This window comes from Grus americana, chromosome 28 (assembly GCF_028858705.1).
Source record: "Grus americana isolate bGruAme1 chromosome 28, bGruAme1.mat, whole genome shotgun sequence".
Lineage (NCBI taxonomy): Eukaryota > Metazoa > Chordata > Aves > Gruiformes > Gruidae > Grus > Grus americana.
The window spans coordinates 1964487-2221429 of NC_072879.1; the positions used below are offsets into that span (position 1 = coordinate 1964487).

The 256943-nt window shown below is 55.6% G+C and overlaps 14 protein-coding genes and 1 long non-coding RNA gene across 38 annotated transcripts; 7 read left to right on the plus strand and 8 right to left on the minus strand.

The window, feature by feature from the left end:
* Window positions 1-8839: 8839 nt before the first annotated feature.
* On the minus strand, window positions 8840-16202 carry CILP2 (cartilage intermediate layer protein 2). Its single transcript, XM_054805505.1, has 9 exons — window positions 16093-16202; window positions 14681-14779; window positions 14073-14345; window positions 13630-13812; window positions 13139-13297; window positions 12773-13033; window positions 12521-12629; window positions 12267-12424; window positions 8840-12170 (listed from the first exon to the last, which is right to left on the minus strand). Exons 1-9 carry the CDS (start codon window positions 16151-16153, stop codon window positions 9778-9780), a joined length of 3696 nt encoding a protein of 1231 aa, XP_054661480.1. The 5' UTR covers window positions 16154-16202; the 3' UTR covers window positions 8840-9777.
* A 1034-nt stretch (window positions 16203-17236) lies between these two features.
* On the minus strand, window positions 17237-23761 carry YJEFN3 (YjeF N-terminal domain containing 3). The gene is made up of 6 exons (XM_054805628.1): window positions 23594-23761; window positions 20603-20711; window positions 18958-19068; window positions 18756-18869; window positions 18131-18281; window positions 17237-17469 (listed from the first exon to the last, which is right to left on the minus strand). The coding sequence occupies exons 1-6, from the start codon at window positions 23638-23640 to the stop codon at window positions 17255-17257; spliced, it is 747 nt and encodes a 248-aa protein (XP_054661603.1). The 5' UTR covers window positions 23641-23761; the 3' UTR covers window positions 17237-17254.
* A 578-nt stretch (window positions 23762-24339) lies between these two features.
* NDUFA13 (NADH:ubiquinone oxidoreductase subunit A13) lies at window positions 24340-25773 on the minus strand. The gene is made up of 5 exons (XM_054805499.1): window positions 25622-25773; window positions 25413-25491; window positions 25039-25110; window positions 24894-24963; window positions 24340-24605 (listed from the first exon to the last, which is right to left on the minus strand). The coding sequence occupies exons 1-5, from the start codon at window positions 25713-25715 to the stop codon at window positions 24486-24488; spliced, it is 435 nt and encodes a 144-aa protein (XP_054661474.1). The 5' UTR covers window positions 25716-25773; the 3' UTR covers window positions 24340-24485.
* A 6599-nt stretch (window positions 25774-32372) lies between these two features.
* Window positions 32373-100009, minus strand: GATAD2A (GATA zinc finger domain containing 2A). Of its 6 annotated transcripts, none has more exons than XM_054805322.1 (12): window positions 99926-100009; window positions 67222-67296; window positions 57349-57620; window positions 46617-46746; window positions 45951-46082; window positions 44290-44379; window positions 42063-42194; window positions 40733-40900; window positions 39615-39894; window positions 38797-39086; window positions 37822-38008; window positions 32373-36895 (listed from the first exon to the last, which is right to left on the minus strand). In XM_054805322.1, exons 3-12 carry the CDS (start codon window positions 57609-57611, stop codon window positions 36765-36767), a joined length of 1803 nt encoding a protein of 600 aa, XP_054661297.1. In that variant the 5' UTR covers window positions 57612-57620; window positions 67222-67296; window positions 99926-100009; the 3' UTR covers window positions 32373-36764. The 6 variants fall into 6 exon arrangements, with proteins under 6 accessions (XP_054661297.1, XP_054661299.1, XP_054661298.1 ...); XM_054805324.1 differs by lacking the exon at window positions 99926-100009 and adding an exon at window positions 85980-86040; XM_054805323.1 differs by lacking the exon at window positions 99926-100009 and adding an exon at window positions 85804-85968.
* A 595-nt stretch (window positions 100010-100604) lies between these two features.
* Window positions 100605-108368, plus strand: LOC129197115 (uncharacterized). 5 transcript variants are annotated; one of them, XR_008574268.1, is made up of 4 exons: window positions 100605-100721; window positions 101192-103181; window positions 103332-103423; window positions 103557-103674. It is a non-coding gene; the product is annotated as an uncharacterized LOC129197115 (long non-coding RNA). The 5 variants fall into 5 exon arrangements; XR_008574266.1 differs by lacking the exon at window positions 100605-100721 and adding an exon at window positions 107916-108368 and having other exon boundaries at window positions 100918-103181; window positions 103557-103654; XR_008574267.1 differs by lacking the exon at window positions 100605-100721 and having other exon boundaries at window positions 100918-102686; window positions 103024-103181.
* MAU2 (MAU2 sister chromatid cohesion factor) lies at window positions 103515-122479 on the minus strand. Its single transcript, XM_054805093.1, has 19 exons — window positions 122040-122479; window positions 121916-121933; window positions 121591-121656; window positions 120816-120911; window positions 119084-119178; window positions 118515-118542; window positions 117869-118024; window positions 117184-117330; window positions 116601-116691; window positions 115889-115992; window positions 114783-114860; window positions 114142-114207; window positions 113764-113847; window positions 112794-112843; window positions 112457-112534; window positions 111892-112003; window positions 111216-111306; window positions 109385-109512; window positions 103515-107984 (listed from the first exon to the last, which is right to left on the minus strand). The coding sequence occupies exons 1-19, from the start codon at window positions 122466-122468 to the stop codon at window positions 107910-107912; spliced, it is 1992 nt and encodes a 663-aa protein (XP_054661068.1). The 5' UTR covers window positions 122469-122479; the 3' UTR covers window positions 103515-107909.
* Window positions 122480-122881: 402 nt separating this feature from the next.
* SUGP1 (SURP and G-patch domain containing 1) lies at window positions 122882-141579 on the plus strand. 3 transcript variants are annotated; one of them, XM_054805089.1, is made up of 14 exons: window positions 122882-122924; window positions 123232-123403; window positions 123974-124077; window positions 124500-124727; window positions 126376-126499; window positions 127081-127184; window positions 128860-128983; window positions 130792-131294; window positions 136089-136195; window positions 136865-137042; window positions 137300-137406; window positions 138244-138389; window positions 139851-139980; window positions 140402-141579. In XM_054805089.1, exons 1-14 carry the CDS (start codon window positions 122900-122902, stop codon window positions 140426-140428), a joined length of 2079 nt encoding a protein of 692 aa, XP_054661064.1. In that variant the 5' UTR covers window positions 122882-122899; the 3' UTR covers window positions 140429-141579. The 3 variants fall into 3 exon arrangements, with proteins under 3 accessions (XP_054661064.1, XP_054661067.1, XP_054661066.1); XM_054805092.1 differs by having other exon boundaries at window positions 128872-128983; XM_054805091.1 differs by having other exon boundaries at window positions 126388-126499.
* A 2074-nt stretch (window positions 141580-143653) lies between these two features.
* On the plus strand, window positions 143654-149370 carry TM6SF2 (transmembrane 6 superfamily member 2). Its single transcript, XM_054805490.1, has 10 exons — window positions 143654-143792; window positions 146571-146677; window positions 146789-146886; window positions 147096-147199; window positions 147363-147445; window positions 147656-147780; window positions 147909-148010; window positions 148115-148207; window positions 148286-148405; window positions 148777-149370. Exons 1-10 carry the CDS (start codon window positions 143701-143703, stop codon window positions 148981-148983), a joined length of 1131 nt encoding a protein of 376 aa, XP_054661465.1. The 5' UTR covers window positions 143654-143700; the 3' UTR covers window positions 148984-149370.
* A 548-nt stretch (window positions 149371-149918) lies between these two features.
* Window positions 149919-154886, plus strand: HAPLN4 (hyaluronan and proteoglycan link protein 4). Its single transcript, XM_054805635.1, has 5 exons — window positions 149919-150152; window positions 151208-151325; window positions 151675-152037; window positions 152731-153033; window positions 153735-154886. The coding sequence occupies exons 2-5, from the start codon at window positions 151208-151210 to the stop codon at window positions 154070-154072; spliced, it is 1122 nt and encodes a 373-aa protein (XP_054661610.1). The 5' UTR covers window positions 149919-150152; the 3' UTR covers window positions 154073-154886.
* Window positions 154887-155632: 746 nt separating this feature from the next.
* Window positions 155633-170515, minus strand: NCAN (neurocan). Of its 3 annotated transcripts, none has more exons than XM_054805632.1 (15): window positions 170195-170515; window positions 164136-164215; window positions 162940-163341; window positions 162514-162688; window positions 162299-162426; window positions 161698-161991; window positions 160512-161369; window positions 159205-160422; window positions 158531-158647; window positions 158175-158288; window positions 157790-157948; window positions 157600-157682; window positions 157367-157511; window positions 156660-156842; window positions 155633-156536 (listed from the first exon to the last, which is right to left on the minus strand). In XM_054805632.1, the coding sequence occupies exons 2-15, from the start codon at window positions 164206-164208 to the stop codon at window positions 156262-156264; spliced, it is 4224 nt and encodes a 1407-aa protein (XP_054661607.1). In that variant the 5' UTR covers window positions 164209-164215; window positions 170195-170515; the 3' UTR covers window positions 155633-156261. The 3 variants fall into 3 exon arrangements, with proteins under 3 accessions (XP_054661607.1, XP_054661609.1, XP_054661608.1); XM_054805634.1 differs by having other exon boundaries at window positions 155633-156540; XM_054805633.1 differs by lacking the exon at window positions 170195-170515 and adding an exon at window positions 168477-168603.
* Window positions 168804-181289, plus strand: NR2C2AP (nuclear receptor 2C2 associated protein). Of its 3 annotated transcripts, none has more exons than XM_054805640.1 (6): window positions 168804-168983; window positions 177874-177920; window positions 178086-178176; window positions 178291-178396; window positions 178738-178805; window positions 179089-181289. In XM_054805640.1, exons 1-6 carry the CDS (start codon window positions 168921-168923, stop codon window positions 179203-179205), a joined length of 492 nt encoding a protein of 163 aa, XP_054661615.1. In that variant the 5' UTR covers window positions 168804-168920; the 3' UTR covers window positions 179206-181289. The 3 variants fall into 3 exon arrangements, with proteins under 3 accessions (XP_054661615.1, XP_054661617.1, XP_054661616.1); XM_054805642.1 differs by lacking the exon at window positions 168804-168983 and adding an exon at window positions 177259-177277; XM_054805641.1 differs by lacking the exon at window positions 168804-168983 and adding an exon at window positions 177507-177571.
* Window positions 179975-185580, minus strand: RFXANK (regulatory factor X associated ankyrin containing protein). Of its 4 annotated transcripts, none has more exons than XM_054805636.1 (10): window positions 185419-185580; window positions 184405-184619; window positions 184168-184245; window positions 183420-183500; window positions 183002-183067; window positions 182729-182829; window positions 181587-181712; window positions 180966-181083; window positions 180698-180778; window positions 179975-180358 (listed from the first exon to the last, which is right to left on the minus strand). In XM_054805636.1, the coding sequence occupies exons 1-10, from the start codon at window positions 185505-185507 to the stop codon at window positions 180300-180302; spliced, it is 1014 nt and encodes a 337-aa protein (XP_054661611.1). In that variant the 5' UTR covers window positions 185508-185580; the 3' UTR covers window positions 179975-180299. The 4 variants fall into 4 exon arrangements, with proteins under 4 accessions (XP_054661611.1, XP_054661612.1, XP_054661613.1 ...); XM_054805637.1 differs by having other exon boundaries at window positions 181017-181083; window positions 185419-185573; XM_054805638.1 differs by lacking the exon at window positions 185419-185580 and adding an exon at window positions 185067-185393.
* A 433-nt stretch (window positions 185581-186013) lies between these two features.
* Window positions 186014-194128, plus strand: BORCS8 (BLOC-1 related complex subunit 8). Of its 2 annotated transcripts, none has more exons than XM_054805721.1 (5): window positions 186014-186082; window positions 187632-187744; window positions 192062-192126; window positions 192558-192665; window positions 193576-194128. In XM_054805721.1, the coding sequence occupies exons 1-5, from the start codon at window positions 186046-186048 to the stop codon at window positions 193616-193618; spliced, it is 366 nt and encodes a 121-aa protein (XP_054661696.1). In that variant the 5' UTR covers window positions 186014-186045; the 3' UTR covers window positions 193619-194128. The 2 variants fall into 2 exon arrangements, with proteins under 2 accessions (XP_054661696.1, XP_054661697.1); XM_054805722.1 differs by lacking the exon at window positions 186014-186082 and adding an exon at window positions 186167-186298.
* TMEM221 (transmembrane protein 221) lies at window positions 192871-201214 on the minus strand. 3 transcript variants are annotated; one of them, XM_054805719.1, is made up of 4 exons: window positions 200681-201203; window positions 197132-197217; window positions 196353-196866; window positions 194251-194453 (listed from the first exon to the last, which is right to left on the minus strand). In XM_054805719.1, exons 1-4 carry the CDS (start codon window positions 200974-200976, stop codon window positions 194303-194305), a joined length of 1047 nt encoding a protein of 348 aa, XP_054661694.1. In that variant the 5' UTR covers window positions 200977-201203; the 3' UTR covers window positions 194251-194302. The 3 variants fall into 3 exon arrangements, 2 of the variants coding, with proteins under 2 accessions (XP_054661695.1, XP_054661694.1); XR_008574299.1 differs by lacking the exon at window positions 194251-194453 and adding an exon at window positions 195236-195959 and having other exon boundaries at window positions 196067-196866; XM_054805720.1 differs by having other exon boundaries at window positions 192871-196866; window positions 200681-201214.
* A 3803-nt stretch (window positions 201215-205017) lies between these two features.
* Window positions 205018-216392, plus strand: MEF2B (myocyte enhancer factor 2B). Of its 3 annotated transcripts, none has more exons than XM_054805871.1 (9): window positions 205018-205195; window positions 211921-212000; window positions 212205-212408; window positions 212480-212608; window positions 212702-212864; window positions 213798-213943; window positions 214483-214594; window positions 214688-214778; window positions 215288-216392. In XM_054805871.1, exons 2-9 carry the CDS (start codon window positions 211947-211949, stop codon window positions 215598-215600), a joined length of 1212 nt encoding a protein of 403 aa, XP_054661846.1. In that variant the 5' UTR covers window positions 205018-205195; window positions 211921-211946; the 3' UTR covers window positions 215601-216392. The 3 variants fall into 3 exon arrangements, with proteins under 3 accessions (XP_054661846.1, XP_054661847.1, XP_054661843.1); XM_054805872.1 differs by lacking the exon at window positions 205018-205195 and adding an exon at window positions 211505-211619; XM_054805868.1 differs by lacking the exon at window positions 205018-205195 and having other exon boundaries at window positions 211830-212000; window positions 212205-212608.
* Window positions 216393-256943: the final 40551 nt, after the last annotated feature.

Genomic DNA, 256943 nt, shown 5'->3' on the forward strand with positions numbered 1-256943 from the left:
GCTCGGCTGTGGGTCACAGCTGCAGGGACAAGCGGGGATGCAGTTGGGGTTCAGCGGGTCTCGGGGATGCTGAGGCTACCGGCTGCCCAAGGGGTTTCTGCAGCACCCCCTTGCCCCCGCCGTGCAGCAGGGTCTGAGCTCTGGGTCTCCAAGAGCTGCTGAAGCAACAAAACACTGGATTGTCACAAAGTTTTATTGGAAATTGGTTAAAAAACCACCTAACTGGGGAATGCCCGTGGAGCCCTCAACTCAAGGCAGCCCTGTACAGTGCTACACCCCTGTCCCCTCCTGCCTGTGTCCTGTCCCCTCCCTCACCCTAGGCACAGCCCTTGGTGGCCGGAGGGAAACCGTTTCCCCAGGACGTCCCCATGGCGAACGGGGGGAGTCTGGCGAGCCGGGTGCTATAGGACAGCACAGACAGTCCTGGGGCAGGGGTGCGCGGGAGGCAGGACTGAGCCTGCTGCCCCCCCCCCCCCCCGACCCCGCCGGGCTGGATGGGGACGGTCCCTCCTCGCCCCACATCGGGGGACAGGGAATCAGCGGGGCCCGTGGTCCTGCTGCTTCGGGCTCACAGGAGCAGCATCCCGAGGAGGAGGAGAGCCAGGAGGCTGAGGGACGTGGCCGGGAGCCCGTTTCCACCCGAGTGCTGGCTCCTCATGGCCTGGAGCTCGTTCTGCAGGAGCTGGTTCTGCAGCTGGAGCTTGTCCCTGAGGGGGGGACAGGGAGAGTCGGTGACACAGCGTGGGGCTGGGGGCGGCGAGGAGGAGTGTGGGGCTCACCTGCTGCTCCGCAGGTCCCCCAGCTGCTCCTGCTGCTGGGCCACCTCTGCCTTGAGTGCTCTGTTCTCCTCTGCAGGGAGGTGACGGCAGGGACCAGCGTGTCCCAGGGGACAGCAATCAGGATGACACAGGGGACGGGGATCAGGGGGTGCCAGGGGGTCCCAGGAGATGGGGATGGGGGTCGTCCAGGGATGAGGGTGGCCCAGGGGATGGACATTAGGATGACACAGGGGACGGGGATCAGGGTGACCCAGGGGCCGTTGCCGGTGCCCTCAACCCCCTGTGCCCCCCCCCCCCCCCCAGGACTGACCTTGCAGCTGGGTTACCCTGGCGAGCGCCTGCTCCAGCTCCAAGACCTTCCCCTCCAGCGCACCCTGAGCAGGGGCAGAGGGCAGGGGCTGGAGGCTCTGGCTCGGGACTGAGCGCTGCAGGTTTCCCCGTGGGGCACCGGCCCCCCACCCGCCAGCAGCACCCCGGTCCCTACCAGCTGCTTCCTGTAGCCGTCCCACTGCCCACGGGCTTCGGCAAGGGACCGGTTGGTGACGCCCAGCGCCAACTCGAGCGTGGCCACAAGCTCCCGCAGTCCCCGCTGCGCCTCCTCCAGCCGCGCCACCTCCACCGAGCTATTCCCTGCCATCGCAAAGCCCACAGCCGGCCGGCAGAGCAGGATGGGGAGGGCTACCACCAGCACCAGGGTGGCCACCCCGAGGGCCACAGCCATGTAACTCTGCCAAGCTTGCTTCTGTCGGGGCAGCCAGCGTGGGCTGCAGCCCTCCATCCTGCCTGCGCTGCCCTGCCTGTGCAAAGAACGTACGGGGCTGGGAAGAAGCTCGAGGTGTGCGCCAAAGTCAAGTAGTTTCGTTTCTCAAAGAGTGGGACTTTCCAGGAAATCATGTGGTTCGTGAGCGCGCAGCACCTGGGGCTGGTGCTGTGCCCCTGCCTGCACCAGGGCTGCTACAGGCAGGGCTCGGGCAGATGCTGTGGGGGACCGACCCCCCCCCCCCCCGCAGGGGGTGATACTGGCCCCATGTCCGGGGGGGGGTGGGGGGGTAGAGCTGGGGGGTTGGGGGGGGCTCATGCAGCCCCATGGAGCTGCTGGGGGCGGGGGGGATGGGCACGACAGGGCAGAGCATCCCCCAGACAAGGGGTAATGGGGGTTTGGGGAGTCGGGGGGGGGGGCAAAAATAGGATGTGGGGTACCTGGAGCATGGGGTGCCTGCAGTATGGGACATTAGGGGTACTCAGGGTATGGGGTGCCTGGGGTACAGGGGTACCCGGGGGTGGGGTTACTGGGGTAGGTGGTACCAGCCTGCAAACCCTTCTGCAGTGCAGCCCCCCCAGTTCTGCCCAGCGCGGCTGCCCTGACTCCGGCTGGGCAAAGGGGCTCTGCTGCGGCCAGGATCCGGCCGTGGCAGGCGCTTGGCCCCGTGATGTCTGCGCTGGTCCGGGCTTTCAGGGGACATCCATGTGCAGAACACCCCTGGGCTGCCATTCGGGGGGGGCGGTGTTTCTGGGGAGGGGGAAAGAGCTGGCGAGGGGAGGAGGAGGAGGAGGAGGGTTAAAGGGTGGGGAAGGGCTGTGAGCCGTCCGCTCCCGTCCTTGGGGAGCAGCATCCCCGTCCAGCCACCGCATGGGAGAAATTCAAAAATGCTCTTTTTTCCAGGAGTTGTGCTAAAATCCTGGGGGTTTAACGCTTTTCCCGCTGCTGTTTCTTGGCAGGGAAATGTCCCCCGAGCAAAGGCAACACCAGCCGGTCCATTGCTGCCCCACAGGATCCCGACGTGGGGGGGACGGGGAGAGACGCCTTCCCGGGTCCTCCCCCTGCCACCATGTGGGGCTGGGAGGAGGTGGGGGGCACGGGACACAGGATAGGGTGTATGGGATGCGGGATGTGATATTTGGATATGGGCTACATGATATAGGATGCGGGACGTGGATATGGGATGAGGGCTATAGGGTTAGGATGTGAGGTGTAGGATGTGAGGCGCGGGATGCAGGATATGGGGTGCGGGATATGGGACGCGAAATATAGGATATGGGTGTGGAATGTGGGGTATGGAATATGGGATGCGAAATATAGGATATGGGTGTGGAATGTGGGGTATGGAGTATGGGACGCGAAATATAGGATATGGGTGTGGAATGTGGGGTATGGAGTATGGGATGCCAGCTGTAGGATGTGGGGTGAAGGGTATGGGAATACGGGATACAGGACGTGGGATGCGGGATGCCGGATGGGGGTGGCACTCTGCAGCCGGGGATGTCGCTGTGCCGCGCACCAGAGCTGATCGCCAAATAAATCCGAGTCCGGCTGAGGTGGCACCTGCCCGGAGCAGCCCAGAGCAGGATGGAACCAGGGGGCTGGGGCAGGACCGGGGCAGGGGGGGGGTGGGTCCCGTCCCACTCGGTGCAGGAGGGTGAGGTTAACTTTTTAATTCTCTGCGCGGTAATCGGGAGTAACGAGAATTACTGCAGAGCTTCAAACAAATCACAGATTTGCTTAAAAGTCAGCGGAACTACAAAAGCTGGAGGCTTGGCAAAAGTTATAACGGTGCTTGGCGGAACGGTGAAAGGCGACGGCTTAGCGAAACTTGTAACGATATTGCCCTAACGTGCCGAAAATGAGGGGAAGGGGAAGGGGAAGGGGAAGGGGAGGGGAAGGGGAAGGGGAAGGGGAAGGGGAAGGGGAAGGGGACGGGGACGGGGAAGGGGAAGGGGAAGGGGAAGGGGAAGGGGAAGGGGAAGGGGAGGGAAGGGGAGGGAAGGGGAGGGAAGGGAAGGGAAGGGAAGGGAAGGGAAGGGAAGGGAAGGGAAAGGGAAGGGGAAGGGAAGGGAAGGGAAGGGAAGGGAAGGGAAGGGAAGGGAAGGAAAGGAAAGGAAAGGAAAGGAAAGGAAAGGAAAGGAAAGGAAAGGAAAGGAAAGGAAAGGAAAGGAAAGGAAAGGAAAGGAAAGGAAAGGAAAGGAAAGGAAAGGAAAGGAAAGGGAAGGAAAGGGAAGGAAAGGGAAGGAAAGGGAAGGAAAGGGAAGGAAAGGGAAGGAAAGGGAAGGAAAGGAAAGGAAAGGAAAGGAAAGGAAAGGAAAGGAAAGGAAAGGAAAGGAAAGGAAAGGAAAGGAAAGGAAAGGAAAGGAAAGGAAAGGAAAGGAAAGGAAAGGAAAGGAAAGATATTGCCACCCTTGGCTCCAGCGATGTTGTCTGCCTGTAGATGTGGCGGACACATGCCAAAAACTCGTGTTTCCCCTTTTTATCACCCAGTGTGCCCCCCCCCCCCATAGGCGGGGGTCGGTCATCCCTGAGCAGGCGCAGTATGTGCTCAGCAACGTTCGGAAATGAGTCGGTGGGTTGGGGGGGTCTTGGGGGGTCTCACTGTCCCGTGTCCCCCCCCCACCCTGGGGTCCCCCCCGTGATGGCGTTTCAGGGGCACGCACGCCTGGGAGGCGTTTCGGGAAGGGGCTCACAAGACGGGATCCTGCCTCCGCAGGGTCTCTCCCTGGGCGAGAGGGATGTCCGCCACGTTCCCTCGTTATCACTTTACCCCCCCTTGGGTCGAGAGGGAGATCTGCGACACTCCCTCATTATCAGAGCCTTACGGGGGGGGGTCCTGTAGTCACCGCGTAGCCGCGGCTGGCTGCGTGCCGGTGCCACCGTCCCTGCCACCGCAACTCTGCCGGGGAGCCGAGACCTCCCCCCCCGCCGTGGCACGAGCCCCCCGGCCCCAGGGATGCTCCGGCAGCATCCTGGCACAAAGAGCCAGCGGCCACCGCCTCACCTTTTCTTCCCCCGGGCTCCAGAAATAGCTGTTCCACTTGGTATTTTTATTCTGCTGCTTCATGTGATATAAAAAGCAATGGCTGTGAAATTAAAAGCACACAAAATATTTACCAAATTTCAAGTTTTTGAGTCAGATTTTCAACATCTGGAGAATTAAAAAGCTCTGGCAGATTCGGTGAGCTGTCAGAGTAAAAGACTTTAAATGTGTTGTTATTATTATTTATGGTCTGGAGCCTGAAGAGAAACGAAGGCCAAAGGTTTCAAAAATAGCTTGAAAAAAATGGGAATGGATGTTTTTTCCAGAACCAGCTCACTTTGAACAGTGAGATATTGAGATGCAACTCTTAAAAAATATATCTAAAAAGCAACTGGGAGAGGAATGTGCATCGTCAAGGGCTGCCCCGAAGCCGCCCTGGCATGATGGAGCTCAGCCATCCCCACGGCGTCCCGGCTCAGGTTTGCTTCGGAGAGCAAGTGTCAGTGCTCCGGGCTGACCCTTTCCCTCTTCCCAGGGTTTTCCCCCAAATCCCAGCTTCCAACAGCCCTTTTCCGGGGGACACACAGCGATACCCCCCCGGTGTTCACGCTTCAGGAGGGGTTGGGGTTCTCTCGCCTCCAGCTTGTCCATGTTTGAGGACCGTTTGTTTTCCTCCTCCGGCAGGTTGTCCGGAGGGAGTGCCGGGAGCAGAGCAGTGTCTCTTGGCCAGACTGCCTGGAATTCAGCAGCTGGATCCAGCCTGGCCCCGCCATCGCGGCAGAGACCGGGAGCTGGCACCTCTCGTGTCCCCCTCGCAGCCAGGCGCCTGAGGATGCTCCGGTTTGGGGTCCCCAGGGATGCGCTGGATGCTCCGGTTTGAGGTCCCCAGGGATGCTCTGGTTTGGGGTCCCCAGGGATGCACCGGATGCCCAGGGATGCTCTGGTTTGGGGTCCCCAGGGATGTGCTGGATGCTCTGGTTTGGGGTCCCCAGGGATGCGCTGGATGCCCGGGGATGCTCCAGTTTGGGGTTCCCAGGGATGCTCCAGTTCAGGGCAGGGGATGGAGGAGACACCTCTGCACCCCCTGGGGCTGGAGCGCTGGGCAGGATGCCCCCCCCCCCCCCCCCCCCCCCCCCCCCCGAAGCAGCAGTGCTGGGCATGGTGCAAAGGAGAGAAGCCAGCAAGGAGGGGGCGTGCGGGGGCACATTTTTGGGCTGCTGGGGGCCAGGGCCGGCACACGAGGGCAGCTCCGCACCCCGCTCAGCCCTCACCCCATGGCTTGTCCCCAGGGGGGTGGTTGGGCAGCGCGGCCCCCCAGCCCCTCGGGAGGGTCCTGGGCAGGCACAGTGCCTCGGCTTTTCCCTCTCGTCCCTTGCCTGCGCCTGTTCCCTTGCAGCCTGAAACGTGGATTTCTCCTGTTTTGAGTTGGCTTTTCGGCTGGTTTCTTTTATTATTTTAATTTAGGCACTGTTATTATATTTTCCATTATTTAAAGAAAAAAAAAAAAAAGAAAAGAAAGCAAGCGAGCAGCTTCCCAAGGCCCTTTCCAGCTCCCGGCTGCTGCTCAGAGCAGCTTTTGTTCCCAGCCAGCGCCGGGACGTGCTCATGGGGCACAGCACGCCAGCACCCCCTCCCCGTGTCCTGTGCCCCGCTTCCCTCCTCCCCACGGGGCTGCTGGGGCTTTTGGGGGGATGCACCCCAATATGGGGATGCTGCCGGGGTGGGGGGGGGGGAAGGGACTAAGAAACCGGCAGCCGCATCCCCACCGCAGGGGCCCCCGCAGCACGGAAGGACGTGCCAACGCGCCGGCACACCGTCCTGCTCATTTATGTTGGGCTCCGGCCATCCCTAATTGCTGGTGGGGTGGGACGGGAGCTGCCGGCTCCCGAGTTCCTTTTTCCCTTCCCCGCTTTGCTATTCCCTTTTGGCTGGGGGCCGGGGGTAACAAGAAGCAGCTGAGCTGGCCCCCCCACCCCCCCACCTGCCTTTCCCATCACCGCAGGAATCCGCATTCCGGCACAGAGCCGGGCTCCCGCCGTGCCCCCTCGCCTGCAGCCCACGGGCCCTCCATCCGGGAGCTCTCCCGGGATGTTTCCGTCTATCTCTGCCTCTCGAGCAGCGTCGGAGCCGGATGGACCCACCAGCGCTGGGTACAAGCGGGGAGCGGGACAGGGGTGCACCTGCACCTCCCCACCCTGAGACCCACGGCCAGGACCCCCCCCCCACGCCCCATCCTTTGCCCAAAGCCGGGGGGATCCTCGCTCCGTCCCCAGGCTCCCACCTGCCCATCGCAGAGCCCACGGGAGCATCGCCCATGCCAAAAGGGGCTGAGAAGGCCAAAAAAAGGTGTGTGTGGGGGGGTTTTTTGCCTCCAAAGCCATTGCATTGCAGAAAACCCCTCTGGGCTCTCCATCCTGCAGGCTGTGGGTCCGATGTGGGGTCCCCGTGGGGCTCCCTCCCCACAGCCCCAAAGGGTACCCCTCTCTGAGCCACCACGGGTCGTGCCAAGCCACGTGCCAGCGGTTTCTGCTAACGATTACGAGAATTAGAGACAAAAGCATCCCAGCTGGCAGCCTTGGATGCTCAGCCGTGTAATCAGTCGTGGGCTGGGCTGTGAGCAGCTCAGCATCGCCTGGAAGCCGGGAGCGGCTGGGGGGGTTATTTTGGTACCCGATGATGCTCCATGGCACACGGCTGGGGTGTGGGTCCGGCCGGGGACATTCGGGGTCGGGGTTGGGACCGAGGGGCTCGTTGTTGCCGTGGCTGGAGGGTGTGGGACCCTCAGGATGGGCTCTGTGGGTTCAGCTCCTGCGTGGAGGGTCCCACACCCCCGGCGGGGGGGGAGCAGCAGGAGGATTTTGGCTGCAGCCCCCAGCCCAGCCCCTGACCCCAGGCGGGTTTCCAGCCCTCGGGAATGCGGGGCTGGGCCGGACACCCAGCACGGACCTCCTGCAAACCGGGCACGTCCCTGCCCGTGCGTCCTCCTGGGTGTCCCCGGGACTGGGGGGAGCCCCTGCCCACCTCCTTGGCTCCCCCCTGCCCCTGTGTCCCCCCCAGCACCCCATGGCACCCTGTCGGAGGTCCCAGCCGGCGAGATGGAGCAGGACCCAGCTGTGAGCGTAAGGGGCTGCAAACGGGGGCGTCAGACTGGCCGCTTTTTGTCTTTTTTTTTCACCCCATTTTTCTTCCCTGCCATAAATAGCAGCAGAGCTGCGGGAGCTGCTTCCATCTGCCCGGCCTGAGCAGCTGCCTCCAACCAAGCCAACCAGATGGTGGAAAACAATCCTGCCCGCTGGCGCTCCCCCCAGCACCCCGGCACCCCGGCGCTGTCGCCAGCGGTGCCCGTGGGGGGAGCATCCCCTGCCTTCCCCCGTGGTGGGGGACCTGGCTCCCGGGGGGGGCAGCACCCAGACCCCAGGGGCAGGCAGCACCCAGGGATAAGCAGCACCCAGGGACAAGCAGCACCCAGGCTTTAGGGGGGGGGTGGGAGCCCCACGATGGGGTCCAGGCATTTCAGGTGCCCCCTCCCGCCCTACGCTGCGGCGTCGCCCACCTGCCGTGCCAGCGTCCGGCCGTGGTGGATTCCTATCTGGGCGGGATGGGGAGAGGGATGGGATTTGGCCGCTGGTTTGGCAAAGGCCCCCCTCCGCGTCCCCCTGGGTGCCCCGCATCCCCTTTGATCTCGCGAGCGGCCGCATCCAGTACAAGGGTGAAAAAAAATGCCGCGTTGCGGCCAAGCCGTGTTGTAAAAGGGAAACGTTGTCCCGGGAGCGGTTTGGCCCCATAAGCCCAGCCTGTTCCATTACAGCATCCTCCAGGAGCTGCGGGTGGGAGGGGGCACGGGGCGGGTGGGGGGGGCGACGCCTGTGAAACCCACCCAGAACCGCGAGCCGGGGTGGGGGGGACACGTACGGACAGCAGCCGGACAGACAGACCCCCTGCCCTTCACCCTGGCCGGGGTCACCCAGCGGGTGCCCAGCTCCTCCATCGGCCACATCCCCGTGCTGGGGGGGGACCATGGGGCTGGAAGCTCCCCCCCTCCCCGGCTGCCACGTCCCCCGGCCGCGGGGAGCTGGCGCGGTTCCCCCCACGCCGCTGCCAGCCGGCTGAACCGAGCCCAAGGCAAACAGGAGCTGCTACCGTGCAGGGCAGGAGGCGATGGGGCAGGAGTTTGGGCGGGGGGATGGATACACGGGGCTGGGCACCCCCGGAGAAGCCCGTCAGCCAGGCGGGTGTACACACAACCATATATTTCGTAATAAATAATGTACAAATCCGTACGTGCCCTCGGTGTGCACCGGCACCACTGCCGCGGGGCCGCATCCTGCCATCGCCTCTCGCTCGCTGCCCCGGCGCACCCCAGGAGCTGGGGGTGGGGGGGTCCCGGTGCTGGGGAGGGGGTTTAAGAAATGCCTTCTTTTTTTTTTTTTTTTTTTTTTCCTGGGAAAAAAGGTAGTTGGGGCAAAATGCTCCCCGAGGGCAAAAATAGATGGGTCGGTGACAGCAGGATGGGTGCAGGATGAGGCCCATCCGTGCTCTGTGCTGAGCTCGGATGAAGGCTGTGGGGACCGAGCCCAGCGTCCCAGGCACGCCGCACGCCACCGAGCCCCCACGCCACGGCCGGAAAGCTGGCACTGTGCCGTGCCGGGGCGGAGAGCACAGGGAGGGCTTTTTATCCACATCCTTGGGGTTTTTCCCCAAAAGAAACCCCACGTTTCCTTGTGGGGTGCAGAGCAGGGATGCAGCGGGTGCTCCCAGCTCCTGGCACCCTCGGCCAGCACCAGCCCCGGCGTGGGCACACGGGAGCCCCGTCACGGGGCACAGGGCAAAGTGCTGGGCAGGGGACCCCTTCCCATCCCAGCCCCTTCCCCTATTCGCTTCCACCCCCTCTTTCATTCTTTTTTATTTAAATAACCCCCGTGGGGCCGTGGCTCCGCTGTCGGCACCACCGGCACCGCGGTCCCCGGGGCTGAGCACCAAGAGCTGCCCCGCACGGGGCTGGGGGCAAGGGCAGGGGCGGCGGCGGGAGGGGGCTGGCGAGGCTGGCGGGGGCTACCCGCTGTCACCCCCCCTCCCCGCACCCCGGTGGTCCCCTGCCCCTCTGTCCCCCAGGGGCATGGCAGGAGGGTCCCACTCCATGTGTCCCCTCGCCACGTCCCCTCGGTCGTTATAAATGAGTGCGGGTAAAAGCGATGGGGAAAGGGAGGGCAGAGCTGAGCCAGGGAGGGGGCACGGGGCGGGGGCGGCAGTGCTCACGGCTGCCCCCAGGTCCGGCCCATCCTCCGCCGGCTGCTGGGGGTCCGGCGGGTAGCCGTGGGGCCCGGGGCTCGGGCACCAGAGGCGAAGTCCAACACCTCGGGAGGAGCCCGGCGCATCTCGCCGGTCCCCATCTCCCGCCGGATCTCGGCCAGCGCCTCGGCCGGGGCCGTCAGCAGGCGCTGGAAGAAGCTCTCCCGCCCCACCGGCCGCTCCTGGCAGGTGAAGGTGACAGCCGTGCCGGCGTCCGCCTTCATCTCCCGCGAGAAGCCATCGGAGGTGCCATCGAAGCAGCGGCCGATGGCAATCTCCTTGGCCAACCGTGGGTTCTGGTCCGTCACCGTGTAGATACCATAGTTGTGACCCAATGGGTCGACCGGTGCCAGCATGGTGAAGGCAGCCGTGTGGTTGTTCTCCGCCACGGGCGGGTGACGGCTCAGGTACTCCCGCAGGAGGCTGTTGACGGCCGTGCGGTGGCAGCTGCCTTGGGGGACGATAGAGACCAAGGTGCGATCCACGAGGCTTTGGTCAAAGAGCATCCCGCTGCACTTGAACTCCACGCAGGCACCCGAGGTGTTCTCCAGCAGCGTGTCCCGCACGCTACGGGTGTCACGCAGCCCGTAGAGCTGCCCCCGGGTGCGGGGGTGGCTGCCCCCCACATTTCGGGACCTCACCATATACTCCTGCGGTCCCTCGATCTGCACCTTGATGAAACAAGCCCTGAACTCCTGAGGGTTAGGCCACCACGAGAGGTAGTCGCCGGTCCAGGAGGTCAGGTCGCTCTCCTTGAAGGGCACCACGTTGTACTCATACTTGTCCACCTCCACGCGGTAGAAACGGAGGTGGTTGGCGCTGACCGGCGCCGCCTCGCACTCCTCGAGGCTGCGGTAGGGGTAGATGGGACCGTTGGTCTCATCAACGTTGTTGGGGTCGGGCTTGGCCACATTGATTTGGAAAGCCGTCTTCTTCAAGTCGGGGTCATCGTGGTCCAACCGGCGGTATCCCAGCTTGCCCAGGTAGGGCTGGGACACCCCGATGGCGTTGGGGTTGAGCTTGGGGCTGGAGGCCACGGCTTCCAGCTCCTCCCCACCCAGCGTGGCGGTGACGTACGCCGAGTAGGCGTCGGGGCGCTGGCCGTCACAGAAAGCGGGCAGGCAGGCGCCGTTGGGACCCGTCACCACGCTGTCAAAGCGACCCCATGCCCGGGGGTTGGCGGGGTAGCCGGGCTGGGGCTCCAGGTTGATGAGGCTGATGACCACCCCTTCCAGTTGTTCGTAGGGGTTGAACTTCTCGTTGCTGTAAGCCCTGACCTTAACGAAGCACCGGCGGTCCTCCGGCACGTCCAGGTTGAAGAGACGTCGCTCCCGGATCTCCAGGTTTCCCACCAGGAAGGTCCTCTCCTCCCTCTTCCCTCGGCTCCCCCGAGCCGGCTGGAGGACCCCCTCCTCCTCCCACAAACCGGTCTCGGGGTTCAAGGACCACAATTTCATCTTCTGCAGGTGCTCTGGCATCCGGACCTGCCCCGCATCCATCCGCACCTCCACCGGCCCCGTCTGCAGCGCCGCGCCGGTCTCCCCTTCCCGAAAATCCACGGCGAACATACCGTAGGTCCGCAGAGGGACGATCTCCCCCTCGGCATCAGCGAAGCTGAGGTCACTGGAGGCAGCGCTGGCCGTCGCCATGTCCCTGGGGTCCAGGAAGGTGACGCTGGCTTTGACCGTGCCCCTGAAGACCTCCCCAGAGGGACGGAGGAAGGCGCCGGCAGGAAGGACGAGCTCTCCAACAGGCTCCCGTCCACTCGCCTCCCCCAGCGGGATGGCGTTGCTCTGGCTGCCATCCAGATCCACTGGCTCCTTCTTCCGCAGCATCTTGACCTCCTGGTAGACGGCACCACCGCGGCGGTTGAAGGGCAGGACCTTGACAGCATCCACGAACCTCTGCTGCCGGTCCACGAAGCGAGCCACCAAGCGCTGCGTGTCTGGTGGCACCTCGATGGTGAAGGAACCCTTGTAGCCAGTGAAGCCGACCTTCCTCCCACCCAGGAAGATCTGCCCGAAGCGCAGGGGCTCGCCGGTGTCGGCCGCCGTCACCCGTCCCTGCACCAGGACGCGGGGCTGGGCGCAGGGTCCACAACCGCACTCGGCCACCACCTTGATGGGCAGCAGGAAGCCGGCACAGGGGATCTCCCGCATCTCCATCCTCCGCACCCCACAGCAGCGCCCCGTATCTGCCCTGCACCCCGACTGCTCGGACGGGCTGCCGGCACACGGGGCGGGCGGGCAGCGACCCACGTTGTAGTAGCGGGAGCCGGCGGCGTCCTGCGGGCACTCGCTGGGCAGCTCCACGAGGCTCGGCTCAGGCTCCGGCTTGCAGCTCTGCTGGCCCTGGGCTGGGGGGGGAAGACAGGAGGGTTAGGATGGTCCTCCCCACCGCACGCCCCGTCCCGGGATGATGACGCCGCTAACGAAGCCCATCCCATTCTCACCCAGCACGGTGAGCTGTGCCGGTGCCGATTTGATGGCACCCGCCTCGGTGCTGGCTTTGCAGTGGTAGGTGCCAGCCTGCTCCGGCGCCAGCCCCCGCAGCACCAGGCGGCTGCCGTACCGGTGTACCTTCCTCTCCAGCAGCGTCCCGTTGTGGTACCTGCCGTGACGGGGACGGGCTCAGCAGGGACGCGGACGGGGCTGCCGTTCCCTGCCGTCCCCGGTCCCGGCTTTCCGCCGCCCGGATCCCGCTCACCAGTAGTATTTCTTGGGCACGGGGGTGCCCGAGGCTTTGCAGCAGAAGGTCACCTCCTGCCCGACCACCCGCACCTTCGCCTGGGGGTGCAGCACCATGTAGGGTTTCTCTGCAGGGGAGGAAGGTGGCAGAGGATGCGCTGAGCCGCGGCCGCTCCCCTGGATCGCTCCCCCACCCCCGCACCGCGCATCCTTCGGGGAGGTCCCTCGAGGGGTGCACGGCTCGGCCCCCGCCCCCCGCCGCGATGCTCACCCAACCTCTGCAGCATCACGTGCGCCACCGCCACGCCGGAGCCATTGGAGATGATGGGTGCCAGTCCTGGGGCGAAGCCCTCGCGGTGGGCGCTGATGTTGGCGGAGGTGCCGTAGCACAGCCCCGACACAGCGAAGCGCCCGCGGGCATCGCTGCGGGCCAGCAGCACCGGCGGGCGGCCCTCCAGGTAGACGTGGACGTCTGGCAGCGCCGCGCCAGCGGCGGAGACGACGGTGCCCTGCAGCGCGTGCTCGGGGCATGCTGCGGGGCAGCGTGGCGCTCAGACCCCATGGCCGTGGCCGGCGGCGGGGCCACGCGAGTCGGGGGCACCAGGGAGGGGGTCCCCACGTCCCCGAGGGCAGGTACCTGGGCAGGGCGAGGGGGGACATTTCTGCACCTCGGTGGGGCGGCCGGCGCACGGCATCTTCTTGGTTTTCTTGCAGCTCCGGCGCCGGACACGTGTCCCGGCACCGCCGCAGCTGCGGGAACAGGGGCCCCAGGCGCCCCACTCCATCCACGCCGGCTCTGCGGGGGAGACGCCGGGCAGGCATCGGGCACCGTGCTCCCCCCCGAGCCCCCAGCCTGGGGCGGCCCTGCAGCTCGGTGACGCGGGGGGGGCCCCCCCTCTCCGGGAGGCTCCATCCAGCCGCCCGTGCCCAGCCAGCCTCGGCTCACCCCCGCGCACCCCTGCCAAGCTATTTTTATCAGCGTGGCCTCTGTTATTGCAATTAAGCTGACGATGTGCAGACAGCGGTGGCCGGCAGCCGCGGCCAGGAGAGGAGCCGGAGGCGGCTGGGGGGGAGCAGCGGCCGGGGGGCAGGTGGGTGCCAGTGTGCGGGGGGAGCCGGGGTCCCTACCTGGGCAGGGGCCAGCGCTGCACGGCCGTCGCTCCACGGCTTTGCCCTTGCACTTGAGCTCCTTGAGCGCGACCAGCAGCCGGGCATTGACGCAGCGGCGAGTGCGGGTCTGGGTGCCGCTGCTGCCGCAGGCGCTGCGCGAGCAGGGGCTCCAGGATGACCAGTGCGACCAGTAGATGTGCTCTGGGGGAAGGGGGGGATGGAGAGGGGTTAACGGGAAACTCGCCGCCCGCATCCAGCTCCGCGGGGGGACACATTGTCCCCGGGACGATGCCCAGCGTCATGCACCCAAGGGGCGATTGCTGGAGGTGGGGGCTCTGCTGTAGCGGGGGGGGGCAGTGACGAGCAAGGGGGTGAGTGCAGCGATGGGTATGGACCCCCCCCCAAAGTGCCAGCGGGGTCCGAGGTGGGGGGGGTGGGATGCAGCAGGGATGGGCACTCACCCAGCGGGCAGAGGAAGCGGATGTGGTAGTTGGAACAGGTCTTGCCCTGCGGCTGCTCCTTGTTGACGCAGCGAAAACCCTTCTTGGGGCTGACGTGCACCACCTCACCCACCTCCTCGGGAAGCTCCCACTCGGTGGTGCGGGCCTGGATGGCCACCGGCCGCTCGCAGACGCGCCCGCGGTAGTAGAAGCGAATGGCCTCCAGGCTCTCGTAGTCCCCGTCCCCCCCGGGGTGGTCGATGTTGAACCAGGACGTCCACTCGGCTCCTCTGCCTGGGATGGAGCGAGCCCTGAGTGCGCGGATGGGGAGCGGTCCCCCCGTCCTGAAGCACCCCGGGGTGCCATCGGGGCTGGGGAGAGCTCGGGGACGTCGAGGGCTGTGTGGACCACGGATGAGTGGATGAAAGCACGTGGGAAAGGGGGGCACCGGGGGATGTGGCGTGGGAGCCTCGGGGAGCGCAGGGTGGACATCGCGTCCCTGCTCCGAGGGGGATGCCACCGCGGGGGGAGATGGCACCTCCCGGGCTGGCGGGGTGGGCGTGCAGCCCCTTTGGGGCGTCCTGGCCGCGGGTCCCCGGTGGGACGGTGGGGCTTGGGGACAGCCGTACCTGCCGTGTCCAGGTCGAGGTCTGCCAGGCTGGGGGCTGCTTTCCAGGGCTTCCCCGCCGCGCCGCTCTTGCCCAGCTCCGAGTCGTTCTCCAGGGGCTCTGGAGGAAGCACGGGGGGAGAGCACCGGGTGCCAGGGCACCCTCATCCCGGGGCACCCAACAGCGCCGAGCCACGGGCACCGATGTCACGCTGCACAGCTCAGCCTGTGCCAGGACGGACCACGTCCCCACGGGATGGGGACCCCTCAGCCCTGGCTGCTCCGGGGTGAGCTCACCCTGGGGGTGATGCGGGACAGGGAGACGAGCCGGGATGCCCACGGATGCGCCGGCTACGCCGAGCCCACGGCATCACACCGAGCCCCCACAGCCAAGCCAGGATGCGGCACGAAATTGGGCTGTAAAACCACAGCCCGGGCGGGGGGGGCTTGCTGTGCACCCCAGGTGGAGGGGTGTCCCCCCCCCAGCTCCCCCCAAGCCCGGCCAGCCATGTCCCACGGGAGTTAAGCCCAGGGAGCCAGGATCTCCACGGGCAGCTCTGCCCACCCACCCCTCGTGCGGGTGATCCCGGGTGTTGAGATGGGGGGGTTCAGCCATGCGGGGGGGGGACAGGAGAAACCTGGCCTCTGGTGCCTGTCACCCACGAGGATGGGCAGGATGCGTCCAAACACCCCAGACACCCCTGTGCAGCCTGGAGCACTGTGGGCACCCCATGGGCAAGCAATGGGTGCTCCACAGGCACCCCAGGGAATGCAGTGGGCACCATCCTGCACCAGCAGCAATCCCACGGTGGGGGGGACTCGACCCTGCCGCCCCGTCCCCTCCCCAGGCAGAAGGGAGCTGGGGGACAGTGGGGACCCACCACAGCCCCTGTCCTGCACGTGGATGGATTTTGTCCCTGGACCAGGAACATTCCTGGCTCCGTCTCGCACGGATGTTGCCCGTGGCACCTTGTAGAGACCCCCCCACAGGGCTGGGGGAACCTCAGCACGGGGGGGCAAAAAGCCCCCACGGAGGAGCTGGGGTGACCGAGTCCGCCAGGGCTTCCCGCAGGTGCTTGGCCATCCGGAGCAGGCAGGGCCGGCGGGGACACGGCACGGGGCACGTCCCCGTCCCTCTGGTGACATGGCCCCGGGGAGGGCAGCGCTGCCCTGAGCCTCACCAACGCGTCCCCCCGCCGGCAGATGCCAGAGGGACCGTCCCCAGCCATGCCCACAACCCTGCCGCACCTCTGACCCTGGCACGCATCTGTCCCCGGCACACATCTGTCCCCGGCACACATCTGGCGAGCGCTCGGCCCCATCCCCATCCTGCCCCGCATCGCCACCGCCAGCCCCCAGGAGGGCAGGGATGCCCCTGGCCGGCGGCACGGCCGGGGTCCCCACGCCGTGGTTAGATGGCAGACCCGGCCTTACCTGGTGCCCTGGCACCGTGCAGGGCGGCGAGAGCCAGGAGGGCCAGCGCCAGCTCCCCCATGGCTGCCTGTGCGGCAGCCGCTCGGCCGGCGACTGTGAGCGCGGCGGCACCGCGGGTCTATATATGAGGCCTTTCCCCCTTGCGCCGGCAGACAGCGGCAATCGGCTCCTGGCACTCGGGGCCGTCGGCTCTGCCGGGGCTGGATCGGTGTCAAGAGGGAAGCGGGAAGGAGCCCTCCCCGGCGAGCCGGCCACGCGCTGCTGCTCACCGCTCCAGCCCGGGAAACTTGAGGGTTTGTTTTTGCAAAGCTGCTAAAATTGGATGCGCTTGGGAATGCAGAGGGGAGGGAAGGGAAAAAGCCGAGCGAGCCCAGCCTCGGCGCTCCTGCGGTTGGGGTCGGGGTGCCAGCACTCCCCTGGCACCCGCTGCCCCGGGGGCACGGCGAGCTGGCGGGGCCGGTGGGCGCCCACGCCGTGACCTGGCCCACGTGGGTGTGCTGGAGCTGCCCGCGTCCCGATGCCGAGCCGGAGCTGAGGCCGTGCAGAGCTCGGTGCACCCACGGCCCTGACCGCCTTCCGGGGCTGCAGGATGCACAGCACCCAGCGGCGCTGGCGTGTGATGAAGGAGGCGGGGGGGGACACACATGGTGGGGATCACCCCCAAACCGCAGCCACCCGTGGTTGGGGACCGCGGCTCCCGCCCGCAGCCCGGCTGGCGGAAATCCCAGCGCATTCCCTGCATTCCCCGAAAACTCCGGCTGCACCGAGCTCCCAGAGCGGGGGAGGCAGCTCCCAGTGCCGTTGTGGGGCTGAGGACACCCGCTCCGCCGGGACAGGTGGGGACGGTCCCCAGGGGTGGCTCGTCACTGCCCTCCCCGTTAATTGAACACCCCACAGCGAGGGGGCTGCTCCCACGACCCTTCCCCGGTCTGTTCGAGGGTTTCAGCCTGGGGGGGGGGGAATGCAGCAGCACCAGTGACCCCCCCAGCCACCCACGGGACCCCGGCGGCTGCCCACGTCCCCACTGGACAGGTGATAGAGGTCACAGCGGCGCGGACGGGGCGTGGGACCGAGTCCCAGCACCAACCCTGCGGGAGACCACCGGCCCCTCGCCGCGCGGCCCCAGCAGACACCGGCCCCGGGGCAGAAGCCGCCAAGCGCTTTATTGCCGGGGGGCTCGCAGGGCCACCACGCACTCGGTGCCGGGGTACTCGGGTGGGTTGAGCTCGAACTTCTTCTGCACGTCGTAGGGAAGGAACCGACCGGCCACGAAGTGCTGGCGGCCCAGGAAGCGGCGGGCGCACTGCTTGGGCGCCGACAGTGACACCAGCACGTCGGGGCTGATCCCGCCGCTGCTCCCGGCCTCCACGTCCCACCCTGCGACGGCAAAAATAAAGACACGGGGAGGGGGTCAGGGGGGTGGCCCCAGGGGACACGGTGCAGCCAGGAGATCCGAGGTGATGCGCCGGTGGAGGATGCTCTGGGGTGGTGGAGGTGGGGAGGGCACAGGGAGGATGGGGTGCGTGTGTGTGTCGTCCCCCCCCACTACCGGCATCGCCGCCCAGAGCGACTCCGGCTGCATCCTGGCACCGCGTGGGGTTTTTCTTGGTGGGGATTCACCGGCGGCCGTGCCGAGGGCTCCTGTTTGCTGCTGCGGCGGGAGCGGGGGACACGGCGGGGGGGGGGGTGATGGTAATTCCAGGCCTGGCCACTAGACACCCGGGTGTTTTCAAATTACATCATGTCTCAGTTCAGGGAGTTTGTTATTTATCGTGGATGCCCCGAACGCATCTGCGGGGAGCGGCTGCCAGCCCTGGCTCCCGGTGGGGATGCTGCCAGGCTGGCAGGGGCGGGGGGGGAGAGCGGGGGGGTCCCCGGGGGTGTCCCCACCCCGGGAGGGCACCGCGGGGGCTCCCCGGCCACCCAGGCGTCGAGCCCAGGGTGACGCAGGGTGACAAGCCCGGGGTGTGGGGTGCAGCACCCCGAGGTGCGGGTGGGGGTCCTATCCTGCCTGGGGGGGCTGAGCGTGGTGCCGGACCTGAGGGCACGTCCAGGCTGACGATGGGGATGCGGACGTGCTTCAGGGTGGCCAGGATGGCGGCGCAGGGCTCCCTCCCCTCGCCCGCCTCCGCCTCGGCTCCCAGCACGGCATCCACCACGGCGTTGTAGGCATCGTTGATCAGCTGCACCTGGGGGGGACGACACACGGTGGGCAGCACTGGGGGGGGGTCCCCCGGCCACCCCCCCACGGGCCAGGCACCGAGCCCGACGCGGGGATCCCGTTTTCCTGCAGAAATAGACTCACCCAGCAGCTACCGCCAAAAAATCCCCCCCCACCCGCCCCCCCACCCCCAGCCAGGGCGAGGAGGGGGGACGAGGGGCGCGGTGGCGGGGCAGAGCCCGGCACGCCGAGACGCGTGGCCTCAGCCAGGGCAGCGCTTTCGGGTCACATTCCTCCCGCCGAGCCCGGCGCTTCCAACAACAACAGAGCCGGTAGCTGGCGGGGCCGCGGCAGCCGCCGCTGGATTTCATGGCATCCCCGGGCTCCCAGCAGAGCCGGGGGCGGCGGCGCGGGCGTGGGGGAAGGAATAAATAAAAGAATAATAAACTCAACCACGTCAGCCGGGGAGCATGGCGGTGGCGGGGGCTCCGGGGGGGCTCACCTCGGTGGGGAGGTAGGAGAGGAAGGGGATGTCCATCTTCTCGCACTGCGTCGTGAAATCCCGGTACAGGGGGTCCGGGGAACGTTTGGGGTAGAAGATGGTGGGCTCGTAGTCCTGCGCGGTGGAGAGCAGGGATGCAGCATTGGAGCCCGGCACTGCTCAGGGACGAAGAGGAGGAGGAGGAGGGGAGGAAGATACCTACAAAGATCCGCAGGTGCCGAGCACACACCAGCCCGATGGCACCGTTCTGCGCTGGGCCACACACCACCAGCACCGTGGGCTGCTTTCGCGGCAGGGATGGCAGCGGGAAGGCCTGGTGAGAGGATACAGGGACATCGCAGCGCCGCTGAGCCCCATCCCCCCGGGGTGGCCCTGGGGATGGCACCCAGCGCCAGGGATGTGGCAGGGACGTGGGGACTGGGGCTTGGGGGGAAAATGGACCCGCGGTGGGGATGTGCTGCTGGCTGGGCAGCACGGTGCGTGGCGGTGTGGGGACGGCACCCATGGTGGGACGGGGCATGTGATGGGATGGGGACGATGTCCACAGTGGGGTGGGGATGGCACCCATGGCGGGGTGGGGATGGCACCCGTGGCGGGACGGGGCCCGTAGCAGGATGAGGATGATGCCCCTGGCGGGATGCAGATGGTGCCCACAGTGGGACGGGGAAGATGCCCAAGGTGGGTCAAGGACAACGCAGAGGACAGGGATGATGCCCGTGGCGGGACGGGGCTCCCCGCCAGCCTGCAGGGAGGCGGCCGCGCGCTCCACATACCAGCAGCCTGCAAAGGGAGGCTCTGTTTATCCATTGACAGATTTTTTCCTGCTCACAGAGCCTGGCTCCGGGTCCCGTCCAACCGCCAGAGAGCCGAGCGGCACGGCCTGCCTGCAGCCGCCGGTGTGCTGGACAAAGCCGCGCTTGCCTGGCCCTGGCCCTGCCCCAGCGCCGGCCGTGCTGCCAGCTGTCCTGGGGCTCCCGGGGACGTGCCGGGAGGGGACGATGCTGGGGAGCCTGGCTGGGTGGGGGGGATGCCCCAGCTGGGGTGCGGGGGTGGTGTCCCTGGCTCAGCCCCACGAGGAAGAGGAGGATGCTCAGCCCCATGAGGAGGATGCTCAGCTGGGGCTGGCGGTGGAGCCAGGGATGCTGCGATACGAGGGGTCCCTGGGGCATGGGCAGCCCCACGCTGTGGGACCAGCACCAGCCCCAAGGCAGCCCCAGGACCCAGAGAGGCTCCAACACCCAAATATTTCCCCTCCTTAGAGAAGGCGAGGGCAGAGCACGGTCCAGACACCTCCGACGGAAAAGCTGAGCCAGGCGGGCACGGAGCTCGCCAGCCTCTGAGGCACAAAGCTGCCCTTGATGCTGCACCTCCGCTCGGCCGCGCTGCCCAGAACCCGGCTGCTGCCTCCTCCTCCTCCTCACATCCAGCACGAGCGCTCAGGGCTGCCAGCACCAGGAGAACGTTGCCAGGGCGTGGGGAGCCCCAGGGAGCCCCCCGGCACCTTTCTCCCCGCACGTGGCAAAGGCAGCCGGTGCCTGGCAGTGCCGACACCCCGGGAAGGGCTGAGCATCCCCCTCCCGTGGGGGGTGTCATTCACCCCAAGGGAAATAACGAAGGGTGGCTGAGGAACGTGAAGAAAACCCGCCCAGGGAGAAGGTGCAGCCCTGGCACAGCCAGAGCATCGCTTCCTGCTGGGCTCTGCCGCTGGCCCCCGGCCCCTGGCCCCGTGCCTTGGTCCGGGGCAGGATGGTGACCACAGCCGGGGGTGGGAAAGGCCACGCGGGGGGGGCAGGACGAGGGTGGGAGAGCAGGCGGTAGTGAAGCCCCCGGCCCCGCTGGCCGCTCACCTTGGTCACAGCCATGGCACAGGCGTGTCCCCAGATCTCGATCAGCTGCTGCCGCCCGAACCGGTAATCCTCCAGCAGCTCCTTCTCGATGGCCTCCGCCTCCGCTTTGCTGGGGGGGGAGCGGACAGCAGTGAGGACGGGGATGTGCTCCCACCCCCGGCACTGAGCCCCTCGGGACCCCGCTCTGTCCCCGGGGCGCGGGGCAGGGGATGCTCGGGGACACCGGGCTGGGGGCTCGCGGGGCTCGCGGTGGGCACAGCCAGCGGCTCGGGGCTGGGAACGTGCACGGCCGGCACGTTCAGGGGCCCAACGCCGTGGGGTGGGGGCTGTATTTCGTGCGAGGCACGGCCCTGGCAGCGTCCCCGGGCTCGTGGGGATCGGGCTGTTATATAAAAGTCGAACAATGCTGCGGTTGTTCCTTTGCTGCCGAGCCCAGAAGTTGGCAGGGCCAGGGAGCCTCCAAATTGGACAATAATTGCTCACATCTGTTGGCTCACCTGCGCTGCGGATGGGAACAGCATGTGCCGGATCCAGCATGCCGCCGCCGCGCTTGTTATGGAAGGGACAGTGAAATCTGGCCCCCGGGAGAGGCGGGGTTGGGATCCCAGTGCCCCGTGGATGAAAACCCGCAAGCCTGTGGGTGAGCTGGGGTGCTCCCCGTTTGGGGGTGCATGCTCACACCTTGCTCGGTCCCCGCTGCAGGGAGGGGACCTGCCAGCGCCCTGATGCGATGCTCCTGGCCCCAGGAGCTGGAGGGGTTACAGGGCCGGGGTCCTGCTGGGTCCCTGGCTGCGGGGTGGCCCCACACCATCCAGGCTGACCCCATGGAGCAGCCACGTCCCCTGGGTGTCCTGGCAGCCCCCAAAGCCCCCATGTCCCAGCAGACCCTGTACCACGCTGTCCCCTGGGTGTCCTGGCAGACCCCAGAGACCGCTTAGATCTGACGTACCCTGGTCATTCTGGCAGACCCCGGAGCCCCCCTGTTCCCCGGCCACCCTGGCTGACCCCAGCCCATCCCCTGGGTGTCCTGACAAACCCACAGACCCTACAGATCTGCCACACCCTGGTCACTCTGGCAGATCCCATAGACCCCACAGACCCCATCCCCTGGCCGTGCTAACAGACCCCACATCCTCTGGCTGACCCCAGAGATACCCCCCTACCCCCTGCATGTCCTGGCAGACCCCACGAGACCCCAGCGCCCTGGCCATCCTGGCAGACCCTCAGAAAAGCCTCATCCTGCCCAATCCCATCCCATCCCCTCCATCCCATCCTTTCCTATCCCATCCATCCCATCCTGTCCCATCCCATCCCATCCCATCCATCCCATCCTGTCCCATCCCATCCCATCCCATCCATCCCATCCTGTCCCATCCCATCCCATCCCATCTCATCCATCCCATCCCATCCATCCCATCCCGTCCCATCCCATCCCGTCCCATCCCATCCCGTCCCCAATCCTTTGGTGCCCTCTAGTGAGTCCCAGCCCAGCCCCAGCCCCACATCGGGGTCCTGTGGGCAAACAGGGGGGAAAAGGGGCCAAACCTGCCCCTGGTCTCCCCTCCCGTGGCGGGGGTGGCAGAGCCGAGCGGGCCCCAGCACAGCTGCGTTGTCGGTCACCCAACAAAAGACACGTTTCGGCTCTGACAAAGTTCCCCACGTCTGCTCCGGGGGAGAACATTGCCTGTAATCGCTGCTGGCAGGGAAACCTGGGCCCAGGCCCGGGCTGGCTCCCGCTGTCCTGGCACCATCCCCGGGAGGGGACATCACGGGGCTCCCTGCGTGCTGGCTCGCTGCCCACCCGGAGACCAGTGTCCCCCCCAAATGCTCCGGGGGGACACGTTCGCCACCAGTTTCCCCCCCCGCTCGCCCCGGGGTTTGCAGTTTGACTTTGCTCTGGGGTCTGGGAGGTGCGGAGGGGGGACAAGGCGGGGGGATTGCTGCTCCTGTCCCCTGCGCAGGGGTAGATACCCCTGAGAGCCCGGGGGAGACCCAGCAAAGCCCAGTCCGACCCAGTTACTGGTGCCTCCCGGAGCAGATGGTGGATGGCCAGGGCTGCAGCTGCACTGACGGGGCAGAGACCTCACGGGGAGCAGGAGGGAGAGGGGCCGGTGGACGAGGGGCTTGAGAGCACCCCTCCGGTGTCCCCTCCCGCACCCCAGCCCGGGGACACCCCGAGCTCTGCATGCCGGCTCCACATCCCAGTTCTTCGTCCCCTCTCTGCATCCCAGCTCCGCATCCCAGATCCACATCCCAGCTCCGCACCTGCTTCTCGGGTGCTCCGGCTGTCCCTCCCGGGCACAACTCAGCTGGGGAACCCCCCCCCCCGCCCCACCAGGGTGTAAGCGGGGGGACAGCAGAGGCACCAGCCCTGCCCGGGACCGGGGTCCCCCCGCTTCGCTCCCCGCGCTGGGGACGCGCCTGCCGGAGCCATCCCTGCCGCAGCCATGGAGACCCGGGATGCAGTTGCTCTGGCAACCGAGGCTATTTGGGTACCTGTCCCCCCCTCCCACCCCTCGCCCCCGCGGCTCGGGGGTGCGAGAAGCCGGGGTGGGATTGTCCCGGGGGACCGACTGTCCCGGGGGACACGCCTGGGGACAGCGCGGGAGCCGGAGGCGCCGTGTCCCTGCCCGGAGGAGCCCGGGAGCATCAGAGGGGGCAGGAGCCGACCCGAGGGGGGTCCCGGGGCAGCGGAGGGTTCCGCCCCACCACCGGCACCGCGGGAGCCCCCAGCACCCTCCCGGGCGGCCGCCCGGTACCGGGATCCCCACGACATCCCTGCGGACCAGCCCAGGGTGCGCCGGGGGGGCACCCGCTGCGGGGGGGGTCCCGGCTGTACCGAGGGCGAACCCCGGCAGCCCCGGTGCGGGCACACGGTGATGGGCACAGACGTGGCAGGAGCCCAGTACCGCCCCCCCCCGCCCTCCTCCGGGGCTCCCATCGCGCGGTCTGGCGGGGGGGGCTCCCCAGGGCCGGGATGCCCGGACTCACCTGAGGTACCGGGGCGGCTCCCGGCCGGGGCCGGGCGCGGAGCTCATGCCGGGCAGCAGGACGGGGCAGCGGCGGAACCCTGCGGGAGCGGCGGCGGCAGCGCGACCCCCACGGTGCTTCGCGGTGCCGCCCGGGGGAGGTGGCTCCGGCTGCCCCCGCCCCGCCCGGCCCGGCCCGGCCCCCCCCGGCTCTCCCCTCCGCCGGGAGCATCGCCCCGGCCCCCGCCCGGTGCTGCCGCCGGGAACGGGCACATCGGCAGCGGGGCCCGGCCGGGGCGGGGGCAGCAGAAATCGTGTCTGACACCCCGCTTCAGCCCGCAGGCAGCTGGGGGGGGAAGGGGGCAGCTGCCTGCACCTCGCTGCGACCCCGGGAAGCACCTTCCCTCCCCTGAGCAACAGACCACGTCAAAGACTCAAAATCGGCGTTTTTCGAGCCCTCCCCACCAAGAAACTGCATTTGCAGCATCAGCGACTGCAGGGCAAGCTCAGAGCCTGCAGGGCTTGCCCCTCCCCACCCCCCCAAAACCCCGACCCCCTGCCAGACCCCACCAGGACACTGAGAGGGACAATTCCCCAGGGCAGGGGACAGGCAGGGCCAGGAGCTTTGGGCAGCGGGAACATGGCCCAGCTCAGCCACACAGCGACCGGCCGCCCGGCCCACGCCGGTCCGGGGTTCTGGGAGTGAGCGCCGGGACCCCCGGACACGCAGGTGCAGAGAAGAACAACAGGAACACGCACGACACCGTGTCTGACACCGCGGATCCGTGTGGTTTTAATAACTGACACTGGAAATGGCGGCACCTGGCAGCCGCCACCCCCCCCACGGCACCGGGGGAAGGTGGCAGCCCGGGAAGCGCTGGACCAGGCCGTGCTGGACCAGGCTGTGCCGTGCCTCAGACGTAGTACTGCAGCCCAAACTTCTCGTTGTCCATCTCGCTGGTGGGGCGCAGGTAGTAGAGCTCGTCCAGCGTTGGGGGGACCCAGCGGTCAGTGTGGAACAGGGACTCACCAACCTGGGTGGGGAGAGAACGCTGGAGGGGAGCAGGCACGGCCGCACCACGGAGATCAGCGTCCCCCCTGCTCTCAGCCCTGATGGGGGGGGACAGGCTTTACCCCCCAGCGTAGCCCCCCCGTGCTGCTGGTTCCTGGGGGGCTTCTTCAAGCCCAGGCGATCTGAGCTTTCCAACAGACCCAACACAGACCCAAACCCACCGGGCCGGCCGGTTCCCGCTGCGTGGGGCTCACCGAGGGGCAGCCTCCGGCACAGCCCCCCCACCCCGGGGCACCCAGGACTCACAAACCTTCCAGCCAGGAACGTCCTTCATGATTTTGGCCTCTTCATCCAGGTTCTGCCGCAGCAGGCGCAGGGTCCTGCAAGAGAAGGGGAGGCTGAGCCCGGAGCACGGGGACACAGCGCCCGCCGGGGCCCCCCCGCGCCCCCGGTACCTGCGGTCTGACTCCGCCTGCAGCAGTGGCATCAGGGCGATCCGCGCCTCCAGGTCCTCGATGAGCAGCCGCCTGCACCGGCACGGGGGACACACACACAGAGCTCAGTGGGGCACCGGGGTGGGGAGCGGGGAGAACCGGGGGAAGCTGGGGCGGGGAGCTGGAAAGGGCCGGGGGGTCCCGGGGAGGGGACGTGGGGGAAGCAAACCCCGGGCACGGAACCGGCAGTCCCGGGGGCGGGGGAGAACGAGGTGCCAGAACCGGTGAGCCCTCGGGCAGGAGCCGCAGAGGAGGCAGGGGATCGCGGGCGGGGGAGCGGAGCGTCCCGGGGAGGGACCGGGGGAAGCCCCGGGGCGGGGGCAGGGAGGCCCCACCTGCGCTCCCGGTTCCACTTGATGAGGGTGTAGTAGCCCAGCAGGAGGCTGCCGATGCCGAGCGCGAAGAGGCTGTAACCTGCGGGGGGGAGCGGCGGTGAGCGGCGGCACCGGGGGGAACCGGGGGGACACCGGAGGGACACCGGGCCGGGCCTCCCCCGCGGGGCCTCCCGGGCCCGGCCCGGCCCCGCTCCCCGGCCCCCGCCCACCTGAGAGGCCGCGGCGCGGGAGGTGCCGCTTGTAGTCGATGGGCCCGTACCCGCCCGGCGGGGCCATGTCCTGCTTCACCTTCGGCGCCGCCATCCCGGCGGCCGCACCGACGTCACTTCCGCCGCGCTCGCAGGAAGCGCTCTGCAGAGGCGCTGTCACGTGATGCCACCCCCCGCAGAGCGCCGCCGGCCGCGCCTTAAAGGGGCAACGCCGGCTGCGGGCAGCGGTGGGGTCCGCTCCCGTCGGTCCCGGTGCGGCCGGGGGGAGCCCGGCGGGCGGGTGGACGGACCGGGAGGCGGCGGCGGCGGGGAGGTGTCGCCGAGCACTCGGACAGGGCGTGGGGGTGTGGGCGGGGACACTGGGGGCGCCGGCTGCGCTCCGTGCGCGGATCCTGCACCCGGGGGGTGCTCAGCCCCCCCGTGCACGGCCGGTACCGGGGCAGGGCTCCTGCACACACGCCCCCCGCCGTGCACGCTCGGATCGGTGCATGCACCCCCCTGTGCCCGCTCGGTGCCGGTGCACACCCCCCACCCCGTCCCGGTGCACCCCGGGCGGGGCGGCTGCGCGTGCTGGAGCTACGGGAGGGTGGGGGGCGAAGGGTGGGGTGCACCCACTGGCAGGCAGCCCCCAGCTGCGTGCACCCACCAGCAGCGAGCGTGCACGCACTTTCAAACACGCCCCAAAAAGCGTGCACCCCACCGGCGAGCGTGCCCCGAGAGTGCAGCCGCGAGCAAGCACGCACGGGCAAGTGTGCGCTACGGCGCGTGCAGCCACCCGCAAGCAGGCAGCAAAAAACGTGCAAGCGTGCACCAAAACCCACGTGCACCCAGCAGTGAACAGGCCCCGGGGCAACGTGTGTCCCCCCCCCCCCAGCCCCTTGCACCCCAACTCCCGGCTGTGCGCAGCCCCCCCCGGCCCAGAGGCACCCCCAGCACCCACTGTTTCACCTGTGCAACCCCCCACCCTCCCCAGTCCCGGGGGTCCCAGCTCAGCACCGGCACCGCGGGGCAGGAGCAGGGCAAGGGGCACCACAGCACCCTGCACCCCCGGGCTGGTTTTTCCCTGCACCCCCCCAAATCCAGAAACCCTCGGACGCTTCAGATCAAGGTCACTCTTGTCTTAAGCTCTAATCAGCGGCCGTAATCCCTCGGCTGCTGCGAGGAATTAATGACTTTGCAGATGGCGCGGCCGAGGTGCCCACCAGGATGCTGGGGGCAGCCCCGGGTTGGGGGGCCAGGGCACCCCCCGGTGCAGCAGCTCCCTGTTTTCTCCAGCGCTGCTTTGCTCCCGTGGGAGCCGTGGGATGGGGGAAGGATAAGGATCGCTGCCTCCTGGCCTAAATCCTGCACCCGGCATCGCTGGGCTGGGGGGGCACAGGGGGACCGTGGCGCTGGGGAGTGGCGTCTGCCCGCCCGGCCGTGCGAGGGGGACGGGGAGGACACACGGAGAAGGGTGAGCCCAGGGGTGCCCGGGGTCCTCGTGGGATGCACTGGTGGATGCGGGAATGGCGCCTGCTCCTTGCCCCGTCCTGAGCGACCCTGTGGGTCTGTTAGCGCCCAGAGCCGGGGTCTTCCTCCGCACCCGCTGTGGCTCGTTCAGCCTTTGTAGAAGATGACTTGCTCGGCCTCCCTGGTACCAAATAATTTCATCGCAACCGCCTTTGCGGGAGAACTGAGCCGATGCGTGGGCAAAGACCCCCACGGGGGAACCAGCAGCCACCCCGCGACCCGCTCGCTGGCTCCTCGTCCTCCTGCCCCCACTTTTGGCAGAGATGGGAGTTAAACCCGACGGCCACCCGTGATTCTCATCGACGTCCCCGGGGAAGCGCATCTGGAAGGGAAAACACAGGCGGCACCTCCCCATCCAAGTGCTTTCCCGGTGGGAGCCCCCGGAATAAGCTGCACCCTCGGGCACAACCACAAAGCCAGATCTCCAGCAGCTTCTTGGCCCATGGGGAACACAAACCCACCCCCTCACTCCCCTGCCGGTACCTTTGCTCCTGCTCCGAGCATCGAGCCCGACCAGAGCACGGTCAAACCTTCACTGCTGCGGTTTGAGCTGCAGCTTCCCCGGGGGGGTTCCCACTCCCCAGGCACGTTCCCATGCCGGGAGCCATTTCCCCACTTCCCGTGTGGTCCCTTCATCACCTCCACGGGCCCCGTGTGCTCCGGGGTTGGGTGCTGAGCTCCCGCTTCCCTGGGCCTCCGAGGTTTTCCTTTTGAGGATGCTCCAGGGAAGAGGCTGCAACCCGGGGGGGGCCACCCCTGCGGCGGCTGCTCCCCACCATGCCTGGGCTGATGGAAACCTCCCACTCCCTTTGTTTTCCTCCATCTGAGAAGACAGAAAGGCATCGCTGGCTCATGATGAAGCTCGCTGAGCTAACGAGCCAGGAAAATGAAGGTGTGCAGGGATGGGGAGGCAGCACAGGTTTTGGGGTTTTTTTGGTGGGGGAGGACGTCACGTAAGCGGGAAATCACCGTGGGCACGGCTTGGACTGGCTCTGGACTCTGTGGATGCTCCAACCCCACCACGCGCACCGGGGAAAGGCTGGAGAAAACCCCCAAAGCCCCGTCTGGGGGACGGGACTTACGATTCATGGGCTGATCTAAAGGTGTTGGACGAGGGGCAGAAATTCAGCCTCGTTTCCCAGCAGACAGGGATTTGCTTCTGGGTTCAGGGTGTTCAACGCTTACCTGGGGATTTTGCTGCTGGCAAATTATCCTAACGAAGCCGGCGTGACTTTGGTAGGACACCCACGCGCGTTCCCTGATCCAGCCTGGCTGCGCATGGCGGGGGGGGAGGAAGGAGAAGAAAAGCAGGAGAGATCCGTCAGCGCGTTTACAAGGAGAACCCCCCAGTCCCTGAGCAGCCCAAAGCCCGCAGCCGCTGTTCCGCTGCGGAAGCCAAATTTCTGCATTTAACTCCAACCAGGTCTGGTGGCTTTGCAGGACCCCGAGACACACACACACACCCCCCCAGACTGGGGGGTCCTGGACCGGAGTCGGGGAGAACCCAGGCCAGAGCTCCGTGCGAAGGTGCCCCGGGACGTTTCACACCTTGCACAACCCCGTGCTCGCTGCCTGAAGATGCAAAACCCATTGGGTTTTGTTCCGCCGCCCCCCCTGTAGCAGGGAGGAGGGGGCTGAAGGAAGGGCTGGTGCAACACCCTGGCATCGCAAACCCCCGGCTGCCCTGGTGCACCCCCCAAAAAACCCCCGTAATGCTCTTTTCTTACCCGCAAGGTGCATCACCGCGGCACGGGCAGGCGTCCGGTCCAGGCAGCGCAGGCAGGAGCGGCACCGCGATACGGGAACCGCTGGGAATAACGTTCCTTGATACCGAGGAGAGAGTCGCCCAGCGAAGAGGAGCTGCCTCGGGTTGGGGTCTCATAATCGTTATTATAATTACGGACTGGGTGTTCCATAAGTGGGATTATTTCTGCGTCGCAGGGAGAAGGAACCCATCTGATGGGGTTTCCACGTACCGCCTGAACCCACAAACCCCGATTTACCCTTCTCTAGGGCCGTCAACTCGAAACCTCCCCAATCCCATCAAACAGCTCCATCGAAACGTGGGCGAAGCCGGTTTTGTAGCACACCACCCGCTTATCTCACAGACCCGTAATTAGCAGCACAGGAGGCTCAGACCTGGCACTAATTTTAGCAGCAGACTTGAAGGAGCCGGTCCTTTCTCAGCAGGACGCCGGGAGGAGCACCCGAGGGCTGATGTGCCCAGCGCTCTCCTGCTCTTAAGCCTGACTTAAAAGCCAGGCTTTATAACTGCAAAAAGGGTACAAAGAGTTGTTGGTCTGTTTTTCAGAAGTCATCATTTCACAGCTTGGGTTGTCTGACAAATTCCTTTTTAAATAAATTAACCTTTATCCTTAGGAACAGAATTCCTTATTCAAATGATCATTATTAAGGCTTTCGCTAAGCGCTATCGCACCGTTCCCACGGGATTTGCCTGGAGGGAGAGGGCTCGGCTGGTCCCAGCCCCGAACCGTTTGGTCCCATCTGGGATGGTCTAAACCGCATCCTCTGCCCCATCTCCCCATCACCGCCAAAGCCCGGAGAAGGGAGCAAGGGATCGGCACGAAAAGCAGCGGCTTAATCTACTACTTGTATTTAAAAGGGGTTTCACACATCTCTCCCCCGTACGCCGTAAACCCACTGCGGCGTAATGCTGAAGGGTTCCCATGTTCATCGTGTACATTTATAGTTTATCGTCCATAGCAAGGAAGGTATTTAAAGAGCCCAGCTTTCCCTTCTTCGACTGCATCGATGACAGCCTGAGCTTTTCTTTCTGCCGAGGGCAGCAGGTGAAGGCGCAGGACAGGACCGAGCGGCTCCCGACGCCTCGAGCAAGGTGAGACCCCGCGGCCGGCTCCGAAGCGGGAGCTGATGCAATCCCATCCCGCTCTTACACAGCAGCCGCATCATCGCTTTTGGGACCGGGCCAAGTGTTCGTTAGGATCGAAAGGAACCTTGAAACCTCTTTGGTGCCGAGGGGATGCTGAGCCGGGGGGTTCGGAGCGGGTCAAGCCCTGGGGCAGCCGCGAGGAGTGGAGGGAAGGCTCCGGGGTAGCTGATGGGGAACGGGAGTAAGACAGGTTGTGGGTGGGATCACAGGGGGTGTCCGGAGTCATTCCAACCCTCCCGGAGGTGATACCCAAAGGGCCTCTTCCTCCTCCTCCTCCTCGGGGCTCAGCCCCTGCCCGTGCTGCAGACCAGTAATTTCCAGTAGCTGCATTTCCTAACACGGCCCCTGAACTGGGAATTTTCCAGGATGAAGTGTAGTAGGCTTAACCCTTTAGATGCTGAATTCCCACGACAGAATTACCTCCGGGACTTTTCAGACACCAACCCGGGGTACGGGACCTCTCTACGACGTCCATCTGCCCCCGGCGCGTGGCAGCTTTCAGATGTTGCCATCTTCCACCGCTCTAACCCCCAGTCGCTCGATGGTTTTGGTACCAAAATAGGCCAGCGTTAATAGCCCGCACTTCAGCAGTTTCGCATAAAAAGACTTCCTCGGTAAGAGCCCTCACCAGCACAGCAATTAACCAGCTTTGAGGAGAATGAAATAGCTTGAATTAAACCGGTTCCTGAACTTGCATGTTCAGAGATTTTGAGATTTATTTCCCCCCCCCCAATTCTAGAAGGTCAAAAGAAGCTTGGAAAGGACCCAAAAAACCACCCCCCAGCCCCGATGAGGGTCAAACATTTCCACCATTGGTGAACACACCAGAGGGTTCAGGTCAAGGCTGACCCAACCGCATCCAGCAGAGCCGGGAGAGGGGTCCGGGGGGTTCCCCCCGGCTCTGCCCGCGCTGCTCTGGGTGCGGATCTGCTGGTAAAACACGGCTGCCCTCGCCGGGCAGAGGCTTTGCCCCCCGCCGTAACCTCCTCCTCGTAACCTCCTCGGTGCTCTGCCCCGCAGGATGCTCCTCCCATCTCCTCTCGCCATTCCAAACCCGGGTTTTACGACGCCAAAACAAGTTATTCCTGCTTTCGCCCCGAACAAACCACTTCTCATCCTCAGGGAACGCAGGCGTTTCCATGAGGAAGGCTCGCCAGCGCAGAGCCAGGCAGCCGCCATCGCTTCTTCCTTGAAACGGCGTCTTCCCGACGCAGGCTCGGGGCAGAGGACCACGGCTGGAAAGGGCGGTCAGTTATTTCTGGCAGGACGATGCTGGGATGCTCGACGAGGGTTTCCAGCTTCAGGTCACGCGCACCCAGGGCTCCATCCGGCACGTGCACGGATCCAGTCACCGTTGTGGTCTTGCCCTTGACAGTACAAATGCACACGCTGCGTATGGAAACCTGAGCTGAAAAAAAATAAAATAAAATGTGGTTTTCCCCTCCCTTCGAGCTGGGCTTCATCCTAGAGCAGGAACCATGTCCCATCTTCCCTCTCTCCTCCCGAACAAGCGACTCCGGAGCACGGGCTGTCGGCAAAGCCGCGTTTCTTCGGCTTGCTGGAAGTCACCGTCAGCCGAAGGGGAACGGCTTTGGGGAACTGCCCGTAGCAGGAGAGACCCCGGTGCAACGGGACTTGTTCTGCCCCATGTCGGTGGCGCTTCCCAAGGTGCTGAGCGATGCTCCAACAGCTTTGTTTTTATCCATTTTATTTTTTTGGAGGCCAAAACTATTCGGGCAATGTTCTTGTTCAAGTTTGGGACGGTTTCCTCTCCCAGAGGGTAGCGATCCACCGGCTTCTTGAGTTATCCTGGAATATTTAAATACACTTATGGATGTATTCCAAGTATTTCAGAGAAATGGGGGGGGTTACATTTCTAGTTCTGGGAGTGCAGAGCCACCACGACTGCAGCTCTCCAGCTCCCATCCTGCCCCGTGCCCTGCAGGCAGAGCGCAGGCAGCTTGTTTCATCTTCTCTGGCCTGCTTGCTTGGGAGGCGACGGGGGAAAAAAGGCAAGGGGGGGGAAAAAAAGGCAAGGGGGGGGAAAAAAAAGGCACTGAGGGACAGAGAGCAGCAATTCCATGGTGAGAAGGGCTGAGGGGTGTGTGTGTCTTGCTTCTGCTCCATCCGCATCCAGAGATGGCACCTGCGAGGACGTTTACTCCGTTCATGGCTTTTAATTTCAATCCATGAAATTCTCCTTCCTTGGCTGTTCTCCCCGCGCCTCTTTTGGGGGAGGAGGCCGGAGGGGAAGGGGCCAGCAGAGCCTCACCGCGACGCCCGTGGGGCACAGCGAGATGCAGCTCCAGGCAGAGGTACGGGAAAGCAGAGGCAGACCCAACCGTTTCTCCATTTATTTATTGTCATTCAAATACTAAAAATCCCTCACAATACAATATACAGTCATTGATTTCAGATTCTTCCGCCACTGGGACTATCAGGTTTTAGTGGGAAATTTTTTTTTTTTTTGAAATTTTTGTTTTATTATCAAAGATTTAGAGTCACAATAAATACAAGTGACAAAACCATACCCTGCGCTGGCGTAACATTACTCTGTTACGCTCCCTTGTTAGATGATTATAAATTCTTTTTCTTTTTTTAAAAAAAAAAAAGCACAATGCAAGTTATTTCACTAAATGCAATATACAGCGTAACTCTGCCTTAAGCAGACAAACACTACTGCGGTTTCTTGAGGTCTTTTCGCATTTTATATATATATTTATATATTTATATATTATTTAAAAAAAAAAAAGCCTTCTGTGCCCCCTAAACCTGCTCCACTCTACTCACTTCTGCAGCCCAAGTCCCCCGTTTTCCATTCTGAACTGTACTTTGGTAATTTTATTTTCCTTAATAAGCAAATAAATGTGACAACTAGGTCTGAATTCAGAGGTAAATGAATGTTTCCCTAAAACAATGATTAAAAAAAAGTCTATAGAAAAAAACCCAAGCCCAAACTATCTCAAGTTTAAGATTAACCAAGAGTCTTCCTCACTATTACAGCTGGAAAGCCATTTACAGCAATCTCTACAACAGAAAAATTAGCAAAGTCACCCTTTACACAAACTGGAAAAGCTGTCCGCGTCAACTGCGCTATAAAAATTAAAAGGTTCGACCAGGCCACTCGTCGTGTGTCTGAGCAAAGCACTGCGATCTCGCCAACGCTCAGAAATCAAACAGATCATAAATTAGGTTATTAAAAAAAAAATAATAAAATAAAAACCACACAGCTCCCAAATTGCAACACGGGTTCAAATGAAAATCCAGGGTTTATTTCACAAGTTGCTAAAATCTAAGTACAATAGTCATTTTCATTATTACTGTATTATAAAATCTTGTAGTCGCAACGTCTCCAAGAAAGGTTATATGGCTTGCAAGAACCAACGCTGCTCTAACCCTCTCCCCAGGAGAGGGGGGAAGCAAGCAGCATCCGAGCAATGTCAAACCAGCTCATGCAGCAGTTTGCAGTGAAGCAGTGGAGGGTCGGGGAAAGAGGACGCGACGCCGGATACTCCACCTGAACGATACCGATTTACAGGTTAGACTGTCGAGCAGCACGTTCAGTCTCTTGTTCTGAGGGAGCTTTAAGTAAAATGGTCTTTTTTTTTTTTTTTTTTTCCCCAGGAGAGGGCTGACGAGGTGACTTTCGGACAGCTCTGCGGCAGAACTGATAGCCCTTACGGAGGCAGGAATCCCAAATGTGACAGCAGGAGAAATAAACCGAAGATTTGTTCTTAAAGTGTGTCTAACCCCCCCTCCATCACAATTCCCAAACGACTGAACCTTTAGGGCGTAACACCATTACGTGACTGTTCCATCTAACTGAGCTTTTCTGTTTGTTTGCTGTTTTTGGGGTTTTTTTTTTTCTTCTGCAAGAAGGGGAACATACAGATGGGGAGGAGGAGATCTGGAAAGACCGCAGCAAGTGTTTTAACAACTATCTAAACCTAGCATGGTACCTCAACTAGCCCAGTTCAACACTACTCAGCCCAATACGCAGTTTTGACTACAAAGGAAGAAGCAATTTTTCTGGCATTTAACACATGTAACCGCTTACGTCTTTTCCCGGTGCATTTATCTAAAACTTTGCAGAAACACATATGCAATAAATATATCCTCCAAGTTACCTGCAACACTCCAAGAACCACAGATTAAAAACAATGTCAAACCCGGTTTGAATCCCGACAGCCTAATATCTGTGTAGTATTTTCCATTCACTTACAAGACCTTCAATATAATTCTACCCCAAGACGTAAGATAGTACTTGTGGGGTTTTATTCTACATTAAATGAAACCAGATTGTGGTCTAGTGTTGGTGAGGGAGCAACGTTTGTAAGAGTATGTCCAGACTCATTTTTATTTTCAGTTCCAAATCTTAAAATAAGTCTTCTCAATTATTTTAAGGCTTATTTTAAGTCTTCCCAATCCATTGTGTTGAAATTAAAATTTACAAGCTGCTGTACTGGACTGGTGGTATCCAAAAAGGTTTTGACATAGCTTTTAAAACAGGAAAGTTTAATACTTCTGCCCCTCTTCCCATTCCCCTTTTTTCCAGCATTGGCCAAAGGTAAAGCTACCCCAACACTGGAAAGGAATTGCTAAGTTGTCCAGGTTTCCCAAAAAGGCATTTTAGTTTGAGAAGTTTTGCTTGTTCTCTTTAAACAAACGCACTCTTCCCAGGTGATTTAACTGTGCCAGACATTTGCATCAATGATGAGATAATGCAGGCAATTTGTCAGAAGAGAGAAAAAAACCAAACAAAACCAGAAAACCTCCACGCAGGTAAGGAACTGAAACTTTTTCATAATATTTCAAAGTGCAAAAATAAAATGCACTCAATTTCTCTCTCCACATCTCCCAATCCAAAATACCTTGGAATGAAAAGAAAAATTAAAAACTCAAACCAATTCCTCTCATCCCCCTTTAGCTCTTAACATACATTTGTAAAACAAACAGAAAAAACAAAGTCAAATTGAAATTCTAGGGCTTTATACAGCAACAAATACCATTTTGCAAAACTAGGTTTTCTATACTACCGAACAGTTTTCAAAGTATCTAAATACTGATGTTCACACAACAGAAGAGGGGCTAAAATGAATGAGTTTTCTTTTTCTCTATGCCATAGTTAGATCTGAAGGGGGACAACCCTACACAGTTATTGGTTTAAAGTTAGATCTAACAGCAACTGCTAAGAAAATAGATTCAGCATAAACTGAATAGTAACCCCTCCCCCCTTTTCTTTTATATATAGATATATAGATATATATATATAATTTTGCAAATAATTCTTATCAGCACTAGTTCTAGTACTGATATGCAACATAAGTAGTAAGGCATGTATTTCTGCCACTTGAATTCAACTTTAATTTGGGAGAAGCACAGGGAAGAAGGAGGGAAGATGACGAGAAGAAAAAAAAAAAAAAAAGAAAACTGGACCTGATGGATTTGGGTTTAACCTGTGGAATCCCCAAAATATATTAAAACCACGCAGAAACCTGTCCTTAAAGCAGGGTTACCTAAAGCTCTATCAAAAATGAAACACTGAAGTGATGGACAGAGGAGCATGCTCGGGACGCCTGGAAGAACGGAGCTCTAGAGGGATCAAGGTAGGCAGTCCTGCCCCCAACGTGCCCAAGGCGTGCTGGCACCGTCATTGGGCCACCGCAGCAGGGACCAGCAACGGTCGCTTCTCGGTGGGTATCGGCAGAAGAAGGAGCCTGCGACCTGGATGGCAGCCTCCCGGTCCTCTGCTCCCTCCACTCGCCCTTTCTGATTGCGTGCAGCTTCTGGAATTCCTTTTTTTTTTTTTTTTTTTTTTTGAGTAAAATTGCTCAAAACAACATCAACAACAACAAAAAAACCCTCCAAAAAGAAAATAATCAAAAACAGTTTCGCTTTTAAGTCTCTGGGAACACATGAAAGGCCCAACTGCTCTTCGCTGAATTAGAAAGACTGAACAAAGGTGTTTGTCTATTCAGAAAATTAGATTTTAGACTACCAACAGTTCAAAGTCTATTCAAAACAGAATCCAACAAAAGTGAGAGACTCCTGCACTGGTTCCCACCTACCAGACAAGTTTTGGTGGCAGCCAGTCCCTTAGGAAAAAAACAAAAACAAACAAACCATACTCAACTGGAATTTGAGTTTGCACTTATTTATCATTAGCTCATCATCAGAAGATTTTGAAACATTATAATCTGTAGACTGCCTTCCTGGCTGAAGGAGGGGCAGGGAAGAAAAGCAAACATGAACTCGGCTCACTAAATGCATCTGCAAGATCGGGTTGAAATTCCTCTCTCCTTGAACCGACATCCACGCTCGATCGCGAACGAACACCACGTTCTGGTGAATGGGTAGTTATTAATAAAGAAACCGAAGGCAGAGAGTCGTTTAGTCCTCCTTTTGTGCTGGTGACAAAAAAATCCAAACTAAATATATAAAGCCAAAAAAAAAAAAAAAAAGAATTCTTCCCCTTCCCTGACAGCCTTCATCATCAGTCAATCACAAGAATCTGAGAACCAAATGAGCTCAAGTCTTTCCCACCCACGTGGTGTCATTTTCTCATAGCAGGGACAGCAGCACTCGATGGGATGAGGAGTGGTCTTCTTGCGTCCTATAAAGCCTGGGGCATATCCAGCTGGGATTAAAGCAGATTCCACTGTAATGTGGTATAAAAAGGATGGCAGAAACAGGAAAAGTCTTCCTCTCGGGCATTCCTCTGCATTATTTCCACGTGGCGGACTGTGGGATGGACCGTGGGGGAATCATATCCAGGAGATACTCACGCTGGCGGTCTACTGCTGAGGATGACTTGTGCACAGCTAAACTAGGATTAACAAAAGGTAAAGCCCCACCTGACGAGACAGAAAAGAGAAGAGAGAACAAGTGTCACAGTACGATACAAACTGAGACAAAACAGTGGCAAAAAACCACACTACTCATTTCATATCTAAATATGCATGGGGCACTACTGGCCACAAAGGTCAGGCACTTTCAGAAGATGAAAGCTTCCAAAATCATCCCAACAAATAGAAGCAAGATTTTGTACCAGAAATGAAGATTTGAGCAGGCTAGAGCTCTCTGCAATGAAATTACTTTTTAAATGAGAAATTAAGCTGTCAGGGATAAAAAAAGAAAAAAAAAAAAAGAAATCCATTCAATACTGGACAAGAAAGTAGATCACAAAAGAGCTAGTTGCTACAGTGTTTCCTTCCTGGAGATCCTAATTATCATTTAAGAAAACAAATTACTCAAGTCAGATTCTTATATATAAAAAAAAGATTAGATTAGAATTTTTAATTTCCACTTGTTCAAAGCAACAGGTTCAGTTATTTCAAAAATCCTGGGAGTGTGCACTGTAGCCTTACCTAGAGCAAAACCATCTACTTACTCTACGTGGCTTTCAGCAAAGAGAAAACACCAGTCAAAATTAAACGACTGAATTAAACTCCCAGAAACAAATTACAAACTCCTGCGGCACGGTACTGGCTGTGCGTACGGACTCAACGATGAGCAGTCTGACATTACATCTATTCAGTCTGTTTATAAATGTGTAAAGGAGCAGTTTTTATTTGGTAGCACCACCCGATCACCCCTTTTGATGAGCATAAACCACACCAAAAGCAAGTGCCAACAACAATACTAAGAGCAAAGCCTCGGTACCATCAGGCTTTCATGCAGGAAGTGTCAAAGAGAAAGCATCCTTACCCAAAGAACAATGATTGTGGGACAGAGTGCAGCTAGTAAGTACAAAGAAAAGAAACTTTAGAGAAAAATCTACCTGTATTGATGGGAGTCTTCTTCCAGGCGGCAGCGCTGCCCTTGCTGACAGGTCTCTCAGCATGCTTACCTGGCCTACTCCCAAGTGCTGCTGCAGACGATGCATTCTGCAACTTGGGTGACTGGCTAAATGCATGCAACACTCCTCGTGCAGCTCCAGGAGGACCTCGAGACATCTGGCTAGAAGTCTGGCAAGAGAGCAAACAGTAAGACAGGCATAGCAGATTTCTGTCTCTCAAGTACTTGGTGAATCTTTACTGCCCCTCTCTCCTTCCCTGGCTGCTTCTGCCAAGTCTGCAATGCATTACTACAGTTTCGGGGCTGAAAACTTCCAAGACATCTCTACAACAAATTAAGAAGCAGCTTTCTACTTCTGAAAGCAACTCTAAGGACAAGGAATTACAATCAGCTGCAAAGCAGCAAAAAATATGCTGTGTAACCATCTCCATGCACAGGCAGCACTCTTAATTCCCTGTACCTTCATTATTTCAACTCAAAGCAGCACTTAAGCGGCTTCCATCTTCCCCCAACCGAAAGGTGGTTTTACAAGGTGTGCGAGACCCAGTCCCGGTCATGGATGGTTGTTACCATCACCTTAAAACTTCACAAGCAGCACTGTGTTCCTGGCTCAAGCTCAATTTGCTCTTGTGTATCTGGCACTGGAGCACCATTTGCCATTTGGTACGTTCCAAAAACAATTGAGGAATAGGCTTTGCAAGCTATGAGTCAAACACCCTAGATAATTACAATGACTCTGCAGAAGAACACCACTCTTCAGAGGTCATCATTCACGTATGGGGTCCCCACATGACACAAAACACTTTCACCAGCCCGGTTTTAAGCTTACGCCCCAACACACAGACTGCCGAGCTAAAGTAAAGCAAGTTTGTGCGTTGTTTTCATGCCTGCCCACCAAACACTTGGGTTTGGAGCCTCATCTTCACCGAGATCTGGCTTCTGGTGGACAGAGCCGTACCTGCTTGAGTGAGTGGTGCTGCACTATAGGGTCTGACTTGGTCTGTACAGGAGACGCGGTCTGTTGCAGTATCCTTTGCTCAATCTCCTGCTCTTGCTGCAGTGCTTTTACGAAGGCAGCCTTCAGTCGGTTAGTGTGCTCAGCTTTCAAGGCCTTTTTCTGATTCGATGTCATGCAGGTTTCACACATAATGGTTCCGTTCTTCTCTTCCCTCCAACGGCAGGTGAAGTCAGTCTTACACTGAGCACACATATAGGGCTCACGAGATGATACAGCAACCGAAACTTTACCTGGAGAACACAACCAGCTTAGCTCAGCTCCATCTGCGGCTTCTATGAATGAATACTTGAGAAACCTCACGAATATTCCAGCATAAAAAAAACCCAAACCCAACAAACCAACCCCAAAGCAAACCCTCCACCCTTATCTCCCCTCGGTCTGAAGCCTTTTGCATTACTAAACTTTAAATCTTTAAACTCTTTACTTCTGTGACTGCATGTGCAGGTTAGAGAGTTTAGCGGCGATGGACAAACAAGTGGCTGATAGGAAGTCAACAGCTCTGGGGAGAACCGGATGCTTTTTAGAGAACTCTTTACAACCAGTGTCTAGCCTATGAGATACCGTAACACACTGAAATTTCAGAATTTTACAGTTAAAACAGTTTGAAAAGTACTAAAGGAAGTGAATCCCAGATTTGACAGAATATGACGCTTTAATCCTGTGACACCTGAAATGCACTGCTGCCTGCTATTGAGTTAAAGTCCAGATGGCAAAGATTCTCTCCTCACCTTTGAGGAACATTTTTAACTCTATCTCACCTTGAGTTTCCAGCAAATTCTGCACAACTTCTTCCAACCCGACTAAGTAAATAAATTCGTTATTAGCTGCACTTGGCAGGAAGTTCATCTCTGGCGCAGGCGGCTTGGGAGGAGGGATCTCCAACAGCGTCTTCTCCAGCTGCTTCCGCAAGGCGAGCTTGGCGGCAGCTTGCCGGCTGGCCGGCGAGTCGTTGGAGTTGACGATGGAAGCGGCGCTGGTCGTAGTAGCGTTAGCCTGAGCGGATGTCACGGTTGTACCTTTGATTGAAGTTGGTGAAGCCTGGGAGGAAACACAACGCGGCTTAGCAACAAGGGCTGGATGGTTCGGTGCTTTTGAGACACGTGCTCCCCTCCACCAAGGGGGATGAGAGGGAGGGAGAGCGTGGGGCTGTGTGCGATGAAGGCTGGCTGCTTGGGATTAGACCGAACTGCCTGCTTTTAAGTCTTGTTTTTGCACGTGACTGAACAGATCACAATACATACGTGTACTGTGACATTGTACCTCCTGTTACAAATACGATCTGTCATCTAACACTTGAATTCTTTTTCTAAAGAACTTCACTTTTCCTTACTGATCATTTTTATAAGGCAGTTTAAGAAATTCTAAAGAAAAAACCAAAACCAACTCCAACCGCTGACTTTAAATTGTTTTCTTTATCTACAGCACCTGCGTGCCAGTATCGGTGGTGGATGTTAAGTAGCTGCTTCAGTATCTCTCGGTGTTTCAAATAGACGCAATAACCCATTTTGAGCTCTGTTTCCTAGAACACTCATCTACGCTTCTAAGGAAGAGAGAGAGAGAAAAAAAAAGATACCCTAATGGACAGCTTCATATTGAAATACCAAATGTGAAATGAGGCGCAACATTCAGGTCACTGAAATATGTATCTATTTCCAATATTCTGTAATGTTTTTCTCCATTGCTATGTACAGGAGGTGAGTGTGAACAGAGAGAGAGGCTGCATGGGAAGAACAAGGAGCAGTAATAAGCAGCCGCATCGGCTCGAGGACAGCAGGCCCCGTCAATTAGATACAGTAACCCAGGGATCATTAATTACAACAGTTATTTCTGTTTCTTTGCATGTTACGTTTGACATAAAATACCTTACGGAACTCACCTGCGGGATATTGACAAGCAGGCTGGTGTTGGGGACGTTGGCGACGCGGATCAGACCCTGCTGGATAATTCGCTGCCCCTGAATTTGTACGCTGGGGACCGATGCCCGCGGTGCCAGCAGCAGCGGAGGCGGCCCCGTGCTGGAGTGCTGTCGGATGTTGTGGATTTGCTGGGAAGACACAGAAATGGGCTGATGCAATGGTGCCATGAACGATGGGGAGGATTAGATAGCGGGAAGTAAGCGGTGGGAGTCAAATGGGATGACATGAGAGAATGGGAATGAGACGAGGCAAGGCAAGGAACGCAAAGAAAGCGCGGTAATTAACATCCGTGCCAAAAGGCGATGTTTTTCCCTTTCCCTCTTGTCAAAATGAAACAAGTAGAACGTAACATGAAGAGATGCTTGTATGTGAGGCCATCATATTACAGCCGGAAGAGCTGTGTCAAAAAAAAAAATTAAATCTAAGTTTCCAAGTCAAATTTCTTTCAAAATGTATGGCTGTTAAGCCTGTTTCATTTCAAAGGCATTAGGAAAGCTATGTCTCAGAATGAGGTTTTCTCCATAATCAGAACAGAAAGAAAATGAAGCACCAAATCTCTACCTTCCTCCTTAATGCTGGCTATGCAACAGATAAAAGCAGACCTTTCACTGCAAAATAAATCCTCATTTAACAAGAAAATATTTTTTCCTGGTATCCCACGGAAGTCATAATTTTAGAATACCGTATCAAATTGAACACTGCTTTCCTACTCCTTTAGTGACACCACTATTTTCTGTTATAGGTGATAAAGACCCTGCAAAGCCGCACTTTCAGACTTCCAGCCGACTATCTCATTTCAGCAGCTCTTACTCAATTGCAAGAAAGACACAATGAGGAAAAAACCCCTGACTTTTAGCATTTGAAAAGGTGAAATTGATATGACAGAAATAATAACAAGGGGGGGAAAAAAGGAAGAACAAGGGATTGTGTTTCATTTCCTCTGCTGCTGCTCTCCTAAAAAGAGGGTGAAGCTGGAAGCCTGTAAATTAACTTTCATAGTAAAGGCAAACAAACTGCTCTGGCGCAGCTAAGGGAAGCAGCAACGCAGGTAAGGCAGTATCCTACATCACCACAGGATTTTCTCGGGCTTCACTGGAAGCGTTACGGGACAGCACAATAAGCAAAAGCGGAATGATGCAGGACCTTTCAGCAGCAATACATCTAGCCATATGAAGAAATTCCAGCAAGAACTTCATAGGTTCCCTCCAGACAAGCAGAAAGATGACTAGGGAAACAGTTAAGATGCATCAAGGGAAAACCAGAGCGGCTCTACACAAGGTAAATACTTACCTGTGCTCCTCTGACAAGAGGCGGCATTACTATCTGCGTGTTTTGCTGATTTCCTAATTTCGAAGAAGTTTGCTGCCCTCCACGGACCAAGGGAGGGGGAATAACAGTGCCTGGTATACGCGTAGAGGAGGTCTGCAAGACAGAAAATAGATTACTCACGTTGTTTCATTCTGGTATATTTATATGCATGCTCTCTGCTGCTGCTTAGTGTGCCGATAAAACGGTATCTGAAGTCTTACGCAGCAATATAACATACGTAAGGACACGATGGCAGTCTGGCTACATGCTCGGGGATTGTTCTTTCTCATCCTGCACAGAATTCAAAAGGGAAAGAGCGGTCCTGAACGTTTTCATCTGCCCTCCCACCACTGAAATTCAGTAGCTCAAGGACTGCTGTACTGAGACACGCCAAAGAGGCTCGCCACAACCCGAGGGCGAGAGCAGGGGGTACAGGAGCGCAGCTCTCCTCTCTGGCTGACGTGACCGATGCAGTATGTGTCTTGAGGCAGTGGAAAGACTGTAGGACAAGAGATGGCTGGGCTGGCTGCGGTGCAGTTAGTGTTGGGGAAAAAAAAAATGAAGGAAAAAAGAAGAAGAAAAAAAAGAAGAAGGAAAAAAAAGAAAAAAGTGTATTTTGGCAGGGGGGGAGTAAAAGAACAGGGAAATACAAACTGCTGTCTTCAAGGAGAAGCATGGGGCAGACAGAAGTTGGAGATGCAGGAACCCAGGGAGGTGAGCAGACTGGGCATGGGCATGTATATGGGAAGGAAAAATAAAAAGAGATGAGAAAAGGGGAAAGAAAAAGAAAAAGGAGTCAGGCTAAAGAAATTTGAAAAGTTGTTTCCCATGCTTTTTGGGCTGCAGAGTGCATTAAATCCTCATGTTTCTCATGACGCTATAAAAGGTGACATGGTTTCACGCATCACTTACATTCCTGCAGACCACCACTGCCAGGCGCGATCAGGCCTGAGCAGCACTCACTGCTCAAGAGCAACAAACCTCTCCATCCTACTCATGTGGCTTTACACATCTTGCCACTTCCCTCGCTCAAGCCCCAAACTGACCATCATCTGTGAATTAAGACTTCTAAAAACACTGAAGCTCCCACTTTCATGAGTTACCATGTGTACACACATGTACGTATTTAAGTGGGTGGGAAGATTTATCCACTTCTGTTATGTTTTTCAACTGAAGACCAAATGTTAAACTCAACTCCTACGCACAGGAATTAGTAGAGCTTTTACAATCAAGCAAAAGCAGACGGAGGTTAGGTTAATTTGCCCAAACACTGCAAATTAGACAGAATGACTTCAGTTCTGGATTCTTAGCTCCCAGCTCTCTGCTCTGTCCAACCGAAGTTTCACTCTCTGTTTGCTGAAGATTTAACTCGTGGTCCAGTTCCTCTGAAAGTGCTGTCTTCAGTGAAGGCAACTTGCCTTGAGGAAGAGATTACTCCAACCAACAGATTGCTTTAGGTTTCGTGAATGTCTCCTAAATGGACAGCAAATTTACCCCTTCCCTCCAGTACAGCATTCTAGGGGATTTTTGAAATGAAGAGTTGCCATTTTCCAAGTGAAAGCATTTTGTGCTGAAGCAGTTTTGAAATTTGTTTCGAATTAGCCCAAGGTAAATAACCAGAAATGTTTTCAATCCAAAAAGTGAAACGAGATACACAAGAGGAAGATTAGGTTGACAGATGCCAACTGCCTCTGCCTTTTCTTTTTTTTTTTTTCTTTTTTCCTTCCCCAAGGCTTTCCAACATTTCATTTAATTTAGTCTGAACCAAGACCTTTCCTACTATCATGTGCCATTCAGCCACCAAGCCAGAAGAGAAAATCATATGATTCACTCAGCTCTTACAGTTAATCACACTGAGGGCACAATTAAGTCTCTTGAGGGTACGGCAACAGGCTGCCACAACATTTCTACGACATCCTCTTTCGCCAAAGGTCGTTAGCACTGGTATGGATGTGTTTATCAGCAGAGCGGATCAGGATGACCAGCCACTGAAAAATAAGCTTATAAGAGTTATCTGCGTGTGACATCCTACTTCTATCTCCCACCCCAATCGTTCTTAAAAAGCTTACAGCGGGGTTTTGCGGGAGTTAAAAAAGAAAATTCCACCTGGCTCCAAGCCGTTAACGTGATGGGATTGTCCTTTCCTGTACTGTGCACCTTCCTCTCTGCTCCCTGCCCTGAACCTGGCAGCCTGGCCCACCCCACTGACCTGGAGGGACGGCTTGCCAGCAGGAACACTCTGCGGTCCCCGCACCAAGGGCGGAGGGGTGGCCACAGCACTCCCAGAGGAACCAGCAGGCTGGAAGAGGAAAAAAAAACCAGAAAGAAAGCAGACGAGTGTAAGGGTGTAAAGCAGAATTACAGAAGCTAAGGGAATAAAAGCGTTTACCTCCTTGTGCCTCAGTAAGAGAATCTTCAGAGACTGTGGTTTCCCCCCTCCCCCATCCCTTTCTTCCTCCAAGCATCTCAACATGCGTATTTAAATGAAGAAATTATTAGGTAAGTAAAGATAAGATTACACCAGGAAAATAAAAAAGTCTATACACCAAAAGCAGAGCAACGTGGAAATTATTTCAGCAGTCTCAGCTTAGAGCCCGCGTCAGTCTTACCCACCATTACTACTAGTCTCAACTAACTAGGTTCAAGCATAATGCAAGGTGGGGAAAAAAAAAAAGTTTAGGAAAAAGACTTCGGATATTAAGAAGTTTAGGATATGCCATTTCGCCCTAGTTAGTTCAAACATCCAGAGCTCACTGCTCAGCGTTCAGCAACGAGTTGAGTGAGGCAGGTACTTGCATTAGTTTTAGCCCCATCTACTGAAGCACTCAGAAGTCCAGGAAAAAGACACCAACAGAACAACCAAAACCAGCCAAGAGAGCTGTATTAACATCCGTCTGCACCGTGAAGTGCACTTAAATCTACACATCGCCCCCATCGCAAAAAAAAAAAAATCCATCAAGTCAGCATTGCACACTGTAAAATAAAATCGTTTAGTTGCCATTGTTACAGATACTTGAAATTTAGCTTGTGCCTTGATAGCAGCACGTGGGGTGTTCGCACGCCCCCTCGCCTCCCAACCTCCTCTGCTCTTCTCCTGCCACCCTCCACCTCTACCCTTCAGTGCCCCATATGCAGTGAGCAGTCCGGGCAAGCGCTCTGATAAAAAGACAGATATTTTTTTTTTTTTCCCCCTGATGAAAACAGTTCTCCTGCCAGCACTCTGGGTATTGCGTGTGGTTGTGTGAGATGAGGGGTGGGGAGAAAGGAGGAGGGAGGGAGCTGAGTGGGAGGGCTGAACCATTCCTTCCAGGGGCTGCCTGGATTTTTTTGGATGATGAAAGTGTGTGGCAAACCGCAGACTGACTTCACCTGGGAAGACCTGGAATCCAGATCTGGGCTTCTGCCACGCAGCACAAAACGCAGCCCTCGGCCACCAGCCCCCAGAGCTTGGGGTTCAAATGCTTTAACTCTACCTGTCAGCACGTTTTTACGTGTAACAATCTCCTCCAAATGTGTGTCAGCAATCTTGATGCAGCATTAAGGACTGGACGGAGTGTTTAATAATTGGAAGTAAATTACATTCATAAATGCATCTGAGTTTTAACAAAAAGGTCTTCAGCTTTTGAATATGGTTGATAGGATAAACTGTCGTCTTGTTTGGTCTTGGCAAGACAAAAAAAGGAATTCCACAAAAAGGAATGGTTATCAGGATAAACCACTATAAACTTCATAAAGATTTTATGAAAAGTGAGATAGGCTTTACTTGAAAGCTACCTTATGTTCCAAAGGTTATGGCAACTGCCACAGTCATTTGTATTTCCCCCCCTCCATTTCAAAAGATGAGATAAGTATCTGTAGGAAAATAAGTACCTTCTGAGTAGTGGTCTCCTTCTGGATTTGACTTTGCCGTAACTTTTTCAATAAAACAAGCTTTGCTTCTTCTAACCGTAACTCTTCTTTTAGTTGTTTAATCATTCTCTCACGCTCCTCCGGACTGCTTTTCTGCAGGGCCAGGTATGGCAATAGAGGATGGGAAAACAGGGAGGGGGGAGAGGGAAAAGATAGTTACCATACAAGTTAGGACAAGAACTTACAGCACTATAATTGTCATGTATGTCTTAATATCACTGACATGCCTGCAGTATACGGACATAAATTGAGTACAGAGAAAGAACTCAAAGGCCCCCCCCAAAAAAAACCTTTGAGATATTTTCACTAGCAAAACAAGTAAACAAAGTCAGACAACAAATCTGTGTTATGCCATGCTGAATAAGGGGCGTTGCGCCCACTAAAAAGCCAATTCTGAAGAAGGTGCGCTTTTGAAGCTTATAAAAACCAAGGAGGAAAAAGCCTGAAAAAAAAACCACCCCGACATCAGCCTTTAACAGCTTCAAGATTCCCTGCTTGGAAATCCATTTTTATAAAACCACGTATCCACCCGACCCTGTGACCACAGGTGCCTCTGCAGGAGCAAGCAGTGTGTTTTCTTCTTTTTAGATGGCACAACTTAAAGTGCGTCAAGACAAGAAGACTCACCATGAGCGCCTCCGTGTTGGTCTCTTTTAATGCTATTTTTGTTAAACCATTCATTCTAGGGCTAGAAGGTTCATTGTCAGATAACACTATAATGTCCGGTGAAGGGACTCTCTTTTCTCTCTTTATTTCACTGCAAATCAAAAGAAAAATACAGACGAGTTTATAAAAACAAGCAAACAACTACTTTGTACCGTGAACTAACATTATTTACAACCTCCTGCTAGATTAATCCTGAGCCTCTCAATTCTGAATAAACATGGATGAGTTCAATCAATGTCTATTCTCCTTGTGGATATTAAGCTTCCCAGTACAAAAGCTGCCACCAGGCAAGATGCAGCCACACGTATAGGAATGGGGAATTCCTTCAAATTAGAAGCTTTTCCACCAGCATCTCCCTTGCAAAACACGAGGCTTTCCAGGGCTCTGCTTGCACCAGGGGAAGACCACATCCCACCCCTAATCCAGGCCCAAACATCTCACTTGCTGCTTCTCTTTAATGTGCTGAAAGGCAAAACCTACACCCCTCTTTTCTTTTTCCTTTCCCAATGCAAATATTTGTAAGTTGTGGCTTTTCCCCACCCAAGTTACTGAATCTGAAGGAAACCCCACACAAACAATTCACACCTATTCACTTACCTAAGTTTACGTACTTGAAGGCATTAACTTTTTTCTACACCAACACTACTAAATTCTTTTCTGCTATTAACAGCGGAAACCTGTAACAGTCTCAACAGACGCATCCTCGCAACTTCATCGAAAACCACTGAAACACGTCCAGACATATATTGATTTTAACCCTTTATTTGGCTTTAACACTCAGTGTCTTGAGCAATGGCTGCACCTTCCACCTGAATTCCTGACAATAAATCATCTCTCAGCTCCATCACACGAGAACAGAATCTTAAACTACATGAACCAAAAGGGACAGAGACGACGAGATGCGAGAACAGACGCCAGTGCAGATCGCCTTCGGCACCAGGATTTGGGATTTCAAACTACGAAGCCTAAGTATTTCAGAATAAGGTTTGGGGCGTGTGATTGCTGAGAGGTTTAGCAGGAGCTTCACAGGAACAGGACAGCAAAGTCTTCTGCACCACCCAGGAAACAACGACAGTGCTTGACATAGGGCCGACAGCGAGGATTTTAGGAGAATGTAACACAAGCAATTATTTTGTTTTTCTTGTAATGCAAAGCCAGAAGCAGGAACAGCGAAGTTTACAGCGAGAACCTTCTGTCTTACAGTTAGGAATTAGACAAAATGTGTAAAGAATTGGTATCCAGCAAGATGAAGCAAATATTTAAGTGTGGTTTGTATTACCCACAAATAAGAGATGTGGCACGTGAGCCACATTGTTCTTTTAAATATCAGGCAGTTACTTCTTAGACTAAACAACAATTTCTAGACTTAACTGATACGCCACATTTATTAGGAATTCAATGATTAACAGAAATTAATCCTTATTATCTTATTTAGTGATGCTAAGGATATTCACACCAAATAACGGCGCTGAAAAGCTGCGCACCCTGATAAGCTTGGCGAAACACACACCTTCAGTAAATGCACAGGGCGGGTCAAATGATATTTTGGATACGACAAAAACTGCAAAACCCAGCTTTTAAAATACAATTTTCATGTTAGTGGGGGGAAAAAAAAAAGAAAGAAAAAAGAAAAAAAGTAGAGAAGTGTCCTCTAGAGGGCACAGCAAACCAGTAAACTCGAGTCATTGAAACTCTGAGGTTGTTTCAAAAGTACCAGTGACACAGGTGAAGTATTTCCAGCTTTTTCCTGTATCTTAGTGCACCAGACTGGCTCAGGTCGCTCTCAGCAGGGAGGTAACTGGGTCGGGCAAAGCTCTAACTGTCTCGGAAACTTCTCCCGACAGCGGCGAACAGCAGGCGTGCAGGGAAGGCTCCGACGTGTCGAGCTCCTCGCTGCTGAGCCCTTTTCAGGAGACAGCTGGAGCAGCTCTGCGTGAAGGACTGAGACTCAACCGGAGTCAAGCGCTGGCCCTTCCTCCTCAAACTTTAAGGTTAAATCCCTCATGAAAAGCATGGGCAGTTAACTAAAAAAAAGTCGGGACTCAGATAAACATGGGGATTTGAGCACTCTTGCAACCTGAACCAGCCCACTGCCAAAACACAAGGGCTCTTCTCCCGGCTCCACCTTTGAACCAGCCCGCACGACTGCGGGAAGGGAAGCTGCGAAGAGCATCGGCAGGTACGAGGCAACATGAAGGATTTTATTCGGCTTCAGACGACGACTCTACCATCAGTGACGCTTCGCACCCTCTCCACGCAGCGGTGAGAGCAGCTCTCCGGGCCGTCCTCCGCAGGGATCTTGACGGAACCCGGGAGCTGCCAACGGGGCCACGCCGGAGCTGCCGCCGCCGTGCTCCAGCCGGTTTTTCCTCCGGCCGAGGCGACGGCGTCTGAACCCGCTTCAGATGGCGACACCGGGGCTCTCCCCTCCGGCGCTGAGCGGGGCCACCGATGGGTCACGTGACCCGCCGGGCACGTGACCCGCCACGGCAAAAACCATGGCAACGGCCGGTCCCAGCCGGTGCTGCCCGGCCTTCATTTTGTGAGGTGAGGTCAGGCTCAGGTGCCGGCAGAGAAAATGGAGCGGCCGTGCCCAGGGGTCCCTGTCACTCCCCCCCCCCCCCCGGGTCTCCGCCACCCGCCATGGGCACCCGTGCCAAGGGGCACTTGGCACTTTTCAAGAAGAAGAAGAAGAAAAAAAAAAAAAAAAAAAGAGAAACGGCAAAAAAAAAAAAAGTCCCAAGAGAGTCACTGGACTGTGCCATGGAGTCCTCCTAGTTTTATTTTCACACTGGATGAGAAAGGCCAGGCTGGAAGACGATGCCTGCCGGCTCCCGGGCTTTCCCAGGACACAGCAGGGAGTAACATCTTCATCCTGAACTAGTTCAACGTCATTCTGTTATCAGCACACGTCAAGCAAAGTGCGAGGGACAGAAGTTTGCATTCGTCAGCGATCAGAATACTCTCATCTTTGGGGGGAAAAAAAAAAAAGAAGACACCACACCCCCCAAAAAAACCCCACACCAGAATTTAGGAGGAGGGGGAGCGCACCTCGCAGCCCGCCGGCCAAGCTTGGACTGCTCGGCTGGGGAGCCGGGCAGCATGGAGGGAGAGCGGCCATTCCCGCTCTCGATGCGGGACCCAGCACCGGCAACTGCTCCAAACGCCTCTCGTCAGCCCATGCCCAGGGCGCCAGGAGCCGGGACGGACGTCAGTTGCTTGGCCAAGCCGTGATAGCACCCACACCTTCCCCAAGGCCCTTCCTGAGACGGACCACCAGCACCTCTGCTAAGGAGCTGCTGCAGCATGCATCAGGGATCCCCTCTGCTGCAGGGGGGACCCCCAGTTATCTCTTTGCACTTGGAAGGGAGCAACATCAAAACCGAGTGTCTGTGCAAGATACCACTGCTTTGCACAAAAGAAAAAAAAAGCTGCCTCAGCTGTTTTGGACAACAACATGACATCTGGGACTAGGAAAGCAAGCCTTGCCCCTAACAGCTCTGCACTAAACCCCGTCCTGTACTCAGGCTGTGAAGCAGGAGGAGACAAGACCTGATGGTCCTTCATCCAAGAGCTTCCCCAAACCCCCGCGATTTCTCCGTTTTGCAAGATACATTATGATATTCCTGACAGTTACCTTGTAAGACACTGACCTAATAAAAACTGCATTAGAGACCACTACATTCAGAGATTAAAAAAATCATGTATTTCCACAAAATCATTAGTCAGATCTATTTAGGACCACCTACCTACAACCAATTTTGAGTCTGCTGACATGCAACCTCACAGAGGAAAACTCTTCTTGAAGGGAAGAGATACCATATATCTTTTTTTTTGGGCAACACATATTGACCACAGCAACAAAAGTCGACTCATGTTCAGTATTACGGGATTTATATTCTCAGCAGCGCGACCGACTGCACAGTGAATGAGGCGGCACAAGACTGAACTCCAGAAACGTAAACCAGAACTCTGCAAAACAATCTTCCTTCAAAAAGGAGTTTGCTTTACTCTTTTGTTAGCCTGTGTGTAAAGCAAAAAATTCAAAGCAGATGTTTCAAAATAAGAAAGACAATGGAAACATCACCACTTTCAGAAAAATACTGCCACCAGCAGTTAATAATTTGGGCTAACTGCCCTGATACTATGACCTTTATCCTCTGAAGCCATCAGGCATATCCTTTTGCTAAATAAAGACATAGTTCTATTATTCTCCCTTCAGCTTTCATAAGTGTTGCTGTCTCAATCATTTGGACCCTACGCTAGAAGATGAAAGCGGGGTTGCTGCCCAGTTACGTACACCCATTTAGGCATTCACAGCAATAAAACGCAATTTAACAGAGACCTTGCGGAAAGTTTGTGTAAGGAATCAAATGCAGACCTCCTAAGTCACGAAGTACCCTAAGAGAAAGGCCACGCTTCCTCCAATATCCTTTTAAAACCTCAGAGCACGAGGACAGACGCATCATGCCGTTCAAGAGTTTTCCTTAGTGTCTTGGAGCATTCTGTAGCAATTCAGAGCACAACAACTATTCCAGAAACAAACAAACCAAACAAAAAAGCCACTTTCTCATGGGGACACTGTGTATTTATTTGTTGATTTGAAGGAAAGAAGAGGATCAGGTGGCCAAATCCAGCCTTGGAGGTTTGCTTCCACTTAGCTGGGCTAGAGGAAGATTAATTCAATTTTTGCCTTGAAGATATGAGGTCTCAGGTACCTTGCAGTGGACTCAACTCAGTTCTAACAGATCCACCCTCCTGCGAGACAGAAGTTTTGTACAACTAAGGAAGGCAAAAAGTTTACGCTTAACACTAGTCAGAGAAAAAGAGACACCCAGGAACTACGGGCTCTGGTAGAGGGTTTAATTTCAGAGGACTCAAGACATTAACGAAAGAGTTGCTGTACTGCAACAAGCAGTCTTTGCATTTGCTCATACTGATCCAGAAGCATTACACAAAAAACAATCTTCCTTTTACAGACCAGATCTTATTCGTGCTCTAAAATGCCCTTCTGATCGCTCTTCCAGAAAAAAAAAAAAAAAGGTACAAATAAAATCAATGTGATGCTCACTTGGTCACTCACTTGATTAAAGATACAGAACTACTGACCTGCAACACGAAATCCCCCACTGCAGAGCAGAGCCCTCCGCAGCCCCGTCCTGCAGTACCCAACACACTGTGTCCATCTCCAGGTAACCAAAGGAAGCATCACAACCGTTATTCAGACCAAAGCTTCATCTGCATTAGCAAATCTGCAACAGTTTTGCCTCAGTCCATTCAACAATCTCTTGTGTACTCTCATCCAAAAATATTTGGCAAGGAAGGAAGACAAACAAGGAAAGAAAAAGCAATGAAGCGAGGAATTTTTTTTCCTGGAGTTGTTATATCTACACAAATCAAAGAAGTTGCAATGGATCTAGTGACTGTGGCGTGAAACTGAAGCAAAACTTCATCCCTTCCTCTGAACATAAAGGAAGAAAAACTTTAATCAAACTACATCTGCATTTAAAATAAAACATTGAAACTCCTCAACAAACTTTGGCATCAATTTTGTCACATCCTTTAGCACGACACATACCAGGAGACACAGACACAGTGTACGTAAGCTGAGAAGGAGATCTAAAGTGGGGGGCTGCGCCACATTTCCAGGCTCACTGATGGGAAGAGAGGAGCCTGTTACTCCACACTGGCGCTGCCGTGGACACTGTTCCCAGTAAATTCCAGTAAAGCAGAGAGTTTGGTCAGCCAACACAGGCTGCATCCTGATGTGCTTAAGAACACATTAGAATTTCAGAGTCAAATCCATTCATTTAGGAAGTTTTAAGTGTGATTTGACCAGATTAAAAGAATACAAAACAGAAAAAACCCCAAATCAAAACAAAATCCTTCAAAGCACCACAATTTAGCATCCAAACCCTAACACGAAAATTCAGAGCACAGCCATTAGGCCAACTTTCATACAGAACAATTTCTATTAGATGTTATTTTTAATTATCCCATACAACAAAAGTACAACATGATTATTCTGAGGTTCCAGAGCAGCGCAACATTTGTCAAGCGCACAAATCATAACCAGCAAAACCTAAAATTAAAGGAACTAAAGAGTTCCTTGCCCGAGAGCACTAACTACAGGGATGCTACACACTCTTCAGTCTCATCCTTCCTGGCAGTTTTTATTTAAGCAAACAGGCAGTGGCTTAAGTCAGGCCAGCTCACATGCAATTTCAAGAAGCAAGAGCTTAAAGCTGTGGGTATATTTGATATTTGAGCGTACCGCACATCAGGACACAATAGATGGGTGCAAGCAATTTTTGTGGAAAATAAACCAAACGTATCAAATGCAGACTTTTTGGCTTAGCCAGACTTGGATTTCAAGTGGAAGGAAAATCCAGACTCTAGCTTAATGTGAGAAGACCACACAGTACATATATAGTGGTTTGGGGATGTGGGGGGTTTTTTTGTTCTGTTTGGGGTTTTTAAAATGTAAGACCCCAACTGATACAAAATCTGCAGGAATTATTTCTGTTTATCAGCCAGCCTTAAACTGTTTTTGATCAAACCACAATTCATACAGATAAGATAGTTAATATACCAATTTACCACTCTTGGCAAATAGAGAAAACACAGAAAAAGCAGCAAGATGTTCAACTGTCTAAAAAGTTTTCCAGTTTGCTTTACAGGGGACGTGTTTGTCCCAAGACTGCTAACAAGACAAAGCAAGAGCTGGGGATGGATGGATAGACACAAGCCAACTCTTACATTTGTGTTTTATTAACAAGATCACCCTCACCATTGCCATCACGCTTGTGTGCTGCGACAAAACCATTTTCTCACTCTCCCTTTCCCTGTATCACTGAGAAGCCTCGCTTTTAGAATTCTGAAATGAAACATATTTTGAGGTGATCTATTTGGAGAGCTACTACAATTTTGAGGATTTAACATAGCACAGCTGAACAACCAAGCACACCAGAGCTGCTCACAGGGTCGAGTGGTATCCCAGCCTGTAAACACCCCCCACCTCTAGTTATGAGCACGGTTTTCCTACGATTGGGATAACGGTACGCTGCTCCTGAAGGACCCTGATCCAGAAGAGAGGACAATTTGTCCTCGTGGGCCTGTCTGAGGACAGCAGCTCCTGTTCAGATAGCCAGTTACATGACTGGTCCAGAAGATCACTCGTGGTCTCTGCCAAACCTTACTGTGAGTACACCAGAAACCAGGAGCTCAACCAGTGCCGTGTATGCAACTGGTTCATGTTGTATGGTTCAGGAGATAGTACTAAAAGAAAAAAAAAAAAAAACCCAACGCCAAACAAACTTAGAAAACGGTCAAAACGTGTACCATAAATGGAGGGAGTACAATAAATGCAGCAGGCAGTATGATCCAAGAATGGCTCCAGGAGAAAGCCCCAGCCTCAGCTGGAAGCAACTGATGCTCAACACAGGGCAACTGTGGTAGGAAACTCATGTATTTATGGGAAGGAAAGAACAGAGGAGAGATGAAGAACAGAGGAAGGGGAGAGCAGAGCTTGAAAGCACAACAAGACATCAGGATGTTCTTTCCCTCCAGCTCCCGTATCGATGTAAATCAGTGTATTCACAAGCAAAGCGATTGACATTACGCTATTTTACCATGCCTCTGCGAACGCGACATGTCCTTATCGAGGAGGGAGGACTCTCCTTCCTACCATTCCTTCTCTGCAGTAGGTCTAGGATAATTACACACCAGCATAGCTTGCTCCCAGTGCTGCAAAAACGCCATGCGGAGGAGCAAGATTTTGGTTTGGCCTTGTGTGACCTCTCATCAAAGACTCCTACTACTACAGACTTTCTTCTGTTTCTTCTGGCATCAGTAAATGGGCTCAAACCAGATACTATTTTTAAATGTAACTTCAAGGTTTAGGGAAAAAAAAATATCAAGAGAAATATATTTTTAAGTTTAATGCAGAGATATTGCTAGGTTTGTATTTCAAATCTTGAAAATCAACTGATTTCAGAAAGATAATCCATTCAATCAGCTTTACATCAGCTAAACTGTGATTATTGCTGGGCCACCTTTTCCAAAGAAAATATTATGTTTTCAGTTCTAAAAGCATTAGGGAAGTTTAAGAGCCAAACACCATAGATCACTAAGCATGAATTTTACCCAAGAAGTTTGTAGCAGTTCAGTAATTTTAAGCAACAGCTCTTTTTTCACCTCCTCAGAAAATCAGCTCAACTGTTTTAAAGACACAGGTCTTATGAAAGCTGCAAGCTAAATTCCTCTAAAGATCAAAGATCTGGAAAGGTAAGTCCCACACTTTAAATAAATAAATAAATAAAAAAAATAAAAATCCTTATTAAATTGAGATCCACCTTCCCTACAAATGCCAATTGTATTCTTATATATGCAAGGGATCAGCCTCATCCAGAGACAAGCTTCCTCTATATCCCAGGCATCTTCAGACTCAGATTGCATTTGCTCGGAGATACTTGCATCCTGAGGCTGGTCAGCTGCTCAGCGCCACATTTACGCTCCGGGAGCGGAGCCACGCATGGACCAAGGGCACAGCCACGCCGCAGAATCGGAGCCCCAAGAGCCTGGGAAGCTGCTGCCTTACTTCCAGAAGTTTGCAGAATCATTCAGGCTCATTCTTTGTCATTTGAGATGACTCAGGGTTTAATTCCTCTCTATTAAGAATTTTATACAAACACGCATTATGAAAGGTGTTCTAACTTACAAACAGTATCCAAAGAGCTTATCCAAAGCCTCATGAAATTCTTCGGCGGACTTGGGATCAAACCGCCTCTTTATGCAAGCATATTTTTTTTGTATGGGGAAGCCTCTTCTCCCTCCTTGCCGAAACTGAATACAGCGATATCCTATTACCACCTGAAATAAGAACGCCGTACGGAGAGAGGACGTTCTCTCCTCTCATCCGAATAGGTGTTATTGTTCCAGATGCTCTCTGGGAAGTTAAGCGTACAGCCCCTTCTTGTTCATCATCCTCTTTGCGCGTCTTGCAACGGAGATGGACACCAACAGAGCAGAAACACTGGCACGCATTTCAAAAATAAGTTCACAAAGAACGCATGCATGCGGGGGCAAGTACTGCAACAAGAGTTAGAATACTTGATTCTAATTTATTCAATTTTTGGTATGAGCAATCTTTTCAGATATTCTTCAAAAAAAAGAGCATGCATACCTGTGTTAATTAGTAGGTAGCGATTATGCCAAAAACCACCTTCAGATATTTACTCCTAGCCAGCACAATACAACTGCTTGACATGGAAGTCATCCATTACCCCAATTAATTGCTTCTGTGCAAGACATAAGCACCTCCTAAATGTCAGATCAAGCCATTTGTGTCATTGTCCCTTTGGCAGAAGGTTTATGGATAAAGTTGAAACTATCATCTTTGCTCACTCACGCTGAAGGAAGAGGTCTTGTTTTACATATACTGAAGCAGTATTTGAATGAAGTAATCAGACTCTTGCAGTCAAAGTTATTTCTCTTAGAAAAGCATCAAAAGTTGGAAAAATTTTACAGATGAATTGCCATTAAACATCAAACATACCAATTTTCTTAGCAGCACCCAGAAATGCCCCTCCTCCCAATAATTCCTGCGCAGTTGATAAGGATCTCGCGTTTGCAGTTTCACACCTCAAACTTGCGTTGCTCTAATACCCAACATCCAAGCAAACACAGATTTATCACTCTGAGAACTGTTTAAACCATTTTGCACAGACAGGCAGGTCTCAGTTCTTATGTATCGCCGCTCCAACATCACCTCATGTCAGAACCAGGAATAAACGAGGCTTCTAGACTTCCTGCTCCATACATTGCATCTTACTGCACTATAAGGAAAAAAACCCAAGACTCTGAGGGGCCAACATCAGGGCCACAGAATTTTTGACAGTTTTTATCCTGATACAGATGGAATCTGGGTTAGAAGTATGGTGGAAGATTTGGAATCTGGCATTAAAGTAAATCCTGATGTCAGAACCACCTAATTCATGTGTGTATCTCATGCACAAGTCAAAGGCACAGCTTTACATTTTTGTAATAATAAAATTCTCCAGAGTGATAAGGAACTTTGGGCTCATGCTTTCAGATGTCAAAACTCAAGACATCTTAAGGAGGCTGGACTTTCAAAAAAGTATGAAAAACTTGTCCTACAGAGAATCGCTGCAGACAGGTGCTGTCTTTTCAGAATACTTCTAGTGTCAAAATCCACAAGTTACTTCAAAAAGAAAGTCAGACTTATCCATACATACTGCTCTGTCAGGAATAATCAAGTTGCAATTAAAAGTCCTCTGTTTCAACAATTATAATCTATTATTTTTCCTATATCACAGCTCAATTAAAAAACCCAAACTGCTCTTCCTCACATAAATCTCAATCAGTAGCTCACAGTGCATCCTCTTTATAACTTGTACGTTTTTCTATTCAAGAGTGTATTTCTTTACTCAGCTGCTCATCACAGCTGCCACTGCTGTCAAAGCTCGTGGAAGAAAAAAATCAGTAAAGAAGTTATACAGAAGGAGCTGTTGAACCTCACGTGAAGAGCCAGAGCTGTAACATACATATAACATTTTAATTCTCTCTACCTTTAAGGTGCAGAGAACTTCTTCCTAGTGCCAACTGACCACATTTTACTGTGCCGGTATCCCAAACACTAGAGTGCGACTGCAGCACGTAGGTCATAACTCACCTTTTTGAGGTACTCATGTCCACAGGCTCATCTCCCGTCTGAACCTCCACTTTAATGGTTGCTTTCACCTCTCCGCTTTTTAATAATCCTTGCACTTTTCCAGCTCCAGGATCTGTTTTTATTTTCATGTCGCCTTCAGCATTTATATCTGTTCCTAATAGTCCTTTCTCCATCTTTATTTTTTTACTGTCCACATCGTTATGCGTTATCTCACGTTCTAAGGCTCGTTTCTGACTTCGTGTCCTGCATGCTTCCTCTGTCATTGTGAGGCTCTGGGGAGAGAGGAGACACAAATGAGTTAAGTACACTGGGGAAAAAAAAAAAAAGTTGGACAAAACACCTTAATTTCAAAACAGGGCAAAGTACAGCGGTTACTGCAAAAAGACGTTCAGAAAGAGCAATAAAAGTTTTGCCAGTGTGCTCACTTACCCTATCTTCAAAATACATCTCAGTCTGAAGCTATTAAGCACCCGGCGTCACTGTACCTACACTTTTTATGTGAAGCAAACCCAAACAAACAAAAAAGCAAAACAAGAACACACACACAAACCCCACTAAGAATAAACTAGAATCACCAAGAAGAAAAAAAAAAAGCGCGCCTGCATTAGAGCACAAGGGAATATACAAACCCCCGCGACGAAAAAAGTTTGGCTCTCTACCAAAAGGCAGGAAGAATGTATGTATTTGCCTCACATGCAAATAAATGCAATTACAAAATTCTAGATTAGGATCTCCCTGGGACTGCTGCCATGTCTTTCTGAGGACCTAAGCCTGATTGCAAGTTTCGGGAATCAGACACTATGGGGAAAAGGACCACCACACCCTGCGTGAGGAGAAGCTTCCATATTTCTTGACAGCCTGCTGCCAGGCGCTAAGGCACTGCCATTGTAATACTCAAGTTGAGACTTTCTCCCCTCCTGGTGAAGGAGCCAGGCTTTTCCAGGCGGCTTCAGCAGAGGAAGCGCTGGGCTCAGGGGAACCAGGCTTAACTCCTCGCCTGCCGGAGGCGCAGGAAGTTTTGCTCCTGGTGGGCTCTGACATCTCAGCCCGCACTTCGGTACCTGCGGACACCCATCCATCGGACGCGGAGCTGAGTCAGGCTTTGATCCCATGACATCACTGGGCTCCACATGACCCTTCCCAGGATGCAGCCTGCGAGACAAAGCACTTTCCAGAAACCAGTCTGAGCCGGCGGCAGGCAACCCGCAGCCAGGCTAACCCTGCCGCCGGCCGGCACCCTGGAGCATCCCTCCTCCTCCTCCTCCAGCACCCACTGCTCCCTTCCGGGTGCTCGGGGGACACCAGGCAGCAAGAGGGTGACATGTGGCAGGGTGGGGGGAGAGGGAGAGAAATACACCCCCCCCCTTTTAGTTTTTTAATTAATCAATCAATCAATCAATTTTAAATGTTCCTCCCACCCCAGATTTTTTTTTCCTCCTCCTTTTAAAATGGATTTCAAGAGTAAGGCCAACACACAATAGTTGGACAAAGTCTTTGAAATGTTTTTAGCAGAGATTAACATAATTACACAACATAATTAAACCCTGCTCACCCCCCCCCATTATTCAACAATGTCACATAAGCATTATGTGAAATTGCCATTTTGATAGTATAAGCCCTGTGCAAGTGACTGCAAGTTTCTCTGTACCGTGTTGGATGAAATACGTATTTTTTTTAAAGGAGGAAAAAAAAATTAAAAATCATTGTGAATGCACAAGTGCTTCCCCTCAGCTGATGTGCATTCACAGCGTGACCACGCCTGAACTTACAATAATGGAAGAAAGGTGTGTTTTACAGAGAGGCTAAGTTGATTTCGGTATTTATGGAAGCGAGTGAACAGCACACCGCCCAGGCAGGCGGCCAGCAGCACGGAGATTTCGGCGCGGCTCTGCGTACCCCAGCTGACAGGCAGCACAAACCCCCTCCGCCTCAGGCAGCCCCCTGGAAGCCGTGCTTTTAACTCCCACAGCACTTTGGTTTACGTATCTCTGCTGAGGGCACGACAAACGCTTTCTCCCCCTGAAGGGGCGATTGGACAGCCTGACCAGGAATCGCAAATCTTTTTCCTATTAACTCAGGGCAAACACATCTGAACCCAGGGCTAAAACAAAGGACCGGGCAGCTATTGCCGGGCTTACGTATATCGAGATGCGCTATTAATCACAGTGACTTTCTTTCAAGACTGCTTAGTCAGTAGGAAAACTCCTTAAATCCTGATCTGGTTTATTTTCAGCATCTTCGTATTCCCCAGCCTCGCAGGGATGAGAAGCAGCAGCTCCAGCAGCCTGTGCTGATCCGAGAGCTACGGCAGCACTTCAGGCACTCAGGCTCCAAACTTTAAGAACATTTACACAATGTTGTGTATCTATCCCTTTGTTTTTCCCAGTTTTGACTGGGATGGGGAAAGTCGAGCTGTACTGGGATATTTCATACATCATCACGCACAGAGCCGCCAGGCAGAACCCTGCACGCTCACGGCTGAATCTCGCTTACCTGAGTTAACATCACAAGCGATGGGAATGATCTAAATCTCCTATTGGCACTAAGTTGTATGTTAAAAAAAAAAAAAAAATCAATGCAGTCAAAACCCTAACATAAAGACGGGTAATGCATGCTCTCTAAGCACCTGTTTTCCAGCTAACCAAGACAGCTCCTCTCAGAGCGACGGAGCAGACACTAAGCACCCCACTCAGAGCATTTCCAGCGGCAAACCCTTCATACACAAACTCCTTACAAAGGTTAGACTGAACCAATTAACAACCTCGATGAAAAATGCACAACGTCCCTTTCAAAAAAATCCCTCTCCCATTACATACTCTTGAGGACATCTCATCTTGCACCCTGAAATTCCTTTCTGAAGTAGCAGCAGCCATTTCTCCTTGTAACCATCGCCCCCTCATCAGACACCGACAAACTTTACTTGGGAACGGCCTCGGCTTCCCTGCACGTTCGCTGCTCAGTCAAAAAGCGACACCTCCGTTTTCCTTCGAGGAATGGTGCTGCTGCTGCTGCAACAGTTCTGCAAATCAAAATTCATTCCAAGTTTTTGTTAAAAATTCACAGCGTCTTGTCGCAACCATGTAGGCTGGAAAGCAGCAACTGGGGACAGTGATTACTAGAGAGAAGAAGAGTATTTGTAGCACAAACGAAGCAGTGTGTTGTGAAGATCTACGTTACTGGAAAGACCTTGGGATGAGATTGCACTAAGATTTTTACAGCTAAATCTGAAGATTGCAAGTGTAGGCTCAAGGTTTATATATACTGTAATAGAGAGATCTGGTTGCACAGTTCCCCTACCACAATAGTGATTAAATCATATTTATTGTAGGTGAGCCCTAAACCCAAGCTCCCTGAAATAGTTTTAACCCTTTCAGGAGATAATACCAGCAAAACAATTTGCTAACCTGGATACAGATGCAGAGAGACCTAAAGGAAAATTAACGAGGTACTGAGAGAAGGGGAGTAGAATTCTAAGAAGAATTTCTTTAAAAAGGCCATTCTGCCTCTCTTCTCAGGAAGAGAGATGAAAACTGGTAACACCAGAGTCTTTTTATGGGAATCACCTGGGTCACTGGGCCCCATCTCCTGCAAGTCAGAGGGCATCAAGAAGCAGGTGCACAGTTTAGGTGGGTCCCCAGCAAGATCTGTTTCACACAGCAGGCTATAAACCACTTCCCAAAACAGCCAGGCTCAAGGTCTGTAGGAAAAGGTTAAAACCAGATGGGTGCCCTGAAGAGAGGAGGAGGAGGAGGAGGAGGAAGAGGAGGAAGAGCGCACCTGCAGAGACCTGCACCAGCAGGGATGGTGTCCTCACTCACGGAGAGGACGCGAGCGCTTCCTTGCACGACACGAGGAGGTAAGAGAGAGAAACCCAAACCGACCTGAGAAGAAAACTCCCTCCTGATGGCAAATGTGGCCATGTGCTTAATCCCCAGCACCCAAGGAGGGCACGCCAGTCATCCCGTGAGACTTTACCACCACCTCACCAGTGCGCTCTGTGACCAGCCCTTAAGTCCGCTGGATTTATTGAGATCCCATCTTCACCAATTGATTCCACTAGATGAGATGTTTCAAAACATCCAGGCTGTTTCAAGGATAACATATCACTTCTGAAGCTATTCCCAAAATCCCCACTTACGCTTCTCCACCATTAACAAGAACCGATCAACATGAACAGCAAACAGCTTCGGTTCAACTCGACTATACCTTTTACTTGAAAGAAGGAAGAGAAAGTAAGGATTTCACAGTAAATTTTAAGCTTTATGGAAGGTTCTGCTTTTTATTACAAGGAATGGCATAGCTTGGGGCGGAGTGCCCGGGACCTAAGCAGCAAATACTCAGTTGTAAGTGCTATCACTGTAACAGATTAACTACTACGATCAATTCAAAAGGCAGTTTAGTATACCGTATAAAACGCAGTAAACTCCTCGGACCACAGGCCATTACATTGGTCATCCTGAAGTCTTGTCAAAAACTCCATGCAGCTCCGCTGCCCTCTGAGCACACTGACAACAGGAAAAACCCCAAACCTCCTGAGTTCACAACCTATTTACGCTTGCCTGGTAAACTTCATGTACGCTCGTGATGCTTTCCATTAGAAAAAGGGTCAGAAGAGCTCTCTTGCCATCTTCCAAACCCTTCCTCTCTCCAAAGAGCAGAGCAGCAAGACCAAGATGACAAACCTGGTTTAACTCTGCCAATATCTTTTCCAGCAGGGACGTATAGGACACCGTGACACACAACCCAGCCCCTTGCAAAGGGCTGGGGATGCTGCAGCAACCACCTGCTTGCTTGCTTTTGCCACTGCGGGGAGAAGTTACAGAAGAGGAAAAACCTCACAAAGTTCCAGTTTAAAACTTGGGAAATGAATTGCTTTGTGACGATTTTTCCAGATGTGCGGTCCAGCCTGGAATAAAGCCGAGCAGCAACAGAAGCTGTGCCTGGCTAACCCGGCTGCTGCCCAACCAGGGCATGAACGAGCAACCAAGACGGCAGCTGAAACAGGTTTGATGCACAAGCATGCAGAGAACACCGACACGGTATGTGAAGACAAAACCACAATTAAAAAAAAAAAAGCACACTTTGCTTGCTGTTTGTAATGTACACTTCTACTTTTCCCCACATCACATTCAGAATTATCCGTATCACCTCCTCTCCTGTTCATGATTTATAATTTCCTCGCACAAGCTCCAAGTAATTCCTTCACAGAGTAGCTGTTATGCTTTTCACTGTTTAGTACAACTTGGTAGTTTGAAGTTAAAAGGACTGAGGGTAAAATTATATCCCGACGCTTTGCTGGAGTCATCACCGGCAGCAGATACGGCTTCGGCACAGACCATCTGCAGCCAGGCTTGAATCCCGCTGCAGCCGCACACTAACTCATCCAGCTATGCGATACTCGCTCTTTTTGGTAGCCAAAAGCAAAGATCAACAACCCTCTTCCCCAGCACAATCTGGAAACTTTTAGAGCAAAAGAGGAGGGGGGAAAAAAAAAAAAAAAAAAAAGACAAACCAAAACAAGACAAAGTTACAGAGCAGGAAACAGGGAGGTTAAGACGCATTTGATGCCCCTCAGTGAATATTTTCTAAAGGTAGTTGATCAAAAACTTACTGACTCTGAACACTCGTGCCCTGCGCAGACCTGATGAGCACACGGACAGGCCTCCTGCCAGTGCAGCCCATGCAGGCACCATGGATCATCCACACACCCTCCCCACGATGCCTAGAAATTCATTTCTCATAGCAGGATGTGAAAAGTTTCAATGAGAAGTCACTGTTTCGACCAAGCTTAATTTCTTGTTATGCCATAAGTGGGTTATTTTCCTATAGACTCATTGATCATGAAGGCAGAAGTGAGATCCTGGAAAAAGTCAGTAAAATTTATATGTGTTTCTGTGCATGTGTATTCATGTGCATACACATATGCACATGGAGAAGTTCATGACCTTGTCACATCGATATTTAGAAAAATAAAGTTTAGAAAGCCAAAGCAAGAACCACTTTTTGGGTTTTTTTTTTAAGACTAAATTAATACAACAGTAAGAGGGCAAGAATACTGGTTATTTTGCAGGTTGGGGAAAAAAAATAAATCACCCTGCATCTGAATTCAACTGGACAACCAAAAATCCATCCTTTCCCCGACGAAGGCAACAAAAAGCGCGAGAGCAACCAGAGGTAGGTTGATCATTTTGCTCCCTCAGCCATTATTTCCATCCCATGAGTCCTAAAAAAAAGAAGAAGAACTGCGAGTGCCGAAGCCCCCTTCAGCAGAAGGGACGAGAGGAGGGTCCCTGCTCCGCAGCCCACTCTCTGCTCCCGGGCTGGCGGAGCACTGCAGCCCACCAAGGGTTAAGCCCTGCCATTTTGGTGCCATTCACTGATATGTCCATTAAGGGTGTTACATAACAAAATGGCAGCCCTTAACCCTTCCCTCGCCGGGCTCCCACGCTGCTCGGCTGCATGTGCTCACACCAGCCGGCCACCGCAGCACCTCCCGCCTGCGCAGTCCTGCCTCTCTTTTTCACTGTTGTTATTATTATTATTATTTTTCCCTCTTCATTAAGCATTCGAGGGGAAAGGAAAATAAGCGAGCTTGCTTAGGACTGTTAAGTACTTGCAATTAAAAGGAGAGGGAGCCCGCAGAAGTTTCCTCTGTGCCACGGGTGTCGGGCATCTGGAGGCAGCGAAGTTCTCCGCTGGCCAGGGGACAGCTTCAGAGCGGGAAAGCATCATTTTGGGGGTACCAGCCCAACGAATCGCTGAAGGAGAACAGCCAAAATGTGGGGTACCGGAATCCTACGCTGTCCTGAGAGCGGCCACGACATCTCCACGGCTGCTCCTGGTGCCTAGCTTCAGAGCGGAGCACCTGCAGCAGCTCCTCCTGCACCTCGAGCCTCGCAGAAGCCGCTTTTATTTCCATCCGAGTGACCAGGCACTAAGACACATGCCGTGCCCACGTTGCGACTGCTCGCAGTCATTATAGTGCAGTAGGAAGCAATTCAGCCTGGGTTTGACTAAATATTTACTAAAATGAACAGACAAACATTTGTAGAAAGGCGCTCAAGTGGAGCTCGGAGCACCACAAACATGAAGTTCTGTATCTGGTCAGAAAAGGGACTTTGGTAGCTGAAGTCCCACGGCAGTAGGATTCACCCTTCTGCCTTCCATGCTATTTGTGTCGACTCACCTTAAAAAAAATAAAATAATCGCTATTACGGCTGAGTTTGGCTCCATTTATTAAAGAAGTCCGGAGTCTAACCACTAAGTGCTCTGTATAACGAAGACAGAAGCATTCGTGATTCTTAACAGAAAGCTCGATGTGCCACACAGACTATATTCAACGTGTAGCCGTGTAAATGGAAAAATAGCTGTTGCCTGTAGAAATCAACCTAGTAATCTGCTACAATTTTTAAGAATTTCAGAGAAGTGTTTGCTATCAAGGTAATCTTAAAAGAACTGTAATAAAACAACTAAAAAACTGCATAAACGTATCAGGTTTTGCTCCTAAATACCTTTCACTAGCGCTGCTATTCTTTAGTCAGAGTATTCAGCCTAAAAAAAAAAAAACCCAACACAACCCTCACTTCTCAGTCCTGCCACAATGACACAGATTCCCGCGTTGGCTCTGCAAAGCGGTGCCAGTTTTTCGCAGGCTCTGGGATTGTGATTGATAGCTGTAGTTTTCAGGAATTAACCGCACGGTTCAGTACGGAGTTGGTTCATTGTCACCCCTGAGCTTGCCGGGGGAATCCAACAACCACCCTCACACGAGGCAGCCAAAGAAGAATGAAATCAAAGTCGTTTTGCTGAAAGGCACCAGCTATTGTCAGAAGCGCACGGTCTGACTCCACCTCGGACTCTGCTTTTCTTCAAGATGCGGATTCTTTACGCACATCGATCCTCACGGATATTAACTAATCATTAAAAACTGTTTATCCAGTGTTTATTTTGACTCAAAAAATAAAACCTTCCACTTAAAGGACTACAACTTGATTTAAACTTTTATTTGATGGGAACAGATTTAAATATTAAGTAACGGCACAGTAGATTGCAATCAGATCCTCTCCCCTTCTTCCACCCCCCTCCCCATTTAATGTATGCTTCTTATTAGAGGAGGGATCTAGGTTGGTTCATTTATTTTAATGCAAGAGCAGCAAAATTAGCATCTTTAAATACTCAGTCACAACAACAATCAGCCTTTCCAGCACCACATGCTGTGCATATTCTAATACGGGCAATTCCTTGGGTTTTCTGCATTTTAAAAACTGAGGAGAAGGGAGGCTCTCTGTGCACACAGACCATCCAAACTGGCTTCGGCATCACTCCTCTCTGAGAAGTGCCATGCTCTGGATTCACGCTCAACCCAATATAAATTATTTAACACAGCTTCAATACGATCAGAGAGGGAACTGGTGTAAGTGGATACAAAGGACAAGGTACCAAAAGAAAGATCTAAACAACTAAGGAATTTTCTTATTTACCAATCAATATTCTAATTCTTTTGAAGAGAACTTTAAGATTGTCTGAATTCTAAGGTCTGCTGCTTTGGGTTTAAAGAGGTGTTTTTAGAGGGCACTACTTACAGCCACTACACGAGGGATTTGTTTGACCTGAATTCTCCCCCAAGTTTTATGGATCTATTTTTGTCTAGAAACTACTGGCCAGGAAGTCTGCTAATGACTATGTCTGGGCTTTGTATTACCAAAAAAAATCGCAGCAATTCCTCAGTGCAGGATAGCTGTTAAACACCGGTTTCGATTATGGTTCGAAACGCAGTATTTGGCTAACAAATTGAATTGGCAAAATAAGATAGTATTTACGCATGCTGCTCTACAACTGGACAGAGCTATGTTTTTCAGGTGTTTTACGGTGGTAACTCACTGAACAAGAAAGCAGATTAAGAAATTTCCATGGCTATAGTCTAAGTGTGATACTCTCTGCTACTCTCACTGTTACTCCTACTCCCTCACCTCTGATGCCTTTAAGAAGGGTGTTTTTAAAGGCCATTTAGCCTTTCGGTCTCATGAAAGATGGTACTGCTTTGCAAGATTTGGGAACTTATGTACGTACTAAATAGACAAAAAAAATCGGTGGTGCTCATGGCTTGCACAATGTTAGAGTTCTGAAGTTTGACTCTGGTAAAACATAGTAAATCAAATGAGTAAATCTATGAGCAGAGACATCAACACCAGGAAAAATGAGACTGGAAAAGACCAGAAATGCTTAACATTGATCACCGGAGCCTTGGCAGTACCTATTTTGGAGAAAAAACGTTGGATAAATCCTTAAATTGTTATTTATAAAATGCTTCATTTGAGAATACAGGGAGACAGGTGAGCACCATCACATACAGGACAGCTCATCAAGAGAGCTTTAGTTTAGCTACACCACCAGACCTACAAGATATCCGCAGAAACTTCATTTCCATTCACAATTTTTCTTCAGGGGGTTGCAAAAATGATCAAAATATACAGACAGTCTCCAGGGAGAAATTTCTGTGTGCTTGTTTTTGCTTTTCCGCTTGTTCAAGACTGACAATATTGTGCAGCTGCTACGAATGCCCAGTTAAAAGGAAGCGAAACTTCTTTGTCCCTTAGTAAGCTAGGGAGATTTACCTAGTTCTGAGTGTGGATTAAGTGCTAAGTGAAAGGCCACTTTTGGTCAAGGCACAGGAACCAAATCCTGATCTGAGTTTAACCTCAGAGCTCCTCTACAGCTCTTCCTCATCCTCCTGGACAATGCAGGAGCTGAGACGCAAAAAAAACCCCAGCAAGACAATTCCACCCTCCCAGCCCCCCTCCCCATTGTCAGCACTGAAGAGGGGGTGTCTGTGCAATATTAGAGTCTCATCCTCCATCTACTCACAACTCCTACCTGTCAGTGAAGTTCATGGGTTCCAGGTGGGATCCTGACCAGGCCGAGTGGCTGAAAGTGACTCCAACGAGGATCCTGTGGGAAGAGACGAGTCCGTTAATATACGAGTAGTTCATAGTACACCTGTAGTATATTTGACGACATGCCCACCACCTTCACCCAAAACATGCTTGCTGATGAGACAGTCGTCCTTAAACATAGGTACCCGTGTAAAAAGATGAAAGCCCGTATCTTATTATTTTAACCTGAAAGGAACTGCAAATCAGTCTTGTGTTCAAATGCTTCTGGATTAAAAACAAAAGCATACACAAAAATGTTTTAAAGTTACTGATTTTCTTACTCTGTATTTCTTTAGTCTTTGCTTCTCACATCACCACTCTAAGAGGAAACAAACTCCTTCGTGCTATCTCTGGTTTGACCCAAACACCCACCGGAACCAATATTCCCATTTCTAACTGACACTTTCCCTCAAGGAGTTAGAAACCTATGAGATCTGCATTTCTCCTAACAGCTGGTACCACAGGAGCTTGCTCCGGGCACAAAGCAGTCGCTGTGCCCCCTCCCCATTTTACTTCTCGCACGAAAGCGGTACGGGTCCACGCGTGCATGCAGGACACCACCACTTCACACATCTTCAGAAAGAAACTCGCTCACTCCTTCCCAAACTGATTGTGACACTGAAGAGGCATGCTGCTTTAAAGACAAACACCAAAAAATAAAGTCTTGTTTCATAAAGGTTTTCAGCTGCTTTCAGCTTTTAATTTGTCCAACAAGCCAGCAGGCCTCTGGACGAGCATTTCAATAGCTAGCAAGAAGCAGCAAACAAGGGAATATTTGTCCAATACTACCTATGTGAAGGTAATATTACTTAAGTGGCAAGAACACCGAGAGATGCAAACAAAGAGAGTCGTCTTTGGAAGTGACACCACGGTCACATACGTGCTCGCACACGGGCTCAATTCAGCAATTTGGTGACAGTTTGGTATTTTCACTTAAAGGACATCAGAGCAAGTTTTAATGCCAAGCTAGATGCACTGGCTAAATACTGTTGGAGGTTTTGGTAGGGTACCACCACCACCCACACCCCATAACACGGACAATGTCCCCCTGCGCCTGGTCCCACTTGAGACCACATCACTGTTCCCTGCAGAAGCTTCCATGAAGTTGCCTGTAAAGCAGAGAAAGGAGGGGGAAAAGACTTCTTAGAGAAGTTTTTGTCCTGTAGGACAGCATATAAAAATAATTCTAAAAGAACACGCTTGTGTGTTTATCTGCTTCTCACTCCAGAAAAAGTTCTGCTGGCCGACGTTTGCTTATGCTTTACAAAAATCCTTTTATGAGCCTGTACATACAGTGTATGATATCCAAACCTCCCTTCTCCCTCTCAATGAAAACACTGAGGGAAGAAACCCACAGCCAGTGTACACTGGTCAGTTAGAAAAATCAACTAGTTTGGCCATACTACTGGCTCAGCAGTTACCTGCACCAGCAGCACAAGCCGAGTCAAACGCCTCTCTTATCGCAGTCTGCTTTTACCCAGCAAAATCAAATAATGAGTCAACGGCCGCAATTTTAGCATCGGGTCTCGCACAGGGCTGTGCGTGCTGACACACGGCCGGTGTCGGCTCTCAGGGCAGACGGCAGCAGCGCGGGGCTGTAGGTGGAGCACAGTAATTGATGCACACTGGCTGCCAAGACGACTCCTTGGAAGCTCGGCCTCTTATTTCTGCTAAGCCACCAAGAACTGAGTCATTTCCCTCCTCAAAAAGTTGCAGAGCTATTTTCTTTTGTCCAGAAGGCAGGACAACAGCTCAACGACTTCTGGTGCTCTTCTCTGGATAGGGGAAAAGGGCTGTAAAGGGTCACCCCTCTGACAATCAAGCTGTCCCCCCCTTGACCAAACTCCAGCAAGTTCAGAGGTCATCTTGTCCCAAAAGCTGGGAGATTGTGCCTGGTACATCTTCTCTGTTCTACTATTTTAAGCACCCGAAAAGGTTCCAACAGGTTAAGCAAATTGCTACAAAAGTACAGATATAGAAACTTAATGAATGGATATGCAACTGTATTCTGGTCCCTGATTAGCTATCTAGAGGGCAGGTCTTCCTAATTATAGCTCATCCTATTAGTCCAATGCTTTTTCTAATTAGAAGCCCATTGAAAACCATCGCAGTAGCTACTTCAGGGCCTTCAACAGTGCTCTAAAACCCAACAGACACGGCAGTACTTCCATGCTGCTCCTCACATGCATCTGGCCCGGACACGAACAAACACTTCTTCATTGCCGAAGATGACAAAAAGCAATACACACAACACACACCGCGTACCGGGCAGTGACAAGCGCTACGGCACAACCGCGGTCATTGGTAGTTACAACACTATTGCAGCGAGCAGGAAGCTACAAGTTGTAACACTGCTGGGGGGGGTGTGGGTGGGTGGATATTAAGAAAAAAAAAATTATTCTGCCTGGTAGAAATAATTGGCGAGCGGGACTGGTAAAGGTCACAGTGGGAGGGGAGGATCCTCTGGGCACCAGCTCCTCGCTGGGAGGACAGCACACAAGGGATCCTCAGCACAGAGGGAGCCTGCGCTTTGCAAAGCTTTCCCTGACAAAGAGGAATACGGTTAAAGGAATGAGTTCAGCAGCGAGCTCATGTCAGTGTTCTCACTGTTTTGGAGGGGTTCAGCAGAGATCGTTCCTTCCAATGCACTCTGGACGTGGGAAGCCTAAGCTACCGAATCGTATTTCTGAGGCTCCGTCCAGCCTCCATTTTTAATGAACTGTAGCATTAAACTCCCATAGTGCTCGTGTCATGGGACTAAAATAGTTTTCATCTTGCGAGGACACCAGAAGAGCAGTTTAACCGCTTCAGTGCCATGGGACGCCGGCGTCGCGGGGCCAGGGCCACCTCTCGCGCTGACCCACATTCAGCGCGTGGAAGTTTCCACTGAAACCCAACAGACCGCAGGCAACGAGCTGCCCGGGGAGGCAGCAAGCGCCACGGCCCTGCATCCCGCTCCAGCTCCCATGCTCCGTCCCGCTGCCGCTGGCTCCATCTGTGGCTTAGCCTCATCCTGCACCTCCGAGATGGGAGGTTCGCTTTTGCAGCACACGCCACTAGGGCAAAAAGGTTAAATAACCTTTAAAAATATTTTTGAAGGATTAATTTTTAAAGCATATGTTCAGGGAAACTCCTAGGAAGCAAGTAAATAGTTAATACTCAGAAGTGAAACTCTGTCCAAGCAGCAGCTCTAAGTTTTGACAGCATTTCCATCTGAAGAAGTCACTGCAGAAGCAGCAGAGCGCACGGCTGGACGCCCGAGCCGCAGGTACGGTGTGCTGTGGTGCACGATGGGGCTCTGCCAGCACCCGGGGATGCCACACGCTACCGGTCCTGTATCCGCTCCTCCACCGTTCAGGAAAACAGAGTCTTTAGTACCTACCACTCTGCAATTTCTTGCAAAGGTTGGATGCTTCGTTTAAAAAGAGTTGTGACTCTCATTCCGATATAGCAACTTTTTAAAACTTCGAGAAATTAAACTGGCAGCAGACTGAGGAGTATGTCTTGCTAACTCTCCAGAACACAAATCACATCTATTTGCTCAGAGCCTACTTTGTCACTCATAACATCTTTTTTTTCCATGAAATGATGATGAACGTTGTAGATCAGAACACTAGGGACCACATCTTTAGCGACTTTACTGAATCCCATCAACGCTATCTAGAAAAAATAGGATCCAGTAAAATTCAAGAGAGATTTAGCCTGCAAAACAGGGTTTTAAAAACATCACATTTTCAGAATAAGACAGGCTACAGATTCTATAAGAAGATTAAGGCATGGAAACTACGACACAGGTACCAGAGTTTAGCATTACGGCTGTACATACCTCCTCAAACAACTGACATAAGAAAACTTCTGCACTTTTTGGAAGGCTGAGTGAATTGGTCAGCAGAAAAAAGGAGTCACATTTCAATTTAAATATTGACAGACAAGGGGCTAGCTTCTGTCTCATGTGCTCAGGCTTTACTTCCATAAACATTTTTGAATACAAGAGTAAAGTCTTCAAAGTCTTTATTGGTCTAGAAGGAGAACTCAAAATATCAAGTCGGGGTTTTTAAGCACCGAAATATCGGTTGAAAGCACTTTTGTACGCTCCAAAAGCGGAGATTCCTCCCTGTACACATCTCAACAGAATTCTAGGAAGAGCTATCAGATAGAAATAATAGCCGTAGTGCACGCTTCAGTACAGTGTAAGGAACCACCACGGAGTGGAAAAGCACTTCTCTGGCCGATCCATTCTGTGCCTGGCATGCGTTGGTATTTCTCCAACTATTCAAGTACTGCTTTTGAACTTCTGTGTGCCTAAAGATTCAGGAGAAAGCTCCTAAACACCCTGCATACCCACTCTTCAGCTTTAGCCTCTCTACAGTGAAGTGCCACCTCGTAGGAAGAAAAAAGCAGCTCCTTTCCGATGCTCATTAATACCACCGCCACCATTTATTGTGTACAAGTCAGATTGCAAATAAAACCTGTTACAAATTAAGAGTCTCTCCCACTCACTCCTGAATTCCTGTGCCAGAGATAAACCATATGACTCCCCTCCCGGGCCATCGATAGCATTTATAATTAATTACACCCTTCAGATCAATGCCTGCGTTTGCGGGGCAGGGAAACCAGGGGCTGCAGCAACCCTTCGGTTAAGCCGGTCCGTAGACGGGGATCACACGCTGCACCGGCCGGCGAGGGCATCGGTTGAGACAGCGGCAGAAAGTCAGATATAGAAAAACTACTTACTGGCAACAGCTGTTCTTTAAGCATGTCACCCCAGCGCATCCTTCGTTTGGAGACCGCTTATTTTCCAGCGTTTATCCTCTACTGGATACCAAGGGCTGCCAAATCCTATGCAAATGCACTCAGGCCTTTGAGAAGAAACCCTGCCTTTACATCTGGATCTGGGAGAGTATGATCTACTAATTATGCTAGCTGCACTGCACTCCATACAGATCTTGACATTAATTTAGCAGAACCTGAGTTCAGCTTTACTCTCCCCTCTCAAACCCTGCCACTCACATACACCAACATGCAGGGAAACAGGAAATCTCGGAGTAAGTTTTCTCCAGAATACCCAGGCTGAACCTTCTGAAAAACACTGGTATAATCTAATCTCTTGCAATCAAAACTTACTGTTTTGAGACCAAAGTGCAAGCGTATTTGACTTCTCTCCTTTCTTAGTCTAGAATATCTCAGTGGTAATTACGTTACCAAGCTCCTTCCTCCCTCCCCAAACAAGCCCCACAATCTACCTGTGCTTTTACTGAGATTAGTCAGAATTCAGTCAAGTGTGGAAACCTGGAAGATGCAAAGATAAAGAGGTTCCAATAATGCAGTTCAGAAAGAAAAATCAACACTAACTGCATTTTTTTTTTTCTTTCTTCTAGGAAGCCTTGCTATTCAAGACCTTGCAAATCTGGCTTTCTGTAACCAGAGCCTGGAGTACCCAATTACTGCTGTCCTGGTCAGCAGTTCACAATGCTGAAGCGCCCACAGCAAATGCAACAGAGTTTACAGATGCCACATGGAAAATGCAACACTGGCCAGTCCTGCGCGGAGTCCCAAGTCAGCACAAAATGGAGTGCATTTCTCTGCAGGTCGATTCAGAAGATCAGGCAGGCTCAAAATACCCAGATCACGATTTGGTTGGCTACTCATGAATAGAAACACCCATGATTGTCTAGGGTTGCACCACTACGGGCTCTAGCAGACACAAGCATGCAGCTTGCTTTTCACTCATAATACAATTTATGTCTTCAAATGGGGGCGGAGAGGGGGGCAGGTTCCCCAGCAAATCTCTGAAAAAACAGTTATTCCTCAAAAAGTCCCCAGGAAACCACTCCAAGACACTTCAGCTTCGTAAAAGTAAGAGCAGTATGTTATAAAATAAGCTACAGAAGCTGATTATTTCTAGATAAAGTTAACCTTAGAGCAACCCTTTGGGTAGACCAGCTTTGTTTTGCTTTGGTTTTCAGAGCCGTATTCCCTTGTGCAGAAGCATCTAAGCAATGTCACATTCTCACCCAAAGGAACAAAGAGGTATGATAAGGAATTAGGGAAGTCCATGAGTGAAACAGAGAAAGATATTATTTTTGTGTTATTAATTTTACAATTAATAGTTTAAACGGTGGAACGGGAGTTAAGTCTGGGAAAAGATGAATCCACCGAGTAAGAAGCTGCATTGGAGCCAGGTCCAAACAGTTTTATACGTCTGTTTCACATCTATCCCAGTTAATCTTTGTAATTACTATATGGGTAGACCTGACACATTAAATCAAAATCTTTGCAAGAGGCTGACTTGCAGGAACAACAAAAAACACCCTGCATGTCAGAGACAGCAGCCAAGCAGCAGCCGTGAACAAAGCAGTGCCCGTTTCAAGAAGAGGAACTATAATATCTACTGTTAAGGAAACGGAGAGAACACCAAGACCTAAAAATAAACAGGGTTTTGGTTTGGGGGTTCTTTGTTTTATACATAGCACAGTTCAAACTATTTTTCGGTTACTCTGTATTTATGGCCAACTACGTTGATCCTCACCCAAGGCCAAGATCTACTGGATTCTTGGGTGAGCATGACAGGCTCCTATCACCAAAATATTCATCATCCAGATCGATCCAGACCAACAACGCCAGCTCTGCAACGCTGACGCTGCAGGACAGACACGCTCTACGTTTCCTTCACGATGACCGAGCCTGTCCAGCTATCCTCCATCCACCGAGTAGTTGCAACGAACTGGTTTTAATCAAAGCGCAATCTAATCACCTAATGGTGCCAGTCTCTGTGGATTGTTGTATAAACACTTTTTTCAAGAACTGGAATTACTATCTTCTGTTTTCAGATGTAGAATATATTTTTGACAGAGGAAGGGGGTGTCTCTTTTCTATGCAAAGCAGCATTATGAAATGCATTTGCAGAACTGTTTGGCAGAATATTAAACAGGGGAAGAGGGATGCGTGCATGAATTTATCACCTCTTTCACCAAGTGCCCAACAAGCCCAAGGAAAATGACTGGAAAGCTCTGGATCTCTCATTAGGAGAGATGGAGACTGAGATGAGTGGCAACATTCTTTTTTTTCTTTTTCTTAAAAAGCAGGTGACAAATTGTTATTTCTAGCTCTGGTGGCAAAATCTGTTCTACTTTCATCATCGAGTAAGATGTGCTTTTTGTGTGCATCACGTTTGTTCCGGAATGCCAGATTTGGGGGCTTGCTTTCACCTGCTTCACCGACACCCACTGCTGCAGCGACGCTCTGCTGCGCTCTGCGGGCAGGTTGTGCTCACCAAGTGCCAGTGACTTTAACTGGGCAACCTGACATCAGCTGAAATATAACTTGATTCCTCCTCAATAATTTGGTTTGTGCCAACCTGGCTTCAGCACCAGCTACTGGAAACACAGCAGTAACCTTTTTTTTTTTTTTTAAATATTTTTTGAGGGAGCTCAAGATACCATCCTCCACTAATGACACGTTCTTAATCTCAGCTGTAGGAGTACGTTAATAACCCATAAGCCAATAATTTTGTAGCAGCAATTTTAGTTTCCCCAACTATATTATTTAAAAACCTAACCGAGGGTGTGTGTAGAGAATGACACCGTTCAGAAATCCAAATAAGGGAATGAAATGGCAGCTTGGCAGGGACCCAGCGGCCACACCTATTTACAGGGGAAGCCGAGCACAGCCACCATCATTAATTAATTCAGAAGCCTCGGCATACAAAACTTGATCTGGATGCACACTGCATCCCCCACCTGAGATCAAAAGGGAGCACTACACGCCGAACATCACAGGCCACGCTCACACGCAGCCGTGTCTGTATTAAAGCCGAGGAAGGCTGTGGGGCTGATGTTTAGCCCCCGGTCCTGCAGTTAGGAGGGAAAAGGAAACAAAAGTTGTCATTATCATCCATGGGATCAAAGGGGATTTTTTGATCTTGAGCAAGCCTAACCACTGGTAACAAACCTGTAAGGGTCCCTCGACCCAGAGCAAGCAGAAAGCAAACGGATACCGAAGGTGAGCAAGACGAAATTTAGACTCTCGGTTACTTCAGTGGCTTTATGTAAAACGCCACCTAACTTCCACAAAAACGTAAGGGCATTTTGGGTAGAAAACAACCAGAGGTGTTACAATTACCACCGAACGACATTTTGCAAAGATCTTCTTATCAAGTTGACGTATCTAAATGTCCTAAGGGATCAATAACATGCGCAATATTAAAATTACTCTTATTTAATTACTTCTATAGGCTTCATCATCATACTTCTCAGGCACCTCACAGAAATAAGTTACCCATCAGGTCTTAACCAACAGGATTCACATGCGTTTGTTCCTCAAGCCACGTCTATCACTGAAAAATCCTGGCTGCTTGTTAAACCATCATCTTCAGGTTTAAAAACCAGGTTTTGGTCCAGCAAAAGGAATTAATACATCCCTCTCTGGATACCTTTGTCAAAGGAAGGAGAAAAAGCAGAGGAATCTTGAATACCTTCAACAGAAACTAATGGAATAAAGATTGCAGGTAACAAGTTTGCAGGTGTACTCTGCCTCCCAGATCCCATCTTTCCCACAGTGCGGAGAAGTAAACAATGACAACCTTGCGGTATTTATCTAAAGATGTCAAGTAAAAAGTTTACCTTCTTCAGAATAAGAATTTTAGAGCTTTTCCCACCACAGAATACTTCACATATTTGCCATATACCAGACCACTCCCAAAGACACCTTGCTTTCCACCTCGTATTCTATGTTACTGATTAGCTTTGCTTCTTTTTTGACTATTCATAAACTTTCCTACAAACAGTATTTGCCCAATATATTAAGCCCTATTGATGTAACAATCAAGACGTTGCTCTTGGTGATCCTCCTGCACGATCCTGCCATTGTAGCCCACAGAGCAGTAACAGTCCCTACATATTCACAATCTTTCTTGAATTGCAAGACGTTAATTTAATGTTAGCCTTAACTGTAAGGGCTACCTACTATCTGGGAGCATAACTTTAATGAAAATAAGAATTATTATGCACAGCCAACCCAGATTAGTCTCAAGCTGAGCTTCTGAAAGTTAGGCAAGGATTACTTTTCAAGTTTTATGGAGAATGTTATCTCCTCATTGGCATCTTTGAGGAAAAGCTACACCACGAGCCACAGTCTTCTTGCAGTATCCTCTGTTTTCAGGAACAGGCGTAGAAAAGCCGTCTTCCTTTTCCCCCAGCTACAAAAGCAAATTTGAATTCAAAAAGGCCTAAGACATCAAACTCCTGTGATGTTTATGGAGTTAATCAAGGTGTTAAAGGCAGGCTTCTCCCTAGTGCATGCACGGTCCAGAAGGGAAGGATACTGCCCACAGAGCATCCTCAGCTCCTCATGGGCACAACCCACAGACGGAGCAGAGTTTCACTGGATACCCTCCAAACAAAATACAGACACCAAACAAAAGCAAGCAGCTTTACTACGAGGCAACGGTTCTTCACTCCTGAACCAATTAGGCACTTGCTTTCAACGACTACATCTCGTAAGCCTTAAAAACGAGCAAGCCAGCAGAAAGCAAAAGTCCATATTCAACAGCATGCTACAGAGCATAACACTAGCACTGCGCCTGCAATTGGCACACATGTAATTTCACTATTTTACAATGAAAGCCAGAAAATTTTAGATTTATATTGTGTACGAATCTCACTAGGTGGTTCAGCGTGTTCGTACATACCGCAACGCTAGGGACACATGCACAACTGCGGTACCTAATTCTGTTGGAGACAGGATTTTCTAAGATCCTATTAAATATGAATGCCTTCAGTTTACTTCCTCTAATTCTTGCAAGCATTTCAAAGCTCGTGATCACGTGGCTACTTCGGCAAATGAACATACTGGGCATAGCTAACAGGCTATGGCAAGGAAGTTGCTCCTGCTTACACCAATAGGTAAGTCAGCATAAGCATGAAATCTAATAATTCAGTTTTCTCTTTTTAGTATCTAGAAAGTCTTCAGAATTTGTAGCATAAACCAAACGAAGAGAAAAGCCACTACTGACCATCTTCAGCAACACTTCCCCCACGAAACAGTCACAAAAGTGACTTTGCTGCTGCAACGAGGCCTGTTCTGTTTCAACAGCATCCCACACCAGTGCTGGGCTCTGCTCGGTCCAGCCATGCTCTGGGCATTTACAAAACGGTTTTAAGAAAACCTGCTGCTAACTACTGTCTCAGCCGTGGGGTAATTGCCTGGTGCGCTGGAGATGCACTGACAAGCATCTCTCCATCTAGATCAAGTCAGGAAACAAGAAATAAGTTAACCAGCATCCCTCAATTGGAAGTGTTCTACTGAAATTAAAAAAAAAAAAAAAAAAGAAAAAGAAAAGCTTTCTTGAATGCCAATTCCTATAGTCTTATAGGTAGTAAAATTGGGTATTTGTACCCCAAAGTGAATGAGACAGGTCATGTCAAAATCAATTTTGAGACTAACTGAAAATTCAATCAAAGCTTCATATTTTTTTTTCCATTGAAAAGCTACAAAATAAGCCTTTATTCCTTCAACTCCAGCAATCTGGCACTTTAATACAAAGACCCCACCATAAACTCCTACTTATTTTGGATATTAAACAGAGAAGTGAGGCAAAAAAAAAAAAAGGTAAACCAGACTGCCTTGAGATCAGCTCACTTTTACTACATACCTATCACCATGTTCATCTGCTCGCCCCTCAAATACAATTGAAAAAAAAACCTTTTGAGGTGCCATCTAACATTCTTGGAAGTTGTCGTTATCCACTTTTGTTGAGTAACAACATTTGCTGTTAAATAATTAGTAATTATAATAAAAAGAATTATCAGAACCTATTCCCAGCAGGTGAGGCAGAATATCTACTTCCATACTCTGTTGGAACTACCCACACTACTTACACAGTTAAACAACGATGAGTTATTTTCATTGATGAGGTGCAAAAATAAGAAAATATCATAGAGCCTCACTTGCTACTAGGTGTCTTAGAAACTTTGTCAGATACCTGACTTTTTAAATATCCATTTATATTCAGCTGAAGATACTGGAAGTGGGGGGAGAGGGGGAGGAATGGTGTTTACTTCATGTCAGGGCTTATCTCCTGCCTTGTGGGAGTGCTCTTTTATAGGCTTCACGTTTTTTTGTTCCCATCCCTCCAGCTCCCATTCATGCTGCTGGAGCGAGGGCAACAAAAAACACGTATTGTTATGGATGACTGGAATTGCAGTGGACTGTCTCCCGACTCTCCATCCACACAGCTTGGGCTACCAGGTCCAGCGAGATTTGGGTACGACTTTTAATTTAGTTCAGTTCATGTTTATACAGGAATAAGCCCAAGTCAGAAGGTGACGCATAAGACACCAAAACCAGAAGACGAAGCGCTCACACACTGATCTCTTTCATGCCACAGCAGAGTTCACTACAGGGCACCGCAAATTAGCAGGGAAACTGCATTCAAGTTATTAGTCACCTCATAATTGTTAAAAGAATTGGAGACCAACTCTTCTTCCAAACATGGCAGGAGTAAAACCTTTCCGGCACAGCTTTAACTTAATGCCAGATCATCTGGAATACCAAACTTGCAAACACCTCCAAAAAGGCAAGTCACAGCCAAACTACCTCACCTGGAGGGTCACCCAAAAACAGTCACAAAAACTCCTTCACTCTTGCAAACAACTGATTTTTTGGGTTGTTTGTTTGTTTGTTGTTCTTTTGAGAAAGAAAAAGGGGGGAGGGAGGGGAGAGAGAAGAAAAGGAAACAAAGAAGTAGGAGAATTAATAGAGGCTGAAATGCTTAACTCAGGGTAAAAATAAAAGCTAAACCCCAGAATTTAATAAGAATAAATACAAACAGAGCATACTGAGATAAACTCAGAGATATGCGTGTTAAATAGCTCTTTGACACCTGAATGAGACTGGAACTCCTGGAGCACTTTAAGACTCCTAATCATTTCCATGATACAGACCATTTGACAGATTCTGCTTAACGTGGGCAGCACCTGATGGAGCTGCAGAAGATTTCTACATGGGAACGGGCCCCCATCAGGTCTGGGTCAGCAGATCGGTTTTGCGCACAAACCAGAAGTTGGAGGGAGGACCCGAGGAGTCCAGTCAATGCCCAGGGGCTCTTCAGGAAGGACAGTGCGGGGAGCAGAAACAGCCTCCCAAAATTGAGCCTTCTTAAAAAACAGAAGACAAAACAAACATGCCTGATCATAAGCTTCCGCATGTCTTGGTTAAAGGCGCACAGACTTGACCCTGCCGTCAGGACAAACCATCAGTTATAAGGGATATACAGAAAGAAGTTCTGCAGAGCTCGAAAACTCACACGACTTGTGCACATCACCTACAAAGACACAAGGTCCTGAATTAACAAACATGAGAGCCAGGGGCGAACTCCCCACTTCCCCGGGCTAGGGGTTTGCCAGCTCCCTGTTAGACACGAGGCACTTTTCCCATATTGTCTGGCCTTCAGTGTCTGTGGCTGGCTGTTAAATTTTAGTCTCCTAGATCTTTCAAATGTTTGCATTTCCTAATGCAACAAACTGGCGTTGCAGTTCAGGAGGTACGCCCAATGAGACTTTTTTTTCCCCTCTCATCTGAAGTCCTACCAGCAATTCTCATTTGAAAAATGAGATGGCATGGAGTTAAGTAATTTCAGAGATAAAAGGTAAAGGAGATGAAGATTAAAATAAAGGGAATTGTTGTTATAAGCCACATTTTGCATGCTTCCTTTGTAACGCATGCTTATACCCATTTTGCAGATGGGATAGCCAAGGCACGGAGAGGTTGAAGTGACTACCCAAGGCAATATAAAACTTCTCCTCCAGGGAGAGAGGGAAGCAAAGGTAAAGGTGAGAAGTTACCACGGCACACAAGATATTAGCTGGTCCTGAGCACTGTGATTTTCAAGGTGCAATAACAAGGACAAACACCTGGCATGTGCCTACCACACCTCCGAGCTGCACCAGGTCCAACAGCCTGGGCCAGACACCAACCCACTGCCAGCCAGCACCGTCCTGCGCTCACGCTGCAGTGCTGAACTGTGTCAAACCCTGCTGATAATAAAGACAAGGAGGAGAGAAAGGGGCACTGCCACAGCTGCACGTAGCAAAGGTTTTCCACTCTGAAGTAGCAACACATTCAACCACTTTCGCTTCATAGTCAACACATCCAATGTGGGCAAAACCTCCTTGCTAACGCTTGATTTTGTCCCATATAATCCAAAGGGCCCAATCAGATTTCTCTTTTTTTTTCCCCCCTCTCCCTCTTCACTCAGCAAGAGTGAGCTGTGCTCATGGAGCAGGAGTGACGACACTGCTTTCCAGCCGCACTTGCAATAGGAAGAGAGGAGCATAGCGGACAACAGGTTAAAAAGCCCCAGCACAATGAAGAAGTGCTCTGTAATTAAGAGGTAGGGAAGCTGTACAGGAGAATTCCTCCCTGCCTCGTGGTAGCCGCAGTCTCCCGAGGTGATGCCGAACAGGTCACACAGACACACACGCAAATGCTCGCAAGTAAACACTGGCTGCTTAGTGGTGCCCTGCTGCAGAGTCCCAGGACCTGACACACCATGAAGTAAAGTACCAAAGAACACAATTAAAGGCAATGAAAGCTAGAAACGCCGGTACCTTCAGCAGTCAGGAAGGAAGAGAAGTGCTGAACAGCAAAAAGCCAACATAGGAAACTACATATTAATAAACCTTAACCTTTGTTCTGTCCCAGTCCTATAATGCTTGCTTCGGGCAATTCACTCTCCTTTTCCCCACCTGAAAACGGACACATGATTCATCTGACAGTGAAGTTCACTGATGTACACAGGGCATTCAGACTGGGTGGTGCTAAGCAGATATTAATTTATTTTGTGATATTTTCTAACCTCAGAAATTCCAGGTGATGCATAAGACATAAAGCAGGAACCACTGAGTGAGGGTCAACATATTCAACATGTGTCCAGTTCCCCAGGCAAAAGAATGCCATGGAAATGCAGAGACAAGGGGAGGGGGAAGAAGGCTAGAAAAGCCTAAAAAAAATGATCCCAAGTAAGTCTTTAAACCAATCAATCATAATATGAATGCATAAATAAGCAGAATGTCTATATATAAAGTGCCAAACTCTAGCTTGTAAGGTTTAAGGGCACAGATCTAAAACAAGCAGCATGGGTAGCACAGGGAGAGCAGGGGCAGCCAGATGAAGCTATTAAGAACACACTTTCAAAGAAGAATACAATCGAAAGGCTGTCCTGGAGTTTTTCTAGTCCATCAGTGACATGTTCTTCTCTTAACGTTATTTTATCTAATGCCAGGAGAGGAGGAAAGAGTGCTCACATACCATTTTCTTCCCAATCAACAAAATATGCTAACTACATTGCACTTCACATACTGGTCTACAGACCATGTGCTGTGATACCTCAAACATAAATAGCATTACACAAAAGCAAACGTTACTTCCCCAAGTCTAAAAATAAGCCTACCATATTTTCAGATACCACAGTCTCCAGAACATTTGGAGGGGGAAAAAAACCCATCCAAACCATCATACAGTTCTACGTTACTTAGATTATTATTGACAAAGATATACACTGGAAGTCGAGAAGCGCCTGGAAGAGGGCTGTCATGTTGGTCATTCTAAGTGGAGGAATAAAATACCTCCACACCACAGTTCATTTTTCCTTTTATTTTGTAACGATAGCTTAGCATGTGTGTTTTAATTCAAGAGGGGAATGCACACACTGCATGTTTTCTTACCAACTTTTTTGTTGCGAGCCATATGCACAGTACCTTTACGCAGGATAAAAGCCTGTACTCACACGGGTACGTTATCACACATGTGAACTCCATACAGAGCACACAACTTTCTACCCCACAAGACACATAAAAGGGAAATACAGCGCTTTGTGAAACACAAGCAGAGTAAGCACACGACTACTCCCCTCAAGTAGTAAAGGTACGTGCATAGTATCAAAAAAGTAAGTTCTAATGCCCAAAGACTTGAATTTTTAAGTGCATAAGTACACTTAATACCTACTATCAGCGAGTAACATCTAGATACTGCACCTAGAAGTTTGTGGTTCAAAACATGCTCACTGAAAACATTCTAAACTTAGTCAGCAAAAGAGCATTTTCCACTCAGAAGTTACAAATAAAACCTGAGCTTTGCCGACCACTACAGCACCTTGTCAGTTCTGTCCCTCCCAATTTCTTGTACCAGCTACTGCGACTTTGGGTTGGTTGGCAACCGGCCAGGGACTTTACAACATGGACACCATTTTGAGAGGTACCACTGGAAACGTAAGACAATCTCAAACGTGGCCTCATCACATCTGAATGAATTTTAGACTTGATTTTTACAATACTTCCAGCACTACCCAAAAGACGTCAGAAGCTGACTTCCTCTCAGTTTTACCCCAAGCATCTTTCCTCCTCCTTCCCTCCCTAAAAAGCAGCCTAGCAGAAGTGATGCAGTAAGAAAGTAAGAATACTTGTAGCCCATACGGATGGGTAAGGCTAACAAAGAGCACACCCAGAAATAGAAGTGTAAGACCATAAGACAGTAAGCCTGAAGTTCCTTCCACAATTATAGTTCCTTTGACAGCAAAGCGATAATTCCAGCGCAAACCTGATGCCGTGCAGAGAGATCCCTAAAAGGGCCAAACGTTGCACCTATGTACACGTGCTCCTGTCTGGCCAAAAAAAGACAGATCCAAATCCTTCATCTTGCCTTGCATAAGCCTCACCACCATCACACAATACACCAGCACTGTCTGAATTGGAACCAATGATTTTAAACAGCTCCACATATGACTACCGGCCTGTAATTACTACAAAAAAGTTGTAACACAGCTATATTAAGTTACAGTATTAGCATACTGACACTGCATCATATGCCAACAGTGTTGCATCATCACCCATTGATGTAACCTCATGACTATGTAACACTGTTAGGGATGGCATTAGCGACTCCTCTGTGCTTCCACCTCTGAGGAAAGAGAGATATATTTGGCTGTCTCCATCCCGCTCCACTGCTGGATACTGAGTGACCGCAGAGATACAACTCTCTCTCTTCCAGTAAAACTCAGCAAGGTGGTTTTTACTTCAAGTATGGAACTTGGTCCTTTTCACACTCACACACAGTTCCCCCAGAACATGCTAACGGGTAATATATTCACTTTTTCCAAGTGCAAGTTAGAAGAGCATCAGCCTGTTGCTTACTCACAGACAACACATAAAGGGGTGAGCTTTTACAGCCTCCACATCACAGGCCAAGCTGCACAGCCCTCACCGTTTTCAAAACCAGATAGTTAGGGGGAAAAAAACCCAACTCAACAGTTCCCAGCCCTGAAACCAGCGTATTTTGTGATCCTATCTGAGATACTTAACCGCAGAGCCTCGCTGCCTCCAGGATATCACACCCCTTTTTTTTGTCCGGAGCTTGACAATCCAGACATACCAAAGGCTACGCTGACAGCAAGTAATGGAGCATGATGTACAGGAATACGCCGTTCCATATGTGTCACCATCTTGGATGGCTGTGAGGCAGCACTTGGGGGTAACGTACCCCCGACGGCCAGCTGTCCCCCCCACCATGTACAGCGCAGCCACTGCTTACAGCGCTGATGGGGCTATCGGCCTCCCCGCGGCGCCAACACTGGTAGGCGTCAGTGCAGTATCACCGCCGCATCCCAGCGGGTACTGTCCCAAGATCTGGTGGGACCGACCACTTGTCACCAGATCCAGGCCCACAGAACGCTCGTGCACGGCAACACGCCATCCCAGAGTTCACTTACACAAAAAGCTTTCCACGTGCTACGCATCCCTTTATTTCTTACTTTCTTCTGCCATCTCCTGTCTCTGGTCCCCTACCACCTCATCCTCTCCGCTAACAGCACATCTCCTACGTTCCTGCTTCTTCCTCCCCACGTCTCCTTTCACTCGAGACGCTGGTCAATAGTTTGTCTGGAAGGAAGCAGGGTTTCGTTCTCATCTCCTGCTGATGTATGGCAGCTTCCAGCCTACTGGCATGTCTCTTATTCCCAAAGGCCCCTCTTCGTTTCACTTCCTGTGTAACTGTCTCTACAAGCAGCTCCGCTACCTCTGCTTCCAGCTGCATTCACAGGCGGGTGAGCAAGGGAGAAACATGAAAGTCAAACACCTGCAAAAGAAGCTGGAAACAAGGATTAGGGCCATGCCTGCAAATTGGTGCTCTGTGACAGTCACTGCTGTATCCATCAGCTTAGGAACCTCTGTCCTGGGGAAGGGGGTTTTACTGCACAAAGCACAAAAATGGAAGAGCGCGGGGCAGCCAGAAAAAAGGCAAGTGAAAGTAAAACCTAAGATATATAGAGAGTGTAAAATAATAATTAAAAAAAAAAGTAAGCAGATGCTCTAGAGAAGTAAGTACATGCATCCCGACTTACGGGCTTCCCCAGCTTTGTCGTTGAAAAGCAGTAACCGATGCCAAACAGTTTTCGGTCACCGAGCCCCCGCTTCTCCACAAACCAGAGCGGCAATTCCCGGATACTCGGGAGCTCGACGCGTGCGTGTGCTTGGGCAGCGCCACTTCCACAGGACTATCCCGACCGGGGCCAAATCCTGCCCGGCCCCTCCCGCAGGCTCCGGGAACGTGCAGTAATGGAGAAGCCGGGGCAGCGGGGCAGGTCGCCCGGCGAGACCTTCACCCCGATAACCCCGCTACCGACACGACGCCCGGGGAGGCGGCAGCTGCGCACCCCCTCGCTGCGTGGCAGGGGGTCGCGGGGCGGGCGCAGCCCGGTGCACCTTGAGCCGCAGGAAGGGCGGGCGGGGACTCTTATTGTGACACGGGCCGCAGCCTGGCCGCCAGCCGGGCCAGTGCCACGGCGGGGGCTGCCCGGGGCGGGGGCTGCCCGGGGCGGCCGCTCGCCCCCCGCCGCGGCCCCCGCGGGGCCGGTCCCGCCGCCTCCGCTCGGCGGCGCCGCCGAGCGCGGGGGGCAGCGGGGGCCCGGGCGCTCCCAGCCCCGCGCTCTCGCCCCGAGCCGGCCCGGGCGGCGACGGAGGAGGAGGAGGAGGAGGAGGAAGAGGAAGCAGGCACGGCGGAAAGCCCGTAACAACTTTCCGAAACAAACGCCTCGCAGGCTGCCGTCCCAGCGCCGAACAAAAGCCAGCGGCGACCCGGGGCGCTCGGCCCAGGGCTCGGGGGGTCGCGCCCCGCCACCAAACTTTTCGTTTACCGGCGAGGATGCACCCCGAGAGCCCCGTTCCCCCTCTCCTACCCGCCGCAGGCAGGGGCACGAACACCTTCCCTGGCAGGCAATTATCAATCAGTCCGCCCGGCGGCTGGAGCCCGGCGGCCGGAGAGCAGGACTTTGCACTTTTCCCGGGGTAGCGAGGGCTGCCCGCGGTCCCCGCACGGCCGGGCTCTCCCGGAACTTCCCCGGCAGCGCACACGCATCCCCAGCGGCTGTCTTTCACAAATAACTCTGCTGCTGCTGCTGCTGCCGCTGCCACCGCCTCTCTCTCCCTCCCCCAAGACAATAAATCCAACGAGAACTTTTAATCTGGGAACTCACAAGCCGCGGCACCTCCTCGCCGGTCCCTACGCATCCGAGCGCCGCCGGTCCCGCTCCCCCTCCCCGACTGCCGGTTCGCTTTCCCCGAGCCTCGCCGCCCCCTTTTCCGCGCCGGCAGGGATCCCCGGCTAATCCTGTCCGCCGCGGCTCCCCTTGCCAAATAATGCGCTTCTCACACATGGAGTCGCGGCGTCACTCGGCGGAGCATGCGCGTAGCAGCCCCCGAAACACTGGGCGGCCCGTCCTGCGCCGCAGCGGCGGCGGGGCTGGCGCGGCGCCGCGGGGACAGCGGCGGCGGCAGCAGCAGCAGAGGCAGCAGCAGAGGCAGCAGCAGCGGCCGCACCGCGCCGCGCGGGGGCCCGGCGCCGCTTCCGGGCAATGGTGGAGCAGGTCTGTGACCCGGGGCACCATTGGCCGGAGGGGTCGCGGCACATGGCAGGCGGGCGGGGATTGGCTGCGGCGCGGGCGGGGGGCGCCGCCGCGGGGGGCGCGGGTCCCGCCGCGGCGCCCGGGGCCACGTGGAGCAGGAGCAGCAGCAGCAGCAGCAGCGGCGGCGGCGGCGGCCGCCCTGTCGCGGCCTCCGTGCCCCGGGCCGAGCGGGCATTGTTCTCGCCGCGCCACCGCCTCCCGGGCCGAGCGGAGGGGAGCCGCCGGAGGCACTGCGGTGCGGTCCGACGGCAGGACCTCCGCTGACGCGGATTGTTCTCGGGGCCGCTTATCTTTTTCCTTCCTGAGCGTCTGCAGGCGCTGATGAAGGAAACGCATAGTAGCGCGCTGCTCCCGCGGCTGCCCGGGCTCGGCCGCTCCAGCCTGCTGAAGGATACCGGGCAAAGAGTAGTACCACAGCCGCGGAAGCGAGCCCGGGGCAGACTGCGTTTTCCGGACAGTGCTACCGATGCTCGGAGGCCTTGCTGCCGAGTGCGGCGGGGAGGCACGGACTCAGTTCGTCTCTGAAATCTGTCTTGAAGACAGCAAAAGTCCGATAGAGGCGATCTGAGCTCCGCAGATTTAGGAGAGAGACAGTCTAAGCAGCCAACACTAGAAATAGCTATTTTCTTAAACCCGAGAGCCTCAGGGTAGCTCATCCTACTGCTGCCGACAGCTCCCAGGGGGTCAGCAAGTAGCAGAAAGCAGCCTGAAAATATCTGTAAATACTGAGAAACCCAGCTCTTAGCTGTGGCGCGCAGGAGGAGCACGACTCCCGAGACACGGACCTGCTGCGAGATGGGACAGAACAGCAGCATTTCTGGAGCAGTCCTGCTCTCCTGCCCGTCTTCTTACAGGAAACCCTAAAGGGCTTTCTGAAGCCGTGTTTACCAGATCTTGAGTCCAGCAGGTAAATTATTTTAGACCCAATTAATAGCAGAAGAAATTCCAAACTGTTTTTTTATTATTATTATTACCAGTCCCTTTAATATAATGCACTTGCAGATCTCTGGTGTGGTTTTCCAACTAACTACGGTTTTTCTCCTGTCCTTCAGCAGAGGCAGCTCACTGAACGCTATCCTCACCCTGGTGTTTCTTGGTCTGTTAAGTATTCTCACCGGGCCGTAATCCCCGTGCAGGTCTGCCTACGGGGGCCCATGAATAACCTTTGCTAGTTACCAGAAGATCCAAATTCTTCCAGATTTTCTGTAGCAGACTAATGCCAATGAGCCTTAAGACCTCCAGTTTTCCACATTTCTGGAGACAGGTTATTTTTTGGATGTGGTCTGTTGGCTCCCGAGTCACCACTCCTACATCTTCACTAAGCCCAATAATTTTCAGTAGGGCTGTACACCATACTTCAGAGTTCTCCTTCCTCCCTAAAAGGACGAAGCTTCTGGCTCCGCAGTCACGTTTCTGACACGTTTTCTAAAACCTAGTTGAAGCATGAAGTTAAAAACTGGAGGGGTGTCATAAGGAGTTAGGGGAGAAAGTTACCCCAAGAGCAGTGTTCTGCCAGACCTGCTGTGCAAACGCTCCCTGCCAACACAGTGCCAGGTGTGCTACTTATTGAAAGAGATTTAGAAGCAGAATAATTAGTGGTGGGTTTTGTTTTGGTTTTTTTTCAGATTTTGATGACTTAATTCTGAGGCTGAAAGTTAATTTATATGTCCTGTGAAAAGACGGGGACCCTCTTCTGCCTCTTTGTGGGTGACATCCCCTTATTATACCCCATATTCAAGCCCAAAGGATTTCCAACAGTGACGGCTCACTCATCTGCACTATTATTTTGCCTCCCAGTCAGCACATCATCCAGAGCCTTGCCGATTATTTTTTTTACATTAAAAATGACGGACAACCCCTTGTCAAAGACCGTAGGTGCCCTCCCGAAGAAACACAGAGGGAGACGCGGCATGGGAAGGGAAGGCCACGTCACCACAACAGGTAGCTTGCTAGTCCCAGCAGTGGGACCAAGCGGCACAGCTCCCTCCCGTCCCTTTTCACAATATGACTACCAGGGAAAATTCAGTTTTAGCGGTTACAGGTCAGGTAAAATCCAAATCCTAGAAATCCAAACCACCCGCCTACGGTCCTTCAAAGGTGATGTGCACAAATACTACCACAGACCAAAAAGAATGCTTTTTTATGTTTTTCTTTCAACAGCTCACTTAAAACATCAAAGTAAGTGATTATTTAGTAAATATTTTAGAACTGTGTGTGGTTTAAGACCAGCAACTGATTTTTTTTATTTTATTTTTTAATAAAGACTGGCTTCTCTTGTGCAGCAAAGTTCAAATTTTAGCTACGAGATGTCACTGGGGGATGGTACAGGAGTAGCATCAAGTGGGACCATTAATAATTCCGTCACCTGGAAGGTGCAGCAGTATTGTAATTGCTTAATAGAGACACAAGCTGATGTTATGTCAATGACAATCAAGTGTGGCGAGTCGGTGGCTCTACCAGCAAGAAAAACACCGATACCACAGGCTTGTGTATTCCTAGAAATACACAGGTACTGTGAAGTAACTTGTTCACAACAGGTTTATGTAAACTGCTGAAGTGAAACTAGACCTAAGCTGCTTTCAGGAGGAAAGTTCTATGAAACTGCAACAAATTAAGGAAAAAAGCTAATGAAATTAATCTACCTGTATCTGTCAGACTTTGAAAGAGCTGGGATTTGGGCAGGAATTCCGAAGGTATGTTAATCTTCTGTTCAGAAAAAAATAAACCTCACACTACTTGAGTCCAAACAAGGCAAACCAGAAACCTGAAACAGTGATTAATAAATGGCATCTTATCCCTATTTTTAGGTAGAGAGTACTTGCCAGTAAGAGAGTATTGCTAAACTTGATTAAAGCAGTCCCCTGTCCTATTTGAAATAGCACCTAAAATCTTCACAGCCAAGTGCCAGTGCACCTTTAATCTGAAATGCTCCTTTTTGGGACTCTACCTTCTAACTAAATACTTGGGCACTACGCATCACCATATTACACCTTTATTAAAATGGGCAACACTACATTATTAACGTTATTGGATTTTAATCTAAATTAAATACTACATTTAAATTAAAATCCAATAGTTCAAAATTAGAGAATCCATTTATGTAAGCAAACAGCTTATACTTTTGCAAATCTTTTCCTTGTTATGAATCAGACGATGCATGGTAAAGCAACACCAGAACAGTATTACCTCACCATTTCTCACCTGGGCCGCCATTAAAGCTACTGAATTAAGCGCAGAGCAGAGCACCGTGTGCGCGCAGTCAAATGGGAGAAGGAAAGCTGGAATTCAGCTGGCCGTCTCAACCGAAGCTGGCGTTGTCTTGGGTGTGTCACTAAGGTGACACTGTTCAGAGGAGGGCATCAGCTGCACGGCGCTAATGACACTCCCTGGTGCCGTGGTGCCGGGACTGGCTACGTGTGGGTGGCTCCAGGGGAAGCCGTCCCTGTCGGCCTCTGCAGCCGGGCCACAGCAGTCATGCGCTTTGTTTGTTTGTATCCTTCTTTTCCATTTTTATAAAGATCCAACCTAACAAACTGCCTCGAATACTTACTTGCACATGATTTTCATGGAAGAATAAACCCAGAAAACTGCATAAATAGTTTTTCTGATAACCAAACTGGATGTTACGTAGCCTATATTCTACTTTAAAGCTGAACATCTCATCACAGAAGCAAAATTTTGCTGGAGCCACAAAGTCCAACTATTAAATTGTTCTTCCAAAGGTATTTCCCACATTCCAAATGCAAAGTCCATAGATAATATGAATCAAATACTTCATCCTTCCTGTATATTTTAATACTACACTATCTACACTCTTCATAAAAATACCACCTGATATAGCATACACTAGGAAGCTAATTTTCTTGCAGCAATAGCAGAATTTGGTACTGGGATGTGAGACAAAAGCCCAAACAATCCAGGCAAAATTCACAAGCGTCCCTAAAGGAAGAATGAAAGATGAGATTAAGCCTTTTCTCAATGCACATCAGAATGTAGGTCAAAGAAGAACAAGAAAAGCTCAAGCCACATCTGTTAGACTTGGTCATCTCCCTGCAACCACCAGCAGATGTAAGACGCATGGGAACATGCTAATATTGGCATACTAAACAGGCTAAACAAGTTCTTAAGCTCAATAGCCGATACGCATTTTAGTAAAGGTAGAGAACACAACTCTGAAGTCGTTTGGACCAAGAAATCAGGAGCACAGATACTTCTGAAAGCTGCTTCAGATCAGTGTCTGTATCTGTTACATTCACCTAATTTCAGCCGTTCAGAAGATAAACTAGGGGCTGCTGCTGAGTGCGTGTTGACCTGGAGTCTGACACTGGGACAAGACAGACTGCGATCCTTTTTTTTTTTTTTTAAAAAGCAAACGCCAGCACCTTGCAAAGGATTTTTTTTTAAAATCTTTTACATTGCTGGCTAGAAGTTTGAAATTAACAAACTACATCCTTAAATAGTTAAAGGGGGAAAAAAAGGATAAAACTGTAAGCATGCTGCAACAGTGCAAGAAATCATAGGAGTACAATTTTAAGATGGCTTATGGTAAGAATGAAAGGAATTCCATAGACTCGAGACCAAGAGATGGTCCTTTACTTATTTTCTGGTGAAATTATGTTCCTGCAAGTACAAGTTGCAGCTCTCACCAGGTGCTCAAGAGAGAATTTCTGGGAAGTAGTTCAGAATAGGATGAGCTGGTAAACTGGTGCTTTTTGACAAGAAGAATCTGAGACACTTCAGGGTCACTATATAATCTGTACCGCCTGTCTCCAACCTGCTGGGAGCAACGCTTAAATGTGAAACTTTTTCTGCAGCAAAGCAGGACGCGAGATTGGAAACAGTCAAAATTCCATGATCTAAGCAACGAGGTGAATGACCCTAAAGAGAAATGAAAATTAATCTTTCTGGAACTGAAAGAAATTAAAGATCAGTAAGTTACTGAGGAAATGGTGAAAGCAGCGGACGTATGCAAATACGGCTTGGCCCAAGACGGTGCCTTCAGGTGATATTATCTGACCCTGTCTCTAATAAGCACTTTTATGGTTGGAAAAGGATATAATAGGAGCTTTGCTCCAATTCAACAGCTGCTTCATGGACTATCGATTTTGCTCGAAGTGGGAGAGAACAAAGTTCGCCCAGCATTGCTGTTATTTAAAGATCTGCCAAAGAACATCCCAACCTCCTGAAAACTGGTCCACCACAGACTGTCTCAGATCAGTTCGTCTTGTGATCTGCAACTTCGGACACAAATGTTTTGCTGGCAGTGAGTCAGACCCACAGAGCCATTACTTGAGGGAACGGCTGTAAACACCTCTTGCTTGTTTACTGATCATTGCCATGTGACCCTGATTAAAAGAATTAACTAGTTGCAGAAAACTCTACGGAATTCCCAAATAATTTGACTGTCTGTAAGTTTTAAGACTGCCACAAACAGTCCTATGAGAAGCAGGAACTCAAATTGGTGGGTGCACACCTACAAAGAGATCTCGGGCTTCCTTCCTGCTGATTGTATCAATCACTGAATATTCCCCAGAACCTTTTTCATCTGGACCTGCCAGCCTATTTTTAACCATCTCATCTGCAGCCTGTAAGCGTGATACGCCACAAGAAGACCTGGAGCCTTCAAGAACCTCACTGTTTTTATCATTTTGTGCAAGAGGTAAGGCTCGATCTGTCTCTTCTCTAGCATGGAATCCTCTTCCAGAACAGACCATGGGATACCTGGCGCCGGGGCAATCTGCTTACAAGAAGTCTGCCAACCAGCAGTGGCTTGTTCTGCATCAGCTGGACCACCGATCATGTAACACTGTCCTTTTTGAACGAAAACTCAGGGTTGTGCCACAATCCACATATGCAATCATTTTATTATTATCTGCTACTTTCTTCTCATCTGACACACACACACACACACACACTGCATTTTGCCTCCTCTAACTGGTAAGCTCTTCTGGGTGGGAGCGCACTGAGTGCTAAGGAACGCTGTGCTATTAAACTGTGTAATTTTAAGAATGAATTGCTTCCTGAGTGCAATAATGAACACTTCCAGTTGTGTATATTTTTTTTGTTGACTCCTGATTAAAAAAAATATTTAAATTACTAATTAGCACATAATCCATATCCATATAGTCTGAAACCCTGAACAGTGAAGGCAGGAGGAAAGAGAGCTGACGCACCTCTGTTCTAGGAAGTATTCTTAGAATTAAAACGTGTATGACATTTCCTCCAGTGTGGAGAGTGGTTTGGCCTTTCTGCTCTCGAAATTAGAGGTAATGGGGGAAATATAAATATGACCTCAATAAGTGACAGTTTTTACCAAATGTGGAACAGAATGGACCAAAAGCTCTATTTGTAGTTACCCCATTTTCTAGAAAACTAGCTTTTATCCTTGAGGGCACCAGTTAGGCTGACTGGTATACTTTGGGCTGAAACGGTTCCTTTCTCAAGATTAAGCTGATCTGAAAATTGTGTGGTATTGTATATGCCATGATTAAAACTTTGCTCTCTCCCCCTGACACAGGGCTGAGGTGCTGTTTTCAGGAACCACACCAAACATTTTGATTGTGAAAGCCAGATTGTGCTGCTCACCTGAGTTGTGAATTTTCAGGTTATCAAACTTAAAGGGTTCAAAACTATTTTCACATAGGGTTTGTGTTTATCCATCAAACTGTATTGGAAATTGCAGGAGGTGGTTGTTACTGACTCTAGGTTGTCATTGTTAATAATACATCGTTATTAATCAGATTTGAACAAAACACCCAGTCAGTGTTTACCAGTTGGCAAACTGGACACAGAAAAGCCCGATTCAGGAAGGATTTGTTTTTACAGTTCAGACCCCGCAAACTAAGGGTTTCAGAGTGCGTAGGGAATGCCTTTTACAAGGTAAACGGGTTTGTAGTTGCAGCCTGAAGAACGCCACCTAAATTCCACAGATGTATTTGAGCAATTCCCAGTAGTTTATTCTCTCAATCTAGCATCTGACTAGATTGCTAACAGAGATTAATGCTCGCACAATCAGATATCTGTCTGTATGGATGCCATGACATCGACAGTTCTCTGTGGTTTAACAGACGAGTGCTGGCCAACGATCCTTAAGGATGGGTAACAGAAATAAAGAGTTGATAGAATGCATTCTGTATTAATTATAAGCTCTGCCTATGCAAGACCTTCTTTTTCCAGTGATATAGTTTTGATGAAAATAGATACAAGATCCTCCAAAACATTGTCAAGTTACTCTTACTTTGGATTTCTTTAAATATGCAGACAGACAAACGATTCATGCTCTCCCTGTTGCTAAAACCCACACTGTGTACGAACACTGAGGCTGGTTGTGTATAAAATCATCTTTTAACTGAATTAGCTTCAGTCTTTTTTTTTTTTTAAAAACAGAAAGTAAAGCCCTTCTTACCCCAAAGACTGGCACTACTGGTTGGCTACAGACAAAAGCATCGAGCAAGGTGGTCATCATGAGAGGTTAAATTTCAGACTGTGGTTAACCTTAGCACACTGGTAATCTCCAGGACCAAAATCAAGGTACCCTTGGAGGGAGCGAGGCAGAGAACTGAAATCAAACATGGAAATCTTGCAACAGAGATGAAATGAACTTAGTACAATCCTGGTTTAAAAGTGACTGCAATAAAAGGTAGATAAAGAGCAAAAAGTAGGAACTTTGAGCAAAACACATGCTGAATACTGTCCCTTCAATAAAATTGAGCATTTTCCTTAGAGTTGTGAAAGGGAGTGCCCATTTTTTCCTGGTTTCTCAAGGCACCCACCCAGGGATCAGCATTGCATTGAAACTTGTATTGCATCCTGTCAACTGTGCCATTTCACTACAAAATCATCTCCTTGATTGTAATTACATTTATTAAAATTTTTGTCACATCAAGCCCAAGCCAGCAAGTTATCTGCACCTCTCAAACAACTTTAAACTTTGATAGGTGAATAAAAGTTTGACAGTTCAACATGACCTAAGTTTGCTGTAACTCACGTTGTTACTTTAAAAAGATGAATACTCTGAGTCCTTTGTTACCTGTAATTCTCAAGGACTTGACTGTGTATTTGTAAGATGCCAACAGCCTTACCATAAAGTTATGTTTACCAGCAATCGCAGGGACATTAATGTAAAGCCAAAGGTCTGAGAAAGCACAGCTAGGTTTTACTGATCTAAATACAGCCGACTAAACAGATTGTTACAGGAGTACGCTGCGTACCGAAAACCTCTGTATTTTCAGGAGGATTATGAGAGTCTTATACCATGTTTACTATAAGCACTTATTAACATTGTTCCTTCTGGTAATAAGATGTTTATTATCAGCACATTAAAAAAGCCAGTCTTTCCCCCTACACCCTGCTAATTCTAACTTCAGTTCTATCGAGTTGCCTCTCTTCCCCCAACAGCGCTATACTAGGTCAGTTCCGTAACCTGCTTTCCTGCTGAAAAGCAAGGCTTATAAATTAGATTCATTTCTAAATTTAGGATTGATGGGATCAGTCATTACTGGTCTTATTTTTTCAGGCAGATTTCAAGGGAAAGGTATTCATAAAGCAACTACCGCTTCTTGCTTAGAGTTTACAGAACTCCTAAACTATAAATCTTGGCACGTTTGTTTGCATTAGTTGCCGAGAACACCTTCGCAGAATTAACACAGAGCTTTTATGGGAAGACCAAGAATAGGGGTTTTCTTCTTCCAAAATAATCTTGTATTTTAATAGTACTTCACAAATTGCGCATGCGGTTTCCCCATGTCTTTATGTTACAAAATAGAGGCTGTTCAATAGGAACAAGAATCAGTTGAGGAAGAAGAGAAGAACACTTAGTTGTGCCCAGAGGCAGATTTTGGTAAGCTGTTTTCCAATCTGAAATCTGTCCTGGACAAAGAATCCAAATACTTCTACTCAGAAAAGGCAGAGGGGGGGATCCCTCGCAGCCGCCAGATACTGCTACTGGTTATACGCCGCTCCCAGTGCGCTGCCCAGAGATGGCTCTCAGGAAAAAAAAAAAAAAATCACATCTATGTCACCAAAAGCCGAAGCACCCTTTGTTTGCCTTTGAAGAGGAGGCTGGTGCTCCATCACCTCTTACGCAGCCTTGCTCTGGGTCTGCAGGGCGCAGAGGTACATGCAACCAAGAGGGAGGAGAGAGAGTGCCACAGAACCGCATTCCACGGTTCCAGTGCTCTAATGAGTAATCAGATACTTGTTTAATAACTGCAAAAAAAGGACAGCCCAATTCTTATCATCAGGCTCTCTGGAGATTTGACATCCTTGGCATTGTATCCTAAGAGGAAGGAAATTTCTCACTTCCCTAGCTATTTCAGTTATATAAATCAATTGTTGAAGGATAGTTTAACTGGTCTGTGCATAGGAACCAAGGCAACTGTATCTGGGGTCTTTGGAGATACTTATCTGTAAATTAAAAATACAATGCTTTGCGATTTGTCAGTAATTATATTGCATGTACATTGAAAAAATGGTGAAATCTAGTAGCTAGGAAAAAAAATTACTTGATTTTATACTGGCAGTCATGATGACAAGTCTGTCTGTTCCCCGACTGTGAAGCTGTTTGATCGGGGTCCTTTGGACCCAAAGCCCAGATGTTGTCACCAAGTACTGACCATCCTCCTCTCATTTTCTCCAGCCTCCTTGGGACTTCCATGTCTTACCAGCTGGGCAAGTGGGTTCAGTCGCATCAACTTAAAGAACTTTTAAGAGACTATTAGTAAGAGCAGTGGATTACAAGATGGAGTTTTCTGGCAAAGAGAAAGCTGCTATGGGCCGCAAAAAAAACCCGATAAAAAGATGGAAAAATCCTGAAAAATACCTCTGGTAGCTCTGTGAGCATAGGGCCACTGGTTTACCATGCTAGGCAACCAAAAAGCAAACGTTCCAGTATTTCAGCTTGTCACTAACACCCCGATTATTCACTTGCAGCAAGGAATAGATCTCTCCTAAGCCACAGAAGCTAAAGGGTGAATTGATGTCATGGCTGATGTAACGAACCTGTTGTAAAATGAAACTATGATAAAGACACAGAAACTCATGCATGTCCATGTACCTGTTTCTAGGGAAATTGTGTTTTTCACAGAGTATCCTACACAATTAGCATTAATTCACTTATTTTGCAAACCTAGAAACCTATTTGATTAAAAACAATGACTCAAGTGAAAAGGCAGGGAGGATTCAGTCACACAATAGTAATTCTTGCCCGCCTCTCCATGGTGATTTTTAAGCTTTCTCCTCTAACTCTGCTGAAGACCCAAAGAGTAGTATTTTCTCCTCTGATTAAGATGGGTCAATGAATTTGTCGATGCGATTTATTTTACTTGGGCAAAAATATTTATTATCCTATTCTGAAAGTAACTTAGGCATCTCTATACATAACCAACAAAACAGGCAAGACCGCTGGCCTCTGAGATACTCTGAGATGCTCTTCAACGGCCAGCCTACCTGTATGTACGTGGTATGGCAGCTCAAGTGCCTTCAGTTTTCACACCTGGGCTGGTCACCGCACTGGTAGGGATTCCAAAAATGGCTACCTTGCTCCGAAGAAAAGGGAATTAGTCAGCAAAGGGGTATTCTTATTGTGAGTCTTCTCTCGTTGTTCTCTGGCTGCAACATCCATTGATATTTTTGGTTGCACACCAAAATTGTGAAACTAGATACTCTGAGTCAGCCCAGAAATGTAGATGAGGTCGAACCCCAGCATTCTGCACGTGACCAACGAGCCAGAATAGACAAGTATTTTTCACACATCTTCCTGAAGAGGTTTTTTCCTACGCAAGAATTCCATAGAGGTATTTCAGACTATGGTAGTGGCCCATTGATACTGTTCACTTCCTCTGGTGGAAATGCGTATGTCAAGGGATGCAAGTAGTCCAAAAGTTTTCAAAACTGTAATTTCTTATTCACTGTTCCAGTTCATTCTGGCCTTAGTGGTAACAAAGCTCCAAGTCCTCATTCCACAGCATCACACTACTACTAGGAGACATTTTAGGGTCGTCTCTCCTGTTCCCTCGGGAGCACTACTAAAAACGTGGCTGTGACCCACTGAATACGTCTCCACTATTAAATTCCCTACCCGCCTTTGGGAAACTGTGACAACACACAGGCCAGTTTCTCCAGAGACTCAAAAGACTCCCTAAATTCAAGCTGAAGATTTCGGGGTGCAAAGCAGCTGATCTCCCTTTGGCCCAAACAGCTGAACTCTTAACGAGATAAGAGACATTGTTATACCTAAAATCTAGCAACGGCCTTTTATTTTTTGCTGCAGTAAGGAGGTTAACATTCAGCGGTTCTGCCTCTTATGTACGATCCTTGAAGCACTCAAGTCTCTCATGATGGAAACTGGATAATTAACTTTGGATGAAAGCTAATTCATATTCTTCAAGTAGCTTTCAAAAGCAAAGCTAGTGTGTTTGTGTACTTTTTTAAACAAAATTTTGTTATTTGTGGTCCCCAACTCATTGCTTATAGACAAGTTTCTTCCTGCAAGACCCCCTGAAATTGCTCATGGCAACAGGAAATTAGGATGTTTAAAATGAAGCCAACTGGGAGACATGAAATAGCCCGCAGCATTTTGCTTGCTTTGGGTAGTAGCCCATTGGACAGCAGGATTTAGGGACCACTGGCACACAGACGTAATTTCAGATACATTTGTGTGATAACATCATCTGGTTTACTCTCTGCAAGATTTAGTCACTGTTTGAACAGTATGCGTACTCAGGTTCACGCTCAGGTGTCATTAAACTCTTGAGAAAGTCTGAAAAAAGTCATCAGTACCATTGAGACTGAGATTAGAAGAAAAGCTCAATCTACAGCTTAAAAGATTATCCACTAAAAATACATGTTTTCTGTCTTAAAACTTTGTGCTTGGTACAGTCATGAAAAATACTGAAGTATTTCACACAATTTTCTTTGCATTTAATAGTGCTTTGTATTCAGCTAGTTCAAACAAATATTTGTACCACCGATTTCTAAGTTGTTTAGGCTTTACATTTAAGGGTCTTTCCCAAGTTAAAGCCAAAAGAAAGGTTTTTTCTTCCCTTACTTTTTCTCGTTTGGAATTTGCCCCTAAAATGCCGTGAAGAGTCAAAATTTGTGAAGTTAGTTACTTCTAAATACTTAAACTGACAACATTCTTTTACCTATAGCAACTGCCAGAGCGTACACAGCCCGTACATACAGTCCCTTATACTCCTCTAGCTTTTCACCGCACTTATCACAAAGATGGGGCGAAAAAAGTGGAAGATAGAAAATTAATAATGAATTAAGATTTTTGAGAAGCCCTCTAGATACGTTCTGTGAAACATGGCAGATAGCTGGGGGTGAGGAGAAGGTGGTAGACCACAGACAGGATATAACTTTATTTTGAATAGAGCTTGTCTTGCGTACAAACTAAATCCCCCCCCAAAGTAGTACAGAGATAAAACACTGCCAGAAAAAGAAAGTGATCGGGGCAAACGCAATAGGAGTGTTTTCAAATTCGTGAAAATGAGCCTGCTTCTCAATCTTTGCGCACATAACCTCTGCACATCTAGGCACGGGGGTATAAGGACTCCTCTTTGGCATCAGCCCCACAAAACACCTCCATCTTAAGTCCTGTCGTGAATTCAACCCATCTGGCACTCTCCAGCAAGCAACCAGTTTTTTTGTTCCTGCTTAGCAGGTCCCCTCCGTAAGTGGCCTCACCCTGCCTGCATTCACCCTTTCTTCCCAGGGACGCCTCATCCACGGCAGACCCTCGATTTTTTGCTGCCCCGTGAACAGAACTTTGTCCATTGCTGGAGTGCCACTTTCTCTTGCAGTGGACGTCTTGTTCCCCCCGAAGCACGCACCACTGAGGCTTCTCTCAGGAGTCCTGGTACCTTCATTACCAAAAAAGCTGCTCTCTGTTCCTAGCAGCACCCTTCCCTCTCCAGCCGCCGGCATGCCCCCTTCCCTGCCTGCTCCGGAGCCGGCTACACCCACAGCCCGGCTCGGTGGCCCCAAGTTCTTTCCCGGATGCCCCATCTTTAGCATCGGTAGTTCCCTCCCCTCCCCCACTTCCCCTCCCCCGCCTTCCCAAGTCTCTGGGACTAATAATCTGGCTTTGCTGACATGCTCTGGTAGCTGTGCCTATCGGGCAACTCCCAGGATGCACTCTTCGCTCCTCCCTGGCACCCCCTCAGCCTTGCCCACCCTCCGCTGGTACTTCCCCAGCCTTTTTCCCCCCCCCGCCCCCCCTTTTCCCTCCCCCTCACCCCCCTCACCCCCCGTTTTGTGAGCGCCCCTCCCAAGCCCGGTCTTCCTCAGGCCAATTCCCCAACCTCCCTGCGGGCCTTCCCCTCCCCCGTCGTGCCCGGGCCCTGCCGCCCCGTCCCCGCCGCCCTCGGGGCTCCCACACCCGTACCCCCGGTGGGGAGTGGGGGGGGGGGGGAGTGTCAACCGTACCTCACAGCCACCCCCACGCCCCCATCGCGACCCCCCACCCGCGCAGCGACCCCCATCCTCCCGTCCCTTCTCCCCTCTCCCTCCCCGGCTTCTCCCCTCCCCCCGACCTCCCTCCTCGCCCCTTCCCCTCAGCCCCGCTGCCCCTTTCCCCTCGCCCCCCTCGGGGGTGTGTGTGTGCGCGCGTGTGTCCCCGTCTCTCTCCCCTCGTACCCCCCCCCTCCCTCCCCGGTCCCCAGGGGCTGCGGGGGGTGGGGATGTCACTCACTCTCCTCAGCCCCCTCAGAGCCGCCTCCTCCTCCTCAGCGGGGCCCGGGCCGGACTGGGGCCGTGGGGGGAGGGGAGGCGGCTCCCTCAGGTGGCCACTGACAGGAGGAGGGAGGGAGGGGGGAGGGAGGAGGGGGCTGCGCGCGCAGGGAGACCCGCCTCGCGCCGGGCTCCCCGGCGCGAGGCGGGTCTCCCTGCGCGCGCAGCCCCCTCCCCCCTCCCTCTTTCCCTCCCTCCCCGTGCCGCCCCGCGCGCTGCCGGCGGCGCGGGACTCCCGGGGTGGCTCGCGCGCCACCAACCGTCACCTCCTCGGTGACGCTTTTCCCGCCCACCCCGGTTGCTAGGCAGATTTGGATAAACTTGCGCTTCCGCGCGCTTAGCCCCGCCTCCTGCTCAGGCCTCTCGGGGGGTGTGGTTTGTTGGGGTTTTTTTCTTTGAAACGAGTTACGGACGGCTGCGGCGTCCAATGAAAAGCTGGGGTTGCCCACTCCGCGAGCCAATCGTAGCCAGAGCCCGCCTTCGGCTCACTCAAACACTAAGCGGTGAGGAAAAGAGGCGGGGCAAGTGTCTTGATTGACGGGAAGCCTGGCCAGTAAAATCCGCGCGGCGCTCGATGGGTGGGGGAACGGAAGCCAATACGCGGCGCGGCGTATGGGGAGGGGGCGTGGCCCGGGGGCGGGCCGAGCCGGGCCGTGAGGCGCGGGGCTCGGCCGCCCTCCTCCCCCGCGACCCGGGCACCGCGGCGGGGCGGAGGGGGGGGTTGGCCCCCGGCCGGCACCGCGCCGAGGCCGACTGAGGTGATGCGCTGCCCGCGGGGAGGGGCCGGAGCCGCCGGCCGCGCTGAAAGGTCCCGCCGGCGGCCCTTATCCGCCCGCGCAGGCCGGCCTGGGGCCTCAGATAGGGGCCGGCGGCGGGGTCGCTCGCTCCGTGAGGCGGGGGGGGGAAGGCGGGCTGCGCTTCGCCGGGGGCTCCGCAGCCCGAGGTCTCCGCCCGGGAAGGGCCCTGGGGGGGTCCCGGTTGTCTCCGAGCCCTGCCATAGCGTCGCGGACCCGTCCCGGTGGGGGGTGCCGTGTGTGTGAAACGGGGGCCGGAGCCGGAGGCCGCAGCAGCGGGGCGGCAAGCCCCGGCAGGCCGTCGGGGGCCGGGCAGCCCGGCGGTTGCGGTGACTCATCCCCACTTCCTCCGCGGATCTGGGTCAGGGGTGCGCAGACGTTTTCGTGCCACCGGCCGCACCTCCGACGGGGCCCCGATACGATCTTTCCCGCAGGAGCTGGGGAGGGAGGAACGTTAACCCTTCTGCTGCGGACCCCCGGCCGCGCTCCGGGCATCCTTTGCCGTGTGCGGGGTCACCGCAGGTGGGATTATCTAAATGCACCTGGTTAAACCAATGCATAGAAACGGGAACAAAGGAATTAATAAATTAACTTTTCCCATGAGATTCCCTGAACAACTGTATTCATGTAAAAAAAGTCTTGTGAGCTGCCAGCTTGCAACTACCTTCGCTGTCTCTGACATAAGCCTCAGGACTTCTTATTCAGTGGTTTTAGACACCTGCAAGTGAGCTAGTTCTTAGAAGGAGAAAAAAAAATAAATCTTGGGTGAAGCAAGTTTTTAATCGAGGGTAAATGAAGTGACAGGAACTGCACTGTATTTGTAATGCCAACACCGATCTTTCATCAGTTATTTTCCACGTGGGATTAGATGCAGCTTCATATCGGGTTATTTGGGTACTTGTTTCAGAAAAGCGAGATAATGCTTATTTTCGTTCATAACCGTTAATAAGCGTAAATGGGTATGCTTCCCATTTTACTGGGGCGGGGAAGTGAAGGTGGAACACGTGTACTGGAGGCTTTTGCAAGGGAAGAGCAGCAGACCAGAGCCAGGATCCAGGCCTCACCACCCCCCCAGCACGCCTGCTCCTGGAGTCTGTTCAGCCTATGGTCAGGGAAGTTCCAACAAACTCAACTTTTCATGGTTCTTTTCCACTCCAGATTAAAGATTCACAATTTCTTTTAACAACTTTGTGCTCAATACCCTTTATATGAACACAAGTTTTCTTGTTACAATTTCAGCTACGTAGAACCAAGGGTTAATACCGCAGCTCACAACCAGTTGTTACTCTGGTTAATGACTTCTCCTGGAGCACTAAGAGCCACTGGCTTCACCTGAGGCCATTCAGAACTTTATGGTTAACAACTAAGGGCTGGATCCTTCTGAAGCGATGCTTTAATCCAGACAGGAACACGCAGAGATGCGTGCATCTCCACTTTACTTACTGTGTGTCATCAGGAAAGTCTGAGAACAGGTCTGGCACAAGATGCATTTTATTACCTAGAAGCGAGGTAGTTATTTCTGGAAATCTCTTCAATAATTTTTTTTCCTTGTCCTGGTCAGAATTTTACTGAGGTGACTGCAAGCTTTGCCTTCTGCAAAGGCAGCATCCAGTAGTCCTAGCAAACACTGGGAGAGCTGTTTTCTCTTTTATTCCACGTAAACCCTTAGTTTGAAATAAAACCTAATAATTTGACAAAAGCAAACTTAGTCACTTGTTGTGCGGCAGGCTGGCATCTTAATTTTGTCAGCTGATGACAAGCCTCTACGCAGTAGAATACAGAGGATCTACTCTAGACGCATTTCCTGGGCAAATACCAGACTTTTGTACCTCTTCCTAATGCATTTTAGATGTGTTTCACAAGTTTTGCCGCCAGGTCCGGCCTCTGGAGGAGATTCCACAGCCGGTCCCTGACCGAGGCAGGATGGAGGTAAGGTGGCGACAGCTCAGTTTATGCCAGATGCAATTTTTTTTTCTGAGGAAGGAACTGCAGATAACCAGGGTAAGGAGAGTGGAGTTTCAGCATAGCTGAGTTTCACCAGCTCTTGCTCAAGTCTTTATTTTGGACAGAAAGGAAGCTGCTGTTTAGGTGAAAATTTTCATCTAGTGGGTAACCTGTGGGAGCAGAACCATGCTGAAATGCAAGGGACTAGCGTAGCATCTCAGATGACAGTTTGGAAAGGGACAGTCTGCAGCTTAATTTTTAGTTTCTTCAAAAATTCACTTCCAGACAAATTAATTCCACAGTTTTCTTTTTCCTTTGAAAGTTAAGCTCAAAATGTAAAAATACCTGCCAGAAAATTTTGGGATAAAAGACACAAACCCCAATCTTCCTTAAACCAGATCCCATTTGTGAAGATCAAATACAGTTGCCATCCTTCTCGAGCGCACAACTGCAGTGAAAAACACTTCTGTCCTAGACCAAGTAAGAAAAATTCCAGGTGTTTGACCCATCCGCAAGTTTGTTTTATCCCAGACACCCGCCGGGGTTCCAGCCGCCCTCGGCCATCTCCAGTGTGAAGGTGAGCAGGCAGGTGGGCAGTTTCCAGCAGGAAATTCTGGTTCTCCGTTGCAGGCAGGAGCCCTCAGCCCAGCTGCAGGCAGCGATCTATCCCCAATCCCCCCCTGCGGCTTCCTGCCCTCCCATCCCACACCTTCCACCGCCAGGTAAGTCGCTGCTGCCACATAAAATGCATCCTTTGTAGGCAGGACTGCCTGCAGATCTACTAAAGGGATTAGTATTCTACAAACTGCTAGAAGAAGTAAAATTAAACTTTATTTAAAAATTCTTCTAATATAGAAAACGAGAGGAAACAAGGCAACAAAGTCATGCCCCCGGTTCCATCTCACGACATGAGTTACTGTATTTACAGCTTCAGGAAGGAGCGCTGGCAGAAGGTACACGTCCTGCTACTTATGGAGAGCTACAAACACTTAACAATACGTTGTACAAGCCTGACGTAACATTTAAAGGTTCACTGCAGGAAACAATTAAATACACTTGCTAAGACAGACAGTAGAAGAGCACAGACAGGCGTTATTTCGTCCCAATTCGTGTTCTGTACGGCCTGAACTACTGATTTCCTCGCCACTGTGGCAAGAACTGCCAAATGTTATGGAAACGGGTTTATTTGGCATGATGTGGAGAGGCCAGTAATCCCTCAAGTAAAATGGGGCATTACTGACCCCCTTCTATGATAATTTTACTTTCTGGAGAATTTGGAAAAGCCAAATAAAATTAAAGCAGTGAAGTTGCACTGAACTCCACATGTCCTAACATTTTATCAAGGTCAATGTTTGCTTGTGGTGTCACAGTGAGTGCACATACGGGATGACGGGGGATGAAGTCCGTGATTTTTATTTTTTTATATTTTTTTTTAAATTCCCCAGCTGCCAAATCTAGACTTCCTGTGTACGTGGGCCTTTTTGATGTTCGTACTGTAGGAAATGAAATACAACAGGCAAACACTTCTTCAGACTGCCTTCTCTATACATATATAAGTTTTTACACTATCTACAAAACAGTGATTAGATGCTTCTGTGTAAGTTCTCGCTACTCATTTAAAAATACTAGAGAAAAAAACTGTACAGTTCTCTAAATTACATCTTTAGAAGAATAATTTTTTTAGAAGTTCATAAAAGACTTCATGTTCGTTTCTATAGAGAATGATCGGACAAGAAAGATTAGAAATATGTTGTTCAAATCAAGTTAGACAGACCAAGCACTTAACATTATTTGTAAACTGTAAACTTCTAGTTTTCTGTTCAACTTTACATACGCACTCAAAAATTAGGAAGAACTTCAGTTATGAGGTCCTTGTTTTAATCTCTGCTACATACAAAAGATACTGAAAAGCAAAAACTATTAAATAATTTAATATACAAGTGTAGTTAAAAAGCACTGTACATTGTAACAAATGTACATTGAATTTCAGAGATAGAAAAATCACCGAGTTATTTTCAAATTTACATGATTTTTGAAATTCCGCGATGGGAAGAGGACTCTGGTAACGGAGCAGAGTTCTTGGCTCTGTGGGACTGTGGGTGAGCGCGGTGGAGTGCTGATTTGCACAACAGCAAAGCCCAGGTGAAGCTGGTTTCTCACAGACGGGGAAATCCCAGGTTGGAATGTCAGGAGGAACGAGTTCGGCTACCACATTTAGCAAATGGTTCCTGTTCAAACCTGAGCGCACTTACATCAGAAGCAAGCAGGCAGCCTTTCCCTCAAGTACTTCCTTCCCTCCCGAGAACAGACCGACAAGGGATTTGAACTACAAAGCCGCCCGGTTCGCACACAAAGTACCGACACGACGAGAAGCCAGAGAATTGCTGCTGCAAATCGCTCTCCTGTAACGCAAACTCGAGCGCTGCGCATCTCCGAAAGATAAAGTCAGGAGATGCAGCTACCTGAACCAGCACCGGTGGACATCTCGCTTGGTGCAAAATGCTTTTCTTAAACTCAGCCCGAACCGCAGCTCTCTAGAATTGGGATTTTTTAATATTGCCTTATAGAAGCAGCGCTTTTTTTTGGCCAACACATAAAGTAATTTATTATAGTTGCCACGGGCATGTAATCGGTTAAATAACAACCTCAGATTGGATGACAGAAGACATAAAAAGAGAACACCCGGATTACCCGAATGGGGCTCAAGTAGATTTTAAAGTACATCTTTTTCAGGTAGGAGTGCCGAGAGCACTGCCAAGAAAACGGCCATTGCACTTCGGTGCTTAAAAACAGGTACTGAGTTCTTGCAAGTCCATGACTTACGGAGGGAACAGCTAAAGAGAGACGCTGCTTCCTTTGCACAAAAAAAAAAAAAAAAAAAAAAAAAAAAAAGAGGGAAAAACTTAAAAATAGTCCACGGGGTATCAGTATTCCCAAGGTAGGATTTACCTGACCATTCCTGATCAAAATGCCAGCACGTGCTGGCTGTTCAGCCTACAAAGTTGTCCCGTCTCTAACAGATGCCTGTGGCACAGCCAAGCTGTCCCAGACCAGCAGTGGAATGAGCGTGAACCCATCTCCTCTTGCACTGCCACCAAGGTGCCGGCATGGAGCCGGGCTCCCGGTGCCGTTGGCCTGGCAGCTTCCGTGAGAATGCCGCAGCGGTCGGAGGGGACAGGAGACTGCGAGAGCCGGGTGCAGACACAGAATGCTATCTCAACAAGCAATGCAGAACAGATTCTGCCTGCGTGGATTCTCCCTGTATTTGGTACCTCCGAGGACCCTGTACGCTAACAGACCTCAGAGATTTCTTTCCTATTTTTTGAATTCTAAGGGAGATTTTCAACAGCACCGAACTTTTTTTTTCTTGCAAACCCAGTAATAAGACTCTCTCCCTATACCGATATTGAGCCATGCTTTCCCTACTGGAAACCTAAAATCTACACGGCTTCTGCAAGAGTGAACGTCTGCGAACAGGATCTAAATCAGCACCGCATGTCCAGGAGAGGAAACGTAAAATCCTATTTTGGTAATCGGACAAGCACTTGTCCCCTTATCATCCAGTGGTAAAAACCGAGGGGTTTGAATTACAAAAAGCAAGTGTCCCTGTGAGCTGTTGCTAGAGAGGGGATAAGACTGGAAAAGAACGACCACTGAAGACAGACTTCACAGTATTCCTTCTACAATAAAAGTTCTAAAGGTTTGAGGGGGTCAAATAGTTCCTCTAAAATATTCTCCTCCTCCCTCAGAAAGAGAAGCAATCACAGAAAGCCCTACCGAAGGAATTTTTCTGGCAGATTCCTTTTCCCTCCCCCTTTTAAGTTGGGAGATAAATATGCAGAGCTACCAAGAGAGAAAAACACCTTTATTCAACCCCATGAACCTCGCAAGCTGTACATGGCACTACGACGGACTGGCACAGATCCTTGCTATAAAGCTGCTGATGCTTCACGGAATTAACAACTCCCATACTGTTTTCTGCAGAACAAACTTGGGCCTCGTCTCTCCTGTTCTGAGACAGCGGCAGAGGCACAGGCAAACGCAGTGAGAATTCACAGCCGAAGAATTCAAAAAACCAACAGAGAACAGGAAAGCTAACACAGAAAAGTTTGGAAATGTTATGTTTTTGCCAAGGGCAAGACTATAGTTTAGTTTTTATGATAAGCCTTTGGCTTATATTGGATCTGGGGTTTAACTCTGACTTCAATCACTTGTAAAAATCATTAAGGCACAGATGCTGCCTTCCCTTGGTGAGGCTGCAGTAAAGATGCAAAACGCCGTTTCCCAGTTGCTTGGACTAGACAGGAGGACAAGAACTTTCCTCCTTCTGTCAAAGTAGCAGAGATGGAGAGAGCTGTGATCCTGCCTTACCCCGTGTGGGACTGACCATCAGCGCAGGGAGGCAGAAGCCGACCCTTGTCGGGATGAAGCGGTGGGACATCATCACACGCTCGGGGATCCGGGAGGTGGAACCTGCTCCTCCGAGAACAGCACAAGCCCGCTCTGCTCAGCCCGGAGGTCACCCCAAGGATGCTAACGCACCCCCCCGGCTGCAAACACCCTGCCCGGCAGAACTCCGATCTCACTGATCTCATCCTTACCTTCACTGCAAGGCTACAAACAGCACTGGCAACGACTTGCACACAATGAGAAGGAAAGAATATTACCTTCGAAACTAAATTTAGAACTTTATAGGGCACCCTACAATCAATCATGATTTAATCCAATTATTCCCAGGAGTGGAAGGGCGCAGAAAACATTAAAACTGGCATGCATCATACTCCGGGGAAGCTTTAAGTATTTAGAATACAATTGGTATTCAAAACTGTGCGAGTCCTCTTCATTTCCTGTGACAATTTTTAAAAAGTAGGTATCTAACAATTTAAGGAACAAGCCTCCTTTGGACTAAACCTTAATTCTCAGTAAGAGGAAAGCAGATTAAAACCAGTAGGTATATACACACTAGCTGTATATTCACACACATTATGTAAAAGCAGCTTAAAATGCCCTTCTCACTTTGCAAGTCGATGAAATGTACGTTGTCTTTATGCAATCTGTTTCCTACAAGGCCCTCACTAGAAGAGGAATTTGCTGCCTTTTCTTTGAAGAAAAGATTTTGCATGAATTTTTTCTCCTTTTTTGGCTTTTTTTTCTTTCTTTTTTTTTCTTTTTTCTTTTTAAACACACTGTCCTGATAGTTACTCTGTTTCACAGGAGACTGGCCAGGCTGGTGGTGGGTCCATTCTGTGCCTGGAACTGTACAGGAGGTGGTCCATCTGTCCACTGCAAGATAACAAACAGCATGAAAATCCTACAGCCGCTGCCTGGGGAGGGGAGGAATGGAGGAATGGCAGCAAGGCCGGAGGAAGGAGCTCGCCATATAGACGTTCGCTACCTCGAGATAATTAAAGATTTCATCACGAGAAGTTGCGTATCAGGTTTGACTTTGGTCTACATGCGTGGAGCTCCCATCCCTTGAACAGTATTTCTTTTGAAGCCCGTGATTCCAAACCTGACTCCCATGCCGAATCCAGGGTGGATGGCGATCAAGTGAAAGCATTTCCTGCTCAAACGGCTGACCGTCCACACATGGGAAACCACGACTCGCACAAACAAGGGACCTGACTTCAGATGCGTTTGAGCCCATTAAGCACTGCAGCCATAGCATTTCCAGAGCAAGTAAAGCTTCTGGTTCTCACCCATTTCATTACAAAAATATTTTCCTCTCCAATTAAAATTCTAACATGGGCAGATTTAGTATTTGTTTCTTAATCCTCTTCCCCCCTTCAGATTTTCAATCCAGCATAGATTATGCAGAAGCCAGCAATGGCAAGCAAAGACAGGGGAGGCGGGAGCACTGGCTCGCTCATGGATGGAGATGGGCACCTGACTGCGGGGGTCTCAACACAGGCTGCGTCGTAAACGCTTTCATTCTCACAAGTCTCAGGATCCCTTTGCAAGTAAAGCCGGCAAATAGCATCTTCCTATTGGCCTTTCCCCCCGCTTTCTTCTCCCCAAAAGGGAACCTTGGGAAAAAGATGTCAAGTTCCACACATCTCGCATTCCCATTTGGACATTATCTCAGTCCAGAACAGTAAATTATTTTATGCCTTTGCTGAGCTGCAGCTTAGAAAACCTTTCTGTATTTTTAAAACAGCGTTAAAAGTGTTTCTGACAGGAAAGACATCAATATTTGAAGTTCAAAGAAAGTTGTACCTTAAGACAATGGCTATGCAGATATCAAATGGTATATTAACTGGAAATTTAGATTTATAGTTAAGACTTTTAGCAGCGTACAACAAAGCGTTCCCTAGAACAAGGCAGGCTGGATGACCTAAACATTAACATTAAACCTGAAAACACAGTAAGTTTCTTTCAAAAGCGATAGCTGTCAACAAAATGAAGTGGCTACCTGCTACAAAAGCCATTTTTAAAAAATTTCAGTTCTGGTTCTTCTAAGAAACAAAAGACCATACCCATCAAATAACCTTTACAAAAATTAACTAATCGAGTCACATTTCTTTTTCCTGTTATCAGTCCAGTTTAAATATTAGGAAGTAGACTGAATTTTGGCAATTTACTGAGAAGTATGCTCAGCAAGAAGAAAGAAATAGTGAAGGAAAGGCAAACCACATTGTTTTGCCTCAAAAATGCTCATAACTGCAAGATGGAAGATTGCTTACCGTGATTAGATTGTGTTCTGGAAGACTGCATGCTTCAATGTGGTCCTGGAGGAGCTGTTGTGAGAAGTTTTGATGCATCTGCGCTGCCTCGTGTGCATCCATGGCGTTTCCACAGGCTTTGTTCAGGTCTGAAAGACAAAGAGTGTCACGTGCTCACCAACAAACACTTTCCGTACTTATTTTCAACTGACCAGTTGTCTTATCTGCAAAGACTGTTCCCTGTATTTGACAACTGAATCATTTAAAGAGCCAATATACCAAAATGAAAACATTTCATGTTTCATTTCAGAAGCTGGGCCATATGAGGAACCTGAAACCTTCCCTTTCCCAACAGTACAGGCAGGGCGTGTTGCAGGATTCAGCATTATTTTAGTTTCCAACTATTAAAGATAATATTACAGTAGCTCTAAAAGGAGGAAGCAAACTCTTCACTCCAATGAAAGCCCCTGTGCAGTTTGCGTTTGGGTTTTTAGTTTCCAGCACCATCTAGTGGGAACAGGAAAAGCTGGCTAGTTTCTCACTGCAGCTCCACAATTCAGCAACACAGGTTTCAGAGAGCAAGCCACACTTTCTTTGGTGAATCCTTGCTTTTGGGGGACCAGAGAAGCCTGCTGCTTCACACATGCTGTGAGCTGATCCTAGCATCCGTTTTCTGCAAGGTCTACTCACAGCTATTAAGATTTAAGACTGGTAACCTACTAAGAATCACAATTGCAGCTAAAAATTATAAGCAGCACAGTGTGGCAGGGGCTGAGACGCTGTGGTTTGTGTTTTGTTATTCCTCATCAAGCACCTTTTCTTCAAGAGTAGGTAATTAGTTCTATAGAGGAAACTCTTCGGAAAAAAAAAAAATCAAAGCAGAACGGAAACGGTGCCTCTCGCTCTTCCCAGGCTTGTGGATACAACCAGAGGCAACAGTGGCAGAATGCAGGGTGGTTTCACCTACAGCAGATTCATCATTGTACTATCGGCATGTTTTGTATGTGAACTACCACTTGGAAATGAATAAGAGAAGTATTTCAATTGCCTGGAAGTGGTTTTGTAGCAAAGGCAACAGCAAAGCAGAAAATAAGCCTGGCCCACAGCGCTCAACGCAGAGCGCCGTGCTTGTAGTAAACATGACAATTTAATAGAAATTGAAGCTGCGGGGTAAGTTCTTGGAAAAGGGTAGAGTTACTGCTTTATTTTCTAGTGAGAGCAAATCAATTGCAGCATTAATGTTGACGGTCTGCCAAGAAGCTAGTCAATATTTGAACAAAGCATCCTGGGGCCTGTGCAAGTCAGATTAAACAATATTTATGTATGAAGTGATATAATAGGCTCTTATATTTATTAAAGCCCACACCAGAAGCAAAGCCTAAGTGAAACTTAATCAAATGTTTACTACAAATGGAACTAGAGTCAAAAGAAAAGCAGAGCAGCAGCAGCATAGATGCTATGGGTGCGAACTGGGGCCCTTTCCAAGCAGTCACCAGTTCAGCCGTTCGTATCAAACTGCCATCCAGCCTCGGCAGGAGAAACCCGACCGCTGCCTCGCACAGTCGCACGCGGATGCGGGAGCTCTGCAGGGCCTGCTCAACCCCACGTGTCTTCCAGCCTCCCCCAAAATCCCAGCTGGAGTATCTGACGGCAGTGCCAGAGCTGCAGCCGAACAGGATGCTGACGATCAATAACTGGAAGAACTTCTATTGGTGTTTGGTAAACCCAGGCAACCTCTTGGCGAGCGCTGGCATTGGCATACACCCCCATACTTGATCCCCGGTTAGTAGCAATGAGCTCTTTGCCACTTTTTTTTTTTTTTTTTAAGTACATGACCTTTTTCCTAACTTACCTCTCAACAGAGCTGAAGACCACAGCTGCACAGACATATCTGGTATCTTGCTTGCAAGCTGCATGGCCGGTACTACCATATTATTACTTTCCTGGTGAAGAGCAGATATCAACATGAAATGGGTACTTTTTCGCCCTTGTGAATACACATTAGAGACGTTAAATTTGTGACAAAAAAATGTGTCTAATTGCCATGTTCTAGGTAAGAAGTGGAAGCGCTAAATGGGACAATAACCCAAATGCATCATATCTAAAGCTGTCTGGAATTTTGCTCTGTCCTAGGAATTACGGTGTCTATGTTGTGCATGGAAACAAACACACTTCATGCATTCTGGCATATGGTGAGAATTAAGGAGCTTGTACCCACAATTCCCTCCAAAACAATCCAGGTGAATGATGTTATTTGTCCTTTATTCAGCTCCTTTTTTCAAGTGATTTCAGGCATTATCAAAACATGCACTTCTGGAACAGCCTTCAAACACTACTACTTTCTTAAAGTGTTATTAAACATGCAAATTACAGCTACAGAATTCTCTAAGTCAATAAGCTGCCAACTTTTAGCAGGATACCAATAAACAAATGTTCTTAAAATAAAGTTTCACAAAACATCCCGATTTTCTTTGGCAAATGACAAGTCAAACATTTACATGGCAATAGCAGAGACAGCAAAAGCTTACCCTGTGATTCCCTAACACATAGAATATATGACCCAGGAGTACAAGAGAACACGCCGTTAATCGATTCAAGTCTTCTGCATTTGACATTTTCAGCGTCTCCCGCAAAAATCGTCTACCAAAACAGAGCAAAAATAAAGTGTTTTAAAAACTCTACTTTCCCTCCAGTACATAAGAAACATCATTAAGAACTGAATTCATCCAACTGGCAAATATTAGCGCTCGGGAGTAAATGTGTGCTGTGAGTGACCTTAAACAAAGCGCTTAATTCCCAAACTTCACCTTTCATTTAGCAAAAATGACTATAAGAGAGGTCCTCCTGTGAAAAGCTTTTGTTCCAGATGTGCCGCTGCACAAGTATTATTATTATTTTTAGCATTCAGAACAAAAGAGATCTAAAACCCAACAGCTTCCTGGTATTTTCCTCTAAGTAAACCAGAAGATTGACTAAATCCAGAGGGAAAAGAGCTAGCAGGTTTGAAAGCAAGGCCTCGAGGTTTTCATTTTTATCTTAAAACAGCTTCATTTAGTTTTGCCTTTTCCCCCAATTGCATCGATTTATACTCACTTGGCCTCGTTGTATCTTCCTTGAAAGAAGGAAAACAGACCTCGGATGTAGAAAGCTGCTGCTCGAAGACAGTGAGAGCTACGGAGAAAGCAAGGCATTGAAATCTAGGCACCATGCAGCGATTACATGCATTACAGACAGATTTCTAGGAATTTGCCTCATAATAAAACCTCCAAACAAGACCATTATATTTAATGCGTGGTCAGAACTTCTGCCATGAAAAGAAGTTGACTATTTTGTTTTCTTTAAAAAAAAAAAAAAAAAAAAGGCTGCTACAAATCCAGTATTACCATTACCAATGCAACGTCAGCATGTAGATAGTTTCTGGAATTCTCACCTCACAGGGAAATTATGGTCTGGATTTATCCTTTCCAATAAGCTGTAAAGCTACAAAGTGGGAGGGGAAAAGAAAGAAAATCAGCATTTCTCACATATACAGGCTGACAGTACTGACAGCAAGTGTTTTTATAGGAAGTGCACATCATATCAAAGTGGTGCAAGTCACCACAAACACACTAAAGTTTACTTGTACTGGTCAGATCATAGCACAAACGTTCCAACGTTAGGAGTTACCACGTCCGTTTTGATCCTAAAATCAAGTTTTGTACAAAATACACTCTCTCGGGCTTTACAGAACTTTCTATACAATGTTAGTATTTCCCAGAAAACTTTTAGTTGCCCTATCAAACCAAACTGTTCAAGACCCAAATGAATCCTGTATCAGATTTGTTATTTGAGAAATTAACTAAGCAAAAAAAGGGTCAACTTTTTTAATTATTATTTTTGCTCTCTAAGCTTGTTAATAAAGTACTGCGCACTTTACACACAGTTCATTTACAGCCTCTTCACAAGAAACCTGCAAGCACGACTCCGAAAAGTTACTGCAGAGGGAACCGACACATCCCTGGAAGAGTGCACACAGCTGGATTTTTGAAGCAAAACGAACACACATGTGCACATACTTATTTCTGGATGTTTAGTTAAACCTTGCTAGCTTTTATGTAATCTAATAAAACTCCTACCTAAGCAGATGGAAACTGAAGCAAACAGGTTGAATGAGTCAAGATGGCAAAGTTAACCATACGCTTCACACCAGGAAGCTTGCCCTCCCAGCGCTGTAGAAAATTCTGTGTACGATCCAGAACGCTCTGCTTCGGTGGTTTGCCCTGACAAAGGAGTTGCCTGGCTGCCAGACAAGGCATTTGCTTTGCAAAAAAAGCTCAGAAAAAAGAATAACCCAAGCACGGTAGCAGTTTTCTCTCTAATAAAGTTCAGACTTTTATAAAAACAATCAGAAACCAGCTTACCTCTTGATGTCGGTTGCCTTCCCTGATGTAGACACTGGCTAAGTTTGTCACAATAAATGCCCACAGTTCTTGATGTGTAGTGAGCTAAAATAAACAAGATACCAACAGCACAGTCAAATACTTCAGCCTCTAACCCAGAATTTGCTCACCCCATATAAAAATCACAGATTTGGTGTCTGATATTTTGCTATTAATAAATCCTCATGACATGAATTGCGATCAGCATAGGAAAAAAGTAATGAACTAATGCAACTAACACAGGCGATCTCTCCAGATTTCACTTCCAGCCTCAACTGTTCAGTGACCCACACAACGATTGCAACAAGCCCGTTTCCACACTGAACATCCACAGTAAACAGTTGGGGAAGAAAATCTTACCCTCAGTGCTGTAGTAAATTGTGCTTCTGCGTTGTCCATGCAATTAACAGAAATGCAGTAGAGCCCCTGTAGAAGACAGGGAATTTCTAAGGTAACGCATAATACAATTCTAGCAAGCCGAGAAGGCAGGCACAAACCCACAGAAATCTCAGGATATTAACAGGAAAAAAGGTAACCAGCAAGTCTTAGTTTTGCTTGGCTCTGGGAAAAATAAGCAATTTCTACACAAAGTCCTTCAAAACAGCATGGTCCAGTAAAATACACTCCATCTATCTAAAACAACCCCTTGTAATTTCTTATAATACTCAAATAGCAATGCTACATAAACTCTTGCCCTTATGCAGTTCCCACCACATACTGTCTCAAACGTGGACAGTGTAAATCTTGTGTATTTACCAACTATCATGCTACACATCACTTCTTTTAAAAGAAGGGATTTAAGCCTTTGAGAGGCTGAAATAACACTGGGTGTGAGTCCCCACAGCAGGACTGGCAATCAATAAAGCAGACCCCATTACTCAGCAAGAAATCTTGCTGTCTGCCTCACTACGTTCTCATTAGTTACTGGTGACCATTCAGTATGAACCTTGAGCAGGGTCTTTCAAAGAGTCAAAAGCTTAGTAGTAATCACAGACACTTACTAATAGAGTGTGCAGCTGGGCAGCATGATTAGAAAACAGTCTGGGAGACTGCTGGCAGAGCTGACAGACTTGTGAAATCTGTTAGAAAAAAATAAAATTGTATTTTAGGATACTTTTTCCTCCATTTTTATGCTCTAAATCCATGTACTTGCATCACACACGTCATTCAGTACATTTCAGTGATTTGTTCAAGAATCCTAAGTCATGCTCCTAGGTAAAAGCGGAGGCCAGACTTGCCTCAAGCCAAGGTACACGCGCTGCTCCACACACACTCCTCCCACACAGACGCACGCTCAAACTGGTTTTGAATTATTTGCTTTGCAGCAGCTCCACCATATGGTGGCACCACCTGCAAACCAAAGCACAGATCTCTTCTGACACGCGCAGAATTTGAGTTGGCACGCAACAGAAAAAAACTGGAATCCAAATCTTCCACAGGGTATGTGCTCATGAGGAGTTTTTATGAGCCAGAACCAATGACTATTCTTTTAGCAGGCTAAATTTTCCCCCCACCCCCCGAGTACATTCACGAGAAGGCTGACAGCAGAGGTTGAGATGATACAGCAGCACGTCCTATAAATAAGGGATGGATGAACAGCAATTAAAAATGACTGCAAGAACAGAAAAAAAGCACAGTTCTTTCTGGCATTCAAGAGCAGTGTCCTCCTCTTACCCCCAAACTATGTAAGAGGAAGAAAGGACAGAAAGGCAGGGAACCTTAAAAACTGAGAAACACTTGGACAAGACAGGAACGCTAAGAGGAAGAGTTAAGAGCCGCTCTGTCATGAATCTGAGGGAAAAAGAAAAGGCACCGAATCAGACTGCAAAGTACAATCAGGGAGATGTCAGTTGTAGTCACCGATCAATCACTGTTCCCTCCACGAGCCACTCCAAAGTGTTCTTAAATAAAATATTTAAGAGGAGGCTAATTCCACAACTTGCAGCATCCTGAGCACCTTTAGGCCTGACTTTACCTGTTAGTAGTTTAGCACTGCTGGAATCCCCACCTGAGCCCACGTATCTTCCTCAAAACCGAAATTCCCGTGTTTTAAAAGCTATCACTGCATACATCCACAACTAGGGAAATGATGAAACCCCGTTTTTACCTCCTGCAATGCTGTGGCTTTGTGCCCCGTGACAAGCCGACACATGATAATGTGTTCCAACAAAATAACTTGGAAAGATGACAAGATAGGACTGCAGTCCAACACTGAAAAGTGAACAAAGGTAATTCAGTAAGTGAAGTTAGGACAAAATTAACATCCAAGACTTCAACACAAAGATTCCTTTATGGAAATCTAAGGAATGATGGCTTTGGCTGGACCACCTCGTATCAGAAGAGTCAGCGTACTGCCCAGCGCCTCTTCCATATGACACAGCGAGGATGGCACAGGTTTAAAAAAAAACCCAACAAACCTCCCAAAAAACCCTAAATCCACAATGCCTGAACTGTCAGGAGCAGGAGTCTGAGCACCAGTTAGGGCAAAACTCCTTGGGAACACATACTCATCTTAGAGAATCAGAAGCTTGGATAACCAAATACACGGACAATCAGAAAGACAGCATGAAAACGCATGTATTTACAGCCCCATCTACTGAGTTACAATAAAACCCCCCAAAACTTGATTTCTGTATTCCAAGTAACTATCCAGTTTTAAAACAGAGCACAGTTCTGAAACGCAGCAGAAACAGACTGACAGCAGGCTGTCCCAGTGAGCCAAATAAGGTTGCTGTGGTTTTGGTTTGTATTTTTAATTTACATTAGCAACAAGGAATGGAATCTTGCAGCATCAACTAAATGATAATCCTTATCCTTACTTTTTAGTTTCTCTAGCTGCATGAGTGCTTTGTCTGTGTACTTCTGAGCCTTCTCCAGGTAACCTGCCTGCATGGAATGCATCACTGTCACCTGCCAGAAAACACAGGAAAGATTACAAAAAGTTACCTTTGCGAAGAGGAAAGGACTGGGAGTTCACACGACTCCTCAGCTAATAGCTTTTTAAAGTCAATTTTGACATCATTCAGGAGTATAATCGTATTCAAGAAGCAGAGCAACTAGTTTCAGGAATTTGAAGTCAAGATTGTCGCTCCATTGGTAAAAATAAACTAACGTAGCTCTATTTCATATGAGTTCATTTGATTCTGTGTGGCTTGGATATTAATAAAGTTACATTCCAGTTTCCAGACTTCTTGCACAGTCTCTTCAAACACTGACATCACTGAAAGCAATAGTCCCACAGATGCTGTGGCAGAATTAAACTGTCAGCGTAACGTAAAGCAGCATATGGTCTGCAGAATCTACCACTGCTGGCTCCAAGCAATTTTTAACCAATTCCTCATTAATTAGCAATATACATTAAGTAAAAAAAAAAAAAAAAAAAAAAAAAAAAGAGCTTCTCACCAAGTAGACAAGCACACACATGTGTTCCTTGGGCAGCCAGTGAAAGAGATCAGCGGGGTTGCTGGGCAGAATTTCATCATCGTGCAGCGTGGATATGGTCTGGATGCACTGCTGAAGCTGTTTCAGGCATGGCTTCACACTTTTCACCTGTGAAAGATGATTCACATCACACAGAGCTGCTGCAGCCCAGATGCTTGAACATTTACTTAACTGGGAAAACTTGCCAGGCAATAAATAATACCCACATTCAGGAAATTAGTTCATGCATAAAGCACAACACTAGCATGACAGAGCAGTGACGACTTTAGGCCCGTTCTGACTAACAACAATCAGCCCTTCATATTTGCATATACGACCAACAGACGCCCAAAATGTTTTTCAAAATTATACGTAAAGCCTGTTATCTCCACCAACGTTATACAGAAGCAAGAGTGGGCACCGTGGTTATAAGAGTACTACAGGAAACCTTTCCTTGGGGAAGAAGAAATGAATTTAATTTCTTCACTCCTCATTTCATTTGTGATTAATTTCTATAGAAATTAAATTTCATTAACAAAAAGCATGGCGCAGCAAAAAAAAAATCCCCCCAAATCACCTCAGTGTAATAATTAGCTACTTTGAGGCAGTACTCTTTTTCCCCAGTTCTCACAATATGGGAACTATAAGAAATAGAACTTGCACATACCTGCCCAGCATCCAGGTAATGCGTGACCTGCAGGACTAAGAAAAATACGCGTAACGACTCTTTCTGGATGGGGTTTCCTTGCCAGTTTTCAACTATCTGTCCGCAAAGAGTAAGGAGAGGGTGCACCTCCTGCAGCTTTCGTTCCATTAGAAGGAGCTGCAATTTTAAATAAAAACGCATTACTTTTGTACTGCACAATTTAAACACTCAGAGAACCACAGCAGAGCCCCAGGTGCATTGATCTATTTAAACCAAAACCAGACTCAAAAGATATCCTATTGCAAGAGCACCAGCCTTTTCACATAACCAGATTTTTCATCCCTAATTACAAGGGCTCCAGTAACAATTTGCAGTTATCCTTTTTTCCTTCCAGAAAATTATTTGTCATAATTAATAAAGGAGAAAAAAAGCCAAACCTATTCACAAGAATTTCACAAGAATCCAGCAGACCTAAGGCTTATCCCAGGTCTGCTTTAACACAGCGCTTGCTCACATGAACAAAACAATACATAAAGCACAGACAGGCATGCAAAATACCTTAAAACAAGTAACCTATGTTCAAGGCAGGTTACATTTTATTGCTCTATAACTCACATTATACTAGTTAAACAAGGAAATAGTTTATTAAATATTACATCCAACTTACCATCCCCTTGCTTAGCAGAAACAGTGCTCTGAAATGAAACAAAATAATGTCACGCTCAAAATAAAAAAGCTATCCAAACCACAACTGCATATGAAAACCCTGAGGAAAGAAAAATCTGCCGTTCTCCCCCTCAAAGACAATAGACAAAACACTATTAAGGAACCTGCCACAGAAAGCGCATTTAAAAGCTAGATGGAACCATTCAATCGTAGCCCCCAGAATCAAAATCCCAGTCCCTCAGGTTTGTATCTAAGTTTTGGACAATTCCAGTCACGACAGTTTGTAACGTCAAAACAAGCCACTGGGAAAACTTGCTGATAAAGTCAATAAATAAACCTCATTTTGAAGAAAGTCTCTCCAGATTCTTAGCGAGTATTATTGGTTCTAACAGAAAAAGGAAGAGCTGGAGAAACTCAGATCTAAGAGAACATGCAGAAATATTGGTTTGCCTTTAAAACCCACATAGCAATCACAGACCACATCTTTAAGTAAAAGTAGAGCCTCTAAGTAAAGAGCAGAGCAAACCAAAATACCTTCTGTGGGAAGGGAAAAAAGCCCAGGGAACTCACCTGGTGTACTCTGATCCTACCACCCGAGCGTATTCTGCTCCAACTCCGAGAAGGTCACATGCTGATACTAAGTCTTTTTCAAGTGTATGTAGTTGCTGAAAAGAAAAAAAGGCCATAAGAGATCAGCATTTTCTTTGTGAACTCCATTAGCAATTTTTAAAAATGTAATTACTCCTGTGCTTTACACATGAGAAGTGCTAAACTGGTACTTGTTAAATGTATCATCTGATTTTAGACTCATTTTCCAGGAACACCTGGCATTCTCCAAAAAAAAAGTCTGTAACATTTCAAAGAAAATGTCTCAGCCCAGTTTCATACCATGCAAAGCTGTTAATTCATTAAGATCACGTGCAGATCAGATCCCAACAGCTCCAATATACCCGTGGACCGTTACACTGGAATAACTGGAACAAGAGAGTGTGTTTTCTAGCAAGAAGAGCAGAGAAAGCCTGCAGGGTGTGTTTCAGGTGACGGGGAGAGGATAATGCAGCTGCCAGAGCACCTCTCACTCCCTCCTACCTGCCAAATTTGTACCTTCTCCAAACTCAGGTTGAAAGCCACACAGACGCAGAAGAACAGGCACAAAGGCAATGAGACACACAAGCCTTTGGTCAAGCAAAAGCCAGAAAGGAAACACCACACAGAAGAGAAATCAGCAAAGAATGTCAAGCTTCAAGGAAGGATCCTCTTCAGAGGGAGGCACCGAGAAAACACTTAAGCTGCTTCTGAGTACTCGGGCATTAACTCATTGCAAAGTAAACATTTGTCCTTTAATCGATAGGAAAGTAAGGCTCTCCACGATTCACTGTTCCTAAACTACACAAAGGAGCTTGGCAATTCCTTTTAAAGGAAGCTGGTCTGCTTGTTTAAACTCATCATGACAAGGGAAAAGACAAGTACAGGTGACTATTAAGACAGTCTTCAAAGATAAAATTGCTTCCTAACTAGCTCTCTGCTGCAGAACACCTGTAAAGAGCAATTAACTCCCTCAACTCTCACGTTAAACACCTCAAGGCTCTTCAGGAGCAGAGAACAGGCATAACCTGGAAAAACTGGGGGAGCTCTTCAGCAATAATCTGCTCTTCCCACTGATCAGTTAACTTTCTGGATACACTCCCTGGCATAATGCATTCGATCACTCAGGAAAATCAGCACTTTAAGAGCAGTTACACAGCTGAAGTCTGTAACAAACATTAAACACTCTGAACTCCAACGCACACTGGTTTATTCCTAGAAGCGAAGACGGTCTGACCTGTGCAGCTGAAGCCACACTTAGAGCGTATTACAGAACAGGAAGAGTAACATTGCTCGGAGGCCTTTGCACCAAATGCTTTTCCCATCCCAGATCTGCTCTGCGTGCTAATTAGGTTGAAAATAATCAAAGGAACACTTCAGGTTGGCAAGCTCCAATTCCAGCAGGCTTTATGAGAACATTTACCCTTACTGCAAGCCGTAAGGTGCATTTTATTTTGCTCTGTCTCTGAAGTTGTGTGTTACTAGAGCCTACATAATGATCCTTGCTGCCTTCTTCCCTAAAAAATGGGCCTTGATCCAATCCATAGACTACCAATGTATTATTACTTTATAGCATGAACTTTTCTTCTTTTGTCTCTCCATTAGCAGCATTGACTGGGGGAGGAAAGGCATCCCAAACTCTTTTTCAGAGGAATACAAATATTTTCTAGCAATTTTCCCAGCTGCAGTAACATGGCTATCAATGTAAATTACTTACTGCAAGTTGAAAAAGCAATCTGCAGTGCCAGTACGGAGTCTGCTGTGAAATCTGAATGGCTTTGCGTAACAGAGGTTTTGCTGTATCCACTGAATTCTGAAACAGAAACACGCACCCCAGTCAGCGTAAAAAACAGGCTACTGGGAACTCCATCACTAACAATAACTTTTAAACTAATTGTATTCTGTGTGGATCCCCCATTAGAGTCTCACAGATCAGGAACCTTAAAACATGAAAAGCAATGAAACCAAATATTTAACACGTAGGCCCACACACCTACACTCGCCTGTTCAAAAGTATTGGCTGTTTAACTCCTTTGGCCACCATTCTAACATGCACTTTTTTCCTGCATGTGAGAGAAAAGGCAAACATTTGCTTTAGAGAAAGTAAAGACTACCTAAAGCTTTTCCGGAAAAAAAAGAATAAAAATAGCCTAGGAACACAACAAAAGCTTGAGGAAAACCACCTACTTCCCTCCTTCCCCCCCAAATTAGCTTGTCTTTGTCTAAATTAGGGCTAAAGAAATACTTTGGCCAAGTAAACTTCCTTTGCTGCGGAAGACCTGCATCGCAATTCCAGCAGCAACTTTCACAATAAGAAAGACCAAATGTCTCTCAGGCTTATGCTTTAGTACTCAATATTTACACCACAGCCGACGTCTAACAATTTCATAGATCCTATTATTAAGAGCAATATACTAATCCAAACCCAAAGAAACTCAGATTAAATGCAGCCCTGCAGCCCCAGGACAACCGATAATTTCCAAAGCACTCACCTCCTGACAATACAGTTCGGACAGAAGGCTGGCTGCCTCAAACTTAACATCTTCAAACTGGGGAATCTAGCAGCATCAGAGTTAAGTAAATATGAAACGTTGGCTGGAACACAGCAACACTCCAACATCCGAAAAACCCCTTTACAGAACACACACATTAGGAAAGCGGCCCACAACCACGGAAGTAGATTAAAAACACCAGTTAAATCCCCATCCCCAGGGCCAGGCACCCTCTGCAGAGGTATGTTGCTATCAGAGCCCTCACGGCAGGAGCGAGGTGACCGGGCAGCGGCTCTCCTCGCCCGGGCGGCCAGGAAAAGGATACTTGCTGGGATATCAACCACTGCAAGAGAAGACAGCGGGTTAGTCTGCAGCCACCACAGGCCGGCCCCGCTGACAGGGCTCCCCCCCCCCCCCCGCACAACCGCCTCCCCGCCCCTGGGGCTCACCGCTTTCTCCAGGTGCCCGCGGGCCTGGTCGCCGTTGCGGGTGTGGTGGTAGAGGACGGAGCCGAGCTGGAGGTGGGTGCGGGCCTCCATGCGGGCCGGGGGCTTGCGGGGCAGCACGGCCTGCAGGCAGTGCACGCAGAGCCGCACCTTGGGCGGGCTCGAAGTGCGGAAGTGCTCGGCCAGGCCCAACAACGCCAGGTACCACGACTCCCCCCCGGCCGCGCCGCCGCCCGACCCCGACCCCGGTGCGGGCCCAGCGCCGCCGCCGCCACCTCCGCCGCCGCCGGCCCCCCCGCCGCCTCCACCGCCCGCTTCCCCGGAGCCCGCCGCGCCACCCGCCGCCGGCTGCGGCTGCTGCTGAGGCGGCGGTTGCTGCTGAGGGGCCGCGCCGGCCGCCGAGCCCGACGCGCCCGCCGCCACCGCCGCCATCTCAGGGCCGCCGCGACAACACGGGCGGGAGGGGAGGGGCGGGGGCGAGGAGCGGCGCGCGGGGGCCGACGGGATATGGAGTCCGCCCCGCCGCCGCTACCGCCGCCCGCGCGGGCCGCTGGGAGGTGTCTGTGCGCCTGAGGCGCTGATGGGAAATGGCGGGGCGCGCGCAGCCTCATGGGAGTTGTAGTCCGACCGGCCGCTGCCGCCGGGCTGTGTCGGGGGGGAGCTGGGGAAGGAGACTGGAGGCGGAACCCGCCCCTGCAGCGAGTCGGTTCGGCTCCCTGACCGGCCTCGCTGCCGCGGGAGGCGCGGGGAGGGAGGCGGAGGCGTCCCTAGGACTACATCTCCCAGAGTCCTTTGCGGCAGAGCAGCCGCCGCGCGCCCCGTGCCCCGCCCGCCGCGGTGCATCGTGGGACGGGAGCTCCAAAATGGACAACCCCAGGGATGCGCCAGGTACGGCTGGTCCCGCCGAGCCGCTGGGCCTTGCCCCGCTCGCCCCCGGCCCGCAGACGCCCTTTCCCGGCCTGTCCTCGGCCCCGCGGCCTGGCAGCCGGCTTCCCTGTGGGGGCGGCGGCGGCGGCGCACCAGGCTCGGCGGCCTCCTCGCCGCTGCGTGAGGAAAGAGGCGCTGGTGGGAGTGGGGGGCGGTGGGGGGTGGGTGCCCGGGGCCGGGCTGTGGCATCATCCCCCCGGTGGGGGTGGCTCGGGGAGGCCCCGAAGGCCGCAGACGTTAATTTTAATTCTCCCCCCTTTTCCCGTAGGAAAAGCGAGCCGGTGGTTTGGGGTTGCGCAGTCTAAATCAGCCAAGACGAACGTGAATATTCTTCACCAAGAGGAGTTGATAGCGCAGAAAAAGAGAGAAATTGAGGCCAGGTTGGAGCAGCAAGCAAGGCAGAATTACCTGAGCATACAACAGCTACCTCTGTTTGGAGAGTACGTGCGAATTATGGGGCTTTTAGATGGGAGATTCGCGGGCGGAAAACAGGCGCATGTGTCAAATGAAACTGAAGAGACAAGCTTTGCAAAGCTCTGGTCCTTGGGGGCAAGTACTAAGAACGTTGAAGTAGATAGTTGAGTAAAGGCTGGATTAGGATACTTGCACTTTAATTGATCTAGTCAGATTTTTCAAATACTCTTGTGAATAGATTTGTGCTAACAGCAAATCGTATATTTTTAATGGGGTATTATTACACTTCTAGCTTCCTATTTGTTAGCTTTCTTATAATTGTGACTATGTGTTAGCACAGTTCTCCAGCTAAATGCTTGCCCAGGATTCTTGAAGCAGGATTTCTACTTGCTCTCTTATGCTACCCTGCTTCCAACTGAAGCGTGGGTAAATGCTGTAGACAGCAAGGTGCATGATCTTTAGGTGTGTTTTCAACATTAGATGAGAAAGGTTAGTAGTCATTCGCATTTGTCTTGTTTCCTGTTTAAAATAAATGCATGTGAAGGGAGCTGGGGAGGATGATGAGTACCATCACCTGCTTTTCTTTTTCTGTTCAGAGATGACGGTACTGACAATGAAGCCTGTGTTTCCAACAAGTTTGTTAATGATGGCAGTTTCCTCCAGCAGTTTCTCAAGCTGCAGAAGGAAAAGTCAAGTACTGGTAGGTCGACTTCTGAGCAACAGGAGGCCTTCCTTCTCCTGATGATACCAGCTTTGTGTGAGCTGCCTCCATGTATGTTCACTTTAGACACCCTGCTATAAGCTGTTACCAGTATGAGTAAGTTTTAAAGCAGTGATGACCCCTTTAAATTCGGATTAAAGTCTTTCTTTGATAGGGAGGTTTGCCCTCTTTTCCTCTATGTGTGCTGTAAAGACAAGCGTCTCTCTTCTAACTCGAATCTCACGTAAAAATCATCACAGCTTTTGTTTCGTTGCGCAGCTTTCACCAGTCAGCGTTTTTAACTTACTCTGAAAATAACGGCCTGTTGCAGCTGTGTTACTGCCTGAGTTGTTATTTGTAACCTTCTGAGGTGAAAACAGTAAGGATGCACAGGAATTATTTTCCCCTCATTCTTTTCTAAGAACCTCCCCCAAGTTCTACTAATAACTCGGCAAACACTTCTGCATCAAATGTTGGGAAGAAACCTATGCTGTTTGGGAAGCGCCCTGGTCAGGTCCTGAGCAGCATGCTGCACCAAGCGAAGAACTACTCCCATTCCAAACAGACCCCAGTCGTTAACCGCCTCAGTGTGTTTCAGTCGCCAGATGAAGATGAGGAGGAAGATTATGAGCAGTGGTTGGAAATTAAAGGTAAATGACCCCTCATACTACATTGTTTGTTTTGGGGTGCAGGTCCGCTTACCCTAGAGATAGGAGTTGAGTTCAGGATACTCTCAAGAATTTTCCCCAGTGGAGGGTTGGGTTTTTTTCCTTATGTTATGAATTCGTATTCTTAGCACAGTTCCTATGTGCAGACTTCCGCATCGTGAAATACAAATGCGGGTTAATGCCGGCAGACTCCTCCAAAGCCAGCTTCAGCAGAAAACCCGAGGACTGAAAGCTGTTGGGTATTACTGATCCAGCCTGAACTCGGTATGGGAGATGGGTCACTTGCCGTAGTTAGCCCGGGTCTGGTTTGTGCCTAGAGAGGTTTGTTTTCTCTGAGTTATCAAGACAAGTGCTTGACCAGTCTCTGTGAAAAATAACCTGAGAAGAAATATGTTCTCTTAATGGAGCTTGATTGTTTGCTAATCATAAGAATTTTGCTTTTGTACAATTAAAATTAATTATGGCTAGTGCTGAGTTCTCTAGAACATATATAGATATAATGCTTGCATTTGAAATGAAGTTTCAGGGTTTTTAAATGATAGGAAATGAAAAGTCCTCGGTTTGGGTGTGGCTGCCTAGAGGGAAAAAATGTAAGTTAAATATTGCAACACTTAAGTAACCAAGTTTCTCTGGATAATCTAGGCTAGGAAGCCAGAAGGCAGTTTTGCTTAATAATATGATTTTCATGCTTGTGTATTAATCAAGTATAAAATTAGATTTGAGTTGCTAAATAAGTCATGCTAAGCTCTGTGTCACAATTTCCTTCATTATATGTTTACAAAACCATGTCTAGCTATTTCTGGTGGGATTTATAAAAGCATAATATTAGCCAGCCTGAACTTAAGCATGAAATGCACTATAGGAATGTGAGAAATATCCACTGGCAGAATATGGAACCTTAATTTAAAGATCATGAGTTCGAATCTAGTCTAGATCAGTGTGGACAACTCTACTCCTGTGTGCTCTTTGTTCAGCGCCCTACCCAAAATATTGCGTAGACAAATGCCTGTGCTTAGTTCCCGTTGAACGTGTCCTGCATTAGCTCTGTAGTCACTGTCAGCGTTAGTGGGTTCCTCTCCAAAATACAGTTTCTTGGAGACTGAGCTTGCCTCTTATCTCTGGTGGGATTTCCTCCAAGTGAGGGTTGAGACATGGGCATGTGCCAGTAGGGAGAACTATATGCTCCAGCTACACAATCTGTCTCTGCTATCTGGGTACAGAGCGATGTCTTGGGAACGGGAATCTGTAATCTTTAGGGAGTAATGTGGTGGTTAGAAAAACAAGCCAAATTTCTGTTCCTCCCCATTGTGTGTTTTGTGTGGAAGTAGAATTGTCAGAAGCAAATTATGTCGCGATCGAAGTTGCACCCTAAAGTGTGGTGATTGAAATGTTAGGCTTTTCCTTGTAGGAAAAATCTAGACAAAATATTAACTTCCTACTAGGGGAGTGCAGAGGCTGACAGTAACCTAGGGATTGTAATTTGTACAGCTGTGTAAGACTGGATCCCCCATTTCATCCTTTTTCTTCCCATTCCCATTCTACCGGTCTGCCGCCGTGGTTCTTAGAAGTAATGTACCTGTTGCCTGTTTGGTGTGTGAGTTGAACCCCAGTACTGACAGCCTGCTTAAAGTTTTACCCCCAGAGGATGCGGAGACCCGACAAGTGGTGGAAAAGCTGGCTAGGTTCGTGGCTGAAGGGGGACCAGAATTAGAGAAGGTCGCTATGGAAGACTACAAGGATAACCCAGCTTTTTCGTAAGTGTGGTGATAACTCTTGTCTTCCAAAGCAGAACGTTGTCTCTTTGTAGGAAAAAACCCCACATCAGCCTTGTGTATATAGTTCTCGTGGATGTGTGTGGTTTAATTATCGTTTGGTGGATTTGAGCTTTGTTGTGAGTAATTGTTTTACAGCAGGGGAAACTGAGGCAGAGAGTGATACTGCGATGGTGCTAGTTAGGACTACAGCCTGGGAAGTCTGGCTGCCTTTACAACACCTAGTGTATGGGGATACCGGACTGGATCTTGGGACTGTTTGTCTCCTCTGCCACTGATACGCTGCGTGGCTGTGGACAGAGGATTCCCTCCCATATCAGAAGAGACTGTTACTTATTTCCCTTCAAGTGACACAAAACATTTGGATACAAGTCCTTAGATTAAAGCTGTGTGTATTTATACATGCTGAAGGCTTTGCAATCCTCATTTTAAGTGTGTTCTGAGTAATTTATCTGTCTTGTATTTCTTGGGTTTGAGCTGTTTATATCCCAAAGTGTCAGTGTTTGTGTATAGCTGTTGCTGATGTGTATTTTTTGCCCTTTTTTCCTCCGTCTCCACCCTAGGTTTTTGCATGATAAGAACAGCAGAGAATTCCTTTACTACAGAAAGAAAGTGGCAGAGATAAGAAAAGAGAATCAAAGTTCTCAGGCATCCTCTTCTCAGAAAGGTAATTGAGGCTGGGATCTCGAGAATATGAATTGCATAAGTTCAATTTGACTTCTTCACTCTCTGTAACTGCTTGTTAGGTCTGTTCTGGAAACAGTTGGAGTGGGTATTTGGCTGTTAATCTGCTGCCTGTAAATAAAATTTCAAAATGATGGTGATCAAACATCACCACAATGGCGTCAAACTATTGCGCCAAATGGTTGTTTCCCAAGCCCACAGCGTGCTGTACCATGCTCTACATAAAGGGCTCTTGAAAGAGATTTCCCTTGCATTTCTCCAAAATCCTTAAAGTGAACTAAAACAATTCTCCATCGTGTGTGTTCTGGAAAGTGTTTCAGCCCTGAAAACACATTTAGGAAAAGTGCTTTTTCTCACATCTTACTTGATTTGTTGTAAATGAAAATGGTTGGTTGGTTTGTTGAACGTAATCCCCATTTCTGCTGCCATTTCCTTATCCGAAGCTTTTATTTTCTGCGTGGGACACAAATGCTTGCAAGTAAGGGGCTGTGTTTTCAGGTGGGAAAACAGCAGAAATGGGTGATCTGCCAACGCACAGGTAGCGTGAGCAGTGGAATCTGGTCGACTGTGTTAAGAGACAGAAATTACTTAGTGATGAAGTGTGGTCTGGGGGCCAGGTGTTTATCGCTTCTGGTCCAGCCTCTGTTTCAGGCCTGCATGCAACCCTGGCAAATCATTCGGCCTCTCTGCATCAGCTTCCTTTGCCATGGAAAGAAGTATTAATGCAATTTAGCTGTCGTGCTGATGAGTTAACAGCTCAAATAAATCAGGGTTTAATAGACTGTAGGCTGAAAGAGCTTGTTACCACTATCAGCTAAATGATACAAGTTTGGAAGCTAAACAGTATTATCCATACTTTACCGGTGTGGAATATTGAAGCAAGGAAAGGTTATGACTTGTCCATGGCTTATAATCATGTCTTCTGCCTCCTGGTCCTGTGCCAGCACACTGGAATACTGGTACTGTGCAGGTAGCAAATGTCATATAAGGCTGTCGTGGCTAAATAATGTATTTGCCTCGCTCCTTCAAATATGCTTGAAATATTAATGATCAGAGCCTTCTCCGTGCCTTTGGACTAAGGCTGCAGTAGCCACCTCTTCCAGGTGAGGATTGGGGCTGCTTGGTGGAGAATTTCCTCTGTCCTACAACCCTCCCCTAAAACGGCCAGCAGATGTGTAGTGACAGTAGGTGCAAGTGGGATTACAGAGCGGTATTAGTTTGCCGCTTTTTCCAAGGCCTTCCCGTTGCTCCTGGGGATGTCAGTGGCAAAGTCTTTAACTAGAGATAATTGCGAGTGCTGAGGTGTAACCCTATGGAAAAGTGCCTGATATGAGGAAGAAACAGACTTCCTCTGCAGCAGAGAAACAAGTGTCCATCTTTGAAGACAAAAGCTGGTTTCTCTGTTAATCCGCTCTCATCTGGCTCCTGGCACAGGGGAAGCTGATGTGTGAACGGGCACTCCTCTGGTGACAAAGTTGTTGTACAACCTTATACGATATCATGTTTTTGTGATATAAACTCTATGACTGTTTATGTGTAATATTTCTAAAAATTAAACTCGACCTTTTGCCCTTATTCTGCTCTTGGGGTTCTTAGAACAGATAGGCTTTGACTGTTGCTTGTGTGAGTTGGGCCCAGTACTGACAGCCTGCTTAAAGTTTCACCCCCAGACGACGAAGAGACAAAGAACTCTGCTGAGAAACTGGCGAGGTTCATAGCAGACGGGGGTCCCGAGGTGGAAGCTATTGCCTTGCAGAACAACCGAGAGAACCATGCTTTCAGGTAAAGGAAGAAACCTGCTGCTGAGTGTACTGTGGGTCTCTGATTTTTTAAGGGGAAATAATAGACAAGCTTGCGATGAGTCTGAAGTTATAAGGACAGCGTACTTACCTTGCAATGATACTTTTACGTTCTCAAGCTTCACAGTTTAAAGCAAGGCATATATATAGAGAGAAATCGATTTGCTTTCCCCAAAATGTATGACTTCCACCCCGTCTCACCTACTTTCTGTTGCAATGTACTAGTATAATTCTAACCTTTATACTTTCCCCTATAGCTGCGTGTTGGTGTGGGCCCCCATCCACTGCTCATACCGCTGCTGTCCAATTAATTTCTGGGTTGCTCTTTACACAGCACCTTCACTAACATACAGGTAGCACTCCTTCACCATTACGTTCCCCTTTGGAATATCTTTTTCAGTCTTGCAGATGTGAATTGTTCTCTTCAATGCACACTGACAGCTGTTTAATGCCTCCCTTTGGTCTCATCTGTGTTACATTTTTCTGTTCTTACAAACAATTTGGTGTGTTCTCTGGAAGTGAAGTGGGGCTCGGCGAGCCTTATTTTGTTGCTGATATTTTGGCATTTTATTGGCTGCCTTCTGGCCCTCAGGGGTACTCCCCTTGTGTTGTGAATTACATTACAGATGTGCTAATACCTGAGCTGTTTCATTATTTACTTTAAAACACCACTGTGATCCCACCTGAGCACGGTCAAGTTAAACATCATCTCCTCTGTTAGGATTTCATCAGGTTTGCCACAGGGAGGGCCCCGTCCTGCCCTCTGCTTGGTCCTGAAGCAATCCACAGTGCTGTTATTCAAATGGAGGGATGCAGGACCACATTTAATGAATTTTAAAATACATCAGAGAGCTGTTTGTGTTTGCCTGTGCATGTCATGAAGTGGTAGATCGGAAAGGTTTGTCATCTCTTATGTTTTCTTGTGGGAGCAGGCACTATCCCGAGGAGAGGTTATATCAATTATTAAACTGCTCCTCTAAAAAGGGAAGATGGTAGAGAAGTTAAGAATAGACAAGTTTTCTCTGTGAAGTATTTAAACTGGAGTGAGCCCAAAAACATAACGTGTTTGTAAGAAACATGACTGTATTGATTTTTATTTTTTTTAATTTGCGTAGCTGCTAGATTGGGGATTGTTCATGTTCTTCCCACAGAGACTGAGGAGTTTTATTTTACCCAAAAGGTCAGAGATGCCTATTTCTGGAAGGGGTAGCAAATAAAGCAATGGTTTTTTGTGTATGAGGGAACAGAAGGAGGAGTCATGGTATAATTAAGCAGACTGGTAATGTCAACGCTTTTAGCTTGAATAGAGAGCTTGGGAGCAGTTCCTTTAGGCAGTGGTTTGGCATTCCCACTGGTAAGACCTGAATGTTTGTTTTCTTCTGTGAACTGAAACCCAACATGTTATGGAGCCCTCGCAGTTTTTCCAAATGTGTTCTAGAAGGCAGGTGAATTCTGGGGGAGGACCTTGCATTTCCACAAATGTACCGTCATCCTTTTTAGTACTGTGTGTTTATTTGGCAACAGAAAATAGCTGTGGTTTGCTCATGAATGGGAAATACGTTTCCTGATCCCAAAGGCTTGCAGCCTACCTTGCAAGAGCGCACGGACCCTGCATTGCACGCACATACACACAGGATGGTGCTGGAGAGCAAGGAAGTGTGTGGGAAGGCTACTTGTGCAAGAGCATTGCAGGAAAGAAAAGCCCTGACCAAACCGTGCTGTGTCCAACCCCTGCATATGACTGTTACATCTAAACTTTCCTCCTTTTTTTCTTTCTTTCTTTCTTCATAGGTTTTTATATGAGCCAAACAGCAAAGGCTACAAGTATTACCGGCAGAAACTGGAGGAGTTCCGTAAGGCCAAAACCAGCACTGTGTGTGCCCCCTTGCCTGGAGAGTCCAGTTTGAAAAGGAAGACCAGTCCTGAGGCATCACCATCACCTTTGTGCTTACCATCTTTGCCCTTGCCTGTGCCCTCACCTTTACCTTTGCCCTTACCTTTGCCCTTGCCTGTTCCCTCGCCCTTGCCCGTGCCCATGCCCTTGCCTGTGTCCTCGCCTTTGCCCTTGCCCGTTCCTTTGCCCTTGCCCTCACCCTTGCCCTCACCTTCACCATCATCCTCTACAACTCCACCTGATCAGACAGCTACAACCGCTGCTGCAACAACAACTACAGCTACTGCTACAGGCACTACTAAAAAGAAGCGGAAGAGCAGGTGGGGGCCCGAGGAGGACAAGGTTGAATTACCGCTCCCACAGCTCGTCCAACAGCTGGATTCTCCCTCCCCTCTTTCAGGTTAGTGGGTTCGTATATTGTGTTGAATAACTGTTTTTCCTGGGGAGTGCATTCTGCCTTAGCCCAGCTGGCTTTGTAAACAGAAAACCCAGCGAGTCTATCTCTTGTTGTAATCTCCTTGGTTGCCAGCCCCCTATCTTTCCACTAGGTCTAGCAGCTAACTCTCCCCTGTGTGGAAACCCAGATAAACCACTTTATCTCACAGACACCAGGGATTGGATGTTATCTATCTCTAAAACCCTGCTGTGCTATAGCTCATTACAGCCTCAGCCTCTACACTATTTAGGGCTATTTCACTTCAGGAAGAGAGTCTGTCAGAAAACAAATATCAAAGGCTGAACTGTGCTTATTCCCCATGGTAGGATAAAATCCCTGGGCAGCACTTCCATCTCACTCTAACTGATCAGAAGGCTAAATGGGAATAGCTGTTTCCCCAAGTGCTGGCGGATGCAAGTATAACTTCCAGTTCCAATTTATACCCATTTCAGTTCATTTGATTGCAGATGGGGTTCACACTCCTCATCCAGCATTGAGGCTCGTGCTCCTGTTACTTCACCTGCCAAGTTCACCTGGGGGGTGCAGCTCTTTGAGTTCTGGAAGATAATTCTTCCAGTCAAGGCACTTCTAGTGAGCTCTCGGAGGCTGAACTCTGACCCATCTGTGCATGTGCAGATAGGTAATTAGCCAGGCAGTTAGAGATGCATACAAAAATTGAGTCACTCAAGGATAACAGGTGAATGCAGACATTTAAGACGGCATCTTTGAATCCTTTGCCCAGTTAGTGTGGTATGGGGGAAAGGATGTGAAAAGGAGAAAAAGAAGACGTAAGATAAAGCAGTTGGTGTTGGCAAACTGAGAAAATTAATAGTATGAGGCTAGCGTCACAGGAAAAGTAATAAGTACCTGTCTCAGGAAGGACTTTTTCCAAAAAGCAATAGGAGAACAGATGAAGTGGGACAAGTAATAGAAAACAAGCCATAATTTTCTGAATTGCAGGGTGAGACCACAGAAAACTTTCAACACGTGATCAGCCTGTACAATTCATTGCTCCAGCAAGTCAGTGGGTCTTCTGCTTCAGCTGGGTTTTTGAGGAGATAATTGCTCAACCCGTTAATAGCTTAGATTGTTAGGCTTGGGTAAGATACAGGGTTAGCTATATGTGCTGTAGTGTCTGTTGGTTCTGTGGAGGTCTGGAAGGAAGGACTCTGTTTCCTAATCCAGCACTTCACATGTAGATGAAGAGACATTCCCAAGTAATTCTGTCTTCTAATCGCAGCCCTATACGATCTTGGCTATACATATCGTATGTACAGGACAAGATACCAACGTGGATGGCTTCCGCATTTGACCTTGAATTACTGCTCATAGTAAGGCAGAAATCAGATGTGAGAGTCTTTCCTGACTCTAGAGTAATTTTTTTTTCCTTGCAGACAGTAACAAAGCTTCGATGATGAAGCTGGGCAGGCGCTATCAAAACAGACATCTGATTCTGTCTTAATACCTCCTGCTGCAGAGGAGGGCTGCAAGGGTATCCATGTGCTCATTCCAGCATGCTTCCTGCCAAAATCTCCCCTAGCTCTTTTAGCCTCCCCTTAATTAGGCAGGGACATGCTTGTTGTGTTCGTGCTCACTTTCTGCAGGGCTTTGTGTCAAGTAGAAGAAAAGGACAGCAATTTGTCAGGCATAACAAATCAACCGTTAATGCGCTGTTAATGCTCTGCAGGGGGAAGGGTTTTTTTTAATCAGTTCAGATGGACTAATCTGTTTTTAGAATTAACATCTTCAACCTGACAGGTGAAGAGAATTCCAAATTACACCCCTGGTCCTGTGGAAGGTTAGAGTTGCACAGTACGCTTTGGTACCTAAATAGCTATGTCTTAGTCTTTTATCCTCAGCAATTGTTTTGGATTTAGCGGAGGACTGTTCTGATTCTTTTCCTGTCTACTCTTATTAATAAATCAGTAGCGTGGAGAGGAGAAAGTAGAGTCCTTTTGGACAGAAAGAAGGCTCCTCCTAAATGTATTGATATTGAAATGCTTAACTGCATATGTACTGCAGGGACTAATACATCTGAAAAGCTGAACAGAGATATTGTGATTAGTGAACTCTGTGGACTAATGGGAAATTACAGGCTGTCATTAGAGTTTTCTGAAACCTAATATTGGATTGCTTTGGGTCTGATTAGTTTTAATTGAGTAAGATCTTCAGACTATGAAGCAAAGAATCAGGCACTTCTGTATTGGGATTTCTCCTGCTGTCCTTAAAGGACATTCACTTCTCTTGTAACAAGCTCCTCTTTGGGCATGTGGGAAAGGGATAAACCTTTAGGTAGTCTTCTGCCAATGCTGCAGATAGACTGCACCATTAACCCTGTAGGCAAAGCTGATGTCATTCAAGGAAAAAAAGTGTATTTTTCCCAGGCCTGCTGAACCTGAGACTGAGAAGCAACTCCTTATCTTTTGCCTAGTGCTAGACCGGTGTAAGGAACTTAGAAACCTTTTCTATTTCTATGCAAATACATTGGCTGATCTTATTTATGAATAGACTTTCCTATCTTCACATGCGGGCTTGGGGTGGAGCTTTGCTTTTTCTGTCAACTTTTCCTATATCGTAATACTTTGGGCCAAGTATCCCCCAGAGCTAAATTTCTGCAGTGACTCTTTTAGCATCATCTCAGCATCAAGCCTGCAAGGTACCAGAGCAGTCAGACAAACCAGATGTAGCTTTAGCACAAGAAGGAGCAGTGGCATATGCTTTCTGGGAAGTAAAAGAAGATGCTACGCTCTCACCTTTCTCCTTTAAGGTGGTTATATATGCTGGCAAGCCACCAGCTCGTGGGGCCTCTAGAGCCATGCCTGGCTCTTAGCCTGAGTGTTTATGCAATTCAGAACTAAGCCAAAGAGCTGCTGACCTCTGTGAAGGGCAGAGAGTCTTCCTCAGTGCATTCAGAGAAAGCTTTCCCATGCCCTGAGACAGGAGGTGAATCTTTGACTAAGGCTGATGCTGAAGTGCCCCAGTCTCACATAACATTTGGGGCCAGATCCTTCTTTACGTGGAACAGGCGTAGTGTGTTCACTATAGCTGTTTCCAGATCTCAGTGAGACAGAAATTGGGCTGTTTATCAATAATAGGTAGGTTTATTTTTCTATTTGTTCTTATTTCTCAGGAGCTGAAAGTGCGTATCCTAGCACCAAGCCTAGCATAACACTGCTTCTTGCTTCCCTCCTCTTGGAAAACCTCTTGCAGTGTTTTACATAAGTCTTCCTGCAGAGTTGACTCCTGGCACTGGTGTGAATGTGCAGAGGCTGTAGCTGTGCAAGGGAGGGTGGATGCGCTGGTTGGTGTTCTCCTTGGGAGGCTTGGAGTTAAGGAAGCCACTTCCCAATCATGGTGTGCTCCGCCAAAAGCATGTGGGAAAGGAGGGGAGATAAGAGTGCTCAGATCAATTGCCCTGAGTGCGAATAAGAGGGAGGGAGAAGACGACCCCTGGGGCCTAATTAGCATGCTGTGTAGACATGTGGTGTCATGAACAATGATCCTGTTATTATCAGGCTTCATAATTAATAGATAATGAATAATTAATGAAGCATCATTTAACTGTAGTCTGGACTTACATTCAAATGGAGGTTTTTGCCGTCATTAGGAAGAAATAGTTTTCCTTGTATTGAAAAATGCAACGCGCTTTCAAGTGCGGTTGTGCGTCGTCTTCTAATCCCTTAAATATTTAACTATTGGGTTCTTAGGTCTAAAGCTTAGCTGCTTTAGAGGGGAGCAGCCAGCCCTGTTAGATATATATGAACCAAGTTTGCAAGGCAATCTCCATTGTAAATACCTTTTTTTTTTTTTTTTCATCTCCAGCAATGTTTCTATTACTCTGTTTCATGGTGCAGCAATTACAAATAGGCTTCCTGGTTGGATTTTTTTCCCCCCCTCTCTTCCTTTAACTTGCCCTTTGAACTCAGAGTGCCATATGGTCGTTTTAAATCAGTAGGTGCCCTGCCCAGATAATGTTAATATCTAATTTCAGGGCTTATCTGATATGACAGCAAAAATCATTCCAAAGGAGGAGCTTCCAAAAGGGGATGCTGCAGAAAAAGGAGGATACATCGATGGGACTGTCAAGCAAATACTTAAAGCGCCGCCTCTTTGAAAGCAGGGGCAACATCCCTGGCAATGCTCTTCTTGAGCCTGTAGATTAGAAACTAAAATCTCCTTGGGGAACAGCAACTTCCAAAAGCAGCATAATGCTCATGTCTTTATTCTAATGTGGTCATTTGCTTTTCATTTTGAATGAAGTTGCTGTTTACATAGTAATCAGCAGACACTTACGTGCACAGATTGGACAATATGCTGACAGGCTCAGATCTGCTTGTGACTCAATTCTGAATAATTAAGTGTCACTCTTTGCAATGGCTGGGGTTCACGAGAAAGCCTTATGAGGAGAATTAATCTTAAGGAGGAGTGATTTTTAAAGCGTGGTGTAGCAGATTGCCATGCAGTGTGACCTCTGAGGATGTGAGAGACAGTTGGCGAGTCTGCTAACACGATAGGGCAGAGCCTTGGACCAGGATGAGGGAATACTCTGAGCTGGCTGGCGAAGGAGGTGCAACCCGGTGGCTTTCCTGCTCCTGTGGTTCCTAAGTCCTACCAGGCTGTTGTTCTTCAGTTAAGTGTCTCAATGCTGGAACCATGAAATGAGTGTAAAACTTCATGTGGGGATCTTGAGAGGTGGTTTCGCTGGTCTCAACAGCTGTCTCAAATTTTTGAAAGTCTTTTAACATGTGCTTATTACAGTTCAGGACCTCAAGGGTCTTGGTTATGAAAAAGGGAAACCGGTTGGTTTGGTGGGTGTGACGGAACTCTCTGAAGCCCAGAAGAAACAGCTGAAGGAGCAGCAGGAGGTAATGCCCTGAAATGATTTCCAAATTCATTTGTCTACCAGCATATTGTGTTGCAGCATGGCAGGGTTAGATGGGAAAATGGAGGTGGAGATAGCAAAGAAACTTTCCCAGTGGCCCACAAATAAATCTCTAGGATTTGTGCTGAATGCCTGAGAATCATGTGATGCTGCAGTCAGCAGAAATATTAGAGGACTTTGGGGAATATGAATCCAACCAGCCAATTGCTGTCCTACCGAACTAAAACCCAAAATCTATAAGGTCTGTTGTGTCACATCTGCAGCTGGTTATGTATTACTTCAGTGGTGGGCAGAAGGTGAGTAGATACTTGCAAGCTTTGCGGGGATGAGAGCAGAGTTGGCTTTTGCCAGAAGGTGAGGATGGTGTTTAAACTGCGTAGGGCTGATCAGGTGGTAGCAGTCCTCTGTTAATATCGAGGTGCCTCTGTCAGAGGAACCAGCACATTATGCTCCTGTTTGATGTGAGAAACGAGCGGATCAGATCAAGCAACAGCACTGCCCGTTGGGATTTGTAGTTGTCATAACCCGTATTATGTACGGCAGCTGGGGCGGGTGAGGGCTCTGCCGCAGAGCTCTGCGTGCCTCTGTGGCAGACTCCGCTGCCTGTGAATGGGTTGTCTTATCGAGCGCGCTGTTGCATCTCTTCCCCTAGATGCAGCAGATGTACGATATGATCATGAAGCACAAGCGAGCCATGCAGGAGATGCAGATGATGTGGGAAAAGGCAATTCAGCAGCACCAACATGGCTATGACAGCGACGAAGAGGTGGACAGTGAGCTGGGAACGTGGGAGCACCAGCTTCGACGCATGGAGATGGACAAGACGCGAGGTGTGTAGGGAGCTGCCATGCAAACATCTTGCTCCGCGGTTGTACAAAGGCCTCCAGAGGGAGATGTCTGAGATCGCCTTGTTGGCGTGGGAGTTGCAGGGTCACTTTTCACTGGTCTGTGCTGTGGCTTCCCTGCCTGTTGAGTGGAAATAATAACCGTGTGTTACTGTGAGGCTTTATGCTTCACAAACCCTCTGAAATTCCAAGTCGAAGAATGCTGCGTTATTGCTGTTTTCTCTCCTCTGTGTCTTGGGCAGAGTGGGCTGAGCAGCTGACCCAGATGGGCAGAGGGAAACATTTCATCGGAGACTTTCTTCCACCTGACGAGCTGGAGAAATTCATGGAGACGTTCAAGGCACTGAAGGTGAAATAGCAGAGACTTCACAGGGCAGTGCTTCAAACTTGTCCCGTAGCAGTGAGGGAAAGATCTCAAGCATGCTTAGCCCTCTTTCACAGCAGTTAGCTACCTTGCAGCCTTGAGGTACTTCTGCCCTTCACCTGGGAGCTCTGTTACTTCTGGAGGAAACAAGGGGTTAGTTTTTTTGCTCTTTGCAGAGAAACGGCTGTAGCAAATTAGAAAACAGACCGTTGGGACAGTATTTGGGGGTTAGCTGAAATTCTAGACAAGCCTCTGTGACTACCCACCGTTTGTCTGCTGGTCCTGTTTCTGATAAGTGGTTGCTGATGCCAAGCAAGGAAAATTTGAATTTTTATCCAAATGATTGCAGTAAAGTGAAAATATAAAGCCTGCAAAAAAGCTTATGCAAACCACTTCAATACCTGCCAATTTTTCCTAAACTGTAGAACTTCTTGATGCTGGCGCATCCTTCGTAATGTTTTCATGCAACCAGCGTGGGGTCTGACGTTCCCTGGAGATCCCGGCTTAAGTAAGAACTGTATCTGAAGCTTGATCCCCAGTTAGCAACTTTAAATTCAGGAGCTAAATATTTCTCAGCTTAATCTCACAGTAGCATTCCCTGCTTCTTGCAGATTATGTTACAGGGCTGTGCTGCGCTTTATCATTTACCTGTTTTCTTCTCTATAGTGGTGCAGAACTGGAATCCTAAGAAATCGCACAAGTTATTAATTGTTTGCCAGAACATCTTCACTTTGAGTAGCTGAAGCTGGTTTTCCCCTCCTCTAACCCACAAAGATAGGCGCATATAAAAAATAACCAACGCTACCTTTTGTGTCTCCGCAGGAAGGACGTGAGCCAGATTATTCTGAATACAAAGAGTTCAAACTGACTGTGGAAAACATAGGTTATCAAATGCTAATGAAGATGGGCTGGAAGGAAGGCGAGGGACTTGGCTCGGATGGACAGGGGATTAAAAACCCAGTCAGCAAGTAAGCAGAGTTCTTCTACTATTGATTTAGTCCTTTCCTCTTGGGCCGGTAATTGATGCTCCTGCCCCAGCCTACTGGAAGCAGCTGCAATGAATGTGACTGCAATTCATCACTTGACCAGAATATGGAATCCTCGCAGCAAAGGAGAAAAATCGTTTCTGATTTCTTTGGGGTTCCCTCCCCCTAAGGCCTGGGTTTGTTACTTTATCTCAGGCAGGAGGTATGATCTGAACCAAGAGCGTTTTGTTTCCGGTCTCAATTCGCATAGTGCGTTCTTCCAAAAGGTGCCTTCTCCCCGGTTTCCCCATCTATAAAATGAAGATGATAACACTTTTCTGCACCTCGCCTCTCCCAGGGCACGTGAGGATTAAGTCATGTCTTTAAAGTCATCGATTTATTTAAGTATTAAAGAACATGCCTTTTGCATCTGAAGCACCGTTGGTGCCCGCTACCTAGTCCCTAGGGTACCGTGGCTGGAAGGTGATGACCAATATATGCTGCTGCTAGACCAGTGTTTGAAAGATGCTTTGTGTGTGATCGTGCAACTGTCTTGATGTCACTCTTTTGCGCAGAAGTTTTCTGATTTGATCACACTTTGTATGTAATAAAGCTTTATGAGAGTTCTATCAAAAAATAGATGAGCATCTCTCTTTAGGTGGATCATCTGTTGATAACATATGCTGAACTTTAGAACCAAATACTGGGGATAGGAAATACTCCGAATTGTGTTTTAGCATTAGATCCTTTTAGAAATAACAGTTGTTTGTTTACTGCACAATAGAAAGAATCTCTACAAAGCACTTCTCCTTAGCAAGAAGATCTCTCTGGTGACATGCTTACTGGTTCAAAGAAGTCCTGCAATAAAAGATCGCTGTAATCAAAACAGCAGGGCGTGCACACGGCAGAAGGAAGGCAGTTTCTGCCCATCACAGGGTCGAACAAGGGTTGTGATTTTGCTTGGGCTCTACCATCTCTGATCTTCTCAGAAGGGAAAAGAAGGTGCTACTGCAGATGGAAAGGAGTTGCTTTTGCTTTTGGACTGTTCTGGAGTGAAGGAGTGGGAGGCAGGCACACTGTTTAACAGTTCTGCCTACCTCCAATCAGCAAGGTACAAATCAACGCATTTGGTTGCCAAAGGTTAGTCCGTCAGTCAGAGCAGCATTTGGTAGGGAGGCATCCGAAGCGTGGATGGTATTTCTGTTCCAGCTGTAAAAGGTTAAGCAAATATACGTTGATGGCTTCCATCTAATGATAGCAAGCGTCATTGACTTGGAAGGGCAACGTAGAAACGTGGCAAATGCAATAAGCTGCTCAGTGTTAGCTGTCTGTCTTGATGTAGCGCACTCTGCTGATGCCCAGTGCTCCCTGATGCTTGAGCTCTGAGCAGGTATTTCTGATGAGGAGGAAGGTGACCTGTCACATCTGCTTACCTCGGAGACTTTGTTCCCTCTTTCTGAACAGGGGAACTACCGCTGTGGATGGAGCTGGTTTTGGCATTGATCGTCCCGCTGAGCTAACCAAGGAGGATGATGAGTATGAAGCATTCCGTAAACGAATGATGCTTGCCTACCGCTTCCGACCAAATCCATTGGTAAGGTGGTCCTGAAACGAGACACGAATCGAATTATCCCTACCAAAACATCCATGGATGCGCGGTTTTCCTTGCTATGATTTTTTTTTCCATACAAAAGCCCCTGTTTTTAACTTTATCTGGTACGTACAAAGTATAAACTCTGCGTACAAAGGAAGCAGATGGGTCATCCACGAATCTGTGGGTTATTTGGAATAACTTTTCCTGGCTGCAAAAGGCTTGTAAGTTTGCATCTGCCTCTGTTACATTCAATGTGCCGGCACATTTAGAAAGCTACATTTGTAATTTTTGATGGGAGAACCTCAGGTTTCACTGTCAGAAATGTCACGTTTCAGTGGCTTTTTCAGATAATTAAGCTCAGACGCTCATTGTTCTGTGAAGACAGCAATTTTGATTAATTTTCTCTTGTTATTCCCCACAGAACAATCCACGACGACCTTACTACTGAGAATGTTTTTGGGGCAATGTATTTTCAAAACAGTTGTAATTTTACTGTGAAATGTTATGAAACTGCATTATCATTCTCTTATTTGCTAATATTGTAAAACTTATTGAAGTCACAATGCCATCTTTCACCCAGAAGAAAGGCCTGCGAGCCCACTCACTGCACACTCGAGTGTCATGACAACTGTGTCGTAACAAGGCCTGGGTGGAATTCAGAGGAGAAGAGAGCAGGTGAGAGCAGAGATCCTCACGCGGTGCCCTGCTTACAGCGGAAGGGTAGCACCAAAGATACCAATAGGAATAGTTCAGGGACTCCATTTGTGTTTAGCTCGGTGCCATGTTACAAGGAATGCATTTTCTGCTGAACGGCAGATCCTCCGTTATTCAGATCGCGCAGCTTCTGCTGCTCTGGGGGTTTTTCATTTTTGTTTGGTTTTTTAATTGCAAATACAACAAGGGACTGTCTCCGACCCAACTATTGGGGGCTATCGTTCAGTCAGGCTATCATTCCCAGAAGAACTGGGTTCCGTTGCTGTCATGAAGCCAGAATTACAGTCTGACCTTCAACTGACATTGCAAAACCAGTGCCTCGTCATTTTACCTCTACCCTGTGGAAGACAAGGTGCGGATGGGTGCATGGAGCACAGCTGCAAGGCTGGAGGGGCACAGGGTGAGTTTGTTCCAACTTCGGAGGCAACAGCCTCTTGGTTTCTTGAACACTAAGTTCACCCCCAGCTTCCTAGCAAAACAAGAGACTTGCTAACGCTTTCTGTGGAGTGGGGTGATGAAGAACCAAGCCTTCAAACAATTTATCAAAGGCCATTTGGATTTTGTTGTCATAAGAAACCCCTCTACAACTACAAGTTTTCTTCATTCAATCTGTAAATAAAATAAAACTCATTTGTTCCTTAGTTTTAATCACTGAATTTTTTGAAAGAGGGGTCTTACTGTGGGTTTTTGTAGGCTGACTGACTGCTCTAGCTCCCTTTCCTTCTAGCATCTTACAGAAAACAAAGTGAGGTCAGCTGGTTTGGTTTCCTTTGCATTTGTTTTCCCTTAGTCCAAATACTTGGCGTGTGCTTCTCTTTTGTTACCTTTTCTTAACAACGTAGAGTCAAGGACTTGGCTTTCAATAAAAACATTTGAAACGGTAAATTCAGTAGGGGTTCATTCTGAGAAAAATCAAAATGTGCGAGCGCTTTGCAGACCCGCGGAGCTGGGGCCGTTCCTGGGGAGTGCGTGGTGTAAGGCACACTGCGTACACTCGGGGATGGCAGATTGGGAAATAAAGATAAGAAATCTGGCAGGTCTTCAGTAGGGCCAAGCTTCTGCTCAAATGATTAAGGTCACTGTGACAAGTGTGCTTTCCCAGGAAGTTAGGACACCCATCTTGCCATGTCGGTGCTGCTCGCTCTTGGTTCCTGGCTGGAACGAGCCTGAGCTGCTGTGTGGAATTACCAGCCTGGAGCCCTGCTGGGCTGCCCACTTCACCCCTGGCTTTTCTGTAGAAGCAGGGGCTTGGGGGGAGGCTGCTGGAGAGCAAAGGCATTTTCAGTCTTTTTATTCCAAGCGTAGGGAGCGTGGCATCCTTTTGGCACCAACAATGACCTGGTCACGGGGTGAGTGGGCAGGCTCTGCTATCCCTGATCGGGTCTTTACAGCTGATCTGGCGCTACAGCCGTCCCCGTGTACTTCCTTGAGGTTGTGTTGGCAAAATTTGTTTTATTCCTTTATTTCCACACTGCAGCCTTGGTCTTCCTGAGCCCCTTCTCTTGCTAACTGTTCATCAATAGGTGCTTTGCTCCACTCTGGTTTTTCTTGTGTCGGTGTAAGTCGTGCACCGTTCCCCGTGCCCTACGGCTGGGAGCAGCAGGCAGGGGTCAGTTCTGCAGAAGCCGGGTGAGCCACTTAGCGCAGTCTTTCTTGCCATCGTTAGCTGCAAAGCGGGGAGTTAGTCTTCAGAAACTGAATCAAACAGGCGGCTGCTGCGGTGTGCCCAGAAGGTCACCAAAGTTGGGCTCTTTTAGATCAAAGAGTAAATTCCCAGTGCCCACCGTGCAAACGCTGTGCCGGCTGGCATGAACACATGCGACTGAGCACGAGTGCCTGTGGTGAGTGTGGCACGTGGAGGCACCATGAAATCACCCGGCCAGGGCTGCTTTGCCCCAAGCGGCTGCTGCAAGAGCTGGGAGATGGAAATGATGGTTGGAGAGGGTTCAGGAAGATCTGATAGTTACTGCTTAAACCTACCCAGATTACCTGGGTTCACCCCCCCCTTTTTTTTTCCCACAGGGTGTTACACTGATTTTCATACATCTCCCTGTAGGAGTAGGGCTGGTGAGCGCTTTCTCAGCTGCAAAGCCACGTCTCATTGCTGAGCCCTGGAGACTGAACCCCCCCTTGCTCTCAGGCGTGCTCCCTTCGCTGTAGCCTGAACAAGCACCACCTAACGAGCCTTTCCTCATCAGCGACGAACCTGCTCGCGACCTCCGTGCTGACGAGGCGCGCGGGGTGCGTTCGAGTTCCTCCTGCGCGGAGGAACGATGAACAAGCCCAGGGCAAAGTGCAGGGCGGCCAATTCAGCCCCCGGACTCTGAAGCAAGAGGGCAAAAGAATGACGCAGTGGCACGTTTGTGAAGGCTTTGTGAGGGAGGGGGAAAGGTTGAGCGGCCGCGCTGGGGGTCTGATAAGTACCGTGGAAGTTTCTAAGTGTGTGCCCAGTTCTGCAGCGCTGAGCCAGGTCTCTCCATGGGCTGGTGGGGAGGTAAACGCTCATATTTTGAGCAGAGAGCATTGAGAGGAGGAGGTCAGGGGAACGCTGGGCTCCCAGCTGGGTGCAGAGACCTTGAAACTCTTGCTCTCTGCTCAGCTCAATTCATTATTAAAGGCAGGGATGAAGCGTTGGCTTTCATGTGCTTCGCTCCTTCTCTTTTCCTCTTACAGATCTGAAGAGGTGTATCCTCTTGGCTTTTTTAAGTACTTAAGTTTCCAGAATGAATTGGAAAAATAAAAAAAACCAACGTTCCCTGAGCTTTCAAAGCCTCTTCTGGAGTGGTTTTATCCTTCCCCTGCAGCCCTTAGCGCCGTTTCTCAAGGCAGCCCTCGAGCACAGAGACCTGCACGGACCCTCGTACAGAGACAGACGTGTTTGGCTGCTGCCTGCTTCCCCCCGGGACCCCCTGGCCTTCCTCCCGGGCGGCTCTGGCGCTTTAAGGGCGCTGCCTGTTTGCCGGCAGCGGGGCCGAAGTCCGCAGGCTCCGGTGGCTCTGGCTGGGGATGCAGCTCCCGGCTGTGCCGGGCGCGCTCGCCCCCTCCCTGCTCGCCATCCCCGTGGCCTTCGGCATCAACGGCGCGACCGCCTTAGCAGAGTGAGTGTGGGCCTGGGACAAAGCTCTGGGGCTGGGATGATTGTGGTCCAGCTCAGGACAGGGTGCTGGGTCCTGTTCTCCACTGGTCCTGGGTGCTGGGTCCAGTCCAGGACAGGGTGGGAGTGTATGGACTGGCCCAGGACAAGGCTCTGTCCAAGGATGGTGGGAGCCATCCCACGCAGGATGGCTACTGGGTCCCATCCGGACCCAGAGAGGGGGAGCGGTGTCCAGGGCAGGGTGCTGGGTCCCTCCTGGGGCTGGGGGGGAGCGGCATGGTCCAGCCCAGGGCAGGGGGCTCGCTCCGGGTGCTCCTGCCCCAGCCAAGCCCATGGAAAGGCTGCTGCAGGCTGGGGCTTTTCCGACATGGTTCATGGCCGCCTTTATGACTTTTAAATCCCGTTATCGGTGAATAGAGGCGCAGCAGGGTTGCTCAGGCTCATTGCACAGCGCAGAGCGTAACGGGGCTCGCCGACCGCCCACATCCCCCGGGGATTAGGGTGCTCAGCACCTCCCTGATGTACGAGCATCCTCTCCAGCCACCTGGCCCCAGCGCAGCCCCCCGGCCAGAGGGACAGGACCCCTGATGCTGGCTGTCCCCTCTGGGCATGGCTGTGCCTCCCCGGGCACTGGGGACCCCTCCAAACCCTGCTCCCCCTCCCTGAGCGATCCCCCTGGCAACTCGGGCGCTGGCGTGCCCCGGCGTGCGTGGCTGATGCCACCCCTCCATGCCGGCCTCGTCATCGCCACCATCACGCTGCCTGACAACAGCCCCGCTTTCGGTTTTACTGCCCAGCGACACCCCCGCCGTGCCCCAGCCCCGCTCTCTGGTCAGCGGGCCAGAGCCCCACCGCTTCCTTACACCCTTTTTTCTCTCTTCTGTGTAAAACCACACTCTGGCCGGTAACTTTTATTTCCAGTCTCGCACCCCAGCTCCTGCCAGCCACGGGTCTTCCCCTCGTGCTCTTTCATCGCTTCACTGCAGTTTCAATCCTTTCATTCCTGCCAGGCCCCCTTCATCCTCCTTTTCCCATCCGTTATGTATTTCTTTTTACAGCTAATTTCTGCTTTCGCTTTACCAGCAGAAGGGGCTTTTAGCCAAACTTTTAGTTCCAGAGCCGGGGCCTTCCTGGCCCTGATAAACTTTACTTAAAGATCTCCCGATTTTCATTCCCATCTTTTCAGTCTCCTCTCTCCCTTCCATCCCGTACGGCACCGCACCGTCGCGGCCCAGATCTCCGGGATCCATCGCTATGAAATCCTCAGCCCTTCCGCGCGACGCAGCACTGGGTGAAAACCATCCGTAGGTGTGGGGAGCACTGACCCCCCCGCCCAGCCTGTCCCCCAAACTGAAGCCCGTAACAATATTATTCTGCTCCCCAGACATTGCGGGTGGATGTGGAGGGGGTACGTCGCCCTAATTCTTAATTAGCCCCGAGCGATGGTGGCCTCGAAGCCCCTCAGCCTGGCAGGGTGAGCTGGGTGCCCTGAGCGCAGCACCCCGAGGTGCTGGTACGTGTGTGCGGTGGCCCCGGTGCTGGCACATGCTGGCGTGTCTCGAGCCCCAGCACAGGCACAGTCACATCTTACGGTGACTGGAGGAGCCCGGCGCGCTACTCCACCGCAGCATCCGTATTTGAATTTTGAATTAATCATTTTGTGGGAGTGATTAGTTGTGTAGTAATTAATTATACACTAGTAATAATGCACTTAGGCGGTGACACTTCAATTATTTGATTATTTGGAGGGTTTTTTCAAGAGCATCTGTGTTGGTTTGGATGCTTAGCGCACACGGTGAGGACAAGCTCAGCCTCGCTCAGCGCTGCTGTGACACCCATCCTGTCCCTGGGCGTGGGGTCCTGCGCTCCCCGGTCCCTGTCCCCGTTCCCATCCCTGTCCCTGGAAAAGCAATTCCGCCTGCACAAGGCAAACACGAGCCGGGTGCTGTCGCAGCCTCCTATAAACGAGTCCTGCGGTGTTCCCAGCCAGGGGACCCGGGGGCAGTGGGACGGCTGGCCTTTCGTCCCCGCTCGGCACGTTCGCCGCGCTGCGCCGAGGAGCGCTCAGGCTGGTAATTGGGTGTTCCTCCAGGACGAGCTGTTAACACCGGTGTCTGTGCAGTCAGCCAGCCGCAACTTTGCCTTTTCTTTTTCTTTGGTAACAGGGTTAAAGGTTTGAGTAAAAAATACCGTACTGTTCTCCTTGTCTCCTGGCAGAAGTATTGCCTAGACCAGAGCTGTAGCTCTTCCAGCAGATGCACGTGCTTCCTGGGAGGGGATGTAGCAAGCTCGGGATAGATTTCCCTACAACTTCTTCACTCTCTTAGGACACGTTTTCAGTATCTGTCTCCTCATCACCGATTTGCTTTATAATCGGTTTCCCCAATCTCTTACAACAGCGGCCCATCACCACAGCCCGGAGAGGGAGAGGGATGGCGGCGCTGGGGCTTCTCCCCTGCCCTGGCACGGGAGCCTTGGTGAGGCAGCCGCTTCCCATCCGTGCCTGGGTGTCAGACCCAACCTTCCTCCCGGCTTCACCTCCCCGGGGTTATTTCAGAGCCTGGAGGAGCCGTTTCCCCCCCGCAGAGGACAGGCAGCACCCTGTGTCGCCGTGGGACCCCACCTGTGCCAGGGTGCAGGGTCTGATCCTGCCGTTCCCCCTGCTTTGGTGGAGACCTGTCAAAATCAGTGGGGGTGAAGGGTGTTTCACCTGGACCAGAGGAAACGGGGCTTCACCCCCCGGCTGTGCCTGGGGTGCTGAACCTGTCCTGCTGTTCTGCAGCAGCCCGCTGGCGCTGATGCTGACGGTTGTCCTGGTGTTCGCCGGCCTCTTCTACATCATCTTCTTCGTAAGCGGAGTGAGCCACTTCCAGGACCCCCTTTTCTGCGGTGAGTGCCCTCCGGGGTGTGGGGACTGATCGCGTGCTGGGGCGGGGAGCGGAGGTTTGGGATTTGGGGAGAGCCGTGGGACCCGCTCAGAGCTAGCTTGCTCTCCTGCAGTGTTTGTGGTGTTCTCCTTCACCTCCATCGTCGACTTGATCATCTCGCTGGAGGAAGATGGCTACATTTCTGGCTTCATGGAGGTCTACGTCAGAGAGGTACCACCTCTCCCCGCCTCGGGCTCTCGCACACGAGCAGCCCTGTGCACCCACAGCAAGCACGGATGCTGCTCCTGCTCCCGAAGCTGCTCACGTTGTGGGGGGAGCATGCGCAGAGCAGCCCCGGCTCCCGTGGGGTCCCCTGGGGAGGGGGTGTGGGAAGGCGCTTGCCCTCACCCCATATGATCTGCTATCTTCCGACCGGGCAGGGCGAGCCCTACCTGCGCACGGCGCACGGCATCATGATCTGTTATTGGGACGGCATCATCCACTATGGGCTCTACCTCGCCATGATTGCGGCCATCAGCCAGAGGTGAGCGGGGACAGCGGCAGGAAGGCAAGGTGGCTCCCGTAGCCACGTGGCATCTTCACTGATCAGGAGCTTGGAGGGGCTCGCGGGGGTTGGAGGATCCTGAATTTTGTGGGGAGGGGAGCTCTGAGCCTGGCAGAGGTGTCTGATCCCGATGTCTCCGCAGAAAGAGCTACAGGAACCTGGGTCTCTTCTGGCTGGGCTCTCTGATGATGAGCATCGTCGTCTTCCTGCTTGGGAACCTGATAGGTACAGGGGTGCGGAGGGGGGCTCAGCTCCACATCCAGCCCTTGCCGATCCCTCCAGGCTGCCTCCATCCCCCCATCTGTCCGGCGGGTTTGCTCCCAGGCACTTGTCCTGTGGGCAGAGGAGGGAGGTGCTGACCTGGGGACAAGCAGTGGGTACCGGTCCTGGGTGCCAAGCGCTCCGCCGTACCTACCCTGTGCTCTCCTTCCCCAGGGAAATACAGCTCTGACCTCAGCCCTGCCTTCCTGCTCAACCTGCCCTACGTCCTCATCCCCATCTGGGCTGGGGTGAAGCTCTTCCAGCAGCCCAAGGCTCTGCCATGCCACAGCCCCGAGAAGGTGAGCTGGGGACCGGAGCCAGGGCAGGAGCTCTGCGGGAGCTGCACCGGCAGCCGACAGCCTTATCCCCCTCCCGGGGTTGGACCACAGGGTGCGGAGCCGAAAATACGGTGTTTTCCTCCTCCCAGGTTGCAGAGGAGCAACGCAAGCGCCTGTACCAGCGGCCGCAGGACATGGGGCTGGTCCTGCTCCTGCTCCTCACCGCCGCGTTCACCTTCTTCAGGGGGATGGTGAGTGCTGGGTTCCCACACGGGGATCTCGGAGGGGATGCGGGGGTCCTGGGGTGGGTGCATCTGCCCTGTGCCCACCTCCCCTCCACTCTCCGCATCTCCAGGTGGTTTTGGACTGTCCTGCCGATTCATGCTTTGAGTACATCTATCAGCACGAGCCGTACCTGCGTGACCCAGTCGCCTACCCCAAAGTGCAGGTGAGTGGGGTCAAGGGGGGGCTGGAGCCTCCCGTTTGGCACCAGGGACGGGGTGACCCTCTCTGCGTCCCACCCTAGATGCTGATCTACATGTTCTACGTCCTCCCCTTCTTCTGCCTCTGCATCTACGGGCTGGTGCTGCCCGGCTGCTCCTGGCTGCCCGACTGGAGCCTGGTGTTTGCCGGTGCCGTCGCGCAGGTGAGGGCTGCCCCGTTGTCCTTCCCCCGGCTGCGTGGGGGGGACACGGTGGGACCCCCGGGCTGGGTTTTGGTCCCAGCCAGGAGAAAGCAAACGGGGAACCGGGGCTGAACCTGGGGGGACAGAGCTGCACCCTCGGCTGCATGTGGAGCAGTTCCCACCGCCGCTGCCCGATAATTACTTTGGCCTCGGTGGATCTTAATGGAGCCGGGGATGAGTTTGACAGAAATAGGCTGGAGCGAACCCGCAGGTCTATAGATAGGACACGCAGGCTGTGCTCCTGCGAAACACCCTTTGGTGCCGGGTGGGCTGTACCAGGCCAGCCCGCTGCTGCCAGACCGCCCGTGGCACCCCCTGCCCTGTGTCCCCAGGCTCAGTTCTCCCACCTGGGCTCCTCGCTGCACGCCCGCACGCCCTTCCCCTACCAGACCCCCGAAGATGTCTGGTGGAGCTTCCTCATCACCAACGTCCTCTACGCGCTGGGCCCCCAGCTCCTCGCCTACCGCTGCCTGCGCTGCCCTGCCTTCTTCCTGCCTGCCACTCCTGCCAGCCTGCACGTGGGCAAGAAGCACCAGTGACGTGTCCTGCCCACCCCGGGGGGCTGCTGCCCATGTCCCCTCTCCTTGCTGCAGGAGCAGCCGGAGCAGCCTGCGGTGGGACCTGGCTGGCAGAGATGTCCCCAGGGATGCTTTGGTCCCCCCCCGTGTCCCCTAATGCTGCTGGGGTCACTGAGGGGACCCCGGGGTGCTCTGTGGGGGCATCACTGCAGCCACAGCCCTGCCCTTGCCTGGGCTCGGGGGGGTCTCGCTGGCGGGGGGCTGTGGGAGCCGGGCTCTCCTCCCGGCAGGTCCCAAGGGTCCGTGGGGGCCCTGTCCCACCCCGGTGCTCCCGGCCAGGCCCGAAGGATGCAGAAGCGGGGACTGTGCCGGGAAACCACTGTTTACAAAATAAAGGAGCGAGGGTACGGCTTCTGAACCTGTGTCCGTGCTCCAGCCGGGGACGTCACCCCCGTGGCAGCGGCCGTAGCACCACACCGGCCCCCCACGTCATCCGCCAGGCCCTGCCGGTTCCCACCCTCTGCCCGGTGCCGCGAGGAGCTGCCAGACTTTGCCCCCTCCTGCCCTTTGGGGCGCAGGGGCCGTGGGGGGGCTCTGCTGCCTGCGCTGCCCTTGCCTGCCCTTGCTGCAGCTCGGCCTCGGGCCGGGGGGGGGGGGAGCCGGGGGAAGGGGGGGGTCCCTGCGCGTGCCAGGGATGCACACGGGTGGGCGGGGGTGTGCACGCGGGTGGGGGTGCACGCGGGTGGGTGGGGGTGCACGTGTGTCGGCAGGGTATGTATGCACACGGGTGGGTGGGTGTGCACACGGGTGGGTGTGCACACGGGCGGGTGTGCACGCGGGTGGGGGTGTGCACACGGGTGGGGGTGCTGCCGGTGGCTCGGGGCTGCCCTTGCGGGGGCCGGGGGGGGATTTAACCGGCAAAACCCCTTTTACCCCGCGGGTTTCCCACCCGCAGCCCGGGCCGGGAGTACCGGGGGGTACCGAGGGGCCGGGGCCGGGCCGGGCCGGTGACCTTGGCGAGCCGGCGGCCCTGCGCAGCGCCGGGAGCCGGGGCAGGGCCGGGCCGAGCTCCCGGTGCCGCCCCCTGCGCGGAGCCGCACCGGCAGCACCGGCGGCACCGGCGGCAGCACCGGAGCGCTCCTGCGGCCGGGCCCCTCCCGCGGGCCGGCACCGGCGCCCGCGGAGACACGGTGAGTGCGGGGGGCTGCGGCGGCGGGGAGCCGGGACGGGACCCCCGGTACCCACGGCCCGGGCGGGCGCTGCTCCCGGCGGGGCTGGGGGGGTGAGGGGGGCGGCGGCCGGGCCGGTTCCCCCCCCCCTCCCCGCGCTGCGCTGCCCGCTCCCGGGCACCGGCGTCCCGCAGCCCCGGGGCTGCCGCCGCAGTGTCCCGCACTGCAACACCGCACCGGCCCCGGGGCCGCCGGCGGGGGAGAACCGGCGCTGCCCCGCTCCCCCTGTCCCCGGCCGGGCACCGGGACCCCCCGGAGGGGCAGCCCCGGTCCCCCGGCCCCACAGCCAAGCCCTGCCCCCACGGGGGGGGGTGTCATTCCCACAGTGTGGGGGGACCCACCCAAGCTGCCTGGGCCGGGATCTGGGGCACCCCCAGAACACGGGGCTCAGGCCCCAGCCTGCGGTGCGCGGGAGCATCGCAGCCCCCCCGGGGTGCTGGGCGGGGGGGGGGGGCTCAGGCAGCCGTATCCCCGCCAGGGTCCCGGCTGTCCCCGGGGAAGGGGGGACGTGGCACGGAGCAGTTGGCCATGGGGCTCTGGGGGTCTCTGGCAGCCGCAGCCCGCTCCCGCGCCATTAGTTCAGTTTCCAGATGTGCCAGCGCTGACATAAATAACTCACGAGATCCGGCCCGGCGCGTCTGCCATGAAATATTCATCCCGGCTGTAACTGAGCGGGTGAACCGGAGTTCAGTGCCGGCGCAGGCCGGGGAGGCGCGGGGGTCCCTGCGGGCCTGGGATGCTCAATGCGGGGCGGGGGCAATGAGTGACCCAGCGCTGCTGGTCACCCCCCCTCTGCTTGGGGGTGGGGGGCTTCCCACGAGGGGTGTCGGCGGGTGACAGCACCTCCTTCCCTGGGCTGGCACAGCCCCGACGTGGCGTGGGTTGGGGACCGGCATCACTGCTGGGGGGCTGCAAAGCCGGGGGTCAGAGCGTGGGTTTGCTTGCAGCCCTCCCCTCCGCCGCTCTCCTCCCTGGGGGGCCAGTGGGTGCTAAGGGGCTCTGCTCTACCCCCCTAGATGCACCCCCGAGGTCCTTGGGCCGCTGGCCCGGCAGCTCTGCTGCTCCTCATCAGCGTCCTCGCCTCCGACACGCTGCTCAGCACCCGGGGACGGAAGAAGGTGGTCCACGTCATGGGTGAGTGGGGCCAGGGTCCACAGTGGGGAGCTGGGCTGGGCGCCCCAGGATGGGACAGGGGCAGCCATCGGGCTGTTGGGTTTAATATCTGTTAAAGCACGATCAGGGTCGCTGGGGCACCCATTGTGTCCCCCCAGCCCTCGCCAGGAGCTGCCCAACCCTTCTTGGGGTTTGCAATGCCCCCAAAAGAGGGAAATTCCTCCCAAAAGTGGTTCCCCCACCTGCCCCACGCCCCCAGCCTGCCTTGTCCCCACTGTGGGTCCTGCCCACGTGCCGACGCTGCCTGGGATGGAGGCAGGGCCAGGCTTGGGGACCCCAGGGCCTCCCCTGAGCTCGATGTCCCTTGCAGAGGGTGACAGCGGGGCCGTGGTCGTGCAGACGGCCCCGGGGAAGGTGGTGACGCACCGGGGCGGCACCATCATCCTGCCTTGCCGGTACCACTACGATGTGTCCGCCCACGACCCGGCTGAGATCCGCCTCAAGTGGACCAAGGTGACGGAGCCGATGGCCTTCGTGGACGTCTTCGTGGCGCTGGGGAAGGCGCGGCGGGCGTTCGGCAGCTACCGCGGCCGCACGGCTCTGCAGGAGGACGGCTTCGGCGACGCCTCGCTCATCATCCGCAACGTCACCCTGCAAGACTACGGCCGCTACGAGTGTGAGGTCACCAACGAGCTCGAGGATGACACCGGCATGGTCAAGCTGGACCTCGAAGGTAGAGACGTGGCTACGCTGGGGAGGAAGGACAGGGATGGGGAGGACCCCGGGCGTCCCTGTGTCCCACATGGGATGGCCAGGACGTCATTCCCGGTGCCACATCCCCGAGCTAGGCTCGGTCCTGCTTTGCGGCCAGTTGTTTTTCCTGGCGTGTGCCGTGGTTTATTGCCTCTGTTATTGGCTTTTATTGTTGCTCCAGGTTTACACGCTGGCAGCTAATAAAGGCTGGAGATAGACAGCGGCATGGCCTCGTAAAGCACCGGGGGGGGACCGAGATGTGGCAGCAGCATTGGTGCCGTGTGTGGCTCTGAGCCCTGCTGCGGCTAGGGACACCAGGAAAGGGGGAAAACCCTGTTTTGGGGGCTCAGGAGGCACAGCCGCGTGGCTCGGGCCGGTACAGGCTCACTCCGGGGACACCGGGGCTCAGCAGAGACCCCCCGCGGGTACCACCGATGTCCCCAGGTTCCAGAGCAGCAGCTCCCGGAGCCCAGGACTGCCGAGGGGGTCCCTGCGGTCTGCAAGAGCGGAGGGGCTCTGGGGGTACTGAGCAAAGCCTGGGGGACCCAAACTCCCCGAGCAGAGACGATGGCAGCTCCCAGTGCCTTGCGCTAATGACCCTGTTCGTTGGGTGTGGCTGCAAAATAAGACGGGGAGACCCCGTGCCCCCCAGCCCTCCTCTCCGTGCCCCCAGGTGTGATCTTCCCCTACCACCCGCGCCTGGGTCGCTACACCCTGAACTTCCACGAGGCGCAGCAGGCGTGCCTGGAGCAGGACGGCATCCTGGCCTCGCACGACCAGTTGCACCAGGCCTGGCTGGAGGGCATGGACTGGTGCAACGCCGGCTGGCTGGAGGATGGCTCGGTGCAGTACCCCATCTCCCGGCCGCGGGAGGAGTGCGGCCGCAAGGACACGCCGGTTGGGGTACGCAACTACGGCTATCGGCACAAGGAGAGCGAGCACTACGACGCCTTCTGCTTCACCTCCAACCTCAACGGTAACGGCAGGGGGGAAACTGAGGCACAGAGCACCCAGCTTCCCGTTGTGACTGGGTGGGGTGGGTTTCCCACGATGGTCTGGGAAGGTGCTCAGCCGTGGGCGAGAGAAGGATGCGGCTGCATCTGCCTTCCCTGGGCTCCCTGGCACATCAAGAGAGGGTTTGGTGCTGGGCATCCCCAGCAAGGACCAGGATCTGGCCCCATCACCGGCGGGGCTGGGGCACCCGGTTTTAGCAAGACCCATCTTCCCCGGGCAGGAGCAGGGCACAGAGGCAGCTGCAGCAGCGAATGGCCCGGGTGATGGATGAGGCAGGGGCCACGTAAGACAGATGGGAGCCGGGAGGGCTCCCAGGCTGTGTAAATTCCTCCCGGCTGGCAGGGCTGCGCGGGGGGGCTCTGCCGATGTTTATTTAATGGTGGCAGGCAGGATAAATAGCGGGTGTGATCGCCACGAGGAGCCATCACCGACCGCCGCCGTGCAGACCCCATAAATCTGCCTGCGCCGTGGCGGTGGCTCCCCAGAGCCCACCCGGCTGGTCGCCTCCTCTGGCCCCCCCAAAAATGTGTTGGGGGGGCGGTCCACAGGGCTTACACCGCTCAGCCCCATCCTTGCCCCATCCCACCCACCGCGTGCCAGTGCTGCGCTGGATGCAGGATGCAGCCGAGTTCCCGACAGCCCCCCTTTGCGTCCCCCCCCCAGGCAAAGTCTACTTCTTGAAGACGTACCGCAAGCTGAGCTACGCCGAGGCGGTGCAGGCCTGCAAGAACAACGGGGCGGCCGTGGCCAAGGTGGGCCAGCTCTACGCCGCCTGGAAGATCCAGCTGCTGGACCGCTGCGAGGCCGGCTGGCTGGAGGACGGCAGCATCCGCTACCCCATCGTCAACCCCCGGGCACGCTGCGGGGGCCAGGAGCCCGGCGTGCGCAACCTGGGCTTCCCGGACAAGAAGTACAAGCTTTTTGGGGTTTATTGCTTCAAAAAGGCTGGCGAGGCTGCCCCCGAGAAGGCGCTGGGTGGGGGACACCCCAATCGTGTGTGAGGCTCCCCCACCCTGGGAGCACCCCCAGATTTGGCCCGGGACCTCCCCCGCGTGCCGGGCTCCCTGGGAGCATCCTCCTGGGATGCGGCAGCGTGGGGAGCTGCGGGCAGCCCCTGCGTTGGACTGGGAGAGGCGCCCATGCGATGCTGGTGCGGCTGCTGTGCTGCAGGCTGTGGACAAAGCCCGGTGACGCTTGGGGAAACTGAGGCAGCGGGAGGGGAACGACTTCAGTAGCCCAGCCAGGAGCCTGCGCTCAGCTCCAAGGCCGGCTCCCCAGCTCATTGCAGTTCTTGCTTATCGATCAGCGTATTGCATGTGCTAAAGGCCCATCCAGAGCAAAGCGGGCTTGAGCCCCTGACATCCTCATCCTCATGCCTGGGGTACCCAGCTCCCTGCTGTCCCTGGAGCCTCGCAGCACTGAACCCCCCCCGGCCCGGGAGATGCCGTGGGCAACCAGCATCGGCTGGAGGGGACCTGATCTGCCAGGGGCACTGGGCAAGGACCGGGGGTACTGGGCTTGGCTTCGTGCAACACGGGCAGCCGGGGGGACACCTGCAGCCCCCCCCAGCACCTGCATGCACCTGCTCACCGCTGGCCACCCTGCGGGGCCGCTGCTGGGCGAGTGCCACACACCACGAGCCCGGGGCTGGGGCAGCTCCTTAGCGCTTGGCTTTGTGCAGAAGTGGCCGATGCCGGGAGCGGGGAGGTGCCGGGTGGGCACCGTCCCCCGCGCCCGCCCGGCCGAACACTGGCTCCGGGCTTTCTGCAGCCCTGGCGCTCGCAAGCTGGACGTAGACAAAATAAAAGCTTCGGCCGCTTTTGAGAGCTGAGCCGGGCTCTCGTGTGTCCTTCACTGGTGCCACCCTCGAGGGGCATCTCGGGTGCAAGGGGACCCCGGGCTGCCCTGCACTGTGGGGCTGCTCCCCCCGCAGCTCTTGGATTCGCTCCCTATTCAAAGCCCCGGGGTCCCTGGCCCCGCTGCTGGGCACGTTTGGAGCATCCCAGCTGGAGCATCCCTACAGTATCCCTCTTGGCTTTCTCGGGACCGGATCCAAGGGAGCAGCATCGGCAGAGCCGCCTCGAGGCATCGCAGTGCTGGCAGCAACTGGGAGCCACCACGGGGATGACAGGGCACTGGTGGGGACCCCATGGCTGTCGCACACTGACGGACGGCAGCCGGGGTGAGGACCACAGCCCCTGCACCCATGGCTAATGCAGGCAGCACCCTGATAAATTCAGCATCTCTGCGTCTTATCGAGGCCGGCAGGGAAAGCCACGGCCGCGCTGCTCTGCTCACCGCCGGCGGCACGCGTGGCAGCCACCGCTGGCGTGATTCACGGGCGCTTGGCTCACGCCGCGAGCAGGCGGCAGGGCTGGCACAACGAGCCCTGGGAGAAGGATTAGGTTTGCTTAAAATTAATTTAGTGGTGGCAAAAGGAGGCAGATGGAGAGCGCCGGTGAGGCAGAGCCCAGCCAAAGCAAGGCAAGGGCTGCGGGGGGACCGTCCCTGGGGTCCCTGCACCCCCCCATCCCCCAGGAAAGCGCAGGGTCGGGGCCACTCAACTGTTAAAAAAATTTATTAAAATGTCCAGCAGTACAGAAAGGCAGAGTCAGAAATGGCGGGGGGGGGGTGGGATGGGGCTCGGGACACGGCAGTCACGTCGCAAACAGCAGAGATCAGAAAGCGCCGTACACACACACACACACACACGCCAACTCCAACGGGGACCCGACGACGAACGGAAAGGGAAAATAAAAATCAACCCCCAAACCAGGCAGCAGAGCGGGATGCCGGCCCCAGCGGCATTGTGTCCCCCCCCCACCAGGCAGGGTCCCCGTGCCGGCCGCGGGGGTGCCCCACGGGCAGGAAGATGGGGGGGTGGGGGCTGCTAAAAAACCAGAGCCACCCCGGGTCAGTGAGACACGACGGCCGAGGTGGGCGATGGGGGGCGGGGGGGCTGGCGGATTAATCCCCCTCCTTTGGGGAGGGGGCCAGAGCCCAGCCGGGAACAGCCACCGCGCGGGGCTGGGGGGTTCCCTGCGTGGGGCTGGGGGGGGTCCCCGTGCGGGGCTGGGGGCTCGACCCCGGGTCGGGGGGGCTGAGCGTGGGGCATGCAGGGAGGGCTGGGGACGCACACGCAGCCGCCCCCTCTGGATCCTATTCCCTACGGGGCCGGGCATCCTAGGAGCTAAAGCCAAGGGGGGTTATAAAAGAGGGGGGGTGGGAGGGGGGCGGGAAACGTCACCGCATCCCGTCGGGGACCCGGCTGGTCCCGGCCGGCGGGGGGGGGGGGCCTTGTGCTTCCTCGTCCCCCGGCTCTAGAAGTAGTGGCCCTCCTCCATCCAGTCCAGCCGGAGGTGCTTGCGGTGTTTTCGCCGCTCCTTGCGGGGTTTGTGGTGGTGGTGCTGGTGGTGGGGGTGGCTGTGACGGTGGCGGTGGTGACGCCGCGCTCGGTGCGACCGCCTGGCTAACGGGGGCAAGGGAGGGGGACCCGGGGGGGTCAGGGACCACAGGCCGCGGGAGGGAGCCGGTGCCTTGACACCCCCCCCCTCCCCTTCCCGGGACCCCCCCCCAGTCCCCACTAACGTTTTGTGCAGAGGATTTTGGGCCGGTCCCACTTGCCGGTGCTGTGGCACTTGATGGTGGGCACGTGGCGCTGGGTGAAGCCCTCCTCGCACTGGTAGCGCACGCTGGAGTGGATGCTGTACTTCTCCTTCTTCTTCCCCACCGTGAAGGCATTCGCCACCTCCGGCGGGGGCCCACACAGCACTGGGGGGGGGGGGAACACGACACACAGACCCCTGTCACCCCCCCGTCACCAGGAGGGGACAAGGGGACACTCTGCCCACGCCACCGGTTGCCGGAGAGCAGATGGCTTTACGAGGAGCTCCTCCGACAGGTTGGCAGCGAGGTGTTCCCCAGGATTTACTTCGTTAATTAATGGCCTTATCGGGGCGAGCGCATCGTTAACATGCGGCTGGCGGGAGAGGGCGGCGTGCTCCTCCGGCTCGCAACGAGCAGCTGGAGGTTAATGTAACTTTCAAGATAAGGAATGAGAACTTAATGGTTTTAGCGGTGGCAAATTAAACAAATTAACGTGGAGAGGGAAGAATTGATTGTGGGGGAAAAAAGGAAAAATGGAGATTAAGGGGAACGGCTTGAGTTTTCCCGGGCAAGGGGCTGGGAGAGGTTTCCTGAGGATGAGGAGGTGCTCGGGGGCTGCGGGAGGGGGACGGAGACACTGGGGGCTGCGGGAGGGGGCTGCGGCAGTGGGCTGCCGGGGCAGGCGGTACCTGTGCCTTTCTTGCAGATGTAGGGCAGGTTGTAGTTGCAGGGCACGTCGTTCCACTTGCCGATCTCGTGGGACACCAGCACCACGCAGTCCTCGCCGCCCGCAAAGAAGTTGTCGGGTTGATTCTCCCGCCAGTTCTCGTATTGCTGGTGGGACACGAGAGGGGTGGGAGCCCCTGCGCCCCCCATGCCCCGCGCCCTGAGCCCCCCCACCTCACACCTCCCAGGGTCTCACCAAGCCGGTGTTGTCGGTCCACTGGAAGTCCTGCTCCACGATCCTGTCATTGAGCCCGATCCAGGTGTTCTCGTGCCCGAAGCCTACGGAGAGAATCACCCACGGCTTGCACGGTGAAGGCGAAGAGCACCCAGGGGTGCTGATGCTCAGAGAGCTGCGGGATGGGGTGTTATCCCCCCGCACCCCGCACCGTTGATGAAGCCGTGCTCCTCCCGCGAGTGGATGCTGGTGAGGTGGCCGGCGCGGCGGCGGCAGTCCCGCTCGGCATCCTCCCAGGAGCGCCGGCGGGCGAAGTACCGGTAGCAGTGACCCTGGAACTTGTGCCAGTTGTGGTCGCAGCCCTCCGTGTCTGCGGGGAGATGGGGACGGTGGGGACGGCAAAGGGGACCGGTCCCCCAGCGCCCCGGGGAGGGATGCAGGCAGCAGGGGGGGCAGGGGGCAGGACTCCTGCGTCCCCTTCCCAGCTCCCCACGTTCATCCCCAAAGGGACAGGGGCTGGGCAGTGTCCCCATGGGGGTCTTGCCCACCCCATAGCAACACACCGTGGGGGGGACATCGGGGGCTGCGGTCCCCACCTTTCTCGCAGCGGCTGCCGCCGTAGCTGGGCAGGCAGAGGCAGACGAAGGAGTTGACCTCGTCGATGCAGGTGCCGCCGTTCTGGCAGGGGCTGGACAGGCAGTCGTCGATGTCTGCGGGGACACGCCAGGAGCTGCGGGCATGCGGAGACCCCCCACCACCACCCACCCCACCACCATCCCCTCTGCCAGCACCGGTGCCAGCGGTGACCCAGGACGGGGGGGGTCGATGAGGACAGAGCCGCAGTCCCATTCCCCTCCCCGCTTCCAAGCGCGGCCGCCGCTCCGTGCCAGGGAGGCGCAGGCAGGCAGGGCCGAATCCTGCCCAGGCATGGCGGGATGCTCCGGCCGCTCACCGATCTCACAGTTCTCCCCGGTGAAGCCCGGGGCGCAGCTGCAGCCGCAGACGGTGCCGTTGGCGCGGCAGGTCCCGCCGTGCAGGCAGGGGTTGTTCTGGCAGGGGTCGGCCGGAGCTGCGGGGTGGGAGCGGGTGCCCTGAGCCGGGGGGGGGACACACACCGCAGCACCCACCCACCTCCCCACCGGGATCCAGGGTCTGGACCTGCCCCGGTGCTGCTGGCTGCCGCACATTAACCGCGGTGCCTGTTCCGCCTGGCCGTGGCTCTACGCTTTAAATCTATTTGTTGCCTTTTGCCAGCCACGGCTGGGCAGCGTGGGCCGTGCATCCCCCGCCAGCAGCCACCTCTCCAGCTATTATTATTAGCAACCGCAAATATTAAATATTTAAGAGGATGCTTTCCCAGCCCACGTTAATAGCTCGGCTGCCTTTGAAAAACCCAGGATCTGCTCCCAGCCCGTCACGGTTGCTGGAAACTCCCCGGTGAGTAAATCGGTTTGGGTAAAAGGAGAGGACCCCCCCCTGCCCCAAACCCACCCCTTGGGTTGGCATCGCGCTGTGCCTGCCTGGGGGGCTCCACCTCGAGGGTCCTCCTGCCACCCAGCCCGTTTATCCCTGTGCCCATCAGCTCCAGGTGCCCCCAGCACCCTGACCCCGCAGCACCGCGCTCACCGTGCCGGCTGGCGTTGCCGGTGCCCGCCCAGGCCAGCAGCTCCCGCTCCTCCAGTCCCGGCTCCTCGCCGCTCCCGCTGTCGGCATCCAGCAGCGGGGACCCCCCCGGCCCCCCCAGCTCCGCCACCGTGGAGGGTTCGAGGAGCAGCCCCGTGCTTGGGGACTCGGGCGTCTCCGGCAGCCCTGGGTGGGGGGCGGTGGGTGACAGCCAGGGGCTGCGGGTGGCTGAGCCGGGGGGCGCAGGGGGCTCTTCCCTCTTCACCTCCCCGGAGGCATCCTCCTCGCCGTGGGTCGTTTGTGCATCCTCGTGGCTGGGGACACCCGGGGGGCTGGGGCTGGCCAGGGACTGCCGAGGGGTCGGGGGGGGCAGGAGATGCTCGGCTCCCCCCAGCTCCGGTGCAGCACGGCTGGTGGGCTGTGGGGCCACGGGGGCGAAGCCTGTGGACCCCTCCTCGGCCCCTGGCTCCAGCACATCCACCTCCACCGGCCGCTCGGTGCTGGCCCGCAGGGGCACCTCACTGGCCACAGGGGAAAGCGAAGGCGAGGGGACCTCCTGCACCAGGGGGGACGCGGCTCCTTCGCCGCCTGGCTCGGCTGAGCCCTTCCCGGCATCCCCGTACCCGGGCGGCTGCTCGTGGCTGGGCTCAGCCGGCGGCTTGGCTGGCCCATAGGGAGCTGTGGGGCTCAGCACCCCCCAGGGCCGGGGAGCAGCTGCCTCGGTGGGGCCAGGGGTGGCAGGGTGCTCCTCGGAGGGGCCGGCCGGGTGGAAGAAGGTCACCGCTTTCCTCCTGCTCTCCAGTGAGCCATCGCCTGGGGCCCCGCTGCTGTCACCGCCGTCACCATGGGGCTGCGGGGCCATCTCGGGGCCCTCAGCCACTAGTGGGGCTGGGGGCAGCGGGGGCCGCGGCGGGACGGAGCCGCTGTTCTCCTGGGAGAGGGCGTCCCCGGAGAAGTCCTCAGTGGCATCTGCAGGTGGCCGGGGGGAGTCCCCGCGGGCGCTGGGGACACGGGGCTGAGCCTCGACCGTGGCGACGTCCCGGTGACCCAGAGCACTGTGGGGAACGGTGGAGGCAGGCAGGGATGGGGACGGCAGAGGGGGTGTCCGTGTGGGTCCCCCAGGATTGCGGGGGGCCGTGCGAGGGCTCCACCACGGTGAATCCCTCCGGGCAGGCGCCTGTGGCGAGGGGGACACCGGGGCGGTGGCCAGTGCCATCAGTTCTGCAAGAGACGGCACAGCCATGGGGTCCCCGAGCCAGTGCAGCGCCCGCCAGGACACGCCCCCCCAGCTGCTTTCGGGCGTCACTTACCGGGGCCGATCTCCTCCTCCACCGCGTTGGAGGGTGAGTAGGTGCCCTCGCGCTGGAGGCTCTCGGTACCGGCACGGGGGATGCTCCACGTCTCCACTGCGCTGGCTGCAGCCCCCTTCACCTCCAGGGCCAGGACAGGGGCCTGGGTGACCATCCCCTCTGGGTCCCCAGCCACTGTGGGGTCCCCAGCCACCGCAGGGTCCCGGCTCTGCCGCTGCAGCTGGAAGTAGCGCCCATTCAGCCCAGCGTAGCTGCTCCGCCGTGGGGCACGGGAGCTGGCCGGTGGGGTGCTGGGGGTCTCTGCTGCCATGCCGGGGACCGTCCCCAGCCCAGGCGGTGCCGGCGGTGAGCCGGTGACGTGCTCCAGAGCTGGGCTTTGGGACCGCGGCAGGAGGGCGGCCGGGGGCTCCTCGGGGCCAGGGGCTTCTTGCACCGGTGGTGCTGGGCTGGTGTTGGCCGGATCCTGCCAAGAGCTCACCGGCGCCTGATCCACCACATTGAGAGCTTCATCCTCGTGGGGCCATGCCGGCGAGGCGGCCACGGTGGGAGGCAGCGACGTGCCATCACCCAGCCCCAGGCCAGGAGCTGCCGGCACCCATGACGGCGCAGCCCTGGGGAGGTCACCGCGCTGTGTTGCTGGGCTGCCGCTCGCCGGCCGCAACTGTTCGTCCTCATCCTCACCCAGCCCCGCGGGTCCCGGCTGCGGCAGGAGGCCATAGCGGTCACGAGGGGCGTCCCGGGTGTCCCCCGACGTGTCCAAGTCCTCGCCGTGCTCCACCAGCACGTTGCTGCTGCCCAGCGGGTCGGGCGCGGGCAGCACCGGCTCCTCCGGCTCCCTCTGCCCCACGGCCGTGTGTGCTGCGGTGAGACCACGAGCATCAGCCGTGGCGATGGCGCAAGCGAGGTGCGGGACGGGCATCCGGGGCACGCCTGGGGACCTGCACCTTCCACCAAGGCTCGGTACCAGGCACCGCGTCCCCCAGCCTCACACCATGCCAGGGTGATGCACGGAGCTGGGCTCCCTCCCAGCGCAGCTCTCCTCATTTATCTCATTAATTCCCCAATTAAATATTCATCCGCAGCAATTTTCCCGGCCATGCCCACCGATTCCCAAAGGAAGAAGGGCCAGGGCTGGTTGGGAGCCTGGGGGGGACGCGGTGCCGGCATCGCAGCTGGTTCCCCTTACCTTTATAGCAGTAGGCGTCGAATTTGGAGGTGGCGGGGGGGAAGCCGGTGCGGTTGGGGAACTGGTAGAGGGTCCTGACGCCCGAGGCCTCACCGCCACATTTCCTGCGCGGGAGCCTGATGGGGTAGCGGACGCTGCCGTCGGCGAGCCAGCCTGGGTCGCACCGGTCCAGGCCCTCGTGCCACGCCAGGTAGAGCTGCCCGGTGGTGGCTAAGGAAGCCCCCTGGCTCCGGCAGTGCCTCCGGGCCCCCTGCCAGGTGAACCGCCCCGGCACCGTGGCGTAAAACACCGTCCCTGCAAGAGAGCAGAGCTCGTTGGGGATGTGGGGATGGAAAGCCACGACGGTCCCGACGGCTTGGAGCCGAGCGGTGCCTTTTGGAAGTCTCCATGACTTGAGCACGACAGCCACACCATGCTGCCTGGCACCAGCACCGAGGGTGACACAGAGCGCTGGCACGGCACCGGCACCCATCCCCGCAGCCGAATCACGGCATGCAAGAGACGCATGGAGGTGCCCGCGCTCCCGGCCACGGCCATCTCCCTGGAGCGATATCCCCGGGCACCCACCCGCCCAGCACCCAGCCGCCGCAGCACCGCTTGCCTCGCAGCTCCCGGGCATAGCAGTAGACATCGTACTCTTCCCCGGGCTCCCTCTGGCCGTAGCTGCGGACACCGGGGAGGCTGTTGCGATCTCCGTAACAGCCGGGCCGGGAGAGCGTGATGGGGTACCTGCCAGAGAGGGGCACGGCAGGCGCTCAGATCCACGGCCGCCCACGGCGAGGTGCGCCCGGCCGGCAGCCCGTGCCGCAGACTTACCGCACGGTCTGGTCGGCCAGCCAGCCCGCGTCGCAGTTGTCGTAGCCGTCCTCGAAGGCGGCCTGGAGGTGCTGGGGCGAGGCGATGACGGCCGAGTTGTCCAGGCAGGCGCGGCGGGCGGCAGCAAAGGTCAGTGCATAGCGCTCGCCCGCGGGGCGGTAGTGGAAGACGACGCCTGGAAGGGCAGCGGATGGCAGAGCTGGCATGGGGTGCAGAGCTCGCACGGCGTGTACGGGGTGCACGGGGGGTACGTGGCCTGTACGAGCTGCGGGGCTTGCACAGGGTGCACAGCTCACACAGCTTGCGCAGGGTGCACGGGGCGCACAGCTCACACGGAGCGCACAACCCCCGTGCGCCACCCCGCCGCGGTACTCGCGATGCTCCCACAGCTCTCCCGGCAAAGCCGTGGCACGGCACCCGGCTCACCCGTCACCTCCAAGGGCAGCAGGTCCTGCTCGTCATCGATGCCGGCCACCACCTCGCAGCGGTACAGCCCCGCGTCGCTGGCGCGGGCGGCACGCAGCAGCAGCGTGGCGTTGTAGCGGTCGCGGGAGTAGCCGGGCAGGGACACCCGGCCCTCGTAGGCTTTCACCACCTTCACCGCGTTGTCCTTGGCCACCAGGATGGGGACATCCTCCCTCTGGCCAGTGGCCGAGCGCACCTTGCTCCATTTGACGCGGGGCGGGTCGGGGGGCTCGTTGGGCCCCAGCGAGGCGGAGGGCTGGAGCAGGAAGAGGCAGGGCAGGGCCACGGGCTCCCCCAGCCCCACGTGCACGGCCTGGTGCTGCACCCTGTTGATGTGGATCACCTTCCCATCGTCCTGGGAGCCTGCGGGAAAAGGCGCCCAGATACCACAGGGATGGGCAGCGGGAGGTCCTGCACGGCTCTTGTTCACAGGGGGAAGAGCTGGGGGCGTTGGCATCATCGCCAACGACTCGGTGCCACCCAAACCCTGTGGCACCAGAGGGAAAGCCATCCCCACGCTGGGATACAGCACGGCAGCGATCGTGACCTCCTCCTCCTCCTCCCGCACTAATCCTGCCCCAGCCTGTGCACGCTCCCGGCTCTGCCACCGTAAATCCCACAAGTCTCAGAAACCAGCAGGGTCGGGGGGATGCTCCCCGCAGAGCCCAGCCGGCTGGGGACCGGGGACGGCCACTAACCCCCGCCTGGCACCTTCCCCCACCGGCTCGCACCCCCCATCGCACCCCAAGCCCTTTGCTCGCCACGGGGCTGGGCGATCCCAAAGTCCCCCTGTGCAGCAGGATGCCACGATGCCCCCACCATGAGGGACGGGGGGGGGGGACATGGCAAATCCCCGGGGAGCTCAGCTCCACGGCGGGGAGGGGGCCGGGAATGCCGCCAGTGGGATTAAGGATTTAAGGTCTCGCCTGTGGGGATCCCAGCGTGGAGGGGGGGGCTGGGGTCCACCGTCTCCTGGGGGGGTTTCTCCCTCGCTAATCCCTGCAGCCCAGGGCAGGGAGCTGTGGGTGGCCGCAGCCCAAGCCCTCCCATGGTTATTATTCACCCTCGCTATTTCTTACGGCTAATAGTTCGTTATTTGCTGCTGTTTACCTTTACTGGGTAATTAGCCCTGGCTGTGGAGCGCTGGCAGCACTTACCCAGGACGACGATGGGGAGGAGGGAGAGCCCGAGCAGGAACCAGCAGCCGGCATCCCCCATCACATGGACCATCCTTGACCTGCAACGAGAACGGGGGTGGGAGGCAGCTGCTCGCCCGCTCCCTGCTTGTTTGGCGATGCCGTCGGGCCATAAATCACCGCGGGGCCGCGCTGACACCAAGACCCGGGAGCCACGGGGAGAGAGCAGGATTAGCCCCACTTAGCGAGATGCCATTAGCCTGGAGAGAGTTTGATTTCACTCTCGGCACGAAACCGCTGTGGGGTCGGGATGGAGGACGGGGTGCCACCCATCGACCCACCGAGCCCCCAGCCACCCCGCCGGGGCGTCCCTCTGTGTCCCCTGCCATCAGTGCCACCCACGGTGACATCCCCGCACCCACCCGGGACGCACATCTCCAGGGGGTGGGGGGGGCAGTGGGGTGAGGAGCCCCCCAGCCCGGCAGCGGCAGAGCCGGCAGCACTGGAGCCAGCCCCCGCTCTGCCCCCAGCATTAACATGCAGCGGACGCCTCTGGTTGCCGGAGCCGGCGTGCGGCGCGTGGAGCACAAAGCCAGCACCGCCGCTCGCCGAAAATCTGTTTGACTGCAGCGACGATTAGTATTTTCTAAATCATTTGGTCTCCAGGCTCGGAGGGAAGTCGGACAGATCACCTGCCCGGCACCCAGCACGGGCACAACCATCACCCGGCTCCCACCACAACCATCACCCAGCTTCGGCTTTGTTTGGGATTGTAACCGGGCTCTGGCCCCCCTCCGATGCCGAACCAGCCAAGCAGAGGCAGCAGGGCTGCAACCAGCACCCCCAAAACCCCAAATCCCAGACGGGGCCATGCTGGAGCTCGGCACCACGTGGCCATGAGCTCAAACCAGACCCAGGGTCCCTCATGCACCGGCAGATCCGGTGGGGTTTGCTGGTCCCCGCACGGCTTCCCCGGCTCTGACGCTGCCCCTAGGCCAGGACAGTGAGCTGGGGAGCAGCCAGCTTTGGGGGGACACCAGGAGCCCCCCATCCCTCTCCCAGCTGCCTGGAACCAACGCTTCGGCTCAGCCCACAGGTTCCCCCATCCTTGATGCTCCATTTTCCAGCCCTTGATTTCTCATTCTGTCCTTTCTGCTTTTATGGGACAAAAATAGAAAGAAAGAGCAAAATGGCAAGAAAAAAGGAGACCCCCTGTGTTCAGTGCTGGAAAAGGGCCTTTTTTTAGGGGGTGCAAAACTGGGTTTTATCTTGTCTCTTCTAAAGAGGAAAGCATCTGCAGCCCCTTCCCTCCCGCAGCAGCTCCATGGGGGTTTCCGCCTCCAAACGCAGCTGCTGATAAAAGATGAGGAGCTGACCTGACCCCAGCTCTGGCCACGGAGGGAAATTCCTGGCGTGCGGAGCAGGGAGCAGGCTGTGGCTCACTGCGCCTTTGCCCAGCCACGTCCCCCAGGAGCCAAAAAACCCCAGAACAGCCCCGGGGCTGCTCCACGGCACCGACAGCGGCTCCTTCTTCCCTGCTCGGAGATGCTCCGGGAAGGAAATCCCCCAGGCTCACGGCCCTGGCAGCACCAAACTTTTCCCTCTTCCCACTACAGTGGAAAAAATAAACGGCTTGGCACAGTCGGGCTCAGGAGGTTCCAGCTCCTCCCCATTGAAATGCTAATTTTGGCTTTCTGGGGTGTCAGGAGCTCTCCCAGCACAAACCATTGGTGACGGGGCGTGGGACGGGGTGCCTCTGGGGCAGCTCCTGCCCACCCTGCCAGCCCGTGGCCTTCACCGAGCCACGACCCCGGGACCCGCTGGGAGAGGGTGGGGTGGTGGGTGCGGGATGGGGATGGTGCGTGAGGGATGGGGATGGTGCGTGAGGGATGGGGACATCCAAGACACTTGGCACCGGGGAAGAAAGGTGCCCTGGGCTGTGCTCACACTTGTCCAAGGGCTTCAAATCACTCACGGTCCCTTTTTTTTTTTTTTTTTGGTCTTTTCACCCATTTTCTTTTTTGCATCCCCCTGCAGCTTCCAGGTGACTTTTCCCATCTGAAGGGCAAACAAGACAATTTCCCACATGGAACAGCAGCGACCGGGTCTCGCTCCCCGACCCCCCTCCACAGCATCCCCTGAGACCTTCCCCTTCTCCATCCTCCTCCTCCCCGGCCCGTGGCCACCCCAGCTCCCAGCGCGGCAGCCCCCATTCCCAGCCACGGCCCTGGGCCACCAGCCCCAAACCGCGGGGTCCCGGCCCCATGCCCTGCCCAGGGCCACGCCGGGGTGGTGGGACGGAGCAGGAGCCAAAGGGATCCAAGAGACCCCGAAGAGCCGCGTTAACGTGTCAGCGTATAAATACTCCTCTAAGCTCTCGGCTGTTTACCCAGAGCCGCTGTTCTGGAGACGGGTCCTCGCTGAGCAAATGCCGGGCAGCGCCGCTGGGTAAACAGCCCGGGGTTTATTTAAATGTTAAACAGAGAAGTTGCTCTTTGGATTCGCAACCACTACCCCAGCCAGCTGTGGAGCCAGGCACATGCCATGCCGGGGATGGATGGATGGATGGATGGGACCGTGGTCCCCGACCCCGCCAGGGGCACCCCAGGCTGGCAGCACTGGGGAGAAGCGGGTGCTGCCGGCGGTGAGGGGCCGGGGGTCGCGGGGCTGTGCAGCTCCGGCTGCGGCCGTCGCCTTCCCTGACATCAGCATTTCTGCAGGTTTTGCTTTCGCAGCAGGGAAGGTGCTGCGGTGGGAAGGGCCGGCCCCACCGGCAGTACCCGCTGCCTCCTCGGGGACCCCGGACCGCGGTTGGGGGGTCCCAGGTTCAGGACACACAGCCCCAGCCTGCCGCTCCCTTGGGGCGGCCCACTGGCACCCCTACCCTCGAAGCACATGGGGACCACGTCCCCGGTGGCACCGCAGCTCCGCTCCTGCTGTGGAGACAAAGGAAGGTCCCCGCCATGCTCTGCTCCCCCCAGCCCCTCAGCGGACCCCCGGCTGCCCCCGCCACCGAGCCCGGCCCTGTGCTAAGCCAGCGAAAAGTTTATCCCAAGGTCAGGGCAAGCGGCACGGCAGCCACCATCCCTGCCGGTGCCGGAGCTGCCACGCGCGGTGTCCCCTGTGCGAGGACCCCCGTGCCGTGCCAGGGGCTGCCAAAGCCGCAGCCAGGCAGCATCCTCCCAGCCTCAGCGCCTCGTTAATTATTGAGATTGTCTCCCTCCCACCTCCTCTTGATCCACTAACCCACAATCCAGCTCCGGCAGCGCCGGCGAGGCAGCCCGGGGCTGACGCGGCCGAGTCCCAACCCCGCAGCACCACCGGGATCAGCCCTGGCCGGATCCTGGCTCTCCACCGCAGGCACGGGAATGCTGCTGCCAGCATGGCTCAGCACCACCAGCCTCTGTGCCAAGGAGGGGGGGGGAAGCAGCATCAGCCCCATCCCGCTGGGGCAGGATCCGGCCGGGGTCCCCGTGGAAGGGGCCGCAGGCTCAGCCACGCCGGGCATCACCGTGCCATCCCCAGCGGTGACAGCAAGGCGAGGAGGTTGGCACGGACAGCCAGCACCGCCACGCTGCCGTAAGCCCCAAGGGCTGAATGTCTCTCTCCGCAGTCAGGGTGATGCCAGGGGCTCAGGGCGCAGCGACATCCCTGGTGCCACGCGGCCGGGCCCCCTCGGGACGTGTCCCCGTCCCCCGAGCAGCCCAGCCCCAGCCGGGGGAACGGCAAACGAAAGAAATTTAAAATAACACCGGTGCAAAGCCTCCCCCCCCACCCCAACCCAGGCGAACATTTTCACATCTGTCACTAGCTGTCACCTCATGAATAATTCATCTGCCTCATGAATATGCAAAGCTGGGGCTGGTGATTAGCTTCGACTGAAACACAGCTCAATTCCTCACAGGCCATCGGGCGCTGGGACGAGCCGGCCAGTTTTGGGGTCTCCTCACCCCAACCTGCCCCAAGCCAGGGGATGGCATGGGGGCGGCTGCGGACCCCGGGGTCCCCACAGAACACAGGGGACATTTGGGACAGTGGTGGGGACACGGGCTTGGGATGGGCGGGAGGGGAGGGGGGGCACTGCCCACCCACCCAGCCTGGATGCGGCGGGACAGAGGTGCCCCCACCCTGGGGATGCCCCAGCCCAGGGGGTGCCCCCAGCTGCCCCCCCAGCCAGACCCTGCCCCACAGACCCTGTGACCTCTGCTGTCCCCACGGGTCACTCCGGTCCCCAGCACCACCAGCACACACACGGCCTTTCGGTGCCCACCCACCCAGCCTGTCGTCCCCCCCATTGCGGGGCTGATCCTGCACCCCCCGCGCCCAACCCTGCCACAGCCACCAGCCCCCCGCAGCACCCACCTCCCTCCCAGCGCCACGATGCCTCCACCGCCCCAACGGGAAGGGGGTGTCCACCGAGGGCCCCCCCCGAGGCTGCACGGCCGCGGTGGGAGCCCGGCAGCGGGGCCGACTCCGCGTCCCTTCCTCTCTGCCCACAACAAAGGAATTCTGCAAACCTCGCTGCCGTCACATCTCACAGGCAACGTGATGCTTCCCGCTCCCCCCCAGCCTGTGAGAATAAATTAGCACCTCAGAAAACTGTGATCCCGTCCAATATGGGCCCTTTGCTGGGTGCGATTTTTATTAGGCAGACAGTCTGCAGCCTTTATTTTAGAATTTGCTCTTCTTTTTTTTTTTTTTTTTTTTCTCTCCTGTTTTCTGTCTCTCCCCGGGAAGCTGAAAGCGCCACGGGAGCCCCAAAGCCAGCGCAGCATCACGGCGAGCCCCCCGGCCCCATCCCTGCGGATGGCTCGGTTGCACACCAGCGAGCAGCTCCGAAAGCAGCGCCGGTGCCCGGCACCGAAAGTGGTGAGGAAAACACCGGGCCCGCGGGTCTGGCACAGAGCTGGGCCTCCAGCACCATCCTCCCTGCCGGCGCTGGATTTGCCAAGCCCCCGGGTCAGAGCGTGGGAGCGAAGAGCCCCCCAAACAGCCGCAAACCCCTCGCCGGTACCCGCACCTGCATCCGTCCATCCCGGCAGCCCTCCGTCCATCCAGCCCGGCCTCACCGCATCCCCGTGCCAGGGAACGCGGGCTGGGACTCATCCTGCCCGTGGTGCTGAGCCCCCACTACGCTGCCGGCCCTGCCTGCTCCCTGGCAGCCAGGGACACCCCAGGGATGCCACAGCCAGGCTGAGAAACTTCCCGGCTCCCTCTCTGCCGGGGAACCGCTGGCGGCACCAAGGGGGAACCAAGGCAAGGGAGGGGGCCAAGGCGCACCCAGCTCCGGCACCACGGGGGGACAGCTCCCCAGTGGGCACCCATCTGCCAGCACCCGCTGCCCTCCTGCCATCCCCCAGCCCTGCTCCCTGCCCGCCGCCTCGCTGCCAGCTCCTCTGCGGGCAGGGCAGGGGCTCAGGGCACAGCGCCGTGCTGCCCACCCTGCCAGTGTCCCCCCACCCTGCCTGTCCTACTGGCCCCAGCGCCGGTGTCCCCCAGCCCCCGCCAGCCCCAGTCCCAGTGTCCCCAGCCCTGAAAGCCCTGGTCCCCCTGAGTGCCTCCCCATTCTGGCATCCCCAATGTCCCCCTGTCCTGGTGTCCCCACAACCCCAGTGACCCCAGCCCCATTGTCCACCTGCCCCAGTGCCCCCAGTGCCACTCCTGACCCCCTCCCAGCCCCAACCCCAGCATCCCCTCCAGCCCCACTGTCCCCAGCCCCGATCCCAGCATCCCCATCCCTGACAGCCCCAATCCCCGCACCGTCCCCGACCCTCAGTCACGGCATCTCCCCAGCCCCAGGGCCAGCACCCCCCCTCTTTGTCCACCCTGGATCCCCACAGTGTCCCCCAGCCCCGATCCCAGCGTGTCCCCCCCCAACCCCCGCATCCCCCAGCCCTGACAACCCCGTTGTCCCCACCGCGTCCCCCAGCCCGGATCCCTCCCGTTCCTACCGTAGCGGTGCCGGTGCCCCCGGCCCCCATCCCCGTGCGCTCCCACCGCCCGACCCGGCCCCGGGCACCGCAGCGGGGGCGCGGCGCGGGCGGTGCCGGTCCCGGTGCCGGTCCCGGTGCCTCACGTACCTGGGGCCGTGCTCACGGCGCACAGGGGGTCATCGCCGCCGGTGGAGCCGAGCACCCCGCCGGCACCGGGGGCTTAAAAGCGGGGCGCGAAGGATGGAGGGGAGGGGGGGACTGGGGGGGGGGGGGTAACTGGCCGGGTCCCCCGGAGGGGGCCGAGCCGGGCCGGGCCGGGCCAATCGCGGCTGGCGGCAGGCACGGCCCCCCCGCCGGTGCCTCCCGGTGCCGCCCGCCCGCACCTGCCCGCAGCGGCGGCGAACCCGCGCCCGCTCCGCGCCCCGCCGCGCTGCCCGGCGCAGGGCGAGGGGCGGCCGCGCATGCGCCGGTTTGTGTGTCTCTCCCCCCCCCCCCCCCAAACCGGGGCCACCCCCTCCCCATCGAGCGGGGCCGCCCCCCGCCGCAGGCACCGCAGCCCCCCCCCCTCCCCGTAGCCGGGGTTGGCAGGTTCCCCTGGAATGGGGATGGGGTCCCTAAGAGGGGAGGGGAGCTCTGCAGCCCCCCCCCATGCACGCACCACACCCCCTGCCCTGGGACCCAGTGGGATTTTAGGGGGTGTCCAAACAGGGGAGCATCTTCCAGCCCCTCTGCACCCCAAAATCCCTTCCAAGCCATACAGGGTGCAACCAGCAGCATCTTCCGGCCCGGGGGGGGGGGGCGTACGGGGGTGCGGAGGGGCCGGAAGATGCTGAGGATGGATGAAGGCTTGAAAAAGCCCAAATAACCCCAATTAAATGGGTGAGACACCCCAGGGAGCTGCAATACCAGAAATGAACCCCAATATAGGGGGCAAAACCATCGCTGAGCTCTCAGGGAGGGGGGTTGGGGGGGGTGTCACCTTCCCACCGGTAAATGGAGAATGCCACCCTGTCTCCCACGACTTGGCAACAACCGGTGAAAAAAGATTTCGCCCCCCCCTTCATTTTCCCCATAGGATGGATCCGTGGAAACCCGAGAGCAAAGTTCTCATTTCCGACTCCATTGTGCCAGACTTTTCGTGGCGTTTCCTGCCTTTTGTGAACCCCCCCCCCCTCCTCCGGCACAACCCCAGCATTGCCGGCGCACAGAGCTCTTCTGTTCCCCTTCTTTATGTGGCTGCAGCTGGCGTCCCCATCCCCATGTAGGTGCCGGAGCGTGGGGGACAGTGACAGGGGATAATGCCCCCGTGGTGTTTGCCAAGCAGGATTGGGAAGAGGGTCCCAGGGGATTTACTGGCACCCTGATATCCTGGCTACTTCCCGCTCTGAGCGGATCCAGGTGGCTGGTGCTGCTACCCTACACGTCTCCATCCCACTGTCCTGCTTTGGAAAGGGCACCCGTGGGTGCTGGTTGGGGTTTGCTGGAAGGAGGGTGCTGCACCGTCTCCATGTGCCTGGAGAAGATGGTCCAGTGAGGATGAGTGTGGCTCCCAGTGGAGGCAGGCCCACGGCCCATGTGCGGTGGGATGGGGCTGGCTCCGAAACGCTCACCCCACTCATGCAAGGGCCTTGGGCACCCTTCGGGGTGAAGAGGCTCTCGCTGCACCCCACTGCAGCCGGGTCCTACACCCGCAGCAAGACCTGCATCCCACCTGCCTGCTGCCTCCATCCCACAGCCCGCTGCCCAAACCCTTCCTCCCGCTCTTCATCTTCCTAAGCTTCATCCAGAAAGCCGGCGGCGCCGGCAGGGTCTGATCCGCACGACGCATCGTACACGGGTCGGGGATTAGATGGATTCATCCAGGAGCCTGGCTCCTTATCGCGCCTGGCAGCGGGAGGGGGGGTCCCCTCAGCACCCACCTCCCGTTGGCCACCCTTCGCTAACGAGCACCGGGCGTGGTGACGAAGCTGCACCCAGCCTTGACCCTGACCCACAGCGGGTCCATGGAGCAAAGGGGCCGTGGTGGAGAGGACAGCCGGAGCCGCTCGGGACCACGAACCTCCCCGTGGGCTCGGAGGAGCATGGGGCAGGGGGGGGGGGAGCAGAGGGACCGCAGGCACCCATCCGTCCACCTCCCGGGGGGAGCCAGGGCCCCGGCAGAGGCAGCGTGGCTGATCTGCTGCCGGCCGTTTGTCTTGCTGAGGAAGGTGCCGGCAATGAGTTATCGGAGCTCTCCTCTCGAGTGGAGATAAATGTCATAACAGACACCAGCCAGCACGGCTTATGGATGGGGATTTAATAGACACCTCTCCCCCCGCCCGCCTCCCCGCGCCAGCAGCTGCTCCGCGCCCCGGGGACCGCAGCCCGCGGCGGGGTGGTGGTGGGGACCAGCTCCTCAGCCAGCACCAGTTTGGAGCCCCAGGGCTGGTCCCTCCAGCTGGGAGGTGATTTTGTGGGGTCCCCCCGCCCCCCCCCCCCCGGGCCCAACCTGGAGCCCTGACATCCCGCCATGCCCATCCCTCCAACTGGGCAGGAGAGCCAGCTCCGCCTGGCACCGAGGGATGTCCCCACGTCCCCATCCTTGCCCAGCTCAGGGTCCCTTGGACACCCCCCCAGCCCCACACCCAGCCTGTCCTCATGGCGTTGCCCCAAGAGCACCGACGGCTCTGCCCCGAGCTGCTCCCACGAGGCAGCACCCGCTGCCACCGGGTCCCCACTGCCCCCCGTGTCCCCGACCCCACCAGGGACAGGCTGGGGTCCCGGCACAGCGGTGGTTGGGGTGACCCCATCCCTCGGTCCCGCTCACTCGTCCCTGGCCCTGTCAGGTTTTGCATCGGCATCTGCTGGGGCAAGCAGGGACCCGAGCGTCTTTTTGAGCCAGAACGCTGGGTTTCTGGTGAAATCCTGCAGCAGTGTTGCCGTGACGACCCTCCTGCAGTTTCCATCCAGAGATGTTTTCCTTTGTTGTGACAGGGACGTGGGGAGGCGGCCGCTGGCGAGTGGGGTGCATGGCGGCGATGGTGAGGGGCTCCCACCACGAGCGGCCAGGACCCACCACTGCCCCCGGGGAGACCCGGCAGGGCTCCGGCTCCAGCACGGGGCTGGGGGGTCCCCACGGCTCCAGCACAGCTCTGACTTGGCCCCAGCCACCCAGGGGACAGTGGAGGGGCCAGGAGCCGCATGTGACATAAGTTTGATAGGTCTCAGCCAGGTCTCGCTCCCACCAAGAGCCACAATAGAGAGGTGATGTGGCCAACCCGCAGCCTGGGGACAGGCGTGGGGACACCGTAGAGAACCGAAGGGGATGGAGAGGTTGATTCTGCAAGACCGAGTGGCAAAGCATCTTTGTCACCTCGATGACAGAGCCACTTTGGGGGCCAGTGAGACCAGGAGCCTCCTGAGCTCCGGTGCTGCCTGGTTTGGCAGCTGGGACCGTGGCGCCGTGACCAGGTTGCTGAGCAGCATCACCGCTGCCATCCCGTGGGTGCTGAGCACTGGCGTACCGGGGTGCCAGGGACCCTCCCTGCGTGGCAAAGACCCCCGCAGCTCCCCACGGCCGGAGCGTGGCCGTGTGCCCCAGTCCCCACATTGCCGGGGGAGCACGGGGGGACCCCGTCCTGCGCCCCACGGAGCCGCTTGTTATTCCGCTCAGGTCCGCCGGCGGCTAATGAAGCCCGTTCCAGGAGAGCTGCCACATTCATCGGGAAAGCAGCTTATTAATGAGGCCTCTGCCACCGCAGCTGGGGCCAGCGCTCGGGGCACTGGCAGCGGGCGGGAGGGTGGACGGACGGACGGACGGACGGCTCCGTGGCAGAGCGAACCAGCAGCTGGTGCCTGTCCTGGCTGAGGTGCTGGTCCAAAGCCAGGGCGGGAGCAGGGCAGGATGCCCCGACCCAGGGTCTGCTCCGGAGGGGACAGGCTGAGACCTGGCACCATGGATCCGCTTCCGTGCTGCCCAGACCCCTCACCCGCTGCTCCTCACCCCCGGCTGCGGCTCCTTTCTGCTTTCGGCCAGGGCCGAACCTGCCCCATGGCACAACCTGGGTGCGGCGGCAAGGGCACGGAGGGGTCCGGGCTGGGGACAGCAGCATCCCCCAGGGATGCAGGGACTCTATCCTGGCCAGGCCCAACTTCCCTCCAAACCTGCCGGCAGGATGCATTGATTTTATTTTCTGTTTCCATGGCAACTGCCTCCTTCCCTTCCCCCTCCTGGCAGCCTGACCGTTCCTTCGCCCTCCTGCAGCACCCAGCCCCGGCCAGCACCCACCCTCCACCGGGGACACGGAGGACACAAGCTGTGACCCAGCGTGGTCCCTTCCTCCAGGGACTCTCCTGGGTGGCAGTGCCACCAGCTCAGCATCCACGGGCAGGGCCCAACCCTGCACCCTGGTGCCCACCGTGGCACCAGTGGGTGATTTTGGGGGAGCAGCCGGCAGGGCTGGCACAGAACTGGGAGCAGGCGTGGGGGACACCAACCCCAGTCAGCCCCTCTCTGACACCAGCAATAATTAGCAGCCAGGCCAGCAGGACACCGCACTGGTTCATTAGCCAGGGCGGTAATTGCCCCCCCTACCCGGCACTGCCCACGCGGGGACACAGAGCAGCATCTCCCGTTAACAGAGCCAAGCTCATTAACGGCACATCCTACCCCCACACCTGCTCATGGCTGATGTGTCGCATCTCCAGCACCCCCTGCGTGGCGGCACCGGTGGGGAGGATGCCGGCACCGCGGCAGCCCGGCCACAAGCCCGGTGCCCTCACCCCGTTGGGAGGAAATGCTGGTTTGTGGCCTAAAAGCAGGTCCATGAGAAGATAATAATGACATCCTTTTATCCATCCCCTGCCAGAGCGACGCACCCGTTGCCACCCCGCACAGCTCCTTCCCCGCGCGGAGATGCCACCACATTGTTATTTAGCATTAATTACCGACTGTGCCATATCCTGCCCTTCCTGGCCCCCCCAGACCCCTGGGACCCCCCCGGCCCCTCTGCGCAGGGGTGGGGAATAAAGGCAGAGACACATCCCAGAGAACAGGCAGGGCCCTGTGCCGGGCGGAGAGGCCGCGGCATTGAATAGCGCCTGTGCCACATTCACCGGTAATCTCCAGCGTTTACACGGAAGTGGAAATCAATCGCTGCAAGTAATTAACAGCGAAGGGCACAACACCCGCTTCTTCTTCGGAAGCAGCTCCCGGCACCAGCCGGGGTTGCTCAGCAAAACTCACACGCCGGCACCCGCCTCACAAAAGGTGCCGGCACCCGTTTCCTGCGCCACCGGCACGAGGTGGCCGTGCCGGCACAGGGCCAGCATCCCAGCGGCTCGCGGGTGGGAGCTCACGCCTGGTGGGAGCGGGGGGTCTGGATCCGTGCCGGCACCTGGTTTGGCACCAGCCTTTCTATTAGCTCTTGGATAAAATGCAAAGGCCCCCCCCGGCGAGCGGCTGAGTGCCGGGCTGGACGGCAGCCGGGAGCCAACGCCGCCACTGCCAAGCTGCTCCCAGCGCAGCCCGAAACAGCTGCATTTACCACCCGCCTTGTTCCTCGAGAGCGAGGAGGGCGAGGAAGATGCCGAGGCTGAAGAGCCCTGGGGCCAGAGTGCTGCCCCCCAGTCCCCCCCCAGGTGGGCAGGGCTGGAGGGGCCTGGGGGGGCACTGGGGTGAGGGGGGATGGTGCCGGCAGGCGCAGGCAGGAGGTGATGCAAGCAGCGGTGGCACAAATGGCAGACCCATCCCCGACGCACGATGAGCCGAGGGGCAACTAAGGCTCCTGTGGTTTTTGACCCAATTTCTCAGGGAAAACTCGGCAGGGGGAGAAGGGGAGGAAGGAGGAGGAAGACAAAGCCCGTCACGCGTGTGCTAGTGTGTGTCACCGCATGTGTGTGCATGCACGGGCATACACGTGCGTGCTCATTAACATGCGTGTGCAGGCGTGTGCGCAGCCCAGCCGGGGGCCGAGCTGGGCGGCCGGAGCCCCCAGAGCCGTGCTGCGAGGGGGAGGTGATGGCTTTGCAGCACTCGGCTGATTTTATTTTTGCTTGTGGCTGAGCGCAGGCAGCCTCAGCGCGGATGCCGTGATTCATGCAGGCAGCCCAGCACCCGGGGAGGTTTGGGAAGACTGCAGAGCGTCGCCGTGCCGTCACCTTGTGTTGCCTCCCCCGGCAAGGTGGTGGTGGGGGCCGGCTGGAGATGTGAGACTACCCTGAGGTCGAGGCTTGCAACCTCACCGAGCACTGGGGCACATCCACAAAGACTCGGAGCCGCGGGCAAGCACAGCAGCACCATATGCCTGCGAAGGATAATTTTAAGCAGCTGCTGTGATATATGTACGGGAGGGGGGGCGATTTCTCCCTGTACAGCTGCTCCAGGCTCCCCGCAGCTCCCTCGCAGGCTCGGGGGGGGCAGCTCAGCCCTGCCTGGCTGGGGTGCCCACGGGAGAGCCAGGAGGCAGCAGAGGTGGGGAAGCAGGGAGGGCTTGGATTTCCTGGTGCTTTGTGCTGGTGACTTCCATCGAGGGGGGTGCTGGGGTGTGCAGGGATGCTGCAGCATGTAGGGATGCTGGGACATGCAGGGATGATCGAGCGTGCAGGGATGCTGGAGCGCACAGGGATGCTCGAGTGCGTAGGGATGCTGGGGTCTGCAGGGATGCTCCAGCACAAGGATGCTCCAGCTTGTGGGGATGCTCCAGTGTGCAGGGATGCTGGAACAAGCAGGGATGCTGGGATGAGCAGGGATGCTGGAGCATGCAACAATGTTGGAGCGTGCAGGGATGCTCAGGTGTGCAGGATGCCGGAGCACGCAGGGATGCTGGGGTCTGCAGGGATGCTGGGGTCTGCAGGGATGCTCAGGTGTGCAGGACGGTGGAGCATGCAGGGATGCTGGAGCACGCAGGGATGCTCGGGTGTGCAGGATGCTGGAGCACGCAGGGATGCTGGGGTGTGCAGGGATGCTGGGGTGTGCAGGGATGCTCAGGTGTGCAGGATGCTGCGCCGTGCAAGGCTCCCTGCACACCCCCGCACTCGGGCTCCCTCACTGCAGTGTCTCTCTCTCTCTCTCTCTCTCTCTCTCTCGCCGCTGCTATTTTCAGCCGCGCTCCACCAGTGCCACCTACAGAGCTGGCCCAGGAGGGCACCCAGCCGCCCCCAGCCCAGGGCCCGCCGGGGTCCCCCCTGGAGCCGGGCCGGGGGGGGGGGGGTCTATCCCCGAGCCCAGGGCCGTGCAGGGGCCGGGGGCAGGTTGGAGGAGGGGGAGGCCTTTGCGGGGGAGGTGAAGCACGAGTGGAGGGCACCCACGGAAGTGCTGGGCCGGGGGTGCTGCCTGGAGGGGCGCCGGGGTGTTGCACACACACACGCACCCCCGCCGGGGGGGGGGGCGCTGCAGGGGGTACGGGGTGCTGCTCACGCGTGGGTCCCCGCGGCGGGGAGGGCGGAGCGCTGCGGCGGGGGGGGGGGGTGGTTGTGGGGGGGAGGCGTTCCCGGACGCCCGGGTCCCGGGGAAGCAGTTCCGCTGCTTCCTGCGTGGGGCGGGCGGTGAGTGCGCGGCGGCCGGAGGGGACGGGGATGGGCGGGGGGGGGGCACCCCGGTGCTGCGCGGGTACCCCAATGCTGCCGGGTGTCGCCATTGCTCCGCGGGGTTCCCCAATGCCGCCCGGGGGTCCCCAATGCTGCCAGCATGCCTCTAATGCTGCTGGGCGTCCCCGGTGCTGTCCGGGGGTCTCCAGTGGTGCTCGGGGGTCCCCAATGCTGCCGGAACGTCCCCAGTGCTGCCCAGGTGTCCCCATTGCTGCTGGGTGTCCCCGGTTTTGCCCCCCGCTGACCCCGTCTCCCCGCAGGCAGCGATGCCCGTGGAGCCCCTGATCTGCGCCGACACGGCCACGCGGTGAGTCCCGGTCCCCCGGGGGAACAGCAGGCAGGTGCTGCGGCCGCCCCCCCCGGTGGGTCCCTGCTGGGTGCGCTGTCCCCTGGCCCTGCGGGGACCCATCGCTGACCCTGTCCCCATCGTGTCCCCATCGTGTCCCCGGGACGGTGGCACATGTCCTTGCAGGGTGAGCTCTGTGCTTAACCGGGACGTGAAGCAGTTTGGGAAGAAGCACATGTTCGACGGGAGCGAGGAGACCTGCTGGAACTCAGACCAGGTGGGGGACGAGGACGGGGCAAGCAGGAGGGGTGGGACGGGAGCCGTGCACACGGTGAACACCCCACTCTCCCCCCATCCCGTGACGGAGCCCTGGTGTCGTTCCTGCCTTCAGGGCACATGCCAGTGGGTCACCCTGGATTTCCCGCGCACCGTCAAGGTCTCGCAGCTCCACATCCAGTTCCAGGGGGGATTCTCCAGCAGGCTGTGCACACTGGAAGGTGAGGAGCTGGTTTGGGGGCATGGGGGTCCCTCTGCCTCAGTTTACCTGCACCTGGATCCTGCAGCTGTTTGTTGTGAGGCGCAGAGGTGTTTGTTAGCCATTCCCAAAACCCAAGAGGGGCTGAGGCCGTGGGCTGGAGCAGAGAGGGGTGAATAGTGATGACTGGGGGTTCTCCGGGGCGCTTTGGGTGCAGGTGGGAACCTGCTCCATGAGAGGGACCACTGCCCCCAGCCCTGCAGTACAGCCAATGCAGGATTTTGGGGGCAGCCGTGGCAGCTGGCGGGGGCTCCCCCAGCACCCGAGCCTCCGCGCGCCTGCCTCCACGCTCACCGTCCACAGGCTGCAGAGCAGGGGAAGAACTGGTGAAAATATCTGACCTGTACCCCCAGGACATCAACGCCATGCAGATATCCTTTGCTGCGCAGCGGGCTGGCTCCGGCGGCTTGGCGGGTGGATGCAGAGCCACCCGTGGTGGTGGAGGGGCAGGGGGGCGATGGCAGAGCTGCGATTTAAACAACAGACCTGCGGGTGGCCGTTGGCACTTTGCTAATGCTACAGCTACTCAGCAGAGCTGGAGCATACCCAGACATCACCGGCCATGGTACACCAGGCTGCGAGCCCCACGCGTGGCACGTTTCTCACGTGTCGTGGCATCCCCCTGCCTATTTTTCTCCTTTACGGGCCCTGCACAGATTCCAGGTGGAGGAGACGGTGCTGGATAAGCTGAAGATCACCTTTGAGAACAGCACTGACTTCTTTGGGAGGATCGTGGTGTACCACCTCGGGGTGCTGGGAGAGAGGCTCTAGGGCAGCGTGGGGGGCTGCTCCCCCATCACCTGCGTTCCGCCACGGGGACTCGGCTGCATGGGGGGAAACAGGACAGCAAGCCCTGCCAGCGGGGACACGCTGTCCCCAATTGCACCCCAAGGTGCTGAGAGGGGGTCCCCGCCCCCCAGGATGGCAGTGACAGAGGGACACTAGTGCAGAGCTCCACGTGCTGGACTTCAAGCCGTTGGCGGGACACAGCCTGTGTAACCGGCCGAATAAACGGTGTCCCCGCTCCTTCCTGGCTGCTCCTTGGGCAAGTGGCACCCCGGGACCGAACCTCTGGGCTTTGCCATGGCCATGCCGGTGTGTGACTTGAGCTGGAGAGAGGAGAAGTGCCACTGCTGTGGGCTCTACCTGTCTCTCGCCTTTGCTAACCACCCCTGAACTTTCTTGGAGTGGCTGTTTGCGGCCTCACGGGGTTCCGGCTCGGAATTGCAGTGTGCCGGCTGTCGGCCGGGGCCGTGCTGTGTTCCTGGCTGGCAGGGTGATGCTTCCTGCCGGGTTTTGCTCCTGCCTTATGGATATTTCCCTGGCTGGTTGTAACACTGCATGCAGGGAGGGCTTGGCAAGTTTACGGGCGTAAGAGGGAGCTTCCCTCATCACAAAGACAGCTCTGGAGAGGAATACCAGGGCACTGGGAGGATGCAGGCCTTGAAGAGGTTGGCCCAGTTCCCCTCACGGTTCCTCAGTAGCTGGTGCTGGGATCGGCAGCTGAGACAGGCTGAGGCAATGGACAGGGCTCCACACAGCTGCTTTAGAGTTTACTTCCAATAATGCAATACCTGAATGCACAAACGCACAAAGCAGCCGAGCCCGGACAGAACAGAAATGCAGCTGCCCTGAGGAATGAGTGTCCCCGGGTGCGAGGCGCTGTGGCCATGCCACCCTCCGGGAGAGGCAGAGATCCACCGAGGGCAGGCAGTTCCTGGCTTCCTCCGCGTGCTCCTCGCTTGAAGCATCGTGCCGCTGCCCGTTTTGGGACGGCTGGGTGAGGCCGCGTTGGTCCCAGAGGAGAGCCCTGCGTTGGCCGGGAGAAGCGCTGGTGCCACGGCAGTGCAGCGCGAGCCGCCGTGTCACTCCAGCTCCTTTTTCTGAAATAGCTTGAGGATGTGATTTTCGATAACCTGTTGGACTAACGGAAGGGAGAGACGTGAAACCCAAAGCCAAGCCTGTGAGAAGCCAGTACCGCTGTGAGCAGGACCTGGTCACCATCTTGCTCCCCTTTCTCCAGGGGCTTGTCCCCATCTCCCTGTCCCAGCCCTATCTCCAGCACAGCTCTGGTTTGGAGGGGGAGCAAAGGGGAACAGGACCCATCTTGATTTCTCTGGCTCAGTTTCTCTGCGTGGCAGAGCAGGGAGCTGTGGTGGAAGGTCAATAAAAGCCCCCAGCAAGGCTGGAAGCTGGGAATTGCCTGGAGGTTTTTCAGGGAGGGAAGGCAGGGCTTGCTGCCAGGCACAGAGGGGACACTTGCCTTTCTTGTGTCCCAGGGCCACGGCCAGATCCATCGGGGTGTAGCCAGAATCTGCCTCTGTCGTCAGGTCAGCGCCGCGAGCTGCAAGCAGGCAGTGAAGATCAGGGCATGGCGCTCCCCTGCCAACATGGCGTCCCCTCCGGGTCAGGCACAGAGTGAGGGGACCCCCAAAAGGTGCCCGTCCTGGCTGGGCAGCCCCCCGTGACACCCCCAGGCTGCTCAGTGTCTCCCCCCAAGGCGTGTCACGCTCTCTCCCCGAGGCGGTTACCAACGAGCAGCGATTCGAGGCCAAGGACTAAGCGCGGATCTTCCCCGTTACCTAGTAGGGCCTCGACACACTTGACGTGATTGCCGCGCACGGCGTAGAGCAGAGGAGTGCCGCCATTCTGCAGGGAAAGGGAAGGGGCTGCGTCATTGCTGGCCTCACACAGGGCCATGCTCACGCAGCTCCTGCTTCTCCCGGACCTGCTGGGATCCCCTTTCCGCCCTCTCCCACCTCCAGGCTGGGTGTTTTCTCGCAGAGCGGTTCTGCACAGGTTTTATTCTCTGTATGCAATACAGTAACTTTTAAATCGTGTAATTTTAAAGACAACCTTAGGTTCTGAGTGCTGTTTCCTTGTGGCTGGTAACATCATCAGTGTGAACAACTGAGGAAACCATTTAAAATTATTATCCAGATTAATTTCTCGAAACAACTGCATGAGCAGGCAAACGAGTGCTGTGAGCCTGGGAAGCATCTAGGAGAAAGGCATTGCTGCTCACTCAACCCAGAACGATGTGAACTCGCTACTGCTTTTTAAAAAGAGCTTTGCAGACCCCTGTCCGGGGCTTGGTGTCGCTCCCAGCGCTGGCGTGGTCCCCGCAGCAGCCTGCACCCTGCGGCACTCACCCAGTCGTAGATGTTGATGTCCACGTTCCTCTCCAGCAGCATGACGACGATGTCGGTGTAGCCGCCCATGCTGGCCAGGGACAGGGCGCTCTCCCGCTCCTTCGCCAGCACGTGGGGGTCGGCGCCCTGGGGACGGCACAGGCGTTAGCCCCGCTGGGCGGAGGAGCCCTGCTGAGACCTGGGGCGCTCAGCCTTGCTGGGTACCCCAGGGGGGCTGATCGTGGAGCCAGGTTCTGACAGCCTCTCGGGGCAGAGACAGCTCACGCGTTGCCGGTGACCTCTCCTTAGCAAAGTCCTTACCGGGCATATTTTAATCATCATCAGACATCTCAGGTGAGGACTTAAAAGCCCTTCTCCAGTGTCAGTAAACTAAGCCTTCCTGTTACTTATCCCTTTTTCCCATCACTGGGAACAGCTTTACTGGCCCTGTCTAGATGCCTGTACAGTATCCACCATCTCTTTCATTACTGATTTACGTAGAAAACCTCCCCGTCCTCCGAGCCCTGCCAGCCACAGACCTCTCCTGGTCTTCATTATATCCTTTATCAGTGTATCACCTCATTTATTTTGGGTTCTGTCTCTCTGGTAACACATTGCAGATTTGCTGCTAATACAGTAACAGAGACAAGAGTTGGTCCGGTGCTTATGAGGTGTGAGTGCTTGCTAAGTGTTGGATACACGGGGATGTGGGACTGAGCTTTGGGGAGCAGCTTGATCCAGAGTGCAGGAGGATCTGGTTCCTGCTCACCCCCAGACACTCTTTGACTGCAACCCAGCACTCAAGGACGATGCAGCAACGAGTTCATTAACTGCAACGATACCTTGGTGAGCACATTTGCTGGCAGATTACAGGGCCCAAGTGATAAGCCTGATCTCAAATTACCAATAAGCAGATATTTAATTACAAACAGTTATTGCTAGCTGTGAGATAAGGCTCTTCATGCTCCCGACTTAGCTCACAGCCCAATGGGGAGTAGCATCCGTCAGCGTCTGAGCCGTTAGCTCTGCAAACACGTTCTGTTTGGTGCCATGGGAAAGGCCGGCTGAGATGGTACCAGGATGGTGCTGGACAATTTGGTAGCCACTGGGGTTGGAGATGGGAAGTCTCCTGTTAACGAGGTGCTGTACGAGCATGGCCTTACCCATTCCAGCAGGTGACGGACCGTTTCGATCTCTCCAAAGGCTGCAGCCCAGATCAGTGGCGTGAAACCTCTCTCATCAGGTTTATTTACCAAGTTCTCGCCTGCACAAACATGGATAAGACATCATAAACAGGAAGGGTAAAGCCCCCTCTGCTCCTTGTCCCCCCAGTAAATCCACCAACAGCTGTAAAACTAAGCCAAAGGTTTATCAAAAGGCGGTCTGGCAGGACTCTGCATGAAATGGGGTAAGAACCCAAAGGAAGAGACCTGTACCTTTTCGAAGGTGCTCTTTCAGCTGGCTGAGCTCTCCTTGGGCGGCAAGCTGGTGGATGGACAACGCTGGGGGATAGAAAGAATTCATCTATCAGGATAAACTTTCCCCAGCTCAGCACCCACCATCTGCAGGTGGATCCCTGCAAGTCTAGGGAGGCGGTGATGGGACAGCCCTCGTCTTAGCCTCAAAAAACCCAGTGGGTAACTGAGATACAGCATCAGGGACAGCCAGACACAGCGAGTGCTGAGAGCAACAGCACTGCAGGGAGCAGCCTGAGAGACTGCTCCGGTGGACGCTGAACAGCGTGGCAGCAGGAGACAGAAGGAGGCTTCCGTCCCGCTGTCCCTCTGCTCCTGCTACACCCCGCATCCATCTGCGGTCTGCGATGCGCAGCCTGTGCTGCCCGGCGGTACTCACTGTCCAGCGTGGCTGGGAGGGCTGAGACCTCGTTGCCTCGCTGCCTGTTCGTCAGTGTGTTCGAGTGCTTCAGGGGGAAGCCTGTTCCAGAGAGAGGAGGGAGTCAGGGCATGTCTCCTCCGTACACTGACTTGAGGCCAAGAGCTTCATGAAAGCTCAGGTCTCATACATCTGATCTGAAGCTGTTCCCTCCCGTCCCTGGCAAAAACAGAGTCCTGCAAAAAAAGGAATTATTCCCTTGCAAGTAAAGAGCCTGGAGACTGAGGTTTGACCAGTGTGCAGGGACCAACAGCTGACAGGGAAGATAAGCCAGCCCGAACAGCTGCCCAAGGACGGGCAGGGTCCATCTGGGGTGCTGTGGGAGGCAGGGGTCTGGCATTAATGGCAGAATTGTACACGATATACTGCAGAGATATACTGAGGTGCACACAAGTTCATCCTCATATTTCCTGCCCTTGAAGTGCTCCACTTGGAAATAATGTGTTTAATTAGGAAAGTATATGGAAAGAGTTTGCCATCTCTGGTTCCACTGCACAGAGCTGCAGCGACCTCTCACTGCTGGCAGGAGTCATCGGCAAGGTCTGGATTTGGACTTGGCCTTGCCATGTTATGGGAGGGACTGGCAGCGGTAAAAGACTTTTTTCTAGCTGTCTTTGTGGGAGGAGAGACCCAGATGACCTCTCCCACGCCTGTCTCCCACTGGGGCTGTGCCTGAGCATCTGTGAGCACCGGGCTCTGCAACACTCACTGTCAAGGGCTGAGAGCTCGGTGCTCCTCTGCCTGTCCATCGAGGGAGTCGAGGACTTCGGGAGAGGGTCTGCTCCACCTACAAAACAAGGGCAGCCATTAGGGACCTCAGTTTCGCTTGCTGGGGAGCAGGCTGGGCTCCACGTGCAGCACAACGAGACCCAACCAGCAGAGCAAGCACCCCACGTGCACCCCGACCCCAAGTTGATCCCACCACCCCGTCACCCCCAGCACTCACCGTCCCCGTGGTCCAAGCGTGGTGTGTGCTGGTCCGGCCGCAGACACCCCAGGAGGGCACCACTGTCCCCTCTGTCCCTGGTCGCAGCCAGCTCCTCTGTGGCTGCTGCTCCGTCGGCTCCATTTTCACCCTCTTTCGAGAGCTCCTGGGCATCCCCGTCGTTTGGGGGGGTCCCCACGAGACAAGCGACTGCTTCTTCACCTTCCATGGGGCAGCTGCCACACAACAACGCGTTAGGAAGGGGGGGAAAGTGGGGACATCTCCGGGATGGAGGGGGCAGCGGGGGGAGGCTGCTGAGTCCCGGAGCACCCAGCCCTTGCGACCACCAAACTCCTCCGTGCCGGCAGCGCAGTTTGGGGTCTTCGGCCAGATCCCCCCGCACCGCCGGTGGACCAAAGCTCCCGGTGGACCAAAGCTCCCGTCACAGGAGATTTGCGAAGCTGCACCGCGACGATCTCCGAACCGCTCGCCCGAGCACGGCCGCCTTCCCGCTCACAACGGGGCCGAGCCAGGGCGGGTCGGAGGGAAACACCCCCCCCTCCCCCTTCTCCCCGGCCACCCCATTCCCGTCTCCGGCCATCCCTGCCCGCCTCGCCGCCCCTGGTGGGGCCCGTCCCCGCTCAGGCCAGGCCGCCCTTCCCCGGCGAGAAGTCTGGGCTCACCCCGGCATCCTCCGGCGCAGGGCCCCCCCCTCCCCGCTCCGCGTCCTGCCCCAGCACTTCCCCTTCCTCCGGCCTCAGCCGGGCTGGCCTGGCAGGGCCCGGCCGGGCTGGGGCGGGGGGCTGCCCGAGGGGAGCGGGGGGCACAGCGGGGGCCCCGGGCAGCTCCACCTGTCCGCTGAGGGCGCGGGGGCCGGGCGGGGCGGAAAGCCTGGCGTTAAAGCGACAGTCCCTTCCGTGGGACCGGGACGGGGTGGCGGCGGCCGTGGGGCAGCAGGTCCCCGCTGACTTGGGGAGGGGACGGACACACACACAGAAACCCGCACACCCCCCCCATCTGTCCCTCGTCCCGTACGGGGTCCCACGTCCCGCTCCTGCCTGAGGAGAGCGGTCCCGGCTCCCCGGGGGGTGGGAGCGCTCCGGCCCGCAGGCCCGTGGTGCCATGGCGGGCCTGTGAGGGGACAAGTGTCCGCCGGAGAGGGGGCTACACGGGACGGACGACCCCCCCGGGCTTCATGGCCTGGCAAGGGGCCCTGTGACATCCCCACTGCCCTGTACAGCCCCGGGGGGACCGGGGGGGGGGGGGGGTGGGCAGCGCCGGGCGCCCGAGGCCTTCGCCCGCCCGAGGCCCCCACAGACAGACCGCGGGGGGGGAGCATCGATGGGAAGAGGGGCGATCGTGGTGTTTTAACACACCACCCCCCGGGGCTGGGCTGGCTCGGGGCAGCGGGAACGCAGTGGCCCGATCCGGGGAAGGCCGCCCCGGGGCGCCTCCGACGCCTGCCCGTGGGGTGGGCCCGGCCCGGGGCGGGGTGGGGGTGGGTGGGCCCGGAACCTGGCCGGGGGGGGGGCAGGTGGAACGTCTCGCGCTGGGGCGATGTTTCCAGGCGGGGCCGTTTGCAGCGGGGGGGGCGCAGCGGCGGTTTCCGGTCGGGGTGGTTTTGGCGGGCGCCGGCGGAAGCGGAAGTAGCGGCGGGGCGGGATGGAGGAGCCCGAGATGCAGCTGAAGGTGAAGAAAGGTGGGAGCGGGCCCGGGCTGGTGGGGGCGGCCGGGGGGTGGCGGCCCGGTGGGGTTCGGTAGCCCCCGGTAGCCGCGGGGCCGGTCGCGGCAGTGTTCTACGGGTCTGAGTTGGTCGCGACAGGACCCTGTTGGTCGTGACAGGGAACGGGAACGACCGGGCTCTGCAGCGACAGCAGAAGTTACGATAGGGCCCTGAGGGTCGTGACGGAGAAGGGTACGACGGGGCAGAGCAAGTTGCGACAGGGCGGATGGTGACAGGGCCGTGCAGCCCCAGCAGAGCCCCAAAAAGGCACCGCGGGATTAGTCACGATGGGGAACTTAGGTCGTGACAGGGCAGGGGACGATGTGCCCCGGCAGGACCCCGCGGTTCGGGACAGGCTGAGCTGGCGGGGCCCCCGTGGGGTCCCCCCCGGCCCTGCTGTGGAGGGCTGCCCTGGGTCCCCCTCTCCCGACTCGTCCCCTCTGTACCTGCCCCCTGCGAGGGGCTGTGGCGTGACTCGTGTCAGGACAGACCGGCAGACGCTGTGTCCGTCCCGCGGGGGTATAACGACTCCTGGCAAGTTCTGCATTTATTCCCATTTGCATTCCTTCTGCCGGCGTTACAGAGCTGCAGTATCCGAGCAGTTGTCAGTGAAACAAAAGCTCTGAAAGGAGGAGGAATCATTTCCCTTAAAATAGAAAATTCTGCAGTAGGTAGAAGGGTTCTGCTTCAGCCTGGTGAAAATGCTCCCTGAGTCACCCCGCACACCCCCACTATGAACAATGAAACAATCTCTGATTTTTATGACGCTTAATTATCAGGAGCCGTCATCAGTCTCCTTGCAAACCTGCAAGGAAAGAGAGATCAGAGCCGTGATGTAGCTGTGCAAACCACCAACCGAAAAGGTGTCCTGTGTGGGGAGGGTGGCCCGTTGGGCCAGGATAAGAGGGGTAGAGAGAGAGGAAGCGGCTCAGCAGGCAGCTCGGAACGGCACCGAAGCTTCCTGAGTCCTGGTGTGTGGCCACTGTGTCTCCTCCGTGGGTGTTTTTAGGATGTCACCCAGGGGAGGCATCTGCAGGGGAGCAACAGAAGGAGCCTGCAGCGAGGGGTGGCTGAGACACAGGAGAGCTCGAGGCCCCGAGCAGAGATGAACCTGAACGGCCGGTAACGAGACAAGGAGCCTCCAGACTGGGAGCTGCCGGCACTCCCAGCTGAATGGGGTGGCTGTGGGCACAGGAATGGGAGCCAGGCCACTGCTGGGCTCTGCTCAGCTCCTGCCCCCCTCCGAATTGGTCAGAAAGGGCCCAGTGACAGGCATAACCCGAGCTCGGAGGGGACTGCAGAGGCAGTGACATCCCAGGCTGGTCTGGCTGCAGATGGAGCCAAGCTTATCGCTGGCTGCAGATGCCGTTATGGGGAGAATTATAAAAACGTGGGGTTTTGCTCTGATCTCTGCTGGCCCATTGTCATGTTGGGGGTGGGACCTGCGCTCAGGGGGAGCCTTTCCACCCCCGCCTTCCCCCCTGTTGCTCCCTGCTTTCCATAACTGTTGTTTTTCTTTTTGCAGTTACAGACAAATTCACGGAGAGCATGTACGTCCTGGCGAACGAGCCCTCGGTGGCACTGTACCGGCTCCAGGAGCACGTGCGGAGATCCCTTCCGGAGCTTGCGCAGCACAAGGTGAGTCACGCTTCGCTTTGGACTCCAGAGCTGCCACACAGTCGGGCATGAGCTGTTTTCCTGACTTGGTGCATCATCCCTATTTCACCTCCCAGAGGGGGGAGCGGGAAGGAGGGAGGAAATTGGCCACTGGGGTGCAAGGTGCTGTGGGACCCTGGCTCGGTTTGAGCTGGAGGGGGTGAGAGGACGTTACAAATTTACCTGCAGACCTAAAGGAAAAAAAACTTGAGATTCCAACTGTGAACCCGCGTTCGCACGGCTGGACCTGTGCGTCGAGACAAAGAAAAATGAGTAGTCTGTCTTGTACAGGGAGGAAGGAGATGTTAAATCTTATTACCCCTGCCTATGCTGTGAGATTTTTATTTCCTACATAAAATAAGGGGGAGGGTGAGAGGAGGGAAGAGGGAGCGTGAAGAAACAAGTGAGAAGAGCCCACATGAGGCAAAGCAGGATAATGAATCGCATCTCACAGCTGTGTTCCTACTTTCCTCCAGAGCACGGAGCGCAGACACTTTAATGCCAGCCTTGTTGTCCTTCTCCCTCTTCTGCCAGTCATGATTCATTAGGAGTGATGTCTCATGAATAGATTACTGCTTCATGTCTATGCTAATGCACTGTCAGGCCCCGTTTTTCACCTTTGCTTTACAGCCCTGGTTTCCAAATTAACCTGGATTGTGACACTTTATTATTCAATTATTTATTAACGTTTTATATACGTGTCTGTGCGCACTGGTAGGTATATAGAGATGTATGTGTATGTATAGCACATGCTGATGCAATTGCATCACTGGCATGTGGGAGACAGGTTTGTAATGTTATTCCTGAGCTGTCACTTGCTTTCATTTAATCAAGATAGTCCCGGTTTCGGGGAATGTGTCCTGAACAAAAGGAAATTGAGCAAATTGTATGACAAGTCATGCAGAGGGAAGAGATCGGTTTCCATCACTGAACGGTGCGTAACAGGGATGAGGGCGAGGGGCAGCACAGAAGCGCTAATGGAAGCGACAGCCGAGTGAGTGCACTGGACGCAGAGCATGTTGTTAGGCGGCGGGGTTTATGCTGGGCGAGATCTCTGTAAACCTTTGATTCTCTCATTTTCCCTGCTCAGCATGCTCATCGCAGTTATCTGCAGCGTTCTGCAAGCTCTCCGATTTGGCTAAGTTCATTTCCTAGCTGCAGCCATCTCAGATGATTCTCTTTTGTAGCCAAAATTGCTGCTGTTTTCCACTTTCTTCCCATGAGAAAAGAGGTCATGCTGTCCTGTGGATGCCAGCAGCAAATACAAGGACCCTGTGTGTCTCTGCGTGACTGCAGCCATCGCAAGCACCAGATACCTTTGGTCTTTGATGCCTCTATGTTCAGCTTTGCAGCTGGGGCAGTGGTGGCCTCTGTACGCCAGGAAGAGCTTGCCGTGCTCCCCGCAGTAGCGGTGCACGTCAGGACACAGCTGAACCGACCGTGCCGTGCCCTCTGCCCCAGGGCACTGCCCTGGTGCCACCCCAGTACCCGTTTGCCTCTCTAGTGTTAGAAAACATTTCCTGATGCTTGCTCAGAGGTGCTGCTGTTTACATCCATTTCTTTTTGCTCACTGCATGGGCACTTCCAGCTTCTTAACTGCTTTCCTGGTTACTGGCTGCATGTTTAATGGTGCTCTGATGTGGCAAGAGTTGGGAGAAAATGGAAGGAAAATTATTTGTGGCAGCTGGAACAACAGCAGATCCAGAGCTGCTGCTAGTGACTTCTCCTCCAGCCTCATCAGCTCCCGAGTTAATTTTTTGCGAAGGCTGCAGCATCATGTTTGGGACCATGCTCTCCTTCCTGCTGGTAACCAGTCCCTGCTAGGAACTGGGAGGATTAAACATAACTCAGGCCAGCGTTCTGACTGCGCTGCCAGGCTGCTGGTGATGCATTTGTGGCCAGGTTCTCTCTGTTGTCCTTGATCCCGCTCTCCTTTTCTCCCAATTCCAGGCATTGCTGTTTGCAGCGAACAGCCTGGGCCTGTCAAGCCTTTGAGGCCAGGCAGCCAAACCCCAGGAGAGAGGGATGCGCTCGGGGCCCTGACAGGACCGTCGTCACAGCAGAGCGTTCAATTAGATGGGGATGGATATTTTGGGTTGCTCTGCCAGAGCCCATTGGCTCTGTGGCTAGACACTGGAACAGGAGGGTGTCAGCAGGGCTGTGCACCGTGAAAACGCTGTCAGGTTTTATCTAAATCAGAGCAAAGGCATTAAAGTGAGGTGGGTTTAATTCTTTAGAACAGAAAAGAAGAAAAAGGAATGTTCTGTGTGGATCTGTTCTCAGGTAATTTAGTCCCAAGATGTAGGTAATGTACAAAGGAAACAGGATTTATTGGTGGTTTCCAGCTTTCCTTCAGCTGTGCAGCAACTCCATCTCTGGCTAGCTGAGTTCTCCTGAGATGCAGCCTTTGAAATTCCTGGGAGGATTAAACCTAGGAAAAATTGGGAAGGACAGGGCTGGGAGAAAAGCTTCCGCGAAGAGAAGGTCACCTCCATGCCTTTACAACAAGCAACTTTCTGTGATTTGATAAAACAATAATCTTAATACCTTCCTCACCATCTCAAACTCTCCAAGCAGATTTACCACCTCCCTGATAAGAGACAGCGTGATGCAGGGCCCTTGCTGCCTCCGTGCATCGTAGCTGCGCTGCTAAACCCCGCTCTGCGCAGAGCGGCCTGTTTGGATTTCCCCTGGTCTTTTGAGAACTTACATCTCCTCGTTAATTTACTTCCGACCAACAGTAATGTATCATTAGTGCTATCCTGTATTAATAGCTGGCTTTAGATCTTAAACTGCATCCAAGGGCATGTCCTGGGAATTTGAAGAAAGGACATCAAGAAAAGATTAAGAAGTGAGGAGCTCTAGGGAAAGGCTCTTGTTCCTAATTAAGGACACGAAAATCCCAGGAAGTTATGGGAATGCTGGGAACAGACATCACTGGCTCTGTTACTGGGAAATGATAAAAATCTACTGGTGCTGAGAGACAGCAGGCCCACAGGCAAGCGGCTGTGACACATACGACTGAGGCAGTGCGACGTCAGGGTCTAAATGGTTGTTAAAGATCATCTGACACCTCTTGGAGAGAGCGGGGTGAGGAGCTGCAGGAAAATTTCTGCATCTTTTGCAGCTGCTTCCACACGTAAAGCATGTTCCCAGCAACAGATACAGTCGTCTAAAATGTGATTGGATTCTGGGACGAGCTTGATCTCTGTGGGGTTGAGAGTCCTGGGTTGAAGGACCCTCTCCTGCAGAGAACTGCCTCAAGCGTTGCATGTAGAGGCTTGTTTCTTTTGTGGTTTGAAGCCATGTGGTCAAGTGTCCTGATGCAGGACAGGCTTTGAACAGCAGAAGTGATTTTGGATGCAGTCCAAGCTCCTACCCGACCTCCTTCACTCACAGAAAGAGGCCCTTGGATTTCCTCTGGCTTGTAACTAAACCCAGCAGAATAGAGGAGAATTAGCTCCCATGAGAACATATTTTAAAGAGTGCCTGAACTACTTAAGGACTTTTGAAATGGTTATCTATTGAGCTACACCTCCGAATTCAGCAGTGCTTTCATTGTGATTTATGTGTTTGTTTTTTCCCTTTCCTTGGAGCTACAGCGTACAATTATGTCCCATGCCAGAACTGGCAGCACGAGTTTGTGTGAAGTTTACAGGGCTCCTTCCAAGCTCATGAAAGGAAGGACACGGTGCTGACTGCTGCTTGGGATCAGACACCAGAGTTTCAGAGCAGACTGGAGGACAGGGACACTTGCGGCTGTGAAAACATTTATGAATGGCAGGTCTAATGAAATGAGAACTTTCAGTGCTGTGAAAGAAACTTTCACCTGGTTTGCCTGAAGGACTAAGGACTGGACTCTGCAGGAGCTGTGTTAGTTCAGATCCTGGCTGCCCGCTGGGCCAGACACACCGGGAGATCCGAGTGCTCTGAAACACGCAGCTGGTGCGTTGCACTCAGCGCAGTCACTGGTTGCTAGCAGCCTGGCTGACTGTGGCTCTCAGCTGGCTCTTGGGCTAAAACATCTGAAAACAAGGGGAATTTTGCCAGAGTATCCAAAGCGTTGGCCTGAACTAGTAGCCTTTCCAGAAATGCGCACAATAAACATTTCTTTTAAATGCTAGTGCGTGGCAGCCAGAGCGCCGTACGGGCCGTCAAGCGGGAGACAGAATCCAAACGCAATTTCCAGCAAAAAGCAGCCAGAGCCCTTGTTTGGGCAGGGCTGGCAGAGCGTATCGCTGCGAGCTGCGCTGCTGCGTCTGTCCAGTGCACGCCTAACGATGCCGCCTTCTCTTTCAGTCCGACATGCAGAGCTGGGAGGAGCAAAGCCAAGGAGCCATCTACACAGTGGAGTACGCCTGCAGGTACAAGAGACTCCTCCAAGCAGGAGGGTTGTGTTCGCAGGCAGAGGGGTTGTGGTAGAAGCAAAGCAGAAGCCGCCTGCGGTTCCCTGACGCCTCCCTGGTGTAAGCCAGGGAAAGTGCGTAGTTGGGGTGGGGGTGCGAGGGCGCGAGGCAGCGTGCTCTGAAATGTTACCGTGAATCTCGGGGGCTTCGCTTTGAGCGTGCCAGCTCTTCCCCTGTTCTCTGCGCGGTGCAGACCTGCCAGTCTTCTGCAGTAAATCCTCCCACCAGCTAGCTAGCGTGTGGAGGTGCAATGCACCATATAAAGTTGAGGTTTCTTCTTTACAGCCCTCTCTGTCAGGGGCTGTGTGCTCTAAAACCACGATGCTTTTGGAAATACTAACTAACCAGTCCTCTAACTCCCTCCACCCCCCCCTCTTTTCTTCTTTCAGTGCCATAAAGAACATGACTGACAGCAGTGTGTACTTCAAGAGCATCGACAGTCTGCTCAAACATGCCATAGCCATGAAGGATCAGCTAAACGCTGCTCAGGGCCGCAGGTAGCGAGGGGATGTGACACTGCCTGTTTATCTGAGTGACTGTTCTGACTGGCAGAGGCTTTGGTGATGTAATCCAGCCCAGTACAAATATGCCAAGCAGTTATCTCAATAATATGATTCTAGACTATTATTTGAAAGAGCATGCGGCTTGCCTTCCAGTGATCTTCTGCCTTTGTATACTGGGGAGCAAATGATCTTGTTCACAAAAGGGTAACTGGAAAATAATTTATTTCCTTATTTAAAAAGGGCTGTTTGGTTGTGTAATACATTAAATCTTTGTTATGCCAAAGGCATTTGGAGTGAGATGACGCTACTGAGATGGAGCAGGTGAGAGGTTGTGTTTGGTGTTGTTCTGTTATGTATGTGGCTCTTTTTGGACAGAGTCCCATAGAGATAAGTGGTAGCAGAACGATGATGCATTTTCGTATGTTTGCAGTTGAACTACAGCTACTAAAATATCTTCCAGCAGATCGTCTGAGTCTAGCGTATTTGTCTCTCTGGAGAACGGTGTTGGTATTGGACTCTGACTGGGTAGGAGTGAAGATATTCCCAAAAGCCCATCCCTGATGAAACCACCACAACCAACAGAGAGGCTCTGTCTCTGCAGAATGACTCTGCCTTAGACACGTCTGGTTCAGATTCTGTATTTTCCCAGTTGCCCACGTGGCAGGATCACACTCTGTGCAGCCCAGGGCGTTTTTAGTGGTTTTTGCGCTGGTGTGGTGGCGAAGGTTGGTGTCTCGACACCCATGGGGCTGGTGTGTGCTGCTCCATAGTCTGCACAGCACGCTGAAAGGTGTGCTTGTCTAAGCTGCTCTCCTGCTGCAAGCAGTGAGGTTTTATTTGAGGGAGCCCCTCGTTCTTCACACTCTTATGGCTGCTGGATGTGACTGTCTCTTTCTTTTTACAGCACTGTAGCCCCACAAGCCAAGAATCCTCCAGCCAGTTCCTGATTTCAGACAAGACTGGCCACCCTCTGCCAGCCTTCTCCAGCCCAGCTCTATGTTCTCCAACCACAGGGAGGAGTGAGAAACCACCTCAATCTGTGAAGCTGCGCAGAAGCATCTGCCCGCCTCTCTGTTCCCAGTAACAAGGTGTTGCACCCAAGCAGGCAAATCCTGCCACTGGGGTCAGGACTGCCTTTGGGGGTGCTTTGGGGAGCACTTGTGTCCCTTTCCACAGCACTCTGCAAAAGGGAAATGGGGTGGTTCTGCATTCGTCCTTTCTTTTCGATGGCAGACTGCTATGAGGCGTTTTTTCTCTCTACCTCTTGGCCACAGAAATATCTCAGAAAAACTAGGTCTTGCTTTCAGTATTTTGTAGATGGCTGTGTAAAGATGTAATGTAGGCACACTTCAGCTTTGTTCAGGAGGCATTCTGCAAGGAGAGTTTTTCATGTGTATGCCAGGGAGTTGCTGAATTTGGTTTTAGTGAGAACAATAATAAAAAGGAAAAACAAGAAAGTTCTGTCTAAAACCTTCCCCTGTTGCTCATTCGGGCTGGGGGGTCTTGGAGCCTGCTGGCTCTGCGTGTTTCAAAGGGCATGGGGCAAAACAAAGGCATGCAGAGTTTAGCCTTTCAAGTGAAAAAAGAAACTGTCCTGTTCTTAAAAAAAAAAAAAAACAAAACCCAAACCACTAACAAAAAGAAAGACTTTCTTCATCCCCTGTCAAGCAGTGGGAAGCAGAGCTGTGCACACGGTTTTGGAGGTCACTTTGAAAGGATGTAGCTTCAATGTTAATCTCTCCTGGAACCAACAGTTCTGTTCTGAAGAATTTACCAAGAATGCTGCAATCAAAGCAGAGCTAGACTCAGTTTTGCCACCCAGAGGGACCTGGACAGGCTGGAGAGGTGGGCCTGTGCAAACCACATGAAGTTCAACAAGGCCAAATGCAAGGTCCTGCACGTGGGTCTGGGCAATCCCAGCCCAACTCCAGGCTGGGCAGGGAATGGATGGAGAGCAGCCCTGAGGAGAAGGACTTGGGGGTACTGGGGGACGAGAAGCTCCATGTGACCTGGCAATGTGCACTTGCGGCCCAGAAAGCCAACTGTGTCCTGGGCTGCATCCCCAGCACCGTGACCAGCAGGTCGAGGGAGGGGATCCTGCCCCTCTACTCTGCTCTGGTGAGACCCCCCTGCAGTGCTGCGTCCAGCTCGGGGGTCCCCAGCACAAGAAGGACATGGAGCTGTTGGAGCCAGGCCAGAGGAGGCCACGGAGATGATGCGAGGGCTGGAGCACCTCTGCTATGGAGACAGGCTGAGAGAGTTGGGGTTGTTCAGCCTGGAGAAGAGAAGGCTCCAGGGAGACCTTAGAGCCCCTTCCAGTCCCTGCAGGGGCTCCAGGAAAGCTGGAGAGGGGCTGGTGCCAAGGGCAGGGAGTGACAGGCCAAGGGGAATGGCCTGAAGCTGCAGGAGGGGAGATGGAGATGGGATGTGAGGCAGAAATCCTTCCCTGTGAGGGTGCTGAGGCCCTGGCACAGGGTGCCCAGAGAAGCTGTGGCTGCCCCTGGCTCCCTGGCAGTGTTCAAGGCCAGGTTGGATGGGGCTTTGGGCAACCTGGGCTAGTGGAGGGGGTGGCACTGGATGGGCTGTGAGGTCCCTGCCAACCCAAACCAGGCTGGGATTCTGTGATAAATGTACTGCGCTCAGGACAGCAGGTGTCTCAGGATAATAGCGTGTGAGGTGAGAGGGAATCCGTTTGAATCGGTGGCTTCCCTTCACTCCCCGAAATGCTTTACTGGTTGCTGACTGATAAGGAATTGGGGAAAACCAGTGTGCTGCTGCTCTGGGCCTGGGCAGGGCTGGCAGAGCATGGGGCTGCGAGTAAATAGCAAGGTGTTCATCAGCGCAGGGACAGAGCGAGCTAAACCCGCTTGTGTTTCACGGAAACAGCTGCTGCCTTTAGCACTTGCGCAGAGGACTAGCCGTGCCAATGCAGACCCCTTCCTGGAGCTCAGCCTCGAGGATCAGCACTGTTCTCCTGGTGGCACCCAGGGAACTCCCCAGAGAGGTTCCTGCACCGCTGGGGTCCCAGCTGCACTGGGGCTGCCCCAGCACAGCCCCCTCCCTGCTCGGACCCTGCTTAGCAAGCTGTGTTCTGTGGATGTGCTGGTGACCAAGCAGCAGGTGCTCTGCCACCCCAAACCCACCCTCTGCAGCTTGCAGGCTCTTCTGGTTCCATCTCACTTGTTCCTCCATCACTTCCCTCGGTTTCTTACGCCTGCCTGGCTGCACGCTGAGGGGGAAGTCCTGCTGGGTCGGTTGTACGAACTCTCTCAGTGTTAATGCCGGCTCCTGGGGATGGAGGAGGAAGGAAGAAGGCAGGGGAAGGGCAGGGAGGTACAGAAATCAGCTGGGATCTGCTGGAGAAGGAGGGACGAGGTCCACTCGCTTCTTCTCACCCACGTGTTCGTTGGGACAGCAGTGGGGGTCCTGCGTGGGTCACTGCAGGAGAGGCTGGGAGCTCGGGGCAGGCGGCTGAGGGCTTTTGGCTTTGAGGGGAGGTGGCGTCTTCTCAGTAAAAGAAGCAAAGAGGACCCCCAGGCGGGAGGGTGGAAAAGCAGCCACCCCCCTGCTTGGGTGAGACGTGATCTATGTTAAGCTCTAAATAGAGATGCAAATCTTGGCCCTGGTGCCTGCAGCTCCCTTGGGACGAGACAGGGCAAAAAAAGTCCCACTTCCACTCACACCAGAGTCGAGTCCTTGCCCGAGGCTCCAGGTTTGCGTGACAGCACGTTCCTCATCTCCTGCGTGACGCCGTTCCAGGGCTTGCCCTGTGCCTGCAGCAGGCCTGACTCTGCCGACAGTGTCCTGTGCGTTCGGGGCAGGTTGTAGCTCTCCTTCTCGGAGCAAAGCCCAGGGCTGCCCGAGGACGTGAGGTTGCTGCTGGCTGGAGAGCCCAGCTGGGATTTACGCTCCAGGAAAGGAGGGAAGGAAAATTCCCGGTGGATCTCAGGTCGGGGCCGGGGCGCAGCCGCGTTCTTGTTGTTCAGATCGCTGGTGGAGGATTCGCCGTGCTGGGCAGAGTCGTTCTCGTACAGGGTGTGAGACACCTCGGAGCGGCTGCGGCGTGAAACCTGGGAAGCCCGTACCAGAGCGTGCGTCACCGTGATCAGCAGGACGATGATGCCAGAGGAGAGAATACAAGCGCTGGCAATGCCAGCCTCCAGTTCAAACAGCAGCAGCATGTAGATGGCGAGAGCTGGAAGGAAAGGAGAGTGCAGAACATCTTGAGGAACCAGGACTAAAGCGATGCATTTGATCTGCAAAGTTCAGGCCAGAGGAGCCCCCATGAGGGCTGGTCACTGAGAACAGAAAGTTCATGCTACGGGAATGAGCTGGCAAAGCCATTTGCAAAACAAACCCGATGCTGAAGTAGAAACTCAGCAGCTCACACGCACTAGTGCAGTGTGGGCTGAAAAGGCACGGTCCCTGCTGGGCTGCGCTGGTGGGAAATGAGCACTTGCCTGTTAGGTAGACTGAGACCCCACAGCAGAACAAGCCGATGGCAGCGTGGCGAACCGTCCGGCTGTCCAGAAGGAACCAGTCCGCCCTGCAAAACAGGTGAGAAAAACAGGGTTCTGTGTAGTCTCCTGACCCTGGTCTCAGCACTGGAAAAATGCTGATGCTCTGGCCCCTGCTGAGAAACTGAAACGCTGGTTTTGCATAGCGAAGAGGTTCAGAGGCGGGTCACAAGCCCAAGGACCTCTGCTGAACTGGCGTTTCCCCCAGGCTGCCGGGTGTCGCAGCTCTGGGCTGCATTCTTCCCACTCTGCAACAGAAGATTTTTGAGATCACTTGAAATTTCCAACTTTTCCTGCCTGGCTCCTGTGCTCAGAAGCCAGCTGGGGGCAGGGGCTCAGGAGAGACAAACGGCTGGAGGTTTTTCGCAGGTTTGCTGCCCCTGTTCAGCAAACCCTGAAGAGCAAGCGAGGAACAAAACTGAGTGCTGGCACATTGACTTAAGCAAGGCCAGGTTCTCTCTCTACCCTAAGGATTGGATTTCTGTGCTCAGCTCAGATTGCAAGCCTTTTGTCTGGAGGGGGATTGGTACTTGAATTGTGCTTAAAACACATGAAAAGACCAGCTCCTTTCCAGCAGGGCCTTTGTTTCCCACCCTGCACCGACCCCTGCGCCTGCTGCCTGCGCTTTCCCTGGGCACGCTCGCTGCCGAGTCGGCCGCAGCCCCGGCACCAACAGCTCTGCTTGGGCGTCTTCGGAGCCAGATTGACCTGGCAAACGTCAGTCCTCGCTGGGCTTTGGAGGCTGCTGTCACCAGAGGACGCCTCTGCTAATTGGGAGAGTGGGATGTGGTCGTTAGGGGATGCAGTGTAATGTGGCAGACGGGTGCCAGGCGACCTGGGGGGTTGGAAATGCGAGCGCTCGGAGAGATGCTGGCAGGAGTGTGATGCTGGGAAGCTGCAAACAGTCCCTTGAAACAAGTGGGGGTGCGCAGGGCATCACTGGTGCTGCTGGCCACCTTCCAAAGTCCCCAGGAGCCGACTGGAAACATGCCCTGGCTTCAGAGGACCAGCTGAAGGGGCAGCAGCACAGCCGTCCTCCTGGCAGGACCAGCCCTCGTGTTGCTCCTCTGCAATGCCAGCTCCTTCCACCCCGTGGGGTGAATTCAGCAGCCAAGGATGCTGTGCCCTGGCCCCATCTCCCGCCCGCCAGCATGGCCTGGCCCCCACCCCTCCTCCCGGGCTTGTTGTAGCCCCTCGGCCCTTGCCGCCCGCGTGGGGAGCCGTTAATAGACCCTGGACTCACTCCCGCTGCCGGCGGGGAAGAGCAGCCGCTTTGTTTTATTAATTACCTGAGTCGGGGGGGGGATTAGCAGGGAGAAGGACTTTGTTTGGAGCTGGCTCAGACTATTGAGCGCAGCGCTGAGAAGCAGAGCGGTAATTCAGTGTGACAGGCCCAACGTGGGAAAGGTCCCTGGGACGTGAGCGGGTCCCCTAATGAAACCGGCGCCCGGTGGGGCCAGGCCAGCTCGGCCACGAGGAGACAGCGGCTAATGGCATCCCACGTCGCGGTGGAGAGGGGCTGCGTCCTGCCAGCACCTCCTGCCTGGGGGCAGCCTGCAGGCCAGCATCCCCGTGTCCCAAGAACCTGCCCTTTTCCTCCCAAACACAAGCGTAACCCTCTGGTTGCAGCTGGGGAAACTGAGGCACGGCCAGACTAAGCGATCTCCTTAAGATCCCAGGCAGAGGAACGCCGACCCAGGACTCCCAACCCTACCAGCGCCTCGTATCGCCTGCAGCAAAGCCAAAAGCAGCCTCCTGCTTCGCCGGGGCTCTGGAGGAGAGCACAGAAATATTATTTAAAATCAAATTATTCAGGAACAGCTTCCCTGCCTGGTGAGACCTGCCAGCGGGGTCCGCAGCCGTGCGGCGATGGTTGCTCTGTCCTGTAAGTCCTTGAACAAGTCGCTGCTGTCGGAGTACGGGCTGTCCCGCGGCCGGCACGTTCCGTCTCTCTACCTGTGACTTTGCATCTGGCTGCCTGATTAGTCCTGCTCCTGTTTCATGTTCAGGATTTTCAAAGTTGAACCTCCCAACTTCAAAGTGGAGCATTTTACAGCCCAAATCAATAGCAGCTCTCAGCTGATGGGGAATTTTCTGCTCTAACAGTTTTCCAGCAGAAACTCAAGCTCCCACAGAAAGCAAAGTTTGCTACAGGAATTTTGTGTTTTGCAGAAATATTTTGCTCGCCGTTAATGAGCACACGAAGCGTCGGCTTCGCTTGGAAGATGCTGAGAGGAGACGCTGCTGCTTGCTGGAGAGCCTCCAGCCATCGTGCTCCATGCAGAGCATGAGGCATTGATGGGTTTGTCTAATTAGGGACAAAAGTAACTCTTGAAACATTATCATTTCCTTTAAATGAGTTTTGACTTGCTTAAGTCAGAGTGGTCCCAAAACAGTCCCATGGGGACCATTGCATGAGCTACACCAAAGGACTCCATGTACAGACCAGTTTCCACCAACGTGCTTTTAAATCTGATCATTCGCAAGTTGGGGGTTTTTAATTTTAACCCAGGAGTGGAGCTGGCGCTGGGCTGGACCGGCGCGGGCAGAGGAGCCACCAAGCCAGCCCAGGTCTCCGCAGAGGTAGGAGATGGGAATTGCTTTGGAAACGATTTTGCAAGTGTAAATGTGCTGGTAATGATTAAGTCAACACATGTCTACGGTTAATGATCCCAGGCCTGCCATCATTTTGGTGCTGCACCACTGGCCTGTGCAACCACCCCGGCAGCGACCCGAAGAGCCCAGCTCCCTCCGCTGCAAAGGGACGAAGCTCGGGTGCTCGTGGGCATCGTGGCCAGGCCCAGCACCTCTCCCCTGCCTTGGCCCCGGAGCTCAACTGGGCTGGCAGGCTGGTGTGACCCCACGTGCTCCTACAAACCCAGAGAGAGAGAGACCCTGACACACCGACTGGGTTTGCACGGGGATGTTGTCAGGGAAATTAGAGTGTATTAGGGCTGCTATAAACTTGCTCCTAGTCAATACAGCCACTAAACACAGCTACACCCCAAATTAAGGGGCATGTTTACGGTGGGATGCATTGGCCAGAGATAACCGTGTGTCCCGAGCAGGCACTGCAGAAGTGAATTTTGTGATACCCAAGTGCTCAGCGAGCGTCAGCAGCAACATTCGCTCCCAACTCCCTTTAGCAGGGGCAGAGACAGGGGGGCCCGGCAAAGGCTGGATCCTGGGGTGCAGGAGGGGTTGGCAGGGCCGTGCACGAGCCCACGCCGAGGGGACCAGTCCTGGGGCAGCGGTGCTACCCTGCACCCCTCACCCTCCTTGCACCCCTCATTCCCCCAATCCCTTCTGCACCCCCCCTCCCCTGCAGACCTCCTTCCCCTCCACCCCCCTGCTTCCCCCCAGTCTCCCGGTGCCCAAGACCCCTCTGAGCCTCCCCCGCACCCCTGCACCATCCCCGGGGCTCCCCTAACCCTCCTGCACCCCTAAGCTCCGGTGCCCCTCGCTTTCACCCGGCACCCCCGCGGCTCTCACCGGTCGGGCCCGGGCTGTCCCCGGCACAGCTCGGTGCTGAAGTAGCCATGGAGGAGGCAGAGCAGGAGGCAGCTCACGTTGAGCACCAGGCAGAGCGCGGCCAGCACGGCCGACACCGGCAGCAGTACGGCGGCCGCCGGCTCCGGCAGAGCCCCTCGACCGGCACCGGCACCGGTGCCGGCCCGCCCCGACGGCAGCTGGAAGATGAGGCTGGAGGCGAGCAGGGCCATGGCGGCGGCCAGCGTGCCGAAGAGCAGCAGCACCGTCAGGGCCCGCTGCGGGTAGGCGGAGGGCATGGCGGGGCCGGTACCGGTACCGGGAACCGGGGGGCACCGGGAACCGGGGGGGATACCGGGCCGGCAGAGCCGCTCCGCGTCCCAAAGTTGCGTGCGCTCCCCTCCCGGTGCTCCCGCTGCTGGATCTCGGAGCGGGAACCGGCACCGGCAGCAGGAACCGGCACCGGGCCGGGAGCGCCGCTCGGGGCGGCAGAGCTGCGGCCCCGCCGGGCGTCCGCCTCCCTCCCTGCCCCGCTGCCCGGCCGGGGCGGGCCGGTCCTGCCTCCCGGTACGGCCCCTCGCCGCGGGGGCTGCAGCCGAGCGGCTCCCCCCCGGCCGGGAACCCCCCCCCCCGCCCCGGGCAGCGCAGGGCGGCTCCGCCCAGCATCCTCCCCCCGACGGGGCCCCGGGAGCCTCTTCGGGGCCGGTGGGGGTTTGGGGGTGGACGGAGGGAGCAGGACCGGGGGGGGGGGTCCGAGGAGCCCGTCTGGGCTCGGGTGGACGGACGGAGGGTCGGGCGATGGAGGGACAGACGGACGGGCGGGTGCTGCATCCCGCCGCTCCCCTCGGCTCTCCCCGTTCCCAGGGCCAGCCCCGGCTTTCCTGCTCCTGGGAAAATCCTGGGATCGGCTGCGCCAGTGCAACCCCGGCCTCGGCGTGGAGCGAGTGAGGATGGCGGTGGTGAGAAGGGGACACCACGGTGGTCTAATCCTGCTTCCCCCCGGGGAGAGGCGGATTTGGCCTCCACCTGCCACGGGAGCATCCTCGCCAGGTCAGGAGCGAGCACCCAAAATGTTCTCAGTCCCACAAGGCTGAGAAAGGACCCGTGAGGTGCTGCCCTGCTGTCAGCCGCCGGCCCTTGGGGCCAGCACCAGTTTCCCATGTCTTATAAATATCCTGGGAAGCAGAAGCGCCTTTTCCCCCAGGATCCACCCCGCCAATGGGTCTCCCCTGGGAATCAGGGAGGATTCAAGGAGGATTAATTCAGGAAAATTCACTCTACCGGTCACCTGTCACCTTGGGAAAGAGCCTGCTCCTTGGGACCAGAGGGGAAACTGAGGCAGAGTTTCCCCACTTAAACCCTCAGCCCCCAGAGCAGCAACCTCCCCTGCACGTGAGACAAGGGGACATCGGGGTCGGGCCTTTCTATGCACGTCCCGGGCACCCTGCCAGAGCCGGGCCAGGGGACCGGCTGCGGCGCTGACTCCTCCAGCCTGGTGTCATCAGTGCCTGGGCCCGTGCCCAAGCCCGGCTGTGGGATCCGGATGGGGTGACCTTTCCGTCTGGCGGAGGAGCGCTGCCCACCGTGGCGCTGCCAGCCTTCCCATCCCGCGTGGGTGGTTCCCGCTGGCACCCTCTGCTCCGGCCGGAGCTGCGCGGGACACGGGCTATTTTGAAAGCTGGTGTGTTGGCCTTGGCAGGCAGCACGGGTTTGGCTCCTGGCTTGTTTCCAGCCCTGTTTGCATTTTTTGGCTGGGGGGGATGTCAGTCTCCGGGCCCGTGTCGCTGGCACTTGGCCCAAAGTCCCCAAACCAGCTCCCGGTGACGGTGTCTCTGCCCTTTCCCCGTGGCGGGGGGGTGATGGGGCTCAGTTGTGTACTACAGGCTGAGTCACTCGGGGTGCAGAGCACTGCGGGGCTCAGCCTGAGGCACCCAGCAGCTCAGGCTCCCCAAAACCCCAGAATTTTGGGGCAGGAAGGGCCTCAAGAGGGAGCTCAAAGCTTTTCGAGCTGCTGACCTGGAGCTTGCAGGGAGCAGCCAGGCAGAGCCCAGCCTGGGCACCCCCTAACCCGGGGGGTCCAGGTAGTCCCCGCGCCCAAAGAAGGGGTTCGGCTGCCATGGCTGGAAGTGGCTCGTAGCCAGGCCAAGCCCCTGGGCAGCCCAAGGTGACGGCGGGGGGGACAGGGCAGGGAGGTCCCACGCCCCGGCAGGCAAAGGGCCACGCTGCGTGTCCCCAGACCCTGGCCCGGGGCAGGACGCGGCATCTGGACGCGTCACCTTGGACTCTGCAGCTGCTGGGATGCTGCTCTGCTGATGCTCTCGCACTTCTGCTCTCCCTCCCACCTCCTCTTCAGGATCAATTAAGATTATGAGCAGGGCTAATTAACAGTCTGCTAATTGCACTCTGAAGCCCTCTGTAAATCATAAGCTTTAAAAGCAGATCTAAGAAAGATGTCATGTCCTTTCTGCCAGCGCAGCCTGCACCGAAAGCCTTGTCCAGAGAGTCCCTGTCTCTCCAGCTCCTTTTCCTGACCCCCCCCGGGGCCAGGACCAGACCCCCAGCATGGCCGGGGTGGAAGGATGTGTCCCCACTGCGGGGCTGCCGTGGGAGCTGATTTTCAGCAAGCCCTGGATAACCCCCTTCCCACCTGCCGCCCGGGCGGCTCCGCTCACGTAAAGGGAGCTTGGGAATTGCATCAGTTCCCCCTCGCTGCTGTAAACACGGGTGCTCCCCACAGGAGCCCCACGCGAGTGGCTTCCGGACAGCCCTTCGCCTCCCTGCCGCAGCTGGAGGGAGCGGGACCCCCGGCACGGTCGCCTGCCCCACGGCACACAGCACCCGCTCGGGGGATGCCCAGCAGGTTGTGGGCTCAGGGGGGCCAGGGCAGAGTGTGGTGGTCACGGTCACCCCTGCGCCTGCACTGTGGCTTTGCCCCACTGAGGCAGAGGTCACACAAGGACAGGAGATGGGGGTGAATTGGGCAGTGCCTTCTCCAGGGCTGATTTTGGGGCCAGGTTCGGACCCAGACACAGAGCCTGGGCACGTGAGCATCCCTTGAGCCCAGCTTCTGCTCCCCCTCCCACACCTTCTCATCCCGGCTTCTCTGCACCCTCCAGCTGAAACACCGACTCCCAGCTCCGCTGCGCTATCCCCTCCGTCAGACCCGGGCTGTCCGTGGGTCTGTCACCGTGTGACGGAGCAGCAACTGTCTCCCTTCACTCTGCAAAGTCCACTTCATGTCATCTTCACGGGCTTCAAACCACACGATCCGCAACCACCTGCATCCTCTGGTCCCCGCTGGAGATGCCCCGATGCACAGCGGGTTTCTGCCACCTTCCTGGGCTGGGAGCGGGGATGGTGCCAGGAAATCACAGTGCTGGATTGTCCCAGGTGTCACCGGGCCCTGTCCCCCGCTGCCTTTCCGTGCCGGGTGGGAGGACACAGCGGTGTTGGGGTTTGCAGTAAGCAGGAGTTGGGTTGCTTTTTGTTGAGGCAGGTCGCCGGCAGCATGCGAGCTGCGTGCGGAGGTTTTGCTCGGTGTCCCCAGCACTTCCTCGCAGCCTCCCTCAGGTTATGTCACTGTGGTTCAGCGGCCCCCACGCAGGGTTCCAGGGCCGCTCGCCTTGCTTGAAGCACAGGGACGGGCCAGGGGCAGGAACACGGGGCAGCCCACCCAGGGCAGGTCACTTCATTTATAAAAATTAAAAAAAAAAAAGTGAGAGGGAACGTGTTGGATGTTTCCTTTTGGAGCTGCAAACCAGTGGAGGGGGTTTGAGCTGATGAGGGTTGGTTTTTTTTTCGCTGTGGTTTTGCTGAGCCCTCAGTGACCCTGGGCACGGGGGGACCGGCACCCCCCCCAACCCTGTGGCCAAGAGTCCAGCGATGCTTGAGGGGGGTCCCCTGAAACCAAGGTGAGGGGTCCAGGGATCTGGCATGGGCCAAGCCCAGAGCCTGGCCCTAAACCTGCACCCAGGACCCCTCCATCTCAGCCCCAGCCTGAACCCCCCCGGTGAGGGCGCAGCATCCCCGGGACCCCTCGAACTTCACCTCCATCCGAATTCCCACAAACCCACCCACGTCCTCCCCTGCCAATTCCCCATCCCAGCCCCCTCAGCCCCCTCAGCCCCCCGGCCCCCCCCATCCCCCCCGATCTCCCCACTTCTCCCCGCCCCCGCCCCTTCACCTCCGCCCCGCCCCTTCTTCCCGGCAGAGGCGGGGCTATGCAAACAAACCCTGCGGCGATCGCCAATGAAGAGCGAGCCCGGCGGCGCTATGCAAATCTCCCGGCAGGGTGGGCGGGGATATGCAAATGTTGCCGGCGCGGCTCGGGCAGGCGGCGGGCAGCGCGCTGCTCCGGGGACACGCACCGCACCGGACCGGACCGGCACCGGCACCGGCACCGGCACCGGCACCGGACGGCGGCGGGGCCGCATCGGGGCCGGGCCGGCTCCGCTGCAGCACCGGGCACCCGCGGCTGAGCCGTCGGGGAGTTGCCGAGGAGGAAGAGCCGGTGTGCAGGTGCGTGTCCCGGGATGGGGAGGGGGGGGGGTCCTGGGCGCACCGGGGCGCGGCTCCGCTCCGGTGTCGCCGGCACCGGGCAGGGGGGGCGGTGGCAGCCGCGCACCCCCAAGCCCGTCCGTCTGCCCCGACGGGGGTCCCCTCCGCGGTGGGCGGCCCCGCGTATCCAGCCGGCCGCCCCGTCGGGGCGCACGGGCTGGGGGAGCCGTGCCGGCCCCGGGAGGTGCCGGTGTGGCCGGTCCGGCGCCCCGCGGGCTGCCCTGGGCATGGCAGAACCCCGTCCCCCGCCCCGCCGTCTAGGGATGGCGGGCTATAAAAAGCCTGTGGTTTGCGCCGCACTCGGGGCGGTTATTTTTACTCGTGTCTGTGCAGGGAGGAACGCCCGGGCTTAGCCCAGAAGTGCAGCCTGGATGGCAGCCGCCCTGCCCCGGCCACACCGGCCGCCTCCCCGCCACCCCCGGGCCCGCCGAGGCCTTTGGGCGCTGGGGTCGAGCCCACTGTGCAGAGGGGAAACTGAGGCACGGCACTGCGGGGCTGTTGGCTTGACATGGAGTATGTTGTAACGCTGCCGGCGATGCAGCACCGGGACACCCCGATGCAGGGCCGGGGCCTGATGTCACCGTAGCTTTGCTGGGGTGTTGCACCCGTCTGGCAGTTCGTAACATGTGCTGAATTGCAGCCCGGTTCCTTACCGCTCCCAGGTGGGGATGTGACCCATCCACGGCTCTTGCCAGCGCGTGGCATCTCCAGCATGTCCCAGCGCACGTGAGCCTCTCTCCATCACCCATCCCCGTGCAGAGAGCAAGGTGGATCCTCTGCCGGATCCTGCTGCCCGCTGCAGCCAATTGCCAGCAAGTCCCCGTCCCCAGGGCTTTACTCTTTTAATGAGAGAAAGTTTCCCAGAGCTGCTGGCTCTGGAGATGGGGTTTCGCAGGTAATGAATTAACGTGGCAGCTGGCGGGTGAGTGGGAAGGCAGGGACCTGTGCCGGGGAGACGACAGGATGCGTCCCTCGTCCACACACATCCCTTGGGGCATCGGGTACCAGTTGGGAAGGGAGCGTGGGCGACCTGGCCGGGGAGCCAGGACCTGGCCCTTTTCCATGTCGCTGGCTGCCAGCTGGACCCGTCACACACGGGTGACATGTGGGGGAGACCTGTGCAGCTCGGGGTGGGGTGGGAGTGTCGGATTTGGGATGTAGATGCAGGCCTCGGGTTTGGTTTAGGATGCCAAATGTTCCAGCTTGCCTCCGAGCCCGGGACACTGGTGATACCCCGGTGCCGAGAGTCAGCTGGCGCAGCAGCAGGGAAGGAAAATGAGTTTGGGAAACTTTGCATGGTGCAAGGGGACGGGGATTCCTGCTGACACCCGGGAGAAGCATCCCGGCAGCGAGGGGGCTGCAGAGTCTGGCGTGCCACGCCACCACAGGGCTGCCCAGAAGGATTGGGGGAATTAGTGTATTTAACACCCTTGGATTTCCCTCCTTTCCATAAGAATTACAGCAGGATTGTCAGGAGCAAACCAAGTTTGTAAACCATGCAGCCCTAACACCACGGGGATGGGCTCAGGCCAGCTGTCAACAACTTCTGGCTACGAACGAGCATCATTTCCCGTATTAATGCCCAGCTGCAGCGTGGGGCAGCCCAGCCCCGTGGGAACAGCGTGTTTCTTCCCTTGGCTGCTGCCAGTGGCATTGCCAGCAAAAAAGGGTGCTCTGGCCCCCGGTGGGGGGGTGGTGGTGCTGTGGTGTCCGTCTGTCTGTCCGTCTGTCTTCCCAAGGGCAAGAGCTGCCATGTTTTTCAGGGACGTTTCAATCCTTCCTCCTTCCACACAGTCATTTTAGAACCGAAAAGCCTCCACCCATCGCTGCGCTTCGCCCGATGGCAGTGGGGCCGCGGCAGTGACGGTGGGACTTTCGGTCTGTGTCACCCTGAGCGGGACGGAGCCGGGGCTGGATGGCGGCCGGGTGCCCCCCACCCCCAAGCCCGGCCAAAGCCTGGCTTTGGCTCTGGAGGGGTGCAGGGCAGTGCCGTGGCCGGGCCTCATGCTGCAACGGGGGTAGATAGATGAATTATAATTACCCCTGGGGATTTTGCTGGGTGCTGGGGTGAGGTGGGGGAAGGTGGTTAGCGGAGGCAACCCCCTCGTGCTCAGCACCCTGACACAGCCTCGGTGCCCCGGTCATCCCCAAGCCCCTGCAGCATCCCGTCCGCACCGGGCTCTCCTTTCCCCTGCTTCCCAGCAGACTCCTCCTGCCTTCCCCGCTCCCCTTCCCGCGCTGCCGGCCCCGCTCTGGTTTATACTGGTCAGTTGTTTAAACAACCTATAAAAAGCAGAAGGGCCTGTCAACCCCCGGCAGAAACCCTGGCAAACTTTGACTTTTCCCTGCGCCGGGCTCGGGATGCCGCTTGCACCACGAGGCCCCAGCGCTGCCGTTCCCTGGGGACCGGTGGGAGCTGGGGCCACATCCCCAGCTGGGAGCAGGGCAGCACCGACCAGGGATGGATGTGGCCCACGGTGGTCCCAGCACCGCGTTGCCCATCCATGACGGGTGGTCCTTAAAGCCCAGGCTCAGGGCTGCTGCCCTCCCGGCCCTGGCAAGGCAGCATCTGGCTGGGCCCCCTCCCCTGGGATTTTGCTGCTCCTGGCTCAGATTTTCCCCTCACAGCCAAGCTCGCTGCTTCTCCCTGTAAAAGATGGGATGGAAACTCTTTCTCCCACTTCAGTCATTGGTTTTTCACCAACAAAACAGTTTTTGGAAGTTGCTGAATGCTGACAGCGGGTACTTGCTGGTCACTCTCTTCCCCCCCCCCCCATTTCCACCCAGCCACAGATTTCAACATGATTTCAACATGATTTCAACGTGATTTCAGATTTGCAACAAAATCCCCATAATTTGGTGAAAATGGCCTTTTTCTCTGATTTCTACATCGATGCTGCTTTGCCCCATGGGGATGGGAGAGGTGGGAGGATGAAATGCTGGGGAGCTTGGAGACCCTGACCTGGGGTTATTAGGGGAGTCCTCGGATCCCGGAGCAGCTTCCGCCGCTCCGAGGTCCGGGAGCTTCCCTAATACCCTCCCCACTTTGACTTTAGGATAAACTTGGTGGATTTAACATTTCTGGGATCATTGAGGGATGGAGAAGGATGTAAAGGTGTCAAAGGCAGCGCTGGGACCCCCCCCAGTACCACACCGAGCATCCCACACCGCGCCGGGGCTGCGGCACACGGAAAAACATGTCACTCTCAAGGGGTTCACTTCGTCTCAGCACGCTAATTAGGAGCTGGGATAGGAAGTTTACATGCTCCGGCGTGATGTAAATGACCCCTAAAGATGTACAGGATCCGGGGAGTTAATTATAAACCCTGTTGCAGCCCAGGGGTCAGGGTGACACCTTGCTGCGGGCTCTGGCGAAGGGACGACGGGGACGAGGGACGGTGCCTGGGCATGGAAACGAGCCCGGTGCGTGCGAGTGAGCAGAGAGCCCGGGCTAAAGATAAGCACGCGTGGGAGGGAAGGGAGGCCGGCGGGATGCCAGGCAGCGTGGGAGCCTCTGCCCGGCGCAGGCAGGGGAAAGCGTCTCCTCTCTGCAAGTTTTTGAGGGCTCGAGAGCTTTGCTTGCGCTGGGTTTTGTTGGCTTCATTCGTAATGATGATGCTGAAGGGTGCTTCATCCCTGCAGCTGGGCCACGTCGGGAGCCCCCCGTCACGGCAACGCTAACGAGGAGCTGTTTGTGCGAGGTGGGACCTGGTGGAGACTGATGCGGGGAGAGGCTGCGGGGTTTCTCCAGGGCTGGCACCCCGACCCTGCTCCCTCCTGCTCGTGGGTCCCCGGCCACGAGCCCCCACTGGATTCCGGCTCCTTACGGGAGCCAGGCTGCTCCCTCGGTTCTGTCCCTGGCCACGGGGACAAGGCTGGAGGATGCCACCTCACTGGACCATGGGATGGAGGTGGCAGTGCCAGGCAGAGCTGCCCCGTTGTGCCTGTCGCCGCCAGCTGCGATAATTGCGTGCAGCCATAATGCCGCTTATCGCCTTATCGCCTGGCACGGCAATTAAAATGCACGGTGAAAGTCCCCTCCTCCCCTCCCAGCCCTTAATACCCGTGCGGGGGGGAACCGTGCCGCACTGCAGTGGCTGAGGCACCAGGACCCGCGGAGGCAGCAAGCCGTAACGTACCCCGCTCCTGGAGAGCACCCCTCCCCTGCCCCACGGCCAGGCCAAATCCTGCGCCCATCCTGCAAGACCCCGGTACGTGGCACGGCGCTGGCGGCAGCGGTGGCCTGGCCAGGGCTGTGCGTGTCCCCGCGTGTCCCACGGCCGAGGCGATGCCCCAGGAGGAGCGGAGCCGTAATGAGCTGCGTGGGGACGTGGCTGATGAAACCGCCCCGCGTGTTGCACGAGGCCTCAGATGGTTTCCCCGGCGGGGACACGAGCTGCCCCGTGCCCAGCCCAGCCCGCGCTGAGCATGCCGCGAGTCCGGCCGTGATGGGTCCCCAGCCCCCCCGCCCGACAGCGCTGCGGCTGCCACTTCCTCTTGCCTCCCACCCCCACCTGCTATTCTGGGCTGGGGCCCCCGCAGCATCGTCCCATGGGTGCTGGTACACCCCTGGGGCCCCCGAAGCGTCACCCTGTGGGTGCTGGTACCCCCGGGCCCCGCTTCTGGAGCACCCTGCCTGGACAGATGTGCAGATGTGGCTCCTCCGGGGCTCAGCACCGTGCTGGTACCCGAGGGTGGCTGCTGTCCCCTGTCCCCCCGGCCATGGAGCAGCACCGAGCAGGGGACACGGCCAGGCGTCGAGGCAGGCTGGAGCCAGGTGGGGGCTTGCAGGATCAGTCCCAGTGTAGGGACCATCTCCCTCTGTGCTTCCCACACAGCTACGAACTGGGGTGCTGGAGCAAGGCATCGGGGGGCCGCAGCAGCTGAGGAGCTGGGGGTGATGGCCCCAGCCGAGGGGACCCTTGGCAGCGCTTCACGTCCTTGCTGCAGACAAGGGGACACATCCTTCTGTCCCCAGCACCCTGGAGCCTTTAAGAATCCCCCTGGGGTGAGGCTGTGCTGGGATGCGGGGACTCGCAGTCAGGCGAGCATCCCCTGACCCGAACGGGCCAAACCCAGCCACGAACTGGAGCCCCCCCCCGGGGAACAGCTCTTCTTTCTGCACCCCAAAATAAAGACCATGGGATGGGGATGGGCAGGCGAGAGCTGAGCCCACCTGGGATTGCCCTGGCCCGATGCCGTGCCGCAGTTGTCAGCACCGGGAGGGCAGGAGCAGCCCCGGCCCCGCGCGGGCAGCAGCGATCATTGGGAAAACCTCTGCCTTTTCACCAGGGAATCGTTGGATTTTCGGGGGGGGGGGGAGGACGGGGACCGGGGTGGTCTCGGCACCCCCCGTACCTTGGTGTCGTGCGTGGGCCCTGGGACACAGGGTGGCAGCAGGGCCGTGGGAACGGCAGCACAATTTCCTTCCATAAATTAAAATTAGTTTTGATCAGCTAAATATAGCAACTGAGCAAGATGGTAAATGGCAACGTGCTTGAGAGGGGGAAGCGGGACAAGCTGGGGCGTCGGGGGAGCGAAGGGCTGGACGGTCCCCAGCCTGCACTCCTGGGGTGCATCCCTGTGACGGGGGGGCTGTTGGCCGGGCTTGGGGGGGCTGCCGTCCCCGGGGAGCCGCAGCGCAAAGCTCCCAGTCCCGCCGGCTTCGCAGCTCAGCTCTTGCCCCATGGCTTGGGGATGGTGGGATCCAAGCTGGGCCAGGTCTGCACCCAAATTGGGGTGGAGAGACTGGGGGCAAGGGTCCCATCGGGAGTGTCTTGATGCCACCCGTGGCTCTGCACCGGGCTGCGGCGACACCAGGGTATCCCAGAGGGGTTTTGGGGTGAGCGGTACTGGGGAATAACAAGAAGAGCAAGAAATGGGTCCCCGCGGTGGCAGGGGGGTATCATGGGGGAATGTCACAGCCCTGTGCCGGGCTGCAGTGGGTGCTGGCACCCTACAACTGGGGTGCCATGCAGGGTCCCCCAACCCCTCTCCCTTCCCTCCACTGGCTCACGTGGCCCAAAGAGGTGGGTGGTTTCGCTTTGCTGTCTCCTCATACAGCCACTTCCTGACCTGCGAATGGCGGAGGTCAAATTTAGTCTGTTCGCGTTAGAAAAGAAAAAAAAAAATTAAAAAACCCCAAACCTTTGAACCTAAAAACAGCCCTTTTGTTTTACGGACCCTCCCCGCAGCCAGCCCGCCCTCCCTTATAACCGCCCTCCCTGTCCGACAGACCCGCCGGTGAACAGCATCAGTGCACGGGGCAGGGTCGGAGCAGCCCCCGCAGCTTCGGGCGAGCGCTTGGGGATGCAAAGGCTGATCCCGTACTCCTGGCTAGGGACCTGGCATCGCGGCACTGCGGCTTTCCGGCCGGCACACGCAGGTGCTCAGGTCCCCGCGGCCGGTGTGGGGCAGGGGTGATGGAGCCGGCTGGGCAGAGCTAAGGGGGTTTTTCCCCTCGCCCCAGCAGAAATTCCCAAATTTTTTTTTTCAGTTTTTTTTCAGTTTTCCACCATCTTTGCTGAAAAAAAAAATGCTGAAACTTCCTCTGAAAACTTTTTTTTTTCATCAAAACTTATTTTTGGCGGCCAGAGGGGCGAGGAGGCGTGTGCGGTGCCGGGGCGGATGCTCGCTTGGGCCGGCCCCAGGCTGCAGGGGCTCAGGGGCTTCTCACTCTCTTCCAGCTCCTCCTCGAGTATAGGAGGCAAAAATGGGCCGGAAAAAAATACAGATCAGCCGAATACTGGATCAGCGGAACCGGCAGGTAGGACACATTCGGGGATGACGTGGGGACGAGGGGGACGGGGAGCCTTGAGGCCACAAAGGGAAGCAAAGCTGCTCCGCTCCCACCGTTCCCACGGGTGTGGGATCCTCTGGAGACGAAGGGGCTTGGGGACCCGGGAGGAGGGTTTGGGGCAGTCTCCAGGGGTCCTAGGTGCAGCATCCCGTCCCCTTCCCCGCTCTACAGGTGACCTTCACCAAGCGGAAATTCGGGCTGATGAAGAAGGCATACGAGCTGAGCGTCCTGTGCGACTGCGAGATCGCCCTCATCATCTTCAACAGCACCAACCGCCTCTTCCAGTACGCCAGCACCGACATGGACAAGGTGCTGCTCAAGTACACGGAATACAGCGAGCCCCACGAGAGCCGCACCAACTCCGACATCCTCGAGGTAGCAGCGGCGGGTGGCCGGGGGGGGGCGGGGCGGACGCGGGACCCCGCTCATCACCCCGCTCCTCGCAGACGCTGAAGCGCAAGGGGCTGGGGCTGGAGAGCCACGAGCTGGAGCTGGACGAGGGGCCGGATCCTGCGGAGAAGGCGCGAAGGCTGAGCGAGGGCATGGACCTGTCGGTGGCACGACCCAGGTTTTACGTGAGTCTCTGCCATCCCACGGCACGGGGTGGGGCGAGGGTCCCCGAGGGTCCCCGTCCCCTCCCTGTCCCTCATCTCCGCTTCGCCCCGCAGAGCCCGGCGCCGCTTCCCGAAGCAGCCTACGGCAGCTCCCCGCCGGCTGCCGATGGATCCCTGGGCAGCACCAGCGGTTCCCCGCAGGGCCAGGGCCGCCCGTCCACCTTCAAGCCGGCAGTGCCGAAGCCGTCAGGACGCTCGCCGGGACCGCTGCCCCCAGGTAGGCTCGGACCCATCGCCCAGGGATGCTGCAGGGAGCCGGCTGCAGGGAAGAAGGTCCCCGTGATGGGCACCCAGTCCTCGCTGGGCCCACGGGGATTTTCCCGGTTGGGCGCCACATGCAAAGCTCCTCTCGCAGCATCTCCCGGGGACTTACCAGGAGCGGAGCCGGGGCGGGTGCGTGGGCAGGTAGTGCTGCCACAGCTGTAGAAACACCGTCCCCTCCCTCCATCCAGCTGCTTCCTGCGCCCTGCCGGCACCTGGCGCACGGCTGGCCCCGGCACCCCGGGCACCCTGCACCCACGGCTCCCCCTCGTGTGGCAAAGCTCAGAGCTGGGCACGAGGGGCTCGTCCTACCCAGCGGGATGGCACCAGCCCGGGGTGGTGACAGGGACATGGGTGCCTCCAGGGCCACGCAGCAGAAAAGCAGCTAGAAAAAACGGTGCTGGGGCTCGACCCAGCGGAAACCCCCTGGTGGGAGGTGGCACGGGGTGGCTGGGCGATATTCCCGGTGCGGGATGCGGGCGTGCAGCATCCTCGTTCGCCTTGGATGGGCATGGCGTGGCGGCTCCAGGCATGCTGGACATCCCCGCAGGAGGTTCCGGCTGCTCTATGGGGAGCTGGGGTGAGGGTGCTCCCCGCGGCCGGGGAGGTTTGCAGCCTGCCGGCCCCAGGGCTGGATCCGGCCACCGCCTTCGCACACCGTTTCCGCTCGCAGCGTACGGCCGCTGCAACCCAGGTGCGCCGACAGCCTTGTGCAGGAAGTGGGTTTGCTGGAGCGTGGCACCGTGCACGCACGCACGGCCGCCCGTGGCCATGAGTGCACCGGGGCCACCGGCCACAGCCGTGGGGATCCCCCCGAGGACCGGAGCCCCCGGGACCCTCCATCTCTCAGGGCCACACCGTGCATCCTCCCGTCCCTCTGTCCGTCCAGGTATCGGCTACCCCCTCTTCCCTGCCGGCAGCTTGAACCGAGCCCTGGCCACCAAGACGCCCCCCCCGCTGTACCTGGGGGCAGAGGGCCGGCGTGGCGAAGCCCACGGCAGTTTGGCAAGTGGCCGGAGTGGTGGCAGCGCGGCGGTGAGTGCCATGGGGAGGACACCGGCTCTGCGGTATCTGTGCCTCGGCTGGCATGTGAGGACAGTGCTACTGGGGGGGGGTTAGCCCCATGGCTGGGATGTGTCCCCTGTGTGTGAGATAAAGCCCCCCCACATCTGTAGCCCCCCCCCCAGCATGGGCTGGCTCTGGGTCCCCAGGGAGGGGGTTGGGACCCCCTGGCCATGGGGTACCCCTGGGGATCGGTGGCCCCCCCCAGCAGTGACACCACGGGAGGGGACAGCAGGGCAGGCGGTGAGGGGGGGTGCGTCCCCAGCTCGCTGCAGCCAGGCATCTCCCAGCAAGTCACCGTGTCCGGTGGCCCTGGGGCCACGCAGGCGTCCCCCTCCCCAAATTCAGCAGGGAGCTCCTCCGATCTGCTCCCACCGCCTCTTCCTCAGCCCAATGCTGGGGCTTTGCTGGGGGGCATGGGAAGGAGTTGGGGAGGAGACGCTGCGTCATGAGCCCCTGGGGGGGGGCTCAGCAGTGCGAAGCCTGACGGGGGCCACCTCGATTTCCTGCAGCGGCCGCTGTACCCCGCTCTGCAGACCCTGAGCCCCGTGCTCACCCCGGGCAGCACCGGCGCCCCGAGCCACAGCCTCAGCGGCTTCCCCTTCCTCGCCCCAGCCCAAGCGGGTAAGTCCTGGCCCCTCGACCCCGGGACTCCCCCGGGGCTGCAGCCCCCCCGCCACCCCAGCTCCTGCTCACTCTTGGCCTCCTGCTCTGCAGAGTTTGGGGCTGGCGAGGCCCCGCCACCCCCCGGCTTCCTGCAGCCCGGCCCCACGGCGTGGCAGCACCCACGGGACATGGCAGCACTGGGGTAAGGATGGGGGGGACAGATGTGGGGTGGGGGACGGGGGGTGGAGAGGGGGTTGGAGATGAACCTGTTTGTGGGGAGCTGCTGCACCTATGGGTGCCACCTCCCAGCCCTGGGTGCAGCCAGCATCCAAGGTGTAGCCCCCCACCACCACCTGCCATGGTGGGGTCTGTCCATCTTCACCCCAAAACTGGGGTGCGCAGGGTCACCCTGGGAACCCCCCCAGCCACCGCTCTCAGTGGAGCCTATTTCCAACCAGATTTCCCCAGGGACCTGGCCCCCACGCCCCCCCCTGCCCCATCACACACCAGGCTCCCAGCAGCCGTGCCAGGCACACGGGGGGTGGCTGCCCGGGGCCCGGCTGGGTCGGAGCTGGTACGTGAAGTGAGTTTGGGGGGTCTCAGCCCCACTAGAGAGGAGGGGGGGGGTGAGCTCAGCCCCTCCCCATCCCACACACCTGGACGAGGGATGTGGGGAGACCTGGCCTCACTCCTCCTCCCCTCCTACCCCAGGGTCAGCAGCCGGATCGTCCCCACCGAAGAGCCAGCCCCGGCCCCCGGCACCTCCCCACAGCACCAAGCCATCAGCATCAAGTCGGAGCGGGTCTCCCCAGGGCTGGGCTGCCCCTCGGGCACCCCCCACCCCGCCCTGGGCAGCCTGGCCTCCCTGAGCGAAGCCTCCCGAGGCCCCGGAGACCTCCAGCCACGGGATGACTACGCCAAGGGGTACCCCTACCCCCTGGGACCCCCCCGGCCGCTCGCGGAGGAGCAGCGGAGCCCCGTCCCCACGCGGCGGGCACAGGCCATGGACACTTGGCAGAGATAGCGAGGCTGACGGGGTGCAGGGATTGGGGCTGAGCCTGGGGGAGCAGCCCCCCCAGTTCACCCCCATCCTCGGACCCCCGGGAAGCCCCCCCGTGCCCTTTGCAACGCTGCCGGGGGAGGTCGGCAGTGCCGCAGGGCTTTCCTGCGGGGTCCTGGTCCCCCAACCTGGGGCTGCAGCTCCCAGCAAACCCCCTCCCCACCCCGGTGCCCCCCACAAGCCGCCAGCCCCCCTTCCCTGCAGCTCTGACCCCCCAGCCCCCTGCAAGGCTGGGATCCCATGGGCGAGGAGCGCTACCCCGGTCCCCTGTCCGGTGCCAGACACTGTCCATCCCCGTCTGTCCGTCTGTCCCTGCGCCAGCATGTCCCCAGCGAGCGGGAATGCCTGAGAAGTGCCACGGGGTGGCAGCAGGACTGAGAGCACCAGCAGCGGGTCCAACCCTGCACACCCCTGGCCCAATCCTGCACCCAGCCCGGGGGGGCTGCCGGGGTCCCACAGCAGGAGGGAGGGAGGGAGGGATGGAGGGAGGCAGCCAGGGGTGGTGGGCACTGCTCCCCCAGCCCAGGGGCTCTTTTCTATTTATTATCTTCTCACCAATAAAGAGCTGGGGGTGTTGAGGTGTCTGGTGTGAGCTTCTCGGGGTCAGGCAGCACTGCTCAGGGTGCCTAACGAGGCAGCAGGTCATTAATGTCCCCAAGGGGAAACGTCGCCCATGTCCTGACCCCATTTAGCTCAGCGCTGCTGGTCCCCCGTGTCCCCCCAGGCTCGGAGCCGCCTCTCCGGGGTCACTGACCAGCAACGCAGGTGACAGCCTGGTCACCCCTGGCTCTGGCCAGGTCCCTGGGGCCCAGCCGTGCTGCTCCCACCCCTCAGCTCCCTGGGAGACCCCAAAACGCTGCTCATAAGGTTTCAGTGCTGCAGCCTGGTGCTGGGAACAGGCGAGAGGAGGACAAACCCTCCTGTGCCCTTAAGATCGGCATCGGTGGGGGGGCGAGTGGGGTGCTAGGGGAGGGTGGGACTGGCCCAGCTGAGCTGTGACTCTTATAGCTCTGGGCTGGGGGGTTTGCTGCTCCCTGGGGTGGGGGGACATCCCCTGGGTATGGCCGTGGCACTGAGAGGTGAGCGAGGAGGGGGACACCAGGGTTTGGTGGTGCCCATCGTCCTCTGGTTTTGGGGGTGGGGAGTCTGGGTCGGGGCGGGGGGGTTCACCTCAGCACTGCCCAGGCACCCACGGGTTGGGATCAGGTGCGGATGGGGGTCCCTCTGCACCGGCTGCTCATCAGCGCTGAACCCAGCCCCTTCCTTTGAGGGGGGGTGGGGAGTGGGGTGGTTACTGGTGGCCAAACCCCGAGATTAAAACATGGGCGGGAGATTAATCCTGGGCAGAGTTTGCCCCATTTAATAGAGCCCAGCAAATGACATAAATACCAGCTGGGATTAGGGGCTGTACGGAGCCCCCGCAGCCCAGGGCTGGATCCGGCCTCGGCCCAGGTCCCCCCCAGCTGGCGGGTCCCCTCCCGGGCCACCCTTGGGGCTGGGAAGGGGCTTCTGCATGGAAAGATGAGGCGAGACACCCGGGGAAAGTGTGGGGGCTGGGGTAAGAGACACTGATTGAATAGCAATGACTGCATGATTTATGGTTTGCATTATTGCATGGCTCATTTGAATATATGCTAATAAGGCTTTTCTCCTCGTTTTGTTTGTAAGATTTAGATTTGCTATGGCAACCCGCTGGCATGGAAGGAGCGCCAGGAAATGTCAGGGCGAGGTGAGCCCCGGGGAGGGGCTGGGGCTATCGGGGAGACTCGCTGCATCCCACCGCAGGGACACGGGAGTGGCCGGCGGGACCCGGAGGGCAGCGGCGGGACCCGGGAGCCGACCGGAGCCGCGCATCCCCCCTCCGGCTGCCTGCAGGTCCAGTAATGCCCTGTTGCGACAGGTCCTAAACTGGGGTGGGGGGATACCCTGGGGTGACCCCAGACCCGTTTTGGTCTTGCAGGGAGGCCCTTCTCACCCTCTGCCCCCAGCCTCACCCCCTGCCTTCCTGCCGAGCGTCCCCCCGGCACGGCGGAGATGGTGGGATGCCCCATTGCACTGGACCCAAAGATGGCACCTGGGGACCCCCAGCTTTGTTGTGGGGGCCAGTGCTCGGGATGACACTGAGAAGAGACAGAGCATCTGTGTTCACTCTGTGTCCCCCACCCATCCATCCTACGGGGTCCTGGTCCATGGTGGAGGGGTCTGGGCCATCTCCCCACCTCTGTGGCTCCGTGTCCCCTTCCCAGCTGGCCGGGGAGCTGCCCCAGTAAAGCCCGGTTACCTGCAGGCCCAGCATGGCGACGGGCTGCGCTGCTCCGGGAGGGCGCTGGGCTCTGGCGCTCGGGGCTTTGGAGCTGGTGGGGCTTTGTCTGCCGGTCGGTGCAGGTACCTCTCCGTCTGTTGGGGGGGGGTGTGCTTTCGGGGCTCTGCACCCCCATTTGGGGGGCTGCAGACCTTGCAGTCAGGGTGCTCCCTTGCTGGGGTTGGTGGATGGGTTGGTTTTGGGGGGGACCATGTCCTCTCTAGAGCCGTGGGAGAGCAGCCTCGTGTCGTTGGATCCCAGCCCGGAGCGGGGTGTGGGCTGATAGTCCGTGTCCCTCTGGGTCGTGGTGCTACCGAGAGGACATCCCGGGTGGGGATGGGGTCCTCCCGCTGCCCCCACCCAGGTGGCTCTGTCCCCCGCCGGGAGAGCGCCGGGCCTGTCCCGGGCTGCGGGACCCGGGGGAGGTGCGGCCCCTTGGATCCCCACGACCACGCGTGACCGTGGAGCAGCCCCGGGAGGGCGGGCAGGGCCGGGGCGGCTCCGGGCTGTCGCGGTGGCCCCGAGGCTCAGCCGGGGCTGAGCGCTGCGTATCCCTACAGCGACCCGACGGGACGGGGCTGGCCGCCCGCTCCAACCGGGGTCCCGTCTCTGCCGCCGGGTTCCGTTTCACGCCTTATAACGGGGCGGGAACGAGCCCCGGGCTGGGGGCGAACGAGCGCGGCCCCGACCCCGAGAGGACGGGGGTGTCCGGCCCCTCTTCGCCTCCCCGCCGCAGCAAACCGGGCCCGAGCCGGGCACCGGGGGCTGTCACACCCCCCCCCGCTCCCCCTCAGTGTATCCTCCCCCAAACCCCCACTTTGTTGTTTTGCAAAAGCCCTGAAATATTCATGGCGCTGCGCCGAGCGCCTCTTAATGAATTTTTGATCAAAACGTTATCAGGGAGCCAAAATATGCCGCCCCCTTCCCAAACCCACGCCGTCGGGGAGGGGAGGGGGGGGACACGACACTGGGCCCACCGGTACCGGGGGGGCTGGGGGACCCGGGCCCGGCTCGAGGGCCTTTTGCTGGGGGAGGCCTCGGCGGCGGGACTGGGCAGCCCGGGGGTCGCTCCGCCACCGGGGGCTCGCACCCAGCCGCCGGGCATGGTTATTCCAGGGTCGGCAGCAGGATTTGGGGTGTCCGACTTGCAGGCCCGGCCTCCTGCTGTCCCCTGGGCCGGGCGAGGCCGGGAGGGACCGGCCGGGCCCCCGCGAAGCCCCAGTTGGACGGGACGGGCGGTGGGCGGCCGGGGCAGCGCGTCCCGGTGCCCCCCGGCCTCGCCGGGAGAAATATTCGTTGAGGGGGAAATGCATAAGCGGAGCTCATTAGGGGACAGCACGGAGCCGGCGGCCTCCCCGGCAGCGCCGGGTGGGGGGATGCCCGTACCCGGGGCGGGCAGGGCTGGGGGGCGGGGGGGACGCCGGGGCAGCACCCGGCCCGGTCCCGGCTCCGCAGCGGGGACGCGCACCCTGATCGCTCCGGTGGCTGGAGCCAGCCTCGGCCCACCCCGACCCCGTTCGGCAGCTCGATATCGGCGGGGGTTTGCATCCCCCCCCCCGCCTCTCCCGGCCGGATTTGGGGGGCAAACCCCGCCGGGCTCTTCGCGAAGCCGCCTTTGCAGCCACCGATTTTTAACGTGCTCCGAAAATCCCGGTGCGCCGGGGGAGGGGGCTCCGTTCCCGGCCACTTCGGAGCCTGGAGATGTAGCACCCGGGGCGGGGGAGGAATTTTGTTTTAATTAAAAAATAACTGATTTCTGCTTCATTTCCACGGAATAATCCTGCACCAGCCGGGGAGCGGGGTGACCCTGCCGCCCGCCGCCTCCTGCCGCAGCCTCTGCCCCAGCCCGGGGGCAAGAAAGGCAGGAGGACACCCCACCCCCATCACCTTCCCCTCCGCTCCGGATTCGGCCCCGCTCCCCCCCCGCGCCCCGTGGGGTGCCCCGAGCCCTGACGGTCCCGCGGTACCCGCGGCCGGGCGGAGGCTCGGCGGGGAGGGGGCGGGGGGGGGGATTCGGATCCGGCCTTGCCTCGCTGCCCGTGCGGAGCCGCATCCGAGGGGGTCACCGGGATTATTATTATTAATATTATTTTAAATAATAAAATCCCCGTTATTTTTAGGTTCTGCTGCCAGAGCTGCCCCCGCCCCCGCGCCCCCCCCCAGCCCGGTGCATCCCCCCCAGCGCAGGGCTAACCTATCCTGCTCCCGACGTGAGGACGTCATGCCTTACGTAGTAAAATATGGAGAAAGCAGGGGAAAAAAAAAAAAAAAAAAAAGCGCATTTTTCCCTCGTCTCTCCCATCTCCATTTCCAAAAGGGACAAAATGGATGTTTGGGCGGAATCCGCTCCCCCCCCCACGATGGATCTGTAGCGGCGGGCCGGGGCTGCCCGGGCCCGGTCGGGGGGCTCCCGGCGTTAAAGCCCCGGGCAGACGTTATCTGTTTAACCCCACGTAAAGGCAACGTGATCGCGGGGGGCTCCGCTTCCCACAGCCCTGCTGCTCCTGGCAGTCCTCTCCGGGAGCCGCAACCCGGCTCCGCCGCGCTCCGCATCGGCTGGATGTCTCCGGGCTCCGCGTCCTGCCCGCTGCCGGTGCCGCGTCCCCCCCAGGCCCCCGCCCCGGAGGCTGCCGGTGTCCCGGCGGCTCTCGGCTCACGCTGTCGCTAAGTCATTAATGGATGCAGATGTGCGGAGGGAGGTAAATAACCCCCCCACTCCCCTTTTTGTCGCTGTTTTTCCTCTCCCTGCCCCGCACTGAACTCCCCGGGCCGGGGCAGCGGGCAGCAGCGGGCAGCTGCCGAAGCTGCCCGCCGGAGGGGCAGGGCTGTGCGGGCACCGGCAGCCGCCCCGCTCCCCCTCCCGCTTCTCCCAACTTGGAGGAAGTCTGCGAGGGGGGACCCCCCGCCTCCCCCACTCGGGCCTTTTTTGGGGGGATGGGTGGGGTGGGTTTTGCCTTCCCCCCCCCCGCCCGGATTAGCGGCTGCGGGTCCCGGCAGCCCGGTGTGAGTGTCGGGGCGGGGGGGGGGGGGGGGCGAGGGGGGGTACAAGGCGTGGAAAGCTGCCCTCCCTCCGGCTCCCGCAGCGCCGGGAACAATGGCCACGGGCTCCGTGGGGACAATGCCCGGCGGAGCCGAGCTGCTTGGGTTGCAGGACACGTCCACCATCGCCTCGGCCACCCCGGGCCCCGGCCCCCCGCTCCCCCGATACAGGCACCCCCCGCTCCCCCGGGGCTGTGGGAAAACGCGTGGCCGGGGATGGGGGGGAACACCAAACTTAGGGAAAAGTCGTCGTCGTTCCCCCCCGCCCCGGGGCCGGCTCCGTCCCCTCCCGGCTTTGGGGACCCCCCCGTCCCGCCGAGGCCGGCGGTTCCCTCTTGCCCATCCCGGCTCTTGCCGCAAACTCCACCGGCTGCTCCCGACCGGGGGCTCAACAGGTCGGTACCGGACAGTCCCCAGGTGCGCGTTTCTCCGCTTCACCCCACCATCTCCCGACCCTCCATCACTCCTCCAACACACCCCCTTCTTTCCCCCAAACCACCCCCCCTCATTATTCCTGTTATCCCAAGGCAGCCTCCGTGCCCAAACGCCGGCATGTGCGAGGCAAACAGAGCGCGATTGTTCCGAGCCTGGGAACGCGCGGAGGGGGCGCAGGGGCCGCCGCCCGCCGCCCCCCGCCCGGCCCCCGCTCAGACGCGATTGTGATGGAAATAGGCCTTTCCCGCATGCTGTTGAACTTGATGTTGACTCCTTTTCTTTGGGGTTTCACATCTCCTCGGCCACTTGTTTTGTGGGAAAATTTTCTCCCGAGCTCCGGTGTGAAATTAATTAATCAGGGCCTCTAGATGGCAATGGGACACAAAAGGGGACAGCCCGGGGAAACTCCGGCAAACTCACAAAAGCCACCCCCGGGGTTTATAGCCCCGGGCCGGTCGGACCGACTGCCCTGCCCTGCCCGGTGCCCGAGGTAAGGGGCTGCCGGAGCGAAGTTTCGGTGTGTGGAGCTATTTTTTTTTTTTTTTTGGGGGGGGGGAGGTTTGGGGAAAAAAAGAGAGGGATTAGGGACCAAGGGGTTTGAGGGTGCTGTGTCGGGGCGGTGTGTTGTGTGGGCATCCCCCTCCCAGCCCTGCGTTAGTGCGAGGCTGTATCCCAGCCGCAAAAAAAAAAAAAAAAAAAAACACAGGAAAAAAAAAAATTCCCCACGCAAAGGGCCAGGACTGAATTCGGCATTTCTGGAGAAAGGGAAAAAAAAATTATCTTGTTTTATTATTATTTTCTCCCCCCTAAAAAAGTAACTGAGGTTGTTCCTGTGGTGAAGCGCCTGGCTCTGCCCGAGCGGGCACGGCGGGGATTTCCACGCCGTTGTTTCCCGAGCGGGGAAATCTCTGCCGTGCGCGGGGGGGAAACCGTTTGCCCCCAGTTTAGACTGGGGAGGTGGTTGTTTGATTTCCAGTCACCTTCCTCGCTATTAGTTTCAGCGGGTGCCGCGTGTGTGTGTGTCCTCCGACAGGTTTAGCAGCGGAGAGGGGGGGAGGATATAAATATAAAACCAGATTTTCTTTTGAAGCACTTTGCAGGGCAGGATATGATTATTTTTAGAGAGATCAATCTTTGCACAGCGTTCGGGGCTTTGGGGGAATATTTCTGCACGGGAACAGGCCAAAAATACGAGCGTCAAATCCCCTCCCGCTCTTTGTTGCCACAACACCTTTGGGTGACAGCGGTTGCAGAAAGAAAAATCATTAAAATCTGTGAAATCTTTAGTTTTCGCCCACATCGATATTTCCAGCCGGGCAGGAATTCGAGTGGATTTGCCCGGGGATTTGGGGACCCCTTTTCCTCCGGGTCGGTCCCCCCCTCTCCGGTGCTGGTTGAATTGAGCTGCGAAGCGATGTGCAGGGGAACGAGTCGTTGTATTTTAAATGCAAATAATTCCCAGCGACAACGTTGGAATCAAACGGGAAAAAAAAAAACAAAACCAAAAAAACCCACCACCAAAAAAAACCACCAAAAAAAAAACCAAACGGGGCGGGAAAAGGAAAAGAAGGGGGAAAAAATCTTGGTGGGAGGAAAAGAAAAAAACCCAACTAATCAGCTGAAAAATCCGCTTTCGAGGGGCGCCGGGCCGGGCGGGCGAGCGGATCCGCTGCCCGGGGAGCGGCGGCGGCTGCCCGGTGCGATGCTCCGGTGCCCAGGGAGGCTCCGGTGCCCACGGCGCGGGGAAGCTGGGCCGCCCCGCGCCCAGTAAAGACAGACAGACACCGGGTGTGGGGCTGCCCCTCCGCGAGGGTCTCCTCTATTTCCCCGGCAGCAGAGGCCGTGTCCCGACTTGGCCCCCTTGGGCAGGGCCAGGGCTCCGGGTGGGTGTTCCCACTCCACGCGTGGAAGGGACCGGCTTTGGGGCGTCCCACGCCCTACCCGCCGGCGGCCCCGGCCCCGGCTGGCCGGGCAGGGGCTCCAGCGCCGCCCACCCCCCCGCCCCCGCTGCCAGCCTCGCCGGGAAAGTTGCTCCAAGTTGGAGCGATGGCGGTGGCGGCGGCGGCTCCTCCTGACGCCTCTTCTCTCTCTTTCCCTCCCCAGGTGGGCTCGGCCGAACGGCGCCGCGGGAGACCGGCACACCGGGCGAGGCGGAGGTAACCGCGGCTCCCCCCCCCTCTCTTTTCCAAAGACAGCCCCGGGATGCGGCCGGTTCTACCGGAGGGATGCGGGGCAGGTGCGGGACCCGCAGTTAGTGGCGTTACCGGTAACGGTGGGAAGTTCCCGGGCTGGCGGGGAGCGGCACATCGCGACAACCCTCGGTGCGATGGGAGAGGGGGGCCGGCGGCTTGCCGGGCTGCCCGGGCTTCGGTTCTCCGGTGGGAACCGGGGCCCCCGCGCCGCTTCGAGCCGAGCCCAGCCGCGCTGCCTCCCGCCGAGGCGGCCGGCGGTTCCTGCGGCGAGCGCCGTGCTCGCACCGGAGCCCAACATGGCTGCTGTAGTGAAGGTATTTGATTCACACGAGGGTGTAGGCGAGGGGAAGAAGGGGGGACGAGAGGCTCCAGGGCCGGAGCCAGCGCCCGCAGCCGCCGGGGCGAGGGGTACAGGCGGGCGACGACTCGGTAAGTGCCGGGGAGGAACGGGGCCGGGAGGGCCCCGTGGAGCCCCCGCCGCGGACACGCGTGGAGCAGCCTCCCTTCCCGTGTCGGAGCTGCCAAGCCTCCCCCGCGACCCCTCGGGGGCAGGGAGCCGTAGGGAGTGGGGACCGGCATCCGGCGGGGGCGAAGCGGGCCGCTGCGGCCCGCCCGGGCCCTGTGCGGCGGCTACCGGGCCCGCGGGCGGCGGAGGAGCAGGGCCGGCGCGGATGCTGCGCCCCGGTCCCGCCGGTGCCCGAAGCGGCCCTTCCCCGAGCCGAATCCGGCCCCGAGGGTGCTCCCGGGGTGCCGGAGAAGCTCCGCCGGTTCCGTTCGTTCCCTCAGCGGAGCTTTGGGGCCGCGGTCGTTGTTGGGGTTTTGCCCTTTGGGGAAGGACCGCGGCCGAGCCCGCCCGGGGAACAACCGGTTCGGTAGCAGAACCCACCGGGGCGGCAGAGCGGGACCGGGACCGGCGGTGCCCCGAGCGGTGTGGACGGCAGCGGGGCCGAGGCCGCCGCCGCCGCCCGGTGCTGGGCAGGAGAGGCATTTCGGAGCCCGGCTGCGGAGGTAACGGCACCGGCTCGGCCCACGCGCGATGCGAACCCACGGGGGAAAGCACGGGCGGCAGCTACCGGGGGGACGATCCGTTAATTTGGCAACCGGTTGCCTCCCTGGCACAATCTTCCCGCTCGGAAAGGTTGCCCGTGCCGCGGTGCACCGGAGTGACGGGAGCCGCAGAGATGATAACGATAATACTTAATAGCAATAATAATAATTAATTAGTGGCGGCTTGAAAAGAGAAGGACGGAGGAGGCACGACCCCGCACGGCCCCGGGGCGCGGCGGCGGCGGTGGTTCAGCACCACGGAGAGCGGCGAGGCCGGTGCCCGTGCCCGGTCCCCGGTGCCCGGTAACGGCGGGACCATCCTCCGCCCGCACCCCGCGATACCGCGGACGCCGCCTGTGGACGGGGCTCCTGCCAAGGGCTCCCCTGTCCCGGGGATTGCCCGGTGCGGGGCACAAAGCTCCGCTGCTCCCGGGGAACCCCCGGTGCTTGCGGGTTGGCATCTCTGCAAGCGCCGCCGTGGATCGTTCCCAGCCCCTTCAAACACAGATATTCATATATATTATGTATTTTATATCTATAGGTGTATATATAGAAAAGGGCGGGTGTGGACAGCGGGAGCCGGGACGGATCCGTGCCTCCTCCTCCCCGAAACCCGGAGCGCTGGAAGCGGGAGCCGGGCCCCGCCGCCCGCCTCGCCACGCTGCTCCCGCTCCCCGCTGGAAGCGGAGTCCGCCCGGGGCTGCCCACAGCCGGGGCACGGTCACGGCGCTGTGCCCGGGGCCGGGGCCGGTGCTATGCCCAGGTCGCCTGTTTGTTTCGTTTTCCGCCGTTTCGCCGGAGCGAGGTGCGACGAGGCGGCCCCGGGAGAGCTGCGGAGCCCGCCGGGCCGGCGTAAGGCTGGGGAGCCGGGAGCGTGGAGGAGGCTAGGGAGAGCCAGGGTGTCCTGCGTGGGTGTGGGTGTGCACGGGTGCGGGGCCGCGCGTGCATCAGGACGAGTGCGACCATCAGTGTGCGCGCAGCAGGGCGTGTGCGTGCATCGGTGTGAGCACTCCCGGGTGTGCACCGGGGGTTGTGTGTGCACCTGCGTGTGCTCCCGGGTGTGTGCACTAGTGCCCGGGCACCCCTGGGGTGAGTATATGCACACGGGGGTCACGGTTGTACCCACCGTTGCGCTTGCCGGTGTGAAGCGGCTGCGGGTGCAGGGGAAAGGCCGCTGCTCCCCCGCCCCTGGCCGGTGCTGCCCCCCCGTTGCCGGGAGAGCGGAGCGGGTCCCCTGCACCGGGCAGGGCCGGCCGGGTCCGGCCACGGGCGGCCGCACGGGGGGGACGTGGAGCCGGACCTCGGCACCGCGCCCGGGGCTCTGCCCCGCCGAGCCGCGACCCCGCTTTGTCCCGGGCCCGAGGGGACCCCTCCCCGGCCGGGGGGCAGAGCCGAGGCCGGGCCTGTCGGGGACCCTGTTACCTCCCGGGACGGGGGGGGGGCGTTTAGCCCGGCTTTACTCCCGACCAACCGCAAATTTTCTCCTTTGCAAGCGGAGGGGCCCGTGAGCGCAGCCTCGACGGGAAGGTCCGGCCGCCCCCGCCGCCTCCCCGCCCCGGGCATGTCGGGTTTAACCCCAGCCTTTGCCGGGGGGGCGGCTCCGCCACACAGCCCTGCCCGAGCGGGGTTACCCCTGGGGCACCGCCGCCTCCCCGACGGGGCGGGCCGGCTGCTGCCGGAGGCTGGGTCCGGGGAGAGGGGGCCGGGGCGAGCAGACGGACCAGCCCCCGGGGACAGCGGCGGCCGTGGCGAATGGCGGTGCCCCCCCGGGGGGTGTGTGTGTGTGTGTGACCCCTGCCCCGGCCCCACGCCCGGGCTGTCCCAGCCCCGCCGCTCGGGCTTTGTCCCCGCCGGCCGCCCCGTCCCTCCTCCCGCCCTCCCCCGCCCTCCCGCCATCCCTCCGCCACCGGCTCTGCCTCAACTTTAGAGGCAAGTCCCGGAGGCGCCGGGGAGCGGGAGCGGGACCCGCACCGGCACCGACACCGGCACCGGGCGGGGGCATCCAGTCTCCGTCCCGGGCTGAGCCTCCTCCCCACCCTTTCTGCCTGGGAAGAATGCGGCGACCCGGAGCCGACGGCGACCGCGAGCAGCACCGGCCCCAGCGGGGCGAGCAGGTACCCCCTCCCCGGGTCCCTTCCCCGGGTCCCCTCCCCGAGTCCCCTTCCCCGGGTCCCCCGTCCTCTCCCCGTCCCCCGCCGGGGCCGGGGGCAGCCACTCCGCCGAGTTTTCCTCCGAGCAGCCGCACGGCCGCAGCCCCCCGGCTCGGGCAGCTCCCGGCGAGCATCCTCCGCCGCGTCCCGGCCGGTGCTCGGGGCCGGTGACCGGAGAGTCCCGGCCGGGGCTCAGGGTCCCTTCGCGTTGCGCCTGCGGGCAAGGGCGGGCAAGGACGGGGCCGCCCCGGGGGGTGCAGGGTGTCCCCCCTTCTGGGGAGATTCACGGCCTGAACCCCCCAGGATATGTGGGATCCCTCCCGGGGATGCGGGCCCGGCTGCAGGGAGCAGGTGTGGGAAGAAGGGGAAGAAGAGGAGAGCAGAGCGGGGGCGCGGTGGAAACCCCCGGGGGGGCCCTTTCGGCTGGGCCCGTCCCTTCCCCAGCCACTCTCATGACTCAGCAGTTCCGTGCCAATAATTTACAGTAATTATGAAGTGGGAGCAGGCTGTGGGGTGGGTCTGGGGGCGAATTTGGGGCTGGGAAGGAGGCAGGTCCCTGGGCCGCAGGCAGCGAGGATGGATCCTGGGGAGCATCCTGCCCTGCGCTGGCTCCCGGGCCATGGGGGGCTGTGTGGGGCTGAGCCCTCTTTAGGGTGTGGGTCCCATTTGGGGTGCAGATGGCAGGTCGGGGCGCTCGGGTGGGCATCGGGGAGCCGCCGGGGTTGCATGTCGCATCCCGAGGCGCCGGGGCAGACTCCTGCTCTCCCACTGAAACCATTGGGGTTTCTTCATTATTGGCGGCGAGGGGACACGGATCGCGGCCGCCCCGGAGGGCTCCGATGCCAGAGCAAAACACCCCCGGGTGCGTGGTGCGGCCGAGGCCCGTTTTGTAAAGACCTGGGTTGGTTTTTCTCTTTGGTTATCTAGCTGTATGAGTGTATGTGATATCATAAAGCTAGAGAACCGAATGTAAAAACCCGCTCACTATTCTCCGGGAGAAGAGCCCTGCCCTCCCGGCAGGAGAGGGGCTCGGCGGCCACCGGCCTCCCCGAGGCACTGGCCTCGGTGCCTTTGCAAGGGGGAGAGCGGCTGGAAGCCAAACACGGCTGTGGAGTGAAAATTTCAGTGGGGTTTTGTCTTTAATCATTTTTATTGAGGCCCAGAGCTAGCGCCTGTGCCTGGGTGATTATTTCGATTCCAACTCGGGGGTCCTCAGGCTACCTACAAACCCAGCACCTTTATTTTATTAATTTTTTATTTTTTTCTGCCGTGGTTTTAATTTCCACGTCGACAATTAAGCTCGCTTGCGCTGGGTGTGCCAGAGATAAATGAAACGGGGCCAGCTCAGAAATAACCCCCAGAGAAACCCTGTTTATATAGAAGTAGAAGGAAAGTTGCTTAAATATATTACCGCATGCAAATTGTAATTTAGCACAAACCCGTTTCCAAGGCCGGTTTATCTGCTGGGGAAGAGAAATAAATCATCGTCGCTTGTCGGTTATTCTGCATCTGCAGAGAGATTGCAGCTTTGTTCTTTGGAGAGGGGGATTTGGGAGCATCACTCCAAGGGTGCTCCTGTCTCAGCCTCCCCCCGGTCCCTCTCGGACTCCCCCCGTGCTCCTGCTTTGCCGCCTGTGGGTCGGGGTGTTGCGTGCGGCCAGCTCCCTCCTTCCCTCCTGCTTCCTCCAGCTCCTCTCAGTCCCTGCGGTGCCCGGGGAGAGACGCCAGCGCGAGGGATGCGGAGCTGAGCCCGGGCTCTGTGCAGGCAGAGGAGTGCTGGATTTGGCCCCGATGGCTGATGCTGGAAGAGTGGAAAGGCTAGTGGTGACCCCAAATGCTGAGTGGTCCCCAGTTATTCCTGGGAAGCTCAGGGAAGGGGGGAGCGGTGTATTCAGGTGTGCGTTTCAGGGTGCAGCTTGGAGCAGTCAGCGAGGGAAGCCCCTCCGCAGCTGCAGAGTCTGGTCCCGCACTCTCGGGCATTCGGCAGTGGTCGGCGGGGAGGCTCCACAGATGAACCCAAGCACCCGTGTGCTTAAACCATTGCAGGATCAGGCCCTGACCATGCCGGACCAGCCGCCGCTGTCCTGCGGGAGGCAAGCATGGTGCGAGGGGTGCAGCAGCCTGAGCAGGGTGCTGGCACCGGGGCGCATCCACTCTCTCCCCTCGCTGCTCAGGTCTTTGGTGCATCAGTTCCCTGGCTGGGTTGGTGTGAGAAATGAGAAGAGGAAGAGCATCAGCTCCAAATATTAAAAGCTCGACGCCCCGATCCCTCGCTCCATCAGCTTCTCCCTGCCCTGCGTGTCCTGGCTTCTGCGTAGGGTTGTACCTCCTCTTCACCTGATGTTGCTGGAATCTGCGGCAGAGGAGAAATTTGGGGTTCGAGACGCAGGGGTGCACCTTCCTCTGTCTCGACAGGTCTTGCTTTGTTCAGGCAGGAGAGGGGCAGATTCCTCGTCCCGGATGTCTGTGATCCCTGGCACTGATCCTGCACCCCCAGCCTGCTCAGACACCCTGAGCTCCCCCAATTTGGGCCTTTTTCTAGGCAAGGAGGACATGGACCTTATATATAGTGTGGGATAAAGCGGGAACGGCCCCTGTACACCCCAAAATATGGTGTGGGAAAAAGAGGAGATGGTCCCTCGTATACCCCGTGCCCTGCAGAGCCGCTCTGCCCGCAGCTTGGGGACAGGGACAGGAGTGCGGGTGCTTTAGCCGTGGTGGTGCCGAGCTGGGTGAGAGCCTTTGCTGCAGCACAACGCGGGGCCGCTGCGGCATCCGGAGGCACCGGCTTGTCTCCCTGGCGGAGACACAGGTCCCGGGGGGGATGTGCCCCATCCGATGGCTGATGCCACCCTGTGCTCTGCTTGCAGGGCTGGCTGGCTGGGGAGGAAAACCTTCCCCCGAGCTCCTCCAAGGGACAGCAGGCTTCTGTCGGAGCAGGCTTTCCATGCCAGACCTGTTTACATCCCTTCGACCATCTCAGGCTCTCCAAGATCTGGATCAGCCGTGAACCCCGTAGCTTTGTGTACGGGTTTGGGCAGGGTTTGGGCAGAGGCTGCCTGCACCGACCTGCCCGCATTTCCGTAGTGTCGGCGGAGGAAGCTGCTGGCCGGCGGGAGAAGCGTTTCGGCAGCAGCGAGGCCGCGTGGGGACAGCCAGGAGGATGCAAAGCGGCGGCTGTGCAGCAGCAGGAGGGATGCACGGTGCACAGCACGGGGAGCTGATGCTCTGCATCAATCCTGCCATCACTGCTTGGGGTCCCAAGCTGAAGTGTACCCCAAAACACAACACAATGCACCCCAACATCCCGGCCGGGAGCGGAGGGAGAACCAGCGCAGGCTCTGCTGCACTCAGGCAACCTTCTTCTCCCTCCTGACTACTTGTAAACCATTCAGCAAGAATTTCTTAAAATAGGTTCCACTTTAAGGACTTATCTGCTGAATACCATTAATTTTCTGGGGTTCGTTAAAAGCAAACTTGGTATCATAGCAACTGAATCTATTCCAGGGAAGCAGCCAATTGCGCCGCGCGGTGTGTGCAACCGAAGGCGAGAGAAAGGAGCCTTTCAGGTTTATTCTTGGGCTTGTGCCTTTGCAAGTGAAGTTTTAATTTTCAATGTTTTATTCCTTGCAGAATATTTTATAATTTCTCCCGGCAAATCTGCAGGGAGAGGAAAATCACTGCGCTGGCAAATATTTGCAAAATCGCCTTCGTTTCGTGCCCTCCGCGTGTGGGCAGAGGCGGTGGCACAGGGACGCAGCGGGTGCTCGGGCTGGATCTGGCGCCACTAATTCGACCTGGTGCTCGGGACAGCCAGGCTCATCCCTCCAGGGTCGATACCGCCAGCCCCGACATCACCCTCGGGAGCGATGCCGAGCACGGGCGTCTCTGGCTGCCCCGGATGGATCCGGGACCGCCCAGCGGGATTGGGGGCTGCTGGTAAAGAGGACGCTAATCCCCGTCTCATTTCCCCGGCCTCGCTAAAGTAATAGTCATTATTTTCCTTTTAATCCCATCTCTTTCCTCTTTTCCATTAGGCCCTAAGCTGCAATCTTGTTCCCGGGGGATGTTATGCTGAGGATAATCCCAGGCGCTGCCGGGGCGCTCAGCCCGGCTACTTTGGGGCAGGGTGGTGGTTTACAGCCCCGGGCCGCTGCGGCAGGTTGGGGGTCTGGCCGGCCCCGGGGGTCTCCGGTCCTGGTCCTTGGCACCAGGAGAGGAGCCGGGCTGAGCATCGCAGTGCCGGCACAGCAGAGCGAGTCGAGGGCGATGGGACGCTCCCCAAAACCTTGGCCTAGCCACGGAGATGGGAACACAGAGCTCGTGGCCGGCTTGGCTGTTGGGATGCTGGGCTGGTGCTGCCGTCGGCCGTGCAGGTGAGGGTGGGCAGGATCCGGCCGCAGGCTCAGCGGTGGGACAGAAGGAGCCCTTCGTGCTGTGCTTGGTGCAAGGGATGGAGGGAGCCGGTTTTGCCCCAAGCCGGGGGGGGATGCCCGGGGTTTGGGGTGCTGAGAGGAGCCACGAGGCAGCTCCACCTCCGCCCCACGGCTGCCAAGCTCAGCTGGGAAACACGAAACGACGGGACCGGCACCTCGCCTGCCGGAGCCCTAAAAATAACACCGCCCAAGATTGCCTCCCGCCGCCGGCAGCACGACGTTCAGGCTTTAATTGGGGACGGGCGGGGGGAGCAGTGTTTGCAGCCATCCTGGCCGCCAGCATCGCACGCGTGTGCCCGAAGATCCCGGCTCCCAGCCTTGACCGTTATACCCAAATTGCCCCGGCCCTGGGCGAGGGGGTCCCCATGCCCCCCCCCCGCCCCAGCCCTGGCACTGCTTCCTCCTCCCACCACAAGCTGATGATTTTCCAACTTGATAGCGGGGAGGGAAAAAAAAGTCATTTATGATAAAAAGTATCACTTAAATAGACAGAAAGGGTAAAAGCCCCAGACAAAAACATATCCCCAAGCAGGAGATAATGAAAAACACTGATGTGTTTAACTTTAGGCCGTTTAAAAATGACCATTGAACAGGCAACAGTAAATAACAATTCCTTCCCATCAGGTACGTGTCACTGCAGCAGTGAAGCTCCCGTTTATTTACCCCAAGCTGGCGGAGGATGGCCCGGCCGGCTCTTTAGCTGCTCATTTTTACAGATGTCAGGCTGAAGTCTCCGACCTGGATAAATCAGGTGCTGGCGGTGGAGGGAGCGGTGCGAGAGCACTCAGCCCTCCTTCGGTGCCGGAGGGATGCGGTGCTCTCAGTCAGGGGTGTGCATGGGACCCCCACCCATGGGAGCCAGCCTGGGGGGGGCTGAGATAAGACCCCACATGCGGGACCGGGTGCCCTGGACGTCGGGTGCTGTTCCCAGCCCACGGGCCCCATGCTGTGCACTGGAGCCTTGCTTTCTCTCTCTTTTTTTTCTTTTTTTTTTTTAATGGAGAAATTATTATTTACAGTTTAATATCTTCATGTTTCTATGGAAACTCCATGGCTGCACTGGGTGGAGAAGTCAAAATCAGCCGGGGAAATGGCAATATTTGAAAGCGAGCGGAGCGGGGCGGGTGCTCGCCTGTGCCGGGGCGCGAGGACCGGGGTAGGGGACAAGCGTGGGACGCAGGGGGACTCGCAGCGTGTCGGTGATGCTCAGGGTGCCGAGGACATGGCCTTGGTGACCGTGCTTTGTCGCCCTTGCCAAAGCCAAACCCTTTGCCTGGGTTCCTCGGCAAGCGGTTTTTCAGGATGCTCCAACCGAGCAGCGTTTGCCGAAGCCTTTCCCCTTCCCCACGCCAGGAATCCTCCCAGTGCGGGGAAAGGTGCTTCGGTGGGCGAGGGTTGGCCGAGCCCCCTCACTGCGGGCACGCGTGGGCATCGCGCACCCGGGGAAAGCGCTACAGCCCCGAATGTAGGTCACGCACATATGTGCATCGTCATATACGTACGTTGACTTCAAAGAGCTGGGGCTCATCCTCGCCGATAACAAACCCGCGCGTGGCTGTTAAATACATTTGCATTTACAAACGGCGAACGCGGGGCACGTGCGTTACGTATCGGGGGGCCGGGGGGACCCCCCTGCCTGGCACCAGTGCCGGCGCTCATGCGGAAAGAGCGCGGCGGCAGCGGAGACCTTCTCCCCCTAATAGCCGGTGACAGGGACTTGCTAGTGGCGATGTCCCTGCGTTGGGTGCGGAGCAAGGACGGAAGGTGTGCGACGTCCCCGCTTTTGTCAGAAAGTATCTATCAGAGCAGCGGGGAAAGGTCAGCGGGAAAAGCACGCGGGGAGGCACGAGCGGGCCCCGAGGATGCTGTCCTGTCCGTCTGTCCGTCCTGCTGCGGACGCCAGCCAGTGATGCCCCCCCGCCCCCCTGGCCAAAGATAGCAGGAGATTAGCTTAAAAAATGCCAGCCGCTTCAAAAAATAATAACCGTGCGTTTCGCCGCCTTTGCCTTCTGGTTTTTGAGCCTTTGGGGATGGTGTTTTCATGCCTTCCTCCGCCACCACCAGAAATGTATTTATTTATTTTTAATGAAAAGCACGATCCCCGTGCTATTCTGGGGCTGGGCCTTGGCAAACGAGGGAAGATGGTGGGGCTGGGGCTGGCGAGGGGGGGGGGGGCTGTGTCTGTGCCGCTGCCACCGGCTTCAAGGACCGGCCCCCCGCTTCGGCGGCTGCGCAGCGAGCGGGACCCCCGGCTCCGCCGTCCCCCGTAGCTCCCTGGGAGGCTGAGCCCAGACTTTCTCTGCCCTAATTCCCCGGGAAACCAGGCAAGGGCTGATCCTTGCGCAGCTGTTTATTGTTTTCTATAAATCTTGGATTTCTACAGGGCTTGGAGGGGATTTTTGGGCAACCCGTGGGGGTCGGTGTTAGGGGAAATCAAGGTGTGATGTGCCCGAACTGCCCCATCCCCGGGAAATCCCATCACTTCGTGTATCAGGTGGGGATTTAACGTGGAGTATTTGTTCCCATTAAATGCTGGTTGTGAAACCTGGGCACGGCCAGGGCTGCAGAGGAGCTCGGGGTGGTGCCGGGGTGCTTGGGGTCCCCGTCGGTCCCCCCGGCTGGGCCGTGGATGGGGGTACAGCCACCGGTCATGTGTCCCCTCTGCTCGCCGAGCCTCCGGGGCTGCAAATCAGGGACGGGCCCTGGTACCTTTTGGCTCATTTCTTATATCAAAATGAAAGCATCCGGATAAAAGGGAGAGATGGGAGGGTCCGGGCTGGGGGGCATCAACACCGGCTTGGCTGCCCGGGGTGTGGAAAGCCCCCTTGGCTCCACATTTCTCCCCCCCGCCAGCAGTCACCCCTCTCAGAGCGAGCTTTGGGGATGAAACCCTGTGCCAGCTGCAATGCATCACCCTATAGACGGGCGCACACGCGCTCCCACGCATGCCTGGGCTTGCACACGCGTGTGCACGCGCAGCCGAGCCGGAGTTGGGGCCGGCTGCTCCGGGAGACGGGGCGCGAGTGGCATTTCAATGCAATCCAGGCGGGAACAATGAGGTGTGTTTTTAAGGGACTGTGAAAGGGGGGTTTTTGCTGAAGGACTGAAAAGGCGGCGGGGGGAGGAGGGAGCCGGGCAGCCCCTCCATTAGCTCAGTGCAGCAGCGAGAACAGCTGTGAAAAGAGCCCAGGCCTTTTTCCCACGCCCAGAGGAGCGGAGCGAGGGAAGGAGCCCTCCCAGCGAGGTCAGATCCCATCACTAATATATACACAGGCTGTGCCCTCATTCACGTCACCCCGGCGCAGGTTTGTTTAAGGCACACACACACTGACACTAATTTCTCCTCGCCCTCGCTCCCCCAGCCGGCCCCATTATGGTCCCCGCTGCATTAAAACCTCCCCGTGCCCCGGCGACGGCTGGCGGCACCGAGGGTTGGGTTGTTGGTTTTGTTGGTTTGGTTTTTTTTTTTATTCCCCCTCCCTCCCAACACCTGACCGGCAAGGTCAAGACGAGCTGCCCGCGCCACGGCGGCTGCGATCGGCTCTGTCCGGCAGCTGCTGCTCCGGGGCCGGCTCGCAGGAATGCGCCACGACGGCCGGGTCCCGCAGATGGGACCTGGTGGGGGTTTGACACTCGGGACTCAGCTGGCGGAGGTGGATGGGGGATGCTGAGCTTGGGGGGGAGCTGTGTGGAATGACCCCCCCCCAACCCGGCTCGGTGCATTCATGGGAGCGTGGCTGATTGATGCCGGCGGAGGTCTGGCCTCGTGGCTGCTTGTTGGGGGATGCAGTTGTGGGTCTTTGCTGGGGCCAGATTAAAGGGTTGGTTCAAAGTCCCCAGCCTGCAGTTTCCGGAGCCTGACCGGGCACTGATCCCAGCAGCTCCGGTGCTGCTCAGGAGGTCTCGCCGGTCTCGGCGTGACACGCGGGCAGCCACTGGTGCAGGGCGCTGGCGATGGCAGGAGCAAGCCTTCCTGCCTGTCCTGGTGCCAGCCGGACTCTGCTGTCCCGGGGGGTGGCAAGCGTGGGTCTGGGCAGCTCTGCCGCCCTCGCTGCCACCATCCCCATCCCGTGCACCCCAGCACCGGGGAGGGGGGGCTCTGGGGGACGTTGCATTGGGCTGCTAGGGGGGGGTGCAGGATGTGTGCGTGCGGGGCTGATCTGCAGCCCTTATGGGGGGGGTGTGCAGGGAGGAAGGGGGATGCTCCCCTCCCAGTCTTCCCATGCCAGGATCCGGCCGCAGCAGTTCCCCGTCCCCCCCTGCCCTGCAGCGCCGCTGGCCAGGCCAGGCATCTGCTGAGAAACAGGCAGCAAATAAATCAGTTCTTGTTTATTCTCGTGCCTGGGTTTGGTGTGTGAGTTCATTTTAAAACGTTCTGCCTTAAATTACAGCCTAATAAATCAATACCCACTTAGCGATGCAAGTGAGTGGGAGCAGTTTGCGCAAAGAATTAAAGTTGCCTCCTCAGCTCTCGGGCTTCGGGAAGGGCGAGGGAGCGAGTCCTGGCAGGACCCTGTCCTGGGACACGTGTATGCATGGCCGGAACATGCGTGTGCATGGCCGGAACATGTGTGTGCATGGCTGGAACATGCGTGTGCATGGCCAGGACACGTGTGTACGTGGTTGTGCATGGCCAGGACATGTGTGTCACGGCTGTGCATGGCCCAGACACGCATGTACATGGCTGCGCATGGCCAGACCGCAGGTGTGCGCAGCTGTGTGTGGCAGGGACACGTGGCAGGGTAGGCGTGTGCTGTCAGCTGCCCCATGCAGGAGCTTGGGCGGCCTCAGAGCTAATCCCAGCCCCCCCCCAGCTCCTCTGACATGGGGTCTCTCTGGATTCCCCCAAAAAAGGTGACAATATGTTTCCCCCCATTCAGCTCCCATCCGCCTCTGCCTCACCGCCCCCTCCCTGCTTGGGGCGCTTCGTTATGCCCCCGCTAACGGCTTTCCCTGAGCATCCTCCTCCCCTTCTCCCCTCCGCTCACACCTTTCACTTGTCTAATCCCCTCGTATTTGTCTGGGCCGCCTTCCAGGGCCACCCACCTCTTTAGAGGACCACTGCTAAGTAAACGCTGCCTTTGCTCTGCTAAACGGGGACTCCTCCTCAGCGCCGTCGGGGTTAGCAGGACCGGACCTTTCATGTGCCACTCGCCTTTCTCCGGGGCTGCCCTTCACCTCCTGGCATGGCACCCTCCATCCTCATCCTCCTCCTTCCTAGGGATTTGGATGCCCAGCATCGGGGCATCCGCAGCCCTGGGTGCCATCGCCGCCTGCTCCCACCAACACCGCCCTTGGCGACGCCCAAGGACCCTCGTTCCCGTCCCCCCGCCCTGCTCGTGTCGAGGCTGGTTTTATCCCTTCCCCCTCGTCTCCCTTGCCAAGCCCTGACACTTGATGGCAGCCCATTCAAAATGCATGGGCTCCCCTTTCCAGGCGCCCCGGTCCTTTTGAACTAAAAGGATTTTCTCAGAGGCTAAGTTCAAATGTATGGCCGTTATTTATTTATCACCCCGCTATGTATTATTCATTTATTTAAAAATGTATGGCAGCTGGGAGCCCCGTGTTTAATCACCCCGTGGATGGCGAGGGCCAGGTGGAGCCGGTCCCTTGCTCCGCCGGTAACCTGGCGCGGTGGCTGCCGCCGGCTTGCCGGCCTCACGCCTGATTTACCACGAACCCAGCCAAAACTAACCCTGCCCCACGCCAGCCAGAGCAGGGCGGCCGTGCCAGGCGGGCGCGGGGCTGGTGCCAGTGTTTCAGGGGGATGCCAAGGATGTGCCCCGATGCTGTGTGTTGCTGGGGAAAGGTGCAGGGGGTTGTCTCCCCCGCTCCCCGACATGGCTTTTTGGGGTTGGGGACGGGGACGTGCCCTGCTTGCCGCTTAGCTGGCCCATCCGGTGGCCCTGGCTGGCAGATCGCTGCCTGTCCCCAACACGAGGTTGAAGCGGCCAACGTGCTGCTGATGTGCAGGGAGGCTTGGAAGGGGCTGGCATTGGGCTGTCAAAAAGAAAAAAAAAAAAAAAAGGCAGAAAAAGGAGAAAACTGGCTGTGCTTTGCTTTCCTCAGCATCATGGGAAGGAGGGGACACATCCAGCCCTCCTGACATCTTCTTGTCCCTGCAAGGCTTAACACGGGGGTGAAGGATGAGTCCCCTCGCAGGAGGAGCACAAAGGGTTAAGGATGCTTTCCTTCCCTGCTAAACTCCCCGTGTCCCCCCCCCAGGAGCCCCCACCACACTCTTCCTCGCTGGGACACTCGCTAATTGAGACAGCTTCAGCCCCTGCCTCCCTCCTCTCCCCCTGGAGCTGAGCTGCCTCTTCCCAGGGGGAGCACATTGTCTGCTCCAGCCGGGTTGATGTAATCCCTAAGCCCAAACAATACTTCCCCACCCCGCTCCCGCTGAAAGGGTATTAGTTGCCCAATGAGATAATTACTCCACAGGCCACCCTAATCATCCCGTCGGCCCAGCCGCTTTCCCCGACAGGCAATGAACCACCCGGCTCAGCCCCGCAGCACCCGGGCTGCAGGTTCGGGGTCCCCCGGGGTGATGCTGCTGGAGATGCTCACCCCATGTGGGCACCCAGGCCTCAAAGAGCAGCAGGAAAATCTACTGGGGAAAGGGGGGACGTGCTGCTGAGATGCCACCTCCAGCCCTACGGTTGTTATCACCCCAAAATGCCACCCGGGCGTGGGGTGCAGGGTCCCGGGGTGCTGAGCCTGGGCTGGCAACGCCGCTGGCACCGTGCTGATGAAGCACGGGTGGGATGAATCCGCTCCCGGTGTGATGGGGTCTGGGGTTTCCTGAAGTCATGTCCCTGCCTTGTGTCCCTCTGGGCTGGCGGACGTGCCACCCCCGAGTGCCTGGCAGCGAGCACAGATCCAGCAGGGCATCGAGAAACTGATTATCAGGCAAAAATTTTGGGAAACAAAACTCCATGTTTTCATTAAATACCGGCATTTGCACAGACCTGATTTCAAAATACAGAATTTTGGCAATTAAAAACCCGTGCCCCAACCTACAGGATAAATGTGAGCGGTTTCCTGAATCGCTTTAACAGGAAATAATCCCGGTTTTCAGCCCTGCCTTGCGCAGGGTTTGCTGCCCGGAGGCGCTCTGCGCTTGCTCCCGTGGAGCGTGCGGGGCCGCGTGGCGCACGTGTGGTGTTAGCATGTACCCGCAGGCACACGCGTGTACCCGCACACGCAGTGCCGGCTGCTTGGCTAGGCTGAAATCCGGCGGTTTTCCCATCCGGCCAGTGCCAGGGCTGGCTTTCCCCTCCCGGAGCAGCTAGGATGTGGCCGTCGGCCACAGAGCTCCCCCGTCCCTTAATTGTCCGACGTGCTGGAATTGGGGATGCTGCAGGAAAGAGACCTGTTCAGGGCTGCTGAAATTAAAGCCTGGTTCTTATTAATCCTGCTCTTTGCGGCTCTGGCTACACTGAAGTCGGGGATTATCCCGTCTGCCTTCCTGCATGCCGGTACAGCGAGAGCCAGGCAGCCGGAGAATTAATCTCCTGTAGGTTTTGCTGATCCCATCCCCGGGAACGGTGGCTGAGGGGGGACCCAGAGAGCCTGGGGGGGACAGATCCGGGCAGGGGGACACGGACCCTCTGCCACCACGGATTTGTGTTGGGCTCGGAGAGGGTAACCGGTGTTTGGCGGGATGCTCGCCGGGATGCTCGCTGGGATGCTCGCTGGGACCAGGGATGGGGTTTGAGCGACGGGTCCGGCAGCACCACGGTCACCGGGCTGCACCTCCCCGAGTTCCCAGGAAGGACTTTCCCCCCTCCCCGGCACTGCTGGGAATATTGCCGGCGGCGCGGGGGCCGTGCAAGGCCAATGCTGCGGCGAGGGACGCTGCCCCGCTCCAGCCACCGCTCCTCCCCGTCCCTTTCTTGGCCGATCTCTTCTGACAGACAAACACCAGTTCTTTCTCCGCCACAAAGTCCTTGTCCAGCCAAGCACACAAAGCGGATCCATTATCCGATGGGGGACAGAAAGGAGGGGCCGGGGGTGGGGGGGGGGCCGCCTCCGCACAATGCGCACAAGTGGCGCGCGGGGCCGCCCCTATTGTGTCTGGGCAGGAAGGGCCGGGACCCACGGCGCGGCCCCTTCAATGGCAGCATTGTGTCTGAGCCCCCCCCGTCCCCTTGGGCGTCCCCTTGGTGTGTCCCCCCCTCCTCCGGCTCCCGCCGCCCGTCTGGGGCAGCGCCGTCAACCCGCCCCGCCGTAGGGAGACCCCCTGGCTCCGGCCTTTTTGGGGTCCTCTCTTCCCATCGGACAGCCGCGGGAGTGCCGAGGGGTGTCGGAGGGGCTGAGTTTTTGGAAGCAAAGTGAATCGGCTGATGGGTGCCCCCGTGCCCCCCCTGCCTCGGGCAGGGCTGTGTGGGATGGACATGAGTGCTGGGGCCTCACCTCCGCACCCCGTGGTTTTGGGTGATGAAAAGGCTGATCTGGGGCAGACCGAGGCATCCCCTCGCTGGCAGCAGGTGCTGGGGGACGGGGGACATGACCAAGGGCACACAGGGAGGGGGTTTGCCCCCCGTCATCTGACACAGAGGGGTGTCCCTCCCCACTGGCTCCCGGGAAGGTTTGGCTCCTCTCCCTGCCAATGCCATCCTGTCTGCAAAACGGGATGCGGGATGCAGCCCGGGGTGCAATCCGTGGGGTGATGGAGCCGCTCGACCCCCTCTCTAGACCCCAGTGGCAAGGTCAAACGGAAACCCGGCACCGAGCGGGGACCCGTGCAGGTATCCAGAGCCCGGCAGTGGCCACGTGGGATTTGTACATAGAGGCGAGCGCGGAGACCTCGAGGCCCTTCGGCAGGCTCCAGCGGTACCAGGAGAAACCTTTGCGATCCCCTTACAGCATCGTCTTAGCCACGTGGGCCTGCCCAGCGCGGCAACTGGGCTGGTTAAGATGGCTCAGGGATGAGCAGAGCAAGATCGGTGTGGATTTGGAGGTGATTGGTGTGGTTTTGGAGGTGGTCAGCGTGGTTTTGGAGGTGACGGCATTGCTCATTTTATTTTTTGCAGAGGAGAAATCCCCACCTTGCTTCGACCGCCGCGGTCCAGCAGCATCCGTCACTGGGGACGGGAAAGGGGCGAAGCGGCCAGAGCAAAGGGGAGCAGCGTGGGAAGAGCCCCCGGGGAGACCACCCACCCCACAGCACCCTCGCCTTGGAAATCAAAGGATGGAGGAGCCTCGTGGGGCACCGTGGACTGGGCTTTCCTGCCCGTGGGACCTGCCGGGCTGGGAGGAGGCTGCTCCCAGCGTGGGTTTGCGGTGACAAATTTGCGTGCGGCTGTCGGGGACGGGCTGTTTGGGTCGCATCCCTCCGTGGCAAGCGCGACGCCTGCAGAGCCGGGCAAGGGAAGTTGGCTTCGCTCCCTCAGGGATGCTCCAGACCCCTTCGCCTCTCCTGGACGAGGTAAGTTTGGGCTTTTCTTGCTTTCCTCTCCCTACCTGCAAACCCAGCCAGCCGGCACTGGGTTTGCCTCACAAAACCGCCCCTCCGGCTCTCTCCAGCCAGGAATTTGGGGGGACCAGGGAGCAGTGCCGCAGAGGGGGGCACCCACAATGGCTCTGCGCGCGGCTGGGCTGCTCCTGCCGTCGGGTCCGGGCAGGCGGCTGCAGTTGCCAGGCTGCGAGGTGCCGCGTTGATTTTTTTCTCATTGGTTTTGGGGAAAAAAAAGACAGCTTTTATCCACATTTTATTCATATTCGTCTTTGAAAACGTTTAGATTCCCCCTCAAAGCTGATGGAAGACTGGGCTATCGGCAACAGCTTTTGGTTGCCAAATAATCGACTTTTCCTCCTATTTCCTGTTTAATGTACATCTAAAAATCTCTCCTCTATGACTCAAACCCATCCTTTTCTATGACTAAACAGCATAAGGGGGAATCTTCCCCCCCCTCACCTCTCACTTTGCCCCCCACCATCCACAGATCCTTCTGCTCTGCCCCATCCAAACCCCCCAAACCCCATTTTTCCTGCTGGCAGACATTGGATTTAGCCGCACAAGCGACTTCCAGCCTGTTTTGGGGTAACATTTTCATCCCAGCCCCCAGCAGCGCTGGGAAGGGGGGGAGGAGCGCAGCCCCGCGGCAGCAGCATCGCATCCTTGGGAGTCAGTCAAGGGAAAAAAACCACATCCCCCGCGGTCCTCGCTCCTCTGAGTTTTTCACGTGACGGCGAAGCTGTCCGAAACATTAGAAAAATAACTTTCACCTTTCCCAGGGTGAGCCTGGCAGCCGGCGCGGGCACTGCCATGGTGCCCGTCGGCAGCCCGGGCTCTCGGGGCTGGTTTTCCAGCAGGGGTTTGGTTCACCCCCCGATGCGCGATGGGGAGATGAGGAATATTATCCCCCGTTTCCTCCCCGAACAACGCCTGTGCGGGAGGGGGTTTGGGTATCTGCTCGTCGAGGCTGGATTTTTGGCTGGTTTTCCTGCTCGCTGGCACCCCAAGGGGGATGCGGGGTACGTCCCCATGGGATCACCCTCTGGAGATGGGTCCGGGATGCTCCCATGGCGCAGGGCCATGTCGGCGCTGCTTTTTAGGGGAGCAAGGTGCTGCTTTTTAGGGGAGCGAGACGTACGTCTCCCCAGGACCGCCACCACGTCGCACTCCCCATTGCCCACCCCCTCCAGCAGATACCTCCGGGGACGCAAACCCCCCATGGGGACGCAACCTCTATCCGCACGGAGCCCCATGCTGTCCCATCGGGAGACCCCGGGATGTGGGGATGGAGCGGGAAGCCCCAACCAAGGGCGTGGGGTGCACTAATACCCCCAAATTATGATGCCCCGTTGCTGTAAACTCCCCTCCCCATCCATTTTTGCTTCATTCCTTCTCCCCCCCCCACTTTTAATTAGAGTCTTCTTCCTCAAAGCAGTATTAAGGACGGTTGATGGGGTTTCTTGGTGCTGGCACCCGGCGCAGCCCCGTGCCCGATGGGTGCCCCGAGCAGATGCTCGGCGCCGCAGGCGAAGCCGTCCTCCTCCTCCTCCTCGCTCTAAGATGGCCGGCGGCCCCAAAATGGTGCTGAGCATGAGACGCCATCTGCAAGGCTGGTCCCACGCCCGCCGTGGCCTTTTTATGCAAAGGGAATTAATTAGATTTGAATATGGTAATTAAGCCATCAAGCCCGGCCGGTGCTATGAGGTCCCTTCTTTTCTTCGGGCTTTCTTCTCACCCCTCTCTCCCGCCGCCCCTTAACCCTTCCCCCTCCGCTTTTTGCACCCAAAGTACCGCTCCTGCATCTTAATTAAATGCCGCATCTAGGCAATGCCATCGCTGCCCCCTTTCCTGCGCCAAATTCTCTCTGTCCTGAGGATGCCATCCGTCTGTCTTGGTCAACGGCCGCGTCCGTACCCTGCATGCCCCCGTTTATCCCTCCCCGCCAAAAAAAAGTGCCGTGTGCTCGCGGAGGGACGAGGGCAACCACCCAAAAAGAGAAGTGGGATTTTGGCAGGTGATGGCCGCAGCGGGAAATCGGTCCAAAATTAATTCCCCAAAAGCTGGGTCGTATTTTAAGCCTCTCTGATCCTCACATTCCCAATATTGTCTTTTTTTTTTTCTGGTGGCTACGGGCCGTGGGGGTCCTGGTGTCACCTGGGTGCTGCCCTTGGCTGATGCACAGGGACGGGCGAAGCCGCTTGTGCGTATTTTGTGATGGGAAGGAAAAGAATTGGGAATGGAAGGTGCTTTCAACATCTGTGGCCAGAAAAGGATTTTTTTTTTTTTTTAAACTGGGAATTAAAGCTTTCACCATTCCCACATTTCTTAATAGCATCCATCCGGCCACCCTGACCCGTAACTGCCGGGTCTTTATCCACCTGAGCTAAGTGATGGTGCAGAGACTGGAAAACTCCTGGAAAGAGGGATCTGCACACGGGAAAAAAAAAAAATCCCCAAAATATTTTTTATACATACATCTATATTTATAAGGAAAATATTTCTCTTTTTTTCCCCACTTACCTCGTAAAGCAAACGAAGGAAATTGGGAATACCTGCGGGAGCTCGTCAGAAAAGCCCCCGGGCACTTTCTCAGCAAGTTGCTGAGAACCCGAATCGGCTTCTTTAAAAACCGGAATATTTGCAAGAGGGTCATTTCTGGTAAAACTTTTAATTGTATCGGCAAGCTGCTGCCATCTGAAACAAGAAAAAAGCCAAGACTGTACATATAAATATTATATATACGCAAATATGGGTGTGTGTGTATATATATAAGGTGATATGGTGTATATGTATATTTTTTTTTATATATATATATATATATGGTGCTGGTAAGAGGCTCCCAGAGGTTTAATCCCAGCCGGCAGCTCAGCGGCCCCGGGGCTGGGCCCCTGCGCTCCCTCACAGCGCCGGCTCTGACCTACATAGCGGGTGCAGGATGCGGCCACCCCAGCAGCCGCTGCAGACACCCGCTCCCCGCGGCTGGTGCGCCTGCGATGACGGACACGGAGGGGCCAGGGCCCTTCCCTGTCCCCTACCTCCCCCTCGGCCTCAGTTTGGGTGAAATAAGGGAGAAACGGTGTTTCCTTCCTCCTCTGGCTCCTGCTGCGGGGCAGGCACGGGGCGCTTGGCAGTGATGCTCCGGGCGCGTTTGGGGACCAGTTCGCGGGCTCTGCCTCACCCCAGACCCGGCTCTGGCTCTCTCCCGAGACGCAGGAGGTACTGGTGGCATCTCCGGGGCTGTATTTCGCAGCTCAGCCTGAAACAGGAGCAGGAGACCCGCTCGTGCTGGCAGCCCAGGGACCCAGCTTCACGGGAACGCCTGCCGCAGGGCGCTCGTCCCCGCTGCCGTGGTCCTGCTGACCCCTCCCGGGATGGCAGAGGGGAGAGAAAATGCACTGGAGAGAGGGAAAAGGAGCAGAAGAAGGTGAGAAAGAGGAGGGAAAGCTATAGAGCAGGGGAGAAAAGAAACCAGTGAGAGAAATACAGGAAAAATAAAAAACATGGGGGGGAAAAGGGGCAGAGTGGAAGAAAGAGCAGATATTGGAGGGGCTGATGGGTTGAGAGACAAATCAGGGAGAGGTGATAAAGCAGGAGATGGGCAGATAAGACAGAGGCAGCGCGAGCAGGAGGCAGAGTGCGGTGGCCGTGGAGCCGGTACCCACAGGAGGATGCTTGAGGGTCCGGCTCACACCACGGCTCAGCCCCTCTGATGCTGGGACAGGGAGTGACAACGATGGCAGTGATGTCCCCGCCAAGCTGGAAAAACCCAAAGGTCTACGACCACGCGAGCAGCTCCGGGTGCCCAGATCCCATTAACCAGGTTCCCGGCCAAGGAGCCCGGCCCGTGGAGCAGGTGAGCCGGACCCATCACAGGCAGGTGGCTGCGGAGCGCGGGGCTATAAATCTCCCGCGCGGTGCGGGTGCTGCCAAAAGCCTTCCAGCAGGATTTATCTCCCCTTCCCACTTTCCCCGCCTTCCCGCAACCGCCACGTGGATTCCCCGCGGCAAGGGAAAACAAGCGAAGATGCTTTCTTTTGTCTCCGCCGCCTGCTCGGCCACGGCTCTCCAGCTCTAATCCACCTCGGCCTCCTCCCCTCCATTCATAATTTTCTTCCCATCCCTGCGGTGGAAGAAAAGGGACAATTTTATTTATTTATTTATTTGTAAATTGAAAAATAAATCAGTTGTTGGGGAGTGGCAGCAGCACGGGGGATGCAGACGCCCCGACAGCCGAGCCTGGCTCTGGCCAGTCCCAGGGTAACCCCAGGGATTTCATCTCCCCGAGCCCCCGCACGACACCCACCTCAGCTCACTGCTACTCGTTATTCCTTAGAGCCCTTACCAACCATTTCTGCTATTTCTGTGCAAAAAAAAAAAAAATTCATATAAATATAAGTGATGGATGCACTGGTGAAAGCTCTGCGTTGAGGGGGAGAGAGGGGGAAAAAAGGGGAGGGGGGATGGAGAGAGCTTAAAAATTACAGTGGGAATTAGCAGGAGTCTAAGCTGTTGTTTGCGCTGCCCATTAGCATCTGCCTATTTATCTGTCAGCAGATCCTCGTGGCATCTATCCATCCATCTGGATCCTTGTCAGTCTGGCTGCCTATCTAATTATCCATTAGCATGGCAAAGCCCCCCTGACAGCGGTCCCGGCGAGGCAGACGTGAGACCACCTCAGCTGCCCTTCACCGTCGCATGGATGCTTTTACGATCCTTACCGACGCGCGAGCAAAGCGCCGCTCGTACGTTTCGCGAAACAATACGTTATGGCGGGCAGGGAAGGTTCCGCAAGGCTGCGGGACGCGGATGCAGCCAACGGCAACGCGGGAAAGCCAGGCCGGAGCGGGCAAATGCCGGGGGTCGCATGGCGGGGGTCGTCCGTAGGTTGTTGATTGCGTAGGGGCGTGCGAGTGCATGTGACGGTGTACGTGCACAACACGGTATACGTGCACGCCACGGTATACGCGTGCGCGGCGCCACGCGATTTCGCCGCTCGCGGATGCTCCATCTCGCCCATGGGAAAAAAAACTGGAGGCCTCGCCCAGCATGGGCAACCGCCATGCCACGCCGCGGGCAGCTCCGGTGCCGGCGGCTCTTTGTGCCCGTGCCGCCGCGTGGGGTTTCTTTGTTCGCGGCGCCGGGCAGGTTCCCCCTCCCCGCCTGCCCACGGGCCCCGGCTCAGAGCGGCCGCCGAGGAGCAAATCAGCAGCGTTTGCATATTCAGAGCAGGTGGGGGCCCATATGCCTAAGATGCACCAGACAAAATTAGCCACCATAATCATAATCAAGTGTGCCGTTGTGCTGGGGGAAGGGAGAGCCTGGCAGACAAGCCTGATAATTATGAAGCTCAGCATGTGCGCAGCGGTTTTGCAACAATTACGCCTAGCTCAGCAAGCCGGCAATGATGCTTGTTACAACCACCCTCCATCGCCCACCCGCCCGCCGGTGGCTCGCTCCTGGGAGGGCTGCGCCGGCCCCAGCGCTCCCCGTGCCGCTGTTGGGAAGGAGGCATGAGGCCGGCGAGGGGCCGCGGTCAGATCCCGTCCCTCCGCCCTTTGCGAGCTGGTTTGCGGCGGTAGCCGTTGCTCGGGCATCCCCCGGCGAGCTGCCCCCAGCTCTCCCTGTGCCCCAACCGCCTTCCCGCACCCTCCTCTTGCAGCACACCCCCCCCTTTCCCACCTGGACTAAGCCCACGGTGTCTGAGGCATCTCCAGAAACCACCCCCCCCCCAGCCCCGTCAGCACCCGGCTGCTCTTGCCCCGCGTGGAGAGCAACATAAACCCTTTGCATAAAGGAGCTCTGGCACTCCAGCTTCGCTAAAATCAGCTTATATTGGCCCCCCAGGACTTTCCCTTTCCTGTCCTCCTCTGCTCGCCCCGCTCTTTGCCGGGGCTTGTTATCTCCCACGCATCCGCTCCGCAGGCTGGGAACGAGGGCGGTGGCAGAGGTGACACTCCAGATTCATGTCCAGCCGCCAGCGCTCGGGGGCCAGTGTCACGCAGCATTTCCCTGAACGAGCCCCGGGGACGGGGAACGGGAAGAAGCCGCGTGCGCGCAGGGCCGACGGGAGATGCTCTGTGGCACAGCGAGGACCAGCCCCTGCGCCGTGGCCTCGGGAAGTGGCGGCTCCGGGCTGCGCAGGCACGGCACGGCATCAAGCATGGGCAGGATGCTCCACGGTGCCTTCCAACCCACATCCAGCGGAGGAGGAGGAAAATAAATTGTTTTCCTCTTTTAAATAGGCTGGGAGCTGGCTCAAGCCAGGTCAGGGGGTGGTGTTGAGGGATGCTCCTGTTTCCCCGGGGTGCCGCGGTGCAATGAAGACAGGGGGACCGAGGTTGTAGCTGTTCCCCTGATGGATTGGCTGTAAAGGAGCTCAGCATACATGGAAATCACGGCTCTGCTTTCCCCAGCCTCCTCCTCCTCTCTCCCATGCAGTGTTTGGGGGTCGGGTCCCCCCCCAGCCCCAGGGAAAACCCTGCTTGAAGCACGGTGGTACCTGCAGCTCTGGGGTTAAACAGCCCAAAAGGAGGATTTCCCATGCAGGGAGGTTTGTGGATGTACCCGGCATCCCGGCACTTTTCTGCCCGTTACCTCCCAGCTCAGTTAACAGAAGGAAGCACCAATCCGGCACAGAAATGCCGGTTGGCACCGGGAGGATTGCTCTGCACCGGGAATCAGCCAGGGGCCGATTTGCTCCAAACTAGAGGATTTATCAGAAGATGATGGCAAAGCTAGGAAAGGACCCGTTTGGTTCATTTACCCCGGGGCATCTCCCAAAATCCAGTGAAACAGCCCCAAAATCCAGTTTCTGCAGGACGTGGCAGCATGTGCCTTTGGGGACAACCCCGCGTTGTGGGGGGATTTAGGGTCCCTGAAGATCCAGCCCGTCTGTTGGCAGAACCGTCGGCATCAGTCCCCGGCTGTCTGGCGAGTCATTTTGGGGGGGTTTGCCGGATCCTTTCTGGGCTGGTTTTTTTTTTTTTTTTCCCCAAGAAGTGAGGAAGGACGTGAGCCTTGGCAATTCCCTGCCACTCAGCATCTGATCCACGCCGAAAGTCTCTCGCTTTTATCCACGTGGGAAGAGCAGCGGTAGCATCCGACTCAATTGACCAATTTCCGTGCAGCTGGAGCATCTGGGAAACAACCAAACCAGCCCATATTGACCCAATTTCCCACCCGCAGAGATCCACCACTTCAGCCCCGTTTTCAGTAGCGTTCGAAATAACTCTGCGGGAACTTGGATTCGTGCCCGGTCCCTTCTTGCCCCGAATCACCCATCAGGGAGAAGTTACCCCTTATCAGGATTTTCCAAATCGCAGCAAACCAGGGTCATCGCCATGCCCTGCGCCTTCACTGATCCTCCTCTTTCTTCCCCAAATGTTAAGGTTTCCCCGGTTGATCCCTTCCTGAACGAGCACCTTTGGCTTAAATCATCTGCTTTGGAACCCGGGATGCTGAGGGAGTTTCCCAGGGACTTCGATGGGCTCGGGGCAGACCCGAATCCCCGCGCGCCTTGGGGGTACCAGGGCACCGATCTGCAGCATCTCTGGCAGAAGGATCTTAAAATATTCTTAAAATAGTCTTAAAAATATCTTAAAATATTCTTTGCTGGAGCTTTGGAAAGGAGCTTTCGATTGTTTTAATTGATGGAGGAACTGGACTGTGAGCAGAAATGCAGTGAAATAAATCAGCACTGCATTTTCCCCACCTTTTCCACCCCCCCAGAGCTGGTTTGGGAGCAGAGCAGCTTTGCAAGAGTTGGGAAAAGTGAGAAAATCCCCCCCACCTGTTTGCTTTTAAACAGGCTTTTTTTTTTTAATAAGAAAAAAAAAAAAAAAAGCTCGAAGGCCGTGAACAGCACCTGAAATCAAACCCGGGGTGCGTTATTCGTGTTACACACGAGCTCTCCGAGGGGCAGGATCCGCCGGTCCACACCCCACGGGGCGAAAGAGCAGCGACTCTCCGGACTATAAATCCCCAGATTCCCTGGATCTCACCAGCCCGGCTGTTATTGAGATGCAGGGAGCAGGGGAGAAGGTGACTGCCGACTCCATAAATATTATTGGGGGCGACGGGGCTGCGCGGGGCCGGCGGGCGCAGACAAAGCGCCCATTGAGCCATCGGCGGAGGCGCGACGGCCCAGCTGCCGCGGGGAGCCAGGACGGGGGTCAAGGTCAGAGGTGGCCCCTACCCGTATTATTCCAGCAGCCATTCCGCTCCCCCCCGCCGCAGCCCCTTTCCTCGTGCCCGTAAAATTAATAAAGTTCAGCGGGTATCGCCAGCTCAGCGTGCCCACGGAGGGTGCTGGGAGAAACGGGTGCTGATGGCGGCAGGAGGGGAAACTGAGGCACCGTGCAAGAGCCCAGCATTGCGCCCACTCTGAGAGGGCAGCACTGGTGTCTTTGTCCCTTGGGGGACCCTTCTGTGAGCCTGTTTAATAACATATATGCTTAAAGGGTTGCAGACTTGACATCCCCACCCGCAGGACCGTGCCAACGCCGCTGGGGACCCCATGCCCACCCCAAATCACCCAGCACCCCTGCCCCGAGCCCGATTCTCCCCGTGCCAGGGATTTCTCCATACGGATGGAGAACCGGAGCTTTCGGCTGCACACGGGAGCTGCTGCGCGGGCAGCCCCCCACAGCCCCATCCACCCCCAGGACTCGGGGTTCAATCCTGCTGCCACATAAACTTAGATTTTTAGAATATTTTACTCCCTATTAAGCAATCCCTTAGCAACGCTTGTTTCCATGGCAAAGAGCAGAGAACCTCCATGCTTATGCTGAGCTTTGCCTTAAACTATAATTCAGCTCATTTTATTTGGGTACTGCCCCACGGGCCAGGTCCCCAGCACCCATGGGGCTGCCCACCCTGGGATGGCCCATGGGTGCCTGTTCCGGGCTCGGGACCGGGCTGGGGATACAAAACAAGGGCAGTTTACCTGGGAACGGGAGGTGTGCAGCATGTAGAGCCTTTTCTTGAAAAAAAGGGGGGCTTGGGGCACGCTGCACCCCCCAAAAAGCTGGTGTCCACCCCCTGCAAGCGCAGCTCTGGGGCTCCTGGGGTTTCAAGGCAGAGCCGTGCCCCACTGCGGGGCAGCCCAGGCTTCCCAAAATCGTTCGACGGGGCTGCGGGCTTTCCTTCCATCCCAGCTTTCCCATGTCTCCAAACCTTTACAAACTCGAGCAAACGAGGTGCGGGACACCAGGGCGGTGCTGGGTGCTGGTGGGTGCTGCGGCACCAAACTGAATGGGGGGGCCGGTGCTTTAGAGCCTGAGCTGGTGGGGGCTGGCATGGCAAGGTGGGAACTGCCCTTCCAGCAGCCTCGCTTTTCCAAAGGGGCATGGGAGTCACTTAAAAATTGGGATTCCTGCCGAAAATCCAAACGGAAAAGGTATTTTTTTCATTTTCGAAAAATCCCGGTGACATTCTGTGCTCCGCTTGGCATTTTCAAAGAAATGGGTTTAATTCTGCTGTCTCCATCTTCAGTGGAAAAAAACTCCACTTGGGAGTGATGGCAGTTCCCAGACCGACCCTCCATGGGGACATTCCCTCCGGGAATCGCCCAGGGTCCCCATTTTCCACCCCAGAGCCCAAAGGCAACATTTCTGTGGGTGCAAGGCCCTCAGCAGACCTGGAATTGCTGAGTTTGTCCGTCTCCCTCTCCCCAGGAGGAGAAAGGAAACTCTCCTTCCTCGCCGCGCTTTTATTTCGCTGCAGCACTAACGAATTCTTGCAGCGGTTCGTGCCCTGAAGGAGCCTTAAAACCTCCCAAATTTAACAGCCAAAAATAGCTATTGCTCTGCTTGTTTCCAAGTGTTCACTAGCCCTGATTTATTTACACCGGTTATTTGAATCCGTCGCGCGCTTTGAATCCCAAATCCTAAGCCGAATGGAAAAAAAAACCCCTTGCGTCTGTCATTTAGATGCTCTTGTGCTTGTTTAACGGGGTAGGATTACCATTTCTCCTCGCCAAAAAGGGTGTCCCCTGCGCCAGGGGTCCTGCGGAGGGCTGGAAAAGCCAAAAAAACCATCATGGCATTATTGGCTCCTGGGATTTCCAAGCATCCGGACCATGCTGCTGCTCCAGGAGGATTTTTCCCAACCCTTGATATCCCCGTTTATGGTGGGGGAGGCTGCGGCTGAGCAGAGCTCGGGGGGACCCATGGGCTGAATTACTCAGTGGTGCGGGAGGGTTCGGCAACCAGAATTGCGGGTGGCATCCCCGTGCACCCCCTCTGCCCCGTGCCGGTGCTCCCCCCCGGTGCCGGAGCCCATCGGTGCGGATGGAGAAGACCCCGCCACGTCCCTCCTCGTCCCGGCCCCGCCGTGGTTTTGTGTCCGGGGTCCCGGTGCACTGCTCAGGGAGCACCAACAAGCAAAATGTGGATTTTTGGTGGAGGAGGACCCAGGCCAGGTGTCCCCAGGACAAACCCTGCGCCGGGATGCGGCCAGGACAAGGCTCCTGGTGTGTGTGGGGAATCCGTGGGCTTTCGATCACGGCAAATCCCGTGCATTTTCCTCCCACCGGCTTGCACAGCCCAAATCTCTCTCGCTGATGGTATTTTGAGCCCCCCCGATGCCGACTCTTGGCTCGCTGTAGATCTGTTTGGAAAGCTTTGAAATTTTGGGGCGCTGGATGATTTGCACTGGATGATCCTCCCTGCTTGGGACCAGCATCTCTGGTACCGAGCACCCGCTGGGCCAGGCTCAAAACCTTCCCGAAGCTGGAGACGAAGGGATGAAGGACAGCGAGGGTGGATGGGGCTGTAGGGAGAGGAAGGTGCCCCCCATACTCCTCCTCCCTCCAGCTCCCCCAAAACAGGCTCAGCTTTTCTCATGCACACACGCACACACACTCGCCTCCGCCGTGCTGCTGGGGAAAGGGGCGAAATTAATCCCTATGGAAATTTATTTAAATGAATTCCCCGCCTGGACACTCAAGCTGTTCCCAGCCTGGCAGCCGGGGAGGAGGGATTGCGGATCCCCCGGGCACCCCAATTCCCACATCACAGCCACATCTCAGGGGGTTATTGCCCCCCTCCAGACAGTTAACCCAGCGGTGCTGAGACACAAACCCAGGTTCGGCCAAAAAATTGCCCCAGGGCTCCCCGGGGGTCACTCGTGTCCTGCCCCCCAGGGTCAGAGCAGGGAGAAGAGGCCAGTGGCTCTTGCTGTGCCTCGGCGGAGGTCGGGGGGAACAGCCGAACAGGTCGCTTTGCGCCCCATAAGCCGTGGGATTTGGTCAGTGCGTTAGGGGAAAGAGAAAGTAGCTGCGCGTTTTCATAAATAAGAAATACTGGGTTTCCTGCCCCAAACACACCTTGGTTTGTTAATTAATTTCACACTGTGTGTGGGAGCGGAATGGAGCCCTTCCCGTTCCCGTTGCACCGGATGAGCCGCTGAGACCCTCGGCCCGGCCGTCCCTGCACCAGCTGCTGCACAGATGCTGGGCTTGAGTGGTCTCACCCCATGAGACAGGGGAAGGTGGGGGGCAGACGGGGACCCCCTTGGCTACGTGGAGGCAGATCAAGCACCACAGTGAACCCTAAGCTCCCGGGAAGCGTGAGTGGCCCTCTGATCCCGTAAGGAAGCAAGGCAGCCATCCCCGGAGAGGGGGATCTGGGGCATCCGCGTCCCCCGGATGAGGCTCCTTTGAGACGGGGCACAGGCGCGGTATTGTCAGCCCAGGCGAGGGAGATCCGGGTAGAGGGTTTGGTGTGGGATTGTGGTGGGAAAGGTTGGGTTTGCAGGGAGCCTGGCCTTGCAGGGGACCCCTCCGGCAACGAGCATCCTCCCCGTGCCCCAGCAGCTTTGCGGCATCCCAGAGAGGGAGCCCAGCCGGGCTCTGGCAAAGCCCAAGCCTAAAAATGTTGAGAAGGAGCTTTTCCAAGTGCAATATTCCTGCTGGAGCATCAGGCGGTCTTAGCACGTGCAAACGTGCTGCTCACGCCTTCCCCAGCCCTGCGTGGGCATCCGTGCGCACGGGTGGGGGGTGCACGGCCCCGCGTGCATCCCCGGTGGCATCGGTGTGCATGGGGTCGGGGGGGCTCGGGGAAAGGAGGGTGCCTGCACCGATCCCCCCCCCCACCCACCCAGACCACGGAGAGGGACAACCCCAAAGCCGGCAGAGTCCTCGCGGGGAATCAGGGCTGGGCGAGCCAGCGAGAACAGGCACTTCACGGGGATTTATGCCATGCAGCACTTGTCAGCGCAGCTTTAGCACCCCATAAAGCAACGCCGAAGGCTGAACGTGAAGGGAGAACACAAGGATGCCCCGACCGGCCAATTAATGAGCGAATTCGGGCTCGGGCCCTGCAAAGCTGCGTAAGGGAAAGGCTGGCGGAGGGATGCAGGCGTGGGGAGGAGGGGGAAAATGCAGGAAGAGACTGGAATTAGGGGAGGGGTGCGTGCACCGCGATGCTGCGTGGCAGCTCCGGTGCAGGCAGCAGCTAACGCCATGTATGTTCATCTGCAGGCAGCTGCCCGGCAGCGCACCGGGGACTTTGCTGACCGTGCCCCAGGGTCGGGGCATCAGGACCCCCCAGGAAGTGACCCACAGCAACAAGGACATGAGTGAAGAGGTGCCACCGCATGCCCCAGGGACGGCGTGAGGCTCAGCCTGCTCACAAGAGACCCGGTGCAAAGCGTGGCTCTCGGTGAGGATTTTTTGGAGCAGCCCGTGGAAACGGGGTGGGAGATGGGGACTCCGTGAACCCCACAGCAGCGCCCAGGTCCCCCTGATCACTCACTGTGTCACCTTAAAGGTCTTGCATGAGTTTTGCAGGGCACAACCCCTTCTCCTACCTGGGCAAGAGCTCTTCTCCCCATTAGATACCAGCAGCAACGTGTTTTTTCCTGCTCCTGCTGTCACCTGCCCTCTTTCAAGATGTCCCAGGGTGTCACCAGCCACTTAAATACACGCTGACCCCAAACTCCTGCTTGTCCCCGCCGCCAGAGGCTGGACCCAGACCCCAGCAGAAATGTCCCCAAGTGCACGGCAGACTGGGGACTGCGGTTGTAGGGACAGCAGAAATTATTTGGGCAGGGAGCTGGCGTGGTGGTGACACAGTCACCTCCCGGCCATCCTGCAGGGACTCCGTCCCACTTCTCACCGGGCTGAGACTGGGTTCAAATCAGTTTCTCCCATTAACAGGTGACATGAGTGGACACCACGCGGTCTGGGTGACCAGGAGAGAAGCCAAGGCTCGGTTGGAAGCGTGGGCAGGATCCGTGCAGACGCCCTTCCCATCCCCGGGGTAAGGGCTTGCTCCCTCTTTTCCCTTCAGCCCCTGCTGAAGCCAGACGTGCCCAGGGGATCCCACCCGGGGGTCCCCCACCCATCTCGGTGCCAGACCATGAGATGTCACCGTGGGAAGCTGGAGGGACACAGATCCACTGCCACCGAGCCCGAGGCGTCGGGAGGATGAGGTCTGCAGCTCGACGAGGAGAAAGGGGAAACAAAAAAAAAATCGCGTGCATTAAAGGTGTTCAAAGCCCCCAGCTGTGTCACAGCCTGGTCTCCCTCGTGCCACTGGTGTTGGAGCAGGATTTTGCCCCTTTTTCTTGCAGGACACCCCAAATCCCTGCGAGACCCAGTGTCCAGGGTGGGTTCCCTTCCCAGCATGTCAATCTTTTATCTTGCGAACCCTCTCCTTCCCCACAGCGGGAGGTGAGGGGTGCCCCGAGGGGGTCCCAGCGTGGGGGGGGATGATGTCCCGTCCCTTTTTTGGGCTGAGGGGGGGCAGGAGCAGCCCGGCTTCGGGCTTGGCCGGCGTGGGGATGGGCACGTCTCCTCACCCTCACTCCCTCTTCCTCTCCTCATTTCCACCCCAGACATGGGAACTGAGTCTGGCCCTGCTTTGCTGGTCCACAGGGCTCCCCGGGGGTGGCCCTGATGGGGGGGGGTGGGACAGGTTGTGCAAACGGGGACCCGGGAGGGATGAACACCCAGCCGACACCACCACTCCCAGTGCGCTGACTGGTGGCTCCAGCCCCAGCTTGTGCTGCTGGTCCTGAGACTCACTCCAGCCCTGCAGCTCCTGTTTTTCTGTCTTTAAGTCAAATTTCAAGGCAAAAACCAGAGCCTGGAGACCTGCAGCTCCAGAGCAGACAGGGGACGATGCACAACATCACCGCAGAGGTTGGTGACTCCGGTTGCTCACTCAGCATCGGGGTGCCGGAGTCGCCGAGCCAGTGCTGGGTCCAGCCGGGGCTGTCACGGCTCAGTCCCCTCCCCAGGGAGGGCTGTGAGGTCCCACCGGTGTTTCCGGTGAGCAGTTAAACACAGCGTGGGTGACGCGGGGCCAAGCCAGCTCCCCTATGGACGTGTTGGAAGGACATCCTCGCCGAAATCCCTGCCTCCGAACACCCCAGCATGCGCTCGCCCGCCCGCCCACCACCGCCAGCGACCCAGACGCCCAAATATTGAGCTATACATTAAATTACCCGGGGGGGAAAGGGCCGGGAGGGAGCCGGAGCACGTCGGAGGGAGCGTGGCAGTTTGTTATGCTAACCGAGGGGGGCTCCGCTCAGGGGACGTGTCGGAGAGGTCTGAAGAGCAAGGAGTTCACAGGCCCTCTCCTTTTGTCATGCTAAAAGTGCAACACAGAAAATATATACAGGCAGCTGCTCAATGGAGCGTGAAATACAAGTGATTTCTCCGGGAGCCCTGGGTAACGCGATGCAGCCCGGACAATGCCCGCCGCCACCCGCCGCCGTCTTTGTGCAAAATGGGAAACTTCTGCGGGGGGAACGGGCGCAGACCCGCTCCCAGCACGCCAGCTGCCCCCCAGCATCGTCCGGAGGTGGAAAGTCCCCGAGCCAGTCCCTGGCCACGGTGCCCATGGGCTCTCCCAGCTGTGGGACCAGCGGGAGCTCGGTTTTCGGCGGATTGGCCCCGGCTCGGTGGGCGGCACGTGGCTGCCAAGCCCCGGCCCTTCGAGGAAACGTCCCCCTGGTGCACATGGGGACTGTTCTGGGCCTGGCACCCCCTCACTGGGTGTGGGACCAGGAAGTCCCATTAATTTGACGCCTTTACAGCTGCACCGACAACCACCCGTCATGGCAGCTCCCTTTGCCGATGCGAATTCAAGCATCCCGGCAGGAGCGGTGTAAAATCAGTCCTCAAAGGGGCTTTTGTGTCCTGGGGGAGGGCTGGGGGTGCTCCAAGCATCCATCTTCCACCCTTCCCTCCTTTTTTTGTGTCTGGACGGAGCTGAAAGCTGACATCGCGGGGTCTGCGAGGATCCTGGGGCGCTGCATTCATTCCAGAGAGGCGCAGCTACCAGTTTGTGCAGGTCCCACAGCCAGCGCTGTGCTCCGGTGCAAGGGCTTGGGGGGGTCTGGGGGTTCTGGGGGGACCAGGACACAGGCTGCTTCCCCCGACCTGGGCTCGGCTCGCAGCCGGGAGCACCTGGCAGCCAGGACCCGGCCGCTTTGGGGGAACTGGGGGGATTTTTTGGCATCATAGCCCCTGAGTTCTCCCCTGCATTGGCAGAGGGGTTGCTCAGCTCCTGGCCAAGGCTGGCATGGGGGGCACACCGGGGGTTGCATGCCCAGACCACCCTGGCGGTGCCTGGGGGGGGGGATGTGGCACCCCCCCGAGCCTGGGTACCTCAACCTGCAGGGGATGCTCGGGGCACGGGCGGAAGCGACATCTAGCGGGAAGCGCATCCTGTCGCCCGGGAGATCGATATCCATGGCAACCCCTCGGGGCCACCAGTGCCCTGCCTGGACCAGGGACACCCACCAGCACCCGCAGAGCTCCCCATCAGCTCCTTGCAGGGCAGGGCTGTCACAGGCCTAAATTACCCCAAGTTCAGCTGAAATGCCTGCAGACCCCCGTCGTGACGCAGGTGCTGGCATTGCGGTGGGCCCCGAAGCTCCTTCACCCACCGTCAGCCTGGACGAGCTGCACCCAGTGGGCTCTGCCCTGGCCTCGTCCACCTTCGGCTCCTCCGGTGCTCGCGGGGAGATGCAGCTGAGCAGCGACGGGGGGATAGATGCAGGAGAAGAGCTCCTTTATCTCACCAGGAAGAAATGGGCAAAAGGATGTGGCAGGCGAGATGGTTACAGCTTGCCCAACGGCATCGTTGCTCCAGGGAGGGCACTACTGGGGAGGGGAAGGTCACGGCTCGGCCAGCCCCAGTCCCAGGGCGGAGGAGGACGGGGAGGCCACGGGGATTGAGCCATCACTGCCCAAACTCCTGTGCCCTCCTTCGCCCCCAAAATGCCGTGC

Bases quoted from the DNA above. Each gene is read 5' to 3' on its own strand.
- CILP2 (XM_054805505.1), bottom strand. From the start codon at position 16,153: ATGGGGGAGCTGGCGCTGGCCCTCCTGGCTCTCGCCGCCCTGCACGGT. The intron at 13,813-14,072 runs GTGAGTGCCCAT...CCCTTCCCCCAG, and splicing joins CCGCTTCCTCTGCCCGCTGG to AGCACATCTACTGGTCGCAC. The intron at 12,425-12,520 runs GTGAGCGGGATC...CCGTCACGGCAG, and splicing joins GTGCCCAAGAAATACTACTG to GTACCACAACGGGACGCTGC.
- YJEFN3 (XM_054805628.1), bottom strand. From the start codon at position 23,640: ATGAGCTCCGCGCCCGGCCCCGGCCGGGAGCCGCCCCGGTACCTCAG. The intron at 18,870-18,957 runs GTAGGTATCTTC...TCCACCGCGCAG, and splicing joins CTCGGCACCTGCGGATCTTT to GACTACGAGCCCACCATCTT. The intron at 18,282-18,755 runs GTGAGCCCCCCC...CGTCCCCCCCAG, and splicing joins TCTCCTACCTCCCCACCGAG to GTGCAGCTGATCAACGATGC.
- NDUFA13 (XM_054805499.1), bottom strand. From the start codon at position 25,715: ATGGCGGCGCCGAAGGTGAAGCAGGACATGGCCCCGCCGGGCGGGTAC. The intron at 25,492-25,621 runs GTGGGCGGGGGC...TCCCCCCCGCAG, and splicing joins CCCGCGCCGCGGCCTCTCAG to GTTACAGCCTCTTCGCGCTC. The intron at 25,111-25,412 runs GTGGGGCCTCCC...GTGCCGGTGCAG, and splicing joins AAGTGGAACCGGGAGCGCAG to GCGGCTGCTCATCGAGGACC.
- GATAD2A (XM_054805322.1), bottom strand. From the start codon at position 57,611: ATGACAGAGGAAGCATGCAGGACACGAAGTCAGAAACGAGCCTTAGAA. The intron at 44,380-45,950 runs GTACTTATTTTC...TTCCTCTTCCAG, and splicing joins AGGAGACCACTACTCAGAAG to CCTGCTGGTTCCTCTGGGAG. The intron at 39,895-40,732 runs GTGAGTTCCGTA...GTTTCCTCCCAG, and splicing joins TGCTTGTCAATATCCCGCAG to GCTTCACCAACTTCAATCAA.
- MAU2 (XM_054805093.1), bottom strand. From the start codon at position 122,468: ATGGCGGCGGTGGCGGCGGGCGCGTCGGGCTCGGCGGCCGGCGCGGCC. The intron at 118,025-118,514 runs GTAAGTTGGATG...TTAAAATTGCAG, and splicing joins TTCTGCTAAGCAAGGGGATG to CTCCTTCTAATGGAACGAAA. The intron at 114,208-114,782 runs GTAAGTGTCTGT...TGTCTTCTACAG, and splicing joins CCCAGCTGCACACTCTATTA to GGGCTCTACTGCATTTCTGT.
- SUGP1 (XM_054805089.1), top strand. From the start codon at position 122,900: ATGGACAACCCCAGGGATGCGCCAG. The intron at 124,078-124,499 runs GTAGGTCGACTT...TTCTTTTCTAAG, and splicing joins GAAGGAAAAGTCAAGTACTG to AACCTCCCCCAAGTTCTACT. The intron at 136,196-136,864 runs GTAATGCCCTGA...CTCTTCCCCTAG, and splicing joins AGCTGAAGGAGCAGCAGGAG to ATGCAGCAGATGTACGATAT.
- TM6SF2 (XM_054805490.1), top strand. From the start codon at position 143,701: ATGCAGCTCCCGGCTGTGCCGGGCGCGCTCGCCCCCTCCCTGCTCGCC. The intron at 147,200-147,362 runs GTGAGCGGGGAC...ATGTCTCCGCAG, and splicing joins ATTGCGGCCATCAGCCAGAG to AAAGAGCTACAGGAACCTGG. The intron at 147,446-147,655 runs GTACAGGGGTGC...CTCCTTCCCCAG, and splicing joins CCTGCTTGGGAACCTGATAG to GGAAATACAGCTCTGACCTC.
- HAPLN4 (XM_054805635.1), top strand. From the start codon at position 151,208: ATGCACCCCCGAGGTCCTTGGGCCGCTGGCCCGGCAGCTCTGCTGCTC. The intron at 151,326-151,674 runs GTGAGTGGGGCC...TGTCCCTTGCAG, and splicing joins GAAGGTGGTCCACGTCATGG to AGGGTGACAGCGGGGCCGTG. The intron at 153,034-153,734 runs GTAACGGCAGGG...TCCCCCCCCCAG, and splicing joins CTTCACCTCCAACCTCAACG to GCAAAGTCTACTTCTTGAAG.
- NCAN (XM_054805632.1), bottom strand. From the start codon at position 164,208: ATGGTCCATGTGATGGGGGATGCCGGCTGCTGGTTCCTGCTCGGGCTC. The intron at 157,949-158,174 runs GTGGGGACCGCA...ATCTCCCCGCAG, and splicing joins CGGCAGCCGCTGCGAGAAAG to ACACGGAGGGCTGCGACCAC. The intron at 157,512-157,599 runs GTGAGACCCTGG...GTGTCCCACCAG, and splicing joins GGACCGACAACACCGGCTTG to CAATACGAGAACTGGCGGGA.
- NR2C2AP (XM_054805640.1), top strand. From the start codon at position 168,921: ATGGCTCGGTTGCACACCAGCGAGCAGCTCCGAAAGCAGCGCCGGTGC. The intron at 177,921-178,085 runs GTGAGTCCCGGT...ATGTCCTTGCAG, and splicing joins TGCGCCGACACGGCCACGCG to GGTGAGCTCTGTGCTTAACC. The intron at 178,177-178,290 runs GTGGGGGACGAG...TCCTGCCTTCAG, and splicing joins CCTGCTGGAACTCAGACCAG to GGCACATGCCAGTGGGTCAC.
- RFXANK (XM_054805636.1), bottom strand. From the start codon at position 185,507: ATGGCACCACGGGCCTGCGGGCCGGAGCGCTCCCACCCCCCGGGGAGC. The intron at 182,830-183,001 runs GTACAGGTCTCT...ATGTTTGTGCAG, and splicing joins GAAAGAGCACCTTCGAAAAG to GCGAGAACTTGGTAAATAAA. The intron at 180,359-180,697 runs GCAAGTGTCCCC...CCCTTCCGTTAG, and splicing joins GGCCCTGGGACACAAGAAAG to TCCAACAGGTTATCGAAAAT.
- BORCS8 (XM_054805721.1), top strand. From the start codon at position 186,046: ATGGAGGAGCCCGAGATGCAGCTGAAGGTGAAGAAAG. The intron at 186,083-187,631 runs GTGGGAGCGGGC...TTCTTTTTGCAG, and splicing joins GCAGCTGAAGGTGAAGAAAG to TTACAGACAAATTCACGGAG. The intron at 192,666-193,575 runs GTAGCGAGGGGA...TTCTTTTTACAG, and splicing joins AACGCTGCTCAGGGCCGCAG to CACTGTAGCCCCACAAGCCA.
- TMEM221 (XM_054805719.1), bottom strand. From the start codon at position 200,976: ATGCCCTCCGCCTACCCGCAGCGGGCCCTGACGGTGCTGCTGCTCTTC. The intron at 197,218-200,680 runs GTGAGAGCCGCG...CCTGTTTTGCAG, and splicing joins GGACAGCCCGGGCCCGACCG to GGCGGACTGGTTCCTTCTGG. The intron at 196,867-197,131 runs GCAAGTGCTCAT...CTTTCCTTCCAG, and splicing joins GGTCTCAGTCTACCTAACAG to CTCTCGCCATCTACATGCTG.
- MEF2B (XM_054805868.1), top strand. From the start codon at position 211,862: ATGCTCGCTTGGGCCGGCCCCAGGCTGCAGGGGCTCAGGGGCTTCTCA. The intron at 212,865-213,797 runs GTAGGCTCGGAC...CTGTCCGTCCAG, and splicing joins GCCGGGACCGCTGCCCCCAG to GTATCGGCTACCCCCTCTTC. The intron at 213,944-214,482 runs GTGAGTGCCATG...GATTTCCTGCAG, and splicing joins GGAGTGGTGGCAGCGCGGCG to CGGCCGCTGTACCCCGCTCT.